Source organism: Heterodontus francisci, chromosome 20 (assembly GCF_036365525.1).
Source record: "Heterodontus francisci isolate sHetFra1 chromosome 20, sHetFra1.hap1, whole genome shotgun sequence".
Taxonomy (NCBI): domain Eukaryota; kingdom Metazoa; phylum Chordata; class Chondrichthyes; order Heterodontiformes; family Heterodontidae; genus Heterodontus; species Heterodontus francisci.
This window is the reverse complement of record NC_090390.1, coordinates 70527727-70816084: the sequence shown is the minus strand read 5'-3', so window position 1 is coordinate 70816084 and position 288358 is coordinate 70527727. Positions and strand designations below refer to the sequence as shown.

Genomic DNA, 288358 nt, shown 5'->3' with positions numbered 1-288358 from the left:
CACCGTGCTAGACATCTAGTTCTTCCAAACTTCATTCATAAGTAAACTTTCAACTACACATAAATAAAATATAACAAGCTTAAAGGACAAAAGCAGCTTTTGTCATTCCCTCAGCTGTTTTGATTGTGGGAGATATTACTTTTGCCAACCAAAGACAAAGTGCTTTAGCTTCGTAATGATTCAGTATTACATTATGGGATGTTAAATTGCCTCTTTTCTGAAGAGCAAGCTGTGTGATAACTGCTGAGCTCTGTGACTGGACCAGTAATGCTAATGTAAATTAGGAAATATTAACACAAGGCTGTGAGCACTTGCGTACAAAATTAATTCTGCTGCTCAACATTTGAGAGAGACATTTGCAGAGAGATATTTGGTTCAGCAGGAGTGAAGTAGCATTTTTCACCTCATGCAGCACAGTAGGAAATCAGGTCATATTCATAGAATTGCACAGGGGCAAAAAGAGATTCATATTTATCATGCAAGGCTAGTTTTAATAGAAATTTCTGAAATGTGGGTGGGCTTGATCGAGATTGTGGCAACTTTAGGTTTGTGGGGACAGAGTTTTGTGTAAGGAAGGCACAAAAGCACGATCAAAGAAAAAACATTTAAGGAGGCTTTTGGAAGAAGGTTGTGGTTAACAAGGCAGAGGGATATTGGAAGGGAGTTACAGAGGACAACAAGATAGTGAATGAAAGAGCAAGTGCACTTCCTGAAACAGACTGTCAGCCAACACAGATTAAACCAGTGCTCAACGGAGAAGAGGGTCTGTATAGGGGAAGATGCAAGAGGAAATTACAGATATAGGGCAAACCAAGGCCATGAATAGACTGAACATGAGGATGAGGGTCTTATAACTGATTGAGCAGAGTTCAGCAAGTATGGTTATCATGTGGCCCCGGATTATATGGAGGAACTGAGCCGAATTGAACTGAATGAATATGACAATGAAATTAGTTGTAATTTGGAGACAAGGAGTAAGTGGGAGGATCTTGCAGATGAGAAGGGATCTTAAGGATATGGAGAGGGATAGCAAAACCTTGGATGCATGGGGCAGAGTGAAAGGAATCTTAGCAGCACAGAGTAGGTGGGAGGAGCATGTTCAAAGAATGACATGGCAATGGAATCATTCATCAGGTTGACTTGCATTGTTCTCAAAATTGAGGAAGAAAATTATTCAGCATTTCTTAGGGATAATGGCTGATGATTTGTAGGCCATTACAAAGTAAAGGCTTACATGAGGAAGGATAATATACCATGACAAAGCTAACTTAGTATCTGTGCCATCATTTTGTACTCTGGTGAATGTGAAAGAGAGAAAACACAATTAGAGGAGACAGATGAGGAGCAGGACAAAAGGTGCACAGGAAGGTACTTCATTCTGAAAGGATTAAAATCGATTGTAATTGTCTACTTATTGGTGGAGCTCCTTTCATCTCTTCCTCAAATTTCAGCTGTTCTTGCTTTACATCTCAAATTAATTTTTTAAGGTTTAAATTTCCACAACAATAAAGCAAAACACCTTGACAACAAAATGTTAGCTGGTTAGCAAAACATTCACAGCTCAAGTTATTGACTCACAATATGAAACAGCGATCTGTCAAATGTTATAACTTATGACTTGGCTTAAGCATTGACACATGACAGTAACTGCGAATCAGAAGATACCAGTAGAATGCAGCCATCTTCTTGACTTCATTTGTCTGCTTAGCTTCAATAAACTCAACAAGTGCTTGAGCAAGTGATGGTGAATCATGCTCTACAATTTAGAATGAAAAGCCTTTGTCCAATTCCATCAATGGCATGAATCACTGTATGGTCACTCGTAGAATATTCTGCAATTAATACAAACTTCTACCCTGCTTCAGCTCTCCCACAATTTATATGCTTTTGTAAATCATGTTTCCTTCACTAGATCATTCATTTTTGATCTGCCTCATTTTTTCACCAATTCTTTTCTGCCTTGGTTCTGTGCTCCACGATGTGCTTGTGCTCTTCAAAATGGTTTCTTAATAATGAAGCAATGGAAGTCCCAAACATTAGATGCGAGATCCAAATAATAAAATAAATGGGATAAGTTAATGTAGCTGTGTTCATGAGAACTCAGGAAGAAATTCTGATCGGCAAAGTTCATATACAGTTCATACACACAAGTGCACAGTGGCTGCAGTGTGTACTATCGGCAGGATGCACTGCAGCAACTCACCAAGGTTTCTTTGACAGCACTTTGCAAACCCGGATTTCCACCACCTAGAATGATAACATCAGCCAGCACATGTGAACACCACCACCTCCAGGTTTCCCTCCAGGTTACATACCATCCTGACTTCATCATCATTGAGTTAAAATCCAGGAACTCCCTACCTAACAGCAGGGTGGGAGTACCTTCACCACACAGATGGCAGTACTTCAAGAACAAGGTTCACCACCCCCTTCTCAAGGGCAACTAGGAATAGACAATAAATGCTGGCCTTTCCAGCGATGCTCACATCCCATGAACATTTTTGTTTAAAACAAGCACTTAGGGTGTTTCCACTACTCCTTTGTGTATTATTATAAACATGTTAATTTTTGCATAAGGATAGAAATGTAACACAAGTGCATCAAATGTTCATAAGTTAACCCCACCATTTGAAATTTCTACTCCATTACCTTCCAAAATTTCAGCGTCATCTTCCCACATCAAGCAATCATGAGCAGTTCCTGATAATTATGGAATCCTGTAACATTTTTGGTAAAAAAAATAACATAAGTTAAAGAGCTTGAATTTAAAATGCACTGACTGTGCCATCCAGCTCCTGCAGTTTCAGCTCTATCATCTCCTAACATGTCAATACAAAACTAAAAGTATTCAAGATCAAAGCTGGAAGTCCATTAGCTTCTGAGTATAAAGCTACTTTGATCCAAAGAACAAAATATCAATCTCCTAGGTACTATGAAGCAACCATTCACCATTTTCTTATGATAGCTTAATCCTTTTTTTTATCATCTCTTCGTTCGCTTCCAACACCTTGCTCATTCTGATACAACCAATATCATAGAATTAAAAAACGGATCATGAAAATTGTAATGTTATTTTTTTGGTGTGACCCGAATCTAAAAGCTTATTTAAGACGTGCATGGAAAATACACATGTCTCGATTTGACTTCATAGAGTTTTTTTTTAATTTAACGGAATATTTTAAAGAACTTCACAGAAGGATAAATAAACTTCTGCGAAAACTCCTATGAGCAAGGATGTCAAGATTTAAACATAAGATGAAAAGAATGATTTGCAGTGTAGAAGGATTCTGTACTGAAAGCAAGAGCTCCACAGGCAATCTGGAAAATGACATCTGAAGAAGCCAGCAGTCTGACGCATTGGAATAACTTTCCAGAGAAAGATTGCAATATTTTCCTGAAGGCTTTGTTAATAATTTTTTTCTCTATTCTTTCACGGGATGAGGGCGTCACTGGCAAGGCCAGCATTTGATGCCCATCCCTAATTGCCCTTGACAACTGAGTGGCTTGCTAGGCCATTTCAAAGAGCAGATAACAGTCAACCACATTGCTGTGGGTCTGGAGTCAAATGTGGACTAGACCAGGGCCAGAATTTTACAGCCCCCAAATGAGCGGGCTGGTGGCAGAGGGACAGGGGCAGGGGGTCATAAAATTGAGTGGGAGACAGGGTGGCTATTCCTGACACCCCTCCTGCCTCTGCTGCAATTTTACGCGGGGCGGCGGTGGCGAGACATTGCCCGCCCGCTCCAGGCCAATCAAGGCCCTTAAGTGGCCAATTAACTAGCACTTAAAGGCCTCCTCCCTTACCTTCGGCAGCTGGATGGCAGAAGCCTCAAGAACCCTTCCTGGTAAAACCAGGTGGCCTTCTTTGTGTGCTTGGTGGGGGGGGCACCCTGTGCCCCATGGAGGGCCACCCCCAAAGCTCCAACCAGTGCCAACACACAACACTCCCCCTGTCCCCATAACCAACCTCCCTTGCCTCGCCAGGGCCCAGCCGATTGTTCCCAGCGAGGCCCTAAAAACTTACCTGCCTTCTGGGGCCATCCTTCACCTTGCTTGCGATGGCTGGGTGTAGTCCCAGCAGTAGCCACCGCTCCCACTGGCGCTGCTAGGACTAAGACCTACCGGCCCACTGATAAGCTGGTAGCTCCATTAGGTGGGACTTCCTGCCTCAAGGAGGTGGAAGTCCCACCCAAAACCAATTAAGGGCCTGGGGAACGAAAAATTCCAGCATGGTTCCCCAGGCCCGGCAAAGGCAGGCTCACCCCCGACTTTTCAGTTGGTGGGCGGGGCCTCCCGCCCAACGGAAAATTCCAGTCCAGGTAAGATCAGCAGATTTCATTCCCTAAAGCACATTAGTGAAGCAGATGGGTTTTTACAACAGTCGCTGATAGTTTTGTGGCACCATTACTGAGACTGGCTTTCAATTGCAGACTTTTATTAATTAATTGAATTTCAATTCTTCCAGCTGTTGTGGTTTGATTTGAACCTGTGTCCCAAGGGCATTAGCCTGGGCCTCTGGATTACTAGCTCAGTGACGTTACTATCTCGCCACTATCTCCCCCATAATAATTACAACACCATGTAGAACTGAGCTGTGTCAACCTTTAATGTCCCATATTCAAGCCCTGATCTGGACCCAGTTAGCTGATCTCAGTCAGGGCTCAGTGTTGGGTCCCATTGCTGTTAGCTATATATTAATCATTTGGACTAAATTTGGAAGGCATGATTGGGAAATTTGCAGATGACACAAAAATTGGTTGTGTAGTTGATAATGAAGAGGATATCTATAGACTCCAGAATAATATCAATGGTTTGATTGAGTGGGCGGAAAAGTGGCAAATGGAATTCAATCCAGGGAAGTGTGAGGTAATGCATTTGGGGAGGGCAAACAAAGCGAGGGAATACACAATAAATGGGAGGATATTGAGAGGGGTAGAAGAAGTGAGAGACCTTGGAGTGCATGTCCACAGGTCCCTGAAGGTGGCAGTACAGGTAGATAGAGTGGTGAAGAAGGCATATGGAATGCTTTCCTTTATTGGCTGAGATATAGAATTCAAAAGCAGGGATGTAATGCTGGAACTGTATAAAACGCTGGTTAGGCCACAGCTGGAGTATTGCGCACAGTTCTGGTCACCACATTACAGGAAGGACGTAACTGCTCTGGAAAGAGTACAGAGGAGATATACAAGAATGTTGCCAGGGCTTGAAAATTGCAGCTATGAGGAAAGATTGGATCGGCTAGGGTTGTTTTCCTTAAAACAGAGGAGGCGGAGAGGTGACTTAATAGAGGTGTACAAAATTACGAGGGGCCTAGATAGAGTAGACAGGAAGGACATGTTTCCCCTAGCAGAGAGGTCAATTATCAGGGGGCACAGATTTAAGGTGATTGGTAGAAGGATTAGAGGGGACATGAGGAAAATCTTTTTCACCCAGAGGGTGGTGGGTGTCTGGAATTCACTGCCAGGAATGGAGGTGGAGGCAGAAACCCTCAATTATTTTAAAAGGTACCTGGACATGCACCTGAAGTGTTGTAACCGGCATGGCTATGGACCAGGTGCTGGAAGGTGGGATTAAATTGGGCGGCTAGTTTTCTCAGCCGGCGCAGAAACGATAGGCTGAATGGCCTCTTTCTGTGCCATAACTTCTTTATGGTTCTATGGTTCTCTGGTATGATTAGAGGTTAAAGAGAGGAGTAATTAGCCAAAGTTCCTGCTCCCCATCATTCTTAAGTGGTTCTGGAAACCAAAAACTCTACCTCAAAAGGCTGTGGGTGCGAGGACAATTGGAACTTTCAAGACTGAGATCATTAGGTTTTCCTTAGGTAAGGGTATTAAGAGAAATGGAACAAAGGCGAGTAAGTGGATTTGAGATACACATCAGCCATGATCTAATTGAATGGCAGTGCAGGCTCAAGGGACTGAATGGCCTCATTCTGTTCCCATGTTCTTGTCGAAAAAATACACACTTGTAGAGGTGGTCTGAGGAAAGGATTGGCTTAACCCTTCGAGACCACCATCATCAAATAAGGTGCCAACACTTTTTTTTGAAGAGCAACTACTTGAGCAGGAATGAATAATCATGGACTCTTACCACAGCCAGAGTCAACACCTAAGAAGAGAATGGACATAATCAGAGAGGAAAAACATTGGGAAAAATCTTTAGAAAGAAGAAAATGGTCACTCAGTATGGGAAACTTTCAGTCACTATGCAACTACTGGGTAATGTAAAATGAACCAGCATGTTATTGCAATAATGATTTAAAAGATTTTATTAATTTCCTGAAAACACAGAGAAAATGTTCATCTCTCACACACAAACAAATAAATTAACATTTCTACTTCTCCTTTAAAAACTCCAGAGCTCCTGTGAATTTGAAACAATGGAGTCAGCTCTGCAGCCCAGATTTTAACTCCCAAAGGGATCATGCAGCTGACAGACAGGGAAACTGCCTGGCCCCTTCGCAACAAGAGGCCCGGGAGATTTTAACTCCGTTCTGCCCTCCTGGTGCCGAGCCCTGCCTGATATGATCAGGCAAGGTCAGTGCACTCAGATCATAGCCCTCCTTATTTTCCTCTCATTGAAACGAACCAGGAAATCAAGCATGCCAGAAATCAGACCCACAAGCCTCACATTGTCCAAACTGCCCCGTGTTGATTGGCCTGTAAAACTGCCCTCTAAATCTCTTGAATTATATGACACAAGCCCATACTGTTACTACACCAAATGTGTGGCCTTTTTTTAGTAGTATATGAGTTTCAGAGTGAAATAACTGTGTACAAATTGTCATCGTATTTTACTATGTTCTTTTGCATCAGTACCTCATGATAGAATATTAGGGTTTGCAGGAGCAGAGGGACCTGGGTGTATATGTGCATAAGTCATTGAGGTAGGCAGGACAGAATGGGAGAGCAGTTAATAAAGCATACAGTATCCTGGGCTTTATTAATAGGGGCATAGCGTACAAGAGCCTGAAAGTTATGTTGAACTTGTATAAGACACTAGATCGGGCTCAGCTGGAGTATTGCGTCCAATTCTGGGCGCTGCGCTTTAGGAAGGATGTGAATGTGTTTGAGAGGGTGCAGAAAAAATTCACGAGAATGGTTCCAGAGTTGAGGAACTGCAGTTATGAAGATAGATTGGAGACGTTAGGACTGTTTTCCTTGGTAAAGAGAAGGCTGAGGAGTGGGTGATTTGATAGAGGTATTCAAAATCAGGAGGGGTCTGGACACAGTAGATAGAGAGAAACTGTTCCCACTCATGAAAGGATCGAGAATGAGAGGGCGCAGACTTAAAGTAATTGGTAAAAGAAGCAAAAGCAACATGAGCGAAATCTTTTTCACGCAGCGAGTGTTTAAGGTCTGGAATGCGCTGCCTGAGAGTGTGGTGGAGGCAGGTTCAATTGAAGCATTCAAAAGGGAATTAGACTGTTATATGAAAAGGAAGAATGTGCAGGGTTATGGGGAGAAGGCGAGGGATTGGCACTAGGTGAATTGCTCATTCGGAGAGCTGGTGCAGACATGATGGGCCGAATGGCCTTCTTCTGTGCTGCAACAATTCTGCGATTCTTATCAAGTCAGGAGTTATTATGAAAATTTCTGCTGTATGTCAAAGTAGTCAATGTCCTATGCAGCTTTTGAAATGATGGTTATGGAACCAGTTCCTGTGCACAGTTGATTGGATGGTGCGGTGTGCAAACAGGCTTTTCACTCTCTGTACTCCAAATCCAGTCCCAACTGATGCAATGAATGAGGTAGAAATTGGTCGGTGCTGTGCCCATTTTCCTGGTGTAAAACAGGTGTAAAGCACACATATTTAGCAGGCGATGGTCCCACTGCTAAATTACATTTAGAGACCAGATGTGGAAGTGCGCACAGAGCCAAGTCTGGACTCGTTTTTGGACCCAGGTTAATTTCTATCCCAATGTCTCTTCTGTCTGCTGGCTGTAAGGGTCCTTTGTGAACTGGATTTATTTAATCTCAATCACAGTTTATAAGTACGGGAGGTAGAGGGAACAGACACTGATACAAATTGGTAATCTCATTCCAATGGGCCACTGTGGGAAATGGGAAAATAATGCTCTTGTTTAACCTACATTCCAAGCTAGAAAACTAGCTATAGCTTAACAAAAACTGATAGCCTAAAAAATGGCCCGCAAGAATTTAGCAGTAGGACCAACATTTGCTAATTTGGTGTGCTTTACGCCTGTTATATGCCAGAAAAGTGTGCACAATGCCTACCAATTCATCCCGGCAGTTGAGACTGGATTAGAACCCAGACTGAAGTGGGTGAATGGTCAGATCACTCATTACTCTATCCAATCATTTATGTACAGAAACTGGTTCCATAACCATCAATTCAAAAGCTGCATGATGATGATGGCAGATTCTTTGCAGGCGAAGATCATAGGAAGGCTTGTCTCTGTGGGAATTGGCATGATCCTTGGTGACTGAAGAGGCCCATTCTTGATCTGCAGGCTTCTGAGCAGTTGTGGCACGAGAACCAAAACAAGAAATGCTGGATTCACTCAGCAGGTCTGGCAGCATCTGTGGAAAGAGAAGCAGAGTTAACGTTTCGGGTCAGTGACCCTTCTTCGGAACGAGACACGAGGCACGAGAACTCCTGTTTGGAGGGGCATAAGCAGACACCTTCCGTTGTCTGTCTGTGCCTTTCTTCAGCAGCCTCGCGTCTGTTTGTTTCAAACTTGTAGGTGGCTTGGCTGATTGTTGTACGCTAGCTGTCACTATCGACAACCTCCTGCTCCCACACCTATTGGTCAATGTCAGCCAGAAAGAGGTATCTTTTCAAATGCTTTTCAAGTGTTTGCGAGGTGCACCTCGATCTCGATAACCGGAGCAAAGTTCACCATAAAGCACTGCTTTTGGAATTCTAGAATCCTCCATGCGTGACACATGTCCTGCCCAGTGCAATTGGCATTGGAAAAGAACGCATTCAATGCTAGGCAGATTGTCTCTGGAGAACGTCATTGCTTGTGCTGTAGTCCTGTCACCTGATGTTCATGATAGATCGAAGACAGTGTTGATGGAAGTGCTCCAGCAGTCGCATCTGTTTTCTGTACAGAACCCTTGATTCTGACCCAGTGGCATCGTTTTAGTAAAAGCCACATAGAACATTGACTACTTGCCGGGAGTTGGGAGTAGCAATGAAGCGGGCAAAATGGACAGTGGACTCAAAATGCTAATTCCTCCTTTTTAGAGCACAGGTTGGCTCAGACTGCACCTCCGAGACTGAATATTATTAAAGGAGAATAGAGAGAGCTTGGTTCTGCACTTGGTCTGGGAGTTTGATGCTAACACAAGAGGGTCCCTGAAATAGAAAGTTCTCCATTCCTACATCCCCTGTCTTGATAAGCACAAAACTCACACATCCACAGAAGAAAATGCATTAATAAAAAGTCTGCATTGACAGTAGATAGCAAACACAAGCTCAGAAGGAAATGAGGCACATTTTCTTCCTCTTTGATATTCTGGGAACTGATCAAAGCCTGCAAAGTTTGATTGGACTTGATTTGGGCTTCATTTCAAGAACTGGCAAGGTCCTCCTAATTGTCTTTTTTGTTCAACTTAAAAGCTGAAAGTGCAAAGAGGAATTATGCCAGAAATGAAAAAAACACAAGAGCTCACAAATAAAGGCTCAAAGCCTGGAGTTAGAATTGTCTGAGTGAAATATTATTTCCATGCCCATTTTGAATTTAATGTAAGATCTGTAGTCTGTAGATCTGCCAGTGACTAGGTAGCTGTGAGATTTTGACTGGGCTGCACAGTGCAGGAGTACTGGTTCTATAAGTCTCTCTGACTCCCTGCAAAATAAATGCTGTCATTTTCTTAAAATGGAAAGAGTCTGCATTGATTTGAACATCTATTATTGCTTGTAAGATTTGAGGACAGACTTTTACACAATTGTCCTCTCTAAGGGCTGGAATTCTTTACATCCCCTGGTAATAACAGTGAAATTCAATTTTCTGTTTGCATTTGTATCAGCAGTTTCAGTTATATTACCAGCAGCGGGACTTGTTCTCCATTATCAAACATTATTTGACACTGTTCCACATAAGGACATATTCGGATGGATGAATACCTCCTTATGGGGCACGGTGTGCATTCTCATTATCAAACATTATCAAATAAAGGTGCTACATAACTGAAAGTTGCTGTTGTAAGCAACCACAAATGAAGACACATTTTTGTTACTGTTCAAAAAGCCTATAAAAATTTAAGATACACTGGTTGACCTCCTTTGGTGTTGCGCACAGGCAGTAACTTTGACCTTGGGTGATAGCGTGTAGCAGGCACTATTGAATCAGCCACACATTATACATCTTTTCTTATTTTTATTTCCATTGATGTCAAAAGATTGGAGTAAAGGGGGGAAGGTATGTGAGGATGTGAGGGGGAAAGGAGGTGGGAGGGGCAGGAGGAGGAAGTTGATGGGTAAGGGAGACAGTCAAAGATGGATGAGAAGGTCAACCAGTCGGGAGATGAGAAGAGGAGAATGAGAGAATGGCAATGGGAACAGGAAGAACACAGAGGAGGAAAAGGGGGGCAGGGAGATTACCTCAAACAGAGAAGGGGGTGGGCAGGAACCAGCGAACTCTTTCAACCAAGGTGGGTGTTGCACACCATCTTTCCACTAGGTCCACATTTCCATCAGGAAGAGGCAGGGGTTGCCTGCTATTTTCTTTCCAGTCTGATTTTTCCCCTCAGTAGGAGGAGATTGTGCTGTGTTAGACGCCCCTGCCACAGGGGAGGATTGTCTCTTTGGGGAGGTAGGAGCATTCCCTAACTCAGTCCACCTGCCATTTCGCCTCATTCCGTCATGCTACTTCTGCATTAAAAGTGCAGGAAGATTTCATGTCATGGCACAGAATGTTGCATTGGTTGGGAGGATGGGGAGAAAGGAAAAGTTGGAGATGTTGAAGCAGCAGCTGTGGGAGGGATTACTGCCCAGTGCAGTGCAACAGCATGTCGATGAGTCAATGGATAAAACACTTCATGAAGCTGGTTTCTGAGGTGACTGTTTTGGATTTCATATTGAAGGAAGAGTGAGTACTAATTTGATTAAAATTGGTGTGGATTCTTTCCTACATTTGCTGCAAAATTAAAGTTCAGGAAAACACGTAATTTTGGACCTCGGGCTAAGGTGCTTGGTTAAGGCTTAAACAACCCTGCACCGCCACCTAAAGCCTTTGTACTGGAACTGCATGCTGACCACAGCCAAAACACAGCACCCACGATGGGCTTTGCAGCGTGACAGGCATTTCCGGGTGAAATTTGAATGTGCCGATTTTTCACCGTGCCAGTTTTTATTTTCCATTGACTTTGAAAATTTTCCCAAGATTTTGAATTTCAAACCAAGTAAAAGTGACATAAAAACAGAAAAGGCTGGAAATACTCAGCAGGTCTGGTAGCATCTGTGGAAAGAGAAACAGAGTTAACGTTTCAGGTCAGTGACCGTTCGTCGGAACTGGGTAAAGTTAGAAATGTCACAGGTTTTAAGCAATTGCAAGTGGGGGGGTGGGGGCGGGTGGAGGGTATAGGAGGGAAAGAGAATAAAAGGGATAGTTTGTGATAGGGCAGAAGGCAGGAGAGATTAAATGTCAAAAGTGTTCATGGTGCAAGACCAAAGGGAGTGGTAATGGGACAAGTAAAGAAACAAAAGATGAGGTGTGAATGGCAGGATCAGGAACAAATGCCACCCAAAAGCAAAAAAGGAGGAAAACAGAGAGAAACAAGTGAGAAAAACCAAAACCAGCAAAGACAAAGGAAACAAAATGAGGGCAGAGGTTATGATCTAAAAGTGTTGAACTCAATGTTGAGTCCCGAAGGCTGTAAAGTGTCCAGGCAAAAGATGAGGTGCTGCTCCTTAAGCTTATGTTCAGCTTCATTGAAACAGTGAAGGGCAGGGAGGACAGTGTGACAGCAAGTTAGAGTATAAAAATGACAGGCGACTGGAAGTTCAGGGCTGTGCTTGCGAATTGAACGAAGGTGTCCTACAAAGTGGTCACCCAGTCTGCGCTTGGTCTCTCCGGTGTCGAGGAGATCACATCATGAGCAGCGAACAAAGTTAATTAAAATAAGTATGAGTAAATCGCTGGTTCATCTGGAAGGAGTGTTTGGAGTCTTTCACAGTGAGAAGGGAGGAGGTAAAAGGGCAGGTGCTGCATCTGCTACACTTGCATGGAAAGGTGCTGTGGGAAAAGGAGGGGATGTTAGGGGTGCTTTAAGAGTGGACCAGGGTGTCACGGAGGGAATGGTCCCTTTGGAATGCTGAAAGGGGAGGGGACGGGAAGATGTGTTTGGTGGTGACATCACTCTGATGGTGGCGGAAATGGCAGAGGATGATCCTTTGAATAAGGAGGCTGGTGGGGTGGAAGGTGAGGACAAGGGGAACCCTGTCATAGTTCTGGGAGGAAGGAGAAGGGGTGAGAGCAAAAGTGTGGGAAATGGAACAGACATGGTCAAGGGCCCTGTCAACCACAGTGGGAGTGGGGAAATCTTCAGTTGAGGAAAAAGGAAGGCATATCAGAATCGCTGACATGGAAGGTTGCATTGTGAAATTAGATGTGACGGGGGTTAGACAATGAGACTAGGAAATGAATTTCCAGGAGAAGTTTGAACTATCAATTTGTGAACCTCAGTGGAAAGAAATTCAGGTGCAGTGATAAATTGGCTGCTGATTCATTACAAGCCTGTTTCGCACTGCTGGCATAGACCAATTTCACTGCCAAATGCTGTAAATGCCAAGCATACTGCCACATATAGGCAGAACGGATATCGCAGGGAAATGTTGATAAGTTTTAAATTGGGTTTTAGTATCATAGAATGATACAGCACAGAAGACCATTTGGCCCATCATGCGTGTGGCTGGTTCTTTGGAATAGCTATACAAATGCTCAGTTCTGATGAAGGGTCGCTGACCTGAAACGTTAATTAACTCTGCTTCTCTCTCCACAGATGCTGCCAGACCTGCTGAGTGGTTCCAGCATCTCTCGTTTTTATTACAAATGTTAAGGTTTTCCCACTGGCGAGGCCTAGCATACAACGTACATTGTATCATGCATTCCAACAGTGACTATATTTCAAAAGTATTTTATTAAGTGTAGAGCGCTTTGGGACATTTTGAGGTCATGAAAGGTGCTATATAAATTTCAGTCTTTCTTTTCAACATCTGTGTTTTCAATGCATTTTATGACAACGCACTCAGTTAATATGTAACAGACTTACAATAAAAGAGAAAAGTGTCTGGCAATTTAGAAGCAGCGAAATAGAAGTGGTTGGAGAATCAGAGTTTGCCTGCAGTACAGGCCGAGGAACTGGGAAATGAAAAACTGAGACACCAAATCAATAATACTAATGTTGGGGGTGATAACAGCATAGCCTGATTACATTGACAGTGCCTATAATAAATGTGCTCGGAATTTATAATGGGAAATGTAGACACAAAAGTGTGAGAAAAGCAGTACAACAGGAAGTATGTTTTGTAGACAGGAAATACACACAGAAAAGATTTTTTTTATATAATACTTATAGATATTTCAGCCTTTTGAAAGTGTCATGATTTGGGATTGTGAACAAAGAGAAATCAAAGAGTCAGAGACACAGGTGGTCAGTTAGTTGCAGTACAGACTGGGAAGTAAGTTTTCAAACAGAAAACTGCAAGGGCAAGCTTTGGCCAGAGTCAGGTGGAGAATACAGGAGTGCAGTTAGGAGTTACTGTAAGTGAAGCAAGATGACCCATTGATGTGGAGTAGCTAGGTGTGTTCAGTATTTTAGTATTAATACATGACGACAAGTTGTGCTGATTGAATTAATGGAGTCCAATCATAACTGGTATTCTACACATTCACTTGCTATTAAATAAAACAGCTTAGCAATTTGTATCTGGCCTCATATTCCCAGGTGTTTTCTTGCTCCACCTTAAAAAAGATTGGAAAGGACACATGGGGGCTTACGTGAAGGGCAAAAATATCTGGGGCAAATCACAAGAGAGTATCACTGTTGTACCACTGGGTTTCACTATCATATAAGTAGATATGGGATCCAATTCTGGGAGCAGTTGATAGCTCCAAACATGAGAAGGTATCTATGAGACCTGAATTTGCAACAGAATAGCTGGCAATACCCAGCAGCTAACACAACAAAATGCAGTGGCGGTAAAGTCAGTAGCCGGGACATTGATATAGTATCAATTTAGTAACTGCTGCATTCGGTAGGTTTGAGGAGAACTCTACTCCTTTCAGTGACGCTGCAGAAGATGGTACACCATAGCTAAGCTGCCAAGGTAAGTCTATCCACTAATTTATCAGGTACACGATCCGCATGGGCATTCTACAGTATTGCTAGGCAACTTGCTGCATATTTACTGCTAGCCCATGCCAAGCCAACACACAACCTTACTGCTCCTTCACTGCTGACCAAGTACACACATTACAATCACAACTTATAACTGAAACTTGGTGCTCTTACATCTTCAAAGGCATTGTAACAGAGCCTAGCTACATGGTGTATAGTCATTTAATGATACACAGGATGGATTCCAGCTTCAGTTCATGTCTGAGGCTGTGCTGTGCTCTCAGTAGTATTAGTCTGTGCATTAAGTTATTGTCAATACTTTACTCCCTTGAGAATACACCCTTGGCCAACTTGCCAATAAGAGCATGAAGAGGGGGAGAAAGGTGAAGTCTTTTTCTATAATCAACAAAATATGAATGCATTGAAAACGTAAACATTTTATGGCATGTATTTTAAGACATTGCATTTATTTTTAATCATTCGTAGGATATATAAGCATCACTGCCAAAGCCAGCATTCATTACCTATCCCTAATTGCCTTTAAGTGAGTGACTTGTTAAGCCATTTCAGAGGGCAGTTAATAGTCATAGACCCACTTTGCTGTGGGTCTGGAGTCACACGTAGGCCAGACAGGGTAAGGATGGTAGATTTCCTTCCCTGGAGGACATTAGTGAACCAGATGGATTTTTACAACAATCCAGTGGTTACATAATCGCCATTTCTGATATTAGCTTTTTATTCCAAATTTATTTATTAACTGAATTTAAATTCCCCGGCTGCCATGATGGGATTTGAACTCATGTTTCATGGATCATTAGTCCAGGCCTCCGGATTACTAGTCTAGTAACATAATCACAATGCTACCGTTCCATAACCTTATGCATACTTTACCTGAATGTAAAAGTATCTTAACCACAGAAAATTTGCAAGCTTGTTTGAGAGCTGGATGGGTCTACTGTAATTACAGAGGAGTGGGATTAATTGGATAACATGAACAAAGAGCCAGCACAGGCATGATGGCTGAATGACCTCCTTCTGTGCTTCATAATTCTATTAGTCTATGAAATGTCATTCACACCATGTTTGACTCACGATGTGTTATTGATAAGGCTGAAGTGGTTGTTCATCTAGTTTATGGGCGGCACAGTGGCGCAGTGGTTAGCACCGCAGCCTCACAGCTCAAGCGACCCGGGTTCAATTCTGGGTACTGCTTGGGCGGAGTTTGCAAGTTCTCCCTGTGTCTGCGTGGGTTTTCGCCGGGTGTTCCGGTTTCCTCCCATAGCCAAAGACTTGCAGGTTGATAGGTAAATTGGCCATTATAAATTTCCCCTAGTATAGGTAGGTGGTAGGGGAATATAGGAACAGGTGGGGATGTGGAAGGAATGTAGGATTAGTCTAAACGGGTGTTTGATGGTCAGCACAGACTCGGTGGGCCGAAGGGCCTGTTTCAGTGCTGTATCTCTATATATAAATATAGTTCAGCAGCATTCTTGGAGGTGTTCCCTAATCGCCCATTCAGCTGTTCGTTAATTTTAGCCACGCTAACGCAACTAGGTATTGAGAATATGCACAGTGTACAGCACCAATTTCCTGAAAATGTGCAAAAGGAAATGAGAAAAAAATTTAGCTCCCACTTAACTTGTAACCTGTATGCTCTGACGGGAGATTTAGTAGAGGTGTTGAAAATTATGAGGGGTTTTGATAGAATAAATAGGGAGAAACTGTTTCCACTGGTAGGATGGTCACTAACCAGAGGACACAGATTTAAGGTCATTGGCAAAGGAACTAGAGGGGAGATAAGAAGAAATATTTTTCAAGCAACAAGTTATTATGATCTAAAATGCATTGCCTGAAAAGGTAATGGAATAAGGTTCAATAGTAACCTACAAAGGAAATTTGTATATATATATTGTCAGGCGTTTCTTTGTGTTATCTTAAGCAATGCAATGGGGTACGTGGATTCCAGTTTCTTGGAGATCTCTAGAGGGTTTATTAACAGCTAAAACTAACGCATACAACAGAGAGCAAACTATATACAGGACCTTTGTCCAGGGTAGTAACAGTGCAGAGTGCCTGTGGTTGATAGTCATGAGACTACATCCTGGTACTTAGTTCATTAGTATACTGAGTTCTTAATGGGACATCACTCTTAAAGTGATAATACAACATCTAGTTGAAAAGAAAAAAATTTGCAGGGCGAAGGAGAGAGGAGTGGAACTAATTGGATTGTTATATCAATAAACAGGCACAGTCATGATGGTCTAAATGGCCTCTTTCTGCACTGCATGATTCTACAATTACACACACTAGGTGAGTAACTGCAGTTATAGAAATTGACAGAAATATTTTTTAATAGTCACAATACTGATACTGTGGATTATCTCCACTGATGTCAGGCAGTGAACTTTATTTTCAGTAGTAACGTGGTCAGCGGGCTGCATTGGTTATTTGGCAAAGGGCTCAATACAACCAGTGATGCTCATTCAGTTACAGTAAATCTGATGCTGCTCCAGAAATCAAAGTGCATCAGATTATATTGTAAAATGTACTGAGAGTAAGTAGGTGACAATAAATATATGTAGAAAAGCAATGATCATTTATTTTATTTAATAAATAGTGTCATTTCAGATCAAAGCAGAATTAAACAGTTTTCACATTACAGGGAGCGAATGTTTAAAAGTCTGGTTTCTGGCTGAATCTTTTACGTCATCAGGACATCTTTCCAGATTGTGTTTTCTTTTTAACTTTCAACAATTATCACTGCGGTACTTTCTCCTTATTTTTTAAGTGATTAGCATTTAATTGGAGTGCTATAGTTTCCCAATGATTCTGCCACCGTCAGAGGCAAAAGGGAACATAGGAACAAAGGAGCAGGAGAAGGCCATTCAGCCCATCAAGCCTGCCCTGCCATTCAATATGATCATGGCTGATCATCCACTTCAATGCCTTTTTCCCACACTAACCTTATTTCCCTTTATGTCATTTGTATTTAGAAATCTGTCAAAATCTGCTTTAAACATACTCAATGACTGAGCATCCACAGCCCCCTGGGATAGAGAATTCCAAAGATTCACAACCCTATGAATAAAGAAATTTCTCCTCATCTCTGTCGTAAGTGGCTAGCCCCTTAATTTGAAATTGTGTCCCCTGGTTCTAGACTCCCCAACCAGGGGAAACATCTTAGCTGCATCTACCCTGTCTATCCCTTTAAGTATTTTATAGGTTTCAATGAGTTCACCTCTCATTCTCTGAAACTCTAGAGAATACAGGCTTAGTTTCCCCAATCTCTCTTCATAGGACAGTCCCGCCATCCCGGGAACAAGTCTGGTGAAGCTTCATTACACTCCCTCTATGGCAATAATATCCTTCCTAAGGTAATTAGCACAGTGGTGCAGTGGTTAGCACTGCAGCCTCACAGCCCCAGCGACCTGGGTTCGGTTCTGGGTACTGCCTGTGTGGAGTTTGCAAGTTTTCCCTGTGACCGCGTGGATTTCTGCCGGGTGCTCCAGTTTCCTCCCACAGTCAAAGACTTGCAGGTTGATAGGTAAATTGGCCATTGTAAAATTGCCCCTAGTATAGGTAGGTGGTAAGAGAATGGTGGGGATGTGGTAGGGAATATGGGATTAATATAAATGGATGGTTGTTGGTTGGCACAGACTTGGTAGGCCAAAGGGCCTGTTTCAGTGCTGTATTTCTATATATAATGGGACCAAAACTGCACACAGTACTCCAAGTGCAGTCTAACCAAAGTTCTATACAATTGAAGCAAGACTTCATGACTCCTGAACTCAAATCCTCTTGCGATAAAGGCTAAGATACCATTAGCCTTCCTAATTGCTTGCTGCATGTTAGCTTTCAGTGACTTATTGACAAGGACACCCAGGTCCCTTTGTACATCTACACTTTCTAATCTCTTACCATTTAAGAAATACTCTGCACATCTATTCCTCCTACCAAAGTGAATAACCTCACATTTTTCCACATTATATTCCATCTGCCATGTTCTTGCCCACTCACTAAGTCTGTCCAAAGCCCCTCGAAGCCGCTTTGCATCTTCCTCACAACATACTTTCCCACCTAGTTTTGTGTCATCTGCAAACTTGGAAATACTACATTTGGTCCCCACATCCAAATCATTGATATATATTGTGAACAGCTGGGGCCCAAGCACTGATCCCTGTGGTACCCCACTAGTCACAGCCTGCCAATGCGAGAATGACTCGTTTATTTCTACTCTCTGCTTTCTGCCTGTTAACCAATCCTTAATCGATGCCACTATATTACCTCCTATCCCATGTGCTTTAATTTTGCTAACCAACCTCCTATGGGGGACTTTATCAAAAGCCTTCTGAAAATCCAAGTATACCACGTCCACCGACCCCTTCATCAATTCTGTTAGTAACATCCTCAGAAAACTCCAACAGGTTCGTCAAACATGATTTCCCATTCATAAATCCATGTTGACTATGCCCAATCAGATCATTATTATCCAAGCATCCATTTATCACATCCTTTAGCATCGTCCCAACGACTGATGTAAGGCTAACAGGTCTGTAATTCCCCGTTTTCTCTTTCCCTCCCTTCTTAAATAGTGGGGTGACCTTTGTGACCTTCCAATCTGCAGGAACTGCTTCACTATAGAATTTTGGAAGATAATCACCGATGCATCCCTGATCGCCATAGCTACCTCTTTCAACACTCTGGGATTTAGTTTATCAGATTCTGAGGACTTATCAATCTTCAGCCCCATTAATTTCTTCAATACAACCTTCTTACTAATACTAATTTCCTTCAAATCCTCACTCCCCCTTATCCCTTGGATCTCTAATTCTGGGAGATTGCTTGTATCTTACTCAGTGAAGACAGACGCAAAGTAATCATTTAGCTTCTCTGCCATTTCTCTATTCCCCATTATAAATTCTCCTGACTCTGCCTGTAATGGACCTACATTTGTCTTAGCCAAACGTTTCCTTTTTATGTACCTGTAGAAGCTTTTACAGTCCGTTTGTATATTTTTTGCTAGCTTACATTCATATTCTATTCTCCCTGTCTTTATCAGCTGTTCATCCTCCTTTGCTAATCCTCCCAATCCTCAGGTTTACTACTATTTCTGGCAACTTTATAGGCCTTTTCTTTTAATCTTACACAATCCTCAACTTCCTTTGTTATCCATGGTTGACTGCCTTTATTTTTGGGGGTTTTGTGCCTTGAATGAATGTATAGTTGCTGTAAATGATATAATATTTCTTTAAAAACTATCCATTGCATATGTATTGTAATACCCATTAATGCATTTTCCCAATCCACCTCAGCCAATTTTCTCCTCATACCTTCATAACTTCCTTTGTTTAAATTTAACACCCTGGCTTCAGATTAAACTACCTCACTTTCAAACACTGCAAAATTCTATCCTAATATGGTCACTCATCCCTAAAGGTTCTTTTACAACACGATTATTAATTAGCCCTTTCTCATTACATAAAACTAGATCTAAAATAGCCTGTTCTCTAGTTGGTTCCTCAACATACTGCTCTAGGAAACCATCCCAAACACACTGCAGAAACTCGTCCTCCATAGCACCCTTGCTCATTAAGTTTACCCAGTCTATATGCAGATTGAAGTCACCCATGATTACTGTATTACCCATGCCACATGCTTCTCTAATCTCCTGATTAATACCATGCCCCACACTACCACTTCTGTTTGGTGGCCCATAAACAACTCTTAGCAATGTTTGCTGCCCCTTGCTGTTTCTTAGCTCCACCCAAACAGATTCCACAATTTGTTCTTCCATCCGAGATCCTCCCTTACGAATGTACTGATCCCATCCCTTATTATCAGTGCAACACCACCTCCTTTTCCTTTTTGCCAGTCCTTCCAAAATGTCGAATATCCTTGAATATTCAGTTCCTAATCTTGGTCACCCTGTAACCACATTTCCGTTAGGGCAATTAGGTCATACCCATTTACCTCTATTTTGGCCTTTAAATCATTTACCTTGTTGTGAATGCTGCATGCATTCAGGTAGAGTGCCCTTAACCTGGTCTTCTTGACATTATTCTGCATTCTAGCCTAGTTGATGCTCGCCTTTGTTTTGCCTGCCTTCTAATGTCACTTGCTACTTTTCTACTTCCTGTTACCAGCTTTACTTCCTTCCAATTTGAGCTACTCCTCAGGTTCCCATCCCCTGACAAGCTAGTTTAAATCCTCCCCAACAGCACTAGCAAATCTCCCTGCAAGGATATTAGTTCAGGTCCTGTTAAGGTGTAGCCCGTCCATCTTGTACAGGTCCCACCTGCCCCAGAACTGGTCTCAATGCCTCAGAAATCTGATGCCCTCCCTCCTACACCAATTCTGCAGCCACATGTTCATTCAATCAATCCTCCTATTCCTATGCTCACTTGCACATGGCACTGGGAGTAACCCTGAGATTACTGCCTTGGAGGTCCTGCTTTTTAATTTCCTTCCTAACTCCCTAAAATCTGCTTTCTGGACCTCATCCCTCTTCCTACCTATGTCATTGGTACTAATGTGGACCACGACCTCTGGCTGTTCACCCTCCTCAGAAGGATGTTTTGCAGCCACTCCCTGAAATCCTTGACCCTGGCACCAGGGAAGCAACACGTCATCCTGGAGTCTTGTTTACTGGTGCAGAAAAGCATGTCTGATTCCCTGACTATTGAATCCCCTACCACGATTGTTCTTCCACTCTTCTTCCTCCCTTCTTATGCAGCTGAGCCACCTGTGGTGCCACGGACTTTGCTGTGGATGCACTCCCCCGAGGAACCATCACTCTCACCAGTATCCAAAATGAAAAACAGATTAGCAAGCAAGATAGACTCAGGGGTCTACTGCACTGCCTGCCTGATTCTCTTAGACTGCCTGGCAGTCATCCATTCCCTCTCTGCCTGCATGTTTCTAATCTGCGGTGTGACCACCTCCCTAAACGTGCTAGCCACGTAGTCCACTGCCTTGTGAATGCACAACTCTGACTCCAGCAGCCGCTCGATTTCCGAAACTGGGAGCTCAAGCTTCTGTTGCCGGTGCCACTTCCTACAGTTTTGTTCGACAAGGACACGTGGTGCATCCATGACTTCCCATATACCACAGGACGTACATTCCACTTGGCCAAACTGACCTGCCATAACGTAACTTTAAAAACTTTTTATTACAATGAGAAGTAAAATAACTTACTAGTTACTCACCAATCAACTTCTTCCCCTGTACCAAAGAGAAAAGCAGGGTGGAAGGAAGGAGAGGAAAGGAAGGAAGGAAGGAAGGAAGGGAGAAGGAAGGAAGGGAAAAGGATGGAAGAAAGGGAAAAAGGAAGGAAGGAATGAAGGGAAAAGAAAGGAAGGAAGGGAAAAGGAAGGAAGGAAAGGAAAAGGAAGGAAGGAAATGAAAAGGAAGGAAGGGAGGAAGGAAGGGAAAAGGAAGGGAGGAAGGGAAAAGGAAGGAAGGAAAGGAAAAAGAAGGAAGGAAAGGAAAAGGAAGGAAGAAAGGGAGGAAGGGAGGGAGGGAAAAGGAAGGAAGGGAAAATGAAGGAAGGGAGGAAGGAAGGAAGGGAAAAGGAAGGAAGAAAGGGAAAAGGAAGGGAGGAAGGAAGGGAGGGAGGGAGGAAGGAAGGAAGGGAGGGAGGGAGGGAGGAAGGAAGGGAGGGAGGGAGGGAGGAAGGGAAGGGAGGAAGGGAAGAGAAGGAAGGAAGGAAGGAAAAAGGAAGGAAGGGAAAAGGAAGGAAGGGAAAAGGAAGGGAGGGAAGGAGGAAGGAAGAAAGGGAAAAGGATGGAAGGAAGGGGAAAGGATGGAAGGGAAAAGGAAGGAAGGGAAAAGGGAGGGAGGGAGGAAGGAAGGAAGGGAAAAGGAAGGAAGGGAAAAGGATGGAAGGGAAAAGGAAGGAAGGGAAAAGGAAGGAAGGGAGGGAGGGAGGAAGGGAAGGAGGGGAAAGGAAGGAAGGGAGGGAGGAAGGCAGGGAGGGAGGAAGGGATGGAGGGAGGGAGGGAGGAAGGTAGGAAGGAAGGAAGGAAGGAAGGGAATAGGAAGGGAAAAGGAAGGGAGGAAGGGAAAAGGAAGGAAGGGGAAAGGAAAGGGAAGGAAGGAAGGAAGGGAAAGGAAAAGGAAGGAAGGAAGGAAGGGAAAGGAAGGAAGGAAGGGAAAGGAAAGGAGGAAGGAAGGGAGAGGAAGGAAGGGAAAGGAAAGGAGGAAGGAAGGGAGAGGATGGAAGGGAGAGGATGGAAGGGAAAGGAAAGGAGGAAGGAAAGGAGGAAGGAAGAAAAGGAAGGAAGTAAAGGAAGGAAGGCCCTCCCTCATGTACCAAACTCCCACTTGATACACTGTGTACTCAAATTTATTTTCTTCTTAATTTACAGTTCCGCGCCTTACCAAACTCCCTCAATCACCAAACTCCCTTCTTAACACTCTGTACCCTCCAGCAGCACTCAAAGCAGTCAAGCAGCTCTGAGAGTCCCCTTAATTTATACTCTGAAAACAATGCTGTGTCAGCTCTGCTAGAGCTCTGCTACGGCTCAGAAACCAGTTTAAGCTAGCTACCTAATTAATTAGCTACAGATACTCTCAGAGTGTTAGTATACCCCTGTTTAAAACTCCAAGAAATCTAACTTACCTCTTAACTAAAACTAGAATTTCAATTAATTGCTAGATGTAAACAAAACAAAAACTAGTCTTGAGAGATTAACCCTTAAAATTCACACACTTACCAAACTCCCTAATTCACACTCAGTGCAGACACAATAGTTCATCGTTACTCTAGAAACCAACTTGAAACTTAAAAGCCAATCATTATTAAGACATCTGTCGGAATTTTTCTTTTGTTGGACAGGAACCGTGCACCGACCAGTAAAATCCCCGTGGCAACAGGCAGAGGCCCTTAAGTGGCCGTTAACTGGCTACTTAAGGGCCTTGATTGGCCAGAGGTGGATGGGCCGTTTTCCACCGCCACCACGCCGCGTAAAATGGTGGCGGAGGCAGGAGCGGGTCGGGAAGGGCCTCCTGAGCCTCCCACTCCATTTTCCGCCACCATCCCGCTCTTTGGGAGGTCGCAAAATTCCAGCCATCGTTTTATTTAATTAAAAATGACTGGAGTAGCCTGAATCAGCACCTTAGTTCAGTTAACAGGACAAATGCCTGGAAGCTCACTCACTGTATCAAAGAAATGAGAGAGAGTCTGAGATCTTGCAGTTGGGGGTCAAGACAATAATCTGTGGATGCATTTAGCATTCAACTTAAGTGCAGGGCAGTGGAGTTCGACCCAGCATCGATAGGACTCTGCTATTGCCGTGAGCTTGAGCTCTTGTCCTATAGTTCATGTTGTCATGCAGACCCCAACCTGTCAAGAATGAGGCATATTAATTTCACCATATGAACATTAATTTTAAACCGTTGCTGGAGTGGCAAAATGACTTGTTTGAAGATCACCAGACACTGGGCTGGAAGGACAAATACTAAGAGAAGCTACTCGTGGAGACGAAGGACCTCCCTGCTCCAATTGGCCAAATGGATTTTGATCACCAGAATTTGAAGGTGTTAGGAGGTGCATTCCAGGGACTACTAAGATAATATAATCCACAAACCTCACAGGAGAGACTGTTCCAAATAAGGAGCTCGTCACATGACCAACCTGCTGGGCAACCTGGGTTTTTTTTAATTGTGCCATACAGAAAGGAACAGAAGGCAGTTTTGCAACTGAACCTGGAACAAGGAAGCCTCTCTCCTGGCTGTCTCTCTCTCTCGCTTTCTCCCAAGCCACCGGACCCACGGAAGACATGTAAACCTCAAGAGAGAAAAAGACTCCTACATCGAAACAAGTTGAAGTGTGAACTGGGCCCCAACGAACAGCAAGGCTTACCGGCAACCAAAGACTCCACATTGAACGCAAAGGACAGTAAATAGAAACTCATCTATTGCCTCAAACTTTTCCCCTTTATTCTTTCTACTTTTTCTGTCTCGATCTGTGTGTGTGTTTATCGCGAATGCATGCTAGTATGGTCACGTCACATTTTCATAGTCGTTAACCGGATTAGAGTTTAAGATTAATAAACTTCCACCTTTCTTGCTTAATTCTAAGAAAACCTGTCCTAAATGATTTCTTTGCCTTACAATTGGAAAGTGGTGAACAAGGATTCACTAAAGGGGAGCTAAAACATTGTGTTTTTAAAATTAAACCGTGTTACGGTTAAACCAGGCAAAGGCTGAGAGGGAACCCCTAGACCCCTCTCACCTGGTCATAACAATGTAATATAATGAAATGTAATAGAATAAATTGTTTGTCCAACATCCAGTACTGGATGAGCAGAAATTTCCTTCCATTAAATATTGGGAAGGCTGAAGCCATTGCCTTCGGTCCCACAAACTACGCTCCCTTATCACCAATTCCATCTTTCTCATTGGCAACTGTCTAAGTCTAAACCAGATGGTTCACAGCCTCGCTGTGATATTTGACCCTGAGATGAGCTTCCTACCACATATCCACGCTACCAGTAAGACCACATACTTCCACCTCCATAACATTACTTGACTCTGCCCCTGCCTCAGCTCATCTACCACTGAAACCCACATTCATGCCTTTGTTACCTCTAGACTTGACTATTCCAATGCACTGCTGGCTGGCCTTCAGCATTCTACCCTCCGTAAACTTGATGTCACCCAAAACTCTGCTGCCCCTGTCTTAACTCGCACCAAGTCCTGTTCCCCTGTGTTCGCTGACCTACATTTCCTCTTGGTTAAGCAACCCCTCAACTTTAAAATTCTCATCCTTGTTTTCAAATCTCTCCATGGCCTCGCCCCCTCCCTGTCTCTGTAATCTCCTGCAGTCCCACAACCCTCCAAGATATCTGCAGTGCTCTAATTCCAGCCCCTTGAGCATCCCCAATTTTAATCACTCCACCATTGGAGGCCGTGCCTTCAGCTGCCTTGGCTCCAAACTCTGGAAGTACCTCCCTACACCTCTCGGCCTCTCCACTTTGTTTTGTTCCTTTAAGACACATCTTAAAACCTCCATCTTTGACCAAGCTTTTGGCCATCTCCCCTAATATCTCCTTATGTGGCTCGGGGTTATACTTTGTTTTATAATGCCTCTGTGAAGCACTTTGGAACATTTTATTATGTTAAAGGTGCTATATAAATACAAGTTGTTGTTCTTCTTACTCTGTAAGGGGATGAATTGTCTTTATTTGCAAATGTTCTATATGTTGTTATTCAAACATTGGAAAAAAATGAAGAACAAAGAAGGCTGCTTGAAAAAAATTACAAAAAGTCAACGCAATTACTCTGAATGCATGATCTTATTTTGCAGTTTTTGGTCCATTACAGGGAGCAAACAAAGTGCATAAATCAAAGCTGCTGAGGGTTTTAACACACAGGGTGAGCCTGAGGGCAAAGAGATTCATCAGTAGGACTCACGGAGGCTGTCCTGCTGTCATAAAATAGAGTGGACAATTTATCATCCTACTAGTTAATATTTCCCCGCAGAAACAACACCAGGGAATGATTACATCTAGCCATCTTTCACAATAAATATCATTGTCTTTCATGGACCAACAAAATCTTCCATTATAGGCGGGGAATTTGTACATATATTTATTGATGAATATGAGAACACTAGTAGATAGCCAGATATTCAGCTTAAATTCAGTTACCTTGAAAATAATAAAGAGATTCCTCTTGCAGGCAGGTGAAGGCTGAGATCCAACTCAGTTTCTGCACATTAAACCTTTTATTACATAATTGATATTTTGTCAAAATAAAAAAAATGGATGTGGGAGAGCTGGTGGTGTTCTGGGGATATGCAACCAGGTAGCTGATGGTTACAAACCTTTCTAATGCACTTCTGAAATCTTTTTTAAAAAAGCATATAAAATATTATTAATCATTGAATTTGTTTCTAACAGAAGAGGCCTGACTATTTAGCTATAGAAATGATTTCAATCTTTCTGCCAGTGATTATTTGTTTAAAGTTGTTCAGTTTTGAGATACTCAGAACACTTTGGTGGTGAGGGGGACATTACTATGTACTTGCCAGATTTACAGTTTATTATTTTATGTTTGGTTTTGTGAATCCATGGCATCAAGTATAACACTTGCTGATTGCAGTGTATCATGTCAGCATCAAGCACTCCTGGATCATCATTAGAAGCAGAGTAAGGATTCTCTTACTCCATTCGAACAAGCTGCCTCAGGCTCTAACCTTAGGAAAACATTCTGTACTGTAATCTGTCCTTTCAGCTGGATGTGAACTCAAGTCATAGGGCTGGATTTTAAGAGCCCGCTGCCAATGTCGGCAGCGACCTCAAAAATCACGCCAAAGATTCGCCGCGATCTCCCTCCCGCGCAGCGGCTCGTTTAAATAGCCGGGCGGCCCGCTTCCCCCCAGTCACATGGAGGGTGCAGGTTGTCCATCCCCGGCAATGGCGTCAGCTGCCTCACGCTGGCACTGACGCCATTTTTAAAGGACAGCCAGCCCTGCCAGTCAATTTGAATTTTTAAAGCTGTATCCCCCCCCAAAATGTATACAATAAATTTTTAACGCCCATTTCCCACCACCCAAATAACACTTACATTAACTATTTACCCTTCCCCCCCAAAATACATACCTTTTAAATCCTCCCCCCCCCCCCCCGCCAGCTGCACAAAGTTTAAAGTTCACCCCTTCCCAGCATCCCCTACTCCATTACGTTTATTTGACCCCATTCCCATCACCACCACTCCCCCACTCCCCCTTACTGAAAATCTTAACTCCTCCCCCCTCCCCACCAGTGTCACGCTGCCTTTCCCCGGAAGAATTGAAGGCACGGGAATGCCAGCCTCCGCGCCGTAGATCTCAGTGGAAGATTTAAAATAAGTTGATTTAAATCTATGCACGTCAGTAATTTAAATTTTTAAATCCAGGTCCTTTCGCCCAGTGGCGGGGGGGCCGCCATGGAGCCTCACCACCACCGGGAGGATCGGGCCAGCCCCTCCTGGCGTCGGCGTCCGTGGCGGGCCTCATCCGGAGCCATCTTCCGCCCCCCCGACCCCGTCACGGAGCCCATAGTGTGAAATGTCACTGTTCAAGCAATAGTACCAACCAGAAAAACAAAAATAAATGAAATTGGAAATAAAATGTATGCTGTATCTGAACTGGGAAAGAACACATTGCTTTGAAATGGGTGCATTTTCCAGTACCTTGATACGTTTACCAGAAATTTACGATAAATATATTGGTCTGGATTTTGCGATCAGCGATGAAGTGTCGGCGTTCACCACTGACCACGCTGAGAAATGCGAACTTACCCAGTTCGTTGGTTGCAGCGAGAATTTCAGCTTCTGGAAGTAGCATGATTTTTGTGAAGCTGCGCCCTCTTAATGATGTCATGAGCTGAAGACACGCCCCTTGAGGTCAGTCTTCAACTCAAAGGCAGGGTGAGTGTTTTCTAATGATTTTAAATACATTTAAACACTTTAACAAACTTCGACTGCCCCTGAGGAACATCTTGGACAAACTGTCTTGGTTTAAACAGGAGCTGTGCATCCACAGTGGACCTTCGAAGTTGAACTACTTAAAATGATCAGAGAAAAGAGCAAACTGTGTTTCTGCAAAATAAATTCAGACCCATTTCAGACTAGTAGCACACAGATCTCCCTCCCTGTCTCCTGGACTGCAACTGCACTGAAACTGTCCAGACTCATTCAGAAGAAGTTTCTTCCCCCAACACTTTAAACATGTGTAGGGAAAGGATGTGCAAAAACTAGGATTTATAATCCTTGCTACATCACTAACGTAATGTGCTTTCAGAAAATAAGTATGACATTTGTAATCCTTCGATTTGGAGTTTGCCTGAGTCTTCAGCGTCCAACTTTGATGTCTTGTTTTCAAATAAAAATGAATCAAAGGTCCCAGAAGCGTTTTAAGTTAACGCGTACAGTTAAAGGACTGAGAGATTGTCGCCATAATGTTTAGTAATATTTCCTTGTCTTTCTGAATTTGGTACATATTGGACATCATAGAGGTTACATGCAGTTTACCGAAAAATAGAAATTTTCTCTTTGGAGCTCTGTTACAAAAAAAAAGGACAAAAAAGAATATTTTGGCCAAATACTTGCTCATTCTTGAAGTAAAAAAAGAGAAGATATGGAAAGATGTCAGTTGTCCCTTTTTGGTTTGGCATCCCGAATACGCATTGACGGTTATCACTGGGAACCTTCTAGAACGGTTCTTTTCAGGTGACGTTGAAGATCAGTTTGGCAGGCTTTTCAGGAGAAATTCAGCTTCAGTTTCTCTATTTCCTACACTTGATTCTCAGGAAGTTCTCAAAGAGATGGAAGAGGGTGCTGATCGTGACTGCTCTCTTGGCTGGTTTTCTCCAACTGCCTTCAAAACGGTTCATACCCCAACACTGTCCAAAGCAAAACCAAAAACAATATCTCAAGAGTCAAGCCTCCTGACCCCTATAAATCTTGATCTGCCACTTCTCTGTAAACAGCTCCCCCAAGTCAAAAAGCCCCAGCTGGGTATTTATCAGAAGACAGGTGACTTCCAGTAAATGTTGTTTGCAAACAAGATTCTCAGTGTCCTTCCAATGACCCCAGTGAAAATAACATCCACAGAATCCTTTTCAGTTTTCCCAAATATATTCCCAAACATCCCAAAATTGCCCAGGTATGTCCTGTACACAAAGAGCAAGGCGAGTCCAACCCGGTCAATTACCGCCCATCAGCCTACTCTCAATCATCAGTAAAGTGATGGAAGGTGTCATCAACAGTGCCTTCAAGCAGCACTTGCTTAGCAATAACCTGCTCAATGACGCTCAGTTTGGGTTCAGCCAGGGCCACTCAGCTCCTTACCTCATTACAGCCTTGGTTCAAACATGGACAAAAGAGCTGAACTCAAGAGGTGAGGTGAGAGTGACTGCCCTTGACATCAAGGCAGCATTTGACCGGGTATGGCATCAAGAAGCCCTAGCAAAACTGAGGTCAATGGGAATTAGGGGTAAAACCCTCCACTGGTTGGAGTCATACCTAGCGCAAAGGAAGATGGTTGTGGTTGTTGGAGGTCAATCATCTGAGCTCCAGGACATCACTGCAGGAGTTTCTCAGGGTAGTGTCCTAGGCCCAACCATCTTCAGCTGCTTCATAAATGACCTTCCTTCAATCATAAGGTCAGAAGTGGGAATGTTGGCTGATGATTGCACAATGTTCAGCACCATTCGTGACTCCTCAGATACTGAACCACTCCGTGTAGAAATGTAGCAAGACCTGGACAATATCCAGGCTTGGGCAGAGAAGTGGCAAGTAACATTCGCGCCAAGCAATTGCCAGGCAATGACTATCTCCAACAAGAGAGAATCTAACCATCTCCCTTTGACATTCAATGGCATTATCATTGCTGAATCCCCTACTATCAACATCCTAGGGGCTACCATTGACCAGAAATTGACAGCCTAAATTTTGTGCTTGGAGTAGGACTTAAACCTTTAGCCTTGTGACTCTGAGGCAAGAGCCACAGCTGACATCTTACAAAACAGATGCTAGCGAGTTGGCAGCCCGTTTTGTAAAGTGTCCTGATTTTTATTTTCATTGAAGTCAACCATTCCAACCATTTATAATTAGGCTCACTTGTTTTTGGTGACTGTTATTAATCACAGTTTGTTTCCAGGCAAACTGCAAACGGTGACCTTGGTGATCAGCAGAGGGAGCTGTGGCTATCTGATCCTTTCCCTGGCCTCGGAGTATTGTGGCCAGTTGGATTCATTGTGTGGTTCTTAAGCCAGGATAATGTCTGACTCCTTTCAAGGCTTTCTGACCCATATTTACACAAATGTATTTGAGAGTCCTGATGAAGGAATTCATTTGGAATTTTAACCTGTCTTTCTTAGATATAGACTGACATGCTGTGTACTCCCAGCATTGGATGTTCTTAATTCAGGATTATAGCTTTCACAGCTTCCCTTTAGCATTGAAATATCACCTGCTAACTAGGTTCCTGTTTGTATAAACCTGTTTACTTTCTTTTAATCACCAATCACATCTTTTTCCGGATACCTTTCTTACCTTCTAACCTGTATAATGGTGCTGCAAAGTCCAATTCAAACATTGACCCACCAAACTGCATCTCCTCTAACACAGTCACAATAACCATCTAGGTAATATTACACAATCCGGTTAATAGCAACACCAATTAATACGTGTGACCATATCCATTCTGTATTCTAGTCTCAATGTAAAACCAGCCTGGCTTTGCTCATTTCGTTCTGGCACAGGACTCCAAATCAACAACACAGTTTCAGAATTCTTCACAAGGATGAGCAGTGCATTATCGGACTTCACGGTACGTACCGACACATTAAAAAACTGCCCAGCAGTCGGAAAAATGTTATTAAAAGTACACGACAACGCCAAACACTTCTCATGCCAACTGTTTCAAGTAAAGGATTTAAGGTAAAGTCTTCCAACTGGTGCTAGTAATTGGGATGATTTACCAATAGAAACAAAGCAGAATGTAAATCCTTGCTACTTTAGCCAAATATTCTGTTATCCTCTGCCAAGAGCAAAATCTAACCTTGATCTATCAACTTCTCCAGTCAAAACTTGAACCAGTTCTCTTCCAGTTTTGCATTAATTACATCTTGTTTTTGATCCCATTGTCCAAATATGCTTAACCCAAATGAAAGACATCCAGGAAAATACTTCTTCAAAAACGGGGTTATAAGAATGTGGAACACTCGGCCTTGATCACCTTAGTCGCAAAATCAGATGAGGTGTTTAAAAGGGGGGCAGACATTTTACTTGACAAGTAAGTATAGAAGAATAGGGAGAAAGGAAGGAAGTTGGAATTTAAAAGATATAGCTACCATGACTAACAAAATAGCCATGGGACTTGAAGGGCCCAAAGACCTACCCCTGTTCTTATGTTCCTAATAAACAACAGTAGGTGGAATACCACAATAACCTAACATCCCTGGGCTGGTGAGATGGAAGAAAGAAAAGAAAGGCTTTAATTTACATAGCACTTTATCACATCATAAATTGGTCCCTGGGATGAGGGGGTTGTCCTATGATGAGAGGCTGAGTAAATTGGAGCTATATTTTCTGGAATTTAGAAGAGTGAGAGGCGATCTAATTGAGACATACAAGATTCTGAAAGGGCTTGATAGGGTAGAAGCTGAGAGATTGTTTCCGCTGGTCAGGGAATCTAGAACACGAGGACACAGTCTCAGGATAAGGGGCTAATCATTCAGGACTGAAATGAGGAAAAATTACTTCACTCAAAGGGTTGTGAATCTTTGGAATTTTCTACGCCAGAGGGTTGTGGATGCTCCATCATTGAATACATTTAAGGTTGGGATAGATAGATTTTTGGTCTTGCAGAGAATCAAGGGATATGGGGAGTGGGCAGGAAAGTGGAATTGAAGCCCAAGATCAGCCATGATCATATTGAATGGCGGAGCAGGCTTGATTAGCCATACAGACTACTTCTGCTCCTATTTCTTGTGTTCTTGTGTTATCTCTCATGCAAACAATTAGTTTGCAGTGCAGAGACCCTTATGTAGGCAAGAGAAGCAGCCAATTTGGTCACAACAAGCTCTCACTAATAGCAATGAAATGAATGACTGACTGGTTAGTCTATGTTTAGCGACAATAGTTAAGAGAAAAATATTGGCCAGGACACCGGGAGATCTCCTTGCTGTTGTCCTTGCTGAGAGCGTGTACTTGGCACAGAGGCATAGCTGTGGTCCCCTCCACTAACCATCAGCTTGCCTGCACGCATTGTCTGGCAAGGCCTATGAAGGATGGCCAATTGAGTCAAATATCAAAAGACTGCCTTGAGTTCTCATCCTTGATACTTAAAAAATATAAAATCAAAAAACAACTAGTATTTATATAATGTACCAAACATTGCCATGGTGCTTTACAGGAGGGTTACAATTAAAATTTGACACTGAGCCACATAAGGCGATATTTGGCCAGATGACCAAAACCTTGGTCAAAGGAGCAGGTTTTAAGGAATGCCTTAAAGGAGGAAAGAGAAGTGGAGAGGTTTAGAAGGAGATTTCTATTGTGATATTGCTTTAACTGCCTGATACTAGTTAACATACAACTGAATATTTGATATACATCATCACAAGAAGTGATGCAAGCTAGCATGTGACACAGTAGCAGGAACAGTGTTAGTCAGTAGGCAGCATGTGTATTGTGGAGCTTTCCTGTAATTCGTTATTCTGTAATGAAGAACTCTCCGCTTCATAGTTTTTGATATGTTGGTGTTGAAAACCAATAACACAATATGGTGGCGGTGGAACACAACAGGGTAGCAGCGATGCAGAGGAACACAACGTGTTAGCAGTGGAGTTCAACGCGGTGGCAGTGATCACAAGCGCAACATTGTGGATGATGGTTTCTCTTGTGTAGAGCCATCAAAGCCTACGACAACACTGAGAATAGCTGGAGGAAGCAGCGGCAGCGCAACATAGGGCCATGGTCAAGAAGCACCCCTGAAAATTGGTACTCCTAGAGAGAGTGAGTAACCAAAAGAGGGTATTTTTATCGAATGGTAGCTGGCCAGAAAGGCAGCATTTTTTCTGATTTGGACTTTGAATAGGAAAAAAAAAGTCATTCCGAGTTGGTGCTGCGAGACTGCACCACGATTAAGCCTCATGGTTTTCCCACCAGAAGAACTTCATGGGTGGAGTTTCCCCATGCAAAGGCTGAAAGTCTGTGCTACAGTCACAGAGATCAGGGTGTGGTAGAGGTCCAGTGCTGCAGGCACAGCAGACCTACATTGATTTTTCCTATGAGGAAAGCTATTAAAAAGGAAATAATTTAAGGGAAAAGCTTTGGCAGAAGATTCCTGTGAGCAAATAATTTTAACGCCATGGTAACAAAATACCCAACAATGAATTGGAAGGTTCCAGATGTCCTTCACGAATTCCAACTTTCTAAACAGTGTATGGAGTAATGCTTTTTAGATCTTGCAGTCACAGAACTTGACAAGCAAGTGATAAAGATAAAGATTGCAATTGAAATGAAGGTCTCCTTCGCATCAACACTTCTGGTCAGTCTGAAGCAGACCAGGAAGACCCATCTAAACTCTGGACAATGCTGGAAGACCAGCAAAGTCAATTTTAGGATCCGTCGACTCAAACTGATGGCCAGACAACAGCCCAAATAAAGTAATGACCAGTTTGTCAGTACATGTTGAGAAAAAGGCAAAGATTGTGATGTGGCAGACGCAGAACTCTCTGAGAGAATAATGGAGCTGGTAATTGCATCAACTCCAATAGAGGTGTTTCAAAAGGGTCTGTTTCATAAGAAAAAAGGGTATGACATCGACAGTCTCTTCCAAAATTATACAAAGCCACAGCTGCGAACAGACAATACACACAAGCACTAGGAGCAGCAACCATAGGTCAGGCAGCCAAGACATCTCAACAGGGCAAGGCATGCAGCAAGTGGAGTCTAATGCATCAGCAATGTAATTTTCCTGCATTTAGAGATACCTGCAAGGCGTGTGGTTAAAATGGACACTGGGCAAGACTGTGCAGACAATCTGGCAGCGAGGAAGCAGTCAGAAGCCACAGCAAGCCACAGCACAATAAAAACCAGACGCCGCCTAGTGGCAAGAACAAAAAAGGATTCACCAAGTGCCAGTCCAAGCACAGGCATGTCCATGAGGTAGGCAAAGTCCTGAACAGTGAACAAAGCACCGAAGGTGAACAAACTTTCCATACGGTGGCTGTCACATAGCACATGAATGCAATCACACAACTGGAAGCCTTCACCACAATAGACATCATATGTCCTAACAAAAGTAGCAAGCACAAGCTATGACTAAAGATTGATACTGGGGCAAGGGCCAATATTTTACCACTGCGGATACTTAAAGACAGCGAAGTGGGAGTCTATGTTAAAGCCAACAACAGCTAGACTCACTGCACATAATGTTTCACCAATCTACTGTGTGGGAGCATTGACATTGAAGTGCAGATATGGAAGTTCTGCATGGTCACCACAAGTCTCCTATGTAGTTGACACCAATGGTCCAGCGGTGGCAGGACTACCAACATGCAGTGAACTCTGGATTGTGATGATTCACGAGATCAGTAAAGCACCAATGCCAGATAGTCAAGGCAAGTGTGACTCTATTCAATCTATTCAAGATCTGCAACAGAAGTACCCTGGTAGATTTGACACCATGGGTAGTGTTATAGGAGATACTATTCTTCATCTGAAAGACAATGCATTTCCCTCCATAGATCCACCATGGAGGTGCAGTGTCCACATAAAGGACAAGCTAAAGGCTGAGCTTGACACGATGGATGACAAAGGATTATTCACCATGTTCAGCAACACACTGAATGGTGTAGCCCTATAACCACTGTAATTAAGAAAGATGGTACCATGAGAGTATGCCTGGATCCAGAAAATTAAATTGAGCACTCAAAAGATGTCCTCACAAGGTTGCTACTTTAGAGAAGCACAACTCAAAAGTTTGCTAGAGCCAAGTTCTTCTCGAAATTAGACGCGAAGCATGAATCATGCTTCCATCTTTCTGAAGATTCACAGGAACTAACAACTTTCAGAACATTAAAATAAAAGCAAAATACTGCAGATGCTGGAAATCTGAAATAAAAACAGAAAGTGCTGGAAATACTCAGCAGGTCAGGCAGTGTGGAGAGAGAAACAGAGTTAACGTTTCAGGTCTGTGACCTTTCATCAAAACAGGCAAAGGTGAGAAATGTAATAGATTTTAAGCAAGTGAAGTGGGAGTTGGGGGGTGGGGGAAGAGAACAAAAGGGAAGGTGTGTGATAGGAACATTGAGTTTAATAATTTCAGAGTATGACTGACCCCTTTTTTATTATTATTTTATCTTATTTTGTTTCATCATTTTATTTTACCATGAGCCTGCCTTAACCTGGGTTTTTCATGTTTGTGCTTTTGGCTAGGGCTGTTCATTACTCTGTCATTAACACTCTCTTTGCACTATTGCTTTGTTTTTCACCACACCATTAGCAAACTCTCTTTGCCTTTGCCCCATGACCTCCTTGTTAATCTCACTGGCCCTCTGTCCTCTCACACACCTTCCCTTTTGTTCTCTTTCCCTCCCCACCCCCGCTTCACTTGCTTAAAACCTGTTACATTTCTAACCTTTTCCAGTTCTGATGAAATGTCACAGACCTGAAACGTTAACTCTGCTTCTCTCTCCACAGGTGCTGCCAGACCTGCTGAGTATTTCCAGCACTTTCTGTTTTTATTTCAACTTTCAGAACACCATTTGGGAGGTATTGCTTTATACGGTTACCATTTAGTATGTCAGCGAGTCAAGAACTGTTCCAACAACATATGGATCGCATTACCGAGACTGTTCCTGGCTGTGCTTGTATTGCGGATGACATACAGCACATGGGAAGTATCAAGGAAGAGCATCTTTAAATTATAATGGAGATGGCAAGAAGAGAAGGTCTCGTGTTTAATAGCGCAGAATGTGCTACAAAGTGAGCCACATCAATTTTTTCACTTTCATTTACACTGACACTGGAATACAACCAGATCCCAGTAAAGTTGAGGATATACAATCAATGCCTACTCCTCAAGATAAAGATTTACAGAGCTGTCTGTGCCTGTTTAACTTCTTAGCACCATGTATCTCGAATTTCTCTGAGAAAGCCGCATCACTGCTTCTCAAGAAAGATACGCCATTCTTGTGACACAAAGATCATCAGCACGTGTTTGTTTCATTAAAAGTGACTTTGTGCTGAAGCATGTTTACAATACTACAACCTAAGGAAAAAAATTACACTTGAAGAAGATGCTTCACCAAAGGTTCTTGGAGTATGTCTGTTACAGGAAGGTAGGCCAAGTGTGTTCTGTTCTAAAAGTTTGTCACCTACTCAGCCGAACTATTCGAACATAGAACAAGAAACATTGATATTATTGTTCGATATTACTAGATTCCACACGTATCGATTTGGCGAACGCTTTGTTGTCGAGACTGATCATAAGCTGTTGCCAATGATTTGCACTCACCAGTGCACCACCTCGACTCCAAAAGCTACTAATTAATGTATAGGGGTACTATTGTGAGGTCTGATACAAACATGGAAACCTCATGGTAATCTCTGACACATTGAGCAGACTACCAACCCCAAGAAGATGGAAGATATATCGTTTGATGTCCAAGTAAACAAAATAGATGTAGAGCTAGAAGATGTGCATAACATTGACCTAGTGTGATTTGGACAGAAGAAACATGAAGAGCTCCAAGAAGAGACTTCCAGAGATCCTGTCCTGGGGGCATTATGGCAGCTCATCATCAGTGGATGACCAGACACAAAGCAAGTGGTTTCCACAGACCTCAGAACTGTTTGGTTACCGTGACGAATTAGAGATAACTAGTGGTGTAATTTTTAAAGGTAGACAAGCACTAGTACCAAAAACACTTTGTCAAGATATCCTTACACAACTACATCAAGGTCACATGAACATTGAAAAGTCAAGCCGACTTGCATGTGAGATAGTTTATTGGCCAGGGATCAATAATGACATAGAATGGGCAGTGAGGATGTGCAATGCATTCATTGAACCAACATCCTCATGCTGTTCCATCACATCCATTGTCAAGAATAGCTACTGACGTATTTACCATTAGAGGTGACGATTTCTTTTACTCATTGCCGACTACTTCTTCAAATTTCCTATCATTCGTCAACTGAGGGATACATCAAGCACATCAGTAGCAAACAGGATGAGTGCAATTTTTAGTCTTTTTGGTTCCCCAGAGGAGACAGTGTCAGATAATGGTCCACAGTACGCTGGTGAGCCATTTCAAGACATGTGCGCAAAGTGGGCTGTAAATCACGTTATATCATTTCCACATTATCCAAGGTCAAATGAACTAGCAGAAAGGATGGTGAGAACAGTAAAGTCACTAATTTTGAAGTGTAAGCAGACTAATCAAAACATTCAAATAGCAATGTTGCACCTACGAGCAATGTCATTAGACAGAGGATTATCATCCCCAGCAGAGATCTTGTTCGGAAGGCAATTCAGGACAACTCTTCCGAGTCATCATTTGATCAGATCGTCATCAGTCCAAGATAAACTATTGGTAAGACAAGAGAAAATGAAAATCACACATGACAAACATGCTAGCATGCATCACTTCCTGTGACAATGTATACTAAACTAGTTACATATTCAGTAGTATGTTAACTAGCATTCAGGCAGTTAAAGCAATATCACAACATCCCCCTTTCCTCAAATAGAAAAATTACATAAGTTAAAAATTATGTACCTGCTGAAATAGGATAATTGTGAACAGTATTTACACATGTCTGCACATTGATTACTCAGTAGTTGTCATAGAGCCATACAGCACATACAGCCTTCTGTCCATCATGTCCGTGCCGGCCATCAATCACCTATCTATTCTAATCCTATTTACCAGTACTTGGCCTGTAGCCTTGTATGCTATGGCATTTCAAGTGCTCATCTAAATACTTCTTAAATGTTGTGAGGGTTCCTGCCTCTACCACCCTTCAGACAGTGCATTCCAGATTCCAACCAACCTCTCGGTGCAAAACTTTTCCTCAAATCCCCTCTAAACCTCCTGCCCCTTACCTTAAATCTACGCCCCCTGGTTATTGACACCTCCGCTAAGGGAAAAAAGTTTCTTCCTATCTATCCTACCTATGACCCTCATAATTTTGTATACCTCAATCAGGTCCCCCCTCAGCCTTTTCTGCTCTAAGGAAAACAACCCTAGCCTATCCAGTCTCTCTTCATAGCTGAAATGCTCCAGCCCAGGCAACATCCTGGTGAATCTCCTCTGCACCCTCTCCAGTGCAATCAGATCCTTCCTATAGTATGGTGACCGCAACTGTACACAGTACTCCAGCTGTGGCCTAACTAGCTTTTTATACAGCTCCATCATAACCTCCCTGCTCTTATATTCTATGCCTTGGCTAATAAAGGCATGTATCCCATGTGCCTTCCTAACCCCTTATCTACCTGTGCCGCTGCCTTCAGTGATCTATGGACAAGTACACCAAGGTCCCTCTGACCCTCTGTACTTCCTAGCGTCCTACCACCCATTGTATATTCCCTTGCCTTGTTAGTCCTCCCAAAATGTATTACCTCACACTTCTCAGGATTAAATTCTATTTGCCACTGCTCTGCCCATCTTACCAGTGCAACTATATTGTCCTGTAATCTAAAGCTTTCCTCCTCACTATTTATGACACCACAAATTATCATGTTATCTGCGAACTTACTGATCATACCTCCTATATTCACGTCTAAATCATTAATGTAGTTGAATCAGTGTTAGTCAGGAGGCAGCATGTGTATTGTAGAACTCTCCTGTAATTCTGTTATTCTTTAATAAAGAACCTTTTGTTTAACTTAACAAGCAGTCTCATAGTGTTTGGTACGTTTGTGTTGAAAACCAATAACACAATAAATTCCAGAGCTTAGAGCCTAGCCAACTCTAAGGCATGGACACCAATGGTGGAGTGATTAAGATCAGGAATGCTCAAGAGGTCAGAATTGGCGAAGCGCAGATATCTCGGAAGTCTGTTTGGATGAAGGAGATTGCAAAGATAGGGAGGAGGGAGGCTTGGGAGGGACTTGAAAACAAGGATGAGTATTTTAAAATCGAGGTTTTGCTTGACCGGGAGCCAATGTAAATCAGCGAGCAAAGGGAAGATGGGTGAACAGGACTTGGTGTGAGTTAGGAAACGCACAACATTTCAGTCAGCACATGAAAGAACAGTATGTCAAAGGAAATGTCTGACTTAGTAAGGAGTCAGAAATGGAGAAGTCACTTAGTGTAGGCTGCATTGGTGAAGTTTATTTAGCAATATATTTGAACTGCTTTTAGCTTGATGCATCCTAAATCTTAACTCACTGCACTTGTATGTGTCTGTTCTAATACAGAGATCTTCATTGATTTCTGTCTGCCTTACAACTCACAGTGGGATAAAATGGCCAGGATTTAATGAGACCCCCTGAGGCATAGGGAGCATGGAATATTGCAACGGGTTGTGGGGGTTGGTGGGGTGGAGGGCCCATCGCCCAGCAATATTCCTGGGGACACGATAGGCTGATGACAGCCTTCCAACCCAGAGGCCAACTGAAGCCCTTAAGTGGTCTATTAAGGGTCTCTTCCTGCCTCCGCTGGGCTCTTAGCAGCGGCGGGGCTGCAAGGGGCCTCTGCCGTGTGGGAAGGATACCTTGTAAAACAAGGCGCCGTCCCTGCGGGCATATGGGGGCCCCACCTCCATTGGCAATTTGTGGCCCATGTAGGACCCTTACTGCATACAACTTTACCCCTCCAGGACCCCTCCCTCCCCCTGGACTGCAAGACCACGCCCACTCCAGAGCCTTCTGGACTGGCCCCGGCGACCCCATCTCACCTTCCATTTTCCGGGGTTCCAACGCTGGTCCTGGGTTCAAGACCTCTGCAGTATTGGCAGTGGCCACTGCTCCAATGTGGTGCTGCTGATATTGCTGAGCTGCCGGCCCTCTGATTAGCCAGCAGATCTTGGAGGAGATCTTTAAAGACTTTAAAGGGACAGCAAACCCGCCTCCTGAAACTTTAATTTAAAAAGACCAGCGGATCACTCTGGGGGGAGGGGGGGGCACAAAAAGGTAGAGGCAGGGCTCCCCCCGCCTTTTCAGCCTGGTGCCGGGAGACCCACCTCCAGCACAAAATCCAGCCCAATATCTCCTGTTGATAATTTTGCTAAAACAGTCAGGGAAATTTAAAAACCTGAAATAGGACTTGGTACACAAATTCATTTGCCAAAAATCAGATGGAATGTTACCTCCCAGGAAACTACAGAACTTTTCAAAGGCTCTGTAGAATTTCTGCTCCAAAATATTCACTGCTATGACCCCTGTTTCCTTTTCAATATATTATAATGGAGAGCTTTACAGCTTGGGTGAGTGATCTGGCAGTTTTGCCCACCAGCTAAGAAAGGCTGGCTCTTTAAAAGTAATAGACAAAATGAAGCTTAAAATTACTCCCATTGGTAGATTGCTCAGGGCCTTTCACAGGTGGCGCCAGCAGCTTCCTGAAATGAGTGCAGGCTTTATTTCAATATTAAAATGAGGATTCCGTACCCATTTCAGACCTGGATTCTGAAATTTGTTTAGACAATCGGTGCACAAGCTCAGACTAGCATTTCCTGCCTTGAAGCAAATTTAAAGAAACCAATGGAGGCTGCTCAGAAGAAGACCCCAGAATTTCTCAAAATGTTGCTTTCTGTGGAGGCAGAAGGAATATAAGCGGAGCCCGGGCTCCAAAAAAAACTACAGTGGGCTGTTGCTGGTCCGTGTTCAAACCACCACCACTCTCCCACAACGCCCTCTCCACCGCCTGATCACGCCCCTATCCTCCCACCTCAAACTTACCTGTGGGCCTCAGCGCTAACCGAAATTGGTTACGTCCCAACAGGTGAGCTGCATCGTGCCGCCTGATTGGCTCACCTGAATTATGAGGACAAATTTAGTTTGATCTTTGGGCCTCTCAGTTCTGGTGTGATGTCTCTGTCCGCAGTCGGAATTGCACCTGGTTTGGGGCCCTATAAAGTTTAGACACCAATACGTATGAAAAACAATACAACAAAACAGAGTCATAAAGGACAGCAATGGCAACATTAGATGCTGTGCTGCTCTTTGTGGCAGTTCATTCTGGAACCTGATCCTCAGCCAAAATACCACAGCCCAGAAATTAAACTGCACAACATTAGTTCTCCAATGCTTAAAGTGTTCCTGTGAGGATACTTTGCCTGCCATTTTAAAAGCAGTGTTAATTAATTTAAGATATACAGTTTAATATCTCTTCCAAGATCATAGGCAAAGTCATTTCATATTGTAATTTCTGGGCTACGAGCTTTAAAATGTGCATATTTTAATTTGGAATTTGAAATGGCTCCATCAGCAGAGGAGCTCACTGGTGGAGACAATGCAGAGGGACAAAGGCAGTAAAAAAAGAGAATATGTGTTTGTAAACTCATCTAAAAATGAAAATAAAAGGTCAATTTTAACCCAACCCCCACAACAGAAGGCAGGCAGTTCAAATTGCTCATGGGTCTTACTCGTGCTGTCTTCCTGTGGGGTTCAATTTTAATCTGTTCTTCTGAGCTGGTGAGACAGGCACCCGACAGAAACCAGTGGGGTCCTTTTTTTAAATATGCAGATCGGGCTCCGATGACGTCATTGGGACTTGACTGCAATTTTGGCCCAGGGCCTAGGTGTGGAAGCCTTTGTAGCTTCCTCACCAGACCAATCTATTGGGATGAGGAGTCAGACTCAAAAGGTAAGTAGATTTTCTTTTATCACTTTCCTTATGGGGCCAGGAGAAGCAGGATAGCTCCTCAGGTCTCTGCAAGGCAAGTTTAGACCTCCCCCTGCCCCGGGTTTCCCACCTCTCTGACTGGAAGACTCTCTGGAACCCCCATCCAACTACTTACCAGCGTGTCAGGCACCATTTCTTCAAGACTGCCTCCTGATGCCCTTGAATCCTGATCCTGCCAGTTTTGGGTGGGAGATTAATGGGACCGACACAGATAAGGCCCTGGGAGTTAAAATTTCCCAGCGCTGCCACAGTCTGGTCAGTGCCATTTACCTCAGACTCCACCCACTTGACTCGTTATCATTGGGGCTGAGGGCTTCCGCCACCCCCCAGATTCCCAACACTATCAGTGTTCTGGGTTTACTTTTAAAAAAAATTTCAACTCTCTTGATCGCCACAGATCAGCACAGCATAAATTTGGAGACTTCTGATATTTTTCAGTAAGAGGAGGGGGGGGGGGGGGGGGATTAGCATTTCAATTATGCCATGTATGATTCATTGTTAATGGAAGGTTGATGCTGAAGGGCAGGAGACTGCAAAAGGTTTTAAATCTCTCAAAACTGGAGCTCAGATGTTCTGAGAAATTTAATTTGCACTTAGCTCCATCAGCACTGCAGTACGAGATCATGGAGTGACTAGTAAACCATTTCATGTGTTCTTAGCACTAGCAGCCTGAGCTCATGAGATTCTGCGCTTTCTGAAAAACAGACTTCCAGCAGCTGCAAATGTTCTATTCTCTCCTCTTGTCTGACTGTCAGCTGCAGGACGTCATGGATTTAACAATTTCCCTGATACAAACACTTTTAGACGATTAATCCATTTCTTGTTCCAGTTGCTTATTTAACTTCGATGTAATCAGCTGAAACTGTGAATCCAATGTATTCTATTTTCCATTAAGTAAGGTCAGTCAGACTTCAAAAGATCATGAAAGCTATCATGGGACTTGTACAGGCAGCTAATCGAAAAGAATTTCAGTTACTCTTCTTTAGCTTTTATCTCTGTGTCCATCCACCATCATGTTACAAAGTTGCTTGAACTTTACTTCTGATTAGTTACAATGTTGAGGTTAAAACAAGAACTGCTATTCCAGTGGATATTCTGTCAATCACTAGCTGTTGGGCTGAATCGGTTAATTACTAAGCATGTTCCTGCACATTCAATTACATGATGAGACTTTATCTCCCAAATATAAAATACTGGGATGAATTTTTTACACAAAAACAAGAAATGCTGGAATCACTCAGCAGTTCTGGCAGCATCTGTGGAAAGAGAAGCAGAGTTAACGTTTCGGGTCAGTGACCCTATTTCGGATGAATTTTTTATTTGGTTTCCATTAATAGGGCCAAAAATATATGTTTATGCTCATTTACCTGTCTGGTTCTTCTCAATTTCAATAGAAACAGGCATATCAAGTCTTTATTTCCAATGTTTTCCTTTTTTTTTTAGTAGTCTGTTTGTCTTACCCCGCACCCAGTTCCACCCCTCCTCTTATTTTCTCCACTCATCTCCTGCAGGCAGTGGCTTGTGCTTGGTGCCATATTTGACCCCAAGATGAGCTTCCATCTACATATTCACATCATCGGTAAAACCTCCTATTTCCACCTCTGTAAACATTGCCCGAACCCACCCTTGGTTCAGCTCATCTGCTGCTGAAACCTCATCCATGCCTTTGTTCCCTCTAGACTTGACTATTCCAATGCTTTGCTGGCCAGCCTCCCACATTCTACCCTCCATAAACTTGAGGTCATCCAGAACTCTACTGCTCATATCCTTACTCACACCAAGTTATGTTAACCTATCACCCTTGTGGTTGCTGACCTACATTGCCTCCCAGTTAAGCAATGCCTCAATTTTAAAATTCTCACCTTTGTTTTCTAATTCCTCCATGACCCAGCCCCTCTCTATCTCTGTAATATCCTCCAGCCCCACAACTCTCCAAAATATCTGCGTTCCTCCAATTCTGGCCTCTTGAGCATCCCGATCTTAAATAGCTCCAATATTGGCTGCCATGACTTCAGCTGCCAAGGCCCTCAGCTCTGAATTCCCCTCCCTCAACCTCTCCGCTACTCTACCTCTCTTTCCTCCTTTAAGACGCTCTTTAAAACCTAATTCTTTGGCCAGGTTTTTGCTCATCTGTCCTAATATCTCTTTATATCAAGTGGCTCGGTGTCAAATTTCATTTGATAACACACCTAGGGGCATTTTTCTTTATTTATTCTATGGGATGTGGGTGTCACTGGCAAGGCAGCATTTGTTGCCCATCCCTAATTGCCCATGAGAAGGTGGTGGTCGGGTGCGTTCTGAAGCCACTGCAGTCCATCTGGTGTGGGTACACCCACAGTGCTGTTAGGGAGGAAATTCCTGGATTTTGATCCAGCGACAGTGAAGGGACAGCAATATATTTCCAAGTCAGGATGGTGTGTGACTTGGAGGGGAACTTGCAAATGGTGGTGTTCCCATGCATCTGCTGTCCTTGTCATTCTAGTTGGTAGAGGTTGCAGATTTGGAAGGTGCTGTCTAAGAAGCCTTGGTGAATTGCTGCATTGCATCTTGTATATGGTATACACTGCTGCCACTGTGCATTGGTGGTGGAGAGAGTGAATGTTGTAAGTGGTGGATGAGGTGCCGATCAGGCAGGCTGCTTTGTCCTGGATGGTGTCAAGCTTCTTGAGTGATGTTGGAGCTGCACCCATCCAGGCAAGTGGAGAGTATTTCATCACACTCCTGACTTGTGCCTTGTAGATGGTGGATAGGCATTGGGGAGTCAGGAGGTGAGTTACTCGCTGCAGAATTTCCAGTCTCTGACCTGGTCTTGTAGCCACAATATTTATTTGGCTGCTGCAGTTCAGGTTCTGGTCAATGGTAACCTCCAGGATGTTGATAGTAGGAGGTTTCAGCAATGGTAATGCCATTGAACATCAAGGGGAGATGGTTAAATTCTGTCTTGTTTGAGATGGTCATTGCCTGGGGGTATTTGTGGGATGCGAATGTTACTTGTCACTTTTCAGCCCAAGCCTGAATGTTGTCCAGGTCTTGTTGCATTATTGTACGGACTGCTTCAGTATCTGAGGAGTTGCGAAAGGTACTGAACATTTAAAGGTACAATATAAATGCAAGTTATTGTTGTTGTTGGAAAATTCCACCAATGCCATTGCCCTCCAATATTTCAGCAGGTAATGATTCTTCATGTAGGCATCTATAAAGTTATTATCAACTCTTTGACTGTGGTCGGTTGAAATCATACTTAACACATTCCTTTCTTCATTCATAAGGGAGACTGCCACCAACAGAGGTTCAAGCAGTAGAGCTCAAGAAAAAGAACCTTGCTGGTTTTCCCTTCATATCAAACCATCAGGACTACCCTGCCTGAAACCATCTACTCCAGTTCAGACCAGTAATTGAATGTAAAATCTCCCTCTTCTATACTTCAATAGTTGTTAAGTGCTTGAATTGTGAAATACCCTGCATAAATGCAAGTCTTTCCTTCTTAACAGTACTACTTCATTTGTCATACTTCCTTACTCAGCTATCGTGAATGCTTTTTTAAAAAAAGTATGTCCATTTGTGCATAGATTGAACTGGATTCAATACGCAAAAAGAAACTTACTCTCAGTTACTATATTCTGTGCATTGTGGATTGATCCATAGCCGACTACACAATGAAAACATAACAACCAAAAATTTCTGGCAGGACTAATTTTTTGCTCTTTTCTTTACAATTTTCTCTCATTCAGCTCTTGATCACTACCCAATGACATTTGAAGAAAATGACTTTTATTGGGGTAAGTTCTGTGGTTTGGTCAACCATGTCTGCTCCAAATGACTTAATTTGTGAATCTGGGCAGTGAAAGCCTACAGGTTATGTGACCATCGGGTCATCATAACTGAACACCATCCTTTCCTTACTCACGATCCAAACACATGCATTTATAGGTAGTGTCAGTGGACAATAATCAGGAGCCAAAACTCTAGCTATTTTGCCACCCGCCCCCCCCCCCCCCCCCCACCTTCCCCCACTTGGTGAATATCACTAAGGCCAATTGTAACACTCCACCTAAATCATCAGCACATTCAGCACGGGGCAGAGTTCAAGCCATTAGAGTTAGGGGACTGGAGGCATGAGCTCTGGTGGATCAACTAATCTTTTCTCATCCTGACTGGATTAACTCTTAAAATATTCACAGTGTAATCCTTGCTTTGTTCAGAGATGGCACTGTCCCCAAAGATCTAAGAAAGAATAATCTTTATTACACTTGACTACACCCAGTTGTTTTTAAAATAAGACGAGCATTTTCGTCTCCACTACTCTCTCTGAAAATGTCCAATGCAAGTATTGATCACTTTTTATATGAAGAACTACTCAATATCAAGCCTTTATATTTAATGTTTGTGTGAATATTCCCCGAAATCTGTCAGACCAAAGTACAATGGTATTAATTTCTGCACTTAATATTGGCTTTTTACTCATAAAGTTATGAGCAGCTTTAGCTTAATTGCAGCAGATAGTAAAATCAGAGCATCAAATAAGTTCAATTAAAACACTGTGGAAACACTGATCAAAGTAAAGTCCTCTCATGCGCCTTTGATTAAGAAGATTCTGACAGGCTTGTTTATACATATAACTGAATGAAATCTCACACTGATAACAATTTAATAGATAACAGCAGAGATTGTGGTTGGGGGTGAACACTTTAGAATGAAAGCATCTGCTTCAATCTCTCCTCAATAACATCTGTCAATTTTATCACTTAAAATCATGTTCTTAGTTAATTCAAAGCCACGGCAAAAAACCACAAACAAACAAGACTGTGGCAGCTCACACTTCATAGATTCATAGATTCATACAGCACAGAAAGAGGCCATTTAGCCCAGCTGGTCCATACCGGTCTTTGTGCTCCACAAGAGCCTCCTCCCACTCTACTTCTTCAAACACTATCAGCATATCCTTCTATCCTTTCTCCCTCATGTATTTATCTAGTTTCCCATTAAATGAATCTATATTATGCACCTCAGCTATTCCCTATGGTAGCAGGTGCCACAATCTGACCACTCTCTGAGTAAAGAAGTTTTTCCTAAATTCCTACCGGATTTAATCATGATTATCTGACCTTTATGACCCCTAGTTTTGGATTTCCCTTCATAAGAGAGATCTTGTCTAAGTCTACCCTATCAAACCCCTTCATAAGACCTCTTAGTTATGGTACTGCTCTTGTAAAAAAATTTTTACACCATTGCAAGTAATTCTAAATCCTTATGTTAGTTGGAACCTTTTAATAGACTTTCAGAAAGAAACCAAAACCTAGCACAAATAAACTTGGATGTTTTGAACTTTCAGGCTGTACTCTCCACTGATATAAGCAGTAATGATCTAGCAAGATATCCATTGGATTATATCAAGTAGCTTCATCTCTCAGCAGTATCAAGAGTATTTCTCAGTTCCCTCTGAAGTGTACTTACACTAATGATTGACAATCGAGTGGTATAAACAACAGCATCTAACACCTGATTACGCAGTTTATATTTTGGTGAATGCCTTGGCTCATTTAGATGAATAATGTTTTTTCTTTAATTGAAAACTCCATTTTAACCTTCATTGCTTTGGAGGTAAATAGGTGGAGTTTATTGCCTGTCCGTTATAGAACCTGCTCCATACGTCCTCAGTTATTTTCCCCTCTGAGTTCCCTGAACATTCCAAGATGTGTGCCATCAGGATCCAGAGCAGTTTACGCTAACTTTTTCACTATTACTTTCTTAACTATAATGAGCCGGTTTAAATTGCTGCATCATTTCCTCTTCTATAGTTTCATTCCTATGTTCTGCATTCTTCTGACAGAATACTCATTTGGTATCTCACCATTTCCTCATCCTCCACTATTTTCGGCTCTAAAAGGCTTAGAACGTGGTGGTGATGGGGGTAGTGAGATGGGGAGTAGGTGGTGAAAGGAGCCAAATTGAAATAGGTGGGGAGGGGCAAAGAGAGGAATGCCACGTTGAATTGAGATGGGGGAGGAAGAAGAGCTTGAATAGGGGGAAGAGAGGAATAGGAGAAGCATGTCCAGTTGAATCAATGGGCAAGGAGGATAGGAGTGCTAGAATGAACTGGGAGCATTGAAGGAAGCCGGTTTCGCTCTGTGAAAGGGTGGGAGTTGAATAGAGTACAGTGTCTCTGTGATTAGGGTCCAGAGGAAGTAGAATGCTTCAGTAAACTGGGGCAGGAATGAAATAAAAGCGATAGACTGTTGACGTGTACTTTGAGAAAACACTGGTCTGTTTGATCTATTGAAAATTCAAATGTCACTTTGATTTCCTATTATAGATTAAAAATCTGTTAATTCTGAAGTATAAACATGCTCAAAGTTAACCAGAATACATAATTTTTAATGTAAAAATTGGAAATGTTCCAGAGGAGCATATCTCAGGTGCCTCTAGGAATACTTCACGAATGTTATGCCTTCATCATTTATATTTCTCAATTCAGGTGTCCATATACTTGTGCTTTTGTCTTCAGTACAGGTGGGGGAATGTGGGGTATACCAATGAAGCTGATGTGTGTACTTGATTTCACCTGTCACAGGTATATAACCAGGACCATTCTTGCATTATCAGACTGTTGAAGCTGTTGGTCAGTGTGACGGAAACCACACCTGTCAAATGGAAACATATTAATTTCATCATATGGAACACTATTTGAACGTTTACTGGACATTGAAAATAATTTGTTTAACAAGACCACAGAGCAGTGGCTGAAAACATGGTTGCACATTTGCATTCTGAGAGTTGCACAGAGACACAATGGAAGTGCTCCCTGACTCAATTAGCCTGATGGGTTTTGTCAGTGGTGATGACCAAAAGACATTGAATGTCATTGTCTGTGTAAGAGCCGGCATTCCACCCCACCCCCCTTCTCCCACCCCACTGAGTGTGTCTGGTAAGCTTTGAAGAATCAACAAACCTCGCATGTGATGCAGTTTCAAACAAAGAGCTAGTCACATGACTAACCTGCTGGCCATACTGGGAATTGATTGAATTGTGCTCATAGGAAAGTTTTGAGGCAGACTGCTTTTGAAGACCAAAGAGAAGCAAGGTCTCTCTCTCTCTCTCCCTGTCTCCCTCTCACGCAAAGTTCCAGGGACCCATAGAAGTAAATTAAGCCTCAAGACAAAAGATCCCTGCAGCTTTCTGGTACCAGTTTGAAAGTTTGCACTTGTCCCCAACGAGAACTGCAAGACCTAACTTCAATCAAAGACTTTACATCCAACCCAAAACCAGTAACTGAATTCCATCTACTACGTCAAACCTTCCCCCTTTAATTCTTTCTCCTCCTCTATGTCTGTTTGTGTGTGTGTTTATCGCGTATGCAGGCTAGTGTGGTTGCATCATGTATTTTTAGTAGTTTTAACAGAATTAGAGTTTTAAGGTTAATTAACTTTACCTTTCTTGTTTAAACCTGAGAAAACCTGTCTGGTTGATTCCTTTACAATTACAATTAGAGAACAGTGAGCAAGGACTCACTGAGGTAAAGCTAAAAAATCAGTGTGTTTTCAAAGTTAAACCCTGTCACAGCCAAACCGGAAAAGGCCCAAGAGGGGAGCCCTAGACTCCTTCTTCACCTGGTCGTAACAGTCAGTTTTTGCTAGTTTTCCAGGTTGGCATGTACGTAAACTCACTGTTAGATTAGAGGAGCCTATGTTGTTGCTTGCAAGTTATCCAACAAATAGATTTCTGGAAATAATGGCCACAGGATTCCATTCATCACATCCTGGCACTTGACAACAGAAAATTGCATGATTGATATATTAGACAATATCACATTTACTTTCCACTTTTATCAATTGCCCTTCCGAAGCTGCAAATCCTTTTAGTGTTGTTTGAGCAGCAGACACAGGCAGAAATCAAATTCTCCTAAGATTGGATGCTAAAATGGATGGAGCATTATATTGGAATGTAACAAATTCACTACCATTTCTTTAGGATCTCATTGAAGCCCAGTTCAGAGGCAAGTCAACAGGTTTTGCCAGTAAAAGGAAATAAGTGTGCTACAACTATGTAACTTGGAGGGAGATTGATGATGCAGAGTCAATCCACTGCATCACCTAGCTGTCTTTGTGAATTATTTATTAATGTTGCGAAACATAAGTTCAGTATCATACTTGGTGCCAATGCTGAGTATGCAATCCTCTGTGCCAGGTAAGAGCCAATTGCTGTGAAGTAAAGGAGAAGGACACACTGCAAGAAGGACAAAGATGGTTCAGTCAGTTCATTACACTGGAGAAATTAGCATTAATACTGGGGTGAGGGCTGAAGCAAAATGTGCACGCCCCATGGGAACGAAATGTCTCATTATACATCACCTTGCAATAGCAAGCACTCATGCCACCTTGGCGATTGTTAAGTATATACATAAAAAGTTTTCAGAACGTGGTGATCCAGAAGGATGCATACACAAACGTCTACCTCTGGGGCCAGTTTGCATCCATAATCTTTGGGGATCTGATGAACAAATCTATTCCCCAATAGACTGTTGCTGTGTTGTATATATTGGTATGTAACAATGTCCATGGTTCTGTAATGATATTTTTCACCCTTTTTTGAAGCCAAACCATGAAATAAAATATGAAAGCTCACCCCTATCTGAGTGCAACTTAGAAAAGGGGGAAACATGAAGCCATCCAATGGGGTAAAATCTCCAAGGGCGAGGTGGGATCTCCTGACCTCCCGCTGTAATTTTGGTAAAAACCACAGTGTACTTTATCGGTAATCACTAAGAGCTGTAGAGGGACTTGGGAAATGTGCCACTGGATGGAGGGAAGAGGGAAGGAGTCATGAACCGTGCTTTGGAAGGTAAGGAGCGAGCAGAATGGGGTAGAGCCCAGCTTGGTATTTTATAGGGGGACTGGGAGAGGGAGCAAGAGGGAGTGTGGTCAGTGGGTCAATGTATACTGGCAGAAAATAATGCAAACTGGGCCCCCTCTCTCCTCAGTGGTACTTCGACCACAGTGCAACTGCTAAAGCTCTTGTAAGAACAGATAATTCTGCCCACATTATACAGAAGCCACAGATCCCTGATCCAGTGTCAGCAGCAACACTGAGAGGAAAAGGGTCTTGGTCCAGTGCATTAACAGCTAGACGCAAGTAAGTGTGGGGACGGGGCAAGGAAATGGATGGTAACTGATGTTCAATTGCCTTCAATTTTACACCAAGTGAAGGAAGGAGGAAATGGATGGCAATGAAGGGGAGAAAGAAAGGGGTAAATAAAGTGCGTTGCAGGGGATGAGAAGAGAAGGCATTTTGGGTCAGGGTAGTAAGAAGGTATGGAAAGTGTCAAAATGGGAAGGGTAAGAAAAAGTGCCAGCATGAACCACGAGAATGAAAGAGTACCAGCTTAACTGGGTTGCAGGGGGAGAAGAGTGCCGAGTAGAATTGACAGAAAAGAGAAGTGTGCCAGCATGAACTGTAAGAGTTGGAACAGGAAGAGAGCCTATTTCCCTCACTGGCATATTTTTTTCAAATGTCTGTGCACATAAACACATTTTACATTGCCAGGCCCAGGCATAGTCATAGAGTTATATAGCACAGAAACAGGCCCTTCGGCCCATCATGTCTGGGCCGGCCATCAAGAACCTAACTATTCTAATCCCATTTTCCAGCACTTGGCCCGTAGCCTTGTATGCTGTGGCATTTCAAGTGCTCATCTAAATACTTCCTAAATGATGTGAGGGTTCCTGCTTAAACCACCCCTTCAGGTAGTGTGTTCCAGATTCAAACCACCTTCTGGGTGAAAATATTTTTCCTCAAATCCCCTCTAAACCTCCTGCCCCTTACCTTAAATCTATGCCCCCTGGTTATTGATCCCTCCGCTAAGGGAAAACGTTTCTTCCTATCTAACCTATCAATGCCCCTTATAATTTTGTATACCTCAATCATGCCCTCCCTCAGCCTTCTCTGCTCCAAGGAAAACAACCCTAGCCTATTCAGTCTCTCTTCATAGCTGAAATGCTCCAGCCCACAAACATCCTGGTGAATCTCCTCTGCACCCTCTTCAGTGCAATCACAACCTTCCTATAGTGTGGTGGCCAGAACTGTACACAGTACTCTAGCTGTGGCCTAGTTAGCTTTTTATACAATTCCATCATAACCTCCCTGCTCTTATATTCGATGCCTTGGCTAATAAAGGCAAGTATCCCATATGCCTTCCTAACCACCTTATCTACCTGTGCCGCTGCCTTCAGTGATCTATGAACAAGGACACAAAGGTCCCTATGACCCTCTGTACTTCCTAGGGTCCTACCACCCATTATATATTCCCTTGCCTTGTTAGTTCTCCCAAAATGCATCACCTCACACTTCTCAGGATTAAATTCCATTTGCCACTGCTCCGCCCATCTTACCAGCCCATCTATATCGTCCTGTAATCTAAGACTTTCCTCCTCACTATTTACAACAGCACAAATTATCATGTCATCTGCGAACTTACTGATCATACCTCCTATATTCACGTCTAAATCATTAATGTAGTTGAAGCAGTGTTAGTCAGGAGGCAGCATGTGTATTGTAGAACTCTCCTGTAATTCTGTTATTCTTTAATAAAGAACCCTTTGTTTAACTTAACAAGCAGTCTCATAGTGTTTGGTACATTTGTGTTGAAAACCAATAACACAATAAATTCCAGAGCTTAGAGCCTAGCCAGCTGAAGGCATGGAGACCAATGGTGGAGTCAATGTATATTCCCTTGCCTTGTTAGTCCTCCCAAATTGCATCACCTCACACTTCTCAGGATTAAATTAAATTTGCCACTGCTCCGCCCATCTTACCAGCCCATCTATATCGTCCTGTAATCTAAGGCTTTCCTCCTCACTATTTACAACACCACCAATTTTCATGCCATCTGCGAACTTACTGATCATACCTCCTATATTCACGTCTAAATCATTAATGTACACTACAAACATTAAGGGTCCCAGCATCGATCCCTGTGGTACACCACTGGTCACAGGCTTCCACTCGCAAAAACAATCTTTGACCATCACCCTCTGCCTCCTGCCACTAAGCCAATTTTGGATTCAATTTGCCAAATTGCCCTGGATCCCATGGGCTCTTACCTTCTTAACTAATCTCTCATGCAGGACCTTATCAAAAGCCTTACTGAAGTCCAGGTAGACTACATCAACTGCCTTCCCCTCATCTGCACATCTAGTCACCATCTCGAAAAATTCAATCAAGTTTGTTAGACACAATCTCCCCCTGACAAAGCCATGCTGACTATCCCTGATTAATCTCTGCCTCTCCAAGTGATTAATCCTGTCCCTCAGTAGTTTTTCCAATACTTTCCCTACCACTGATGTTAGACTCACTGGCCTGTAAATACCTGGTTTATCCCTACTACTCTTGTTGAATAATGGTTCCACATCCACTGTCTTCCAATCCTCTGGTACCTCTCCTGTGGCAAGAGAGGATTTGAAAATTTGTGTCAGAGCCCCTGCTATCTCCTCGCTTGCCTCACATAACAGCCTGAATACATCTCATCTGGGCCTGGGGATTTATCCACTTTTAAGCCGACTAAAACAGCTAATACTTCCTCCCTTTCAATGCTAATATGTTCAAGCATATCACAATCCCGCTCCCTGATCTCTACACCTACATCATCCTTCTCCATAGTGAACACAGATGAAAAGTAATAATTTAAAACCTCATCTATGTCCTCCAGCTCCACACACAGATTGCCACTTTGGTCACTAATGGGTCCTACTCTTTCCCTGGTTATCCTCTTGCCCTTAATATACTTATAAAACGCCTTGGGATTTTCCTTTACCTTGCCCGCCAGTGTTTTTCCATGTACCCTCTTCACTCTCCTAATTACTTTTTTAAGTAATCTGGCCAAAGTGGACTGGGAGCAGCTACTTGTAGGAAAGTCTACATCAGACCAGTGGGAGTCATTCAAAAAGGAAATAGTGAGAGTACACTTTCTATACTCCTCTAGGGCCTCCGCTGTTTTCCGTGCTTTGAATCTGCCATAAGCCTTTTTTTTCCTTATCCAATCCCTGAACTCTCACTATTTCCTTTTTGAATGACTCCCACTGGTCTGATGTAGACTTTCCTACAAGTAGCTGCTCCCAGTCCCCTTTGGCCAGATCCTATTTTATCATATTGAAAGCGGCCTTCCCCCAATTCAGTACTTTTATTTCCAATCCCTCTTTTTCATTTTCCATAACTACCTTAAGTGTTACAGAGTTATGGTCACTATCCCCGAAATGCTCCCCCACTGACACTTCTACCACTTGTCCGGCTTCATTCCCTAGGATTAGGTCCAGTACTGCCCCTTCTCTTGTAGGACATTCTACGTGCTGGTTCAAAAAGCTCTCCTGTATGCACTTTACGAATTCTGCCCGTTTTAAGCCTTTTGCACTAAGACTATCCCGGCTGATACTGGGGAAGTTGAAATCCCCTATTATTATCCTATTATATTTACATCTCTCTGAGATTTGCCGACATATCTGCTCCTCTATCTCTCCCTGACTGTTTGGTGGCCTGTAGTACACGCCCAGCCAAGTGATTGCCCCCTTTTTGTTTTTAAGTTCTACCCAAATGACCTCATCTGAGGAAACATCTAAGATATTATCCCTCCTTACTGGAGTAATTGATTCCTTGATCAACAGTGCAATACCACCTCCTCTTTTACCCCCTCCCCTGTCACCCCTGAAGATTCTATACTCTGGAATATTGAGGTGCCAGTCCAGGCGCGCCAGAGTTTTGAAAAAATAAGGAAAAAGTTCAACAGTGACATCACAAGAAAGCTACGAGGTGATTGGTTGGGTAAGTAACAGCTGTCAGTGCCTGTAAATAGCTTTTAAAAAGGGGGAAATGGTGAGAGAGAGATAGGAGCAAGTCTGCAGGGAAATCACAGAGATGTGCAAGAACTATAGAATGGTGATATTGGGATACTTCAATTACACAAATGTCGATTGGGATAAATTTAGAGTAAAGGGTATGGAGGGGGAAGAATCTCTGAAATGAGTTTAGGAGAACTCTCTTGACTGGCGGCACAGTGGCGCAGTGGTTAGCACCGCGCCTCACAGCTCCAGCGACCCGGGTTCAATTCTGGGTACTGCCTGTGTGGAGTTTGCAAGTTCTCTCTGTGTGGATTTCCTCCGGGTGCTCCGGTTTCCTCCCACAGCCAAAAGACTTGCAAGTTGATAGGTAAATTGGCCATTATAAATTGCCCCTAGTATAGGTAGGTGGTAGGGAAATATAGGGACAGGTGAGGATGTGGTAGGAATATGGGATTCATGTAGGATTAGTATAAATGGGTGGTTATTGTTCAGCACCGACTCAGTGGGCCGAAGGGCCTGTTTCAGTGCTGTATCTCTAAATCTAAATCTAACAAAAATCTAAATCTTCTCGGTCCAAATAGGAAGGAGGCATTACTGGATCTGGTGATGGGGAATGAGGTGGGCCAAGTGTCTAAGGGGGAACACCACATCTTATCATAAAGTTTAGATTAATAATGGAGTCGAGCAAGGAACAATCTAAAGTAGGACTTCTAAATTCAAAAAGGGCTAAGTTCAATCGGATGAAAGAGGATCTACTCAGGATAAAATGCAACCAAAGATTGACAGGAAAAACAGTAATGAAACAATGGGTGATCTTTAAGGAAGAGATGTTTCAGGTACAGGCCAGATACAATCAGACAAGGGCAAAATGTAGGGCAACCAACGCCTGGGCTCCGTCGATGATGAGGGAATATGATGAAATGAAAAAAGAGGGTATATGATGCATGCCCAGTGAATTCTTCAAGTGAGAACCAGGCTAAATACAATAATTTGATATGGGAAGTGAAGAGGAAAATAAGACTGGCAAGAGAGAATATGAGAATAAATTGGCAGTTAACACAACGGAATCCAAAAATCTTCTCCCAGCATATAAATAGTAAGCAGGTAGTAAGTAGAAGGGTGGCTTCGAATAGGGTGATAAAGAGGGTGATATATGCTTAGAGGCATGGGGCAAGGCTAGAATACTTGAGTACTTTATATCAGTGTTTACTAAGGAAGAGGGTGCTGACAAAATATCGGTTGAAGCAGAGATGTTAGAGGTAATGGATGTGGTGAAAATTGAGAGGCAGGATATACTGGAAAGGTTGGCTCTACTTGGAGCAGATAGGTCACCTGCTCCAGAAGGCTTGCATTCCAGGTTGCTAAAGAAAGTGGGAGTGGAGATAGTGGAAGGGCTTACCAAAATCTTCCAATTTTCCCTAGATTCTACATCCCCGAGTGTTAGAAGAGGTAGCTATGGAGATAGTGGATACATTGATGATCATCTTCCAAAATTCTATAAATTCTGGAATGGTTCCTGCAGATTGGAAGGTAGCAAATGTCACCCGACTATTTAAGAAGGGAGGGAGAGAGAAAAAAGGGAACTACGGACCTGTTAGCCTTATATCAGTAGTAGGGAAAATGTTAGGATCTATTCTAAAGAATGTGATAAATGGACACTTGGATAATAATGATCTGATTGGGCATTGTCAACACGGATTTATTGAATGAGAAATCACGTTTGATGAACCTGTTGGAGTTTTTTGAGGATGTTACTAACAGAATTGATAAAGGGGAGTTGGTGGGCGTAGTACACTTGGATTTTCAGAAGTCTTTTGATAAAGTTCCCCACAGGAGGTTGGTTAGCAAAATTAAGGCACATGGGATAGGAGGTAATACACTGGCATTGATTAAGGATTTGTTAACAGGCAGAAAACAGACAGTAGGAATAAACGGGTCATTCTCGCGTTGGCAGGCTGTTACTAATGGGGTACCACAAAGACTTGGGCTCCAGCTGTTCACAGTATATATCAATGATTTGGATGTTGGGACCAAATGTAATATTTCCAAGCTAACACATGACACAAAACTAGTTGGGAATATGTGTTGTGAGGAAGATGCAAAACAGCTTCAAGGGGATTTGGACAGACTTAGTGAGTGGGCAAGAACATGGCAGATGGAATATAATGTGGAAAAATGTGAGGTTATCCATTTTGGTAGGAGGAATAGACGTGCAGGGTATTTCTTACATGGTAAGAGATTAGAAAGTGGAAATGTTCAAAGGGGCCTTGGTGTCCTCGTCAATAAGTCACTGAATAACCTCCATCATGTTGTGTGGCACTACCACTGTACTAAATGGGATAGACTTTGAACAGGTCTAGCAACTGAAAACTGGGCATCCATGAGGCACTGCGGGCCATCGGCAACAGCAGAATTGTACTCAACCACAATCCGTAACCTCATGGCCCAGCATATCCCCCACTCGACCATTACCACAAAGCCAGGGGACCAACACTGGTTCAATGAAGAGTGCAGGAGGGCATGCCAGGAGCAGCACCAGCATACCTCAAAATGAGGTATCAACCTGGTGAAGGTACAACACAGGACTACTAGCGTGCCAAACTGCATAAGCAGCAGCATGCGATAGACAGAGCTAAGCAATCCCATAACCAATGGATCAGATCGAAGCTCTGCAGTCCTGCCACATCCAGCTGTGAATGGTGGTGAATAATTAAACAATTAACTGGAGGAGGTGGCTCCACAAATATCCCCATCCTCAATGTTGGGGGAGCCCAGCACAATAGTGCGAAAGATAAGGCTAAAGCATTTGCAACAATCTTCAGCCAGAAGTGCTGAGTGGATGATCCATCTTGGCCTCCTCCTGAAGTCCCCAGCATCACAGATGCTGGACTTCAGCTAATTCGATTCACTCCGTGTGATATCAAGAATCGACTGAAGGCACTGGATACTGCAAATGCTCTGGGCCCTGACAATATTCTGGCAATAGTACTGAAGACCTGTGCTCCAGAACTTGCCACGCCCCTAGCCAAGCTGTTCCAGTACAACTATAACACTGGCATCTACCCGGTAATGTGGAAAATTGCCCAGGTATGTCCTGTACCCAAAAAACAGAACAAATCCAACCTGACCAACTACCACCTCATCAGTCTACTCTCGATCATCAGTAATGTGATGGAAGGTGTTGTCGACAGTGCTATCAAGCGGCACTTGTTTAGCAATAACCTGCTCAGTGATGCTCAGTTTGGGTTCTGCCAGGACCACTCAGCTCCTGACCTCACTACAGCCTTAGTTCAAACATGGACAAAAGAGCTGAACTCAAGAGGTGAGGTGAGAGTGACTGCCCTTGATATCAAGGCAGCATTTGACTGAGTATGGCATCAAGGAGCCCTAGCAAAACTGAAGTCAATGGGAATCGGCGAAAACTCTCCACTGGTTGGAGTCATACCTAACGCAAAGGAAGATGGTTGTGGTTGTTGGAGGTCAATCACCTCAGCTCCAGAACATCATTGCAAGAGTTCCTCAGGGTAGTGTCCTAGGCCCAACCATTTTCAGCTGCTTCATCAATGACCTTCCTTCAATCATAAGGTCAGAAGTGGGGATGTTCGCTGATGATTGCATAATGTTCAGCACCGTTCACGACTCCTCAGATACTGAAACAGTCCGTGTAGAAATGCAGCAAGACCTGGAGAATATCCAGGGTTGGGCTGATAAGTGGCATGTAACATTTGCGCCACACAAGTGCCAGGCAATAACTATCTCAAACAAGAGAGAATCTTACCATCTCCCCTTGACATTCAATGGCATTATCATCACTGAATCCTCCACTATCAACATCCTAGGGGTTACCATTGACTAGAAACTGAACTGGAGTAGTCATATAAATACCGTGGTTACAAGTGCAGGTCAGAGGCTAGGAATCCTGCAGCGAGTAACTCACTCCTGACTCCCCAAAGCCTGTTCACCATCAACAAGGCACAAGTCGGGAGTGTGATGGAATACTCTCCACTTGCCTGGATGGGTGCAGCTCCAACATCACTCAAGAAGCTCAACACCATCCAGGACAAAGCAGCCGGCTTGATTGGAACCCCATTCACAAACATTCATTCCCTCCACTACCGACGCACAGTGGCAGCAGTGTGTACCATCTACAAGATGCACTGCAGCAAAGTCCCAAGGCTCCTTAAACAGCACCTTCCAAACCCACGACCTGTACCACCCAGAAGGACAAGGGCAGCAGTTGCATGGGAACACCACCACCTGCAAGTTCCCCTCCAAGCCACACACCATCCTGACTTGAAACTATATCGCCGTTCCTTCACTGTCGCTGGGTCAAAATCCTGGAACTCCCTTCCTAACAGCACTGTGGGTTTACCTACCCCATATGGACTGCAGCGGTTCAAGAAGGTGGCTCACCACCACCTTCTCAAGGGCAATTAGGGATGGGCAATAAATGCTGGCCTAGCCAGCGATGCCCACATCCCATGAATGAATAAAAAAAGAAAGCTAACACACAGGTGCAGCAAGCAATTAAGAAGGCTAATGGTATGTTAGACTTTATCACGAGGATTTGAGTGCAGAAGCACTGAAGTCTTACTTCAATTGTATGGAACCTTGGTTAGACTGCACCTGGAATACTGTGTGCAGTTTTGGTCCCCTTACCTTAAAAAGGATATTATTGCTATAGAAGGAGTGCAACAAAGCTTCACCAGACTTGTTCCTGGGATGGCAGGGCTGTCCTGTGAAGAGGGATTGTGGAAACTGGGCCTGTATTTTCTCGAGTTTCAAAGAATGAGAGGTGATCCCATTGAAACCTACAAAATACTTAAAGAATAGACAGGGTAGATGCAGACTGGTTGGGGAGTCTAGAACCAGGGGACGCAATCTCAAAATAAGGGGGAAGCCACTTGTGACAGAGATGAGGAGAAATTTCTTTACTCAGAGGGTTGTGAATCTTCGGAATTCTTTACTCCAGAGGGCTGTGGAAGTTCAGACATTGAGTATGTTTAAAGTAGAGATTGACATATTTCTAAATACCAATGACATAAAGGGATATGGGGATAGTGTGGGTAAAAGGCATTGAAGTGGATGATCAACCATCATCGTATTGAATGGCAGGGCAGGCTCGATGGGCTGAATGGCCTACTCCTGCTCCTATGTTCCTATGTTCCCCTATAGGGGAGGAGCCAGAGGATTGGAGAGTGGCAAATATGACACCCTTATTCAAGAACGAGTGTAAGGACATTCCCAGTATCTACAGGCCAGTCAGTTTAACATCAGTGGTGGGTAAGGTTTTCGAAATAATTATCAGGGAAAAAAAATCAACAGGCACTTGGAGATAATTAAGGAAAGCCAGCACACATTTGTAAAAGGCAAGTCATACTTGACTAATCTAATTGAATTTTTTGTTGAAGTAGCAGAGAAAGTTGATGAAGAGAATGCAATGGATGTCTACATGGATTTTAAGAAAGTATTTGACAAAGTAGCACATAAAAGGCTGGTGAACAAAATTGAGGCTCATGGAATAAGAGGGTCAGTGTCAGTTTAGATTTTAAAAATTGGCTTAAGGATAAAAAAGTGTGTTGTGCTAAATGGTTGTTTCTTAGACGGGAGGATGGTAGACAATGGTCAGTGCAAAAACCATTGCTTTTTTTGATATATTTAAATGACTTGGATATTGGAATACAGAGTAAAATTTCAAAATTTGCCAATCATACTGAACTTGGAGGTGTGGCGGACAGTGAGGATGATATCAATCAACTGCAGCAGGACATAGATAGTCTCCAGCAGAATGGGCAGATGGAATTTAATACAGAGAAGTATGAGGTGATGTATTTTGACAGAAGGGATAGGGAGAGGCAATATAGACTTATTGGCACTGTTCTAAATGTACAGGGATAGAGGGACCTGGGGGTTCATGTGCATAAATCTTTGAAGGTGGCAGGACATATTGAAAGTGTTGTTAGCAAAGCATGTGGGAACTTAGACTTCATATATAGTGAGTACATATTGAGTACAAAAGCAGGGAAGTTATGCTGAGCCTTTATCTTTGGCCTCCTTATCTCGGGAGACAATGGGTAAGCGCCTGGAGATGGTCAGTGGTTTGTGGAGCAGTGCCTGGAGTGGCTATAAAGGCCAATACTAGAGTGACAGACTCTTCCACGGGGGCTGCAGATAAAATTGGTTGTCAGGGCTGTTTCACAGTTGGCTCTTCCCTTGCGCTTCCGTCTTTTTTCCTGCCAACTGCTAAGTCTCTTTGACTCGCCACACTTTAGCCCTGCCTTTATGGCTGCCCGCCAGCTCTGGCAATCACTGGCAACTGACTCCCACGACTTGTGATCAATGTCACAGGACTTCATGTCGCGTCTTTAAAGCGGAGACATGGACAGCCGGTGGGTCTGATACCAGTGGCGAGCTCGCTGTACAATGTGTCCCTGGGGATCCTGCCATCTTCCATGCAGCTCACCTGGCCAAGCCATCTCAAGCCCCGCTGACTCAGTAGGGTGTATAAGCTGGGGATGTTGGCCGCCTCGAGTACTTCTGTGTTGGAGATACGTCCTGCCACCTGATGCCAAGGATTCTCCGGAGGCAGCGAAGATGTAATGAATTGAGACGTCGCTCTTGGCTGACATACTTTGTCCAGGCCTCGCTACCGTAGAGCAAGGTACTGAGGACACAGGCTTGATACACTCAGACTTTTGTGTTCTGTGTCAGTACGCCATTTTCCCACACTCTCTTGGCCAGTCTGGACATAGCAGTGGAAGCCTTTCCTATGCGCTTGTTGATTTCTGCATCGAGAGACAGGTTACTGGTGATAGTTGAGCCTAGGTAGGTGAACTCTTGAACCACTTCCAGCGCGTGGTCGCCGATATTGATGGATGGAGCATTTCTGACATCCTGCCCCATGATGTTCGTTTTCTTGAGGCTGATGGTTAGGCCAAATTCGTTGCAGGCAGCCGCAAACCTGTCGATCAGATTCTGCAGACACTCTTTAGTGTGAGATGTTAATGCAGCATCGTCAGCAAAGAGAAGTTCCCTGATGAGGACTTTCCGTACTTTGGTCTTCGCTCTTAGACAGCCAAGGTTGAACAACCTGCCACCTCATCTTGCGTGGAGGAAAGGTTAAGCCACAACTGGAGTATTGCATCCAGTTCTGGTCACCACACGTTTTAGGAAGGATGTGAGAGTTCTTCAGAGGGTCCAGAAGAGATTTATCAGAATTATTCCAGGGCGGATCATACAAGGACTGGGGGACACAGAGTGAAGGTTTTAGGCAAAAGGGAAACATTTTTACACAGCGAGTGTAATGACCAGGAACCCACTGCCTATGAGGGTGGTGGGAGTGGAGATGATTAATGATTTCAACAGGAAATTGGATCGGCACTTGAGGTGAGGGAAATAAACTTGCAGAGCTACGAGAATACAACGGAGAGTATGGGACTGCCTGGATTGTGTTACAGAGACGGCATGGACTCAATGGGCATTATTGCCTTCTTCTGTGCCGTAATGACTCTTTGACTTGCTTAAAGAATTGCAATGACGCTCGAGTAAGAACAAACTGATGTAGTGTATTCCTTGAGTATTTTAGCACACTACTCATGAACAGCTTCACTGTTAAGTAACTTAACGTGTAGCCAAATAATCACACATGCACATCACAACTCTCAGATAACTCTCTTCACACACACTGAACATGAAGCAAGATTGATTATATTATGTCTTAGGCCATGTGTTCAGGGCTAGGGCAGGTAGGAGCCAATGGTGGAATGGGGAGTGATCTGATTTGGTGGATAAGAGGGAGGGGGAAGAAGGCAGCGGCTGGAGGGGAGAGGGGTTTAAAGAGGTCAAAGGTTACCTTTGCTGTCCAAAATGAATATAAATTTCTTCCACAATTTTACTCACACATGTAGGTTACAAAACCAATCCTGTTGATTTTTATTGAGCCAATAGCTTTTCAATGCTGATTTTGTACATTTAGTGAATTACACCTTCAGCTCAGTGAGGTAATGGTCTAGTGCCATCTAGTTTCTGCAATGTGCAAATTCTCACCATTCTCAGTATTTTACTGAAGGGAGACATAAAACTTTGTATTATACATACCAAGAATATTATGCACACCAATTATCCTGGAGCAACTTGCATTAATAAGTTTAGCAAAGTAAAAGCTCTCAAGTTAATATTAATTATACCTATCTCCTCAGCTCCTTCCCTTTACTGTTTCTTTGTCAGTTTTCTTGCTGTATCTTAGGGGAGAATTTCTACAATTGCCATAACTGTGGCAAAGCTCTGTAGATAAGATGTAAGTATCCGTTTGTGTCATTTCTCCAGGGATTCTGTCGATCTCCACTGATGTTGCAGCTAATCATCAGGAAGGTCCCTATAGAAATTCTAGACAATTATCTTTTCAGGCCCAATCCAGCATGTTCTTGTTCTAAAAGCCTAACTCATCCATATCAAATCTATTTACTTTTTTCAGAAGTGATTTTTCTCTGGTCGAAGTTCAAATGGCAGTATTTAGTAAGTAGAAAAGAAACTTTTTTTTTGAAAAAAGGTGCAGTATTCTGGTGAAGTGCAAGCCAACGATCACTAGCTAATGCTATTTTATCATTCAGCCAGCAACACACGCACATTGTTTAGGGTTAAATGAACAGCATACCACTCTTCAGGGTATGTAGGCTGTCTCAAGTGCCCAGGCTGGAAACTGACAAATCCTTTTTAACACATTGCAAGGATCCTCTTCAATTCCCTCCTCCCTGTGGCAGAAGATATCCTTCCGGAGTCGCAGAGCAGTTTTCGCCCATTGAGAGGCACCACGGGCATAGTCTTCACTGCGCAGCAAATCCAAGAAAAATGCAGAGAACAACGCCAACCGCTGTACATTACCTTTTTCAACCTCAAAAAGCCTTTGACTCTTGTCAACTGTGAAGGCTTATCAAGCATCCTGCTAAAATTTAGCTGCCCTCAGAAGTTTGTCACCATCCTCCGTCCACTCCATGATGACATGCAAGCTGTGATCCTCACCAACGGAACCAGCACAAACTATCTCAGTCAAGATCAGGATCAAGCAAGGCTGTGTCATTGCACGGACCGTCTTCTCCATTTTCCTCACTGCAACGTTGCACCTCACCACCAGCAAACTACCCTCAGGTGTGGTGATAATCTACAGAACAGACAGGAAACTGTTCAACCTATGCTGTCTTCAATCCAAACCCAAAATCACTCCAACCTCAGTCATCGAGCTTCAGTATGCAGATGACACTTGGCTGTGCATTCACTCTGAAACTAAGCTCCAGGACATTGTTGTCTCCTTCTCCGAAGCATATAAGAAAATGGGTCTTTCACTAAACATTTGGAAAACAAACGTCCTCTTCCAACCAACTCCCACAGCACAACACCTCCCCCCATCATTCAAGATCAATGGCGAGATCCTGGAAAGTGTAAACTATTTTCCATTTCTTGGGAGCCTCCTCTCTGTGAAGGCAGACATAGATGATGAGGTTCATCATTGCCTCCAATGTGCTAGCTCAGCCTTCGGCCGACAGAGAGTATTTGTGGATCAGGGTCTCAAACTAGAGACTAAGATCATGGTTTACTGGGCAGCAGTGATCCCTACATTTCTATATGCTTTGGAGACTTGGACAACCTACAGCAGGCACCTCAAAGCACTGGAGAAGTACCACCAGAGATGTTTTCATAAGATCCTACAAATCCAGTGGCAAGAAAGGCCGTCCAATAGCGGTATCCCCTCCCAAGCCAACCTGTCATTTGAATGCCCGACACCAGACTCCCGAAGCAGCTGTTCTACTCAGAACTTGGTCGCGGCAGGGGACTCCCAGGACAGCGGAGATGCTTTAGAGATGTCCTTAAAACATCCCTGAAGAGATCAAGCATCCCCATAAACTCATGGGAATCCCTGGCTCACGACTGTCCTCACTGGAGAAAGCTCATTCGGGAAGGCATGGCACACCTCAAGGGACTTCATCGGGAACGTTCAGAGGTGAAGTCAAGGTAATGGAGGAAGCACAGAAACCTCCAAGCTACTTATCAATTGGCCCTTCGAGCACCAGCTGCCCCTCATGTGGCAGAGTTTGCAGATCACATATTGGACTTATTAGCCATCTCAGAATCTATCGAACGGGAGTGGAAGCAAGTCATCCTTAATCCTGAGGTATTGCCTAAGAAGATTGAGCCAGTGCCCATTGTTTAGGATTAAGTGAACAGCATAGCATTCTTCAAGGTATGTAGGCACTCACCAGTACCCAGGCTGGAAATTGACAGATCTTTTTAACACATATTGATAATAGGCCTCAACAGTCAACCACTGCTTATCCTCCTCACATTTTGTAAGTTACTTTCAACTCTTGTTCTAGCTGTCATGCCTTTCTCAGGGTGAGTAGGCAGTGCCTGGTTACCAAGCCTCTGACAAAGCAACTCTCTGGAATATCAGAAAGGCCAAGTGGGCAAAGGGTGATAAATGTCTGGGACATTAGGTTTCTGCCCCTGCCTAGTACCAAAACAGCTAGCAAAATCACTCATGACAGCTGATGTGACTGTGACAAAGGTAAATTTTCCCTCCTCATCCTTCTTGGCCTGTCTGCAGCCTTTGACATGGTTGACCACACCATCCTCCTCCAAAGCCTCTCCACTGTAGTTCAGCTGGGTGGAACTACTCTCATCTACCTAATCCTATCCAGAATATCACTTGCAATGGGTTCTCTTCTTGCTCCCACCTCATTACCTCTGGTGACTCTCAAGGATCTATCCTTGGCTCCCTCCTATTTCCCATTTTACACGCTGCCCCTCAGCAACATCATCCAAAGCACAGCATCAGTTTTCACAGGTATGCTCATGATACCCAGCTCTACCTCACTACCACCTCCCTCGACTTCTCCTACTGTTGCTAAATTATCAGACTGCATATCTGAGGTCCAATACTGGATGAGTAGAAATTTCCTCCAATTAAATGTGGGGAAGACTGAAGCCATTGTTTTTGATCCCCTCTCCAAACTCTATTCCCTAGCAAATGACTCCACCCCTCTCCCCAGTAGATTAAGTCAGTCTGTTTGCAACCTGTTACATTTGAGCCCAAGATGAGCTTCTGACCACATATTCATGCCATCACTAAGGCCGCCTATTTCCACCTCAGTAACATCGCCCGTCATAGCTCATTTGCTGCTGAAACCCTCATTCACGCCTTCGTTACCTCTAGACTTGACTATTCCAATGCACTCCTGGCAGGTCTCCCACATTCTACCCTCCATAAACTTGAGGTCATCCAAAACTCTGCTGCCCATGTCTGAACTCATACCAAGTCCCCTTCCCCTATCATCCTTGTGCTCACTGACCTACATTGGCTCCCGGTCAAGCAACGTCTTGATTTTAAAATTCTCATCTTTGTTTTCAAATCCCTCCATGGCCTGGCCCCTCCTATCTCTGCAATCTCCTTCAGTTCCACGACCCTCTGAGATATCTGGACTCCTTTAATTCTGGCCTCTTGAGCATCACTCTACCATTGGCAGCTATGCCTTCAGTTGCCTAGGCCCTAAACTCTGAAATTCTCTTCCTGCACACCTCTAAATCTCTCTCCAGCGCTTTCCTCCCTTAAGACACTTGAAAACTACCTCTGGCCAAGCTTTTGGCCATCTGACCTAGTATCTCATGTGGCTTGGAGTCATATTTTGTTTTATAATGTGCCTGTGAAGCACCTTGGGACAATTTATGATGTTAAAGGTGCTATATAAATGTGAGTTGCTGTTCACTTTTTCTTAAATGACATCAAACATTCGTTAAATGTGCTTAGATGCCATTTGTTTTAATACGAATGCAGGGAAGTGCAAAGAAACTGGTTGTGTTGGGGAAATCATTCATAGTTAACTTGAAATCCTATTTAGCATGGCATTTTGTAGGAGCAAGATTAGAATCACAGTACGACACAGTAATTATCTGCAACTTTTAAGGCAAAACAAGCACCAAGTTTCGTGTTCCATCTGAAATGCTTTGTATAGTGACATCAGATAATATTGCACTATATCACTGAGAAAGGCTGGAAGTGGAAAATAGATATGGCAATTTAATTTAAAAGAAAAAACTCTGGTTATAATGTTTGAACACATTGGAGTTTGTACCATCTCAATATACTCTACTGGCTTTTATTGATTCCACTTTGTATCTTCAAAATGACTCCTTTGCATATACTTGCCGTATGATTTCCCTTATAACTTTGATCAATGTGCAGCCATCATTGGATCTTAAATGTGTGGTCACTTGTAGCTCTCCCAGTGCCTTAGTCAGTTTATATTGAGAAACTGAATCATATCAATCAGGCTTGATATGTGGTCTGTGCTGAGTTCACTCATGCTGGCCAGGTACAGGGTTACTACATTGTAGCTGCTACACGTTCAGAGCCTTATCTTAGATATCTTCTTGGGTACAGTACAGCTTGCCACTCCTGTAAGTGGTTTTGAACATCTTACATTTAGAGGTGTTCCCATACTGCTCCAAATCAACGTAGGTGATAACGTAACCCAATGGATGTAACAATGTAACCCCTTTGAAGTACAAACCAGATATCAAATTTTTTGAATATAGTGTTACTTGTTTCAATCTTTTTGACGGTGATGAGAAAACACATGGCAAGACTGGCTAGATAAGAATGGTTAAGCTGCTCTATTTCACAGCAGATGAATATACAGAACAACAGTTATGATTGGTTCACTTATTTCAATCAGAACAACTCATCTTTGCATAATACAGAATAATGAACATGCCACACTTCTCCATGTAAATGGGTTGCCTTACTTGACTTAAAACAAAATAACCCCTACCAACCTTCCTGCATTCTAAACTTTTGAGCCTACCAAAGCCTGCCCCAGTTTTTAAAAATTGTTCCTTTTTTCCTTCTTGTGTTCACAACCAAAAAGGAAGGCCTGCCAGACAATCATTGCCGAGCGCCTGGGACCAGAGACTTCCCAATGGGTGTGAGGTGTTCATAGATTACTGGGAACAAGCTAATAAATCACTTAATGCTTACTGTCTTTTTGAAAGATTTTAAACCACCTTTCCTCTCAGTGCCTTCCTTTTTAAACTTGAGTTTACTTTGCTTTAAAACACATACCTTAAGTATAACCGTAGAAAAATGGTCATACACCTTGAATATAACTGTAGTATACAGAAGAATTATTGCAACACTAACGAAAATATTTCAAGATCAGTGTTAATTGTTTGGTCAACTTTTTAAATGAAATTTGTTCTGACGGAATCAAAGTGGATTCACAAATAAAGGCAATTCGGTCCATCTCACCAGAGCCAGTGCTAGCTCTTCAACTGAAGCTGTACCATTCTATTACCCTTTCCCGATATTGTTTTTACATTGCTCTTTTTATCCAATTCCTTTTTTAATGTTGTAGCCTCTGCTTTAATGGTCATATGTGGCAATAAAATATGTTCTAGTAACCCTCGGTATAAAAGGAAATCTAACTTCCCTTTCATTTATTTTCTTATTCTTCCAATAATAATCTTCAGCCTGTGCTCCATTGTTACTGATTTGCCAACTAATGGAAGCAGCAGAGTTGAATTTCCATGAGGGGTTCTTCTGACCTCCCACCGCAACTTTGTCAGAAACCTTGTAGAAATGACCATTTACGGATTGGTCTACAGAGAGCTGGCATGGATTCGGACTGAATGGCCTCCTTCCGTCATAATGACTCTATGAAATAGTAAAGGCTGTTCCTCGGGGGGTTTCCGAAGTTACGGTAGAAGATCAGAGAACCCCAATCTATTTACCCTTTAAAAACCTCTATCAGATACCATATAACCTTCTCAGCACCAGTTTTTAAAAAATTTTGGCTAAAAGATAATTGCCTACTTTTTGGGTCAGTGCAGAGTAAAACTTCCATTTGTGCTTTAGCTCATCAATACGTTAATGCTAGTGTTTATTTTTCCCATGGGCAGTCTAGGGAAAAATTGAGGCAGATTTTAATGCACAGCTGAAAAAAAGCAGCTTTTCTCTTCTGTATATTGTCCTGAAAAGAACAGTCCCTGCCCTATATTTTCTGATGAACCAGCTGGTGTTAGAAACTTAGGGTACATACTGAGTAGTCCATAAGCCACTGAAAAGGGTATGCCAGAGCACGGAAAAAAGCAGCACAAACCTTTTTTTTTTTACAAACTTTTATTTTATAAAAGTGACAAAACAGTTTTCCTCAAACCAGATATAGGATCTTTGAGATCTGTCTCCCACAATTTGCATTTCAAACATTAAGATTACAATTAATAGTCACAAAAAAAAGGTTTCAACGCTTGCACATTTTCTCATTCTCCCCCTTCCCACAAATAAAACTACACAAAGATAGACAACAGCTCAAAACTGTACAGAAACGTCTCAGTCCTTTCAGCTCTGCAGTAATGATTATGTCCTGAGCAAGAACCAAGTTTTGTGTCACATTCCCAAAGGTTCTCAAGACTCCTGTCAAGGGCAAAAGCAGCTTCATTTTGTACAACTGAGCTTTAGTGGTTAATAATCTTCGGAATGCATCGCACTGCCCTAATTTTGTGGTACAATATATACCTGGTAAAAAAGGGTAAATTAACTATGCCTGTATGAGTAATATAACCAAAAAGGTGCAAATCTGACAAACAATGTGTATTCTGCCCTGTATAAATAGCTTCAGACCCTTTGCATGCATTAGTCAATTGTCAAAAACTAATTCCATGCAAAAGCTTAGACCAGCACTGATACGGATACTGCTGTACCAGTCCTGGCAGCAAAATACGTCGAGTTCAAGTCTGCTGGGTTGAAGAACACTACAACCTCAATCCTAACCTTTTATCTTAACATTCCAATTTCCATCACTAATTTGCAGCATCCTTGGACTGAATCAAAAATTAAAATAGAATTTTGCACATTTTATACTATGACAGTCTATTGCTAGTTTGCACTATAAAGAAAACAGTAACCTCCTCAATTAACCTTTTCCCTCACTAAAACAGAATGGAATAAACTTATGGCTACAGTATTATGTAGAAGATTTCCTTGTTAAGGTAAAATGTAATTTTGTTTTGTATCTGAATGAAAGCTTAAGTCCTTGAAGTTCTCAGCTTGGTCAAGATCATCCATCATGGACAAGACAACTTACATAATACCCTAAAGATTGAGTTATACCTGCCAAGCTTTTCCTGTTTTGTACTTTTACCTACATTTATTTGTTTCATGACATTAAACAAATGTTGCTAAATTTGCAGTAATGTAGCTAGAATACATTAGAAACTCAAAAGTACATAAGATCAAATATTCAGCTATCTTTGATGGAATTCCCCCAGTGGTTCACCAAGTACACAGTGTGCTATAACCGACTACAAAGGTCCTACGTTTAAATACCTAGCCTGTGCTGAGCCAGCTGATCTCAGCCTCAGTATCCCTGGGCTAGGGTTGGGGGAATAGAATTGGCTGGCATATCTGCTCCGGATCTCCATCCAGTGACTCCCCATCCCCACTGCAAAGTCCGTCTGTTTGAATGTTTGTGGTTGCTCCTGTCAACCAAGGGCAGGATTGGCCTTGGCTGTGACAGCTCGCATGGTTGATATACAGCCAACGTTCAATAACCAGGACCATTCATGAAAAGAGGCCACTTTGGGGAGGTACTGGAAAGCTGATGGAATTCTTGGATCTGTATCCCAACGAGTCACAGTCTTCAGGAGAAGGAGGTAGGAAATTGGTGGTGGGGAGGGGAGTTACTTTTTTCAGGACTTATTTACTGCTGTTAACACACAACAAATAGCCCACTGGTTAGCTGAATTTGTGACAGATGCCATGTTGAAAGCAGGTACCAATTTAAAATGGTGACAGGATCATCTCCATAGCACTGGTCATTGTCACAAAATCTAAATCATCTTGAAACAGATTCAGATTTTATTGATGTCAGAAAACAGAACATACAATGTAGATGACATGGTAAATGTGGTAAAAAGTCAGTGAACTGCTATTAATATTTTGTGTGTTTACATCCATGACACATTTATTTCCTGTATGGCTTTTATAATGGCTTAAGCTCACTCTTACTTTTGGAAGCACCATGTAATTAAGGCTTCTAGTAATCTAGGTTATTTCACAGTCCTGAGCCTAGCAGATCAGTGCAATTGTTTCCAGCTAATGCTTTTCAGCAAGTTAAATTCTGCTGCACGTTTATCTCATTGCATAAAATATATTTCAATTGATATCACTATTTTAGAGAATTTGTGAGAATTGTGTCCTCACCAACATACACGACAAATAAACTTGTATGACCCAATACTTCTAAGCTGTCTAGAAATTCAGAATATCCTACTCCTATAAAATCCTTCACCCTTTTCTTACTATGCTACTTTAACACAAAACAGATTTTAAAAACCTAAAACAAGTTAGAAGAAAATACCTATGGTATAAACAAACTATACGCCTGAACAAAAATGGAAACTGCTGGAAATACGTCAGCAGGCCAGTCAGCGTCTGAAAGAGGAAAGACAGGTTAAAGTTTCTGTTTTTATTTTGTATTTACAGCATATAAGTTTTTTCTTTAAACCCCGTCCTACACCAGAAGCATACAACACAATTCCGCCCCCACTCAAACACAAGGCAGAATCAACTTGAGTTTTGCAGTCACTCATTCATATAATTGAAAAATCAAATAATGCAACATGTAGTATACTCTTTTATACATACAGAACATATTGCATATATTAGAAATGGGATATACATGAAAATGAACAATTATGTGCTAAAATACAGTGCAACTAATATGTGGAAACTCTTTGGTCTAACACAAAGGTGATGTTTTCCACAAGAGTGATTGGGTTAGTTATTCAGTTATATAATGTGAAACATTAACCATTAAGGCCCAACTTCTTCTCTCCCAAGATTCAATCAGCATGAGTTTGTGTTAACTCTATGAACAGGAAGTAGCTGAGACCATCAATAAATAGGTACACAATAAAATTAAATGTACAAAGTGTTAATGTATTACAGTATTTACACATTTCACAGCAACAAAGTGGTTTTCTAATCCCAGCCTTTATTAATGATACTGAAGTGCTTTTTCTTTATATTCCAAAGTATGAAATGGTCCACCATATGATTTACCATTCTTTCAGTACAGAAGTTGAAGCTGGAAATGCAGCTTACAGAAATGAACTTCTCTTACTGATGGTATTCCCAGCATAAAACTTCTAATTAGGAAGTCTCTCCTTTTAGAAGGACAAGACAAAATATTGAGGATGGTATGAATTGTATGCCTACACAGTAGTGGAAGAATGAGGAGTTGAGCTTTGCTGGACTCTATATTGTAAGTGGTTCCTTCAGTAAGATAATGCAAAGTTACAAATGATTCCATTCTCTAGCGCAACTGGTCAGTGTTAATGCTACTGCAGACTTCACAGGTACCAAGGTCAATCCGTAATCATCTGACAACAGATATGCATTTTGAAACTAGGGATGGTTTAAAAGCCATTTTATCCCCCCACCCCCATACATTGTTACAATGCAGTGGGCAATCTGATTGCTGGGGGAGGTGCCTTATGATGGTTAGTCAGTTACAATATCCATCAAGGCTGGGATCTGAACTTACAGTCCTTAGGTTAGTAGTCATGCACACTGTGCTTACAGCATGTTGCTTGGCAAAAAATAGATATAACTGCTGGAAGGACTACCTTATTGCCAAGGTACAATTAATGCCTATTCAAAACATTGGCCTTTTTGAAGTTATATGGCTTTTCTCTTGGTCACTTCAGACTTAATCTAAGTACATATGCTGAACCTGTTTTTCAGTAAACCTAAAGCAATCTGTAAATTGAGATCCAGCACACACACAATACAGATCAAATAATTGTCAACAGTCACTAATACAGGACAGTGTGATTGGGTATGGATCAGCAATTTTGACTCCTCAAACAGCAAGTTCCCAATCTCAAATTGGCCAGACTCAGGAGACAGAGAGGGGAGTTTGAGAGGGAGAGAAAAGAAAGAGAGACACACATACAGGGAAGGGGTAAAGAGCAGCACATATCAATCTGGATTACTCTTTCATATCTCCTTGCAGCTGAGGCCACATTTGTTTAAATACTCTTAGCATAGCAGTTTAATGCAGCACTGGCAGAAACCAGAGACCAAGTCACATGCTGTCCCCTATTTGGGCATCACGCATGAGAATGGATTGCCAGCTACAGGATGGGAGGAGGAATAAAATATCTTTAGTAAGATTACCATTTGCAATATTGCAGTTAAAAGTTGCCCTAAAGGTAACATATCTTTTGAAAGTATGTTAAGTAGCAATAATTCTTTGATTGCAATGTTTAAATCGTTCCATAGACAGTCATTTTTGCAAATAGCTGATCTTCCAGTAGATTGTGGGTGTTGTTAAAGATAGGTTTAGGTAAAGACCTCTTATAAAGCCCATAGCAAGCACACCGATTCATTCCTGATTGCAGAACAATTATACTGGCTCGAAGGTACTGATGTGAAGTCAGGAGAATGGCAGATGCTAACCAAAAAAAAAAATACTTGCAGTGTAGTTCACAGCCTAATTTCAATAGAACTCACAGTGTTGGATCACTTAGGTTTCAGCACAGCAGAATCTGTTTTAGTAAATGGCTTTCACACAGCAACAATGCTCTCCAGTGTCCCAAGAACCCAGGATAATTTGATACCTCATTCATTATTGCTGAATTTGACACTAGTCAATGACTTATGACATAACTTGTCAGGAATAGTGTAATCTCTTCAAATTAAGTAACAAGCATTAATTACATAAGCACTAAAGGTCAAACAAACATTTGTAGTTTCTAGGTCTATCACAAAATATTAGTATATTCAACAAGCCAGCAGCAATGATGGCAGCGCCTCACGCTTTCATATACCTGCATCAAATGACACAGATAGGCGACACTGAATGGAATGGTACATTAGCCCAGATTGCATGGGGGAGCCAGCCAGCCATAGGCCCTTCACTAAAACAGTGAAAAGAACTCAAATTAGAGAATGCGGCAAGTAAAACATTCATTTTGGCTCCTGAATATCAATCAATTATCTGATTCAAATGGGTTAATCAGTCCACGCCAGTAAATTACCATTTGCGACACATTGCGAGCATTTTTTATACTACAGTAAAATTAAGGATGTACTCCAGCAGTTTTTGTCGATTAATGAGAGGTAGAAAGGTGTTGCTCAGTTCCAAGGTGGAGCTTCCGCTCTTCTGCGCTTTAAAAACCTGCAGAGGCAGAATTGTTTATATTATATATACATATATATATATATATATATATTTTAAAATACTTGACATTTTTATGTAGCGCACAACTTGCAGTAGTCATAATATTCTCTTCTCACAATGACATCTGAAAACAAACCTACAACACTGCAGCTCTGTGATAATGTCATGAAAGAGCTACAACACCTGCAGCTGTTTTGAAGACTTATTTCCAGGGGCCTCGATTTAACAAAAAGATCGTGAGAAGATACTGCACAGGCAGCAACACTGAAGCAATTTTTCTGACTAGTAAGTAAAGACTGTAACTACTTCAGTACGAAGCCTGCCACTGCCAAAAAATGCCCGTGCCTCTGTTTACGTTGCTGTCAGAACCCCTAGGCAATCGCCACCTTCTTGGTGGTGCAACTGCTTCTGAAATTTCTAAGATGGCTTTGTCACTAACAGCAGTAAATTTAATGGGATATAACTTTACAGTCTCTGCCTGTATTTCACAACTTTCAGCCAGTAATATTACAACTTAACTTGGTTAAGAAACCAGACATGCAGCTATGTGGAAGCTCAGAAATCAAATGAAAGGGGTCATGGAACGTATTACTTACCCCAAGATCTTTAAGAGTCTTCACTGCACTTTTTGCAAGGCAGAAGGTGGCACTCTCACCTACAGAACAGAAGAAAACATACTGAACCAGCAGATCTCCTCTGGTGTTGCACATAGTAAGTTGGAGGATACATTCTATAACAGGAGTAATAGATCATGTAACGTTACAATTACTCCAATGCCAAGATGGAGTTGTCTTCCTTTAAGGCCACAAGTCTAACTACAGTAAGAAAACACTGTCTGGTCAATCAGAGTTTGCTGTTTAGTGAGAGAAGTTTGCAGATGGGAATGTCCTTTTGTATTTCCAGCTTCAGATCAAGGAAAACACAGGCATGGAATGGCTGCCTTTCCCTCTTTATGTGGTTATGATACTTTGGGTGTAACACCTGAAATGTGCCACAAGCTTTCAAACTTCAATAATATTCTAATGGACTTAAGCACATTATACAATGGAATGCAGGGTGTATTACGCAGCTGCTAAAGTGGAGCTGTTTATGCTGACTTGTCTCAGTTTAAGTGCACACATCTAATTGGTGTCTGGGGTTAATTAGCATTTAAATTGAGAACTTTATAAATTAGGGTGGCTTGTAAATTGATGGGAGCTTTTAAATTTCCAAGCTCAAGGTCACAACATGACTATCTTTCATACTCTTTTGTCCAAAATACTTCTGAGCCTTTTTTTCATAGGGTGATGCCTGGAATGTATCAGACATGTACCAGACAGTATCAGTTTACTTTTGCTTCTGAGTCAGAAAGCTGTGGATTCAAGTCCCAGTCCAGGATTTGAACACAAAATCTGTGTCAATGCTTCACATCAGTTCTGAGGGAATGTTGTATTGCTTGATATGTTATTCTCTGGAGTAGATGTTAAGCCCAAGCTTAACTGGCTACTACTGGTCCCCTTTAAAAACTGCAGTAGAATGTTTACTTTGACATGTAAACACACATCATTTAAAGAAAGGGATGTGAATAATAACCATTTACTTTGCAAGTTCATAGATGCGGTTTGCAAAAGGATTTAATTTAGAATGACAAGACCATAATATATTTACAGAGAACTCACCAAATACTGCAACCTTCATTTCTGTTCTGGATATCAGATGCTTGTGAAACTTGCTGATGTATTCAGTTTCTGAAAAATAACATATTTCTGAAAACTGTTAACATAACCATTGGCATTCAACCACCACATACAGATGAATAAACCATTGTTTGAAAAGGGAAAAATAACACAATAACTCTTTTATACTCTGTTTATATTATGGAAACACTCCCTAATGAAAGCAGCTCCATCTTAGTAGCTGGTCTTATTAGTGCTGAATTTGTCCTGCATGTACGCAGCACAGATCCAGCAACACCAGAACTGGGCACTGTGGCACACAGGTACCAAAAGTTGCATTTGTGACATTCTCCATTTCGGCTGATGTTAGGGGATAGTTTGTTACAGACCAAAATCTCAGTTATTCTGATCGAGTTTACAGCAGGAGACCTCATATGTTTAATAAATCAATTACACACGCAAAAAATAAGGGTCAAGCTTTCCAGATTAGAAATAAAACTGAGGCACTCAGAAATGATGTGTCACAGCTTGTTACCAGACTGAACACTGACTGAGGAAAGATAAGTTATCACAAGAGTATACCAACCACACCGTTACCATACCATTTGCCTTTGCTCCATGACCTCTGGTCAGTTATTCTCTGTGACCTTGTCCTATCAACACCTTCTCTTTTGTTATCTCTTGCCCCACCCCTGCCTTACTTGCTTAAAACCTATTACATTTCTGGCTTTGCCAGTTCTGAAGGGTCACTGACCTGAAACATGAACTCTGCTTTTCTCTCCACAGATGCAGCCAGATCTACTGAGTATTTCCAGCATTTCCTGTTTTTATTTCAGATTTCCAACATCTGCAGTATTTTGCTTTTATTTTAGTACACTGACCAAATACTGACCTAAACTTTCTTTATTATAAGCAGTCATCACCAGTTAGTAAGTACGATTTTTATGACTCTTCTCTGGAGATTTCTGTTATAATATTTACAAAACCTAAGAGCATTTGCAGTGCTTTTCCAGGACCTTTGTGAGCACATTTGTGAGCACCCTGATAAAAAACCACATTAATAAAAGTTATTCCGCTTTTCTTTAAAAGCCTCACTTTCTTTACATTTAATGTAGTTGCTTGCTTATTCAATGATAAAAATAATCAACTAAAATTAGAAGACTCTTATTTGCTGTCAGTCACTGCTGACCAGAAACATAACTGGTCAAGCCACCTAAATGCTGTGACTACAAGAGTAGGTTAGAGGCTGGTAATTCTGTGGCAAGTAGCTCACCTCCTGACTCCCCAAAGCCTGTCCACCACCTACAGGGCACAAGTCAGGAGTGTGATGAATACTCTCCACTTGCCTGGATGGGTGCAGCTCCAACAACACTCAAGAAGTTCCACATCATCCAGGACAAAGCAGCCCACTTGATTGGCACCCCATTCACCACATTAAACATTCACTCCCTCCACTAACGCACTGTGGTTGCAGTATGTACCATGTACAAAATGCACTGCAGCAACTCACCAAGGCTTCTTTGAAAATACCTCCCAAATTGTGACTTCTACCACCTAGATGAATAAGGACAACAGATGCATGGGAACACCACAACCTTCAAGTTCCCCTCCAAGTCACACACCATCTTGACTTGGAAATATATCGTCGTTCCTTCATCAATGCTGGAACTCCCTCCCTAACAGCACTGTGGATGCACCTACACCACATGGACTGCATTAGTTCAGAAAGGCAGCTCACCACCATCTTCTTAAGGGCAATTAGGGATGGGAAATAAATGCTGGCCTTGCCGGCAACACTCACATCCCATGAATTAATAATTTAAAAAAAAACAAAACTGCAAGTGTGCAGCTGCATCCTCAGTAAAACCTACCATCAACTGGAACTCTGAAGTTTTGAATAAAAACAGCAGCTGCAAAGTAAGCCTCCAACAAAGGGCCCAACAATCTCTGTAGGAAGGTGATGAACTCCTGATGATCCGGAGATTGGCTCACCTGGAACAGTTAAATTTTAAAATGATTTATAGTTGCATAAACAATATGTAAATACACTAGTTGATCTTGTGTAATATTGCTCGCAGGCATTCTTTTTGAATTGATTTGCAACACTTTACAATACACAGTCAGCAATACAGCTCTGACCCTCTAATACAATGGTAGCATGTAATAGAAAATCAATCAGATGATTAGCCGGGTCCAATTGCATGTGCTTAGCATGGACTAATCAGATGGACGAGCTAAGTAATGTGGTTAGGAGGGATCAATCAGTCGCACTCACTTTAATCGCCAAAGGATACATAAAAAGTAACATTTTCTCTAGAATATTACCAGCACCGAAGGGCACATCCAAGAAAGCACTGCTTGTGTTTCAAATTGAGTATGTGTGAGCGTGTAAACACTTCTCTACTTTGAGCAGCAAACCACACTATACTGCAACTGAGAATGAAATGGTTAAAATTTTAACCTTTAGATAACGGTCTCGCTGCTCTTCCCCATAATCACTGTCATCTTCTTCATCACTTCTCCACGATAGACCATCTGGATATTTATTAGCCCATGTCTCCTCTGTAGGACTGGGGCTCAGATCCTCCTGTTCATTCATTAAACAAAGACCTAGTTATTATTTGGAAACACATGTGCTATTCATAACTAAGATCGCACTGCATTATAACTATGGCACAGACAGCAGGATGCCAAGTGCATATCCAGCTGTGTATGCAGAAAGCTGGCACAGAACAGTATGTTCATCTCAAGAACTGAACTATCATTGAATGCTCCAAAAAGGATCTATGGCCGTTGAGCTAAGTTTCAACTGACTAGTGTGACCTGTCCCCACACTCCAGATACTGAATGATCCTCATGTCCTAATACAAGATGAAAAGGGACGTAGAGAAATCAAGCCTGAAGAAAGATATACTAGGGATTTATTCTACAATAAAATCAAAGACTACATATTGTATCATGACTTTATAGACATCTAAAATAAATTGAACAATGGAATGACTTAGAATACACTGTATCTTAAAGGGTGCCATAAATTTAAATTGCAAAATACAGGGAAAAAAATTGAAAATGTTTATGGTGCAGCAGATTGGAATTAAGAGACCACTAGCACAGCATTGTGGGAGCTGTGATTTTTGAGCAGTTTTTTCTAGGTATGGAGTTCACCAAACAACATTTTAAGGAAGTGAGAACAGTCTTTTAATCAATTCTGGATAAAGTAATAATCTACAGGTTCCATTCAAAAACCATAGCCAAAATCTTCAAGAAACTTGCTGAGAGAAATAACTAAATTATATGCATTACTGGATTAAGGGAAACCAAGGAATTTGGTATTTTGCATGTTTTCTTTTGTGGTTCAACCTGGTTTCCTGTAAATGTAACCTCATTGTTTCCTAGCGAATTTCCACTGGCAGAACAAAAAAGATTTGGGTCGGTACAGTAAGATACAACTTTATCTCGCTTCACACCATGCTTGAATTCACTAATGCAGTTGTTTATGTGTTTAAAAGTTCAGTAGATTGTTTGCTCACCTCTGCCACCATCAGTATGCCATACTGAATGAACTTTCCTACAGCATCATGGCAAACCTGGTACACTGCCTGACAAGGCTACAAATGGAAAGGATCAGATCAATTAGTATGTAATTCACTAGGAATGATTCTCACTGCTACCAAAATCTACACATCTTATTACAAATGCTATGTCTGCGCACCCTATTCCAATTATTCCAGACTCAGCACAATTCTTTCATCAAGACAAAATTATTGGAACCTCTGTGATATTAATTATATTGGAAGGCTTATGCATCTGACTTTGCACTTACCAATGCTACTGTCACTTCATTGGAAAGGAGGTGGCACAGACTAGCAGCTGTGCGAATAAGTCTTTCTTGGCTAACTGTTAGCTCTGTTTGGCCTGGTTCTGTAATCTTCTCCTTGAGAATAGCACAGAGGGAACAGGCTGAAATACAGTGAAAGTAATAACAACTGACTGGAAACAGAACAGTGAGACTGCCAAGTTACAAGGAAGGAGTGTTTAGCTCTAAAAAAGCATAGACCAAAATTCACCTTTTAAATTGCCTTGGAAATTTTTTGCAGTTATTAAAGAGTATTGCTTATAATTAAAAAATGTTTTACTTCATTTTTCCTTAGTCAAGTTTGCTTTTTATTTACATCAAATAAACCTACAAAACATGAAAACAAATTTATGAAGTGCACCCATTAGAAACTTTGCGCTGAAAGGACTGATGCTAATGACGTCAATGCTGCTTTTATATATTATTCCAAGTAAAAAATGCCAAATGTCTAAGAATAAGTTTAATAACAACCAAGTTCAAACAGTCTAGTGAAAAAAAAGTATTTCCTCCTTGTTTCTCCTGAATACATACTGGTCATATCTCATTTGGAATACTGTGCTCAGTTTAGGAAAGATAAGGATAGAAGGAATAGGAGCTGTAGTAGGCGATTTGGCCCTTTGAGCCTGCTCTGCCATTCAATACAATCATGGCTGATCATCTTCCTCAATTGCATCTTCCTGCACTAGCCCCATAATCACTTAATATCCAAAAATCTATTGATCTTTGCCTTGAACATATTTACCAACTGATCATCCACAGCGTTCTGGGGTAAAGAATTCCAAGGATCCACAACCCTTTTGGTCTTGGAGCGACATTTGATCAGAATGATACCTGCGATGAAGGGCTGAGCTATGATGAGAGATTGGGTAAACCTAGCTTGTATTGTCTAAAGCTAAAGAAGTTAATCATAAAATCTTACAGCACAGAACGCCATTCAGCTCTTTGAAAGAGCTATTCAAATAGTCCAACTCCTTTGCTCTTTCCTCATAGCCCTGCAAACCTTCGCTTGAGGCATGAATTAAATGGCATGTTTAAAATAATGAAGGGAATTGGCAAGACAGATAGCTAACACTCTTCAGTGTCAGTGCTTTTAATGCTGTGGGGTATAGAATGGCAGAATGAAAGTTCACCCCCATAATGCTCTACTGGGTTCAAAAATGTTCATATTTCAAACACACATATGCCATTACTAAGACTCCCGTAGATTCTCCAATTTCATCATTTGCTTAGTAGCGTGTACAAGGCTTGAATATTCTATTTATCTAAGTGGCTTAGCTGAAAATTAAGTTGTAGCAATCAACAGGAAAAAGAAGCCAACTGCTATCCTAGTGCAAGTGCTGACACCGTGACACATAACACTTACCAAGTATTGCCTCTGTGAGAAAAACCTGGAAAATACCATTGCTGTAGAAATTCAGCTCGAATAGGGCTGGAATTGTTGTGGTTGGAGCAATAAAGAACTCACTGTTGCGCCGGGAACTCCTGACATTGACGCAATCACCCAGTAAATGCAGCGCATGCATAACGACATCTTCAGAATTTCCAGAGAAGCCCAGGTCAAAATCCCGAGCCAGTACCACCTCCTTCATACAGAAGAAATCTTCTACCAACTTTGATAAGTGGACGCCCTGAATAAAAGCATTGATTCAGGAAAAATAAATCTGCAATTAAGTCAAAACCTGGTCAAATGCATTCGATAGGATTCCATTCCCCATTTTACAACTATAGTTACCCATTTGAGAAACGATGAGAACTATGGACAAAGGATGTCTCCCACATCGCTGAGTATGGTTATATACAATGCTAACAGTTAATATATACATGTCACAAACTGTCACTGTTTGGAACCCATATAGTTATACTGATCTGCCTAAGGGCAGGTCGTAGAGTTATACAGCACAGAAACAGGCCCTTCGGCCCATCGTGTCTGTGCCGGCCATCAAGCACCTAACTGTTGTAATCCCATTTTCCAGCACTTGGCTCATGGCCTTGTACACTATGACGTTTCAAGTGCTCATCTAAATACTTCTTAAATGTTATGAGAGTTCCTGCCTCTACCACCACTTCAGGCAGTGCGTTCCAGATTCCAACCAACCTCTGGGTGAAAATATTTTTCCTCAAATCCCCTCTAAACCTCCTTCCCCTTACCTTAAATCTATGCTCCCTGGTTATTAACCCCTCCGCTAAGGGAAAAAGTCTCTTCCTATCTAACCTATCAATGACCCTCATAATTTTGTATACCTCCAATCATGTCCCCCCCCTCGGCCTTCTCTGCTCTAAGGAAAACAACCCTAGCCTTTTCAGCCTCTCTTCATAGCTGAAATGCTCCAGCCCAGGCAACATCCTGGTGAATCTCCTCTGCACCCTCTCCAGTGCAATCACATCCTTCTTATAGAGTGGTGCCCAGAACTGTACACAGTACTCCAGCTGTGGCCTATCCAGCATTTTATACAGCTCCATCATAAACTCCCTGCTCTTGTATTCTATGCCTCGGCTAATAAAAGCAAGTATCCCATATGCCTTCCTAACCACCTTATCTACCTATGTTGTTGCCTTCAGTGATCTATGGACAAGTACACCAAGGTCCCTCTGTACTTCCTAGGGTCCTACCATCCATTGTATATTCCCTTGCCTTGTTAGTCCTCCCAAAATGCATCACCTCACACTTCTCAGGATTAAATTCCATTTGCCAGTGCTCCACCCATCTATATCTTCCTGTAATCTAAGGTCTTCCTCCTCACTATTTACGACACCACCAATTTTTGTGTCATCTGCAAACTTACTTATCATACCTCCTATATTCATGTCTAAATCATTAATGTACACTACAAACAGCAAGGGTCCCAGCACCAATCCCTGCAGTACACCACTGGTCACAGGCTTCCACTCGCTAAAACAATCCTCGACCATCACCCTCTGCCTCCTGCCACTAAGCCAATTTTGGATCCAATTTGCCAAATTGCCCTGAATCCCATGGGCTCTTACATTCTTAACCAATCTCCCATGCGGGACCTTGTCAAAAGCCTTACTGAAGTCCATGTAGGCTACATCAACTGCTTTACCCTCATCTACACATCTAGTCACCTTCTCAAAAAATTCAAACAAGTTAGTTAGACACGATCTCCCCCTGACAATGCCGTGCTGACTATCCCTGATTAATCCCTGCTTCTCCAAGTAGAGATTAATCCTGTCCTTCATAATTTTTTCCAATAGTTTCCCAACCACTGATGTTAGACTCACCGGCCTGTAATTATTTGGTCTATCCCTGCTACGCTTCTTGAATAATGGTTCCACATTTGCTGTCCTCCAGTCCTCTGGCACCTCTCCCATGGCCAGTAAGGATCTGAAAATTTGTGTCAGAGCCCCTGCTATCTCCTCCCTTGCCTCACCTAACAGCTTGGGATACATCTCATCTGGGCCTGGGGATTTATCCACTTTTAAGCCCGCTAAAACATCTAATAGTTCCTCCCTTTCAATGCTAATATGTTCAAGTATATCGCAATCCCCCTCCCTGATCTCTACACCTACATTGTCCTTCTCCATAGTGAAAACAGGTGAAAAGTAATCATTTAAAACCTCACCTATGTCCTCCGACTTCACACACAGATTGCCGCTTTGGTCCCTAATGGGCCCTACTCTTTCCCTGGTTATCCTCTTGTCTTTAATATACTTATAAAACGCTTTAGGATTTTCCTTTATCTTGCCCGCCAATGTTTTTTCATGTCCCCTCTTCGCTCTCCCAATTACTTTTTTAAGCACCCTGCTACACTTTTTATACTCCTCCAGTGCCTCTGCTGTTTTCAGTGCTCCGAATCTGCCATTAGCCTCCTTTTTTTTCCTGATCCAATACTCTATGTCCCTTGACATCCAGGGTTCCCTGGATTTGTTGGTCCTCCCCTTCACTTAACGGGTACATGTTGGCTCTGAACCCTCACTATTTCCTCTTTGAATGACTTCCACTGGTCAAATGTAGACTTTCCTAAAAGTAGCTGCTCCCAGTCCACTTTGGCCAGATCCTGTTTTATCAGATTGAAACCAGCCTTCCCCCAATTCAGTACCTTTATTTCTGGCCCGTCTTTGTCCTTTTCCATAACTACCTTAAATCTTTCACAGTTCTGGTCACTATCCCTGAAATGATCCCCCATTGAACTTCTACCACTTGTCCAGTTTCATTCCCTAGGATTAGGTCTAGTACTGCCCCTCCTCTTGTAGCTCTTTCTACGTACTGGTCCTCTTCATTTCTCCACACCTCGTGGTCTTGCAGTTTCCTCTTCAGTTGCTCCTAGGAGCCTCCCATTTTCAATTTCAAGTTGTCTAACATCATCATTCTCGTTCTCCCTCCTGGTCTACATTCCTCTAATCTTCCTTCAATCACCTCCTTCAGCAAGTTCTCATGCCTTACAATATGGCCAATCTGACCTTGTTACCTTTTCTTGATATTCACTAATGATCTCTCTTCCTCCACCATCCTGAGAACTTCTTCATTGCTCGTGTTCTCTCCAAGTGACCCGCTCCATCCTACACCAAAATCATAATTCACAACTTTCTAGTCTTGGGAGCCCACAATCCTTACTATATCAACCAAGGAGTGCAAGCAATTTATTTTGGGGGCAGCATTCAACCCAGACCAGAATCATACAATGAAATTAGGAAGGGGCAGCATGATCCCTAATTTTGATGATTTTGCCCTTTTAACTGGGGACCACTGTAACAGCATAGTAAAGTTATTCTACACAGCAAATGCTGCGAAGCAGAAATCCAAGTGATTTACATTTATCGGTCCCAAAGAGCCATTGTGTTATTTAGGCTGTGTTAATTCATCCAGGATTCAAAACAGAGTTCCTCAATTTCTACTTTGAAATCCTTCTAACTTTCTGAAAAGCAATCAACTAAATACTAGAGGATATTGGATAGTGGACCAGATTTTTATTCCAAAACTGAAGCAGGTCTATAGTTCACAGGCTTACCATCACTTAGAATCATATGTGCACTAGAGGAGACCATTCAACAAATTGTGAACATGCTGCTTGGTCCATCATCCTTGTGGAATAAAAACTTCATCCCACTTCACACTATACAGTCGTCTGCTGATACAATGTTGGTGTTTTTAAGAAGAAATATGAAATTTAAATGGGAAAATATGTACTTGCCTTCCAGGTATCTGATGGAGATTTTTTTGTTATGTATGAATAACTATTTGTGGCTAGATTGTGAAAGGGAGTGTCTGTAGAGGCTGCCAATTGACAAGCATAAAGCACCCTACAATCATTTTACTGGGTGCAAGAATACAGCATGCAAATTTTATTATAAATGGGAATAAGATGCATACATTAGAATTCTGCTCTTTAACTTACTTCTATATATCAATTTTAAGAAAATAAGCCCCTGCATTGTGGTCGCATTTTCACTTTTAAAGTGTCAGAGCAAGTGTACGGAAAATATTTAGATCCCATGCCTTTTGTGCACCCTTCTGATTTCTTTCATGCAACCGCAGAATTGTGTTGCAGGCTGCTTGTGGCAAGCAGGGAATGGGAAGATATGCACACATCTGTTGTAAATTGTTGCCACATGCAATGCATCAAGGCCAGAGATGACAAAGATTTAGTCAAGTAATTTAAAGAACACGTGATAAATAATTTTTAAAGTCATCCATCTCCACAAACTCAAAATGCAACTTTTCTTTGCAGCTGTACCGAAGCACTCTAAAGTAACAAACATGTTCAATAAAAGTTGCATCTTTTGCCCATGCTATCACGTGCCAGCCTCAATATATGGCTCACAAATGCAAAGCTCTCACCTTCCTGTGTCTGTAAAGCAGCAAACACGCAACAATGTGAGTGGACATCACAGCGGAACATCTACTGGCAGCTGGAATTTATAAATGAAATGGTGATGAATAAATACAATGCCACAAGACAATGTGTTGAAGATTCATTCACTATTCAGCAAACACACGATTGATGATGCCTAAATTTTTTAAAAGTCTTTTCTACAATTTTCTTTCTAAACTAGAATGAGTAGTAACTGATTGCTATGGGGTATTTTTCCAGGCAGACTAGAAGGACGAGTGTGGCGGTCAAATATTACCCCTCAAACTGTTTGCAAATTTAACTTGATTTCTTTCCAAGCTTTTTCCTTCGTCTCGTGAAGGCAATGACTCATGCTGGAATGTAACACAATCTCTCTCATGCCTTAACCAATTGCCTGTGCCTGAACTGAGACAGTGTGCACCAGCAGGCTGTTCAACTGTGGGGTGGAAATGTGCATCATGAGTTGAGCCTGCCCATGTCCTTACCCAACATATTTTCCAGTAGCAGACAATGAACAGAAATCAGGAAGGAAACTCCTGAAGGATTTTATAAATCACTTGTTCAAAAAAAGCAATTATAGAATACCCACTGCTGACTTCTCGGAGATCGGCTAATACAGCATAAGTTACACAGAATTACATAAAAAGTTACAGAAACAGACCATTCAGCCCAACTGGTCTATGCCAGTGTTTATGCTCCACACGAGCCTCCTCCAGCCCTATCATCTAACCCTATCAGGATATCCTCCTAATCATTCATCCTTGTGTACTTATCTATCTTCTTCTTAAATGGATCAACTACTTCATCTGTTACCAAGTTCCACATTCAAGTTGAATTTGGGACTGTCAAATAAAGCATGTTCCGCAGTTTTATCCAATCATTTAATTACATTTTTTATTTGCATTGCTGATTCATAAAATAGCTTCTTTTGTTTCAGGTGAAGCAGACCATATGTATATTTTGAAAGGAAAATTTCAATGCTCAGACGATTAAAGTCTACACTTACTAAACAATGCATGCTTGGCTACATTGGAAATCAGGTGGCGCCGATATTGTTCATCTGAAAAATCTCTGGAATTTATAACTGGAACCTGATCAGGTTCGGCATAGTCAAGGCCCGGTCTATATGGACAAAACAGAACAGAGTGCGATGATATTGAATAAAATAAAACTGTTATTTCATGATATAAGATAATCACAGAGAAAAATAGAAAATTACAGAAATACTGTATAGCGAAGTCTGCAACTGAAATGCGTAAATTTATCAATGGTTAAAAAAGGACCTGAAAGATTGCTTTAAGCTGGATTAAAATAGAAAATTTCCCTTTAGCTCCTTGTCAGCTTCATTTCATTAGTGAGCAATTTATTCTAGAAACTCTGATGGTGTAAAGTTTTAACAGCACATTCATTTCTAAGCAGATTGAATAGAGCAATATTCAAAACAATGCACATTTCTGAAAAACCCGTCAAAGAGATTATTAATTAATGCTGCAAAGGACAGTGAGGTGATGGTGTGTAATAGAGGTCCCATATACTGAGACACAATGTGGTCAGTTCACAGGTTCAAACCTGTAACTCAACACAAACTCAATTCCCAATCCGAGTCAAACAACCATAAAGACACAGTCAACAGAAGTCAAATCTTGTGGCAGGGCTACAGATTGACATTAGCAGAGGCCTGGGAATAGGCTCCGTGACTGCTTTCTCAGTCAGTACATGGTACTGATTTGAATGGAAAGGAGAGATGCAAAGCAGATAGCAAGGAAAATAGTGATGAAATGGAACTATACTTCAGCATGCAACATTAAAAATTTCAAAAGGCAAGTACCAGCAAATTCTCGATGAAAAACCTTTTTGGATTGTTGGTGGAAGCAGTGCCAACAGATGTCATTCGCTACCAATTTCAGAGGCAACATCTGTAGGCAAACTGCTATTTATATTACTGGATCCTATCCTGAAGCTCCAGCGGAACAGTTCCTGCAGCAGTAGGATCTACATTGAAACTATGCTAACTTACATACTTTATTTATTTATTTTTTATTTAGAGATACAGCACTGAAACAGGCCCTTCGTCCCACCGAGTCTGTGCCGACCAACAACCACCCATTTATACTAATCCTACATTAATCCCATATTCTCTACCACATCCATACCATTCTCCTACCACCTACCTATACTAGGGGCAATTTACAATGGCCAATTTACCTATCAACCTGCAAGTCTTTGGCTGTGGGAGGAAACCAGAGCACCCGGCGGAAACCCACGCAGACATAGGGAGAACTTGCAAACTCTGCACAGGCAGTACCCAAAACTGATCCCGGGTCGCTGGAGCACTGAGGTTGTGGTGCTAACCACTGCACCACTGTGCCACCCAAATTGCAGTTTTTAAATTTTTTGCAAACAGTTCTACTGTCGCGAATGGAAGTCTGTGCAGGCCACTAGGAGTAAGAACACTTGCTGATCTCATATGAGGCAGACCTGAACATTTTACCGGCTCCAAGTGCCTCCAGTTTAAAAAAAACATGGCCAACATCTCCATAGGTGAGACAGTTTGTTGGTGTGGGAGGCAGTGCCGCATATCAAGGTGTGGGAGGCAGTGCCGCAGCTTAAGGTGTGGGAGGCAGTGTCATAACTCAAGGTGTGGGAGACTGCTGTAATTGAAGGTGTGGGAGGCAGTGGTGCAGCTCAAGGTGTGGGTCGTAATCACCTCTTTTGGTGTTTTTTTTTTAATTCATTCATGGCATGTGGGCATCGCTGGCCAGGCCAGCATTTAATTGCCCATTCCTAATTGCCCTAACTGAGTGGCTTGCTAGGCCATTTCAGAGGGCATGTAAGGGTCAACCACATTGCTGTGGGTCTGGAGTCACATGTAGGCCAGACCAGGCAAGGACAGCAGATTTCCTTCCCAAAAGGACATTTGTGAACCAGATGGGTTTTTATAACAATCGACAATGGTTTCATGGCCATCATTAGACTAGCTTTTTAATTCCAGATTTATTAATTGAATTCAAATTCCACCTTCTGCTGTGGTGGGATTTGAACCCATGTCCCCAGAGCAATACCCTGGGTCTCTGGGTTACTAGTTCAGTGACAATACCACTACGCCACCGCCTTCCACCGTTGCACAATAGACTACTGTTTGTTGTTGATCAGAGACTATCGGCGACAATTTATGTGAGTGCACAATTGGCTTCACTTCAACAAACCAAGTAAATCTTACCTGTCAGTGATAATAATCGGAAGAAGGATTTCCTCCAGGGAGATGGCTGCAGGCAATGGACGGTTTCTTTGAGCATCAATGTACTCCTGTAGTATCAAAAATTATATTTTTGTTTTTACTTTGACTAACCACAATTTTGACACCTTTTAAAGGAGTTCATTTCCCTACTAGAATAGCGGACAAAGGAATTTAAGCGAACATTAACATTTGATGAGCATAATGTCGAGGCACTTGTTTTTCAAAGAGCCGATGGTCAAGTGATGCCAAAATAATTATAATTACAAATCCTATTTTTGTCTGACAGTCATCAAGGACTTAACTCTCAAAGCAACATGTGAAACCTTCTTAGTTGAAGACGACACAGGAAGCAATGTCCAGGTGGAGGAGACACTGAAGTTCCCTCTAGGTATATAGAGGGCCCACAATTGTGTAAAATTAAGAGGACTCACTGATCCATGCAGAGAAAATGAAAAAGTGATTTTTTTTCTGTCTTACTTTGGGTTCTAACATCATTAACTAAGTTCGTTCAAATTACACAACCCCCTTTTTGTTTTATATTGCCAACTCCATATTAGAATTGCACTGTTTTGGACTCATTAATCGAAAGTGAAGCAGAATATATACATTTCAGTTAATGGGGGAATAAATGATTCCATGGAATGACTGATTTAACAATATTGAATAGGTCACATTTTTAAGTGCTAAATTCAGGAGATTTTCCAGTTTTGTCACTCACCTTAACAGAAAACGGCTGTCCGAAGTCCACTCGGACACAGCCAAAGTTTTTGCGAAGCATCCTGAAGACTCCTTGTGCAACACCCCAAAGACTCTCTTTCTTTTTGGGCTTTCCCTAGAAAAATAGCATTTTTTAGCATTGCTATACTTAATTTAGGATTGAAACAGCTACTAAACCATTTTAGTTTAAAAGAACGCTGCAAGCTGCTAGTCATAAAACAAAACTGATGGACACTGCCAGGTCCACCAGATAACTATCTATCTTTCAACACTAAGCTTTATGTTAAATCAATGCTCATGCATTGTTTCCTGAAATTAACTATTTCACCCCAGATGATACGGTGCAGCATCTTTCATCCACTTCTCAATCTTCAATTTACAAAATTAGGACAACAGCACAGGCAGGGAATACTTAACAGTAGCTAGACCTATACACTGTCAACTAAAACATACATTTAACCGTGAATGTTGAAATAGTTGTCCAAGTTTTATGGTATTTTTCTGGCTGTCCCCTCTCCATAAGGTTAATAGTCAAATTTTACTGAAGAATGAGGTGGTACAATTGGAACAGATGTTTCTTTGTACCCTGATGCAATACTGTACTATTTATGTTAAACAACTGATAATAACTGTTTTCACTTCCAGTCTACACAAGAGCAAAACAAAAAACAGTTCCAAGAAAGCAAGAGGACCCTTGACTATGTTTAAAACAGCATTAATGTTACCCACCAGCTGTTCATTGTTGTAATTGCCTTCAATGATCCGGTCATATGAGATTCCCACTGGAATAATCATGACATCGGTAACAGTGTTTTCATAGAGGCTATCAACCACGATAGAAAGAAGGCCTGTCATAGCCATGTATGGTTTACCACTCCGAGACCGTGTGCCTTCAACGAATATTTCCATAAATTGCCGCTGACGGAGAAGTTCCGCAATGTACTACCAAATGGAAAATATCACTCAATTACAAATAAATCAGTCATACCATTACTTACTCGTACCCTATCGACTGGCCCTTCAACAAATCCTTGCATCATTCATTTTTTGACATTTAGTTTAGTTTGATGCATGTTTGAAGAACTGTGTCCAGCAACACAGTTTACTGATATACTAAGCATTCAGCCACAGACCAGTGGAATGCAAGTACACTCCCATGAAGCCTATAAGGCACCAAATTAAAAGTACAGGCTCTCACCAATACTAAAAATGTCGAAAGACAAGTTTAGAAAGTTCTCAGTGATCCAATGGACTGCCAGGCAACATCTTAAACTCAGTTTACCATTAGGTTAGAACTGCACTGCCCCCAATGGGAAGGCTAAAAACACAAATTAATGGAATAAAGATTTCCTGCAGGAAGTTGCACACTGATATGCATCTCAAACCACTTTGTATTGAAGAGAAATTAGAACTATACAACACAGTAAAATAGAAATCAATTCAGATCGTTCCCACTGTGAATTAAACATAAATGGGTTTGCACTACCCAAATGCATCAAACTAAAATCAGACTAGCAGTATAGCTGCATAACCGTGGAAAATACGCACTGCTACTTCCTTCAAGGATTTGTTTCCAATCTCTCAACTATTCACACCAAAACTTACCACACGTAGGACGGCTCTATACAGAATATCCTTCCGTCCATCTGCGCCAATATCCAACTTTCGACGGATGAAGAAGCCACCTAGTTTCCTTATTAGTGTGCTGTAAAGTCAATACATACCGTCTTAAAATACCTTAATCGGAATGGCTACACTCGTTTCAGAGCACAAACGCACTAACTGGGCCAAATTCCAGGCAACTGAATATTCCCAAGCACTAGAAGAATTTTCCAACTTTAATTTAATGTAGCATCCTTTCTACAATGCCATGTCAGAAAAGTCATTTTCATAATTGCTACTGGCAATTATAATAAAGTGTATTTGCATGCAATTTTATTTTTAAAGTTTTACATTTTAAAACTAGTCAGCAGGCTAGAGCAGTGGATCAGCTGATCACCTAATATCTTTTTTCAATGCATAATCACACAACAAATTTGGTACATAATCAATGCTGGGAACATGGCATCAACCAGATGCAGACTAAAGCTCTCAACAATCTGTCCCAACAATGTACTTTAACCTGAACCCTCAAGTGTACACACTATTGCCCCTGTTCGACAGTTCCATTTTCCATTCTGAACACCATTCTAAATTTGCTGGGTAAGATTGCCAACTTACAACAAATTATAGTTAGTCTAAGGCTCTGGAACCACGTTAACTAGGAATTGGAGTCAAGTGCTCAAACTTACTTCACAAAATCCTTACAGCCCTCACAGAAAAAAGAATTTAATCCCATCAATCAAACCAAATAATAGAGATCAAAATGTATGATCCATTGCACTTTGCTGTTTGATTTAAAATGTCATGCACAATTCATAACTATATTAGTGTAATTAAAATACAGCTGTTAATCATTAAAATTTTGCTTGCCAAGGAAATTTTTAAGAAAGCATTATGAGTTGGACTCATACTAAGCCCTCTCCTGCCCAAACATATGGATAAAGAAATAGGAATAGGCCTTTCAGCCTGCTCTGCTGCTTTGTTAACTGAGGCAGCTTTGTCCTTTTAATTCCAATTTCTTGTTCTTTTTCCATATCTCTTAATATTCTTAATTTCCAAGTAAGTATTTATCTCCATCGGGAATTACACATTTTCAAATTCCTTTGTGTGAAGATTTTTTTATCTGGAGCAGTCAACAAAGAAGTTCAGAAGAAACAATCAAATCATCTTGTAAGCAAAACTTTTCAGGAAGTATCTCATCGAGTTTCTGAAAATATTGTTCAATTTCAAAGAGACACACAGCAGAAATGTGCGGTCTGATATGTTTGTGTTCAGCAGGAACTGAGAAGATGAAGAGAGATGTCTATGGGTTCATTGGACTCACCTGAAAATGGGGATATTCAGATTATTTCCAGCAGCAATGTGTGGTGCTTTGATATTATGACAGAACAGAATGAAAGTAAGCAGCAGGTAGTCAATGTGCGATTTGTGAACTGGCAGAAAGATCAATGGGACATTCTGCTGTAGAGAGGGCAGAAAACATAAGATCAATGGAATATAAACTACTACTTGAGGAATATGGGAGACCCTTTCAATAAGAGGGCAAAACCTTGTCAAATGAAAGCTGAACAAAACTGAATACACAAACCTATTTCATGCAATATATTCATCCTTTCTTTGCATTGTGTAATCAACCATTAAATTATAACTACAAGAATTAGTGGTGCATCTTATTTTCTTATAATTGTCTTGTTCATAACCTTGCAGTAATATCAGAAGTAGCAATTGTTCAATGACATCATTGCACAAACTGCATGGAGATTTGCACCACATGCACTGCTAACTAGATCAAAACAAACTAAGATCTTGCAGATAATCTCATTATACATACATTAAACAAAATACATATGTGAACGATTTCAAGGTTTTAGAATTTCATCTTAGGCTTCATATGCGTATTACCATCTTATGAATCCCTTACACTCACTTCTCAATGTCAATTATTCTCCATGTAAAATTCTTCTTAATAGTTACAGTGCAATCATTATGTAACTTAACATGACAATGATAAATCCTACTAATCAGCTGCAAATGGAAATGAGTGTGTGATCAATTGAGCACAAACAATAGGTGCATGTTGTCCTATTTCAGATAGCCAGGTGTGAAAGATAGAACTGGAGCTTAATCTTTACACACTTACAAGCCTTTATTTACAGGCACACATTACAAACATGCACCTTTAAATCCAACAAGCACAGTTGCAGTCTGTTCCTATATACAGGAGCTCAAATGAATCCTCAGTTAATGCCCACAATTAAACACTCAATTACTATACAATTCATGCATAAGCTACAGTCAGCAACAAAACAACAGTATGAGAAAAGAAAAAGCAAATGAAATAAACATGATTTAAAATAAAGGGTGTGTGAGAGAGAGAGATTAAGGCTACTTTATTTTTTGAAATTCAGACGATGGTTACAAGCCATTCAAGCACTGTTCTCAATTTAAAATGTTATTTAAATACCTCAATTAGATTAGAAGTTTAAACCGTTCCCAGTGTCCAATGTTCTACAATTAACAGGCATCATTTAAGGGTATTAACCACCTTCAATTAAACTCCCTAATTACTGTTACACAATTACATGTAAAATCTATTTAACAGCTGAATCTATATGGAACAAATCTCTGGCTGCCATTAAACACTGCTCTGTGCCAAGAGACCTAAAGGATTGGTGGCCCAGCTACACCATGATTTTATCTGCTTAGGTTCAAATATTTGTGATGTGCAAACAAAAACTGTTACAAGTTAAATATCAGCAGAATTTGTTCTTTGTGGTTTAATGCAAAACAGTTTCTTTTACTTTATGGTAACTTAATGCGGCCATGTGAGCCGCATGGAAGATGGCAGGATCCCCAAAGACACATTGTACAGCGAGCTCGCCACTGGTATCAGACCCACCGGCCGTCCATGTCTCCGTTATAAAGACGTCTGCAAACGCGACATGAAATCGTGTGACATTGATCACAAGTCGTGGGAGTCAGTTGCCAGCATTCGCCAGAGCTGGCGGGCAGCCATAAAGACAGGGCTAAATTGTGGCGAGTCGAAGAGACTTAGTAGTTGGCAGGAAAAAAGACAGAGGCGCAAGGGGAGAGCCAACTGTGCAACAGCCCCAACAAACAAATTTCTCTGCAGCACCTGTGGAAGAGCCTGTCACTCCAGAATTGGCCTTTATAGCCACTCCAGGCGCTGCTTCACAAACCACTGACCACCTCCAGGCGCGTATCCATTGTCTCTCGAGATAAGGAGGCCCAAAAGAATGTATTAGGTTAGATAGTAAGGTCCTACAAGTTCAGGCAATGTTACTGAGCTGCCAAGAATTCGCTTCATTGGGATTGTTTTATAAAGACTCAAACTGCTCAGTCTTATTGCACTTCTTGGCTGTTTTCTCTCTCCTCCCCCAGACCACTGCCCCATTCACCCCCAACCCACCTAGAAAAAAACGCAGCGCTGCTCATTTTAACTGCCAACATTCCTTCACTCACTGTTTTCTGTTGGTTGGCAAGAATCTGTCCTTGGCAGCAATGAAACTGCATTTCACTGACAAACTTCACAAAAACATTTCAAGTTAACAAAGGAAAATAAGAGAGCTAACGCTTTGATGCCATGCCGAACTGCAACTTTAAATAGGACACAGTGGGCTTCGCAAGTCAAATAGTGCAGCCTTATATTGAGAAAGCAAGACTGTATCAGTGGGAGGGGATGTGGGGGATCATGGCTGAACAGTATTTATAATATCATTATCAACTGACTTTCCAGCTCCTCCATCCTCAAGTAAGTTTTTCTATTTCCAACTAGACCACTAGATGGAAGTATTGCACAGTGGAGAAAGCAAGGAGGTAAGGCACAGGATTGGTTTCCATGTTGTACAAGTACATCACTTGGCAGCTGATCTCAAAGTAGCATGAGTGGCAGCTGAGGAGTCCTAAGCCTCACGCAACATACCCACTCCTGTGCCAATCAAAGTTTGACAGCAGAAACTACACTAAAGTACCTAACTAAGAAAGAAAGGGAGTTTTTAAATAAAAAGGTCACAAAAGAAACTGAGGAAATTCCCTCATCTCTAAGAAAGCCTCTTATTACTCCAAGTTACTTAAGAACTCTACTTTATAACACTGGCTTCTCTCAGATTAGCACCAGATAAAAAGTATTTGGGTCACTTGCATGTCCACTCAGCTCACCATTCAATTGTGTCTATAATTCTGCCACACTGAGCAACTAAAATAACATTTGCAAACTGCTTCCAATCAGCACCATAATCATTACCTAAGGCAATCATTTGTACAACAACTTTTTAATTTTACACTGTGGAAAAATGAACCCTGGTTACTAGTTTGTAAACAGATACTTTGTGAGTGATATCTTATGGTGGCAATTTTGCAGATTTGGTAAGTTCCACTGGAAAAGCACCAGATGAGTTAAAGTTGAGCTAATTCGAAACACACTGCAAGTTTGGCATTTTCATGGGCTGAATCCAAAGAAGCTGCTCACAATGACTGGTGTCAGGCCTCTGAACTGCATACCTCTGGAGATGTTAACCCTCAGGTGAGCAATAAGTAGCTGTGGTGTTTTAAAGTATTGGATACCTGAATAACAACATGCTAAATGTCTCTTGATTCCCTAAAGAGTCAGTGAACAAAGGCAAACAAATCATCAGGAGGCACCGTGCATGATCCAGGTGTTTCCCAACACAACAGATTAGTCACCATTATCACTCTCACTCTCCTCTTAGCAACTAGCAAGGAAAGCAGATATAATGTCCTATTCCAAGATACTGCACTTCATTAAGTTTGTGCTTATTTGTAATTGCTTACCTCTGCTGCAGCTTTTTTAACCATTTCAAGCTGCCCTTTGTGAATCTGAATGCTCCAAAAAAAGCCATTGAACAGTTTCAGCAGCACCCAACCTGTCAGTCTAAGAAAACAAAGCGATAAGTTATTTAAGCAAACTTTTATCTGATGCAACTTAACCTTTGGATTACCCCTCCCCGAAGCCAAATATCTTGTGGATATCAATTACAGTTCAGTATGGCAACAGATATAAAATTAGCTTGCTGGAGGATTTGGGTGTGGAGAACACTTTGTGAAAATGAAACACTGCCAAAAGAAAAAAATATCAATCCACCAAGGCCAAGTTTTTTTTAAAAGACATTCTTGGGATAAATGCGTCACTACAAGGCATTTATTGCCCATCCTTAACTGCCGTCCAGAAGGTGGTGCTGAGCTGCCTTCTTGAACCACTGCAGTGTGTGTGATGAAGGCTCTCCCCCAGTGCTGTTATGTAGGGAGTTCCAGGGTTTACCCAGCGACGATGAACATTTCTTCCACTTCAATCACCCTAATTTCCCCCTTCCTCGACTATCATGTACTGACTAATGCTGCATTTCATGGTGCCAGTTATCCTCCAAATCTTTGACTAAGTGGGCATTCTTTCTATGTGGGCCCAAGCAGTAGATTCCAGGCATAAAAACAGAAGTGCTGGAAAAACTCAGCAGGTCTGACAGCATCTGTGGAGAGAGAAGCAGAGTTAACCTTTCAGGTCAGTGACCCTTCTTCAGAACTGGCAGATATAAGAAATGTAAAAGATTTTAAGCAAGTAAAGCAGGTGTGGGGCAAGAAATAACAAAAGAGGTGTTGACAGGACAAGGTCACAGAATAGCTGACCAGAAGGTCGTGGAGCAAAGGCAAACGATATGTTAATGGTGTGCTGAAAGACAAAGCATTAGTACAGATAGGGTGTTAATGGACTGAAAACTGAACAGCCACAAGCACAAACATGAAAAAAACAGTCGGTAGGCACAGTAGAAACAAACTGAACAAACTGAAAAAAAAAGAGGAACAGCATCTCATTTACCAATTAGGCACGCTACAGCCTACCGGAACATTGAGCTCAATAATTTCAGGGCATGACGGGCCCCCCATTTTACTTTTATCTTCAGTTATTTTTTCTTTTTTCTTTTATTTTTTGTGTTTATTTTATTTTAGTTTGTTCAGTTTGTTTTTACTGTGCCTACCCACTGTTTTTTTTCGTGTTTGTGCTTGTGGCTGTTCAGTTTTCAGTCCATTAACACCCTATCTGTACTAATGCTTTGTCTTTCAGCACACCATTAACATATTGTTTGCCTTTACTCCATGACCTTCTGGTCAGCTATTCTGTGACCTTATCCTATCAACGCCACCAATTTTGTTATCTCTTGCCCCACCCCCGCTTTACTTGCTCAAAATCTTCACAGTGATCACTGACAACGCAGCCGGCAGCTTACATCATCCGACTGCGCCAATCTGCGCATATGCGCAGACTGGTTCCCACCCTCTACGCATGCGCTGCGTTCCGCAGTGCCAGCACTGGTTGGCGCATGCGCAGATGATGGCATCATGCAACGCAGGCAGATGGTCGGGGGAGCCGGGCCAGAGAGAGCAGGGGTGGGGGAGAGGGGGTCTGGGGAGCGGATGCGGGGAGAGCGCGGCCGAAGCCCTGCTGGTGGCGGGTGCACTCTCCTCCTTCCCCCCGCTGCCCGTCTGCTCGCTCATCCCCCCCGCCCGCTCGCTCACAGCCCCCGGCCCGCTTGTTCACCGCTGCACACCACCCTGCCACCGCCCCCACCCCCCGACCGCTTGCCACACCCCCAACCGCCAGCTCACCCTCCCGCCCGCTCGCCCCCTCCCTGGCCCGCTCCTGCCTCCATCCCTCCCTCCCCTCCCTGCTCCCTTCCTCCCCAGCTCGCTCGCTCCCTCCCTCCCTCCCCACCCCGCTCGCTCCCTCCCCTCCCCTCACCGGCCCGCTCCCTGCCTCCATCCCTCCCTCCCCTCACCGGCCCGCTCGCTTGCTCCCTCCCCTCCCTGGCCCACTCGCTCCCTCCCTCCCTCCCCGGCTCGCTCGCTCCCTTCCTCCCCGGTCCGCTTGCTCCTTCCCTCCCTCCCCTCCGGCCATTGTGTGCTGCCATGTGTTTAGGTTGCCATCATGTAATTATTTGAGCAGCGCCATCTTTAATCCTGGCAGCTGCCTGACGTCGCAGACTGTGACGTTTTAGTGGCACAAGCTGCATTTGTGCATGTGCCATTGCAGCACCACCTAGTGGTGACGTTGTCAGCAAACGCAGCCTAAAATCTTTTACATTTCTTATATCTGTCAGTTCTGAAGAAGGGTCACAGACCTGAAAAGTTAACTCTGTTTCTCTCTCCACAGATGCTGCCAGACCTGCTGAGTTTTTCCAGCATTTCTTGTTTTTATTTCAGATTTCCAGCATCTGCAATATTTTGCTTTTATCTGAGTAGATTCCAGCTGTCCAATTAACTGTGAAGAGAATCATATTTGTGCCAAATTGTATTCCCTCCCAACCTGCATACATTCATTCTTTTTGGAGGGGGCACTGAATAGCAATGTGAAGTGGGAACCTTCCTTAACCCAGGAGAGCTGAGACCCTCTACTACTGTCCTGACTGAGATCAACTAACTCAACACAAAACAGAGATCAGATATGGGGCCTCCTAATGATCCAGTTTCAATGCATTTATGCAGCAAGCCAGCAGGAGAGCTCTGAGTAGACTTCTGATAAATTATAAGAAGCTCTCAGTTAGTTACTGATTATCAATCTATTTGCTTTCTCTGAGGGAACAAATGAGAAGAGTATACAATTTAGTGCATTTAGGATTAGCGGTTCCACTCTGTTTTCTGCTTGTGTCGGCAATATTGCAATTTTGTGCAGCGAATGTAATTTTTATCACAATGACCTTCCAAGTATCAAGTGATATGGTGGCGCAATGGGAGGAAGAAGAAACACAAGAAACAAAATACAATGTAACAATGGCATGAATTTATGAACATCAGCAGGATAGAACAAGCCTGTTGGATGAGCAATCATGACCTTGAATTCCATTCCTGCAGGATTGCCAAGCTCAATACTGGAGCACAAGATTAGAATAAACAACTGAACCAACTGTACTAACAAGCATTGTACTGCATCCATTTTACCTTCGGTTTAACAGCTGTGAAAGCAAAGAGGTGATAAGCAACCGGTTTGTCCCCAGAAATTCCATTCCACATACTCTTGTTTAAAGAAATTCCATTAACTCCAACAGAGTTCACAGCTTGAAAATGCAAAGCTTATCTTTCAGCTTAGCTCACTTGGTAATGCTCTTGCCTGAGTCTGAAGTCCATGGGTTGAAGCCATCACTCAAGGATTTCAGCACATGATACATACTGGCACTTCAGTGCAGTACTGAGGAAGAATTGCATTGTCAGAGGTGTAGTTTATCAGATCAGATGTCTACCTAAACAGGCATTTTCAATGGAATGTAGCAGGACATACCAAATTTAACACAGTTTTGAGCAATTTTTTAAACATCTATGTTAATTACTACAGATAAAATTGGAGTGAGCAAACAATGCTTTCATTACAATCTCATCAATTACCTGATCACAACAGGTGAGATATTCGCCACCATTTGCTGAAGGATTCCTCTAGCTTTACGCTTTACTTTACCCACAGCTTTGGGGTCTGGCTGGGCAAGAGTTTCCACAGGCATCCTTTCAGTTACCGTCTCTACAATGGCCTTTTGCACTCTAGTCAACAGTTCAGAGAAATTAAAAATAAATTTTTTAAAAAGGTACATTTCAAAATAACCATGCTCCACCCTTCTATCTTTAGTATTGCTGAAAATAGAGACATTTTGTCAAAGATTTTCATCTCGCACTCGTCAGGACAATCCGTAAGAATACCAATGTAAGGGAAACAAAAAATTTATACTGTATACTGTCTTTTAATACAGCACCAGCAACACTCACGATCAAGTCCCACAAAATAAATTTTAATGCATACAATTGACTCAGGAAATATAAGCACCTAAAGCTACATTTAGATTACTTGCATGCTTCGCAAGCATTGTAACTACTCTCCAGATCACAGAATTCACTAATATTGTCACATATGTGTTATGGGAACATCGTGATAATGTTACTGGATTAGTAATGTAGAGGCCCAGACTAATGCTCTGGAGATACAAGTTCAAAGTTAATTAACATATCTGGAATAAAATGCTCATTAATAACGATCATGAAACTACCAGATTGTCGCAAAAAACTCAATGGGTTCACTAATGTTCTTTAGGAGAGGAAATCTGCTGTCCTTACCAGGTCTGGCCTACATATGATTTCGGATGCACAGAGATGTGGTTGACTCTTAACTGTCCCTGAAATGGCCTAGCTAGCCACTCAGTTGTATCAAACCGCTACAGAAAAGTTGAATAATAATCACTAACAGCTGGGGACTTGTGCCAAAATTGGGAAAACTGTCCTACAGACTAATCAAGCAATAGCCTGACATAGTCATATTCAACAAATCATACCTTACAGCCAATGCCTCCAGCAGGACAGACCCACCAGAGGTGGTGGCACAGTGATATACAGTCAGGAGGGAGTAGCCCTGGGAATCCTCACGATTGACTCCAGACCCCATGAAGTCTCATGGCATTAGGTCAAACATGGGCAAGGGAACCTCCTACTGATTACCACCTACTGCCTTCCCTCAGCTGATGAATCAGTTCTCCTCCGTGTTGAACACCACTTGGAAGAAGCACTAAAAGTAACAAGGGCACAGAATGTTCTCTGATGGGGGTTCTTCAATCCCCATCACCAAGAGTGGCTCAGTAGCACCGCTACTGACCGAGCTGGCTGAGTCCTAAAGGACATATCTACCAGATTGGGTCTGTGGCAGGTAACGACAGAACCAACACAAGGGAACAACCTACTTGACCTCGTTCTCATCAGTTTACCTGTTGCAGATGCATCTGTCCATGACAGTATTGGTAGGAGTGATCACCACACAGTCCTTGTGGAGACTAGGGCCCATCTTCACACTGAGGATACCCTCCATTGTGCTGTATGGCACCACCACCGTGCTAAATGGGACAGATTCAGAACAGATCTGGCAGCTCAAAACTGGGCATCCATGAGGCACTGTAGACCATCAGCAGCAGCAGAGTTGCACTCAACCAAAATCTTTAATCTCATGGCCCAGTTCATCCCTCACGCTACCATTACCATCTAGCCAGGGGGCCAACCCTGGTTCAATGAGGAATGCAAGAGAGCATGACAGGAGCAGCACCAGACATACCTAAAAATGAGCTGCCAACCTGGTGAAGCTACAACACAGGACTACATGCATGCTCAACAGCAGAAGAAGCATGCTATAGACAGAGTTAAACGATCCCCTAACCCACCGATCGGATCAAAGCAATGACACTGAGCTCTTCTTCCGTCACATTCACCTCCACACCTAATTTTTTGGCCAGGAGTCCTCCCTCCGAATAGCAGACCCTTTTACCCGTCTCCAGTATTCTCCCTTCACCTGGACCCCTCCCTTTGGCCTCTTACCCTTGCGATCTTTTCATTGAGAACTGCTGGGTTGACATTGATCGTCTCAATCTCTCTGCTTCCCTCACTCGCTCTAACCCATCTCCCTCAGAACTTGCAGCACTCTGTTCTCTCAGGTCCAACCCTAACATTGTCATCAAACCTGCTGACAAGGGTGGTGCTGTTGTTGTCTGGTGAACTGACCTCTACCTAGCACAGGCTGAACGTCAACTCTCCAACACTTTCCCCCACCTCCCCAGAACCATGATCCCACCACCAAAAATCATGCCATTGTTTCCAGGACTGTCATACATACATACGAACATACAAACTAGGAGCAGGAGTAGGTGATTCCGCCCCTCGAGCCTGCTCCGCCATTCTATACGATACCCTTTGACTCCCTAGCTATGCCTGCCTTTTTGTGGGCTATGTGAAACATTCTTTGTTCCAGTCCTACTCAGGCCCCTACCTCACCTCTTTTTCCGGTACATTGATGACTGTATCGGTGCCGTTTCTTGCTCTCGCCCTGAATTGGAAAACTGCTTCAACTTTGCTTCCAATTTCCACCCTTCTTTCACCTTCATATGGCCAATCGCCAACTCTTCCCTTCCTCAACTTATCTGTCTCCACTTCTGGGGATAGGCCATCAACAAATTCCTTCATGAGATGTGGGTGTCATTGGCAAGACCAGCATTTGTTGCCCATCCCTAATTGCCCTTGAACTGAGTGGCTTACTAGGCCATTTCAGAGGGCAGTTAAGAGTCAGCCACAATTCTGTGGGTCTGAAGTCACATGTACGCCAAACCAGGTAAGGACAGCAGATTTCTTTCCCTAAAAGACATTACTATAACAAACATTCACGATATGCCAACTGACTCCCACAGCTACCTCACACCCTGCTTCCTGTAAGGACTGCAATCCATTCTCCCAGTTTCTCCATCTCCATCCTATCTGTTCTGATGAAGCAACCTTCCATACCAGCACTTCTGATGTGTCTTCCTTTTTGCTAAACCAAGGATTCCCCACACTGTCTCGACTGTGTTCGTTCTATTTCCCACACTTCTGCTCTCACCCCTTCTCCTGCCTCTCACAGTCACAATAGGGTTCCCCTTGTCCTCAATTTCCACCCTAGCAACCTCCGTATTCAGCAGATCATCCCCTCCCCATTCAGCATTCTGAAGGGACAATTCCCTCCGCAACACCCTGGTCCACTCCTCAATCACCCCCAACACCCCCTCTCCCATGGCACCTTTCCATGCAAGCGCAGGAGATGCAACACCTGCCCTCTTACCTCCTCTCTCCTCACCATTCGAGGCCCCAAACACTCCTTCCAGGTGAAGCAGCAGTTTATGTGTACTTCTTTCAATTTAATATGCTGTATTTACTGCTCACAACGTAATCTACTCTACACTGAGGAGACCAAACGCAGATTGGGCAATCACTTTGCTGAACACCTCCATTCAGTCTGCAAGCATGACCCCGAGCTTCCCGACACCGGTCATTTTAATTCCCCACCTTGCTCTCACACTGACTCTCTGCCCCCAGCCTACTGCAGTGTTCCAATGAAGCTCAACCTAAGCTCGGAGAACAGCACCTTATTTTTCAATAAGGCACTTTACAGCCTTCCGGACTCAACACTGAGTTGAAACCATAATCTCTGCCCCCATTTTGTTTCCTTTTTCTTTACGTTTCAATCTCACTTATGTTTTTCTCTCGCCTTTGATTTTAGACAGTAGCTGTTCATCATTCTGCCATTCACACCTCCTCTAAAAACATCTTTTATTTCTTTACTTGTCCCATTACGACTTCTTTGGCTCTGCCCCACAAACTCTTTTGTCATTTAATGTCTCCTGTCTTCCAACCTATCTCAGACCTTCCCTTTTGTTCTTGATCTAGCCTCCCCCATTTCACTTGCTTAAAACCTATTACATATTGAACTTTTTCCAGTTCTCATGAAAGGTCATCAGCCTGAAACTTTAACTCTGCTTCTCTCTCCACAGATGCTGCCTGACCTGCTGAGTATTTCCAGCATTTTCTGTTTTTATTTTGGACAGATGAAAGCTCTGCAGTCCTGCCACATAGTCATGAATGGTGTTGGACAATTAAACAACGAACCACAGGAGGAGGCTCCAAAAACATCCTATCCTCAATGATGAGAGCGCCCAACAAGTGGGTGCAAAAGACAAGGCTGAAGCATTTGCAACCAACTTCAGCCAGTGTCAAGTGCATGATCCATCTCGTCCTCCTCCTGAGGTCCCTACCATCATAGATGCCAGTCTTCAGACAATTCGCTTCACTCCATGTAACATCAAGAAATGGCTGAAGGTGCTGGATACAGCAAAGGCTACGGGTCCTGACACCATCCCAGGTATAATACCGAAGACTTGTGCTCCAGAACTAGCCATGCCCTGAGCTACAACATTGGCATCTACCCGACTATGTGGAAAATTGCCCATGTATGTCCTGTCCAAAAAATGCAGAACAGATCCAATCTGGCCAATTATCACTCCATCAGCTTACTCTCAATCATCAGTAAAGTGATGGAAGGTCAACAGCGCTATCAAGCGGCACTTACTCAGCAACAACCTGCTTACCCATGCTCAGTCTGGACTCCACCAAGGCCACACAACAGCTGGCTTCATTACAGCCTTGGTGCAAACATGGAAAAAAGAGCTGAATTCCAGAGGTGAGGTCAGAGTGACTGCTCCTCCCCTCAAAGTAGCATTTGACAGAGCGTGGCATCAAGGAGCCCTAGCAAAATTGAGGACAATGGGAATCAGAGGGAAAACTCTCCACTGGTTGAATTCATACCTAGCACAAGGGAAAATCATTGTGGTTGTTGGAGGCCAATCATCTCAGCCCCAAGACATCACTGCAGGAGTTCCTCAGGGTAGTGTCCTAGGCCCAACGATCTTCAGCTGCTTCACCAATGACCTTCCCTCCATCATAAGGTCAGAAGTGGGGATGTTCACTGATGACTGCAGCTTCCAGTGCCATTTGCAAATCCTCAGATAATAAAGCAGGCCTTGCCCACATGCACCAAGACCAAAACAACATTCAGGCTTTGGCTGATAAGTGGCAAGTACCATTTGAGACACACAAGTGCCAACAAGAGAGAATCTAAACATCTCCTCTTGAAATTCAATGGCATTAGCATCACTGAATCCCCCACTACCAATATCCTGGGAGGTTACCTGGGAGGAGACCAGAAACTTAACTGAACCAGCCATACAAATACTAGGGCTACAAGGCCAGGTCAGAGAATGGGAATCCTGCAGCGAGTAACTCACCTCCTGGCTCCCCAAAGCCTGTCCACCATCTACAAGGCACAAGTCAGGAGTGTGATGGAATACTCTCCACTTGCCTGGATGGGTGCAGCTCCAACAACACTCAAGAAGCTCGACACCATCCAGGACAAAGTAGCTCATTTGATCGGCACCTCATCCACCACTTTAAACATGCAATCCCTCCACCACTGTCATACAGTGGCAGCAGTGTGTACCATCTGCAGCAACTCGCCAGGCCTCCTTCGACAGCACCTTCCAAACCCACAATCTCTACCACCTAGAGGAACAAGGGCAGCAGACACATGGGGACGCGACCGCTTGCCAGTCCCCCTCCAAGTCACACACCATCTTGACTTGGAACTATATCGCTGTTTCTTCGCTGTCACTGGGGCAAAGTCCTGGAACTCCCTCAACAGCACAGTGGATGCTCTCGCACCACACAGACTGCAGCAGTTTAACAAGGCAGCTCATCACCACCTGTTCAAGGGCAATTAGGGATGGGCAATAAATGTTGGCCTTGCCAGCGATGCTCACATCCCAAGAACGGATACAAAAAAACACACTGATAAAGCTACACAGAATTCACCTCCCCTTCATCCAGATGCCAAGCCATACTTAAGTACGATTTGATGGATGCCAGCAACCCTGTTACATCACTCAAGTGCCCATTCTTTGCAGATGAGCCTCGACAGTGTGGACTTTTCTATTATGGGGCCACCAAAGTTCAATCCTCAGCCAACCTATGCACATTTTCAAGCATGGTGCTCTGGACAGTATTCAGAAGTGGAAGTCCTGGCTGATTCCAATCTTCCATCACTCAACCACACTGTTGCCCACTGTAGCAACTCTACTGCCACCCCAGGTGAGATTAGGTAAGTCAATAGAATTTGGCATCCTGAGACCTGGGATCTTGCTGATCTGGAGGCATTAGAGGGGGATACAGCACAGGCTCACCAGAATACCAGGGCTTAAAGGGTTAAATTATGAGGAAAGGTTGCATAAACTTGGTTTGTATTTCCTTGAGTTTAGAAGGCTGAGGGGTGCTCTAATCAAGATGTTTAAAATAATAAAGGGCTTCAATAAGGTGGCGTTAGAGCTAGACCATTTAGTAGCCAAATCAAGAAGCACTTTTGCATACTAAGGGTGGTGGAAACCTGAACTTCTCTCTCCCAAAAGAGTGTGGATGTTTGGTGGGGCAACTGAAATTTCAAGACTTAGATAAATAGATTTGTATTTAGTAAGGATATCAAGGGATATAGAGCCAAGGTAAATAAATTAAGTTGCGATACAGATCAGCCATGATTAAACTGGATGGCAGAATATGCTTGAGGGGCTGCAAAGCCTATCCCAGTTGTTACATTTCAATCTGTATAGCTCAGTTGCATGGTGCCCGCTACGCCATCAGTACAGTTTGGGTACACTAATCAATCTGTTCATTCAATAACAGCATCAGTACTAAGGTCCACACTGGTCTCCAGTTGTTTATTCGTCACCTTAGGGTTACATTAATTTGTTGATTTACTAAATGAGTAAGCTATTGCTGGGAGTACAGTTAAAGGTTTGGCACAGAGTATGAATAACCATTTTTGTTTGGCTTACGTCCTGCCCCATATATGCTCAAAAACAGGATGGCTGGCTATCAATTTTAAAAGCAAGTTCTGCCCATTGGCTGTGCAAGGCGCACCCAACTCAATAACACAGGTCTCTAAATGGATGGCCAGTGCTCTGCCTGAAATAGGCATGAGCCTTATTTTGACATATAAAATTGGGGCCCTATTTGTGCACTGCACCTGCCCTGCTGATTGGTCCCTAGTGTGGGGTAGCCTAGCCAGCCTCCCTTAAAGGGACCGCTGCAGGCTGCTCCAGAAATGGGCCACAATTATTTTTTTTTTTCTTTACTCTGGCCGGCTGTCACAGTCTGTGCACCCCACCCCCTGGATTTACCTTCCCACCAGGACTGGACTAGTGGTCAGATAGGCCTAGGTGCTGGCTGACTGCGCATCCTCCCCGATCAGTGCTCGCAACTCACCAGCTTCTAGTCAACAAGGCCCAATCACTAAGATGATTCAGGTTTCTCACTGGAGCAATCTGGCACGCAATGTGATTGCAATATCTGCCTCCCAACCGTATATAATATACACACACACACACACACAATCTCTATTGAGCTTTCTCTCTATCTACATGAATTAAAATCAAATGTAGGCTTCAGGTGAACCAGGATTAGAGTGGGAGGAACAAAGGAAATTATGCCTATACACCACATATTGATTTGGACTTTTTTGTGGCCTTGAGCAAGACTCTTGAACTTTTTGTGCAAGAAATGCTTTTGGCTGGATTGGGGCCAAGATTTTCCCATTCAAATTTCCAGACCCTAGTCCCCCAATTCACACTGCCTCTCATAATACAGACAGAACAAAAACCAGGACTCCTCAATATAAAACATCATTAGGAACTGTGGCAAATAGATAAGATGGAACTTGCTGGCAGTTTCTGTGGTAGAATTCTCCAGGTAAAAACAAGAGCAGCAATCCTTTTGGGATTTTGAGTCTTTGCATTACAGAAATTCACCCGAGATTTCATATCTGTTTAAGCGGTCACGTGTCAGCATGAACAAACAAGACGATCAACGTGTCAGCAGAGCATAACCAGTCAAGTGATATACCAGTGACTATCTCTATTCCATTGTTTCATCAAAACATCAGTATGTTATCATCTAAATGTAGTTACAGAATCATAAAAGGATCGATTGTCATTTCTAATTCTTAAATAAGAGCTGAAAAGCTTAACATTTTATCCAAGATGTCCACTGTGATCATATTTGATGTGAGGTCTCTCTTTCTCTGCTTCATGACAACATTGATGAGGAGTGTCCTTGTGCATCTCTCAGCAATAGAGGTAAAACTTTGAACTGACCTGAGAACTGATGTGGGGAGGCGCTCATTTTTGGGAAAACAAAGTACTGGCTGGATATTCCATATTCCAGTTGGAAGTGTGGTTTTCCAGTAAGAAGCCAGAAAGCACCAATTTTAACAATTGGAGGATTTTTTTTATTGCTCCCATTATTTATATGGTAATAGTGTCAGTTCTTAATGATATTGTCTATCTCTAATAAAATCATTTAGGTTAAACAGGGGTAAAACAGTGTGTGTTGTTGTCCCATTGTAACTCTTTCTAATACTAATACTAAGCCTTCCATACCTGCTGTTGTTTAAAACGTTCTCAATCACATTTCTTGGAAACATATCACGATGCACATCTCTTTCCTGAACAAACAAGACGTAGCATAGACGCCGTGCCAGCCAGCCTCGGTACCTAAATCAAGACATAAAGACATGGTAAATATTGAACAATTTCATCACTGCCCCAATGAAAGTATACCAGAGCTCACAGTGTACTCACTGTTCGCTTTCAACATTGAGGATTTCTTCTTGTTGGTCTCCTAAGGATTCAATTTTAAAACTGATTTTAACAAAAGGAAAAATAATGAAAATGCTGCTGAGCCACAACTTAAAAAAAAAACATTTTTCATCTTCTGCATTGTTAAATCCCCAAGAGTAATTGGCAACAAATACACGACAGCTGTCTGCTGCAATTCAGGTTATTTTCTTCCCATTATTGGTTGTTTGTCTGCTCTCTTTAGCTCCCACTGTACTACGCACCATTTCCCAATCAAGAATGCAAGTGTGTAGGGAACCTGTTTTCAGACCTTTGATAACGTTATTCCCAGCGCACCATTAGGAAATACTCGAGAATAATCAGACTGACTGTCATTCCAACTGATATGCCTGGCCTACAAGAAACTGCCTAGCTTCTCACTTGATGCCACCCTCACAAGCACTGATGTTCAAGAGTTTGCCATTTTGGAAATCATGGGTTGAATTTAGTGGCACAGGCAGGGCACCCAGCGCCGAGCTGAAAAGGCGGGGTGGAATCCCACCTCGGCCATTCGGAGACCCTCTGGCGCAATTCTACGGTGCCAGGCCAATTAACAGCCTGGCACCGGGATCCCTGTCCTTTTAAAGTCAGAGATCCTGCCTCCAAAAGCTGCCCGTCAATCACAGGGCCAGCAGCTCAGCAGCATCGGCACGCCACCAGGAGAGGCGGCCTGCTTTGAACCCAGGCCTAACACTGGAGACCCGGACCTGAGGTAAGTGAGGCAGGTCACTGGGGCCAGTCCGGCAGGACCCCGGTGATCCGGGCTGGGGGTGGGGGGGGGGGGGGGGGGGGGGGGAAGCATGGGTGGGAGCGGTGAGGGTGGGTGTTGATAACAGGGGAAGGGGGGATCCAGGCCGGTGGGTTGTTTGCCGGCCAAAGTCCTCCGTGGGCCACAGAGGCAGGCACCCACCACCACCCCCCCCCCACCACTACCCAAACCAGCAGGGAAGTCTCCTCGCTTTACTGGGCAATCTCCCCACGTGCCGGAGGCACCCACCCGCTGGCATTGAGCCAGCAGCGGCAGGAAGAGGCCCTTGAGTGGCTGTTAATAGGCTTCTCAAGGGTCTCAATTAGCCTCTGGGCGGGAAGGCTGTCGTCGGCCTATTCCACCCCCGATTAAATTGTGGTGCAACAGGAAAGTGGAGGGCGCTCCATTCCCCTCCCCCCCTCCACTCTAATTCTACAGGCTTCCAGCTTCCTAGCCCAATCTCCAAGGGGCCAATAAAATTCAGCCCCATAATTCCAACCACCATACTACTCATCTGTAACAAAGTAGAAATTTAGTACAATTTACCTCTGCCAAACGGATACCTGTCATTATTAAGAAGTTCACATTTCTCTTAAACATGTGCCATCATTCAGGCAACTGAAACACCCAAGTGAGAACTCATGCATATAATTTTTCCAACAAACAAGTTGGGATCTGTTGATCAACTCGAGCAAGCGTAATGCGATGCTCGTTGCTCAGTTCAATTTGGATGTCACTACAACCGACTTCAAATTTTAAGTAACATGAACATTTAACATTATTAATGGGTCCACTATGCATTTTGTTGTACTGTCAACAAAGTATAACATCTCTTTCAAGTTAACCACTTGATTTTTCACTGTAAAGGTGGTTATGTGTTCTTTTATTCAACTCAATGCTCTACAATTATACACAAGCCATATGTGGTATCTTGGCATATACTAAAAAGACATGGGGCTGAACCTAACTATGTTTTAATTATCTTCAAACAAGTGTAATCTCAGAAGGCACTGGCCGGAATTTTACGCCCCCTCAAACAGCGGGATGGTGGCCGGGGGGGGCATAAAAAAAAGAGGCCCAGGGGGTCCTTCCCGACCTGCTCCCGCTGCCCTTTTATACAGGGCGGCGGCAGCAAAAAACGGCCTGCCCACCCCAGGCCAATCAAGGCCCTTAAGTGGCCAGTTAACGGCCACTTAAGGGCCTCCACCCGCTGCCACGGGGATTTAACCCTTGGCTGGCGGGCGGCCCAGGCCCGAGAAAAGCCGCCTGTTAAAGGTAGGCAGTTTTCTGACGGCCTTGGGGTTGGGGGGGGGGGGGCGCCCTCCTGATCAGGCATCCTGTGCCCAACAGAGGGCTGCCCGACTCCCCAACACGCACCCCACCCCCACAATCGACCACACTTGCCTTGCCAATGCCCAACCGATTGCCCTCGGCGAGGCCCCAAAAACTTACCAGTTCTCTGGGGCTCCCCGACATCTTCCGTCTTCAGCTGGGTTGCAGTTCCAGCAATGACCACCGCTCCCGGTGGCACTGCTGGGACAGAGAGCTGTTGGCCCGCTGATTGGCCGGCAGCTCCATTAGATGGGACTTCCTGCCTCAGTGAGGTGGAAGTCCCGCCTGAGACCAATTAAGGGCCTGGGAACCACAAAGTGCGGTCTGGATCCCCAGGCCAGGCGGTGGCGGGGATCGCCACTGACCTTTCGGTCGGTGGACAGCTCCCATCCACCGAGGGTAAAGTTCCAGCCATTGTGTAAAAATGGTATGAGGCTACATTAAAAATAGCCTGGGAAAATTTAACAAAATGAATGTATTATGCACAAGTGTCATTATCAGTTCTATTCCTACCAGATTATGTAACATTGGATCAATATGCTGTATAAATATCTATTTATTCAATAAGGAAAAAATACCATTAGGTATTAACCTGGTTAATTTCCGTCACAGATTCAGATCATACCTGGTGTGAGTTTCATTAATATAGATCACGTTCCGTAGCCCCTGAGAAGGGATGCTGGTATTGAAAAGTTTATCCTGGATAGCAAAAGGACAAAATACTATGTTCAAACTTGGTGCAAGTTTGTTCAATCACAAAAAGCAGCCTCTTTCAAACTTTTTATTGTAACTGCAGCATGAAGATTCTGGATAGTGAGTTAGATTGATCAGACTGACTTAAAGCACACTAGCCTTTCACCTCTGACCTGGTTAGAACCCAGACTACATTTCTGGTACAAACAGCTCCTCTCTGCTGGCTATAAGTGAAATGAGCTTGGCCATTTTCAAACCTTCCAAAATTTGGTAATGAATTAGCAATCTCAATCAGAGACAGCAACTAAAATAGCTGGTGTATGCAATAAAGAGAGCATACGGTCAATCATAACCAGGAAGATTCCATTCCCTGGTCTGTAATCAATTACCTGATTTCAGTCAGGGTGGTGCTAGGGGCTCTATAATGGTGTTGGTTCCCTTGGATTAGGGAAGTGAAAATCAGCCAGGGTTCCCATAGATGACTGCTATTCAACAAAAGCTGCTGCAAATATGCATGTGTGGACATCAGGCAGAGAGAATTGGGCTCAACTCTGACACTGACTGAGCAGCCTGTTAAGACTATCATGGCTCAAATATGAATAATGGTTTTCAGGCAGAATTCCCAAAGCCCTTGGATCCATACCACAGTAAGGAAAAGTCAATGCCTTCAAGAGAGAAAGAAAGAAAAGAAAATTACAAGGAAAAAATGTGTAGTTGAAGCAATGCAGAGGAGCTTTACTTTTCATCTATTCTATACTGTTTCTGACCCATGAGGGTTCCACGCTGTCACAGGGTGCAAAATGCGGAGACTGTTCCATTCATCGACTTGGACATTATTTACTTTAACAAGCACAAAATTCACAGAATGCTATAACACTGAAGATTAAGCCTTCACCTTCCCACTTCTGCTCTTTACACTGAAAGTTACTTGAAAGTCACCATTCAAAAGAAACCAAGAATAAAGTTTAAACTGAATACAATTACCTTTCAAAATGCTCTTTCCACCTTAAATTAAACTGATAAACAGCAAGAAGCAGATAGTAAGAAAAGGCTGTTTACCTCACCTCATCCATTTGCCAAATATTTGGTGGTACATCTTACAGACTTCTCTCATTCTTGATCGCGTTCATATTCTCTTTCCTATCTTCCTAATGTAGCTGCTTTATAACTTTTTGTAGCAGAAATAAGTCAAGGTTTCATTTGAAGGAAATCTGCCATTGCAGCACGAACTGTACAGGGTGTCAGTCTGCTCTACATGTTCTGGTATTTCTCAACTTATTTTCCCTTCTCTCTGACTCTTTTAACCTTGATTATGTTCTAAACCATTGCCCTGGCCTTCTCCTAATTTCCTCAATTAAAAAATCACACTTTATGTGAAGAAATTCTTCCTATACTACTACGTAATTCTTAGCTTTATCTTTCTACTGCTCTCTGTTCCATAAACCATTCTCAAAAGGCAGGTAGAAGTCTTGTTTCCAGGCTACTAGGAACCAGCCTCTAAGAAATGTATAAGAGGAACCAGACTGATTTGTCTTCTAACTTTCACATTCTCCTTGTGGAATTCTGCTCCCCAATAACAAAAGCGAGCCTATTAAATCAATGAACGCAAAGGATTAATTCCACCTCGTTGGTCAAAAGAAAATTTTCTCACTTAAATCTGGTGGCTCATTATTACATCATCTGTGTTATACTTCAGAAAGCTTGTTGTTAAAGGATTATGCTGAAGCCAATCTTTACACAATCCTGCATTTATTTCACAAATAAAAAGTTTACAAATATGTAGCTCCTCAGTCAAACCTTCAACCAGTTTCAGCAAGTGTCTCTTTATATATAAAGGCCCTGATTAACATCCTCCATCTGCATATGATTAAACACAACTAACATTCTGAATGTCTTCATTAAATCAAGGAGCTAAATGTACACTTTATTAAATATTCAAGTGTAAAACAATTTACACATGATAAAGAGTAATGTTTAAGAGGTACTTTGACCACTGTATTATGCTTAATGTGCCATAATAATTACCCTACTTATTGGAGAGCACACATGGCAGCACCGTCCAACAAACGGCCGCTTTCTGCTCAGAAGTGACTCCTTTCCAGTAGCAGCTGCAGATCGAAACACAGCAGAACTAGGACAGTACTCCACCTGTAAAATATCACACCAGAATAAAAGAGGCATGAAGGGGAACGTTGATGAATAATACAGCTGAAATTAAAAGCCTTTACAGCTTAAGAATGTGTTATCAATGCCAAAATTTCAGAACATACCTGAATTTTGCTTAAAGGGAAGCTCAAGGGAAGTACCTTTTCATCCAATGTATTCCCCCTGCAGCTATTTAAAACATGCCTATGTATATATGTAGAAACATTATCCAATTTTTACAGCCATTGAAACAAATTTTGTTAGAATCTAATTATCACTAAGCCGCTCCGCTGATGTTAGAAGCAACGCAGAGGCGTTCTTAACTTGGGAAGCTCAGTTGGAGCAGCCGAGGTTCAGGAAATCATACTACTTGCTAGGTATGCAGTATAAACCAGCTGGTTTTAAAAAAAGTGTAGCTCCCCAAAAGTAATCAATGAAATGACTTCTAGGCACAGAGAGCCCTTAGCCAGTGGTGACATTACCAGGGTAGCCTGAAGGGAAGACCACCTGAACATTACTTTATTTTTTTCATGTGATGTGGGCGTCACTGGCAAGGCTAGCATTTGTTGCCCATCCCTAATTGCCCTTGACAACTGAATGGCTCGCTAGGCCAATTCAGAGTGCAGTTAAGAGTCAACCACATTGCTGTGGGTCTGGAGTCACATGTAGGCCAGACCAGGTAAGGATGGCAGATTTCCTTCCCTAAAGGACATTAGTGAACCAGATGTGTTTTTTTACAACAATCAATGATAGTTACATGGCACCATTACTGAGACTAGCTTTTCATTACAGATTTTTTATTAATTAATTGAATTTAAATCCCACCAGCTGCCCTGCTGGGATTCGAACCCATGACCTTAGGGCATTGATCTGGGCCTCTGGATTACTAGTTCAGTGAGATTACCACTACGCCACCATCGAACCAACAATTCTGAAGAATACCGAGAAGTATTATTTCAATGTTATTTTTAAGTAAACCCTGGAGGAGCACTCGGAACAAAAAGTACTTTCTGTAGAATTTCCATCCCGTAAAATGGGTTTTCTTTCCATTTAAACTGAACTAAGGGGCACATTATCAGTCAAGGGTTGAGACTAACAGCATTGTTTTACAGTACAGTTCATTACTAAATTTATCACTGTAAAATGAAAACATATTCCATATTAGTGCTTTTAACCATTCTGGAGAAGAGGGCGTAATAAATTATTGCTGTGGAACTTGGAATATTCATCTTTCTGGGGGGCCTATAATGAAGTTTTGGTTCAATTCAATTCAATTTCTTGTCCATAGGGAAATTCATTTCGGGTACATTGCTCATTCATTTATATATCACATATGAATAAAAAAAAAATTCTAACATATTTGACAACTTCTACACATCAGTGCAGAAAACAGATAATTTGAAAAGTTTTTTTTTAACTGATTGAACAGTTGAGTGTTTGCTTACTAGCTCATCGTTGGAATTCTTCATTCTGTTGCCAGCCTGTGCTCTTGAGTTTGGCAAATATGCACTGTCTATCACAGAAGTAATCACCACCGACTCAGCCATGCCCCTTACACACTCAAGTCCTGCAAATGAAGTAAAACGCAAATTTAAAAAGGTAAATCTTCAACATAAAATGTATGAAAAATTACATGGAAAATATTTAACTTCCATGCATTCTTACACAACTGATTCCTTAGTTACTGATAAAACCTGCTAGCCTTGGCTCAGTGGTCGCACACTCACCTCTGAAACAGAAAGTTCAAGCTCCACTCCAGAGACTGGAGCATATAACCCAGGCTGACACTTCCGTGCTGTATGGAGATACTGCTGCACTGTCGAAGGATGAAAGTTTAAACTGAGGCCTTGTCTACCATCTCAAGTGGATGTATCAAGATCCCACGGCAATTTTCAAAGAAGAATGGGTGTCCTGGCCAATATTTATCCCTCAAGCAACATCATTAAAATAGATTATCTAGTCATGTGGTTCAAAACTGTTTGAGGGACCTTGCTGTGTGCAAATTGATTGCCGTTTCTCCTACACTGCAACAGTAACTGCACTTCAAAATTACTCAATTGGCTGTAAAGCGATTTGGAACATCCTGAAGTAGTGAATATTGCGACTATATAAATGAAAGTTTTTCTCCTTTCATGAGGAAAAGGACATAAAGTAGATTCCTTCTATTGTACTGTCCTGTGCAAAGTGCACCATCACAAGGATTGCATTAATAATGTATTCTATATGCTAGCTCTTTAAGTGAGGGAGCCATAACGGCATACTTCATATAAGTCACAATAGTGCAAGTAATGATAGATCACTGTAAATAGCGAGCAGAGATTTGGCACAATTGTATGAATTAAAATACACTGACCCCAATGTACGTGTGAAGGACGGACTCTGTGACCTTTCCAGTTAGAACTGTACGTTATTCAATTAAAGCATCATTGTAAACTTATGAGCGGTGCAAGATTGCAACTGCTACTTTATAAAGTGGAGTAGCTGGTACACTGCTGTATAATCATTAAGCTTGGTTTGCTTAAGCTTGGTTTGTTTAATCAGAGATTGTTCAAGTTGAAAATTCACTTTCATTGTTAAGGGTTTGACCTTTTATACACTGAATTGCACTTCCACAAGACTAGAGTCTTGTGACTCCATTAAAATCTTGTAAACTTTGTCCATAACATTGGGATGGCAATTTCCAAATATATAAAGTAATTTGTGAAAGTAGGCTGGTAGAAGTTAAAGGTATCACTGCTCACATTTCCTTTGGGGGGGGGCAAAATAGCTTTACACCAATAAAAAAAGGCCAAATTCAATTGGTGCACTGTTGGAAGATGAGAAGTTAAACTGAGACCATGTCTGCCTTCTCAAATGGATGTATGTCATGCCAAGCCCCCACCTGCCAAGAATGAGGCACATTAATTTTGTCATGAACATTGATTTTAAACTGTTACTGGAGTGAGGGGGGGGACTTGTTGAACAGATCAGCCATAGCTGGAAGGGCTTTTGCATATTGGCAGACGGTGTTTGAAAGGACAAAGCAGCCATTCCCTGACATTCAACCCACAATGGACTTTTGATCAACTATTGTTGAAGGTGGGGGAGCTCGCATTCCAGGTTGACTGCTAAGATGGCCGAATACACAAAGGGACCAGCCAGTCACATGACTAACCTGCTGGGCAACCTGAGTTTTTTGAATGTGTACCAACAGTTTGGGCAGAAAGCTGCTTGCTCCTGGACTGAGAAGATCTCTCCTGTCTGTTCCCATCTCTTTCTCACAAGCCTCTGAAGACACTGAAGACACATGAACCCCAAGAGATAAAAGTCTCCTACGGCGAACAAGGTTTAAGAAGAATACTGGGTCCGAACAAAAAGCAAGATCTACCGACAATCAAGGACTCTACAGTGAGCTCGAAGAACCATAACAACAACTCTTCAGATATTGCCTCAAACCTTTCCACTTTATTTTTCTTCTGCTCTTTTCTGTCTCTATTTGCATGTGTGTATCGCGTATGCATGCAAACGTGAGCGTGTCATGCATCCGTAGGCATTAACTGAGATAGAGCTTTTAGTTTAAGTTTTAATAAATTTCACTTTTCTTCTTTAAACCTAAGAAAGCCTGTTTATGCTGGTTTCTTTGCCTTATAATTGGAAAGTGGTGAACAAGGATTCACCAAAGGGGAGCTAAAAACAGTGTGTTTAAAATTAAACCTTGTTACGTTAAGACAGGGTAAAGGCTAAAAGGGAACCCCTAGACCTCTTTCTCACTTGGTCGTAACAATGTATAAAATCCCATTTTCATGCGAAGTAGTCAAAAAGTGCAATAAACCCACCTCTCTGTTCTGGAGATTTACCCAAAGCACCCGAACTACTCATTCAGTCCTGATACAGTCCACTGCCATTAATCTAATGCTTTGTTTGCGGGATATCAATTTAACACTTATGGTAACAAACAAACTTACTAAACGTTACTTGGATCACAAGTGTAACTTTTTTTTTAAAGAAGTGCTTCACCAGTGGCACTTTTGCAGCATGTGGCTGAACGATACAACCAGGAGGTCCCCAGTTCGACTCCTGCTTTGTGCTTATTGGGATGGTAGTATCTTATAGTGCTCCTGGCCAAGGTGAAAAACCCAGTACCACCAGGAATCTAATCCAAAATCATTCTGGTCTGCACAGCTCAGCATCATACAGAGGAGAAAATAATTAGATCGAACCTTAAGTGCAGTACTAAGGGAGTGCTGCATTGTCAGAGATGATGACTTTCGGATCGGCATTAAACAGAGACCTCTTCTACTTGACATACAAGATCCTATGGCATTATTCAAAGATGAGCAGGAGTTCTTCCTGTCTGACAACAGTTATCCCTCAATCAATATCAGCACGAATAGATTTAACTAGTGATTCATCTCTGTGGAACCTTATCGCATTCATTAATGTGCACAAATTGGCTGCTGCATTATCCATAAGTAATAATGGATTGCACTTCATTAGCTATGAAATGCTTTCCGACTTTGAGGCGCCACGTAAATCAAAGGCCGGAATTTTACGTCCCCCGCGGCAGTGGGCTGGAGGCAGGGGGGAAGGGGTGCCATTCCTGTCACCTTCCCACCCCCACTGCAATTTTAAGAGCGGCGGCAAATAGCCCACCTGCCCCAGGCCAATAATGGCCCTTAAGTGGTCAATTACTTGCCACTTAAGGGCCTCCTCCTGCCGCTGGTATATTACCAGTGGCGGGGGGTGTGGGGTGGTGCAGCTCAGCACCCCAGTAAAACCTAGCAGTTCCTTGCGGGCTGTGCCCCACAGGGCACAAGCCGCCCCCGCTGCAGAACATTCTCCCCCGCCCTTGTCTCAACAGGGCCTAGCTGATTGTCCCCGGCAAGCCCCCACACACTTACCTCTATTCTGAGGCCTCCTCCATTGCAGCTCCTCACGCTGGGTGCAGTCCCAGCAGTGGCCACCGCTCCCAATGTTACTGCTGGGACTGAAAGCTGCCAGCCGATGATTGGCCAGCAGTTCCTGAAGGCGGGACATCCTGCCTCAGAGGGGTGAACGTCCTGCCCGAGGCAAATTCAGGGCCTGGGCCACATAAAATCACTGTATGGCTTCCAAGTCCGGTGGAGGCGGGCTCGCCCTCGACCTTTTGGCCAGTGGGCGGGCTCACCCCCAAGGTAAAGTTCCAGCCCGTCCATTTCTTCTTACCTTAGTAAGCAGTGAATTTATCAACTGAGCCAGCTGACTATGCTGCTTAAACTTTTATTAAATGTTCAGACAAAGTGCTCCAAGGAACTACATGCAGGAGAAGCACCATGTAAATTACTCAAAAGTTATTTGGAGTCTTTAAGGTCAAAAGTACATGATTAAAATTAAATTAATTGTAGGAAAACAGCTGTAACAAAAAATGTAGCCTCTGGAAATTAGACAAATAGTAAATAATGTAAAATTTCTGCATCCGATTAAAGATGTTGGCAAAGTCAATATTTACAAATATACTGGTAACAGGGTCAACACAACGATATGCCTTAACAAGTGTTGCAAGAGATTGTCACCCGGAACTTCCTGCCAGGTGGAAAAAGCATCAAGTCCGGTGAACTTCTTGGACTTTTAAAACTTGAAAGTCTCCTTAATGCACAAGTCTGGCATTCTCCACTTAAGGTTGTGAGCCTAATCTAAAACTAACTGCATACTTAGCAAAAGAAAACACAGACATGGTTAAAAAAAAACTATATTAAGAAATGTTCCCTCAAATGGCTCAGTAGCATGAGACCACACAGGTCAGCAGGGATTAAGGTTTCTCTTAAGGGCGGCACAGTGGTGCAGTGGTTAGCACTGCAGCCTCACAGCTCCAGGGACCCGGGTTCGATTCTGGGTACTGCCTGTGTGGAGTTTGCAAGTTCTCCCTGTGTCTGCGTGGGTTTTCTCCGGGTGCTCCGGTTTCCTCCCAAAGCCAAAAAAAGACTTGCAGGTTGATAGGTAAATTGGCCATTATAAATTGTCACTAGTATAGGTAGGTGGTAGGGAAATATAGGGATAGGTGGGGATGTTTGGTAGGAATATGGGATTAGTGTAGGATTAGTATAAATGGGTGGTTGATGGTCGGCACAGACTCGGTGGGCCGAAGGGCCTATTTCAGTGCTGTATCTCTAATCTAATCATAATCTAATCTCTGATCAGTGTTGGGTTAGTTGATCTCAGTTGGGGCAACAGTTGACTTTAATGCTCCTGGGCTAAAAAGTCCAAAAGAATAGTCATGCTCATCTTTATCAACCTGTGATTGTTGCTGAAAAATGTATGGGTGTGAACAATGGGAGAAAAGAGGATTGGTATCAAGGTGATGCTGTCCTTAGTCAAATAGCTTTACTTGTGAAGAATGGCAATATAAACAAAGTACCAATCCATGAAGCCATACTAACATAAGTCAGCACACTGAGAGGATGAGAAAAGAAATAACAAAGAACTGCCTAGCATTTTATCATATCCTGAGATACCTCAAAGCACTTCACAGCCCAATGAATTACTTTTGAAGTGTGATCACTGCTTTTATGTCGGCAAATGTAGCAGTCAATTTGCGCACATCAAAGTTCAACAAATGACAAAGGAGAGGAATGATTGTTGATCTGTGTTTTTGGGAGCATTAATTGATGGAAAATTGTTCACCAGGACACCAGGAGAACTCCCTAGTCCTCTTCAAATAGTGCCATGGGATCTTTTAGACTGTCAGAATTCAGTTCAGTTTCTCATCTAAATGATGGGCTCTTCAATTATGCAACTCTCAATGCAGCTTCAACCTTCTTTGTGTGCTCAGGTCCTGGAATGAGGCCAACCCACAAGTTTGAGTCAAGCTGGCACTTGGCACAAATAGCAAGAACCCACAACAAAATAGGCTATCAGAGCTTAATAAAAATCAAATCCCATATCGCTTGAATAGAAACCAGTACTGACATTCTGCTGAACTAATAAGCCAGCAGCATGAATAAGTGTACTGATATTTACAATCCATTTATACCCTGAATTATGTTTTATAATGGAGCTATCAAATTCAATGTTAAAGCAATTGAGTCAAAACTTTGGACTGGGAAGCATGGAAAAACATAGCCTAGATTCCAACTCTTCATTGCTATCCAATGGTGTTGATACTCAGTTCACAGGCTCATGGTGAAGATCAACCTCTGGAGCAAGGTGCTGCAGACAGCTGTTGAACTTACCGCCAAGGAAAAGTTAATGTCTTCAAAAGAGGAAATATTTCACTTTAAAACTGCTACTGCCCACCCTTCAATTTTGAAATGCTATAAATTAAACCATATTCAGAAAAAGTCTCGTAACAATGCTTAAACAATCCTGCAAAAATGAATTATATTTTGAAATAGTTGCTGCAGTACACGTTACTTTCTCTGAACACTTCTTACAATATTTGCTGTATAAATCATAATCAGAGCTACAATTATGCCTAGCAAGTAAAAGGGCTTGACGGTATTTATTTTAAAACAGCCACAAAGGCAAGTCACTAACTTATACACAAGTACGATATCTAATCCCAATTCTACTGGTAGACTCCCCCCACTTGCCATCCCGCAACAGAAAGGCAATGCTTAGAAAAAGATACTAAATCTCACTTTGATCCTTAATTGCAGTACAATAACATTACCATTGGCAGTCCTGAGTAACAGAAATGAAAAAAAAACTTTATATTCACTATACTGTTACTGTCACTTGTCTCTATCTATATATATCTTGTGTGTGTATATATATATATATATATATATATACTGTTGTAACCTTTTTACAATGCAATCTTACTTCCCACCAGAAGACGTCATCATCAGCAGCCAGCTAGATAATTTAGTAAAATAAAACTTCAAGGACAGTCCCATTACATTTGCTTTAAAACTCGAAGTAAAAGATTCTCTAGTCCAAAGGGGGTGTGGCATTCTCTACTCCTTCCTGGTGTGACCTAGTCTGAAAGGAACAGATGCCCTAAAGCCTCCAGAAGTATAAATAAATGCATATAAGGTGGGTTGATATTTTACACAATCACCTGATGATATATCTCAAGGCTGTTGGTGACGTGTTGCTCCACAGCACAAACTACTGCTCAATTTCTCATTTCAAAATCTCTACTCTATATTTTCTCTAGGATCTTAAAACTGTGGAATCCTTGATCTCTCCTCAATCTTTCCTGCTACAGTCTTTAGGTTTTTAAAGCCAAATATTTTACTCACTTGTTGATGTCCTACACCATATGCCTCAGCTGGAGTATTTATGTATAATTCTGGGTACCACACTTTAGGAAAGGTGTCATGATCCTGGGGAGGGTACAGAGGAAGTTTACCAGGATGATATCAAGGATGAGGGAGTTCAGTAGTGTGGAGAAATTGGACAAGCTGCTATGGTTCTCCTTGGAGCAAAGGAGTTAAAGGGAAGACCTAATAGAGGTATTCAAAATTATGAAGCTTTTTGATACTTTCTACTTGTTCTATTTCCTCTGGCAAGTGGATCAGAAACCAGATTTAAAACAATTGGTAAAAGAACGAGAGGGGAAATGAGAACTTTTTTCACACAGAAAGTTGTTATAATCTAGAATATACTACCCGAAAGGATGCTGGAATCAAATTCTCTAGGAACTTTTAAAAGGCAATTGAACGTATACTTGAAGAGGACAATATGCAGGTCGATGGGGAAAAAGCTGTGGTGTGGGACTAAATTGGCCAGCTCTATCAAAGTGGCAGTACAGGCATGATGGGCTGAATGGCCACCTTCTCTGCTGTAAGATTCTCTGAGCTTTGCCTTTCACATTGATTCATCCTTGTATCTTTTTCCAGCCTTCCTTGATGAGGATTAGTACAGGCCAACAAGTGCACGTCACATCAACAAATAGGGCAAATACAGCACCATTCTGATGCCAGAAAAGATTGCAGCATCTAAAACCACCTCTGTTAAATGGGTCAGAACTTTTGTAGGAAGCAACAGAGCCTCGTTCTTTGTTGAAGTCAGGACTAGTGTCGGCAGGAATTCTGCGAGATAAGTGCTACATTACAAAATTGCCCAATCAAGTCTTGTGGCTGCCCTTTCCCCCCCCCCCCCCCCCCCCATTAATCATGATAACACATCTTCTGATTTAAAGCTTGGATGATGGATTACTTATTTGGTTGAGCTTGGATTTCAAAGACTAAAGGCAAACTACTTCTGAGCCAAGTTCTGCCCGTGCAATTTATTTCATTCCCTCTTTGACTAGTGGTTTATTCCTCATCACAGTGTATTCTCTAAAATTGTTTGAGATGGTCTTCAAACTGGGCAGCTCTTCCCTCTCTTCTCCCAGTCACATGACAACGCTTCCCAACTGAAGTCCAGAATAAACAGAAAACATTCAGCTATTCTGACTTTTTTTACACAAAATAATGAATATAGAATTCACCCAGTCCTCTTCTAAACTTGTTTGAAAAATTCAGCTTATTGAAATTTTAACACATTAAAACAGTGTTACTCAATTCAGATCTGATAAGCATTTGGCTGGTAACATTGCAAGCAGATTCCAGTGGCAATTTTCAGCCAACGCATTAGTATGCCAACTTGCAAAGAAACAAAAGAAACACATTTAAATGCCTATTTTATAAAGTTATCTTAAAAGAAAGCTCCAGCTTTCAACCTCAACATTTCTCATCTGAAACAGCCATCATCATTCCCCTGGGTCTCCCCTAACAAGATAACCTGCAAGGCCACAACCCCTTACTCTTCAAACTGTCTTTCCTAAAGGTGTATTAATGCCTTATAAGTACATATAACACTGTTAAGAACTTAACTCAATATATAACTGTATGTTCCTACAAACCATTACGTGCCCAGCATACATAGCATGATTACAATGCCAAAGCATAGTTGTAAAATACTAACCCAGAAATCCAGCTGGCCTAAGAACCTTTGGTTTATTACACAGTACAGAGAACCCAATGGCCTGAGCAGCCACAGAAAAGTCATTCAGAGCAATATAAATAAGTGATCTACTTAATTTTTTTCTTTTATTAACCTTTACTCAGAGAACAACAGACAAGTTAATTCCACCATTGAGCTTCACAGACAAGATAACCCATTTGGTGCTGTAGTTGACATAGAAATTGCATCAAAAGTTGATCTGGTTATCTAGGGCGGCACAGTGGCGCAGTGGTTAGCACCGCAGCCTCACAGCTCCAGCGACCCGGGTTCAATTCTGGGTACTGCCTGGGTAGAGTTTGCAAGTTCTCCCTGTGTCTGCGTGGGTTTCCTCCGGGTGCTCCAGTTTCCTCCCACATGCCAAAGACTTGCAGGTTGATAGGTTAATTGCCCCTAGTATAGGTAGGTGGTAGGGAAATATAGGGACAGGTGGGGATGTGGTAGGGATATGGGATTAGTGTAGGATTAGTATAAATGGGTGGTTGATGGACGGCACAGACTCGGTGGGCTGAAGACCCTGTTTCAGTGCTGTATCTCTAAACTAAACTAATCTAATGGTTGGTCTAATGATACCAGATCAACATTCCTGCCATCATAACTACAGACATTGCAACTCAAATTAATGAATTCTATGAGATTACTTCGGGATGTTTCTGAGACACATAATAAAGTACAATATAAATCTTTCTTTGGACATACTCAAGTACAGTATAACACAAAGGATGCTGGTTATTTTCTTTCTAATTAGTTTGAGACACAGCACTAAGTTGCTCACAAATGTTACCTGGCCTCTAAATATATTTTTGTACTTACATATATATGAGGCATTTATTAAGCTTAGAGGAATATTTATGGCTATTATATTAAAGTGTTGTCAGTTACTTTAGTTATAGAATATTCCAGTTCATTACAGCGCTGAATACTAATACTGCAATGGAAGTAAATAATCAAAGACTTCCTGAGTATAAATGCTTGTGTGACAAGAGACGGGAAGAGCCGTGTCTCAGTTGATACAAATCCAAACGCAGAAGGGTCACAATGTTCAACCTGGCTCCAAATATGAATGGCCAGGGTTTTTTTCCAGTGGGAGTGCGCACAGACAAGCATTTGGCAGGCTTAATTTCACACCTCACTTACTTTACAGTGCCTGGGAGATTATTTTTAAATTGCTTGTGTTGTTCCATTGTTAAGACTGAGGACTGCATTGTATTTATTGCAACTGGTCTACAGATGCTGCTGTAGCACTACGATGATGTAGAATTGGTCACTGACCTCAGAAAGACCTCACTTAGCCTCATGATCACTGCTCAAATATAACTGCCCCTTGTCCCATGCAATGCAACTGGTGATCAGTGAATTGGGGAAAGTCAAAGGGTCTTGAGGCTCATATCATGTTGAATGTAAAATGCTAGCTAAGTCACCCTTTGGGAAACAAAAATCCTGTTTTTTCTCCTTAATCAGAAAGAAAAGCTTACATTTATATTGCATCTCATTATATCTCAGAAATATCTTCAAGCACTTCACATACAATAAAGACCTGCATTTATAAAGCCCTTTCATGACCACAGGACATCCCTAAGTGCTTTACAGCAAATGAATGACTTTTGAACTGCAGTCACTGTTGTAATGTAAGAAATGAGGCTGCCAATTTGTGCACAGCAAGCTCCCACAAATAGCAATGTGATAATGACCAGATAATCTATTCTTGTGATGTTGATTGAGGGATAAATGTTGGTCAGGGTGGTGGTGATAACTCCCCTACTCTTCTTCAAAGTAGTGCCATGGGATCTTCTACAGCCAACTCAGAGGGCAGACAGGCACCTCCCTCAGTACTGCACGGGAATGTCAGCCTTAATTTTTGTGCTCAAGTCCTGAAGTGGGACATGATCAGGCAACCTACTGATTCAGAGGAGACAGTGCTACCAAATGAGCCACAGCTGACACTTTATTTATACTTTATATATTGAATGACTTTTAAGTTCAGTTATTATGTGGAGAATCACAGCAACCATTTTGCACACACCAAACTCCCACAATAAGGAGATGAAAAATTATTGGTTTAACTGCTTTTGCTGGTGTTTGTTGAAGGTTGAATGCCTGTCAAAATATTTGGAGAACCTCCAGGTATTGTTTGGATAGTACAATAACAGAAGCACTAGAACAGGCATACATGGCATTAGTTTAATATCTCATACAAAGGATGGATGGAAACACAAGACTACAGCAGGTATATGCAGATGCTGGTTTGGCACTCCAGAGTCAATCTCAAGTCTGTGCTTAGTTAACTGATCTCATCCAGAGCAGTAGTGGAGACTCTGTAGCAGACAATGGCACAGCCTGGCAAGCAAAAGTAAAGGATACGAGTCAGGGCTCCTCTGGCTGCTAACTACTGAACCATGTTGTAAGGTAAACTTGGGCTCAGCTGTTATCCTACCAGCACTTACAAGTCCAGACTCGCGCTTAAAATATGGCCATGAGAACAAGCACCAGAGGGATACCTGTGACTGTGGGACTGCACTGCAGCAAAAATTAGAACTTTCAACATAAGGGGATGTGGCAGCTAAAAAGGAGAATGTGGAAAAGTAATCCCACAAGATTAGAACAACAGAACCTCTTTTATGTCATAATAGGCACACACGTATAGCACAGCAATACCCTATGCACAGGAGTGAAGACTGCAAAATAAAAACAAAGAAACAGCATCTTTCTAGGGCTGTGAGGATGATTTAAGCCAGATAGGAGATGATTGGTGTCAACAAGCCTTGCAGTGAAACCATACGTTGCTCTAAGTGTTAGAATCATAGAATGATACAGCACAAAAGGGGCCATTCGGCCTATCATACCTGTGCCAGCTCTTTGGAAGAGCTAACCAATTAGTACCCTGTTCTTTCCCCAAAGCACTGCAAGTATTTTCCCCCGTGTATTTATCCAATTCTCTTTGGAAAGTTACTACTGAATCTGCTTTTTTTTATTTGTTTTGTGGGATGTGGGCGTTGCTGGTTATAGCAGCATTTATTGCCCATCCCTAAGTGCCCTTGAACTGAGTGGCTTGCTAGGCCCTTTCAGAGGGCATTGTAAGAGTCAACCACATTGCTGTAGAGTCAATGTAGGCCAGACCAGGTAAGGACGGCAGATTTCCTTCCCTAAAGGACATTAGTGAACCAGATGGGTTTTTACAACAATTGACATGGTCATCATTAGGCTAGCTTTTTTGTTTAAATTCCAGATTTATTTTATTAATTGAATTCAAATTTCACCATCTGCCATGGTGAGATTCAAACCCATGTCCGCAGAGCATTAGCCTGGGCTTTGGATTACTAGTCCAGTGACCTTACCATTATGCCACCACCTCCCCTTGCTTCCACCACCCTTCCAGGCAGTACATTCCAGATCACAAAAATTCACTGTGTAAAACAATCTTCTCAAATCGCTTCGGGTTCATTTGCCAATCACTGGTCTTTAATTTCTTCCTGAGCTCCTGAAACTCTGATTGCAGAGCCTCAACCCTTTTCCTCTCTATAACACTGGTTGCCATGTGGATCACAATTTCTAACTGTTCCCCTGCCCCCTCTCAAAGTGTTTCGCACCCTCTCAATGACACCAGGGAGGCAACACAACATGCAGGATTTAAATTGTTGGCTGCAAAAATGCCTATCTATCCCCCTGACTATCAAATCCCCTGTGATCACTGCATTTCTCCAATTTGCTGTGCTCCCTAATCCAGTCACAGGGTGCCATGGATATGCTCTAGATCACACACCCCAAGGTGTTGACACCATCAGCACTGAAAGCCAGTTTGACAGTGCCACACCTTCAGCCTCTTCCTACCCTGCCAGGTCACCCACTTATTATTTTCCTAAATGCTGTTGCCACGGAGTGACCAATGCCTGGAATGTGCCCTCCAGGAAATTCTCAGTCTCCCATATGTCCTGCAGTGATTGCAGCCGCTCCTCAAACTCAGGAACCCGGAGCTTGACCTCGAGGCACTTCCTTCACATGAGCTTATCTAAGACACACACAGCGCCCTGAAGTCCCCACGTGGTGCAAAATTGCAGGCAATGGGTATCAGCTGTCCCATCATTTTGCTGAACAGTCTATCGACCTCTACTGGTATATACGTTTTTAGTACAGTATCCCCTTACCTCTATTATTTCTTTCAATCTGATAACACACCATCTGTATTACTTACCAGGGGATTCCCACTCTCTCCAAATTCCTGTTCTCACTCTGTTTCGCAGATACTCCCGGTTCCGTTGCCCATCAGCTAATTAGGAAGGTAGATAACTGAGGTTCAACTGTATGTTGTAACTAACTTGAAACATGACCCTTTGACTAGCTGCTCTCAGTAAAGCAATCATTATTTCAACACAGTTGGCACATTTCAAGCCTTTTGACTAGCACGTACTTCAGAGGGTCACATGTTCAGTGATAAGAATCTGCCTTACCCGGTAAAAGTTGACTTCTGATTGGCAGGCAATGATGACATGATCAATAGAGTGACATGAAATGACTATGCATAATCAATTTCATTACTGATGTGTTTCTTATTTGTCATTATTATATTGGGAAATCCTGTCTGGCTGGCTTCGATTGGCTCTCCATGCCTCAGCCTGTTCATTTCAAAATTCTTATCCTCGTTTACAGATCTTTCCGTGGTCTCATTATAACCTCCTTCTGCAACCTTCCCCCACCCTACATGTCAACGTGTGTCCTCCACTGTTCTTAGTCTGGATGACTGTGTTATCCCCTTCCTCTTCTCCACCATTGGTGGCACAGCCTTCAGCCCTTTGCCTTGCTGCATCACTTAGTACCTTCAAATCCCTCCTCAAAACCTTCTCTTTCCAATTCGTACTTGGTGTCCAATCCACCACTTTGTAAAACATCCTGAAATGTTCTGCTACATTAAAGACACTTAAAAAAAGTGTCAATTTTGTTACTACTGTTAAGTAACTTCAGAGTCCTCACATGTCCCACTGTCCATATCAATTTGCTTTCCAAAATTATAGGATTACTGAGACTAAAAAGGAGCATTTAATGTTTCAGAAGTATCAAAGACAGCACCACAGACTTGCCTCTCAGTAAAAAGTGAAGTCTGAACAAAGTACAGCAGAGTCAGAAATTGTTAAACAAAATAAATTCTCCAATAGTGGTCATTGCTATAACAGAAACTTGGCTTAAAGAGGGGCAAGAATGACACCTCAACATCCCTGGATATAGAGTTTTCAGGCGGGATAGAGAGTGGGATAAAAAAGGAGGGGGTATAGCATTATTAGTTAAGGAATCAGTAACAGCTGTGAGGAGGGATGATATGCTAAATGCATCATCAAACGAGGCCATATGAGTAGAGCTCAGAAATAAAAAAAGGGCAGCTACACTACTAGGAGTGTACTATAGACCCCCACATAGTGAGAAGGAGATAGAAGAACACATATGTAGGCAAATTTCTGAGTGCAAAATCTACAGGGCAATAATAGTTGGGGATTTCAACTACCCCAATATTAACTGGGATACAAACAGCATGAAGGGCACAGAAAAGACAAAACTCTTGAACTGTGTTCAAGAGAACCTTTTTAGCCAGCACGTAACAAGCCCAACAAGAGGGGGTGCAATTGTAGATTTATCATTTGGTAATGAAGCTGGGCAAGTGATGGCACAGTGTAGGCATGTCCCAACAAAGATAAAGGGTGGTACTGCCAAATCTGGAGCCCCCTGGTTATCTAGAAGCTTACAGGGTAAGTTAAAGCAGAAAAAGAAAGCTTATGGCGATCACAAAAATCTTAATACTTTAGAAAGCCTAGAGCAGTATAGAAAATGTAGGGGTGAAGTAAAAAAGGAAATTAGAAAAGCAAAGAGAGGACATGAAAAATTATTGGCAGGTAAAATCAAGGAAAACCCGAAGATGTTTTATCAGTACATTAAGAGCAAGAGGATAACTAAGGGTATGGCCTATCAGAGATGTACAAAGGAACTTATGCGTGGATGCAGAAGATGTGGGCAAGATTCTTAATGAGTTTTTATCTCTGTCTTCACAAAGGAGTGGGTTGATGCAGACATTGTAGTTAAAGAGGAGGAGTGTGAAATATCAAATACGATAAGCATAATGAGGAGGTACTGGAGGGTCTGACATCCTTGAAAGTGGATAAATCGCCAGGACCGGATGAGTTGCATCGCAGGTTGTAAAAGGAAGCCAGGGAGGAAATAGCGGATGCGCTGAGGATCATCTTCAAATCCTCACTAGATATAGGTGAGGTACCAGACGATTGGAGGTCTGCGAACATTGTACCATTGTTTAAATAGGGTGCAAGGGATAGGCCAAATAATTATAGGCCGATCAGTCTGACCTCAGTGGTGCATAAATTATTAGAATCAATTCTCAGGGACAGGATAAACTGCCACTTAGAAAGGCACAGATTAATCAGGGATTGTCAGCATGGATTTGTTAGGGGAAGGTCATGTCTTACTAACTTAATTGAGTTTTTTGAGGAAGTAGCAAGGAGGATTAATGAGGGTAGTGCAATGGCTATGGTCTACATGGATTTTAGTAAGGCCCCCACATGCAGACTGGTCAGTAAAATGAAAGTCTATGGGATACGGGGGAATGTGGCATGTTGGATCCAAAATTGGCTCAGTGACAGGAAACAAAGGGTAGTAGTCGACGGATGTGTTTGCGAATGGAAAGCTGTTTCCAGTAGCATTCCACAGGACTGAGCATTGGGTGCCTTGCTGTTTGTGGCATATATTAATGATTTGGACTTAAATGTGTGAAGTATGATTGGGAAATTTGCTGATGACACAAAAATTGGCCGTGTAGTTAATAGTGAAGAGGATAGCTGTAGACTCCAGAATGACATCAATGGTTTGGTTGAGTGGGCGGAAAAGTGGCAAATGGAATTCAATCCGGAGAAGTGTGAGGTAAGGCATTTGGGGAGGGCAAACAAAGCGAGGGAATACACAATAAACAGGAGGATATTGAGAGGGGTAGAATAAGTGAGTGCACGTCCACTGGTCCCTGAAGGTGGCAGGACAGGCAGATAGAGTGGTGAAAAAGGCATATGAGTTAGAGTTAGAGAGATACAGTACTGAAACAGGCCCTTCGGTCCACCGAGTCTGTGCCGACCAACAGCCACCCATTTATACTAATCCTACATTCCCTACCACATCCCCACCTTCCCTCAATTATCCTACCACCTACCTACACTAGGGGCAATTTACAATGGCCAATTTACCTATCAACCTGCAAGTCTCTGGCTATGGGAGGAAACTGGAGCACCCAGCGGAAACCCAAGCGGTCACAGGGAGAACTTGAAAACTCCACACAGGCAGTACCCAGAACCGAACCCGAGTCGCTGGAGCTGTGAGGCTTCGGTGCTAACCACTGCGCCACTGTGCTTTCCTTTATCGGCCGAGGTATAGAATACAAAAGCAGGGATTAATGCTGGAACTGTATAAAATGCTGGTTAGGCCACAGCTGGAGTGCTGCGTACAGTTCTGGTCACCACATTACAGGAAGGACATAATTGCTCTGAAGAGGGTACAGAGGAGATTTACAAGAATGTTGCCAGGGCTTGAAAGTTGCAGCTATGAGGAAAGATTGGATCAGCGAGGGATGTTTTTCTTAGAACAGAGGAGGCTGAGGGGCGACTTAATTGAGGTGTACAAAACTATGAGGGGCCTAGACAGAGTAGACAGGAAGGATTTGTTTCCCCTAGCGAAAAGGCTAATTACCAGGGTGCACAGATTTAAGGTGATTGGTAGGATTAGAGGGGACATGAGGAAAAACTTTTTCACCAAGAGGGTGGTGGGTGTCTGGAATTCACTGCCCGGATCGGTGGTGGAGGCAGAAACCCTCAATTCTTTTAAAAGGTACCTGAAGTGCTGTAACCTGCAAGGCTATAAATCAGGTGCTGGAAGGTGGGATTAGATTAGGCAGCTAGTTTTATTGGCCGGCACGGACACAATGGGCTGAATGGCCTCCTCCTATGCCATAATGGTTCTATGGTTAGGGTTCCAATAACACTTAGGTTTATAAAAGCCCATGGTATATTTTAAGTACTTCAACTTCAGGAACAGTGCTGGCTGAAGTGTTAAACTACAATAACCTTTTGCTGGCATTTTTAAACGACCTACACCAGCCCTTGCTGACCGAGTTACTATTGACTCCTTCTCCCAATCAGGTTACCCATTCCACAAACCATCTGGCGTATCACCAAACTCAATTTTTAAAGCCAAATATATCTTCCAGATAATAATTAACATAATTTTAAACAGATCTGGTAAAACTGAGCAAACTGTTACAATGACTTCACCCCTAACATTTTGTTTTTGCCTCAAGTTACCAGAATGTGAATAATTTAAATTCAGTTATCAAGAATTCACTGGATTGTTTTGAATTTATGAAAGCAGAGTGATTTCTAAGCAGGTCATTACCACACACAAACATTTTAGAAGCTAAGTCACCTTAACTTCTGAATATTGCGAAAAGGTGGTGGAAGCAGATTCAATAGTAACTTTGAAAATGGAATTGGATATATACTTGAAAAGCTAAATTTTGCAGGGCAATGAGGAAAGGGGACAGTGGCAGTAATTGAATAGCTCTTTCAAAGAGCCAGCACAGACACAATGGGCTGAATAGACTTCAGTGCTGTTAAGATTCAATAATTCTAAGGCCTACTATACATCAAAAGCACTAAGTCATTACTGTAAGCAGGGACAAAATCTACAAAGAAACCTTTCATCAGGTCCTTTTTCATATAATTTGTGCTCCACTTCAATTGAAAGGTCAGTTATTTGCAAGGGAAGATGATAGTCTTGTGCAGTATAAACACAATCACCAAAAGAATTTACTCTGTGAAAGAAAAGATGTTACGCAAAATATTTTAATTGTGTCTTACCAGCCCAATGGAATTTAAAGTCTATATTCCAGCGATCAGAGGGCCGAGAAAAAGACTAAGAGGATAAAAAGGATCTCTCTCGATAGGTTGCAATGAATGATATTATCATGGTCCTGTAGATTTTTTTTCCGGGAATATGTGGTTTGCCTTCAAGGTTTGCAGAGGATCAGTATTGCTTTAAGAACCGGCAAGCCTCAAGAGTTATAGAAAGGTGCATTTTCGGTTGTCGTTAGAAACAGCCATTTGGAGACTACGACTCAAAGGATGCATTCTCTTTACCATAGCCACTGGGAGTGAGTAGCAAGTGATACATTTGTTATAATTCAATTTTGAACTGGCTTTTAGTTAAAGACAGGTTGTTCTAACAGAACACACAGACAGCTGTGGTGCTTAGCACACCTGAAAAACAGCTCTCAATCATTTATTGTTCAGAGTTTATACATATATACATGTAATCAGTGTTTCAAATTTTTGGGCTGAGGCAATGAAGCCTGATGACACCCCCCCCCCCTTCTCCATCTGCTCATTTTTAAATATATTTGAAAAGTTTGCCTTCAAATTTTCCACTGCCTTCCCAGACTCTGCTCTGTGGACTACTTGTTTGTTAACGTATTAACAAAATCCTTTAATTCTGTTATGAAAGCTCTGCAAGACAAATATACAACTCAGAAAATGACAAATTGTGTCACAAGTGAAGCCAGAGGAAAGGTTTGAACTGAAGGCCTCATGCCTGTCTCTCCATTTCACAACCCTCCTTGTTTTAATACTTGATCCACAGGCAGTACAAGTTGAGGACAATACTCAGGATTTCTGATTTTCTTCTGAGAGTTTTAAAGAAAGAGGAAAATTGAAGCACAAAGCATGGATGAATGAATTCGGTGCTGGCAAGTAATTAGTAAAAAAAAGAAAACACAAACTCAAAAAGTGTTCGAATCTGGTCAACTTACATATGCTGGTTTATGAGTGTCTTATACATACAATAAACTGCTGCTAACTGACCAGTCTCCTAGAGTCATACAGCATCGAAACAGGCCCTTCGGACCATCGCGTCCATACCGACCATAATGCCTATCTATACTAATCCCACCTGCCTGCATTAATTCCATATCCCTCTAGGCCTTGCTCATTCAAGTACCTGTCCAGATGCCTCTTAAATGTTGCTACTGTTCCTGCCTCCACCACCTCCTCAGGCAGCTCATTCCAGATACCCACTATTCTTTGTGTGAAAAATTTACCCCTTTGATTCCCTTTAAACCTCCTCCCTCTCACCTTAAATCTATACCCTCTAGTTTTAGTCACCCCTACCATGGGAAACAGACTCTGGCTATCAACCCTATCTACGCCTCTCATAATTTTATATACCTCTATCATGTTCCCTTTTAGGATTCTCCTTTATCTTATATGCCAAGGAAATCTCATGGCCCCTTTTTGCCCTCCTAATTTCCTTCTTAAGTGTAGTCCTACATCCCTTATACTCCGAGGGACTCGCTTGATCCCAGCTGCCTATACCTGACATATGCCTCCTTCTTTGTCCTGACCAGACCCTCAAGATCCCTCGTCAACCAAGGTTCCCTAAATTTGCCAGCCTTACCTGTCAATCTAACAGGAACATGCCGGCCGTGAACTCTTCCTATCTGACTTTTAAAAGCCTCCCACTTGCCAGACGTCCCTTTATATGTAAACAGCCTCTCCCAATCAACTTTTGAGAGTTCCCGTCTGATGCCATCAAAATTAGCCTTCCCCCAATTTAGGACTTGAACTTGAGGACCGGTCCTATCCTTTTCCATAACTATCTTGAAGCTAATAGAGTTATGGTCACTGGTCCCAAAGTGCTCCCCCACTGACACATCAACCACCTGCCCAGCCTCATTTCCTAAGAGGAGGTCGAGTGTAGCCCCTTCTCTAGTAGGGCTATCCACATACTGCTTCAGAAAACTATCCTGGACACACTAAACAAATTCTTCCCCATCTGATCCCTTGGCACTAAGGCAGTCCCAGTCAATATTAGGGAAGTTAAAATCACCTACTATTACAACCCTATACTACAACTCCTAGCCACCTTCCATGCCACTCTCTGACTAATTTCTTTTAAGTGAACAACGCAAGCCAGAGTGATGCCCACTGGTTTTCCTTCCCTCCTTCCTTCAGAAGAAATGGCCGGGGGAGGTATGCAAAAGAGTGCCAACATGTGGCCAGGATTACAACAATAATTCTTTTACAGAATGCAATGCAGACATTGGAAGGAGACTCCTGCTAACAAAACTGGCTCACTTACTGTGGCAAAGACATGAGCCTACAATTGGACCGTTGTGACAGAACAGCTGGCCTTATTAACGTGGATGCTGGGAGCTGCTGCCCAGCGTTGCTCTCTTGTGCTCTGAACTACAGAAGAGCCAAAACGAAAAGTGCCTGTAAGCTCACATCTTACGACTCCTTAGCGTAGTGGGCTGACACACCAGCTTAGCCCTGCACACTTAATAGCCAATTTCGCAGGGCTATAGGTGGAGATCCTGCCCAATTTCTCAGGGAATAATGCTGGGAACTGAAGGACCACCACTGGTATCATTCCCATTTTAAACAATGGCACTGTCCAATTCAATTTGTATTACTTCTGGATTATTGCACTGATGTCAGCATCTGGGAAATTATGATGAAAAGCACTGGTTAATTAGGAAAAAATGTGCTCATACACCGGCTGACGGTTTAAATGTACGTCTGAAGGCAGGCAAGTGCATAACAAACTTCTGAATTTTTTTCTCCGAAAAATTACCAAGGTGGCTGGCTGCCTCACTTATCAAGATGACAGCTTCTCAGTGTGTGTCAATTTAGACACTGAATCAGGATGTATTTTTGGTTTTCCTCTGCTCCTAGTTCAACTCATTGCATTCAGGGGAACAATGAACACTTCTGAGAGCTATGTTTTGATGAAGACATGTTTCAGCATTTATCCACCCCCAACGACTCAGTTGGTACTGCATTATTTCGACTCTAAACTGTGTTTCCAACTCCACATCCTCCTCATTACCAAAACCTCTCATTTCTACATCCGCAACAATGCCTGTCTCAGCCCCTGTGCCAAAACCCTTGTGCGTGCTTTTCTCACCTCCAGATTCAATTATTCCTTGCTTGCCTTCCCTCATCTGTGTGCCATGAATTCCACCATGTCCAAAATACAGCTGTCCTGCATTTAGTTTAAAACTTTAATCTTCAAATCCCTCCTCTAAAATTGCACACACAATTTTTGCTATATAAAAGCAAGTTATTACAGTGTTAAATCTGGCATCGAGGCATTGGTATCACACTCTCAGCTTTGATTCCTGATCCACACTGAGTTTGTTGATTTGAGACTGCAGTTTGGGAATGCAATTGGCCTCAACACTCCTGAGCAGGAGAGGGGGGAAAATTCAGCCAAGGGCACCTCCTGCTCCTCATCGCAATCGACTTGCTGGATAGTAAGCACTTATGGATGGGAGATGAGGGCAGGATTGAGTTTGGCTGTGATGCCCCCGGTAGTTCAATAACCTCACTGCTTATGCCCGTACACAAAGAATGAACAATTGAGCAAAATGCTGGAGGTCAGCTGCCACTCTCCAGCATGATTCAGCACCTGCAGGCGAAGGAAGCTGAATAAAAAAATGTACATTTTTAAAAATTAAACTTAAATTATACACAAATAAATCATTTTATCTTCAAAAACTGTGACAACTTCAAAGGATATCAGTGACTTAACTCAGAAAGGCAGAGCAAACAGCAGACTGTGCAGCTAGCAGTCTGCTGTGCAGCATTTAATCTTTTGCTGACCAGGTAGTTCACTGAAAGAGTTTGCTGCAGACTGCTGCAGGATTTTGACTTTGCTGAATGGACAGAGGCAGTACTAGCTTGTGCAAAGTCACTGAGACACAGGATTTTCTTTACAGTATTATGAATGGATGCAAAATCAAACATGGATGAATTATATTTTTTCAAAATGCAAACTACAATTAACAGTGATACTTCAAATTTGTTTCTAGATTATTATGGTAATATTACTGTCCCATTATTTCCCAATTTTTGAACTATCTCTTCAAATGTCATATGGCTTTACTGAGGTATATAGTTCCATGCAGGCCAGCCGCCCTCTGCTTGCTCACTCAAATGTGTCGCTATTCATTAACCTAGACGCTGAGCATCAGTAGACTCTTCAATCATGGAGCTAATCACAGCTCAGCTCCAGCCCATCCTCACCAGCGTTCACACACAGAAAATCTATTTCTAATACGGGAGCAGTCGGGAATGGGAACCATTGGCAGATTTCTCACTCCCTGTTCTCAGCCGAGCTGCAGCATCCCCTACCACTTTAATCACCAGAAAAAAGTGGAACTTTGAATTGCCAGACCTTCTCGCTCTTTATCAGGGCAACAGTGATTAAGAAGGTGTGTGTAACTTATTTTGTTAGAGGTATGGAAGATGCATCCAAGAAACCAAACTGACCAGAACAGACTACAAGCTTACTTCATCAACTATTTATTAACATGTGCTGATAACTGGCAGTGGTGCACAACACAAAGCTCATACTGTCAGTTCAAACAAGAACAGTGTACCAGAGATATTCAGGGACATTTACCTGAAGGTCACGACCATGGGGATACCTTTTACAACTTCTTCTCTCGTATACAATTCACATGGACATACATATATTCCAAACTTGGAACTCGGATTGCAGGCTGTTAGATGCATAGTACAGCAACCTTACTGAAGAGCATGTCAGGGGGTGATGGGGATGGATAAAAGGGAAGGGGAGTGCACCATATATATATGCATAGATCTTTGAGGGTGGCAGGACATATTAGAACATAGAACATGACAGTACAGGCCCTTCAGCCCTCGATGTTGCGCCGACCTGTGAAACCATCTGACCTACACTATTCCATTTTCATCCAAATGTCTATCCAATGACCACTTAAATGCCCTTAAAGTTGGCGAGTCTACTACTGTTGCAGGCAGGGCGTTCCACGCCCCTACTACTCTGAGTAAAGAAACTACCTCCAACATCTGTCCTATATCTATCACCCCTCAACTTAAAGCTATGTCCCCTCGTGTTTGCCATCACCATCCGAGGAAAAAGACTCTCACTATCCACCCTATCTAACCCTCTGATTATCTTATATGTCTCTATTAAGTCACCTCTCCTCCTCCTTCTCTCCAACGAAAACAACCTCAAGTCCCTCAGCCTTTCCTCGTAAGACCTTCCCTCCATACCAGGCAACATCCTAGTAAATCTCCTCTGCACCCTTTCCAAAGCTTCCACATCCTTCCTATAATGCGGTGACCAGAACTGCATGCAATACTCCAGGTGCGGCCTCACCAGAGTTTTGTACAGCTGCAGCATGACCTCGTGGCTCCGAAACTCGATCCCCCCACTAATAAAAGCCAGCACACCATATGCCTTCTTAACAGCCCTATTAACCTGGGTAGCAACTTTCAGGGATTTATGTACCTGGACACCAAGATCTCTCTGCTCATCTACACTACCAAGAATCTTCCCATTAGCCCAGTACTCTGCATTCCTGTTACTCCTTCCAAAGTGAATCACCTCACACTTTTCCACATTAAACTCCATTTGCCATCTCTCAGCCCAGCTCTGCAGCCTATCTATGTCCCTCTGTACCCTACAACATCCTTCGGCACTATCCACAACTCCACCGACCTTCGTGTCATCCGCAAATTTACTAACCCACCCTTCTACACCCTCATCCAGATCATTTATAAAAATGACAAACAGCAGTGGCCCCAAAACAGATCCTTGCGGTACACCACCAGTAAATAAACTCCAGGATGAACATTTGCCATCAACCACCACCCTCTGTCTTCTTTCAGCTAGCCAAAGCACTAAATCACCTTCAACCCCATACTTCCATATTTTCTGCAATAGCCTACCGTGGGGAACCTTATCAAACGCCTTACTGAAATCCATATACACCACATCCACTGCTTTACCCTCATCCACCTGTTTGGTCACCTTCTCGAAAAACTCAATAAGGTTTGTGAGGCACGACCTACCCTTCACAAAACCGTGCTGACTATCGCTAATGAACTTATTCTTTTCAAGATGATTATAAATCCTATCTCTTATAACCTTTTCCAACATTTTACCCACAACCGAAGTAAGGCTCACAGGTCTATAATTACCAGGGCTGTCTCTACTCCCCTTCTTGAACAAGGGGACAACATTTGCTATCCTCCAGTCTTCCGGCACTATTCCTGTCGACAATGACGACATGAAGATCAAGGACAAAGGCTCTGCAATCTCCTCCCTGGCTTCCCAGAGAATCCTAGGATAAATCCCATCTGGCCCAGGGGACTTAGCAATTTTGGAAAGTGTGAAAATAGATAACACCTCCTCCTTGTGAACCTCAATCCTACCTAGCCTAGTAGTCTGAATCTCAGTATTCTCGACAACAGTTTCTTTCTCTACTGTAAATACTGACGAAAAATATTCATTTAACGCTTCCCCTATCTCCTCTGATTCCACACACAACTTCCCACTACTATCCTTGATTGGCCCTAATCTAACTCTAGTCATTCTTTTATTCCTGATATACCTATAGAAAGCCTGAGGGTTTTCCTTGATCCTATCCGCCAATGACATCTCGTGTCCTCTCCTTGCTCTTCGAAGCTCTCCCTTTAGATCCTTCCTGGCTAGCTTGTAACTCTCAAGCGCCCTAACTGAGCCTTCACGTCTCATCCTAACATAAGCCTTCTTCTTCCTCTTGACAAGCGCTTCAACTTCTGTAGTAAACCACGGCTCCCTCGCTCGACAACTTCCTCCCTGCCTCACAGGTACATACTTATCAAGGACACGCAGTAGCTGCTCCTTGAATAAGTTCCACATTTCGATTGTGCCCATCCCCTGCAGTTTCCTTCCCCATCCTACGCATCCTAAATCTTGCCTAATCGCATCATAATTTCCTTTCCCCCAGCTATAATTCTTGCCCTGCGGTATATACCTGTCCCTGCCCATCGCTAAGGTAAACCTAACCGAATTGTGATCACTATCACCAAAATGCTCACCTACATCTAAATCTAACACCTGGCCGGGTTCATTACCCAGTACCAAATCCAATGTGGCATCGCCTCTGGTTGGCCTGTCTACATACTGTGTCAGAAAACCCTCCTGCACACACTGGACAAAAACTGACCCATCTAAAGTACTCGAACTATAGTATTTCCAGTCAATATTTGGAAAGTTAAAGTCCCCCAGAACAACTACCCTGTTACTCTCACTCCTGTTGAGAATCATCTTCGCTATCCTTTCCTCTACATCTCTGGAACTATTCGAAGGTCTATAGAAAACTCCCAACAGGGTGACCTCTCCTCTCCTGTTTCTAACCTCGGCCCATACTACCTCAGTAGACGAGTCCTCAAACGTCCTTTCTGCCGCTGTAATACTCTCCTTGATTAACAATGCCATACCCCCCCCTCTTTTACCATCTTCTCTGTTCTTACTGAAACATCTAAATCCCGGAACCTGCAACATCCATTCCTGCCCCTGCTCTACCCATTCCTGCCCCTGCTCTACCCATGTCTCCGAAATGGCCACAACATCGAGATCCCAGGTACCAACCCATGCTGCAAGCTCACCCACCTTATTCCGGATGCTCCTGGCGTTGAAGTAGACACACTTTAAACCAAGTTCTTGCTTGCCAGTGCCCTCTTGCGTCCTTGTAACCTTATCCCTGACCTCACTACTCTCAACATCCTGTACACTGGAACTACAATTTAGGTTTCCATTCCCCTGCTGAATTAGTTTAAACCCCCCCGAAGAGCACTAGCAAATCTCCCCCCCAGGATATTGGTACCCCTCTGGTTCAGGTGAAGACCATCCTGTTTGTAGAGGTCCCACCTACCCCATAAAGAGCCCCAATTATCCAGGAAACCAAAACCCTCCCTCCTACACCATCCCTGCAGCCACGTGTTCAACTCCTCTCTCTCCCTATTCCTCGCTTCGCTAGCACGTGGCACGGGCAACAACCCAGAGATAACAACTCTGTTTGTTCTCACTCTAAGCTTCCACCCTCGCTCCCTGAATTTCTGCCTTAAATCCCCATCTCTCCCCATATTGAGACAGTGATTAGTAAAGCATTTGGGATCTTGGGCTTCATAAATAGGGGCATTAAGTACAAAAGCAAGGAAGTTATGCTGAACATTTATAAAGCTCTGGTTAGACCCCAACGAGAGTACTGCATCCAGTTCTGGTCACCACACTTCAGGAAGGATGTGAGGGTCCTTGAGAGGATGCAGAGATTTACCAGACTGGCTCCGTGGATGGATAATTTTAGTTGCAACATTAGGTTGGAAAAGCTGGGTTTGTTCTCCTTAGAACAAAGGAGTTTGAGGGGAGATTTAATAGAAGTGTCCAAGATTATGACAGGCTGAGATAAGTTAGACAAGAAAAAACTGTTCCGATTAACAAATGGTACAAAGACTAGGGGACACAAATTGAAAGTTTTGGGCAAAAGATGCAGGGGAAATATGAGGAAGAACAGTGGGTGGTAATGACCTGGAACTCGCTGCCCACAAGGGTGGTGGAAGCAGAGACAATCACTGACTTCAAGAGGAAGTTGGATGGCCACCTGAGAGAAATAGACCTGCAGGACTACCGAGATCAAGCCAGGGAGTGGGAAAGACTGCACAGCTCCTTGGAGAACCAGCATAGACTTGGTGGGCCGAATGGCCTCCTTCTGTGCTGTGTATGACTCTATTACAAATAGTACTGTAATTTCTATTTGAAGTTCCTCCTTTCACCGATCACATTAGAGGGCTGTTTCACCAAGGAGCAGGGGAGAGAAAATGGACGGCCATGCTCGATGCAATGTTCACACATCATTCCTCTTTATGATACAGAAAAAGAGTTCAACAGAAAATGGAAAAAATAGAAAGAAAATTGAATGGCCATCATATGCTGGCGCACATGTGCATTTAATTTTGAGATTTCTTGCTCATTTTAGGGGTTTAACAAGCTGCAAGAAAGAATCACAACCCCTCTACCAACATTCCTGCTGTGATAATCTGAACTCAGCATGGACCAGAATCAAACCTGGGACCTCTCTAGTCTGAGTAGCTCAAATACTCACTTTCTTAACCGGCTGGTCATGAGGGAACCTGCGACAAAGATTTTTGTTTTCAATTCAGTGAGCAAACTTTTTCCTACCATAAAATAAAAACTTAAGTTTAGAATGAGAACTAAGTTCGAGCTATCAAGCCCACCCCTTCCATTTAATCATGAGTAAACATGGAGCTCACAGTCCAGTCTGGCGCCCATTTGTATCCCATAAACTGTGGCCTTTGGCAAGCTTACTGATTCATGGGTCCCTGGATCTCCATTTAAAGCCTCTATGGCTACGGGATGCTGAGCACAGTGTGACTTGTTGCTCCTTTTATTTGCTATTCAACATTTGGAGGCACAGGAAATGCTATTAGGAAGCAGGCTTATGACGTACTTAGTATGCTTGATAATCTCTCCCCATTACTTAATCCTTCGAGTGAAACAATACCAACAGGTAACAGTTTTATGAAGAAATTCAGGAACATCTTCCCAATTACCTAAAGTAATCTAATGAAACTCCAAATATTACAATCCAATATAATGATTTAACGTCACCTTTCAAATTCCACAACTCACAATTCCATTGTACCACAGGCTGGAATCACATTGTACTATGGATTATTTGATCATCTACAATCATTCCCTTATTGTTCTTATAACCTTCAGATGTTGCTGGAAAACAATCAGCAGCAAACAGCCTGGTCTCCTGTCCAAACTCCAGTTGGGACCGCTGGTGTCCCTACTGCCCTCCAACACTCACTCCCAGAAGAGATCAGCTAACAGCATCGAAAGGGAATCGAACCCGATACAACCTTGGTGTCAGGGCTCAATTCCTCATTGGATAAGCTCGCTAAGCCATGCAAGAGAATTCCAATATAATAAAAGCAAAATACTGCGGATGCTGGAAATCTGAAATAAAAACAAGAAGTGCTGGAAATACTCAGCAGGTCTGGCAGCATCTGTGGAGAGAGAAGCAGAGTTAACGTTTCAGGTCAGTGACCCTTCTTCAGAACTAGCACATATTAGAAACGTTAAAGGTTATAAGCAAGTAAAGCAGGGGTGGAGCAAGAGATAACAAAGGAGAAGGTGTAATTAGGACAAGGTCACAGAATAGCTGACCAGAAGGTCATGGATCAAAGGCAAACAATATGTAAATGGTGTGTGGAAAGACAAAGCATTAGTACAAATAGGGTGTTAACGGACTTAGAATTGATCAGCCGCAAGTACAAACACAAAAAAACACAGTTGGTAAGCAAACTGAACAAACTAAGATGAAATAAAATAAACACAAAAAAAAAAATTTTTTTAAGGAAAAAGAAAAAAATAACTAAAAATAAAAGTAAAATGGGGGGCCCCGTCATACTCTGAAATTATTGAACTCAATGTTCAGTCCAGCAGGCTGTCGTGTGCCTAATCGGTAAATGAGATGCTGTTCCTCGAGCTTGCGTTGATGTTCACTGGAACACTGCAGCAATACCAGGACAGAGATGTGAGCATGAGAGCAGGGGGGAGTGTTGAAATGGCAAAGCAACCAGAAGCTCGGGGCCCTGCTTGCAGACTGAGCGGAGGTGTTCCGCAAAGCGGTCACTCAGTCTGCGTTTGGTCTCCCCAATGTAGAGGAGACCACATTGTGAGCAGCGAATACAGTATACTACATTGAAAGAAGTACAAGTAAATCGTTGCTTCACCTGAAAGGAGTGTTTGGGGCCTGAGATAGTGAGGAAAGAGGAGGTAAATGGGCAGGTATTACACCTCCTGCGATTGCAGGTTGCTCAGCAAAGGTCTCAGTTTTATCCCCTTACGCCCCCACTTCAATGAATTCGCGCTCGGCATGACGTTGAGCTCTTCTTCCGTCGCTTCCGCCTCCGGGCTCACTCCTTTGACCAGGTGTCCTTCCCCTGATCAGGAGACCGATTCATCCACCTCCAGCATTCTCCCTCTACCTGGACCCCTCCCCCTGGGCTCTTACCCACTTGTCATTGAAAACTGTCGGCGCGACATTGGTCATCTCAATTTCTCTGCCTCCCTCACTCACTCTAACCTGTGCCCCTCTGAATTTGTGCACTCCGTTCTCTCAGGTCCAATCCCGAAATGGTCATCAAACCAGCAGACAAGGGTGGTGCTGTTGTTGTATGGCGTACTGACCTCTACCTTGCAGAGGCTCAGCGCCAACTCTCGTACACTTCTTCCTACCCTCCCTCTGGACCATGACCCCACCACCGAACATCAAGCTACTGTCCACAGGACTGTCACTGACCTCATCCCCTCTGGAGATCTTCCCTCTACAGCTTCCAACCTCATAGTCCCACAACCCCAGACAGCCCGCTTCTACCTCCTTCCCAAAATCCACAAACAGGACTGTCCCGGCAGAGCCATTGCGTCAGCCTGCTCCTGCCCCACTGAACTTATTTCTTCCTATCTTGACTCTATCTTTTCTCTGCTGGTCCAGTCTCTTCCCAGCTACATCCGTGACTCTTCTGACGCCCTACGCCATTTTGACAATTTCCAGTTTCCTGGTCCCAACCGTCTCCTCTTCACTATGGACATCCAATCTCTCTGCACCTCCATCCCCCACCAGGACGGTTTGAGGGTCCTCCACTTCTTCCTTGAACAGAGGCCCAACCAGTCCCCATCCACCACCACCCTCCTCTGCCTGGATAAACCCGTTCTCACATTGAACAACTTCTCCTTCAACTCCACTCACTTCCTTCAAGTAAAAGATGTTGCAATGGGTACCCGCATGGGTCCTAGTTATGCCTGTCTTTTTGTGGGATATGTTGAACATTCCTTGTTCCAGTCCTACTCAGGCCCCCTCCCCCAACTCTTTCTTCGGTACATTGATGACTGTATCGGTGCCATTTCCTGCTCCCGCCCCGAACTGGAAAACTTTATCAACTTTGCTTCTAATTTCCACCCTTCTCTCACCTTTACATGGTCCATCTCCGACACTTCCCTTCCTCGACTTTTCTACCTCCATCTCTGGTGATAGGCTGTCTACTAATATCCATTATAAGCCCGACTCCCACAGCTACCTCGACTACACTTCTTCACACCGTCTCCTGTAAGGACTCCATTCCATTCTCCCAGTTTTTCCGTCTCCGACGCATCTGCTCTGATGATGCTACCTTCCATGACAGCGCCTCTGATATATCTTCCTTTTTCTGCAACCGAGGATTCGCCCCCACTGTGGTTGACAGGGCCCTCAACTGTGTCCGTCCCATTTCCCGCACCTCTACCCTCACCCCTCCCCCCACCCCCCCTCCCAGAACCGTGACAGGGTTCCCCTTGTCCTCACTTTCCACCCCATCAGCCTCCATATCCAAAGGATCATCCTCCACCATCTCCAGCGTGATGCCACTACCAAACGCATCTTCCCTTCCCCTGTCACCATTCCGAAGGGATCGTTCCCTCCCTGACACCCTGGTCCACTCCTCCATTACCCCCACCACCTCGTCCCCTTCCCATGGCATCTTCCCCTGCAATTGCAGGAGGTGTAATACCTGCCCATTTACCTCCTCTTTCCTCACTATCCCAGCTCCCAACACTCCCTTCAGGTGAAGCAGCAATTTACTTGTACTTCTTTCAATGTAGTTTACTGTGTTTGCTGCTCACAATGTGGTCTCCTCTACACTGGGGAGACCAAATGCAGACTGGGTGACCGCTTTGCAGAACACCTCTGCTCAGTCTGCAAGCAGGACCCCGAGCTTCCGGTTCTTTGCCATTTCAACACTACCCCCTGCTCTCATGTTCACATCTCTGTTCTGGAATTGCTGCAGTGTTCCAGTGAACATCAACGCAAGCTCGAGGAACAGCATCTCATTTACCGATTAGGCACACTACAGCCTGCCAGACTGAACATTGAGTTCAATAATTTCAGAGCATGACGGGCCCCCCATTTTACTTTTATTTTTAGTTATTTTTTCTTTTTCCTTTAAAAAATTTTTTTGTGTGTTTATTTTATTTTATTTCATCTTAGTTTGTTCAGTTTGCTTACCCACTGTTTTTTTTCATGTTTGTACTTGCGGCTGTTCAATTTTCAGTCCGTTAACACCCTATCTGTACTAATACTTTGTCTTTCCACACACCATTAACATATTGTTTGCCTTTGCTCCATGACCTTCTGGTCAGCTATTCTGTGACTTGTCCTAATTACACCTTCTCCTTTGTTATCTCTTGTCCCACCCCTGCTTTTCTTGCTTATAACCTTTTACATTTCTAATATTTGCTAGTTCTGAAGAAGGGTCACTGACCTGAAATGTATACTTTGCTTCTCTCTTCACAGATGCTGCCAGACCTGCTGAGTATTTGCAGCATTCCTGGTTTTCATTTCAGGAGCATTCCAATCCTGTTTTCCGGACTCTGAATGATTTACATTGTGCATGTTTAGCAACAATGTTCAGCTGCAACAGCTTCTTACCAACGCTAAGGTGAGAACATGTTGCAAACCAGATATTTCATTTATTTGGCGTAGTTAGTCAAAGCAGCCATTGTGGAGCTCTGGAGGAGGAAATCCAGATCAAACTGCTTGTTGTGGGGGGAGGGAAGCTTTACAAACAATTGAGTAAGTAGATTATTTGCAGAAGCGAACTAATGGGCGGCACAGTGGCGCAGTGGTTAGCACCGCAGCCTCACAGCTCCAGGGACCCGGGTTCGATTCTGGGTACTGCCTGTGTGGAGTTTGCAAGTTCTCCCTGTGTCTGCGTGGGTTTTCTCCGGGTGCTCCGGTTTCCTCCCACAAGCCAAAAGACTTGCAGGTTGATAGGTAAATTGGCCATTATAAATTGTCACTAGTATAGGTAGGTGGTAGGGAAATATAGAGACAGGTGGGGATGTTTGGTAGGAATATGGGATTAGTGCAGGATTAGTATAAATGGGTGGTTGATGTTCGGCACAGACTCGGTGGGCCGAAGGGCCTGTTTCAGTGCTGTATCTCTAATCTAATGCATTGATAAGTAAAAGATCCATCTGTGTAAATTCACTGCAAAACTTCTTGTTAACTCTTATGTTACTTTTTACATTTTAAGTTCACCTTTCAGCTATAAATAGGTTAACTGCCTCAGCAACTCCAGTGATGCTAAGAATTGGGTCACAGAGCATTACAGCGTTACTGTAGCTTAACTTGGTCTTGCTTTAACAGTTAATTAAATTAAATGTTGATTGATATAAATTAAATTATGCCAGAAAAAATTCAAATTTCAAAAGGTGATCTCAAAAGGTCTTACTTCTGGGTTCTACAAAGCAGTGTAACATTTAATATTACAGAACTCCCACTATCAAAGGTACAACCTTTAACCATCATGTCCTTACACCCTGGAATGCTACCCTTAACCCCATACAACTTTCCCCAACTTCAAAAGCCTCCTACAAACCCATCCATTCAATCAGTGCTTTGCTCACTTACCTAAATTCTTCTTTCAACTCCTCCTGGGTATCCAGTCCCCTGGAAATTTCAGACTTGCAGCAGTTTTGTTTTCCCACTTGTAATACACTTCACTACATTAAAGCCGTGATACAACCACATTTAGCTACAACTAATGTAAGGTCATCATGGTAAGACAAAGCTCTATATATATATATATATATATATATATATATATATTATATATATAAAAAATACATATACGTATTTTAAAACTGCAAATGAAGAATGGGTCAAATTTCCAACCTTCACAGCAAACCATCTGAGCCAACTGAAAGGATCACTGACACAAAACATGCGTCAGCACAGACAAGCTGCAGCTTAATTAGATATGACAGTCATTTCTATTTGGAAGGCAAACAGGATGCAGGTCTACTGATGAATGAGTCTCATTCTCAATGCCAGCTTACAGGTTGTTCGTACAGATTTCTACACTCGGGGTGAGTCAAGCTACTTTTCATGGGAAAAATGAGATAAAGGGACAGCATCTTCACGTAACAGCTTTCAGGAAACCTTCTCCTGTCCTTTTGCAAACAAATGGCAATATAAACAACAGCAAAATACTGCAGATGCCGGAAATCGGAACGAATAACAGAAAGTGCTGGAAATACTCACAGGTCTGTTCTAATGAAAGATCAAAGACCTGAAACGTTAACTCTGCTTCTCGCTCCATGTTGCCAGACCGGAGTATTTCCGGCACTTTCTGTTTTTATTTCCAATATAAATAACCCCGTCCCCATTTTTTCCCAGACAGCAGCGGTTGGTGATGATTGTGTTATTCCCATTTACACCTCCTCTCGATCCATCTTTTGTTTCTTTACTTGTCCCATTACCATCTCCTGTCATCTGCCCTATCACCAAACTTGCTTCTTGTTCTTCCCACCTGCCCCACCACTGTACTTGCTTAAAACCTGTTACATCTCTTTTTCCATCTCTGACAGCAGGCCATCAACCTGAAACGTTCATTCTTTTTCTGTTTCCACTTTTTTTTGTTTAATTGCTCATGGGATGTGAACATTGCTGGCTAGGTCAGCATTTGTTGCCCATCTCTAATTGCACTCGAACTGCTGCAGTCTATGTAGTGTAGATACACCCACAGTGCTATAAGGAAGGATGTTGACCCAAGGGCAGTGAAGGAACGGCAATATAGTTCCAAGTCAGGATGGAATCACTTGGAGCAGAACTTGCAAGTGGTGGTGTTCCCATGTGTGTGCTGCCCTTGTCCTTCTAGGTGGTACCGGTTGCGGGTTTGTAAGGTGCTACTGAAGGAGCTTTGGCAAGTTGCTGCAGTGCATCTTGTAGATGGTACACACTGCTGCTACTGTGCACCAGTGGTGGAGGGAGGGAGTGATTGAAGAGGTGCATGGGCTGCTTTTTCCTGGATGGTGTCGAGCTTCTTGAGTGTTGTTAAGAGTTGCACTCATTCAGGCAAGTGGAGAGTATTACATCACACTCTGCCTTGTAAATGGTGGACAGACTTTGGGCAGTTAGGAGGTGAGTTACTCGCTGCAGATTTCCCAGCCTCTCACTTGCCCTGGCAGCCATAGTATTTATATGGCTGGTCCGGTTAAATTTCTGGTCAATGGTAACCCCCAGGATTTTGATGGTGGGGATTTCAGTGATGATAATGCCGTTGAATGTCAAGGAAAGATGGTCATTGCCTGGCACTTCTGTGCCACAAATGTTACTTGCCACTTATCAGCCCAAGCCTGAACGTTGTCCAGGTCTTGCTGCATGCGGGCACAGACTGCTTCAGATTCTGATGAGTCGTGAGTGGTACTGAACATTATGCAACTATCAGCGAATATCTACACTTCTGACCTTTGGATGGAGGGAAGGTCATTGATGAAGCACCTGAAGATGGCAAACTCCTGCAGTGATGGCCTGGGGCTGAGATGATTGGCCTCCAACAGCCACAACCATCTTCCTTTGTGCTATGTATGACTCCAACCAGTTGAGAGTTTTCCCTGATTCCCGGACTCCTTGATGCCACATTTGATAAAAAGCTATCTTGATGTCAAGGGCAGTCACTCTCACCTCACCTCTGGAATTCAGCTCTTGAGTCCATGTTTGGACCAAGGCTGTAATGAGATCTGGAGCCAAGTCGCCCTGGCGGAATCCAAACTGAGCATTGAGGAACAGGTTATTGCTGTGTACGTGCCACCTGATAGCACTGTCGATGACACCGTCCATCATTTTGCTGACGATTGAGAGTAGACTGATGGGAGGGTAATATGCTGATTGGATTGGTCCTGCTTTTTGTGGACAGGGCATACCTGGATAATTTTCCACACTGTTGGGTAGATGAAACAGCTTGGCTAAGGGCACAGCTAGTTCTGGAGCACATGTTTTCAGTACTACTACTGGATGTTGTCACAGCCCATAACCTTTGTGGAGTCAATTCCTCCAGTTAGTTGTTTAATTGCCCATCACCTTTCATGACTGGATGTGGCAGGACTGCAGTGCTTTATCTAAACCTTTCGTTGGGGGATTGCTTTGCTCTATTGCATGCTTCTTCCACTGTTGAGCAAGCACGTAGTCCTGTGTTGTAGCTTCACCAGGTTTGTATCTCATTTTTAGGTATGCTTGGTGCTGCTCCTGGTATGCTCTCCTACACTCCTCATTGTACCAGGGTTGGTCCCGTGGCTTGATGGTAATGGTAGAGGCAGGGATGCGGCAGGATATGAGATTACAGATTGTGACTGAATACAGTGATTCTGATTGAATACGGATGCTGCCTGACCTATTGAGTATTTTCAGCATTTTCTGTTTTTATTTCTGATTTCCAGCATTTGCAGTATTTTGCTTTTGCAATGATGTAAGTAAACATCACACATGATATCACTGGGATAAAACGACACACAAAAATCCAAGAGCTTTTGAAAAAAATTTTCGCGAAGGAGTATAGATTTAAAACATTCCAGATAATTCATGAGTAACACCACAGAAGATTTGTTAGTAATTCACAGAACTTGCACAAGGTAAAAAGAATTGTGTGTCTTTCAAGCTTCATTTTACTGTTAAGCACCTTCCAACATTATTTTCTTTTTTAAAAACTCATAATTCATAAAGCCAAACTAGCAAAGTCAATTTTCGAATGATATGCACTTTAGCTGCTAACAGTTTTGTGAGCGTGTCACACACTTTATATGCAGACATTTTTCACCAACCTGAATGAGTTCGCAATTTGTCACTCTCACTGATCAGAAACATCACCAATATTTTAATGTCACTAGATTTGTCGTGCTGTCAGTGGGATCTCACTATTACCCTTACTGAAGATCTCTCACTTCCATTTTCCCCCATAGAGAGGGGCAGCCTCTCATGCTCTCTCAGTTACTGGAGTTCCCTTCCTAGCATTTCCTCCCCATTAGTGTGTTATCTCCACTGGATTTTCCCCATTAGTGGAGGTCTCTCTCTTTGTATCCCCATTTCTTAGGGTTTCTCACTCTATCCCATTTTCTGAGGGTTATCTCCATTACTGCCGGTCTCACCCTCAATATCTTCCTTTTTTGGGGGGTCACTCTTTCTATCTCAGTTTATTTCCTTCTCTAGTCATCTCTCATTGATTTCCCTATAGTATCTTCCTATTTTCTAGGGGTCTCTCAATCTCTGCCCTCAACACCTTCCCTTTTCTAGTGGCCACTCTCAATCTCCCCCCACAGTATCTTCCCATTTTCTGGGAATCACGCAATCTCCCCCCTCAGTATCTTCCTATGTTCTGTGGGTCTCTCAATCTTTCCCCTCAATATCTTCCCATTTTCTGGGGATCTCTCAATCTTTCCCCTCAATATCTTACTATTTTCTGGGGTCTCTCAATCTTTCCCCTCAATATCTTCCCATTTTCTGGGGATCTCTCAATCTTTCCCCACAGTATCTTCCTATGTTCTGTGGGTCTCTCAATCTCTCCCCTCAGCATTTTCCTGATTTCTGTGAGTCTCTCAATCTTTCCCCTCAATATCTGCCTATTTTCTGGGGTCTCTCAATCTTTCCCCTCAATATCTTCCCATTTTCTGGGGATCTCTCAATCTCTCCCCACAGTATCTGCCTATTTTCTGTGGGTCTCTCAATCTCTCCCCTCAGTATCTTCCCATTTTCTGGGGGGGGGGGGGTCATTCAATCTCCTACCTCACTATCTTCCTATTTTCTGGGGTCTCTCAATCTTTCCCCTCAATATCTTCCTATTTTCTGGGGATCTCTCAATCTCTCCCCTCAGCATTTTCCTGATTTCTGTGAGTCTCTCAATCTTTCCCCTCAATATCTGCCTATTTTCTGGGGTCTCTCAATCTTTCCCCTCAATATCTTCCCATTTTCTGGGGATCTCTCAATCTCTCCCCACAGTATCTGCCTATTTTCTGTGGGTCTCTCAATCTCTCCCCTCAGTATCTTCCCATTTTCTGGGGGGGGGGGGGGGGGGTCATTCAATCTCCTACCTCACTATCTTCCTATTTTCTGGGGTCTCTCAATCTTTCCCCTCAATATCTGCCTATTTTCTGGGGTCTCTCAATCTTTCCCCTCAATATCTTCCCATTTTCTGGGGATCTCTCAATCTCTCCCCACAGTATCTGCCTATTTTCTGTGGGTCTCTCAATCTCTCCCCTCAGTATCTTCCCATTTTCTGGGGGGGGGGTGGGTCATTCAATCTCCTACCTCACTATCTTCCTATTTTCTGGGGTCTCTCAATCTTTCCCCTCAATATCTTCCTATTTTCTGGGGATCTCTCAATCTCTCCCCTCAGCATATTCCTGATTTCTGGGGGTCTCTCAATCTCTCCACTATGATTTTCCCACCCTCATTCTCTCCATTTCTGGGGTCTTTCTCTCTTATTCTTCCTCCAGCCCTCGGGGTCTATGGTTCAGTACCTTGATCCAGCGTGGTCTTTTCCAGGTCCCTGATTGCGCCGCCGGTACGCGCGGGGCCGGGACTCCAACAGCCGGCGGTGCCGAGCGCTCAGACCCTCCTGGGCCGGGTCAGGCCAGACGCCCCCACCCGCGGCATCGCCGGCGACCCTTCCACTCACCTCAGGACATCGTAATGCTCTCAGACCTGACTCCGGAACCGCCAAGGCATCGCCTCGCAACCACAACTGGCACCGACATACACACAATCCGCCGTCCCGGTCTCATCGAGCTGCCACACACAGGAGAAACTCCGAACCGCATGCATACACGCGACGTATCTTCAACAGCACTCCTCCGAGCCACACGCCAGCGCCGTCTTCTCTCCTCCCATCCGCACGGTGGCGCTGTCTCCATTCCTCCGAGCCACACGGTGGCGCCATTTCCGCTCCTCCCAGCCGCACGGTAGCGCTGTCTCCACACCTCCGAGCCACACGGTGGCACTGTCTCCACTCCTCCGAGACACACGCCAGAGCCGTCTCCTTTCCTCCCAGCCGCACGGTGGCGCTGTCTCCACTCCTCCGAGCCAGGCACCAGAGCAGTCTCCTCTCTTTCCAGCCGCATGCCGGCGTTGTCTCCTCTCCGCCAAGCACACATCAGCATCATCTCCTCACCTCCCATCCGCACGGTGGCGCCCTCTCCGTTCCTCCCATCCGCACGGTGGCGTAGCAGCTGGTTCCAACTCGATTTTCATCTGGTTTGTCTGATGCGATTTTTTTCTTGATACTTTAGATGCATAAACAGCTCCTGATATTAACAGCGCGGTACCATGTTATATTATTCTGATTTTGATGTAATTTTCATGCCTTCATTTCCCTCATAGGGAGGTTAAATAGGGCAGGAGAAGGCGGCCTCGCTTTCATTTCAAGATGGCGGTTGTGGGCAGGCTCTGGACCTGCGGCGGCCCAGTCCAGTGAACCACGGCTCCAGAGGCAAGTGCTGCTTTATTCGGGATCCATGGAAGTGAACGTTGGCCAGTGGAGAAGGGAACAGGTAAGAGGGTAGGCAACGGAGTCACTGATTAATACGTTAAGCTGCTAAATGTTTTAACCAATTCACCCCCTCTAAATTGTTGCTGGTGTCATTTATAATTCAGCAGCATGGCATCCTTGTCCTCCAAAGAATTCAAAATCTGCATTCTCATTCACAAATCCCACCATGACCTTGCTGCACTCTCATCGCTGCAACGACCTCCAGCTTAACCTGCCATACACCTCCTCCACTATTCTGGACCTGGACAATTGTGTTTGCTTCCCTTGCGCTCTGTTGTTGGTAAAAGAACCCACTACCAAAAGCATCTTCCCCTCCCTTCCCCTGTCAGCATTCGGAAGGGATCGTTCCCTCTGCGACACCCTGGTGCACTCCTCCATTACCCCTTCCCATAGCACCTTCCCCTGCAATCTCAGGAGGTGTTTGATCTGCCCATTTACCTCCTCTCTCCTCACTATCCCAGACCCCAAACACTCCTTTCAGGTAAAGCAGTGATTTACTTGTTGTACTTTCAATGTAGTATACTGTATTCGCTGCTCACAATGTGGTCTCCTCTACATTGGGGAGACCAAATGCAGACTGGGTGACTGCTTTGCGGAACACCTCCGCTCAGTCCATAAGCATGACCCTGAGCTTCCAGTTGCTTGCCATTTCAACACATCCCGCCTCTTTTTCCACCCCCCCCCCCCCCCCCCCTCCCCCCCACTCTCATGCTCACATCTCTGTCCTGAGATTGGCGCAGTGTTCCAGTGAACATCAACGCAAGCTTGAGGAACAGCGTCTCATTTACCGATTAGGCACACTACAGCCTGCTGGACTGAACACTGAGTTCAATAATGTCCGAGCATGGCTGACCCCCCATTTTACTTTTATTTTTAGTTATTTTTTCTTTTTTATATTTTTTTTTTTGTGTTTTTATTTTATTTCATTTCATCTTAGTTTGTTCAGTTTGCTTACCCACTGTTTTTTTTCATGTTTGTACTTGTGGCTGTTCAATTTGCAGTCCGTTAACACCCTATCTGTACTAATGCTTGTCTTTCAACACACCATTAACATATTGTTTGCCTTTGCTCCATGACCTTCTGATCAGCTATTCTGTGACCTTGTCCTATCTACATCTTCTCCTTTGTTATCTCTTGCCCCACCCCTGCTTTACTTGCTTATAACCTTTCACATTTCTAATATTTGCCAGTTCTGAAAAAGGGTCACTGACCTGAAACGTTAACTCTGCTTCTCTCTCCACAGATGCTGCCAGACTTGCTGAGTGTTTCCTGCATTTCTTGTTTTTATTTCAGAATTCCAGCATCCGCAGTATTTTGCTTTTATGTAAAAGAACCCACAGTTTGATTTTGTTTCAAAAATATATTCTGTCAGTTTTGTAAGGACGCATCACAATGCAATACTGAAGTTGCAATTTACATATACAGAACAATTAGGTTATATCATATTAAACTTTCCCTCATACATACAGCCCCAGGGGGTTTTACACTGGCTCCATCTGCTCATTATGCTATGTTGAAGGCCCTAACGTGGGGCCTTTCCCCATTGAGCCTTTGCAGTGACTGCACCAAGCTTCATTGCATCCCACAGCATGTAATTCCAGACCTTGAAATGTGTCAGTCTGCAATACAGTCGCAGATAGCTCCTTGCACCAGAAAACCTACAAGTTTTGGATGGACTAAAGGGTGCCTTTCACTGAGTTGATGGTTTTCTTGGAGCAGTTGATGTCTGTGTCAGCATCCATCCCTGGGAACAGTCCATAGAGCACAAAGTCCTGTGTTACGGAACTGTTCAGGATGAACCTTGATGAAAACCATTGCGTCTCTCTTCAAACACATATTTCAAGTAGAGATAGATGATAGTCTCTTCCCCACTGCAGTCGCCTCCAGTACAGCTTACGGTGACGCTGAAACTCCGTCTGTACATGAAGGGTCTGATGGGGAGGGCCCTTCTCACCACAAGCTAAGCTATATCTTGATGCTTGTTTGAAAGTTCTGACAATGAGGCATTGTATCAAATTACTTTGACAGCCTGCTCGAAGAACCATTCGACATAATCCACAATCTCCATTTTCCGCAGGACCTCAAGGATCTAATGTGCAGACCACTACCTGATTGACTTGTGGTCAAAAGTGTCTTCCGCTACAAACTTCTCAATGACGGACAGGTGGTGCAGCATAGTCTAACTAAAGGGAACTTTCTGCAGCAATGTTATCCGGAGATCTGTGTATTGTGTCCCTGTGGATGTGGTCCATTTTCGACCTCCAGATAAAGGGGAAGATGGCTTGGGTGACCTCCGTGGCACAGGAGCAGGGTATGGGCCAGAGCTGCACCGTTGTCAGCAACACCGAGAGCGCCTCGCACCTGATGACCAGGGTCTTGCCTGCAATCGATCGGAAGTGTTGTTCCCATGTGCCCAGTTTTTGTTTCACCTTCGCTATCTGCTTCCTGTTCTTGGTGCATGTCTCAGCCCCTCCAAACCATATTCCCAGCAACTTCAGGTAGTCTGACATAACAGTGAAGGGGATAAAGGATTGGTTGGTCCAGTTTTCTAAAGAATATGGCCTCGCTTTTTCTGCCACTTACTCTGACTGCTCAGGCCTTTTCAAACTGGTCACAGATGCTCATCAGTCTGCGAACCAACAATGGATCTGAGCAGAAGACAGCGATGTCATCCATGTACAGGGAGGCTTTGACCTGAGCACTCCACTACCTGGGATCCTCACTTCTCTTGTGCCTGCATTCTTCCTGATGGACTCGGCAAAGAGTTCGATATGACATGAATATGACAGAGGAGGACGGCCTTGCCTGACTCTAGATTTGATTGGAAAGCTTTCCGATTCACATCCGTTGACTAAAACTGTGCTACCAATGTTTGTGTAGAACCGTTGGATTCTGTTTCAGATTTCTGCTCCAAACCCCATTTTGGAGAGCATGTCCATTGTGTAGGTGTGCAATATTCTGTCAAAGGCCTTCTCCCTGGTCCAAGCTGATGAGGCAGGGGTCCACTCCACTGTCCCGCACGTAGGCGATTGTATCCCTGTGTAGTGTGAGGCTGTCGGAGATCTTCCTGTTGGGTACAGTGCAGGTCTGATCAGGGTGAATCAACAACTCCAGAGCAGACCATGTTAAGCAGTGAAACAGGCCAGCAATTTCTAATCTCTTCCTTCTGCTTGTAGATGCCTTTCCTCATGGATTCTGACACGCTGCTGGCCAGAAGCATACTCTTGTACACTTCCAGCAGGTTTGGGCCAATCCAGTCCCACAGTTTCGAATACAACTTGGCCGGTAAGCCATTGCTTGCAGGAGTTTAACTCTATTTGAGGAACCCGATGGCCTTTGTCAGTTCGTCCAGAGTTTGCTGCTTCTCCAGCCTCTCCCGTTTGCTATCATCTATGACCTCTGTAATAGAGGACAGGAAAGACTAGGAGGCTGTGCTGTCTGAGCTTCACATCATCCAGCCTGGCATAAAAGGATTCGCTGATCCTTAGTATGCCAGGCTACAATGATGTTACTCGGCCGTCTCCTTTATTAGACTGCTGATCGCAGAGTGCTCTCTGTGCACTTCTTGGAAGAAGGAGTGCAAGGATGTCTCATCCTGCTCCAGGAGCAGCCTCTGGACCAGAAGATGATCTTGAAGGGCTCTGAGGAGAAGAGCAATGCCTGCTGAGTCTTCATCTCTTGGAGATCCTCCCTGACATTGGCCCCCATCGACTGCAGCAGGAAAAGACTGCATGCTTTTCTGGAGTCAGGACATTGTGTGGTGTGGAGTGTGTGGGTGTCTCTCTTGCCCTCTGAACATCTTTGAGGATGAAGAATCTGTTGATGTTTGTTTTGATCGCTTCCCAGCAGTGCGCTGAGGAATCAAAAAGGGATTTCATGGTTCTCCAACTTTTGTAAACCCTTTTGAGTTCCTTATTGTTTTCTGGGCATCAGTTTCATGTTCAGCTTCCATACCCCCCCCCCACCACCCCCCCGCCCCCACCAGCCAACCCTCTGGTTTTCCTGTAGGTGGCAGTCAGCCAGTAGGAGGCAGTGGTCAGGGAAGAGCACTGGCTTGATGTCAGTGGATCTGACTGTTGAATGTGTCACAAATGGGAAGTCTATCCTGGAATGGAGGAAACACCTGGTTTTGATCAGGTGTATCTGCTGGGTGCTCCATCTGCAGGTTTGCTGAAGATGTTGCGTAGCGTGGTGTCTTTTACTGCTTCCGTCTGGAGTCTGAACTCTGTCAGATCATCATTGATAATGCCGCTGAACTTATCACCTAGAATGACCCAGCTGGATGTTGCCAGCAGCAGATGGCCAGTCGCTCGCTCTTTAGAGCTGGGGTATACGCATTGACTAGCTAGAGCAGAGTGTTTTTGTACAGTACGCCTGCTACAAGGATGCGAGTGCTCACCACCTCCTTTACTTGGGTGATAGTGACATTGTCTTCCTTGCAGCAGAATGCCCAAGCCAGAGGAACGGCAATTGTTGTCACCTGACCAAATCAGTAGCCCATAGGACGACCATTGCCTGTAGGTGCTGAGGTGTGGTCGCATTCCTGCAAGAACAACCTTTGACCTCCGTGAAGCACTTCAAGGTCCAAACTCATCACGTAGCATTCTTAGCGCTACATGCATTGATTGCTATTTTTAAACCCATTTTTTAAAAGAATTACTTGAGGCCTCTGACAACTGTAGTCTTGATTGGGATGATGTTTGGTCGAATTCTGCCTTAATTATTGGCACCACTCCTGTGGTAACAGAATTTTGCTAACTTCTGAGTCGTTTAACAATAAGAACTGTGAGGAAAATATTTGTAATTCTAATGGAAAGAGACTGTTTGTAACAAATGTTTACACCTAACAGGAAAAACAGCTTAATGGGAAAACCTATTCTGGCTTTTGACTGCACAGTACTTTCAAGTATCTCCTTACTTGGGGAAAATGTTCACTGTCCATAAATAATAGATCACAGTCGTTCTTTTATAAATCTGCTCTTGCTTATGTTGTTTTTATTGCACTTAGTTTGATTGCTGTGCTCTGCAGTCCTTCTTCCATAGGTTGCTTCAGTGGCTGGATATCCTGGACCCGTCAACATTATTAGCATCAAATGTAAGCAGAATTTAATTTAAAACCGTTGATTACGTGTAGAGTTATTTTTTTTAACTGAAGGGGTTTGAATAATGTTTAATCGTTTAAAATTCTCATCCTTGTTTTCAGATCCCTCCATGGCTTGCCCCTCCCTATCTCTGTAACCTCCTCTGCATGAGGTAGTGGGTGTTAATTGTATATTATTTATGTTTAATTGTATGCAGGTGGTGGATATTAATTGGGGATTCACTTGTGCTCCTATAAATAGGAAAAGACTGAAACTGTGTTTGCAATGCGTATCGCCGTAAATAAATGTGTACAAAAGTGTGTTAAGATTGGCTCCAAACCTATCCTTCAGCAGCTGGCTTTCTGGAGTGTAACAGCATGTAATAGAGCCTCACTCAAGTGCAGCACTGCATGGTATTATAGCCCTCTACAAAAATAACCACTAGATAGGAATAAAGCTCATGCTTGTTGTAGGTGTTATCGTGTTCTACAATTCAGCATTTTTGAAAAAAATACAGAATCTGCATTTATATAGTGCTTTTCACAGCCTCAGAAAATACCAAAAGGACTTTGCAGCCAATGAAGTGCTTTTTAAGTGTAGTCACTGTTGCAATGCAGGTAACATCAGTTTGCGCACAGCAAGATCCCCCAAACAGTAATGAGATAAATGACCAGATAATGTGTGTCTCATATTTCAGAATGTCAAATGTATAGGAGAAAATGCCACTCATTTCAAGCTGGCTTCTTCTAATCTGAAGTTGATGAAGCACCTGATTATCTGCAAGTATATCTCAATAATAGCAAGTAACCTAATTGACCTCATGCCTTGTCTGTTAACGGATTAGGTTCTGCAGCCTTAAAGAGACAGTCCAGAGTAAATGCAGCTCCACCTTAGCAGCTGTGGCTTAATGGGTAGCACTCTCGCCTCAGAGTCAGAAGGTTGTGGGTTCAAGTCCCACTCCAGAGACTCGAGCACGAAAATCAAGCCTGATACCCCAGTGCAGTCAGAGAGAGTGCTGCACTGTCAGATGTGCCGTCTTTCAGATGACATGTTAAACCAAGGTGCTCTCGGGGTAATGTAAAAGATCTAATTGCACTATTTTGAACAAGAGCTGGAGAGTTAGCCCTGGGTGTCCAGGCCAATATTTATCCCTCAATCAACACCACAAAAACAGATTATCTGGTCATTATCAAATTGCTATTTGTGGGAGCTTGCTGTGTGTAAATTGGCTGCCATGTTTCTTGCATTACCACAGTGACTACACTTCAAGAGTACTTCATTGGCTGTAAAGTGCTTGGGGATGTCCAGTGGTTGTGAAAGACGCAATATAAATGCAAGTCTTGTCTTTTCGTTCCAGCATTATGCATTGCAAGTTATATGGTAAATGTTCCAGACATCATAAAACAATGTGTCATCTGACTTACTGTGAGCAATGCCACAGGAGATCTGCATACATCTGAGTGCAAAGTGGAAGTCATGCCAATGAAAGTTTAAAAAAGGGAACTGAAGTAACACTGATTGAAGACAAATATGTCATTGTCGTTGCAGGATCATTTCGCATAATCCACAGAAAGGTGGATGTCTGTAAACTAAATACAATAAATGAATTCGATTGTATGGAGTTTATTTCTGTGTTGTTGCTTGAACCTATTGACAGACACCCACATCTGTCTCCGCATTAGAACACTGGTATACAGTGGGGTTCTGCAGGGCTCATTGTGAGAACCCCTACTTTTCCTGATATATATTAATGACCTAGAGTTGGGTGTACAGGGCAAAATTTCAAAATTTGCGGATGACACAAAACTTGGAAGTATTGTGACCTGTGAGAAGGATAGTGATCAACTTCAAGAGGACATAGACAGGCAGTTGGAATGGGAAGGCAAGTGGCAGATGAAATTTAATGCAGAAAAGTGTGAAGTGATTCATTTTAGGAGGAAGAATGGAAAAAGGCAATATAAAATAAAGGGTGCAATTCTAAAGGGATTGCAGGGGGTATGTGCACAAATCATTGAACGTGGCAGGGCACGTTGAGAAAGCAGTTAATAAAACATATGGGATCCAGGGCTTTATAAGTCAGGGCATAGAGTCCAAAAGCAAAAAAGGTATGATAAACCTGTACAAACCACTGGTTCGGCCTCAACTGGAGTGTTATTTCCAGTTCTGGGCACCACACTTTAGGAAGGATGTGAAGGCATTAGGGAGGGTGGAGAAAAGATTCACGAGAATGATTACAGAGATGAAGAACTTCACTTCCGTGGATAGGTTGGAGAAGCTAAGTTTGTAATTCTTGGAGAAGAGAAGGTTGAGAGGAGATTTGATAGAAGTGCTCAAAACTATGAGGGGTCGGGACGAGTAGATAGGGAGGAACCTTTCCCGTTGTTGGAAGTATTTAAGGGTTTTGGCAAAAGAAGCAACAGTGACATGAAAAGTTTTTTTTATGCAGCGAGTGGTTAGGATGTGGAATGCACTGCCTGAGAGTGTGGTGGAGGCAGATTCAATCATGGCTTTCAAAACCAAATTGGATAATTATCTGAAGGGAAAAAATTTGCAGGGCTATGAAGAAAAGGTGGGGAAGTGGGACCAGAAAGGTGGCTGAATGGCCTCCTTTTGTGTTGTAACCAGTCTGTTTCTACAACACCTTGACAGTTCCAGTCTGAGAGCCAAAACCCAAAACTGTTCAGATTACACAGGGAAATATTATAATTCAATTGCTCTATATATACTTTTCTCCATATATCCAGTGCAAAGGACAGCTAGGAAAGCCCACATTTCCTATGAACTGCAACATCACCTTATCCACAAAGTATGAGGTGGCTTGCTCTCTATTCATTGAGCTTATTATTCTGAATTATTGTTCACCTCCAGGATTGCTACCCTGCGGGTTTAGGATGAACAATATGCCCCTTATGCTGTTGATAAAGTCATTTAATGTAGTATGAGACATCTTATGCCCTTCACAGACAAAAATGCACCAACTTATCATGAGCAATACCATGCTAAATCTGCCGATAGTTTTATCTTTTGATTTGTAACTTTCAATTTAGGGAAAAAATTCTGTTCAGTCTTGCTCCCTGTGTTATATTTACTTACAAGCATGCAGGGGAGGGGGGGGGGGGGGGTGCGGGTGATGAAAGTATGCTGCCAATTTATGTCTTTTGGAGGTTTTGGATTTTACAGTATGAAGGGATGGAAAAAGAACAGACCTTTGTTCCCTTTTTTTCCCCAGTCTAGAAGGGAGATTTATCACCCATTCATATCCATCTGCTGGAAAATCTACCCCAGGATTGCACCAGAGAGGAGCAGATGATCTGCTGTCTTGCCTGTCTCAGTACTGTCACCAAGAGCTGTGAAGATATTCCCTGCGCATTTCCCGTTCTTATTCCTTCCTGCCTTTGATGAAATGCACGCTTCTGTCCGGGTCCTCATGCTGCGATGTAGTTGGGAAAGCGAATCCTCTCCCTGCCTTCCACCCCACAGTGGAATCTTGTGGCATGAATCTGTGTCCTAGCACTTAATGAAACAGAAGGTTGGAGCTGATGCATTGTTGATGGCCGCATCACCTAGTGGAAAAACAATTGTAAAAGTTGAGATTAATTAAAATGATTTGAGGATGCTACATGACACTGTGCAGTGTTCAAGTTAAGGAGCGGAAGTCGGTATCAGCTGATTGCCTCCAATAAAATAAAAATGTAGCTATTAAAAACTGTATTTGTGTATTCTTCAACAGAAGGAAATAGAAAATGCTCGAACTCTGCTACATTACAGTATCCCGAGTCTGAAGGAGACCGTGAAAGATGAAAAGGTGAGTGAGGCAGAGAGCAGAAATAAGCTACTGTAAGAGGTAGCCATCTTCTCGGAGGTTTTCATTAAAAGCTTATTTACTTCTGTAACTTATTTTTGATTATTTATGTTTAACTGTTCCATACGTTTTTCAACTGTTATCTTTTTCCTCTTTCAGATTAAAGAAGCATTGAAACTTATTCTGGTGAGCAAAATTTCTTGAAAGCTGGCTGAACTCATCAAGGACGCAATAAATCTGTAACTAAGATCCTGTCTGTAACTTGATCATGCTCCTTGCTATCACAAGAATCTCAGTAAAACATTAATGATGGACATGTGAAAGAAAGAACACCAACAGGAACAAGTTGGGCCGAATGGCCTGTTTCCGTGATGTAATTTCTATGAGCTGGCATTTATATAGTACCTTTTCACATCCTCAGGATGTTTCTTCATGGCCAATTAATTACTTTTGAAGTGTAGTGGCTGATGGGCTGCTGGCAAACATGACATATGGACAGCAAGATCCCACAAACAGCAGTGAGATAATTAGTGTCTCTGATAGTTTTGGTTGAGGGTTGAATGGGAAATTCTTGTATTATGTCCACAAGCAAATCCACAGCAAACAGCTAATAAAAGATACCAGTTAATAGGATACTTTGAATTCAAACCTAGTCCTTCTGAATAGTAGTTAAACACCACACTTCTATAGGAAACCAAAATATGATGAACTTCAAAATTAAATTGTCAACTTGGGTGCCGAGACTTTTGTACCTCTAATTCGTCACTGAATTTGCTTTGGTGTGTGCAGGTTAGATATGACAAGTGAGAATTAGGTGTTTCTTTATAAGTAAGGGGAATTGGTAAATGTGTAGTTTGCATCTCCTTCCCATCTGCTTTTTCACATCTCTAAAGACATCATTTCGAGTGGCATTTGCACAGGCTCAGGAGGTCAGAGTTGATGAGCTGGAGTCTGAGCTTCGGACACTGCGACACATCAGGGAGGGGGAGAGTTACCTGGATGCTGTGTTTCAGGAGGTAGTCACACCCCTTAGATTAACTACCTTGAATTTGGCCAGTGGTCAGGGACAGGAGGGTGTGACTATGAGTGAGGCAGGTAGCGGGATCCAGGAGGTAGTACTGCTGGAGCCTCAGGCATTGTCCTTGTCCAACAGGTTCTAGATTCTTCCTCCCTGTGTGGATGAGAGCAAGGACTGTAGGGAGGATGAGCAAACTGACCACAGTACCGTGGTACAGGGAGCCATTCAAGTGGGGGGAGAAAAGAAAAATGTTGTCGTAATTGGGGATAGTATAGTTAGGGGCATGGACACTGTTCTCTGTGGCCAGGATCGAGAGTCCTGAAGGCTCTGTTGCCTACCTGGTGCCAGGGTTCGGGATATCTCATCTGGGCTGCAGAGAAACTTGGGGTGGGAGGGGAAAGATCCAGTTGTCGTGGTCCACGTAGGTACCAATGATATAGGTAGAACAAGGTTAGAGGTTCTGCAGAGGGAATTTGAGCAGCTAGGGGCTAAATTAAAAAGCAGAACCAAAAAGATGGTAATCTCCGGATTACTATCTGAGCCACAAGCAAATTGGCAAAGGGTCAATAAGATTAAAGAGGTAAGTGCGTGGCTCAAAGATTGGTGTGGGAGAAATGGGTTTTAATTCGTGGGACATTGGCACCAGTACTGGGGAAGGAGGGAGCTGTTCCGATGGGACGGGCTCCACCTGAATCATGCTGGGACCAGAGTCCTGGCGAATCGCATAACTAGGGCTGTAGATAGGGCTTTAAACTAAATAGTAGGGGCGGGGAGGGTTCAGTTGCATGGAAAAACAGGAAGTTAAAGGAGAAGGTAGGAATGCAGGTTAGTGGTGAGGCTGATTGTTACCAAACTGCAAGAAGTATACTGGTTAAACTCGAAGAGAGAAATATTAAACAGGCGAATAAAGCATCAGTGCTGAGGGACAGGTTAGGGGATATAGCCCAAATAAAAGTTCTATATACAAATGCATGGAGTGTAAGGAATAAACTAGATGAGCTGCAGGTGCAAATTCAAATGGAAGATTATGATGTGTTGGCCATTGTGGAGACGTGGCTGCAGGATGGTCGGGACTGGGAACTTAATATACTTGGTTATAAAGTTTACAGGAGGGACAGGGAAAATGGCAGAGGGGGTGGAGTAGCCTTACTGAAATAATATCACCTCATTGGTGAGGGAGGACATAATGAGGGGAAAGCATCCAGTGGAGGCCTTATGGGTGGAATTGAGGAACAGAAAAGGATCTAAAACTGTAATAGGTGTTGCGTATAGACCCCCTGGTAGCAGTTCTGAGGTGTTAAATAGTATAAATGCACAAATTAGGCAAGTGTGTAACAAAGGCAGAGTAGTATTAATGGGGAATTTTAACTTACACATAGATTGGGAGAGACAGACTAGCACCTGTCAGAAAGGTAGTGAATTTCTGGAATGTGTCTGGGATAGTTTCCTACAGCAATATGTCCCAGATGTAACAAGGGGACAGGCAATATCAGATTTAGTTATGAGTAATGAGCCAAATTTAATTAGTAGCCTAACTGCGTGAACATTTATCAAATAGTGATCACAACATGATCGAATTCAAGGTAGTGTTTGAAAGTGAAAAGCATGAATCAGCTACTAGAATTATAGACTTGGGTAAGGCTGACTTTACCAGGATGAGACAGAGACAGTCCACGGTAAACTGGGTAGATCTGTTAATGGGTCAAATGACTGAAGAACAGTGGAGAATATTTAAAGAAACATTTAACAAAATACAGAGCGAGTATATACCCCTGAGAGGAAAAAACTCCATTTCACAGAAAAAACAGCCATGGACAACTAAAGAGATTAGGGATAGCATAAAACAAACAGAAAGGGCTTACAAAAATGCAAAACGCAGCACAGATCCGGCTGCATGGGATCGATACAAAGACCAGCAAATGGTCACAAAGCAGTTTATAAGAGTTACTAAAAGAGATTATGAAAGGAAACTTGCAAGGGACATCAAAATCAATAAGAAGAAATTTTATAGTTACATAAAGGGAAAACGGGTGGTCAAGAGCAATGTAGGCCCACTAAAAGCTGAAACTGGAGATAGTGTCATTGATAATGGGGAAATGGCCGACATGTTGAACAATTACTTAGCCTCAGTATTTACAGTTGAAAAGGAGGATAACTTGCCGGAAGTCGCGAAAAAATTAATAGCCATTAGGGGACAGGGACTTAATACAATTAACGTAAGTAAAACATCAATAACAAGGAAATTCATGGAACTAAAGAGTGAGAAATCCCAGGACCTGACGGTTTCCATCTGAGGGTGTTAAAGGAAGTAGGGGAGCACATTGTAGATGCTCTAACTATAGTCTTTCAGAGTTCCCTAGATTCAGGAGTGGTCCCTCTGGATTGGAAAGTTGCACATGTCACTCCACTTTTTAAGAAGGGTGAAAGGGAAATTACAGACCAGTTGGCCTGACATCTGGTGGGCAAGTTGCTGAAGTCTATAATCAAGGATAGGGTAACTGAACACCTAGAAAAATTTCAGTTAATCAGGGACAGCCAGCATGGATTCATGATGGGAATGACATGCCTGACAAATCTCATTGAATTTTTTTGAAGAGGTGATTAAGGTAGTGGACAGGGGAATGTCTATGGATGTTATTTATATGGACTTCCAGAAGGCATTTGATAAAGTTCCACATAAGAGACTGTTAACTAAGGTAGAAGCCCATGGAGTTGAGGGCAAATTATTGACATGGTTAGGAAGTTGGTTGACAGGTAGGTGACAGAGAGTGGGGATAATAGGTAGTAACTCCGATTGGCAGGATGTGACTAGTGGTGTCCCACAGGGATCTCTGTTGGTGCCTGAATTATTCACATTATTCATTAACAACTTGGATGATTGCATAGTAATTCATATATCCAAATTTGCTGATGATACAAAGTTAGGCAGCATTGAAGCCAGTCTAGATGATAGCATAAAATTGCAAAGAGATATTGACAGACTAGGTGAGTGGGCAAAACTGTGGCAGATGGATTTCAATGCGGGCAAGTGTGAGATTATCCATTTTGGACCAAAAAAGGATAGAACAGGGTACTTTCTAAATGGGAAGAGGTTAAGTACAGTGGATGTCCAAAGAGACTTGGGGATTCAGGTGCATAGATCTTTAAAATGCCACGAGTAAGTGCAGAAAATAATCAAGACGGCTAATGGAATGCTAGCCTTTATATCTGGAGGATTGGAGTATAAAGACACAGAGGTTATGCTGCAGCTGTACAAAACGCTGATTAGACCCCACTTGGAGTACTGTGAGCAGTTCTGGGCACCACACCTTAGGAAGGATATATTGGTCCTGGAGGGAGTGCAACGTAGGTTTACAAGAATGATACCTGGACTACAGGGGTTAAGTTACGAGGAGAGATTACACAAATTAGGCCTGTTTTCGCTAGAATTTAGAAGGTTAAGGGGTGATCTGATCGAAGTCTTCAAGATATTAACAGGAAAAGACAGGCTAGATAAAGATAAACTATTTCCACTGGTTGGAGATTCTAAAACTAGGGGGCATAGTCTAAAAATTAGGACCGGACCGTTCAGGAGAGATGTTAGGAAGCACTTCTTCACGCAAAGGTTGGCAGAGGTTTGGAACTCTCTCCCACAAACAGCAGTTGAAGCTAGAACAGTTGTTAATTTTAAATCTGAAATAGATAGATTTTTGTTAAGCAAAGATATGAAGGGATATGGGCCAAAGGCAGGTAGATGGAGTTAGGCAGCGGATCAGCCAGGATCTCATTGAATGGAGGGACAGGCTCGAGGGGCTGAATGGCCTACTCCTGTTCTTATCTTCTTATGTCTACTCTCTGATGCAAGCAATGATGCAAAATGGGAGCAGGGGAACTTTCAACCTATTTAGTAAATGTAGGAAAGTGGACAACTTGGGAAAAGAGGCAAAATATGAATCATTAAAAAAAAATGAAAATGCACTTTATGAATTTGAGATTTAAATACAGGAAATAAAGTGGGAACAGGAATAGACCATTCTGCCACTCAGTGATGTCCTGGTTGATCTGAACCTCAATTCCATTTACTGGCTTTTGCTCCATATCTCTTGATGTCCTTGCCCAACAACAATCTATTTCTCAGTCTTGAAAACTCCAATTGTCCTAGTATCCAAAGCCTTTTGGGAAAGTTCCAGGTTCCTGCTACCCTTTTGTGTGGAAGAAGTGCTTCCTGGTTTCACGCCTGAATGACCTCGCTCTAATTATGTTCACTTATTCTGGATTCCCCAACCAGAGGAAATAGTTCCTTTGTATCTACCCTATCAAATCCTTTTAACATATTAAATACCTTGATTAGATCATCCTTCAATCTTCTGTACTCAAGGAAATACTCCAGATGAGGTATCTATACGGCTCTTTACAACCGAAACATAATTTCCTCCCTTTGTATTCCAGTTCCCTTGTAATGAAGACCAACATTCTATTTGCCTTTATGATAACACAGTTCCTTTCCTTTATAAGAGACCAGTCACAACACTTGACCAACTGCTTACACAGCACTCTATGGTATTGATTGTAGGTGAAAATCTTTGTGATGATATATCTTGTTACTGATACAAATGTCTGAATATCTGATTATAGCAAATGTAATTGCTTCTCATTATATGTACCATGCAATTTGGCAAAAACTGCTCACTCATCAGTTAGCATTTTTGCCAGTATCCACCAGTGATGTGGTTAATGTACTGACCATTTTTTTACCCACTTGCCTCCTTAGTCTTCGGTTCATCCAGACACTGGTGATGTGCTGCCAACAATATTCCGTGCTTCAGGTGAGCGTTGTACGGTATTTGTTGACTTCCATTCTTGTGTTTCTTTGTTTCAGGATCAGAAGTGATTTCCTGTGACGTTGCTCATGGGTAATCTGGAACCCAGTCTGCTGCTAACCTGGCCTGACCCTTTTAAAGCTAAAAGTCCAGTTACTGTAAATAAGCACACCCGGAAGGCCAGTTAGAGGCTAATTGCTGGAGAAGTTTTTCTGTAGATTGGCAACTCCTTGTAAATCCCTGGCTGCTCTCCAAGATCAAAAGAAACCAGTACAAAAAGACCAGCTTGTTATACAAGTTTGCATGTATGACGATGTGTGATTAATGCGTCTCAAATAAAATTGTGTATAGTGACAAAGAAAGCTGTAGCCTGCAGGAAGATATCAATGGACTGGTCAGGTGGGCAGAAAAGTGACAAATGAAACTCAATCCAGGGAAGTGTGAGGTAATGCATTTGGGAAAGGCAAACAAGGCAAGGGACTACACAATAAATGGTAGGATTCTAAGAAGTGTAGAGGAATACGGGGACCTTGGAGTGCATGTCCACAGATCCCTGAAGGTAACAGGACAAGTAGATAGGGTGGTTAAGAAGGCATGCAGGATACTTTCCATGGTTGGCCGAGGCATAGAGTACTAGAGCAGGGAGGTTATGCTAGAACTGTATAGAACAGTAGTCCGACTACATATGTTTCTAATTACTGTTTTTCTGTCTCCTCCCAGCATTCATGCCATTTGCTGCCACTTTGGTAAGTGCTAAAAATCCAACATCTGAATATTTGGTTGAATGGTTCAATTATCTATGAACTCCTTTACCCTACTTCCAAAATAGTTTGTTTATATTAGAAATTAGTTTCTGCTCGTTGAATCAGAGGAGTTGCAGTTTATATCAATATAACATACCAGTTTCCAAATTCTTTAATGTCCTCTGGTAAATATCCCTGTTTTATGATATAGTAGTGCCTTGTAAAGTTGTAACTTTTTAATGTGTAAGCAACTTAATTCATAGAAAAAAACTTTTGAGCACAATGATGTTTCACTAAATTCTTTCCTTGCCTGTGGATTTAAACTTGTAGCACTGTGTATGAATATATCGTCCTAATTAATCAAACCTATTGTACTTTTCAAAGTGATCTAACTAATTCTCCTTTTACTTTCAGGTTGTAGCTATGCTTCTGCCTCACAGAGGGATGAAACCCGCTGTATTTTGGCAGGTGATGATGGTTCCTGGCTGGGCCTGTTTTGCTTCCCACTATTCAGACACATAAATTAGTGTGAATAGCATGGCATTTCTGTGAGTAACTGAGAGAATTTGCCCACCTACTCATATATGATTCGCTCAAAAAGGTGACAGTCAGAAAGTGGGCAACACGGAACAGTTTTTAAAAAAAAAACATTACAAGGTGATGGTGAGAAAATAGCTAAATCAGTGGAAAAGTGGCATTAAGTAGACATATGAAATGTGACCCTGGGTACTCATTCTCCCAATAATTGTAGCAATTTGTGTGTGTGTGCGTGCGTGTGTACAGCTTCCTGTGTCGTTTCTTGCATTCCGCAAAGTTAACTTTTAAAAAGGATTGGATTACTGATTTGTATCGCAGTTAGGTTAAGTAATCAAACAAGATTCAACCTGATGCTTTATCAACCTGAAGCACAAATAAATTAATCCGCTGTTATAAGTGAAATGCATGCACTCACCACTTATTTTTAACGATGAAGGCTTTACAGATATATAGGAGAATTACAATACAAGGCGTATCATTGTAAAACAAAGAACAAAACTTTTATAGAAAGTCTTGAGAGAACTATCATTCCTACAAAAATGGATGTACTGGGGTGGGGGGGGGGAAACGAGCATGTCCTGCTGTACGAAACAGGAGAACCCTAATTATTCAAGACAATTTAATCCTAAAGAACCAGTAAACTGAGAAAAGAAAGGATAAAAGGAGAGACTTTCATTTATATAGCCTCTTTTTTGACTGCAGGATGTATCAAAGCGCTTTACAGCCAATGAAGTATTTTTGAAATGTAGTTGCTGTTGTAATGTAGGAACTGAGGCAGCCAATTTGCACACAGCAAGCTCCCACAAACAGCAATGATGACAATTTTTTTTTTTCTGATGATGATTGAGGGATAACTCTCCTGTTCTTCGAAGTAGTGCCATGGGATCTTTTACGTCCACTTGAGCAGGAAATTAAGTTAGATCTTGTCCCAGATCAGCTAACTAATCTGTTGATATTGCCCTACCCCATTCCCTTTTTTCCGTTTCTTTTTAAATGCTGTTCATCTGTAATTTCTTTTCAAGTTCAGTTCACACTTGAAACGTTAAGTTGTTTGTTCTCCCCTCAGATGCTGTCTGACCTGCTGAGTATTTCCAGCATTTTCAGTCCCTCACTCTAGTTCTGAGTTCTTAATTTTACAGAACATAGATTTAACCAATGAAAAAAAAATACTAAACCAAGACCTGTTTTCTGCACTTTCCAACCAGGCTACTGGTTCTAAGGCAGTTGTAATATGAGTCTGTAACATAATTTTAGTTGTGTAATGTTTAGTAAAGCTTGCCATAAGAAAGTACATTAATATTATTTTCCTCCTTCATCTGTAGTTCCTCTTTCAGTCGTATAATGCAGGATTCAACTTGGCACACAGAAATAAAACCACCTGTAAAGTAAGTTGTCATTCCTTTCCACTTGGGTCAAATAATTTTTTTAATGTGTATAATGGCTCCAGAAGACTTAAATACTTCAAACATGATATTGTCAGATTGCCATTAAAAAAAAAACTAGTTCAATAATGTTTTTGAGGGAGGGAGCCTAGTCATCCTTAGCCATTCTGGTCTATATGTGACTCAAGTTCCACACTAACATAGTTGACTCTTAACTGCCCTCTGAAGAAGCCTAACAAGCCACACAGTTGCATCAAGCCTGGACAAAGAGAATAAAATTGGACGGACCATTCGGTTGAGACCTAGGCATTAAACTCTGGTATGACAAAGGTATAGCCAGATCAGTCAACCCTGCAATGTCCTCCTTGCTAACATCTGGGTACTAGTGCCAAAGTTGGAAGCGCTGTTCCCCACAGACATAGAATTTAAAAATAATTGGGAACTAAAATAGAAGTTAGCTGGGAGCAAATGGAGGGCAGCTAAGATCTGAAGTTGCTAAAATAAGTGTTCATACCAAAGAGCTCAAAATATTTAGGAGAAATAATGTACTGATTCTAAACAAAATGTTGAAATCCTAACTAATCACACTAATCTGTACAACTCATTCTTTCAGTCTTGAAAAGATTACCTCTTCAGACCTCCCAAATCTTGCATTCTACACCCCTGACTATATAGAACTACAAATATTTATTGAAACTATTTCAATAAATGAAAATATTTCAAAAGGAATATTTCAAGTATCTATTATTTTATCTGCATACTGTGTTTGAAGACAAGTAATGCTTTTCAAAAATGCTATTTCTTTCTAGGATGAAATGATTCCTCTAAAACAAGTTCTCCTTTTGGTTGGATCTGTGTCCTATACTACATGTTTGGGAGTAAGTAATCATAATAGTATGTATTTTATGAAAAATTATCTGACGTGATTTAACAATTGTGCAATAAGGTGTGTCTATTTGTTGGGAAATGTATGTTTGGTTGTAAAGAATAATCTAGTTATCATGACTTAAGGTAAAATGGGAAATAAATTTCTGGATTACAGTGAGCCAGGTTAGTGCTAGAAACCAGCAAAAACCTTTTGTAAAATTCAGATTGTGTGTATATTGCCTGTTTTACTGTCTTTGTGCTTAAAGAAATGTTTTTAGCACTAGATTGAACTAATTACAGACTTCTTTAATATCTACCTTCTACCACTATTTTTTTTTTGTTAAAACATGTTCCTTTTAACATCATTCAAATTATTGTACAGTTGATAGAAAGTGCTTTTAGAAAGATTGAAAACATCTACATGCAGTGAAGGAATTTGACCAAATGGAATGGATGTATCCACTGTATATTCATTGTGGCTTTAGTCTTTGAATGCTGTGCAATTAATAGTCATTTATCCTTCCTCCTTCCAATTTCTGAAGATGCTAACTTGTGCTGCAACCTGGTTCTGATGGTGTTGCCGTTCCTTCAGTACTTAGTCAAATTGGCGTTCTTCATTTATAAGCCTAGCCAATGAGTGTTGATAGACTGTTAAACAATGGAGGGCATCACACTCCAATCCAATCCTGTCCTTACATGATATCCATGTACACTTTCATCTGAGGTTGCTTGATAGAAAATAATAATTCAGAAATTACTGTGGCTATTTAGCTGTACATACTGTTACTTCAGCAATCCTAAGTGAGTTTTGCATTGTACATGAAGCATTTGGAATGGTTTATATTCATTTTATTGTAAATAGTTAATTTTTAAAACTTTTTTAAATTAGGTCTTCCCTCAGTTTGTGATGTATCGCTATGCATCTAACAGTCCTGCAATGCACACTATGTTCAGAAAGATTTTGCCAGTTCCTGTGCTTGGTAAGTAAACAATTGGTTGGAACAGTCAAATACTCGTATCATTGTTCTTGGGAATCAGAATGGCACGTTGGTGCAGTAAGAGGTTGAGATGAAAGTCCATTGTTGAAGGGTACCTTATCCTACACCTGCACCATGTCTGCATGAGAATGACAGTGACACTGGGGACAAAGTAGGAAAACATTGCATTCCTCATGTTATGGATTCAAATTTGGTTTTGACCAAAATAAATGGCACACTTTCTAACAATGTGAGGGCCTCAACTGTGCGACATGACAATTTGTTCTGTAGACTGTTACATTTCAGCTTTAGATTTTCTGTTTCTTTTCTGCTATAGTTTACAGTCATGTTGTTTAGTATGACTGCACTGCACCACATACCAAGCTGGGGAGCTTTCCCTACAGGGTCAGAGCAGTTGGAGTGTAAATGCCCTTGTCACATTTTGATATGCCTTTGGCTTTTGTCTGGAGAGAATTGGTAAAGTACTTAAAGAGCAGCTAAATTGCCCACTGTCTTACTCCAGGAACAATGGAGAGAGATGTAAGAGAGGCGAAAAAAAAGCTTAATTTTTCTGTCCCTTTGCTTTTTATCAATACCAGAAAACATGAGAAAGTCAAGATGATTTTCCCATCAATTTTTCTGGGAAAGTGCCCAGGCTTGACTAGTTGTAAATTATTGGTGTCCATCATGTTTTAAGATTTAGATTCAAGAAGGATTCATAGTATGAGATAAGCTACAAATTTCACAAATTTTGATTTCACTGCTCTCTTTCCTAACAGCGATTGCAAGTGCTCTGAATGTGGCAGTAGTTAGAGGCTTTGAATTTGATAAAGGAATTGAAGTTACAGACAAAAATGGAAATGTGGTAGGAGTCTCACAGATAGCTGGAACTAAGGTAAGAGGGTGACCGTGTAGTGGCTAAGGTCATGGACTGTCAGACCAGAGTTTGAGAGTTCAAATCTCATCGTGGCATTTTGTGAAATTGAATTCAATCTGCCAGCTAGCAGCGCAAAAAATGATCCTAAATGTTATCACTGAAACCTGCACAGTCTGGCCTACACATGATTCTGGTTTGCACTATGTGGTTGACTGCTCATAAGAACATAGGAGCAGGAGGAGGCCATTTGGGCCCACGAGCCTGTTTTGCCATTCAATAAGATAATGGCTAATCTGCAACTTAACTCCATATATCTGCCTTTGCCCCATATCCGTTAATACTTTTGGAAAACAAAAACCTATCGATCTCAGATCTACAATTAACAATTGATCTACCATCAATTGCCATTTGTGGAAGAGTTTTCCAGACTTCTACCACCCTTTGTGTGTAGAAGTATTTCTAAATTTCACTCCTGAAAGGTCTGGCTCTAATTTTTAGACTATGCCACCTAGTCCTAGACTCCCCAAACAGAGGAAATAGTTTCTCTCTCTCTCTTTGATCAACTCACCTCTTAATCGTCTAAATTCCAGGATATACAACCTTAGTTTGTATAATTTCCGCTTGTGATTTAACCCTTGAAGTCCAGCTATCATTCTGGGAAACCTTCCCTGCACTCCCTCCGAGGCCAATAAATCCTTCCTATGGTGTGGTGCCCAGAACTGTTTGCAGTACTCCATTCAGCTGTGGTCTAACTAGGACTTTTTATAGTTGTACCATAACTTCTACCCCATTGTGTTCTAGTCCTCTAGATATTGTTATGGCACGACTGCTCACGACAAAGCCCCCAATCAAAATATGATTCTGATTGCAGTGGGAGCAACACACTGTCAATTCAGTCCCACAGCCCCACAGGTCGCATAACCGATATATTTAAGTTTTCCAAAATAATCAAAGCCACAGCCGAATTGAACCAATCTAATAACCCCTGAATGAGGTGAACCAAACCAGGAATCTTTAGATATCAACAAATGAACTGTTTATTCTAAATTCTAAAACTAAATTCTTAAACACTACTAAGATAAACCAATATCTAAAGATTTTATAACTTATTTAAAGAATCTAACTTCCGCATTCGCATACATATACCCAAACTGACAGTAGTTTGATGTTTAATTAGCTGCCCGGAAAAAAAATAGAAATAACAATAAAGTCTTTTCAGATTATGCTTCCTGCTGTTAATACACATGCAATCTGATACTTTTAGCTACTAATACTCATCATTGGTGCAGAACTAAATTCCATACATACTTCATAATCTGAGGGAGGATACAGTTCGTTGGTTAATCTTAATTAATATTTGGTTCATTATTTCTGATTGACCTCTAATCACCCTGAAGTGCAGTAATCTGAAGATTCTGCTGTGTTTTGAATATGACAAGCAGTTAAGTAAACTCAGAGGTCAAAACCAAAAGTTTTTATAAGTTGCATCTTTGGTTGTGCGATTAGCCGAAGAATTTTCAAAGTATGTTTTCTCCTATTTAGGCGGTAAAAGAAACAGCGCTTTCTAGAGCAGTATTAGTGGGAACAACAGCAGCTGCACCCAACATACTAGTCAGCTATTTAGAAAGGTAGGAAATACTTTTGAAAATGTTTTTCACACGCAGTCCAAATTATGCCTCTAGTGTTCTTTAAACACTATTCCTAATGTTGTGAAGGTTACAATTTTGAGAAATTGAAAAAAACTGTCAGTGTGTTAACTTAAACGGTTTGATTTTATTTTCCATATTTTTCCCTACCTTTTGCCCTTTTTAGCTTTCCTATGCCATGCACAAGGAAACCAGGAAAAGACCTGCCCCCAGGCCTCCCACCAATGCTTGGTGGCAACCTGTGATGACTCACCCTCCAAGCTTCCACATTTGTGTGCTGGGGTCCGCGGGTTGCGAGACCTGTGGAGGAGCGTGTGCAGGCTGTTGTCTGAACAGACGATTGCTGAGTTCTGTTGGGTGCACTGATTCTGGTTTCAAAGCTTTTTATTTGAGATAATCCCTAACTTAAAAGTGAAACTTAAAAACTTCAGTGTTCTGGAGAGAGGGCTGGAACTAGGTAAGACAGAGTCATTTGACCAGAGGCATGTATAGAGCTATCCAAGCTCTGATTACAAGATTGGAGAGTTCAAGCAGGCTGTAGGGACACTTTTGCAGACAAGCTGCTGAGATTCGAAGCTGATTCTGGGAACTGGCCATTGGCAAATATGAGTTGTGGTAGCTGCTTTTGGTGACTTAAGAAATACTGATGTATCCACACCATCAAGACTTGTGAGCAGAGCCGCAGAGGTTTGAGAGGCAACAAGACCAAAATGTTGAAGGGAAGACTGCAACACTTGCCATCGACGAGAAGGCATTAAATTGATGACTGCATCTTGTAGGACAGGAGCTGGAAATCTACCTGAAGAAGTTCAGAGTTTTGAAGAACTTTGTGCTTTATTTAAACGTGATTGTTGATTTTGGTTTGTTTGCTCGAGTAAATGTTCTAAAAGTGAAATCTTGTCAATTTGTTTTTTTATTGGGGCCACTCGGTAAATTCGGTTCTTCTGATTTTGTTGATCTCCATGGGGATCATAACACTTGTCTATGAGGACATGCCTGATCACTGCGCTGCATTCCTCATGAAGGTGTAATTGATACCAGGAACTCTCCACATGGGGGATCATGTATACAATCTCATTCTGCTATTTCATGGGGCAGAATTTGTGCTCAAAGTTCTATACCACCTGGTAATTTTGATTTGTAGTCCATTCTTCAGTGTGTCATGCTAATGGCTTGGCAGACACTCTGTGCAAGTAGATAATGTAAATATTTATCTACAATAGTACCCACAAAGGTGTTAAACTCACTGATAGGCTGTGTCAGGCCGAAGGTTAAATTTCAACTGTAGTGGATAGTGATGAGCTGTATGCTGAGTGCGTCTAATAAGCAGTATGGGTTAGAATAGCATCTTTTAACTCGAGTCCTGCCTTTGAATCTAGCACAGGATGACCAGATACATCTCATCTCCCCGGTGTCATTAACAGTCCTGAATGAAATGAACTCAGCAAATGTCAACTAAAAGATGCGAGTGAGTACAAATCCCGAGTGCCAACTCGCCCCATAATTCAGCCTCGGTGAAGCTACCAGACTTCCTGGTGTAGCCAATAGGAGTGTCACAATAACCAGAGTGAGAATATTCTTCCATGTCTGAGGTTAGGGTAGGTTGTTGTGATGGAGCATAGTGAGTGTTTCTCTGGATTTTGGTAAGTTCCCTCCTGACTGTAGGAGTGGCTGTGGCTGATGTTGGATAAGAATAATATAAAAGGAAGAGGCATGTAGAAAGAAATTGAGGACTGGGTATGTGGGTTTTGGTGATAGGCTCACAGTGGATCTAGCTGTTGTAGATACCAGATAAGACTGACCAGATTAAAAGATAGCTAATTGCTTAAATTTACAAATCAACAGTATACCCAGTAGGATCATGGTACATAACAGATACCACAAAAGCAAAATACTGTGGATGCTGGAAATCTGGAACAAAAACAGAAAATGCTGGAATAAAAGCAAAATACTGCGGATGCTGGAAATCTGGAACAAAAACAGAAAATGCTGGAATAAAAGCAAAATACTGCGGATGCTGGAAATCTGAAACAAAAACAAGAAATGCTGGATTCACTCAGCAGGTCTGGCAGCATCTGTGGAAAGAGAAGCAGAGTTAACGTTTCGGGTCAGTGACCCTTCTTCGGAACTGACAAATATTAGAAAAGTCACAGATTATAAACAAGTGAGGTGGGGGTTGGGCAAGAGATAACAAAGGAGAAGGTGCAGATTGGACCAGGCCACATAGCTGACCAAAAGGTCACAGAGCAAAGGCAAACAATAAAATGCTGGAAGTACTCAGCAAGTTCACACATACAAATGCCACTTTTGTGATTTTGTTTTATTTTACATTACTATTAAGTGCTCAATGAAATCTGTTTTTTTTCTTCTAGGACGAGTTTCATCAGAAGATTTCCACTTGCTCTAGCTCCTGTTAGGCATATAATGACTGCCTTTGTACTAGGACTAATGGTACCCATTTCCTTCAGCCTGTATCCTCAGACAGGGCAGGTATGTGATGAGTTTAACACTCGCAGTATTGTCTACTCCGACTGTTGTGTATATTGCCAGCTGTTCCAGCTATCTCACCAGTCATTTAATATTTTCACCTAATGGTCATGAAGATTTTTAAACTGGATTCCATTGGTGTCTGTGAGCTTATCAGATTCTTTTCCACTTGTCATTTGATCTGTGTTTTACTGTGTTTGTTGATTTAGTATTATTTCTTGCTGTAACTTTGCAATGAAAACAAAAGAACTTGGCTTAGTGGCAGGAGGCAGAGGGTAATGGTCAAGGGTTGTTTTTGTGAGTGGAAGCCTGTGACCAGTGGTGTCCCACAGGGATTGGTGCTGGGACCCTTGCTGTTTGTAGTGTACATTAATGATTTAGACGTGAATATAGAAGATATGATCAGTAAGTTCGCAGATGACATGAAAATTGGTGGTGTCGTAAATAGTGAGGAGGAAAGCCTTAGATTACAGGATGATATAGATGGGCTGGTAAAATGGGCAGAGCAGTGGCAAATGGAATTTAATCTTGAGAAGTGTGAGGTGATGCATTTTGGGAGGACTAACAAGGCAAGGGAATATACAATCCCTTGTATAGGATCCTAGGAAATACAGAGGGTCAGAGGTACCTTGGTGTACTTGTCCATAGATCACTGAAGGCAGCAACACAGGTAGGTAAGGTGGTTAGGAAAGCATATGGGATACTTGCCTTTATTAGCCGAGGCATAGAATATAAGAGCAGGGAGGTTATGATGGAGCTGTATAAAACGCTAGTTAGGCCACAGCTGGAGTACTGTGTACAGTTGTGGTCACCACTCTATAGGAAGGATGTGATTGCACTGGAGAGGGTGCAGAGGAGATTCACCAGGATGTTGCCTGGGCTGGAGCATTTCAGCTATGAAGAGAGACTGAAAAGGCTGGGATTGTTTTCCTTAGAGCAGAGAAGGCTGAGGGGAGATATGATTGAGATATACAAAATTATGACGGCATTGATAGGTTAGAAAGGAAGAAACTTTTTCCCTTAGCAGAGGGGTCAATAACCAGGGGGCATAGATTTAAGGTAAGGGACTGGAGGTTTAGAGGTGATTTGAGGAAACATCTTTTTACCAAGAGGGTGGTTGGAATTTGGAACACACTGCCTGAAGAGGTGGTAGAGGCAGAAACCCTCACAACATTTAAGAAGTATTTAGATGAGCACTTGAAACGCCATAGCATACAAAGCTACAGGCCAAGTGCTGGTAAGTAGGATTAGAATAGATAGGTGATTGATGGCTGGCACAGACACGATGGGCCAAAGGACCTGTTTCTCTGCTGTATAACTCTATGACTCTAACTTGCATTTATATATTGCCTTTCATGACTTTGGGACATCCCAAAACGCTTCACAGCCAATGACATTCTTTTAAAGTGTAGTGTAATTTTGGAAATGCAGCAGCCAGTTTACGTACACCAAGCTCCCAAAACAGCAATACGATAATTGTAATAGTACTTGTTCCTTTGGTATGTACACTATTGAAGATTCACAGGACTCCAAGCAATATCCAAAAAAAATGTGGGTTTTTTTTCTTCTAACCTAACTAGGACATACAGTGACTACATGAGCCACATCTAAACACATCTCTATCTGGCTACACTCACAACTTTCTGATGATGTGATGTGACATCATTTACTCCAATGACCTTCACTTACAGCTGCTTAAAGTAGTCCTCTCTTAAGGTGCTCCCACGACAGAACAGCAATGCGATAATGACCAGATAATCAATTTTTTGAGATGTTGATTCGTTGTCGTCTTCTTTGGCCTCCGTGTCTCTCGAGACACGATGGGTAAGCGCCTGGAGGTGGTCAGTGGTTTGTGGAGCAGCACCTGGAGTGGCTATAAAGGCCAATTCTAGAGTGACAGACTCTTCCGCAGGTGCTGCAGATAAAATTGGTTGTCGGGGCTGTTACACAGTTGGCTCTCCCCTTGCGCTTCTGTCTTTTTTCTGCCAACTGCTAAGTCTCTTCGACTCGCCACTCTTTAGCCCCGCCTTTATGGTTGCCCCGCCAGCTCTGGCGATCACTGGCAACTGACTCCCACGAATTGTGATCAATGTCACAGGACTTCATGTCGCGTTTGCAGATGTCTTTAAAGCAGAGACACGGATGGCCAGTGGGTCTGATACCAGTGACGAGCTCGCTGTACGATGTGTCCTTGGGGATCCTGCCATCTTCCATGCGGCTCACATGGCCAAGCCATCTCAAGCGCTGCTGGCTCAGTAGGGTGTATAAGCTGGGGATGTTGGCCGCCTCGAGGACTTCTGTGTTGGAGATATGGTCCTGCCACCTGATGCCAAGGATTCTCCGGAGGCAGCGAAGATGGAATGAATTGAGACATCGCTCTTGGCTGACATACATTGTCCAGGCCTCGCTGCCATAGAGCAAGGTACTGAGGACACAGGCCTGATACACTCGGACTTTTGTGTTCTGTGTCAGTGCGCCATTTTCCCACACTCTCTTGGCCAGTCTGGACATAGCAGTGGAAGCCTTTCCCATGCGCTTGTTGATTTCTGCATCTAGAGACAGGTTACTGGTGATAGTTGAGCCTAGGTAGGTGAACTCGTGAACTATTTCCAGAGCGTGGTCGCCAATATTGATGGTTGGAGCATTTCTGACATCCTGTCCCATGTTCGTTTTCTTGAGGCTGATGGTTAGGCCAAATTGTTAGGCCAGATTGAGGGATAAATATTAAGCAAAACACCAGGGATATCTGCCCTGCTCTTCGAAATAGTGCTGAGAGATCTTTTATGTCCACCTGAGAGAGAAGATGGGGCCTCAATTTAATATCTCCTCCAAAAGACAGCCCTCTGACAATGCAGAACTCCCTCAGTACTGCACTGGAGTGTCAGCCTAGACTTTTGTGCTCAAATATCTGGAGTGGGACTTGAACCCATGTTCTTCTGACTCAGGCAAGAGTGCTATCAACTGAGTCACAACAGTACTGAGAGATAACACTTTTTCCTTTGTGTAGCTGATTTCTGGATTTATCTAGTTTGGACTTGTAATCCCCTGGACTGTCAGTATTTACAGAGGGTCCCTGGGAGATTTACAGTTTTCAGTCTTTTTTTCCTCTCCCCTGTCCACCCCTGAGACTGTCAATATTTGCAGAGAGTGCCCTACACAGAAAAACTTGAAAACCACTGCTTCAAACCCTTAGATTCAAAGGAGGCGAAGATAAAACCCACAAAGCTCAATGTTAGGGTCTGAAGTTCTATTAACAGATGATAAAATACCTGGTAGTTCAAGATAATAGGGTGAACAGGTGTTGGGTGTTAATTAGTTAATTGTATTCAAGTGTGTCGTCTTCACAAACAGGCTTGGAAGTTTCTCAACCTGCATAACAAGCATAACGATATCCAATGTTTCAGCATTTAAGTGCAGGAGATGACACTAGATAGCCTTTGATTATAGTAACTCTGAGAAAGAATAATTGCAAAACAATGGATAACATTGTGAAATTTGTAATTGCTTTATGTATGATAAACTCAGCTACATAATATATGGACAGGACAGGAATACCCCACATTTTGAGTTGCCAGTGGGATGAGCAGTCGAGAGAGATGATGCATTTTCCGACTTATTCCATATGCCCGTCTAAGAGTGAAGACCAAAGTATGGAAAGTCCTCATCAGGGAACTCCTTTTTGCTGACTGTGCTGCATTAACATCTCACACTGAAGAGTGTCTGCAGAGACTCATCGACAGGATTGCGGCTGCCTGCAACAAATTTGGCCTAAAACCATCAGCCTCAAGAAAACAAACATCATGGGACAGGACGTGAGAAATGCTCCATCCATCAGTATCGGCGACCACGCTCTGGAAGTGGTTCAAGAGTTCACCTACCTAGGCTCAACTATCACCAGTAACCTGTCTCTCAATGCAGAAATCAACAAGCGCATGGGAAAGGCTTCCACTGCTATGTCCAGACTGGCAAAGAGAATGTGGGAAAGTGGCGCACTGACACGGAACACAAAAGTCCGAGTGTATCAAGCCTGTGTCCTCAGTGCCTTGCTCTGCGGCAGCGAGGCCTGGACAACGTACATCAGCCAAGAGCGATGTCTCAATTCATTCCATCTTCGCTGCCTCCGGAGAATCCTTGGCATCAGGTGGCAGGACCGTATCTCCAACACCGAAGTCCTCGAGGCGGCCAACATCCCCAGCTTATACACCCTACTGAGCCAGCGGCGCTTGAGATGGCTTGGCCATGTGAGCCGCATGGAAGATGGCAGGATCCCCAAGGACACATTGTACAGCGAGCTCGTCACTGGTATCAGATCCACCGGCCGTCCTTGTCTCCGCTTTAAAGACGCCTGCAAACGCGACATGAAGTTCTGTGACGTTGATCACAAGTCATGGGAGTCAGTTGCCAGCGATTGCCAGAGCTGGTGGGCAGCCATAAAGGCGGGGCTAAAGAGTGGCGAGTCGAAGAGACTTAGCAGTTGGCAAGAAAAAAGACAGAAGCGCAAGGGGAGAGCCAACTGTGTAACAGCCCCGACAACCAATTTTATCTGTAGCACCTGTGGAAGAGTGTGTCACTCTAGAAAATTAGCCTTTCTAGCCACTCCAGGTGCTGCTTCACAATCCACTGACTACCTCCAGGCGCTTATCCATTGTCTCTCGAGACAAGGAGGCTAAAGAATCCAAGTGGATTCCAACTGAAGTTTCATCCTTCATGTTTTGAATGCACCCAGGATTACAGGTATCTCTGAGAAATACAACGTTCCTCTGACTGCTGCTTTCGCCACATCCTGAGATCCACACTCCGTGCCATGCGCCGCCATATGTACACACTGGACCCCTCTCTCCAGAAGCACCATCTCACCTTATCTCAAAGCTGCTCTGCTCCGTAATTTCATTTCATCCTTCGTCTCATCCAACGCATTAACAAAAAACTTTTTTCTTCCTTTCGGGTGTTAAGGAACACAAGCTCCAGCAGCTGATGGGGATTAATGCCCCTCCAGATCCTTCTTCCCCTTCATTTCCCTCTGACCCCATCCCTTCTGATCTGGCCCCTTGCTGTGTTTCACTATACCCTCTGACACTGAATGATCTGTACTCAAGAAAGGACTCAATTTGATCCCCTTACGCCCCACCTGAATGAATTTCGTGCTCAGCATGACGTTGAGCTCTTCTGTCGCCTTCGCCTCCGGGCTCACTTCTTTGACCAGGATCAGTAGACCCATTCACCCACCTCCAGCAGTCTCCCTCAACCTGGACCCCTCCCTCTGGCCTTTTACCCACTCTTGATCTTTTCATTGAGAACTGTCACGAGACAGCGGATGTCTCAATTTCTCTGCTCCCCTCACTCACTCTAACCTGTCTCCCTCTGAACTTGCTGCACTCTGTTCTCTCAGGTCTAACCCCAACATTGTCATCAAACCTGTAGACAAGGGTGGTGCTGTGTGTTGTCTGGCGTACCGACCTCTACCTTGCAGATGCTGAGTGCCAACTCTCAGACACTTCTTCCTGCCTCCCCTGGACCACGACCCCACCACTGAACATCATGCTACTGTCCACAGGACTCACTGACCTCATCATCTCCGGAGATCTTCCCTCTATAGTTTCCAACCTCATAGGCCCGCAACCCCATGCTGCCCGCTTCTACCTCCTTCCTAAAATCCACAAACAGGATTGTCCTGGCAGACCCATCGTTTCAGCCTGTTCCTGCCCCACTGAACTGGTCCAGTCTCTTCCCACCTATATCAGTGACTCTTCCGATGCCCTACATCATTTTGACAATTTCCAGTTTCCTGGCACTAACTGCCTCCTCTTCACTATGGACGTCCAATCTCTCTACACCTCCATCCCCCACCAGGACAGTTTGAGGGCTCTCTGCTTCTTCCTTGAACAGAGGCCCAGCCAGTCCCCATCCACCACCACCCTCTTGTGCCTGGCTGAACCTGTTCTCACATTGAACAACTTCTCCTTCAATTCCACTCACTTCCTTCAAGTAAAAGGTGTTGCTATGGGTACCCGCATGGGTCCTAGTTATGCCTGTCTTTTTGTGGGATATGTCGAACATTCTTTGTTCCAGTCCTACTCAGGCCCCCTCCCCCAACTCTTTTTCTGGTACTTTGATGACTATATCGGTGCTGTTTCCTGCTCCCGCCCTGAACTGGAAACCTTTTATCAAATTTGCTTCCAATTTCTATCCTTCTCTCACCTTTACATGGTCTATCTCCGACACTTCCCTTCCCTTCCTCCACTTCTCTGTCTCCACCTCTGGTGATAGGCTGTCCACTAAAATTTATTACAAGCCCAGCAATTCCCATGGCTACCTTGACTACACTTCTTCACACCCTGCCTCCTGTCAGGACTCCATTCCATTCTCCCAGTTTCTCCGTCTCTGACGCATCTGATCTGATGATGCAACCTTCCATAACAGCGCCTCTGATATGTCTTCCTTTTTTCTCAACCAACGATTTCCCCCCTACTGTGGTTGACAGGGCCTTCAAATGTGTCCGGCCCATTTCCCACACATCTGTTCTCGCGCCTTCCCCTCCCTCTCAGAACCGCAACAGGCTTCCCCTTGTCCTCACTTTCCACCCTACCAGCCTCATCCAGAGGATCATCCTGCGCCATTTCCGCCACCTACAGCGTGATGCCACTACCAAACACATCTTCCCTCTCCTCCCCTGTCAGCCTTCCAAAGGGATCGTTCCCTCTGTGACACCCTGGTCCACTCCTCCATTACCCTCCGACACCTCATCCCCTTCCCATGGTACCTTCCCATGCAACTGCAGGAGGTGTAACACCTGCCCTTTTACCTCCTCTCTCTCCTCATTATTGTCATGGTCCTGTAGTTTTATTTTCTGAAAATGCGGTTTGCCTTTAAGGCTCGCAAGGGATCAGTATTGCTTTAAGAACCAGCCAGCCTCAGGAGTTATAGGAAGGTGCATTTCCGTTGACTTAAAAACAGCCAATTGGAGACTGTGATTCAAAGGGTACATTCTCGTTACCATAGAAACAACCACTGGGAGTGCGTCTCATGCAATACATTTGTTACAGTTCAGTTTTGAACTGGCTTTTGGTTGAAGACAGTTTGTTCCAACAGAACACATAGACAGAGGACACAGCTGTGATGACAGCACTTGGAAAAAGAGCTCTCAACCATTTAAACTGAGGAAGAGGATTTTAGTCTGTTTAATTATTATCTCTCAAAATTCTAAAACATCAAGCCAAAACAGAGATCTCTGGTAATTTAAATTGAAGAAAGGGAAGTTGGACTGTGACAATCTTTTATCCCTCAAAAACTCTAAAGTCAGATTGATTCTGTTGAAAGTGTTTGCAAGTCGTTGACTGTTGAAATTCGCTGCAGAAGGAAAGCAACATCCTGTGAGGACTTCAAGCAGCATTGGACTGTAAATCTGCAAGGACTCTAAATTTTTTTCTATTTTAAATGTTGTTTATATCTTTATAGTGTTTAAGAAATTAGTTCTTCTAATTAAAGAGTTAATTTATTGATTTAAAGATATCTGGTTTGTTTAGCCTTATTCGGGGGTCAATAGATGGTACAATTTGGCTGGGCCTTTCTTTAATTTGGAAAGTTTTAAATGATATGTTAGCTGATCAGTGGAGTGACGGGATTGAATTAACAGTGCATTGGTCCCACCACAATCAGAATCGTATATTTTCACTGGGGGCTTTGACAGGAGCGGTCAGCCGTAACACTATCCAAGGCCTCAAACATTCCTTTCAGGTGAAGCAGCAATTTACTTGTACTTCTTTCAATTTAGTGTACTGTATTCACTGTTCACAATGCGGTGTCCTCTACATTGGGGAGACCAAACGCAGATTGGGTGACTGCTTTGCGGAACACCTCTGCTTAGTCAGAAAGCATGACCCCAAGCTTCCGGTTGCTTGCCATTTCAACACTTTCCCCCCACTCTCATGCCAACATTTCTTTCTTTGGCCTGCTCCAGTGAACATCACCACAAGCTCGAGGAGCAGCACCTGATCTTTTGATTAGACACCTCTACAGCCTTGTAGACTGAACATTGAATTCAATAACTTCAGAGCATGACTGGCCTTTTTAAAAATATTTTATTTTTTAACCATGTGCCTGCTTTTCATGTGGTCAGAGCTGCTTGTTAATCTGCTATTAACACTCTCTCTGGACTAAGGCTTTGTGTTTCACCACAAGTATTAACACACGCTTTACCTTTGTCCCAGGACATCTTTGTTATTTAATCTCCCTCTGCCCTATCAAACACCTTCCCCTTTGTTCTCTTCCCCCCCCCCCCCCCCCACCCCCTCCCCTCGCCTTCACTTGCTTAAAACCTAATTCTTTTCTAACCTTTGCCAGTTCTGATGAAAGGTCACAGACCTGAAACGTTAACTTGGCTTCTCTCTCCACAGATGCTGCCAGATCTGCTGAGTTTTTTCAGCACTTTTTGTTTTTGATACATTTTCACTTTGGGCTGCAAGGTGGACAATTAGGTCAGAGGAGAAAGAAGTCAGATCTGGCTCCTTTTATATGCCTCCTAATCGTTTACAGAGCAGCATTTAGTGTTGGGGCTGGGATTGTGTGGCACAGGGGGTCTTAGAGGATAATTTGGGGCAGTTAAGTTTGAAGAGCAAAGTTTACAATATACAAATGGAATGTTACTTGTGCAGCAGCTCAATATGTAATGACCCTCTGTGCTATTAGTATTGAGCTTCCCGGATCAGAAAAATCTTGAGTTTGATCCCTTGATGCATTGAGTTTATCATTGACAATCAGTTCAGTGCTGGGCAAATTGCAAGATTTCAGTATCCCTCCAGGAAGAGGAATAAAATGAGTCAGTTTTGTACTTCTCCAATAAAGTGTGCATCTGAGGATGTCACAGGATTGACTGATGCTCTCTTTTTCCCCCATCTACAATTGCCATACCAGTATCTCAGCGCATGTTGTAAGTATAGCCTCTTGAGTGAGGTAGCAGAGACTATCTATACCCCTGAAACTGTATCCAATCATGATTCAGGATGAGGTGGGATTGGGGGGGTGCGGTGCTAGAAAAATGAAATATGGAACAATTAAAAATGCACTCTTCAAGTAAAATGGTGCTTATTTTTTGAGCATCTATGCTAATTGTTAATTTTATTTTAGATAAAACGGAGCAATCTTGAACCTTTAATCCAGTCAGCCACAACAGAAGATGACCTTTATTACAACAGAGGGTTGTGAAAGAGGGCCACAAAGTAAGATTGTACTCTGCCTGGAGATCATTTGTTCACATGGACGGCTCTCGTTAAACACACATGCTAACAAAAAACAAGGCAGCTCAGGAGCCCAAATACTACAGAAATTTTACTTGATGCAGAACTGCTTATCATGAATGTAAAACATTGAACTCCATTGCAATAATGTTTGACCAAATATTGATTATTTTAACACTTTATATAGACAGAACCCATTGCATTTTGTCGGATTCAGAGATCGGGCTTTTCTGCTTTTAGTAAAGCATTGTTTAAGACCTTTTTTTGTGGTGGTGTTCCAAGATTTTCCCATCCTCTGATGAAGGTGTTGACTTGTCCTGGAGCACAGTTCCATGCTTGGAAGCCCTCTGCTACATCTGGAAGTGTGAAATGTTTATATGTGAGCTTTGTCATATTGGGAAGATACGTAAACATGAGGACATCACAGTCAATCCACATCATCCCCTCACTCAATTTCCATGCATGCACTAACCAATAGAAGTTACTGGATGGTGAGAGAGCAACAATCCGTGCCTGAATTCCCTGGCCTGGAAACTGAAACCTATCGTATTACCCTCATAGCTGTCCTGGATGTCAGCACAAACTGAATATGGGACCATTCTGGTCTGTAAATGTCACTCAGAAACATACTGGTTGGTATATTTAATCATGGTGTTGTTGAGTTTGCATGTGTTCCCTTTCTCTGGGCAGAACATTATGGCCTAGTAATTCATTGAGGCCACGTTTGCCTAAGCATCCAATATGGCACATGTTGATAAATGATCCAGTATAGGTGTCCAGGACCCCCGCCTGAAACGGGCGTTTGGGTCTTTTGCATCTGCAAATAGTGGACTAAACACCTATTTGAGGCTCCCTTCCCAAAATTTTCAGTGCCCCATTCCAAATCGCCCCTCTCCGCCCATCCAGGACCTACCTAAGGACTACTGCAGGGGAGGCAGCTGGCCCACCCTCGTCCTCTGAAAACCAGTGAGCCATCTCTGGATGCCAGGCTGGTATACGCAGATCAATATGCTAATGAGGGCTGGGGCCCAAATCTGGATGGGCCTCTGACGTATGCTGCAAAGATGGGCTGAAACGAATTTCTAATGTACTGTGAATGATTGACAAAATATGTAAATTATTATTGTACTTTAAGTTCCAACTATTGTAATTAAGTAGGAAAAGCTCATTCATCACCCTCCTGGGTAATAAAGGCACTTCAATTGATTTTATTTTCCCTTGCTGGTTGTTTCATTGTTCATTGGAAATTATCCCATTTTTCATTCAGGTGCCTGTTCTAGTTTTAATAATTGCATGGGTTAAGTAAGTCATTTTATCTTGGTGCTTTTCAAGTGGTTTGACACGATCATGATTAACAACCATTACTTGTGGTGTAAAATATAATTTATATAGTCAATACTAATATAATTGGAAGAAATAAGAGGAATTACTGAGCCCAAACATGCAGACCATTTCCAATCTACATACACATTTGAATCTATGCAACAGCCTAAACACTGAGGAATTAATGATAGCTTCAGTAGAGACTAATTCAGCTGTAATGTGGGCTACTCCCAAACTCCTCCAGGAAGTAACTCTAATCACAGACTGTTCTATTTGGAAAAAAATCAACAAAAGAGATATGGGGCTAGAATTTATTTTTAAGGGCATGTGATAAGTGCTATGAATTCTCCCTATTTATGTTGTGGGGCAGATTTAGTGTACCAGCAGCCACACAAGCCACCATGTGACCTTGCACATATGCAATTCTTCAAGAGTCTTACAAGTTTGGGAGGGTAATTCCTCTAGGGATCAGGAGAACTGAATTGCTAACCTGTACAAACAAACTGAGAGTAGCTATTCACTGCCTGCGCCAAATGGAAAGATGTGATGTTCAGCATCCCTTCCACATTTAGTGCTGCTGATCTCTGGAGGTACTTTGCACCACATTGCTTTATATATACAGCCTCCTCCAGAGGCATCACTATTCTGGTACTCATTGTAACTATTTAATTCTAAGCAGTGGGATTAATGGTGAGACTAGAACTGAAGAGTTCTAAATATGTAATTTTAACCAACAGCATCAATTTTATATTTAAGTATCTGAATAGTTTTTTTTGTTGTGTGTAACAATATTTCAAGACTGGGAGTAATTGCCAGTTATAGTATGGTGGAGATGGATCTGCATCAAACCACAAGTCAGTGCTTTGAAGCAGGATAATTTCACATTGGTAAACTTGCTTAGTGCACCAAAATGGTTTTTCTCTCCTAAATGAATTGATTAGTTTTAACACTCTTCATTCAGTATTAAATATAAAATCACATTTTTCGAAACATTTTAACTCTGCTTGTGCAAAAAGAATTAAGCTATTAACTTGAAAATATTCTGTTCCCATTGTTTAGGAGCATTTAATTTGGAGTGTGTATACAGAACGCAGTTAAGCATTGCTGTTCATATTGTATCTCACTAAATAACTATGTTGGAATGTGCAATGAGTTCTTCCTTGTCTCTGTCGAGTTGAACAAGTTGAACGTTTGCTGCCAAAGAACAAGTTTGAGTTATAACCTAATGCAACAAATGGCCTGCTTCTCAATTTGGAGTTTCAGTATTCTAAAGATGGGAGTGTTCACAGTCTAAGATCTCTGAGTGCACACAGAATTTCACCTTTGAATATTAAGTTTTCTTGCAGCTAGCGTATGGTGTAGCTGACTGGCACCCCCTGGCCTGAATAAGCATCAATACAATAGTGCTCTCATGGTTAAATTTAAAGTTTCCTGTAATTTTACCAGCACTCAACTGTACTTTCTCTATTTAAGCCAAGCCATTAAAACATTAATGTTAAAAATGTTGCATGAGATTTTAACGGCCCAGATTTTGCGGTCAGCGATTGAAGGTGCTCGCTGCTGACCTTTGAAGAAAGCTGCTCACAAAGATCTAGTGATCTCTACTATGTGGGTTTCCCCTATCCTGACGGCACTTTAAAGCTGGCACCAAGTCAAAGATGTCGTGGCATGCAGCAGCAGTGATGTCAGCAAGCAGGTAAGGAACCAATCACAACCAAGTATTCACACAGCAAACCAGGAAGTTAAAACCACTGAAATTTAAATGAAACCTACATTTCAGATAGCAAAACATAAGTGTCTGTGATTGGAGTAAGATGGAAGCTAAAATAAAGAAACAAACTTGAAAAAAAAAATCTATAAAAATGTGGGACTTTTTAACATGATCATTGTCATTAAGACATTCCCCAACTGTAAAATTAGCTTTCCAGGGCCAATGATGGGGATTAGCCCTAATTATGAAATTACACCAATGTGCTTTGTTGAACATTTTCTTTTAATACACTGACTGGAGACCTGAATTTCTACTTTTTTCAAAGGGCCAGCTAAAAGGATGATGTTGCTAGCAGCATAAGATGGCTACCTAATTTGCAACACTGCATCCTACACTGCAATTATTGTGAGGAGGGAGCTGAAATGTCTGCTCATGCCACAGCAAGAACCAAGACCCAATAAGTTTAAAGGAACTACCTGTTCTCTCTTTAGTAAGAGAGAAATACAGCTAACTGCTATTTTGAATGACTGACTGACTGACTGAGTGACTGTTGTGTAATACGCCCCTCCCCATCTGTGGTTTTAAGCTTGTGTCTTTCTGCAGCAGAGGAGAAGCAACTGAATTCTGACACATGCATCCCCAACTGGGGGTTTCTCGTTCTCTCTCTCAGAGCCCTGTGAGTTAATATATAGCTTCCAGTATGCGCTACACTGCGAGCCATACTGACAATCTTAAATTGCTTGCCAGTGTAATGCTTAGCACACTGCGGATTATTTAGCAAATGTTGTCCAATCACGAAATCAAAGCTAACGTCGGACACTGTGTTTTGCAAGCACGGGCTGGTTGGGTATGGCCTATACCTTGCCTGTTGCGAAGAGCAGAAGGGATGTGCAAACTGGTGCCTTCTCCATGGCAATGCCTCTACCAATCAGAGTTCACTTGCCAACCAATCAGTGCACTCTTCTCATGCAGTACAAGTTGTTGTTTTCCCTTACATTGATTATTCTTGCGTATTGTCCTGATAAGTGCAAGATGAAAAGCTTCGACAATATGTCTCTATTTTCAGCAATTCTCAAATAATTTAGCAAAATCCTTGCAGAAAATGTTGAGATTTAAAAAAAAAAGCTGACCAGATGGAAGAGAACGGCTCATATTTTAGATGTCACTGTGTCAATAATAAACATAAGAACTAGGAGCAGGAGTAGGCAATTCAGCCCCTCGAACCTGCACCGCCATTCAATACGATCATGGCTGATCTCATCTCGGCCTCAACTCCACTTTCCTGCCTGTTCTCCATAAACCTTCAACCCATTACTAATTAAAAATCTGTCTATCGCCTCAAATTTACCCAATGTCCCAGCATCCACTGCACGCTGGGGTAGTGAATTCCACAGACTCATGACCCTTTGACAGAAGTAATTTCTCCTCATCTCTCTTTTAAATCTGCTACCCCTTATCCTAAAACTATGACCTCTCATTCTAGATTGCCCCACAAGAGGAAACCTCCTCTCTATGTCTACTTTGTCAATCCCCTTAATCATCTTGTATACCTCAATTAGATCTCCTCTTATTCTTCTAAACTCTCGAGAGTAAAGGCCTAAACTGCTCAATCTCTCTTCATAAGACAAATCTCTCATCCCTGGAATCAATCTAGTGAACCTCCTCTGAACTGCCTCCAATACAACTACATCCTTCTTCAAGTAAGGGGACCAAAACTGTACGCAATACTCCAGGTGCGGTCTCACTAATGCCTTGTACAGTTTCAGCAACACTTCCCTACTTTTATATTCTATTCTTTTAGCAATAAATGCCAAAATTCCATTTGCCTTCCTTATTACCTGCTGCACCTGCATACTAGCTTTCTGCGATTCATGGACGAGGACACTCTGATCCCTCTGCACTGAAGCACTCCGAAGTTTCTCTCCATTTAGATAATAATTTGCCTTTCTATTCTTCCGATCAAAATGAATAACCTCACACTTATCCATGTTAAACTCCATCTGCCAAATTTTGGCCTATTCACCTAACCTATCCATATCCATTTGTAAATTTCTTATTTCTTTATTGCAACTTACTATCCCACCTATTTTAGTGTGATCTGCAAATTTGGCTATAGTACTTTCTATCCCTGCATCCAAGTCATTAATATAGATTGTAAATAGTTGGGGCCCAAGGACCGAATCCTGTGGCACCCCACCAGTTTACATCTTGCCAACCAGAAAAAGACCCATTTATCCTGACTCTCTGTTTTCTGTTGGTTAGCTGTTGACTGCCCTTGACATCAAGGCAGCATTTGACCGAGTATGGAATTAAGGAGCCCTATCAAAACTGAGGTAAATGGGAATCAGGGGATTGTGGTTGTTGGAGGTTAATCATCTGAGCTCCAGGACATCACTGCAGGAGTTCCTCGGGGTAGTGTCCTAGGCCCAACCATCTTCAGCTACTTCATCAATGACCTTCCTTCAATCATAAGGTCAGAAGTGTGGATGTTTGCCGATGATTGCACAATGTTCAGTACCATTCACGACTCCTCAGATACTGAAGCAGTCCGTTTAGAAATGCAGCAAGACTTGGACAATATCCAGGCTTGGGTGATAAGTGGCAAGTAACATTTGCGCCACACAAATGCCAGGCAATGACCATCTCCAACATTCAATGGCATTATGATCGCTGAATTCACCACTATCAACATCCTAGGGGCTACCATTAACCAGAAACTGAACTGGAGTAGCCACATAAATTCCATGGCTACAAGAGCAGGTCAGAGGCTGGGAATCCTGCAGCGAGTAACTCACCCCCTGACTCACCAAAGCCTGTCCACCATCTACAAGGCACAAGTCAGGAGTGTGATGGAATACTCACCACTTGCCTGGATGGGTGCAGCTCCAACAACACTCAAGAAGTTCAACACCATCCAGGACAAAGCAGCCCGCTTGATTGGCACTCCATCCACCAACATTCACTCCTTCCACCACCAATGCACAGTGGCAGCAGTGTGTACCATCTACAAGATGCACTGCAGCAATGCACCAAGGCTCCTTGGACAGCACCTTCCAAACCCGTGACCTCTACCAACTAGAAGGACAAGGGCAGCAAATGCATGGGAACACCATCACCTGCAGGTTCCTCTCCAAGTCACACACCATCCTGACTTGGAACTATATCGCTGTTCTTTCACTGTCACTGGGTCAAAATCCTGGAACTCCCTTCCTAACAGCACTGTGGGTGTACCTACCCCACATGGAATGCAACGGTTCAAGAAGGCAGCTCACCACCACCTTCTCAAGGGCAATTAGGGATGGGCAATAAATGCTGGCCTGGCCAATGACGCCCACATCCCATGAATGAATTAAAAAAAAGAATATCCAAGCTAATAAGTTGCCCCTAACCCCATGTGATCTTACCTTGTGTATTAACCTTTTGTGCAGCACCTTGTCGAATGCCTTCTGGAAGTCCAGATATACTACATCTACAGGATCCCTATTATCCACTTTGCTTGTCACAGCTTCGAAGAACTCTAGCAAATTAGTCAAACACGATTTACCCTTCATAAAACCATGCTGATTCTGGTGGATTGCGTTTTGACTTTCTAAATGTCCTGTTATTACTTCCTTAAAAATGGATTCTAACAATTTCCCAATGACAGATGTTAAACTAACTGGTCGATAGTTTCCTACATTCTGCCTCCCTTTTTGAATAAGGGCATTATATTAGCTTTTTTCCAATCCACTGGAACCTTTCCCACATCCAGGGAATTTTGGAATATTGTAACCAATGGATCCACTATCTCCACTGCCACTTCCTTTAAGACCCTAGGATGTAGGCCATATGGTCCTGGGAACTTGTCTGCCTTCAATCCCAATAGTTTGCTCAGTACTTTTTCCCTAGTGATGATGATTGTTCTAAGTTCCTCTCTTTCTATAACCTCTGCATTACCTGTTAATATTGGGATGGTACTAGTGTCCTCCACCATTGAAACTGAGGCAAAATACTGATTTAGTGTCATCGCCATTTCTGTGTTTTCTTCTATTAACTCCCCAGTTTCATCCTCCAAGGGACCAACATTCACTTTAGCTTATCTCTTACCTTTTATATACTTATAGAAGCTTTTACTATCCGTTTTTATATTTGGCGCTAATTTTCTTTCATAATTTACCTTTGCTCTTTTTATTACATTTTTAGTAACCCTTTGTTGATCTTTAAAAGTTTCCCAATCTTCCAGCCTGCCACTGGCCTTTGCAATACGGTATGCCTTAGATTTTGTCTTTATGTTATCCTTAACTTCCTTGCTTCGCCATGGATGTTTTTTCCCCCTCTTAGAATCTTTCTTCCTGTCTGGAATATATTTTAGTTGGGCGGAATTGAATATCTCCTTAAACATCTGCCACTGCTCATCAACCTTTAGTCTTCCTGCCCAGTCCACTAGGGCTAAATCTGTCCTCATGCCTATGTGATGACCTTTGTTTAATTCCAGAATGCTAATGTGGGACTCCAGTTTCTCGCCCTCAAACTGAATTTGAAATTCTATCATGTTATGATCGCTCTTCCCTCGAGGATCCTTAACTATGAGATCACTAATTAATCCCACCTCATTACATAATACCAATCTAGAATAGCTTGCTCCCTGGTTGGTTCCACAACATATTGGTCCAAAAAACAATCTCTAATACATTCAATGAACTCTCCCTCAAGGCTACCTTTGCCAATGTGATTAATCCAGTCTATATGCATATTAAAATCACCCATGATTATTGCCGTATCTTTCTTACAAGCCCCCAGTATTTTCTGGTTTATACTGTGTCCCACTGCAGAACTACTGTTTGGGGACCTATAGATTACCCCCATCAGGGTCATCTTTCCCTTGCTATTTCTTATTTCTACCCAGACTGATTCTACATCTTGATCTCCAGTGCCTATATCATTTCTCACTACAGCACTGATCTCTTCCTTTACTAACAAAGCTACACCTTCTTTTCCTTCCTGCCTATCCTTCCAAAATACTGAGTATCCTTGGATATTCAATTCCCAAACCTGGTTTCCCTGCAACCACATCTCAGTAATCACCACTAAATCATACCCATTCATCTCTATTTGCACTGTTAACTCATTTATTTTATTCCGAATGCTTTGTGCATTCAGATACAAAGCCTTTAAGTTTGTTCTATGATCAAATTTCCCTACTCTTGTACGATTCCTTGGTGCAATATGACATTCACATGTTCTGTCCCTACCTTTTTTTTCTGCTAACAATCAGCCTCATCGCTAACCTGCACTCCTACCTTCTCCTTTAACTTTGACTTCCTCATTTTCCATGCAACTGAACCCTCCCCACCACTATTTACTTTAAAGCCCTATCTACAGCCCTAGTTATGCAATTCGCTAGGGCTCTAGTCCCAGTATGATTCAGGTGGAGCCCGTCCCATCAGAACAGCTCCCTCCTTCCCCAGTACTGGCGCCAATGTCCCATGAATTCAAACCCATTTCTCCCACACCAATCTTTGAGCCATGCATTTACCTCTTTAATCTTATTGACCCTGTGCCAATTAGCTCATGGCTCAGGTAGTAATCCGGAGATTATTGCCTATTTGGTTCTGTTTTTTAATTTAGCTCCTTGCTGCTCATAGTCCCTCAGCAAAACCTCTATCCTCGCTCTACCTCATTGGTATCTATGTGGACCACGACAACTGGACCTTTCCCCTCCCACTGCCACTCCAAGTTCCTCTGCAGCTCAGATGAGATATCCTGAACCATGGTACCAACACAGCCGTCGGGACTTTCGATCCTGGCCACAGAGAACAGTGTCTACGCCCCTAACTATACAATCCCCGATTATGACTATATTTCTCTTTTCTCCCCTCACTTGAATGGCTCCCTGTACCATGGTACTATGGTCAGTTTGCTCATCCTCCCTACAGTCTCTGCTCTCGTCCACACAGGGAGTGAGAATCTCGAACCTGTTGGACAAGGACAAGGACTGAGGCTCCTGCAACATTACCTCCTGGATCCTTCTACCTGCCTCACTCCTAGTCACACCCTCCTGTCCCTGACCACTGGCCGAATTCAAGGTAGTTAATCTAAGGGGTGTGACTGTCTCCTGAGACACAGTGTCCAGGTAACTGTCCTCCTCCCTGATGTGTTGCAGTGTCCAAAGCTCAGACTCCAGCTCATCAACTCTGAGCCGGAGTTCCTCGAGCAGCCAACGCTTGCTACAGATGTAGTCACTAGGAACCACAATGGGGTCTACCAACTCCCACATCATGTAGGCACAACACATCGCCTGGCCCTGCCTCTCTATTTTATTTAATTAGATTTTAATTTTTTTAAATTTCCGAGGTCTTTAGTTTTTTAATCCATTTTAGTTTTTAGTTTATATACTAATAAATCGATCAAGTCTTACTCTATATTTGATTTCAATTAAATTTAATTTAAAAGCTTACCTGAATACTGACCCCAGCGGCTTTCTGTTTCCCTGCTCTCACTGTTGAATGTGACGTCACTCTGATGCCACTTTTCAATTTTTCCCCGGCTCCGCTCCTGCCTCTCCCACTGTGCTCCTCTCTGTCTGTCTCTGACTCTCCTCTCCTCTCTCTCTCTCTGTCCGAATCTTCGCTTCTCTCTGTCTCCAACTGGCTTGGCACGCTTTTTGAACCTCCGCTCCTCTCTCTGTCTCCGACTGGTTTGGTGCACTTTTTGAAGCTCCGCTCCTCTCTCTCTCTGTCTCCAACTGGTTTGGTGCGCTTTTTGAACCTTCGCTCATACACTGCAGTGATTGAGCCAGTCAAATACAATTTTATTCATTGTTGGCCATGATCATGAAAATTGCTAAAAATGGCACGGGGCTATCATTTGTACACCAAACATCAAATTTACCGAGCCATACAAAAAAACCTTATGTAAACTTTAACTCAATAGTAGTAGTAGCATTCACACAGTCATATATTTTGTACATTTAAATAATACAGCTTCCTCAAACTGCACTGCACTGCTGTAAAATTACATAGAATTTATAGCACAAAAACAGGCCATTCGGCCCAATAGGTCCATACTGATATTGATGGTCCATGTGAGCCTCCTCTCACCCTTCTTCATCTAACCCGATCAGCATAACCTTCTATTTCCTTTCTCCCTCAAGTGGTTATCTAGCTAATACTTTTTTTTTTTAAAGTCTCATTAACTAGACAGAACTAGTGTATTCTGGTAAAAGCTTTAAAAAAAATCAACCTTAAAATAATGCGTCATGTTTAAACAGATAAATTACAGAATCGAGCATCCACCAGTCTGTTGAATATTCTAACATTTTTAAGAAGTGGATGGATTCCAATTCAATAGGAGATCATAAGCTTTGTGCCAAGGCTGGAAAGAGGCAAAAAGTTCTGAATGGCTGTTGTACATGTAGTTAAATAGGGTGAGTGTTTGCTCAGTCCCACTTTTTTATAGTGAGTTCTAGGGCTCAATTTTTAACTCTCCCCCTGCATCAGTGAGGGCTTCACCATCAGGCAAACCCTGACAAAAACAACAGCTAAGGCCAGAAGAGGCCCAGTAAAGTAAGTTTCATTGTGGGCAATGAGGAGCAGGAGTGCTCTTCCAGATGCTAGAAGCAACCTGTGAATCATCCTGTCCTGGAGTTTGTCTCCCCACTGGGTACTTCCTGGCAATGTACTCCTACCGCCCAATTTTAACAGCCTGCCAGTCTCCCAGCTGTTTTGATTGGTAAGTTGGGACGCAAAATGCTAAGAAGGCCTGACTGTTAAAATTGGCTTAGCCTGTTTTCTGCCGCTCACTTTGCTGCCAAGCCTTCTGGGAGTTAAAATCGAACCCCTACTTTCAAAAAAGGAAGTAAAATTTATTTGTCAAATGAAGTTACCCAGTTGATGTCGAGCAATCTGTTCCATGTGTCTCACCACGACATTGTAAAATTTAAATGGTTTTGAAATCTGTCTCCTCCCCTCAAAACGTAGACAACTGTCATCTTCAAGAATTTAATCTTCTGGGACTACAGATGTAACTTTACATTTCACAGCAGTTATGCAGATCAGATTACTATTATCAGTCCCAGTTATAGCTATTACAAACAGCAGAGTAATTATGGTGTGGTCTCATTAATCGAGCCAAAATTGTCACCACAAAATGTGTCATTATTGAAATGTGCTGTTGTGGATGTTTATATCAATTTGCTATTATATATCCCCGCAGATCATTTCCATTCATTGCCTTTTACAAGTTGATTGCAACCCATACATAATTAGTTATTTTTGGAGTACATGTATTATATATATTGAATAACACTGACTTATTTTTAGGGTCAGTACATTAATGTGGCTAGATTGAACTTTTGGCTTCCATGTTAAATTGTGCAAACTCAGAGTACATCGTTTTTTAAAAAAAATTAATAGAAGGCAAAAGGCTCCTTACTCTCATCAAGGATTGTCTCCTTCAAGATGCTCCTTAAAACCTACCTCTTTGACCAAGCTTTTGGTCATCTGTACTAATATCTCCGTTTGCTTTATAACGCTTCTGTGAAGTGCCTTGTGAAACATTAGAGATAGTGGGCAAAATTTTGTGCTGCCCTTGGAGGTGGGCACGGAAGCAGGGGGGAGGGGGTGGGTGAGGAGCAAACAAAATGGCAGGGGATGCCGTTCCTAACATTGCCAGGCCCCCTTCCATTTTGTCCAGTGCAGGGAAAGCAGAGGATGGCCTTTTCTCCCCCAGGCCAATTGAGATGCTTAAGAGGCCAATTAATGGCCATTTAAGGGCTTCTTCCCAGGTCCACCTCAATTTTGTAGAAGGTGGAAGAGCCCGTCGCCACGTTGAGATCCCTCCAGGTAAAACCTGAGGGCCTCCTAGTGGCATTGGGGGAGGGGGGACACTCCTTTGGGGGCAATTCTGGGCCCCCCCCCCCAGTGGCAATAGCTAACTCCCTCAGGAAGATCTATCTCTGCCCACCCATCCTCATCAACACCTGCTTGAATGGCCCGGGTGACCCCAACTCTTCTCAACTTACCCTGGGTATTCTCTCTCTTCATACTGCAAAGCCTCCTGTAATACTGGCAATGGCCACTGCTCCCAGCGGCACTGCTGGTACTGCAGAGCTGCCGGCCTTCTGGTTGGCCGGCAGCTCTGGAGGTGGAAGCTCATCCCTTAAAGGGGCAGTGTCCTCAACAGTGGGCAGGCAATAGCTTCAGGGGTCAAACGGAGGGCTAAGGTGGGGTCTTCCCCCTGCCTTCTGGCCCACTGCCAGGATTCCTGTTCCTATAATAAAATGCCGCCCAGTGTTTCAGTATAAATAAAGAGTTGTCAGACAGGGTAGAACAGTGGAAGGCATATCTTTCACCTCTAGGGTTTGAATTTGGATTTGTGCCAAACAAATGTGGCAAAAGTCTATCCCTGAATGTAAGGCCTCTATCTAAGGGCTCCAGGGTCAGCCTTGGCTCAGTGGTAGCACTCTTGCCTCTTGTGGTTAGCATAAGAACATAAATCACAGAATGAGAAGTTTGCCTTATGCTCCTGTTACATAATCTACTTTCATCTTGGTTTGACTCCACCCATTTAAATTCCTGAGAGGATGTTTTGAATAAATGCTCTGAAATCCCCAAAACTAGCCAAACAAAATCACACAATACTTATCCATTCTCACATCTGCATTATTCAACAGCATCTTTCTGACCTCCACAGCCAACATGCTACTAAGCCCCAGTGGTAAAGTAACTGTTCCACTGTAGAAGCGGATAGTCTCAATACAAATCAATAAACTTTATTCAATTCTGGATTCCAAAGTAGTACCAGTTATAGCTGTCATCTTGATGAGCACAGACATCATCCCCAATCTTTTCTAAACTATTACAATCAACTGGAGCAGAAAAGGTGATGGGGCTGTGTGTCTGATGGGTGGAGAAAATGCAACACAAGCTTGGGTATAGGGCAGAAATGGGCCCAAGATGGTTCACGACTCGTACAGCAGAGTCCAGTGAACAGAGCTGCATGGTGTTTATGTGCAATCTCGCTACTGTTCTATTTCAAGGACGCTATAATAATTCATTCACCTCAGAATTCTTTTCACTTAAAGCAACATCATTATCAGTCTGAGACTGAGAGGGGTGTGTCATGGGACTGCATCACAGAATTTATTTTTCTGAACTGAGATTGGGTAGAAAATTTGTCATGGGTGTTCAGTGGATAGAAAGAAAGGTTGTGTGGAATATGATTGATAAATAATGAGTAGAAAGTGACCAATTAGAAAGAAGAAAAGTACAGATCTAGCCAAAGACATACATGAAAAGACCATGAAATCATCAGAATGAAAACTGCCTGTAATACAACAGACATAACGTTCAATATAAGCATAAAACTTTACATAAGTTTTTTTTATTCTTTCCCCGGATACTGGCATCGCCAGTAGCCCCTGAGGCAAGATGGTAGTGAGCCACCTTCATGAAACATTGCAGTCCATGTGATAAAGGTACTTCCTCAGTGCTGTTTGGGAGTTCCAGGATTTTGACTCAGCAGCAATTAAGGAACAGCGACACATGTCCAAGTTAGGATGGTGTGTGACTTGGAGAAGGACTTGGAGGTGATGATTTTCTCATGCATTTTCTGTTCTTGTTCTTCTTGGTGGTGGAGGTCATGGGTTTGGGAAGTGCTGTTGAAGAACAGCGCACAGATAAATAAACAGGTATATAGATAGAAAAATGAATCCTGATAACTGTAATTATGCAGGACAGACAAAATTGTTCAAAAACATCATTTCAGAGAAAATAAATTTTTACTGAGTCCATAACAATTTGTGAAGCTTTGCTTCAAAGTGATGTTTAGATTTCCAAATATTTGGGCTCGCATGTAGTTCCCTTAACTAAGAAGTTCATGTGATCCTTTAAAAATAAGTGTCAAATGTAGAATCAAGTTTGCACACATTCATTTAATTGATGGACCATATGGGAATTTCATTTAACTTGTATTACTGAGAAGCCAGGAAGTAATATGCTGTGTGTAAGTTAAATTTCCATCCTTTACTAATTTACCCAATCTAGCTGTTAAGCCTGATAGCATCTCTAATAATTCACCTTGGTCCACTAGATTAAAGGTAGCAGAATGTAGACAGCAACGGTCAGAACTGAAGCATTTGCTCCGCAGCTGCTAAATGATACAGGAAGCTCTCGGTTGCTGGTGGGAAACGGCGCTCCTTCAGAATCTCCAGAGTGATTTTAGGTTTCCCCCCATCATTTGGTGCCAGCGTGGCTAAATTGGCCAATATTTCTTTTGTTTTTTGTGAAATGTCCTGAAAGCAACAACGAAAATGGAAAGCAACAATGAAAATGGAAGTCAACACAAAGAGTCTTGAATTTATTATTTTCACCTTTCATTTAAATCTGAACCCTTGGCTCCCTGATGGTTCTGTAAGTAGATCTAAGTCACACAAACTAGGAAGGTGTGGAGTTCAACCCCCAATTGGTCTAAAGCAGCTGATCTCAACTGGTAGGTGTGCCACAATTGGCCTTAGTGTCCTGAACTGTGGAAAGTCAACATGGGCTGCTGTTCATGACCTCACAATCAGCAACCCCTCCTGGGAGTATACAAGTGTGGACTTGGGTGAAGACAGACTTAGCATTGGCTGTGATGCCACCCATGCCTTAATGGCCCAGCAATACTGACCATGAAGGTTCACGTATGAATTGTCATATAGGAGAGGCACAAAGACAAACTGTACCCCAGCATAAGAATCAACATATTCAAGACAGGAAGGGAGGAAAGAAAACTAGCAAGCAAAGAATACAGCTCCAACCTGAAACAAACTAATTGGTCGTAACAATAATGTCCATGGCCTGGGTCATGCAGTGAGTCAATACATGGCCTTTTAACCTGCAGGACTGGGATTTGAAACCAGTTTAAAGGATTCTATATGATGGGAGTTCAGCTCTCTCAACCTAAGTACCAATGCATTTGAACCCTTCACAAAATCAGTACGTCTCAATCAAAGGTCATGAAATAATCCACTGTGATTTGGATATTCCAATAGTTCCAGTCAATTAATCCTAAAGGAAAAACTTCAGATGCTTATAGGAGGCTATATTTGCCTCCAACAGATATATAAATTGAGAAGAATCCATTCCTTCTTATCTAACTGCAAAGTAATTGGATTCTCAACTAAAATAAAATGGTACTTGTGCTACCTCCACTCTACAGGATCCCTTGTTGCCCTGAAGGGATAATGGTAGAGGATATTAAGCATACATGTCGCATAGACTAGGTAGGAGTGGCAGGTTTACTTGCCTGAATGGTATCAGTGAAGCAGTTGAGTTTTTAATGATAATCTGGGAGCTTTCATGGTTATGCTTTCTGGTGGCAGATTTACTGAATTCACCACAACGCAACTTGACTTGGTGGGGTTTGAAGTTGACCTTCAGATTGCTAGTCCAGTACCATAACTACTATACTTGCGGGGGCTATCAATTACTTGATTTCCAGTTTTGTAAGTTATTTTCTCTTTATCACCTCCGAAAATTTGTTGAGATTGGGAACTTATCAGAAAGTTTATTTTCCTCCATTCTATAACATTAACAGGATAAAGGAGTATCAAGCAAAAATGTATTCGTGAAAAAAAAACTAATGTGCAGGAAATTGTGTATAAAGGACTTAAGGAATAAAATAGGACTATAAATAAACAAATGAACCAACTAACTACTAGTGAATGGAGCAATCACTATATACTCTCGGAAGTTCTGCAAAGACATAATGGCAAATAATCACCTTAATCACTTGACCATCTGATTTCTCCGAGTCACTGGCTGACTGAACAATGAGTTGTCCAATGTCCTTGTGCAGTTTACCCATTGTCATTGTTTCTACGGGAAAGAGAGTTAAACAGTTCTACACATGTCATCAAACAGTAACAATAAAATTTAGTAATAATTTTATCCTATATTAGCAGATCTCCCTAATGTGTTGTTCACAGTGAATAAAACAATTTGTAACAATTGGTTATTGCCAACAAAGTGTGACGGGGAAATGTTGCAGGATGTTAGTGTGACACAAGAAGGGCATCCTATACATAAAATATGCAATATATTGGTTAGATCTAGATATAATTCCTAATTCTGTGAATGTCATCACATATTGATGGCATTGAGCACAAAGCTACTGCACCAGCAGTTGCTGCAAGTGCTACATAGACCCAAAATTGAACAATTTCTTGTTAACAATAATATGGTTATACCAATGCACTACAGGAAATAAACTCACACTTAAACCAATATGCTTTGTCACACCAACATGCTTCTTGTATAGTATTCTTAATCCATCAACTTCAAATTGCCTCAAACAGATCTGCAGCTACCAAAACTTAATTTTATTAATTTAAAAAGCTTTGTCCAGAAACAATGTAAGCTTGCAAGGACAAACTCTATAATTCTATTGCTGCATGAAATCTTAGTGCTGATACTATATTCAATTTCAACAACTGGCATTTATATAGTGCCTTTAACATAGTAAAACGTCTCAAAGCGCTTCACAGGAGCATTATCAAAAAGAATTTGCCACCAAGCCAAATGGGCAGATATTATGACAGGTGACCAAAAGCTTGGTCAAAGAGGGACACCTCAGAGGAGAGAGTTAGACAGGTAGAGAGAGTTAGGGAGGCGATTCCAGAACCTAGGGCCTCCTCGTCAGCTGAAGCCAGGGCTGCAAAGGGTGGAGTGCTGAAAACTGGGTTTAAAGAAGAGGCCAGAACTGAAGGAGCACAAAGATCTTTGAGCATTGTAAGGTTGGTAAAGATTAGCGAGATAGGGAGGGGCAATGTCATGGTGGGATTTGAAAGCAAGGATGAGAATTTTTAAATTGAGGTGTTGCTTAACTGAAAGCCAATGTAGGTCAGAGAGCACAGGGATGATGGGTGAACGGGACTACAGTGAAACAAGAACTACAGTGAAGCACTAAAACACCAGCCAGTAATACCTTTAGCATGTGGCATAACTATGATCTCACTTTCCACCAGGTTCACAAACACATCATAGATGTCTGGGCGGTCAGTCACCTTTAAGTCTGTGAAACCAGCTATGTAACCTGTGTGTGAAGTGAAAACAACTGTTAGAACAGTTATTGAAGTCTGTGGATATTTACCCTCTATTATAGGGGAAAACACATCGATGTTCGCTGCCAGATGAATGGATAACTGGAATTTCAAAAACATCTTATACACCCCAGAACTGGACAAATGAATTTTCCTGTCAAGATACTGCAATTCCTATTGGAATTAGATATTGCAGGATTAGCACAACAACAAAAAGTTTTTGGATGTAGATTTGATAAAGAAAACAATATTCCTACCGTTGCAAGTCTTCAAGGCCTCCAGCTCATTTTGATTTAAATGCACATAAGGATGAAGTATTGACCAATCCTGCCTATGCCAAACTAATGTTGGCAAAGTCCTGTAATACAAATTTACAAAGTAAAATGCATATCTGCCACACTTCTGTCACCATGCCTTGAAGTGTCAAATTATTTTTTTACAAAAGTAAAAATAAAACCCATTATTTCCCTCTGATTTTCCTGGCCTCTCTGCAAGAACAAGTGTCAGGGATCTACAAGCAAATTCCAATTTCCCAGCTATTAGTTTCTACCTGTGACCTCAGGATGTACCTGTTTCTCCATTTAGTGTGCCTCAGCATTTTTCATTAAAATCGCAGTCAAAGGGTCCAGCGATACATGATGGAAAGATTGTGTCAAATTGTTATGGCAGCCAAAAAAGGAAGTTTAGGTGGTGTGGAATATAAGATGCAAACACTGTGAAACATAATATGCCATCATTTGCTCCCTGGGGGTTGTTTGTACCTGGTAAACTCCTGCAATGCTTCTATGCGAGAGTGATAGACTACAATCCTCTTCTTTAGCATAAGTGCAGTGTACAGGATAATGGTTTCCATTCCAAACTGATTTATTACATCTGGAAAAAAATAATAATTTCATTGAAAACAAAAACTTCCCGTCCATTTCGCAACATCACCAGAAGAAAGCTTGTTTTGATACCAAGCACAAATAGCCCAAAATAAAGGCTATTGTGGAAAGTCCAAAAATCCAAGCTCCCCTGAAAGGAACCACTTGGCACCACCATGATCCCAGGTTTGATTCCCAGTCTGTGTTGAACTATTTGGTTTCAGTGGAAGGTTGAGTTGAGGCCTGAGCATTTCTGGGCAAGGGAGAGGGAGCAACTCCAATTATGGTCCCTACTCACAATTGCTGTCCATTTTCCCTTGCTGGAATATTTGTGTAGCAGATGCCTGGTGTGAACAGGACTGAGCTCATCTGCAATGTTCTCCACAGTGGAATAGTCTACCCACACTGACTCTCTAGGCTGATATATCAAGAATGGTCATTTTTTATTAATTCATTCACAGGATGTGGGCATTGGTGGCAAGCCCAGTAATTATTGCCTAATTGCCCTTGAAAAGGTGGTGGTGAGCGACCTTCTTGAATACAACTGAGTGGCCACTTCAGAGGGCGGTTAAGGGTCAACCACATTGCTGTGGACTTGGAGTCACATATAGGCCAGACTGGCTAAGGATGGCAGATTTCCTTCCTTAAAGGACATTAGTGAACCAGATAGGTTTTTACAACAAGGTCACCATTACTGATACTAGTTTTTTTGTAATTCCAGATTTATTTAATTAATTGAATTTAAACTCCACAGCTGCCATGGCAAGATTTGAACTCACGCCTCTGATTATTAGTCCAGTAACATAACCACTCTGCTAGTGTACCCTAGGTGGGTGTGGGTGAGGTATCAGAGGGCAGCTGGTGACCATCTACTTTCAAGAGAGTCTGGGTGTAAAATGAAAAAAAAAGTGACTTAACAATGGAAAATGGATCATCATGTGTAAAATAGTTAAATTAAAATAAAGGCAGTTCAAAAATAAACAATTTCTGCAATAAAATATATGAGTTTAAATAAGTTTGAAGTAGATGTTGCTATTACTTGTGGTTTAATGTAAATTATAAATGACCTTTTTCTAGACGCAATGGCTTAATATATCAACGGTTTAACGATCTGCTTGGCAGAAAGCGACACAGTACCATATCTAAGACAAATTTCAAGGTCCAAATAGATCAGAATTAACACATGTAGGTAACCATATTGGCTCAGAAATGAATGTATTCCCATATACTCTATACTCCTTGTTTCATAAGAACTAATAGATAAAGGGAACAAGCTCTCTCCCTAAACAATTGTCCCAATTAAGGGCCCTTGGCTCCCGGTGACTGCAGTTTTCCAGGACAACGCACCATGCCGCATACCATAACCCGAGAGGTAGTGCAGACAAGGTCAGAGAGCAATATCACCGGACTGGATGGACCACAACCACAATCAATACTTTTGGAAAAGCTAGGTCCTATGTTTATGCCATAACACAAATCATAACTTTTTTTTGTTTACCTTTAATGGATCCAGCAAGATATGCCTTTCTAGCATCATAATCCTTTGTAAGAAATGACCCATTCTCTTCACTTTGACAGATACCATTGGTAAGAACAGAAATATAGCTTTCCATCATCCTGGCTGGACTACCATATTTCATATACATCCTTCAGAAAAATTAAAACGATTATATTTAATAACTAAATTGATAAACTTTTTTCATAGGAGAAATATGCTTTAAAGACAGGAACAGTATAGAAAGTCACTAATTTCTCTCATTTGAACAGGCTTCTTTTTCAAGTGAAAACCACTCTCAGAAACTCAAAGGTTCATCTTTCTAAATTGCAAGAGCCAGTTAATTTTCAGATTCAAATTTCTGACTCTGAAATTGAGCTTCTTGTATATCATATGCCGCTGGGTCAAAATCCTAGAACTCCCTACCTAACAGCATTGTGGATGTATCTGCCCCACATGGACTGCAGCGGTTCAAGAAGGTGGCTCACCACCACTTTCTCAAGGGCAATTAGGGATGGGCAATAAATGCTGGCCTTGCCAGTGATGCCCACATCCCATGAATGAATTAAAAATACCATCAGGCAAGTGCATTTCAAGCCCAATTTGTATCAATCATGTATTATCTATCCAACCAGTCAGATTTGAAATACATCATTCAAAAACTCACAATATCATTCTGTTGGATCATGTAATGAAGTATATAGAGAACAAAGTAAGTGACTGTTCGTAGAGCAACTCAAAAATGAGCTTGTGATGCTGTGGCAATCAATCTCTATCAATTTGTCCACAACAGATCCAAGCTGAAGGTTAGGGAAAACCCCAGAGGTGAAAAGCATTGGGAACCACAGGCCCACAGTCACCAGTTCTCCCCAGGCATGTTACATCTGCCATATTTCATGTCTCAAAGTACTCATATATTGTATCTTGAAATATTATTTTCTGAAAGAAATCTATCTAATTTGCATTTGAATGAATCAATACAATCTTATTCCTCTGACTCTCTAGGAAGCCAGTTATATAGATGTACCACTTGTTCACTAAAATAATGTTCCTGATATTTATGGGATGCAAGAACATACAAACATACAAATTAGGAGCAGGAGTAGGCCACTCAACCCCTCAAGGCTGTTCCGCCATTCAATAAGTTCATGGCTGAACTAATTACTCCACATTTCCACCTACCCCCAATAACCGGGTGAGGCTGAAAATGGCCGAAGAGCTCAGTAAGGCCATGAAATCCTGCTAATCCAGCCTCATTTGCATGTAGCAGCTCTTCCTCCCATCCAGCAGCCAGGCAAACAGACAGGCTGGCAGGAAGGTAGGAGGATACACTAGCAACAGGAAGTCATAGCCAGGGACTCTTGGGGACAGTCCTTGGCAATCAGAGGGGGTGGGGAGTGCAGCAATTGAGAGGGAGGCAGGATGCTCCAGTTGGTAATCGGGAGGGGGAAGAGGTCTACAATCAGGAGAGTGGGCGGGGAGGCTGGAGGAGACTGAAGCCTTCCTTGAGGGATCTAGGAGGAGCACTCCTGCTCTTCCTGGCTGAGTAGGAGTGCCAAGGGTGCTCTTTACCTTTGGAAGGAGGTAGCTCCTGCCTCGGTTTCATGGCTGAGTTTCAGGAACCCTGGGAAACCAGTGGAGCAGCAGTTAATTTCAAGTTGGGCTCCCAATTGCAATGTCAGATGCACCGATATCCATCGCTGTAAAAGTGGCAGTGGGTGCATGCATAGCATGTTGAGTTCAGGTTCTGCACATTTCACTATTTAGTTTAGTTTAGTTTAGTTTAGTGATACAGCACTGAAACAGGCCCTTCGGCCCACCGAGTCTGTGCCGACCATCAACCACCCACTTTATACTAATCCTACACTAATCCCCATATTCCTACTACATCCCCACCTGTCCCTATATTTCCCTACCACCTACCTATACTAGGGGCAATTTATAATGGCCAATTTACCTACCAACCTGCAAGTCTTTTGGCTTGTGGGAGGAAACCGGAGCACCCGGAGAAAACCCACGCAGACACAGGGAGAACTTGCAAACTCCACACAGGCAGTACCCAGAATTGAACCCGGGTCGCTGGAGCTGTGAGGCTGCAGTGCTAACCACTGCGCCACTGTGCCGCCCATGTTCTTCCATTGCCACCACACTCGATCTTCTCCCACCCATCACGGGGGGGCGGGGGCAGTTAATATCGAGGTCAACATTTCCACTGATTAGTTTTGAATTTACCCACTTTCAAATGCAGGCATGTCCTGCCCAATATTTATCCCTTAACCAACGTCAGTAAAACAGATTATTTTGGTCATTAACTCATTGTTGTTTTTAGGACCCAAAGGTCCCCAGCCATGATTTCCTGTTGCAAGTTGACTGCCATGTTTCCTAGGTTACAACGGTGGCAACACTAAAGATTATCATTAGCTGTAACACGTTTTGGGATGTCCCAAGATCGTGAAAGGTGCCATATAAATCCAAATTTTCTCTCTCTCTCTCTCTCTCTCACTATTCAATGAACTTACCAACTAAGCCACGGGAGAAAAGTGCTTAAATATAAGTTCTTTCTTTGCATATAAACTGGTATTTCGTGATTATTTTTAGCCCTGACCCACTGAGTATATGAACTGTACCATGTGTAACATTCAAACAGATCCATCAAGACTATGATATAATGTCCAGAATAAACTCAGAATTTAAAACTCACCTACATAACACCCTTCCAAATGATGCATATTTCTCTGGGTTAAAGTCTTTGGCAGTTAGTACTAAAGAAAAATGGGTCACCTATGGGAAGAATGAAAAATAAGATATTAACGATGTTTCCTGCACATCATTGTCAAAGGTTAGAGCTACACTTCTATTTCAATTCTCACGTTCGGTGCAAAATCAGGGAATCGAGTTTGAGAGGGAAAGTTAATATGCCTATGACATAAGAAAGTTCCTCCCATTTAATCTACCATATTACATAGTATTTACAGCACAGAAACAGGGCATTCGACCGCACATGTCCATGCTGGTGTTCATTCGAAATATTCCCAAATTAGTTGGGATTGTCATCCCATTGACAGAATTCCCTTACTCAGCCTCTGAACAGAAGGAGCAAATAATATTTCCATTATCCAAATCTTCATTCAGAATCAAAGTTGCTCCGTTCAAAATAAAATTAACCCACTTTTTTTTCTTGTCACCAGCGTTTGTGCATGAATGAATGGAAAACTGAGCTCCACATATCAATGTCACTGGGATCTACCATTTGCATTTTGCCTGGGACCTCATATCCTACCTGTCATCAAGACTGCCTATGTCTACATCTGCAACTTCACCAGCTTCCACCTTACTCATCCCAATTAGCGCTGAAAGCCTTATTCACGTGTTTGCCAACTTCCTGTTTGACTTCTCTAAGGCTCTGCACTCTGGATTCCGATCTCCACCCTTTATTAACCCCAACTCAGTCAAAACGCTGGCAGCATTAAGGCCACTGATCTTGCGAACCTCCTCTATGTGCGTTCAGTTTGACTATTTTCATGTTCTTTAGGAAGAGTTCTCACATAGTAAATTCTGTATCTTTGTTCCTTTGAACAGTAAACACACACTAATAATCTTGGATCATGAAACATGAAGTTTGACTGACAGAGCAGTTTTGTTAATTATCTGGCTAATGTTCAGGTAAAGCAGAAGGATACCAAAGATCATTGTTGTATGCCTCAATCCTTCATCAACACTAAGCAGCCTTCAAAAGGAGCTTAGTAGGACATCATTGTTAGCATTCAAAGGAGCACCCTTTTTATTTCCTCTCCAAAAATGTACAATTAAAAAATCTAAAGTTGCTCCTTATATATAAGCATATACAATTCACCTTTTTACTTCTAAAATTACTGAATGATCAATTCTCAACTTTGCTGAAAATTACCTCTTTTCTCAGTTATTAATTTAACAAGGATTTTGATTTATCTCTATACTGTAAGCAGTTTCTTCCAATCCCCAAATCAAAACTACATTGGGGTAGATTTCTCTTCCCTGACGCCGAAGAGCTCATAGAATTCAGTCCTCTGAAATTCCTTCCCTCTCGCCTGTACAGAACTCTACTTTATATGCATTCAGTATCTCCCCGAATGACAACAACATATCCTGGGAGAAGGTCAGTGTGACCCACAGAGACTGAGAGAGAAAGAGAGAAAGAAGAAAGTTTGTCCTCATATTAAAACATATGAATAAAGCATTATGTACCTTTGACAATGCGGTGGGATCCTGTACTTGTGTGGTTGTGATATAATACCAGGTTCTTCTGAACTGGCCAAAGACAAAGGTGTGAAGGACATCATTTTCACCAGAAAGGCAGCATTTCCTTAAAAGCAGCTCTCGGAGTTCTGCTGTGACGGTAGGGTAGCACCACACCCACAGTGCATCACCATTTGTGTCTTTTTCTAAGTAGGAAGAACATTCGCTGAGTGTGTGAAAGAACAGTGTTGAAGTTGTATAGATGTATTTAGCACAGGGTTGACTCTGTCAGGAAATGAGCCTTTAAAGCAGAAGTTTGCCCTTCCCCATTGTTATGCCTTTTAAAAGCAATGTCTTGCAAAGAACTCGATGCAAGCGTCAACAGTCTGAGGGACTCTTGTGGAATTATTATTGAATATAGAGAAAGGACTGACTTTAGGACCCTTGAGAGGGTACAGAGGAGATTTACCAGAATGGTTCCAGGGATGGAGGATTTTAGTTACAAGGTTAGTTTGGAAAAGCTGGGTTCATTCTCCTTAGAACAAAGGAGATTGAGGGGAGATTTACTAGAAGTATACAGGATTATGACAGGCTTAGATAAGTTAGACATGGAAAAACTGTTTGCATTAACAAATGGTACAAGCTCCAGAGGTCACGGATTGAAGGTTTTGGGCAAAAGATGCAGGGGGAATATGAGGAAGCACTTTTTTTAATGCAGCGGGTGGTAATGACCTGGAACTCGCTGCCCACAAGGGTGGTGGAAGCAGAGACAATCAATGACTTCAAGAGGAGTTTGGATGGCCACCTGAGAGAAATAGACTTGCAGGGCTATGGGGATCGAGCTGCATAGCTCCATGGAGACCGGGCATAGACTCGGTGGGCCGAATGGCCTCCTTCTGTGCCATAAATGACTATGACTCAATTAGCAGACACTACTGTGCTGAGGCACTAGTTTAATGGCTATCTCTACTTAAATTAATCTGTCCTTACACTGTCAGGCTCAGTATCCCGAGTTATTTGACATCCCTGATGTCCTTGACTATAAAACGTGTCCACAAAATCTGAACACAAACAAACATGAATTTGTATTTGGCCAATTGCTGTATTAGCACTGAGCTACAATAATTGCAGTCCTATTGCAAACTATCTTCGAGTACAGTTCTTTATCAATTGGTTTGATTATTAAATTTGATTTTGATGTGGGAGAATGGAATTTTAAAAGTTTGGGGTATAAATCCCACTTTTTAAAAGCGTGATGCTAAACGAATCAGCAGAACTACTGAACAGAACATTTCTGGGATGGTGGGGGGGGGGACATTATATCAACCAAAAAGAATAAAGTACACATCCAAAATGAGTGGCAGGTTTTAGTAACTATCACAATGTGACTTTGACCATGACAATGCCGAATTCTCTGCAAAAAAGTTATTCTGTAAAGCTCGAGAAGGCCCTCGATCCTCGGCACAAACCTGCATCATGTGACCGAATAGGAAATACGGAAATTCCATTTCAAACATATCTATGTTTGCAATGCATCAACCGCTTCGATGTAGGAAACAAAACGCGTTCTCAGAACATATGCAAATGTGTTTATATCTGAATAATAAAATTCATTGGACATAATCTGCATTAAGCGGGATCTTTTCGGATCCTTGTACATACAGAACGCAGAGAGACAGGCCAAAATGCAAACCTTCCAGAGCCCAGGACAAGTGTCTACCATTCGGTACGCTGTTGGTACAGAGTAGGGGTCAGTGTAACATATCATCCAAAGCAGCTTCGCTGTCTGCGGATGCTTACCGACCAGCCCCACGCTCAGCATCAGCGGCGTCTCAGCCATGGTCTGCTCAACTCTGCTCGCCAGCAGCTCAGTCACTACAACCGCCTGGTAACAAATCAATGGGGAACCACTTCCCTCTGAAATAAGTCTTCAGCAGGAGCTGGACAAGAAATCACCGTCGACGAAGGTGAACTGTTACTGTACGTTGTATGATAACTTACTGTAACTATCACTGTGCTGCCACTGTTACAATGTAACCAGTATGTAACTAGTATTAATAATGCAACCACTGATAATGTCAATTATTTTTACTAGAACAGGTTTTGTCACTGTAACTTATCGCTACATTCGTTAATGTAAATCTTACTGCAACTGTTACTCTTTAAACTGTTTTATTTCAGAAGCAGTAAGTTTCCGCCTAAAATGTAAAGATCATTTCCTCACTGTTATCTTTCAGGACCTCTGGTGTCCCAGTTAAAAACTGTCCGCCTGCCACTGACAAGTTTGACTGAAATAACCATATGGAGCCGTGCAAGGAATGGCACACTGCACTTTCAAGGAGTGATGTCTTCACGACAAAAGGATATTTTAAAGGTTTTTTTTTTGTTTGGAAACCAATAATGAGTGTCCTGAATAGAAATGAAGCATGCCATTGTGCCAATAAAAAATCCAGAAATGCTGAAAATACACTGCAGGTGGATCAACACCCGAAAAGAGAAAACATGGGATATTGCAAACCCTTTGTGACAACTGTTACTGCATATCAACGAACTGTGAAAAAGTGTCCTTTAAAATATCAATGTACTAACATGTAACTTGTTTTGGTTTATTGTCTCCTAACAAAAACCATTACAGAACAGACCTCTTAAGGATTTTCATGATCTCCTCATGTCTGTCGTTTATTTAAGAAAAAACAAAATATTTTAAAAAATTGTTCAACAGTTTGTGTATTAAGTACATAGGTCAAACACCCTCTTGGGTACTTATCCGAGGTGAACTATCATCATTGTATTAATGTTGGTGTTCTGGGTTGTGGGTACAATGCAAATGTCCAGATTCTAGACACCAGAAAGTGGTCAGTCTAAACTAACACACAATGTGGACAGGAATCAATTACCTCAATAAAACTTCTGACTCTCCTCAGTGTGACAGTTTGAACACATCACCAAACATACGAGTAGATGAAGTACAACAAATCACAAAATCTGCACAAAATTATCAACATTGATGTAAAACTAATCATTTAAAAATTACTGGGGAAGACACTCACAGATGCTTCAATATGTAATGCTACAAAACTTGAACATTGTGGGAGTTACATCAGGACCAAGCACCAACAGTCTCTCATGCATCTACTCCCTCTGAAACAAACATTAACTGGTGACAGTCATGCACATTTGTGTAAAGAGTTTAAAGTACTGAAATCATCATATTTTAAAAATGTAACAGATTGACATTCCAAAATGAAAGAGCTACTTCATAATACACTTACACAATAATTAGAGATTGATACAAAATATTTAAATTCAAGCCATAGCTTGTGATAATTTGAAGAAAACAAACGTTTGCACCTTTTGAATATTCAAGGTTATTATATTACCAAAAATAAATGTTTTGCAAACTTGCCTAATTTTTAAAAAATTATTTCTCGAATGTATACGAGGCTGACGTTTATTGCCCATCCCTAGTTGCTGTGTAAGTTGGTGGTGTGGCTCTTCTTGAAATGCTGAAGTCCATGTGGTATTCTTTATAGTAGTTTAATACAATTGAGTGCCTTACTAGGCACTTCAGATGGTAGTTATGAATCAACCATGCTGATGTGAGACTGGAGTCATCTTTCTGCCAAATCAGGTAAGGACAGCAGGTTTCCCCCCTAAAGGACATTAGTTAACCATATTTTTACTGACAACAGCTTTTTATTTCCAGAACTCTAATTCCCACAATGCCACGGCAGCATTTAAACTCCCATTCCCTGATTTATTAGTCCAGTAACATAACCACTACATTACCATACCCAGGCAATATGGAATGACAGGAAACATGCTATTATTTACCTCAGATGCCAAGCACGATAAAATAAAAATGCTTTCTGTGAAGACAGTGCCACTTGGCTATAGATCTATCTTTTGAAATGACAATTCTAATAATTAGCGTGTAACTTTTTGTTGATTTATAATCCATTGTGTACTTCATAATTGCAATATATTTTTGTGCAAATAAAATGTGTATAGGCCAGTTGCTTCAATGTACCAACTACATGCACCAACTATATGCAATTTTAATATGAAATATTTGTTGTATAGTGTTGCTAAACCAATAGTGTGCCATTCCTTACATAGCTTATGTAAGACCAGGTGAGAAAGGTGTCTAGGGGTCTCTTTCAGCCTTCACCTGATCTTACTTTAACAGGGTTTAATTTTAAACACACCGTGTTTTTAGCTCCCCCTTGGTGAATCCTTGTTCACCACCTTCCAATTATAAGGCAAAGAAACAGCACAAACAGGTTTTCTTAGGTTTAAAGAAGAAAAGTTGAAACTTATTAAACTTGAACTTAAACTCTAATTCAGTTGATGCCTACAGATACAAGATGCACCCACACTAGCATGCATATGCGATACACACGTGCAAATAGAGACAGAAAAGAGCAGAAGAAAAATAAAGTGGAAACATTTGAGGCAATATCTGAAGAGTTTTTGTTATGGTTCTTCAAGCTCACTGTAGAGTCCTTGATTGGAGGCAGATCTTGCTTTTTGTTGGGGCCCAGTACTCTTCTTAAACCTTGTTTGCTGTAGGAGACTTTTCTCTCTTGGGGTTCATGTGTCTTCAGTGAATTCAGATGCTTGTGAGAAAGAGATGGGAGCAGACAGGAGAGATCTTCTCAGTCCAGGAGCAACCAGTCTTTCTGAGTTCAAACTCTCTGTGGCCAGTTCAAAAGGAAACCCTGGAACAGCCAGTTGGTCATGTGACCAACAGGTCTAACCAGTCCTGGCCCTTGTGGATTGTATCCTCCTTAGCAGGCCCTGGAATGCGCTTTCTCACCTTCAATGTCTGTTAGTGTGTAAATTTTTTTTCCAGCCACGGCTGATCTGTTTAACAAGTCATTTCCTCACTCCAACAACAGGTAAAAATCAATGTTCATGACAAAATTGATATGCCTCATTCTTGGCAGGTGGGGGCCTAACATGACACCTCCACACCCAGCGTAATGAAATGCGATTTGAGAAAAGCGTATTTTATTGAAAGGGCCAAGAGAAAATATAAGATATAGAAAAAAAAGAACCATGCATTTCTCTCATTCATTCCCATTCATTCATAAATCCTAAAACTTATTACAGCCTGTCTTTTTTTGGTGCCAGTGCTGCTTTAATTGCCCCTTTTTGGCATCCCAGTAAACATGTAGTTCTTTGGGGAAGTTTTTCTTCAGTTTGCCCATTTCCGTGGCTGCCTGGGGTCTTTGAGATGGTAAGGTTTAATTAGCCCTGAGTTGAAATTTTTTGTTTCAAGAGAGTCATTAGTGGGCAGGTCTATCCTGTACTCTCTTTCAGTACTTTGCTGATTCATGCAAAGACTTGTGACTTCAGGGGATGAGTGGTTTGCTTTTGTCCGACTGTGGGGGAGGATTCTTTGCTAATCTCCCCTTTGTCCTCTGAGACACTTCTACCTGCAGGTATTTGTGCAGACTCTACTGCACGCCCCTGTGGCACTTCAACTAGGTGAGGCATCACCCTCATGGTTTCTCTGCCCCTTGGAGGTCTTTCTTTGTCTCTGCATGTTCCTGTAAATACTGTTAGCAACTCTGGTGGGGTGCTTCCAGTGTCTGCCTTTACGTAGGAGGATATGGGGTCTAACTTTCCACATTTTTTGGGGTTGGCTAACCAGACAGTAGGCTTTTTCATCCGGGATTCCTCCTGGACTTCCTTTAACCTACCCTCTTGGTCAATTTTTCCCCTTCCCTCTCTAACCTTTTGCCAGCCTTGTGCCCACCTCTGTTCTCGGTGGGGATCCCTTACAGTTCACCAGCCCTCTGCTGGAGGGTTCTCCTAACACCAGTACAGGACTTAGGGGTGCAGGTTTCACTGTAGGTTTGGGTTTCCCCTCAGTCAAACTGCTATCTTATGCGGGCTTTGGTCTGTCGTATACCAGTATGTACAGCCACTGTAGTCTCGTGGGTCCTTCTTAATATCTCTCTCCAGTACCTCTGTGGCACAACTAACTGGTGAACTACTGTCCACTCCTTGCTCTCAGGTCTGTGAGGAGAACTCCATTTCCTCAACAGTACCTCATTCTTTAAATAATAGCAATCAGGGACTCCCTCTGCTCTTTTAGATTGGGCAACCTGTGCTAATTCTTGCAATACTGGGTCGGCTCACTAAGCCTCACCTTAGGAAAATCCATTTAATTCATTCCCTGGGTCTCCTAACTTTCCAAAGAAAGTCTTGGACAGACAGGCCTGGTCATTTGCCTGCAGTGCTAATTCAGTCTCCTCTGGGGAAGCTGATTTGATCATGGCCTGATCCTCTACACATTCAAGGAAACTGCAGGGTCCTTCTCCTGCCATGGCCCTGTCTCTCTCACGTCCTGCGGTCTTTCTTTCACCATGGTGGGGTTGGGGGATGACTGCTACCACCTTCACCCCTGCCAGATCATTACCTAGGAGCAGGTCAACCCCATCCACAGGCAAACTATGGGCAACCAGTCCCGAAACTAGGTCGCACTCCAGGTGCACCCAGTGTACAGGTACAGGCATACACTGCCCTCCAATACCATTCACCACCATTCTGGTGTTCACTGCACTCTCTGGGAGAAAGGTCAGGCCTTTTCCCAGTAAAAGGAATCTAGTGGCCCCTGTGTCCTTGAGAATTACTATGGGCTTGCTTGCCCCACTCGAGGGGTATGGGGTTACCTTACCTTCAGTCAGAAAACCTTGATAACCCTCAGGAATCCTATTAAACTTTCTTGCAGCCATAAGCTTCCTGGGTCTCACTCTTACTGAAGTTAAAGCCACAGTTTGTTTTGATACGCTTTCCATCAGGTACCTGTCTTCACTGAGCGGGTGTGCCCTGATTAACCCTATAGATTTTCCCTTTAGTTTCCAGCAGTCAGCTTTTAAATGCCCTGCTTTGTGACAATGGAAGCACCCAGGTCTCCGGGTCTTACTCCTGCTCATAGCACCTTCCTTTTTGGCTAGAGGAGGACCCACCCCCCTGTGTCTCCTGCTTTTCTTTCTCTCCCAGGACTGCTAGGGCTCCTATCATCTTCCCACCCTTTGTCCTTTTCAGATTTATGGGGGTGATGAGGAAAGGTTCTCCCCTACGAAACCGACTTACAAATTAAAGCAAACTCATTGGCCAGAACGGCCGCTTTCCGGGTTCTCTGGACTTGCTGCTCCCCTACAGGGGTTTTTACGGAGAGTGGGAAAGAGTGTTTAAATTCCTCTAACAGAATCACTTCTCTGAAATTCTCATAGCTGAGCTGCACTTTAACAGCCATCAGCCACTGGTCAAAAGCCAGCAGCTCACTTCTTTCAAATTCCAGATAAGTTTGATTAGCTTGCTTCTTGAGGGTTCTAAGCTTTTGGCAATAGGCTTCGGGTACTAATTCATATGCTCCGAGGATAGCATTTTTTGTCAGTTCATAATTTGATGAACTCTCGTCTGGCAACAGGGAATAAACCTCATGGGCTTTTCCAGTTAGTTTGCTTTGTAGTAAAAGAGGCCAGGTCTCTGCTGGCCATTTTAGCTGCCTTGCCAGTTTCTCAAAGGATACAAACAATTCTTCTACAACTTCCTCATTGAATTTTGGAATTAGCTGAGCTAGTTTTAACAATTCTGTACCCAGCCCTGAATTACGCTCCTCCTTATTGGCTATGCTTACACTGTCACCCCCTAGTTAACTGAAGCCGCTTCAGCTCTCTTTCTTCACATTCCTTTCAGAATATTCTTTCTCTCTCCCACTCCTGCCTTTCATTTTCTTCATGTTCCTTCTGGAAGTCTCTTCCTCCCTCTCCTGCCTCTCTCTTTCTCTTTCCCTGTCTTCTAATTCAAGTTTCCTTTGTTCCAATTGTATCTTTGCTACCAATACCCTGTTGGAGTCTTTTTCTTCAGATTCAAGGGAAAAATGGTTGGCCACTAGTCTTAGGAATTCAGACTTTCTAGCCTTGCCACGTACAGTGATCCCACACAGGGTGGCACAGTGGTGCAGTGGTTAGCACCGCAGCCGCACAGCTCCGACGACCCGGGTTCAATTCTGGGTACTGCCTATGTGGAGTTTGCAAGTTCTCCCTGTGTCTGCGTGGGTTTCGTCCGGGTGCTCCGCTTTCCTCCCACATGCCAAAGACTTGCAGGTTGATAGGTTAATTGGCCATTAAAGATTGCCCCTAGTATAGGTAGGTGGTAGGGAAATATAGGGACAGGTGGGGATGTGGTAGGAATATGGAATTAGTGTAGGATTAGTGTAAATGGGTGGTTGATGGTCGGCACAGACTCAGTGGGCCGAAGGGCCTGTTTCAGTGCTGTATCTCTAAACTAAACTGCTCAGCCATTTTTCTCAGCTCCTCCACAGACAGTGTTTTTAATTTATCCCAAGTTACTTCACGCTGGCTTGGGGAGCCACTAGCTTCAGCTGCAGACATATTAGTATTCAAGCACACACAACCACTAGAAAACCTGTATTGAAATATTGTTTTTCTTTTGATTGGGAACAATTTGGCTTCGCATTCCAATTTCTCTTGTTTGTCTGTGGGTAAAATTCCGGATGCTAGCACCCACATTTCTGTTACGACCAGGTGAGAAAGGTGTCTTGGGGTCCCTTTCAGCCTTCACCTGGCGTTACTGTAACAGGGTTTACTTTTAAACACACCGTGTTTTTAGCTCCCCCTTGGTGAATCCTTGTTCACTGCTTTCCAATGATAAGGCAAAGAAACAGCATAAAGAAGTTGAAATTTATTAAACTTGAACTTAAACTCTAATTCGCTTGACGCCTACGGATACAAGATGCACCCACAATGGCTTGCACACGTGATACACACATACACATAGAGACAGAAAGAGAAGAAAAATAAAGTGGAAAAACTTGAGGCATATCGGAAGAGTTTTTGTTACGGTTCTTTAAGCTCACTGTAGAGTCCTTGATTGTAGGTAGATCTTGTTTTTCGTTGGGGCCCAGTATTCTTCTTAAACCTTGTTTACTGTAGGAGACTTTTCTCTCTTGGGGTTTATGCGTCTTCAGTGGATTCAGAGGATTGTGAGAAAGAGATGGGAGCAGACAGGAGAGATCTTCTCAGTCCAGGAACAACCAGTCTTTCTGAGTTCAAACTCTCTGTGGCCAGTTCAAAAGAAAACCCTGGAACATCCAGTTGGTTATGTGACCAGCTGGTTTCACCAGTCCTGGCCCTTGTGGATTGTATCCTCCTTAGCAGGCCCTGGAATGCACTTCCTCATCTTTGATGTCTATTAGTGTGTAAATGTTTTTTTCCAGCCATAGTTGATTTGTTTAACAAGTCATTTCATCGCTCCAACAACAGTTAAAAATCAATGTTCATGACAAAATTGATGTGCCTCATTCTTGGCAGGTGGGGGCCTAGCATGACACTTATCACATCTGTTAAGCATGGCTCATTGGAAATAGTAACCCAATTTAGGTTTGTATAATACACCTCAAATAGAATGCGGTAAATTAAGTGGGAAGGGGAATTGTAAGAATGCTAGAGGCTTTGATGGAATTGAGAACAGTGGTGAGATGGCATGGTTAAGAATGAGAATTCCAGAGGGCAGGGTCTGACTGACTGAAGGGTCAGCTACTAATGGAGGAGTGGGGACTAAGCAGTCTGAGGAACAGTGGGGTCCTGTGAGTTCTCCAGCCTATTTTGATGCAGGACATTATATAATTTTGTAAAAAAATGTAACTTGGGTGTCAGCTGTGGTTCAGCTGGTAGCACTCTTGCCTCTGAGTCAGAAGATTGTTGGTTTGAATCCTACCGCAGGACTTGAGAACAAAAAGCTAGGTTGTGCCCCAGTGTAGTATTGAGGAAATACTACACTGTTGGACCTGCTGTCATTCAAATGAGGTGTTAAACTGAAGCCCTATCTGCCCTTGCAAGTGGATGTAAAAGATCCCATGTGCTATTTCAAAGGACAGCATGGGAGTTATCCCCCTATCAGGGCTAATAATTATCTCTCAATCAACATCACAAAAAACAGATCTTCCTCCATTACAACAGTGACTACACTTGAAAAGTACTTCATTGGCTGTAAAGCACTTTGGAACGTTCTGAGGTCCTGAAAGTGCACTAATGCAAAATTTTTCTCATTTCTGCTGTGAAACTGGCTGTTGAAATGCTCTGCAGTCCAGTGTGCTAAATGCACGGAACCAGCTTCTGCTGCTGCCGAGCTTCAGGGATGGCGCTCCAGGGGACAGCAAGGAGCGGAGTGCGCGTGCGCCGGATGCGGCGGGCGGTGGGGCAGGTCACGTGGTACCGGGCGGGTCACGTGGTGCCGGTCTCCATTTTGAAGCGATCGATTCAGCGCTGAGCAGCTCTGGCCGGGTGGGGGGTGGCCTGGTTGTGTAGGGAGCTCGGAGCCTGATACCATGCCGGCGTATTTCCAGAGACCGGAGAACGCCTTGAAAAGGGCCAACGGTGAGCTAGCGCGGATTTGATTGGGGGGTGGTTTGGGGGGGGGGGGAGCGATGAGGCCTAGGTCGCAGGGCCCAGCCGACCCATATGGCTGAGGTGGCGTGGGAGAGGAGAGGCTGTGGCCTCTCACCAGGCCTGTGTCTCATGCACATGTTACCCGATCTCTTAACTTAATGGCTCCTAATTTCTTCTATTAAATGTAATTAACTCAGCAAATAACGACAGGCGTCAGATAAACTTTGTTAAATGTATTTGGGTTTGTTTGTTTCCCTGGAGGGTGAATTCTTCCCCCACACCCCTCCTAATCGGGTGAATTCTTCCCCCTCCGAATCGGGATTAATTTATTTAAATCTAACTTCGCATATAATTTAGACATAATTAGTTGGGCACTTTTTAAATATTTTATGCTTCCTTGGTTTTGCTTGTTCGAGTTTGAAAGCTGCACAGATGATTCTTGGAGCCCTGAATCTTCTACTTTATCGCTGGTCCTCTGACAAAAAATGTACTTTTCTTCAATGCACCGATTGTATTCATTCTGTTCCTTCATTTATTTACGACGGTTTAGTCTCTTGACACCCAATCTTTTAGATGACGCTGGTAACAGGAATTTCCCCTTTTTTTTCCTAATTCTTTTGCAGCAAAATTTTAGTTCATTAATCTGATCATAAAATACAATTTTCTACTTTAAGTTCACCCAGCTTTTTTTCTGTTCGTGAAAATTTTGCCATTGCTGGACTAAGCAGGAGTTGGAATATCTGGGCTATGTAATATGCCTTGGTTTGAAATATGTATTTTAAGTTTTTGTAAAAGTTTTGAGGATTAACAAGAAAATGTTAAAGTAACACATGAGCATTAAGGATAACTAGGCCTGTAGGAGGGACTTGAAACCAATAAAGGAAGGGGAGGATCTGTATAACACTCATGTAAAATAGGAAAAAAAAACGAGGGCAAGTGATAAGATAACACAAAGGTTATGAGGGATAAGGAGATATCAAGAGAAAATAGACCTATCATTGCAACATAAGTTCTGGTGAAGTTAATGGAATCTATTGTCAGGGCCAATGTGAATGAATGCAGGGACGTGCATAAGTTAACTAAAAAGCATGGATTTGGAAAGTGTGTGTCATGTCTGCCTTATCTAGTTGAAATTTTTAAGCAGGTCACTAACATGGTGGGCAGTGGAATGTTGTGGATGTTTTCTATGTGGACTTTCAGAAAGCATTTGCTAAGGTTCTGCAGAGGAGATTATTAGTTAAATGAGTGCTTGGAATCGGAGGTAACCTCACAATAAATATAAGATAGTTAATAAATCCAGTAGGGAGATGAGAAACTTCTTTACTCAGTGGTTAGAATGTGGAACTTGATACCACAAGAAGTGGGTGGGGTGAATAGCTTGGATGCTTTCAGAAGGAAACTAGACAAATAAATGAGAAAAAGGAATAAAAGGATATGTTGACAGGCTGCAATGAAGTAGGTAGAACAGAGGAGACTTTTGTGGAGTATAAACACCAGCACAGACTAGTTGAACCAAGTGGCCTGTTGCTGTGCTGTATATTCTATATCATTCTATGTAAAGGGGTGGGAAGTTGGAGACCAAGAGCAGAACTAAAGGGAATGTACTCTGGTGCTATATGCTAAGCAGTATTCCTCAGTCATATTGACTTGGGTTTCAGCTTTTCACCATAAGGAATGAAGCGTTGTGAATCTGAGTTTGCAGATGGCACTAGTTTGGGAGGAACAGTAAGTTGTGTAGATGAGAGCAGGAATTTACAAAGGGTCATGGACAAATTAACTAGTCAAAATTGTGGCAGCTGGTATTCAGTATGGAGAAATGGTGAGGATAGATTTTGTTAATCAAGGGTGGATAAATGAAGTTGACACAGATTAACCACATTGATTGGCAAAACAGTCTTGGGGCACTGAGTGGCCTACTCCTATATCATTGTACATTAAGATAATTTTGGAAAAGAATCATTATTTTTCATAATTCATGCTAAACTATATTTGATTTGTACCTAAGTATTTTTATTTTGGAAATTACATAGGAAATGCATTGTTCTCAAATACAGAACAGAAATGACATTGTCCAACCTACTGTATTTTTGAACATGTTCTTCTCATTCCATGCACTGAACATTCTGCATGATTTTGCTCATTTAACTTCCCCTTCCAATCTTCCCTCACCCCTGGACTGGAAAATAAAATAAGTCCTAAGTGCAGGTTATCAATGACAGTCCCATTCTGTTCCTTCGCCAAGTGGGTATTGTTCAGAGAGTGTCAGCACACTGATCATAAATGTCATAGAATAATAGAAAGTTAACGATGCAGAGGCCACTAAGCCCATCATGTCTGTAGCCCTGTGGGCATCGCGGCAAGCAATCCGGTGCTCAGCTCATGAATGACCTTATGACCTTTCCAATTTATATATAATGGACCTATCTACAATAATATTTGTATCCACATTAAAACACCGTTTGAGAGTTGATTATTGATTTAGTGTTTGCGTCTTGATACATACGTATCATTCTCAGAAAAACTGGTTTACTGTAAATCAGCTGAACGTGTTCTTTTGTTGGGAAAGAAAAAGTTCACTTTTTTTTTTAGAGATACAGCGCTGAAACAGGCCCTTCGGCCCACCGAGTCTGTGCCGACCATCAACCACCCATTTATACTAATCCTACACTAATTCCATATTCCTACCACATCCCCACCTGTCCCCTACATTTTCCCTACCACCTACCTATACTAGGGGCAATTGCTAATGGCCAATTTACCTATCAACCTGCAAGTCTTTGGCATGTGGGAGGAAACCGGAGCACCCGGAGGAAACCCACGCAGACACAGGGAGAAATTGCAAACTCCACACAGGCAGTACCCGGAATTGAACCCGGGTCGCTGGAGCTGTGAGGCTGCGGTGCTAACCACTGTGCCACACATTGTGTGTTTTGGCACCCATCTGTGAGGCCTGGTGCACTTTACACTGATGAGCTTACCTTTATAAACTATCGCTGTACTTGAGCCAGATGTGGGGCTGGTGGATTTTGTACATGTTGAAGTGACTTGTAATATAAAATCTTGGTCAACAACAATGTGATTTTTAACAAAAAGAAATGTTCCATGTTGCTTCAGAGACGCATGGCATAATTAATACTAAACCAAAGAAGGAAATATTACCGGTGACCAAAAGCTTGATAGAAGAGATGGGTTTTAGGAGAGTCTTGAAGAAGAAAGGGAGGGAATTTAAAAGAGAATTTCCAGAGCATAGGTCTAGGTGCTTGAAGAAGCAGCCACCAGTGGTGGTGTGAAGCGGGTTGCCAGCGGGCCTAAGTCAAAGGAACTGAGAGTCGGGTGGAGGATGGAAAGCTGGCCAGAAGAGCATTGTAACAGAGTCTGGAGGTAACAGGGCATGGATAAGGGTTTCTGCTGCAGATGGGTTGAGTCAGAGGTGGCAGCTGGTGGACTTTGGAGAAGGAGTTGGAATCTCAGCTTGGATCATTTAGGATGCTGAGGTTGTGAACAGTCTGGTTAAGCCTCAGAGGGTGGCTGGAAAAAATGTGGAATTGAAGACACATTGCAGTTTGCAGATGGGGACAAAGACACTGGCTTCAGTCTTCCCAATATTTAGCTGGATGAAATTGTGACTCATCCAAGAGTGGAATTTTAACAAGCAGCTTCAACGCAAGCAATGGAACTAGGCATCTTCAGTGTACACATGGAAGTTGACCCCATGCCTTTGGATGATATTGAGGGGCAACATGTTTATGAGGAAGAAGAGGGGACCAGGATAGATCCTTCGGACACTACAGAAGTAATGTGCGGGTGGTAAGAGTGCATTGCCGAAGGTACTCTGGTTATGATTGGATGGATAAAAGTGGAACCGTGCAAGGGCAATCTTGTTCAACTGGCCAATGGGATGGAGGTGTTGGAGGAGGATGGATTGGTCAACGATGTGCAGAGAAGTCCAGGAGCAAACCACAACGACAGAGGATGTAGTTTGTGATTTTGGTTCGAGCGAGTTCAGTGCTGTGATGGGGCAGAATCCTGGAGAGATTATAACAGTTGCAAGAAAGTCGGGAGGTGCAACAAGGACAGAGGGATCAAAAGGTAGGATTTTTGGGAAGGGGTAGAAATGGTGTTAAAAAGGAGTGGATCACTATTTGAGAGGTTAGGCTGCCGTGGCAGAGCTGGTGGTGTGCCATGACTGCAACGTGGGAATTTGTGGAATGCATTGCGGTCCCAGATGACCATTTCTACAGTAAGTGTCTGCAGGTTGAGCAACTTCGGCTCAGAATTGCTGAGCTGGAGTCTGAGTCGCAGATATTGCAGGGCATCAGAGTGGAGGAGAGTTACCTGGACCCTTTGTTCTGGGAGGCAGTCACACCCCTTAGGTTAAGTAGAACTTAATTAAGTTTGTCAGTGGGAAGGGACAGGAGGGTGTGACTGCGAGCCAGGTCGATGTGGGGATCCAGCATGTAGTGATGGAGGAACCTCAGTCCTTGACTTTGACTGGTATGAGGCAGAGTTGATAATCTCATTGTAAAAGATCCTCTGGGAAGAAGTGATCATAACACAATTGAATTCCATAAGTTTGAAAGCGATTTACTCCAGTCTCAAGAATCTTAAACTTAAACAAAGCCAATTACTTGGGTATGAGAGGAGAGCTGGCTAAGGTTGATAGGGTAAACAGTATAGCAGCAAACAGTGGGAAACATTTAAAGAAACAATTAGAAATGTTAAACAAAAGTAGATGTAAAAACAATAATTCAGCAAGAAAGATCTTGCATGGCTTACTAAGGAAGTTAAGAATAGTATTAGATTAAAAGAAAAGGCTTCGAATATTACAAAGAATAGTAGTAAGCCTGAGGACTGGGAGTGTTTTACAAACAAGCAAAAAAGTCGATTAAAAAGAAGAAATAGAATGAGTAAACTGGGCAGGAATATAAAAACATTGCAAGTATATATTAAAAAGAGAGAGTAGCTGAAGTAGGCGTTGGTCCCTTTTAGAGAGGAGAAATTATCATGGGAAAAGAGGAAAAGGCAGACATTGAACAAATACTAGAAATGCTGGAACCACTCAGCAGGTCTGGCAGCATCTGTGAAAAGAGAAGCAGAGTTAACGTTTCGGGTCAGTGGCCCTTCTTCGGAACATCGAAGAAGGGTCTCTGACCCGAAACGTTAACTCTGCTTCTCTCTTCACAGATGCTGCCAGACCTGCTGAGTGGTTCCAGCATTTCTTGTTTTTATTTCAGATTTCCAGCATCCGCAGTATTTTGCTTTTATATTATTGAATAAATACTGTCTGTCTTCACAGTAGAAGATACAGTTACATACCTTAAATAAAGGGTAACTTGGGGTTGAAGCAGGTGGTTGTGTTGGAGGAAATATTGATGGGAGTATTTGGTTATCTATGCTGTTCAGGATGACCATGTAGTCCGATGAAGGGTTACTGATCTGAAATGTTAACTCTGCTTCTCTCTTCACAGATGCTGCCAGACCTGCTGAGTATTTCCAGCGTTTCTTGTTTTTATTTCAGATTTCCAGCATCCACAGTATTTTGCTTTTATTATATGACCATGTAGTGAATAGTTTTGGCGGAAGAAAGAGGCCTGGTAGTACTTGATGTGGTTCAGCCAGATCTAGTGTTGGATGGCTAACTCACTTGTGCACCAGATATGCTCTAATCTGTGGCCCTTGGATTTGAAGGAGCAAAGATGGGATCATGTTGGAGGGAGCAACCGAAATGCAAGAGAGAAAAGGTTTTGTTTGGGGATATGGATATCAATGGTGGAAGTGAAGTAATGGTTGCCCAGATTGGCAGCTGCACAAGTATCATGACGAATGGAAGACCAAAAACTAGGCAGCTGGCATTTGAAAGAGTTGTAAATAAAACATGAACAGAAAATGCTGGAAACACTCAGCAGGTCAGGCAGCATCTGTGGAGAGAGAAACAGAGGTAATATTTCAGGTTGATCATCTTCACCCTATGTTTCTCTTTCAAAGCATTTTCAGCTTTTTATTTCAGATTTAAAGCATCTGCTGGGTATTGTTTTTTGCACAGTTTTAATGACTTGGAGAATTTTTTCCTCCGATGTAGAAGGAAGTGGGTTTGAGAGGAAATGGGGGAGGCGTGGGTGGTGACAAGTACAAGAAAAGTAGTCGAAGGTGCCTTTGTAATGAAGGTCGAGGTAGTGGCTTTGAATATGAAGGGAGAGGTTTAGGAAGCGCAGAAGGGCAATGAATTCAGAGAGGGCGTGAGGACCTGAGATGGGGATGGGAATCACTCGGTGCAGAGGCTGTGGGGGAATATCTTCATGAGAATCTTCGGTTGGGGCTTGGGATAGTAGATGGTACAGATTTTTGAGATGAGATGGGGTCGGGGAAAGTGAGGTGCTCAAAGAATGAGAATCTGCCTGAGGAGTAATGGGAGAAACCAAAGATGTGACTTTGTGATTAGGGCCACGCCATCACTGAAACCTTGGGTGGAGCAGATGATGTAAATTATAGCCACGGGGAGATTTTGGTAAAGATCGAGGTGCTAATAAAGTTATGGATGACAAGGGCCTAGTTCACAGGTGAATTGACATTCCAGAGGGAGATGCTAACGGCGATGGTGATGGCTCTACTGGCATAGTCCAAGAGGGTAGGTGGAATGAGCAGGATAGAGAGGAGGTTGGTGAAGTTTGCCCCAGCGGGGATTTCTGATTGTAAGGAGGCAGTGACATGCTTTAAACAATGGATCCTTTTAAGAGGCACAGAGTGTAGCAATATATTTAATAAGGTTGAGGCAGTTATTTCGATTTGGAAAAAGGGGTTTGGTTACACCACAAGCATTTTATTCGTTTGCTTGGGAAAATGCTGATCTTTTTGTTTGAATTAGCTTTCTTCATTGCTAAGAATTACTAATCTGTAAGTGAAATCTGATAGTTGAAGCTATCCACAAGTGGTGTATAAAGTAAGTCAGAATTTTTTTAATTCATTCATGGGATGTGGGCGTCGCTGGGTAGGCCAGCATGTATTGCCCATCCCTAATTGCCTTTGAGAAGGTGGTGGTGAGCTGCCTTCTTGAACCGCTGCAGTCCATGTGAGGTAGGGACATCCACTGTGCCGTTAGGAAGGGCGTTTCAGGATTTCGACCCAGCAACAGTGAAGGAATGGCGATATAGTTCCAAGTCAGGATGGTGTGTGACTTGGAGGGGAACTTGCAAGTGGTGGTGTTCCCATGCATCTGCTGCTCTTGTCCTTCTAGGTGATAGAGGTTGCGGGTTTGGAAGGTGCTGTCTAAGGAGCCTTGGTGTGTTGCTGCAGTGCATCTTGTAGATGGTACACGCTGCTGTCACTGTGCATCGGTGGTGGTGGTGGAGGGAGTGAATGTTTGTGGATGGGATGCCAATCAAGCAGGCTGCTTTGTCTTGGATGGTGTCGAGCTTCTTGAGTGTTGTTGGAGCTGCATCCATCCAGGCAAGTGGAGAGTATTCCATCACACTCCTGACTTGTGCCTTGTAGATGGTGGACAGACTTTGGAAGTCAGGAGGTGAGTTACTCGCCGTAGGATTCCTAGCCTCTGACCTGCTCTTGTAGTCACGGTATTTATATGGCTACTCCAGTTCAGTTTCTGGTCAATGGCAACCCCGAGGAGGTTGATAGTGGGATTCAGTGATCATAATGCCATTGAATGTGAAGGGGAAGCAGCTGAATGTGGTTGGGCCTAGGACACTACCCTGAGGAGCTCCTGCAGTTATCCTGGAGCTGAGATGATTGACCTTCAATAGCCACAACCATCTTCCTTTGTGCTAGGTATGAGTCCAACCAGCTGAGTGTTTTCCCCCGATTCCCATTGACTTCAGTTTTGCTAGGGATCCTTGATGCTGTACTTGGTCAAATGCTGTCTTGATGTCAAAGGCAGTAACTCTCACCTCACCTCTTGAGTTCCGCTCTTTTGTCCATGTTTAAACCAAGGCTGTAATGAGGTCAGGAGCTGAGTGGCCCTGGTGGAACCCAAACTGAGTGTCACTGAGCAGGTTCTTTTGGGCCTCCTTATCTCGAGAGACAATGGATACGCGCCTGGAGGTGGTCAGTGGTTTGTGAAGCAGCGCCTGGAGTGGCTATAAAGGCCAATTCTGGAGTGACAGGCTCTTCCACAGGTGCTGCAGAGAAATTTGTTTGTTGGGGCTGTTGCACAGTTGGCTCTCCCCTTGCGCCTCTGTCTTTTTTCCTGCCAACTACTAAGTCTCTTCGACTCGCCACAATTTAGCCCTGTCTTTATGGCTGCCCGCCAGCTCTGGCGAATGCTGGCAACTGACTCCCACGACTTGTGATCAATGTCACACGATTTCATGTCGCGTTTGCAGACGTCTTTATAACGGAGACATGGACGGCCGGTGGGTCTGATACCAGTGGCGAGCTCGCTGTACAATGTGTCTTTGGGGATCCTGCCATCTTCCATGCGGCTCACATGGCCAAGCCATCTCAAACGCCGCTGACTCAGTAGTGTGTATAAGCTGGGGATGTTGGCCGCTTCAAGGACTTCTGTGTTGGAGATATAGTCCTGCCACCTGATGCCAAGTATTCTCCGAAGGCAGCGAAGATGGAATGAATTGAGACGTCGCTCTTGGCTGGCATACGTTGTCCAGGCCTCGCTGCCGTAGAGCAAGGTACTGAGGACACAGGCCTGATACACTCGGACTTTTGTGTTCCGTGTCAGTGCGCCATTTTCCCACACTCTCTTGGCCAGTCTGAACATAGCAGTGGAAGCCTTACCCATGCGCTTGTTGACTTCTGCATCTAGAGACAGGTTACTGGTGATAGTTGAGCCTAGGTAGGTGAACTCTTGAACCACTTCCAGAGCGTGGTCGCCAATATTGATGGATGGAGCATTTCTGACATCCTGCCCCATGATGTTCGTTTTCTTGAGGCTGATGGTTAGGCCAAATTCATTGCAGGCAGACGCAAACCTGTCGATGAGACTCTGCAGGCATTCTTCAGTGTGAGATGTTAAAGCAGCATCGTCAGCAAAGAGGAGTTCTCTGATGAGGACTTTCCGTACTTTGGACTTCGCTCTTAGACGGGCAAGGTTGAACAACCTGCCCCCTGATCTTGTGTGGAGGAAAATTCCTTCTTCAGAGCAGGTTATTGCTAAGTAAGTGCCACTTGATAGCACTGTTGATGACACCTTCCATCACTTTACTGATGATTGAAAGTAGACTGATTGGGTGGTAATTGGCCAGGTTAAACGTGTCCTGCTTTTTGTTCACAGGACATACCTGGGCAAATTTCCACATTGCTAGGTAGATGCCAGTGTTGTAGCTGTACTGGAACAGCTTGGCTAAGAATGCAGCAAGTTCTCGAGCTCAGGTCTTCAGTACTATTGCAGGAATATTGTCAGGGCCCATAGCCTTTGCAGTTTCCAGTGCCTTCAGTCGTTTCTTCATACCACGTGGAGTGAATTGAATTGGCTGAAGTCTAGCATCTGTGATGCTGGGGACTTCAGGAGGAGGCCGAGATGGATCATCTTTCGTACTGATGTGCTGGGCTCCCCCATCATTGAGGATGGGAATGTTTGTGGAGCCACCTCCTCCTGTTAGTTGTTTAATTATCCACCACCATTCACGGCTGGATGTGGCAGAACTTCGATCTGATCCATTGGTTATGGGATCGCTTAGCTGTGTCTATCACATGCTGCTTATGCAGTTTGGCACGCTAGTAGTCCTGTGTTGTAGCTTCAGCAGGTTGATAACTCATTTTGAGGTATCCCTGGTGCTGCTCCTGGCATGCCCTCCTGCTCTCTTCATTGAACCAGAGTTGGTCCCCCGGCTTGATGGTAATGATAAAGCGGGGGATATGCCGGGTTATGAGGTTACAGATTGTGGTTGAGTACAATGCTGCTGCTGATAGCCCACAGCGCCTCATGGATGCCCAGTTTTGCATTGCTAGATCTGTTCAAAATCTATCCCATTTAGCATGGTGGTAGTGCCGCAAAACACGATAGAGGGTATCCTCAATGTGAAGGCGGGACTTGGTCTCCACAAGGACTGTGCGGTGGTCACTCTTACCAATATTGTCATGGACAGATGCACCTGCGGCAGGCAGATTGGTGAAGACGAGGTCAAGTATGTTTTTCCCTCTTGGTTTACTCACCACCTGCCGCAGACCCAGTCTAGCAACTATGTCCTTTAGGAATCGGCCAGCTCAGTCAGTAGTGGTGCTACTGAGCCACTCTTGGTGATGGACATTGAAGTCCCCCACCCAGAGTACATTCTGTACCTTTGCCACCCTCAGTACTTTCTCCAAGTGATGATTAACGTGGAGGAGTACTGATTCATCAGCTGAGGGCGGGCGGTAGGTGGTAATGAGCAGGAGGTTTCCTTGCCCATGTTTGCTCTGATGCCGTGAGACTTCATGGGGTCCGGATTCGATGTTGAGGATTCACAGGGCAATTCCCTCACGACTGTATACCACTGTGCTGGGTCTGTCCTGCTGGTGGGACAGGACATACCTGGGGATGGTGATGGCAATGTCTGGGACATTGTCTATAAGGTATGATTTGGTGAGTATGACTATGTTGGGCTGTTGCTTGACTAGTCTGTGGGACAGTTCTCCCAACTTAGGCACAAACCCCCAGATGTTAGTAAGGAGGACTTTGCAGGGTCGATAGGGCTGGGTTTCACGTTGTCGTTTCCGGTGCCTAGGTCGATGCCGGGTGGTCTGTCTGGTTTCATTCTGTTTTATTGACTTTGTAGCGATTAGGTATAACTGGCTTTCTAGGCCATTTCAGAGCACATTTAAGAGTCAACCACATTGCTGTAGGTCTGGAGTCACATGTAGGCTAGACCAGGTAAGGACAGCAGATTTCCTTCCCTAAAGGGAGACCATGGGAAGTCTTTGAATATTTGGTTGCACAGATGTTTAAAATTGATTAACATTTTTATGCTACGTTTACAATATGGGATCCTAATTATTAACAATTTTCCTGTTTAATTGCAGAGTTCTTGGAAGTTGGCAAGAAACAACCTGCACTTGATGTGTTGTACGATGTTATTAAGAGCAAAAAACATCGAACATGGCAGAAAATACACGAGCCTATTATGCTCAAATACCTAGAGCTGTGTGTGGATCTTCGCAAAAGCCACCTAGCAAAAGAAGGATTGTATCAGTATAAGAACATCTGTCAGCAGGTATATTGCACTTCTATAATGCCATGCACACACATTAAATTATTGTTTTTTTGTAGAGGTCATGCTGATGTAATGAGAATTATTATTCCTACCACTACGAAATTTTATTTTTTGCTAATTTGTTTGAAGCTAGCAGACTGAAATTCAAGTAGCACTTTTAGTGGCTAATTGTTCAAGAAAATAGTTTAGTCAAAATCTTAATCAATGTTTTTGTCACTGATTGTATTTTCTAACAACGATATTTTCCAACATGCACTTATTAAAAATACAATACAAAACAGCGGCAGAAAGACAGTCTTGCTGCATGTGAACAGGAACATAACCCGCAGCTCCTTCAGCTAACATCTTTTTAATGCACAGAAATATCCCACGGTACTGTGCTTAAGGGCAAGAAAAATGGACACTAAACAGTAGTTAAGAGTAGTAACTTGAAGTAGTAGATTCTAAGGAGAGATGTAAGAAGGGGGAGGTCTTTTGGGCTGTGGTGATGGAACATTGCCTGTAATGGACAGAGTAGGCTAGAGTCAAGAGCAGAGCATCTGAGCTGGGATGCAGGACTGGAGCAAAGTTGAGGTAGGGTGGGGCAAGGCAATAAGGGAGTTTTTAGTTATTGTTTTTTTTTCTGAAGTCTGAGATGGGAAACCAGTGGTGGGTTTGTGAAGACAGGAGTGAAAGCTGAATATTGTTCAGTGATTTTGTGCAATGCTTTTGGATAAGCTTGGAATTGTATTAAGTGGAGCTGAGGAGATCAAACAGAGTTTTAGAGGGATCAAACTTCGGGCAACACAGTCATGGTGAAAGTTTCAATGGCAGGGTGAGGTCCAGAGGCAGAAGTGGATTATTTTTCTGGTGGTTAAGGTATAGGGTTTAAAACTGAGCATGGGGTTATATTGGGCACTAACATTGCATGCTGTCTGGCTCAGTCTAAATAGACTAGGAAAGGAGCATGTAGGCAGAGACCGGACTTGAAGCTTGCTTTCCCTGCCCCACCCTCAAACATTATTTTTTTTAAAAAGGGAAACTCTTGATCTCACTTCACTTTCCATTGGGTTTCAGGACTTTAAGGAGTTACTCAGCTGATGTTGACTGCAGGATCTGTCAGCAAGCATTTAATTGAAAATATCTTGAGATTGGCTGCTTCTCCAGCCTTTTGTGAGGAGTCTTAATCAAAAACTTCAGAATAGATTCATTACTTGTGGATGAAATGTCAACCTTTATTAACTAATGCTGATGGTTCACTGAAGTTCTCAAGTAGTTGATTATTAAAAATTTGCTTCAATGGCTCCTGTGAGAAGTCTGAGTGTTTGGCTTGTACTGCCCAGTATCCACTTGGTGTTGTGACTGGTGCATGTAAGAAGACTACTCCCTTATGACCCTGAACTGTATATCCATGTTTTTTTGCATGTATATACTTCCATCTCTCCGAAGGTGACCCAAGCTAACACTTGTTAAAACCAGGCCTCGTATAGATTATTAAGCTGCTTTGCATCATAGTTGTGAGAGGATGCAGAATGGCAGTTATGACAGGACTCACTTCATTCAGACAGTACTACTTACCTTATTTTGTATTATTACACAAAGCTATGTGCTGCACTTTTCCACACAAGTGGATTGACTTACTTAACTTGAACATAATTTCTGATTTCTCTCCTGCACTTCAACCATTGACTGCCTCATTACATAGTTTTTATATTAGAAATCTTGACTCTCTTTGTAGCCTTAGCTTAACCTTCCTGCATCTCTGGGTTTTTTGTTTTATCTCTTGCTATTTACAGTCAGAGGGAAGGGCCACTACACTCCCTGCCAAGCACCCACTTGTAACTCACCAACACAATGGCTGTGATCATTTATTAATTACTGAGATAAGGTAACAAGCAGCTCAGTAATCCACAGTTCATGGGAAAATGGCAACTTGCATTTTTTAAACTTATGTGACTGCGCTGTGTTAAAGCAACATTTAAAAATAACTCTTCCGTACTCTAAAGACCATTCTGTGGATAAATGATGAAAAGATCCTTAAATGTGACATGGATGTACTTCCTGATTGGCCAGCTTTGTCATAGATAACAGCTTGGCTTTGCTTCTACTGGGATATCTTATGTTGCTTTCTTTTGGTTTTGCTCTTTACAGGTAAATATCAAGTCTTTGGAGGATGTGGTTAGGGCTTATCTTAAGTTGGCTGAGGAAAAGACTGAAGCTGCTAAAGGGGAGTCTCAGCAGATGGTACTTGATATTGAAGACTTAGACAATATTCAAACTCCGGAAAGGTAAGCAGTCCCAAGAGCAACATTTATGCTTTGGTTCCAGTGTCTTGTGTACTTAGAAAGTCATAAAATTCAATTATTTTTCTCTACGCGTCGATCTCCTGTGACGTTTTTCAAGATTAATTGGGTGGTATACTGTTAACAGAAGTAGTTTACCATATAATGTATATGTATTATTAATCTGCCATGGTGACTCATTGTTTAAATTGCCTTGTTTTTAAGGCCAGAAAGTAGTATTACTGTAAATACAGCCAGCCTGAGTTCATGGCTTTTGTTTGATCAGGGAATGTGGAAATTTGAATGTGCTGGTCAGTTACATGCTCTAGCTAAGAAGTACACCGTATTTAAAATGATATATTTGTCCCAATGTAATTCCTGCACCAAGCAAGAAATATAATAGATATAAAAACAGTAAGCGTTTCTATAGATATTTTAAAAAGTGAGCATTGGTCCTATAGTAAGTGAGTATGGGGAGTTCTTAATAGAAAATAAGGAGATGGGGAGTAGGACCATGAGCTAAAGCCTGGCTACCTGACTCGAACCTGACCAAAGCCAACTGCGAGTCGGGGTCGGGTCTGTATTCTGCATCCAGCATTCAAGTTCGGGTCGGGCTCGGACTGGTTGTTGTCTGATCGTGCTTTAATTTTATACCCGAGCCAGGCTTTAGGGCAAAGATCTGGCAAATGGAGTATAATGTGGGAAAATGTGAAATTGTCCATTTTGGCAGGAAGAATAAAAAAGCATATTATCTAAATGGTGAGAGATTGCAGAGCTCTGAGATGCAGAGGGATCTGGGTGTCCTAGGGCATGAACTGCATAAGGTTAGTATGCAGGTACAGCACGTAATTAGGAAAGCTAATAGAATATTATCATTTATTGTGAGGGGAATTGAATACAAAAGTACGGAGGTTATGCTTCAGTTATACAGGGCATTGGTGAGACTACATTTGAATCCATGTCGGCTCTCCAAGAGCAGTTTAGCTAGTCCCACTCCCTGGCTCTTTCCCCGTAATTCTGCAAGTTCTTTCAGCTGCTTAGGCAATTTCCTTTTGAAAGTCACGATTGAATCTGCCTCCACCACCCTTCAGGCAGTGCATTCCAGAACGTGATATGACATAATGACATAAATTGTATGGTACAACTCGCCTTTACTTATAAAATGTCATATCATGAGCACAGGCGATCTACTAGAAAATGTGTAAAATATGCAATTTCTTCAATTTATGGGAGCTATTAGCTTTAAGAGGAACAGTAACTAGGCTATCTGTATTTATTTATTCAGGCACATTGATTTGCTTTCCTTTAAATGATTTGGTTTCCATAAGTTGCAGTTTAGAACACAGGTTTTCAAACCGTTCCAAGGACCTTGTGAAATGTGTAGCTGTCAGATTTCTGTACATTTGGGGCTGGCAAGCTAAGTGCAGAAGACACGGTGGGGGTAATTTTAACTTTTGACCTCAGCTGAAGGTTTTCTGTTCTGGACAAGCCAATAAGAAAGAAAATTGATTGGAGTGTAGAACAGGTGTTTGATATGCTGTTGCCCAGGGATAAGTTTAACTACGCCAGTGTCTCAATTGTTGTGTTGAATTAATGGCCATGTTTTTTCAGTGGTACTGTTATATACATATAGTTTACTCTTAATTCAAATTAAAATCATGCAACACCAAAAATGCTTCCCCTTGTAAATGAATTGGAAATTTTGTTAATTTGAATTATTGGTTATTGACAAGTGAAATCTGCAGCTTAAATTCAAATTCAGCCTGTTTCAAGTAAGCCAACAAGAGCAACTAACCTCGGGCTATCTGGCATCATCTAATTGGCAAATTAATTCACCAGATAATTTACAACTGACCCCATTTCTGCATCATGGCTCAGGTATATTAAAAACTATCATGTAATTAAGTAACAGGTTTATGCATGGGGATGCAAGCAGCAGTGGCACAAGAACCATCAACAACCATGTGCATAATAAAAATTCTGAAAACATCTTTAATGCTGATGAACCCCATCAAATTTGTTTACAAGCTGATTGATTTAATCAACAATGCATGAGAAAAGAAAGCTGCTGTTGACAATTGGTAATTTCAAAAAGCTTTCTTGGTGTTGGTCTTCCTGTTACGACTTCAGTTGAGACTGTTAACTTTAAAACAAGAGATATGAACTCCCCAGACCGATTTTAAAGAATTAAACAAGATTTCGTGTTTTAAGACTTTTATGATAACTAAACTAAAAATCAACATTAACTCAACAGTATAGTAGGTAGCTAATATACTAAATTAGAGGAAGGTATTTTCATTAACATATTAACAAAATTGAAAACCCCACACCACGTTTATATGTTGCAGTGTTCTCAGCAAAAAGGTATCCTTGCAATTATAAGTCCCAAACTCCTCCCAGTTGCCGTAGGTTGAATCTCCCAGTCCTTTTCACTCACTCAGTTGTGAGCACGCTCGACTAGTCGTGTTAATAAGGCAATCTGTACTGACCGTTTTGGTCTTTTCTCCTCCGCAAACCTAGCGTCTTTGAACTGTTGCAAATCTTAGCAGCTTTTTGCTGTATTTATTTTCTGAGAGCAGGCCTTGTGCTTTGCTGGTTTCTTCATGTCTTCCTTTTCTCCTCTCAGCCTGCCTCCAGACCTAGGAAAGCATGTTGAATTTATCCAGAATCAAAAGTCAACAGTCGTTTGCCTTTTACAATTCTGAGTGCATAAGTCTGATCGTAGCAAAACCACCTGGGCCTTCCTTTGTTTCCTGGTGTTCACAAATTTCAATTTGAAATTTAATTTTTAGAGTCCCTGGCTCCCTGTTTACGGTATGAGAGTCTGGGCGTGTGAAAACCAATTCCCTTTAGGTGTTGCAACCCTGTACCTTGCTTGCAAATGGGTTTTTGATCTCTGTGTTCCTTGATCTTACGGTAACCAAAACCTCTGACTTGTCTCTGGGTAGGATTTACACTACATTACAGATTACAGTTTTTTTAAAAACCCAATCGTACGACAAAGTCTACTGTTCATAACACTAAGGTACAGAAGCAACAAAAAGATGGATAATTGGTGCTCTTTTTCTGGCACGGTTACATCCTTTTGACCAGCCGCAACACAAACAGTCACGTTTATAGGTAACTACAGCTCTCCTGAAATGCCAGCATTTTAAAAATAGAATTGCCAACTACTTTCAGTATTATAAATTCATTGTCATCAGAAGCAGCTGAATCTGACCTAGTGAAGGATTCCATGCAGGCATTTATGGCAAATTCTGAAGCAGTGAACCTTTGAGGGCATGAGCTTTCTCTTGCTGCCAGCAGTCAGGACGTTTGAAACCAAGATGGTGATAAGGAAGTCCAGATGTGTGAATTTCTGACTGACATGAAAACTGATGCTGTGCGGAAGAATGTTGCTGATATTTGAATAAGAAAGAAGCCCGAGTGAACAGAGGTAGAAGAACCAGCCCCCACTGAAGCTGCAGCATCTAATTTTGTGCAATTGCTGAGAAAATGTTAACCATGGCTACTAAGCCAAATATCCTGATGGAACTCTTCACTGTATAAAGTATTTTGTGGTAAAATACATTGTTGGCAGAAAACAAACCTTAGTAAGAGTATTTTGCAAAATGACTGAACTTTGTATTCAGCTTATACAGCACTCCAGCATTGAGTCACAGGCATGACATTAATTGCTGTGATGTTTTGTGGTATTTTTAGTGTTCCCTGTAGTTTGTTGCTGTGCTGTTTCATTAGTTATTCAATTCTGGATAAGTCAAAGTGGGAGGGGGTATTTAGCTAAAATGACCTGGAATTACATGACTAAATCATATAGTAGCTTCCACAGTGCAGGTATTATACCTGTGTTTTTTGACTGTTGTAATTAGATTTTTTAAAAAGCTAACCTAGTACCACCATCTTTCTGTATCATATGTTTAGAATTACATAGAAACTTTTCAGTCAGTTAAATTTATGGAACTGAAAAATATATCTTAGCCAATAATGATGAATATTTATTTGCAGTGTGCTGCTTAGTGCTGTTAGTGGTGAGGACACCCAAGATCGTACAGATCGCCTGCTTCTAACTCCATGGGTTAAATTTCTTTGGGAGTCCTACAGACAGTGTTTGGATCTGTTGCGTAACAACTCTAAAGTGGAGCGCCTTTATCATGACATTGCCCAACAAGGTAAGAGTTTCTTTGGTGACCTTTGATTTTCTGTCAGCCCTGTTCCCATATCCCTTTATCCCCATTTCCTTTGACTATTTCTGATTTATTCTTGAATGTTCACATGGTCTCTGCTTGAGTGGTAGTGCTTTCCACAACCTCGAATCCATTGTGTAAGTTTTTCTTGATCTTTGTCATAAATCTCTTGCGTTTAATGTTGTATCTGTGTCCTGTCATTCTAGATCCCTCAGTCGTTGAATAATAGTCTGTTTCTATCTTACCTGCCTAATCCCATTTGTAGGGTAAAGCCCAAAACTGCAGACAGCATTCAAACTGTGGTCTTACCAAAGTTTTATACAAGTTCATGGTTACATTTGGAGTTTGATATTTTACAGCTACTCTCCTAAAACCCAGTATTCCTTTTTTCAGTTTTGAGGTGGTTTTAATGACTTAAACCTGCAGCACAAAATCCAAATTTAGCCAAAACGTATTTCCCCATCTGCCACTTTTTGCCATTCCAACATTTTATCAATATCCCTTTGCAACTTCCTTTTAATCGTCAGGATTATTTATTCTCACTGTTTTAGTATTATCTCTAAGTTAGAACACCATTTCCTCTTGCCCTGTATCCAAATCATTGTCCATGGTGAACAGAAGCATTTCCAGAACCTAAACTGGTGGGACATCACGACCCACTTCCAATCACTCTGAAATTGCCCTTGACTCCTGCTGTTTCTTCCCTTCTAACCTAAGAAGTTGTGCATCAAAAAATGCTATGAATAAATGTGGTAGTCAGCTTGTTAATAAGTGTGTGAAATGAGGACATTGAATTGTGATCAAACTTTTGGAGTTTTACTTTACGTCAACAAACAATTTTATTTGCTACCACCTCAATACATCAGGTTTCTTATTTTGCCTTTTTCTTGATTCACTGCAGCATTCTACAATTGAATGAATCCTATTGATAAATGTACAATAGCACCTGTCCTCGTTCTCATTTGGGGACATCCTCAATGCTAATATTTGCTATTTGCACTTCAGCTATGGTGGAACAAAATCTGTTGCATTTGGTGCTAGATATTATTCTTGAAAATTACTTCATGAATTTAATGTGTTTTTTTTCATAGCTTTTAAGTTCTGCCTGCAATATACTCGTAAGGCAGAATTCCGCAAGTTATGTGACAACTTGCGTATGCACTTAGGCCAGATCCAACGTCACCATAACCAAAGTACAGCAATCAACCTTAATAATCCTGACAGCCAATCCATGCATCTGGAGACTCGTCTTGTACAGCTAGATAGTGCAATTAGTATGGAGCTTTGGCAGGTAACACTTGAACTTCATTAAATACCATTGGCTTTCCATAATGAGTTGATTGCATGTTTTTTTTAAAGTAAGGCATAGCTATAAACTTGTTGCTTAGAGTGAGACAATACCATTCAGAGTGATGCAAAGTACTGTTACTGAGTTCTGTAATAATGACGAGTCGGGGATTATGAACCTTTTATCAAATGAACAGACAGGCTCATTCCCCACATAACTGTCTTGCATCCATGAAACATTAAAGAATGAACATACAGCTGCACAAAGAATCATGAGCAACACTTGTAGTAGTCCTTCTAGCATTCAGAGATGGATTGGTAGTGGAGGAAGTATCTCAAAAATCTTACTTTGTATCTGATACTTTGTACTGATTTGTATAGGGGTGCATTATGTTCTGTTTTGTGCCAGGACCCAATACAAACATCAGTCATGTGTTGCTGAACCTCTCGGCAAACCGGGAAGAGAAAGGGCATTCTATTTTTTTTTAAGTAGTCAGCAGAGTTTGAATGACAGTCATTTTTTTGCTGGGAATGTTGCTTAGAGTTTCTTTCCTGAATATCCTTTAGGGAAGGAAATCTGCTGTCCTTACCTGGTCTAGCCTACATGTGACTCCAGACCCACAGCAATGTGGTTGACTCTTACATGCCCTCTGAAATGGCCTAGCAAGCCACTCGGGGCAATTGGGGATGGGCAATAAATGTTGGCCTGGCCAGTGACACCCACATCCCATGAATGAATAAAAAAAAAAATCCATATCACCTTTTTGGAGTAAGTGCACAGAATGATTGACAGAATTTGGTTATTAATATTTTAGGGAAACAGTTGGGATCCCTTACACTTGCAGCACTATGTGGCTTCAGTGAGGGAAAAGTATCCTTGCTCTTTTTATAAAAAAAAAAAAAAAAAAAATTAATTGCAGAGCTTTTCATTGTAGTCAGTTTATATAAACTCCTGGTGAAGTTAGTTAGTCAGTTGACCTTGCAACCATTGCACATACCGGTCTGATTCTCAGCACTGCTTATAATTACGTGTCCAAATAAGGTGGTGGTGAGTTGAATAGCGTGCATGTTGACTGGAGACCAGCAGATCACAGCATGTACTCTGCTCATCGCAGAGTGCCTTTAAACTTACAGGTGCTGGTTGCATTGGGAGGTTCTCATGATAAAATGCCTGGATTATAGCCCTAAAAAAGACAGTAAACACTGCAACCTAACTGCTGCACACGAGATCTAAAAGAATGATTAAATGCCGAGATGAACAAACTGCTGGCAAATGTTGCAGTTTTATTGATCAGTCATGTTTGTTGCAACTAGTTTCAATGTCCATTCAGTGGCGCAGTGGTTAGCACCGCAGCCTCACAGCTCCAGCGACCCAGATTCGTTTCTGGGCACTGCCTGTGTGGAGTTTGCAAGTTCTCCCTGTGACCGTGTGGGTTTCCACCGGGTGCTCCGGTTTCCTCCCACAGCCAAAGACTTGCAGGTTGATAGGTAAATTGCCCATTGTAAATTGCCGCTAGTGTAGGTAGGTAGGTGGTAGGAGAATGGGTGGGGATGTGGTAGGGAATATGGGATTAATGTAGGATTAGTATAAATGGGTGGTTATTGGTGGCTCGGTGGGCCAAAGGGCCTGTTTCAGTACTGTATCCATCTATCTAAATAGATTTTAGCATTAGTTGCTGGCCTTAATTTGCAGATTTTGTCTGCTGTATGGGTATCCATAATAAATGGAGCCAACTTTTAGATCTTATTTCCCGTTCCAACAATAGGATGGATCCCTAATGCGGTTGTCAAACTTGCCTAGTAGGGAGGAAGAACAAGTACCGTTTTGGTTGAGATGTGGACTAGAATGGTTTCTCCTAATTGAATCCATTGGCTTTTTTGTAACTACCAAGAAACATGCTAATAAAAAAAAAAAATTCAACTCTGGGAATTAAAACTTTCATTGTCTATAAATTTCTGGATTATTGAGAATTCTGGTACAGTGTTTCTAAAAGCATGTTTATTTTATAGGAAGCTTTCAAGGCAGTAGAAGACATTCATGGACTGTTCTCTTTGTCCAAGAAGCCTCCCAAGCCCCAGCTGATGGCTAACTACTATAATAAAGTTTCCACAGTATTCTGGAAATCTGGAAATGCTCTGTTTCATGCATCTACTCTTCACCGACTCTACCATTTGTCCAGAGAGATGAGAAAGAATCTTTCTCAAGAGGAGATGCAGAGGTGCAAAAATATTTAACTGCATAACTAGTGATAAACACTGAAGTACTTTAGGTTGTAATAAAACACTGGGGAGAAGACATCATGCTGATCTGGTGGAACACAGCATTAAAAGGATATGCTGAGATGCAGTTGGTGTACTAATGTCCTACAGCAAAGAATAGCAAGTAGTAGATTCCCATTTTCCCATGAGGGTGAGAGTTCTTGATCTCAAGGATTGTTGGTAGGTGCTTCCCATGGTTGGGTTGAAACAAATAATACTGTGACTGAATCCAGGGGAGGGTCACACCTGTTTTAACTGCTTGACAGTTGCAGATGAAGCATTTCATCTTTCAGGCTTTTGAAGGCAAAATTATATCATTGGAGAAAGAGTACAAAGGGGAGGTGACCTTAATGACAAAAGCAAAATACTGCAGATGCTGGAAATCTAAAATGAAAACAGAAGATGCTGGAAATACTCATCGGGTCAAGCAGCATCTGTGGAGAAAGAATCAGTTAATGTTTCAGGTCAATGATCTTCTATCAGAACTAGAAAAGGTTAGAGAAGGAACAGGTTTTAAACAAGTTTGGTGGAGGGGTGGGTATGGAGAACAAATGGGAAATTTGTGATGGGGTAGGAGGCAAGTGACATTAAATGACAAGAAAGAAAAGATGGATCTAGAAGAGGTGTAAGAGAGAAAGCACAATCGCAGCCAGCAACTAACATCCAAAACGGGGTTGGGAGGGGGTGGTGGAGAAATGGGGTCAGAGGTAATGATCTTAAATTGTTGAACTCCGTAGTGAATTTGGAAGGCTGTTAAGTGTCCAATTGAAAGAAGAGGTGCTGTTCCTTGTGCTTTGAGCTTGGTTGGAACAGTAGAGGAGGCCGAGGACAGAGTAGTGGGACTGAGGCGGAGAATTAAAATGTCAGGCGATTTAATTCTCTGGAGAGAGAGTAAAATAAATTATTAAAATACTATAACTTTTTCAACATTAGGAAATTTATTGTTTAAAAATCCAATCTTTGGAAAATTCCTTTGAGCTACAACAGACAACATGGTTGAGGGTTAGAGTGCATTTAATGGAATCGAGTGATGTAATGTTGAGGTAATTCCTGCCTAATTTAGATTGCAAGATTGAAGGTCTAACATACACAGTTTACAAATCTGATTTTTATACTTGTAAGAAATAATAGTCGTCTTGCATTTACAGTGTTTAATCAATTTGCTATTTTTTTTTCTAAGAATCCTAGTTGTGATAGAGAACCACAATCTAGTGCTACACTGAGTACTTTGAAAGTTATCCCTGCCAATAGTAAGGATAGTAATTGCATTGCATGTGTGCGCATATTCTGCAGTCACAATGTCTAGTTTCCCCATGCACCAGATTTGTAGTTCAAATATTTTGTTTACAAACTGTGTACTGTCAGCCGTTAGCGTGTTTCAACAGTCAAATCCATTGCATGCTTTTTAATTGTAGTAAGAGGGCTATATTCTCTGGTTACATTGACCCTTTTAATTTACTACATTTACAGAATGTCTACTAGAGTGCTTTTGGCTACTTTATCAATTCCTATTACCCCTGAAAGGACAGACATTGCCCGATTGCTAGACATGGATGGTATTATCATTGAGAAGCACCGGCGATTGGCTACACTGTTGGGATTGCAGTCACCTCCAACTCGACAAAGTCTGATTAATGACATGGTATGATTTTTAGTGTGCCCAAATTGTCATCCCACCAGAGCAAACCTTAATTTTTACAGTTCTTTTTTATTTGTTCTCAGGATGTGACACTGGCAAGGCCAGCATTTATTGCCCCATTGGTGTGGCATGTATAGGCCAGATGAGGTAAAGACTGTAGGTTTCCTTCCCTAAAGGACTTTAGCGAAGCATCTAGGTTTTCGAGATAATTCTATAGCTTTGTGATCACTTCTTTTAAAACCAGCCTTTTATTTCCAGATTTTTTTAAATTAACTGAAGTTAAATTCTCAAACTACCATGATGGAGTTTGAACTTGCATTCTTTGAATTTCTAGTCCAGTAACATAACCATCACACTGCTGTACCCAGGTACATCATTCCAGTGTAAAATGTTTAATAATTAAGTTGAGCAGTAGGAAATTGTTTAGTTGAGCTCATGTTTTGGATTCCAGATACTTAGTCCTTTTGACAAGCACATTTTTATGTAATGGTTGAAATTCCTTCATTATGCAGAGTGCTGTATGTTTACCAGTTTTATAAATTTTTCGACAAATCACTTTTATCCAATCTGAAAAGTATAATCATATGCAGGTTTGTCATTGTGGCAGAATAGAATGTATTGTAATAACGCACGTTTCATTATCTCGTTCTCTATTGTAGTGAGATTTGTGACATTGCTTGTGTGCCAGAATAAGAGTTGAAGGTTAATTAGCAGCATGGCTGATTCAAATGTAGCACTGCTGCCAGTCACCTTCAGACAAGATTGGTCATTTAGAGAATTCTAGCTGTTTGTAAAACTACGCAGGCCATCTATATTAAATTCAAAATGAAGAGGTCATCAATGAAGTAATTGTTAATTAATAACTGATCTCCACAATGAATTATTTCCAAGAATTCAGTTACATCTTTAAGGTAATGCATTTTATTTGAATTGTTTCTGATTTAGCATTGGTAAGATATTCTTGCATATCTGGCAGAAAACCTTGTATAGCATTCTCTGTAGTGGATATGTATGAATGTCTAACAATTCATTTCCATTATCTGATGACCACAATCCTTAGTGTTTCATGGAATCCAATTCAATTAAGATTTTAAGATGAAATATCGGAAGAATATTCAGGCAGTGCTGGTAGTTCTGTATTTGACAGGGATCAGTTAAAAGACTTACGATTTGACATTCCTATCACAGCTAGTGAAATCCTGTCTGCTTGAACTAAATCAGATTATGCCTCAATTATCACAGTTGAATGAGATATCTTTTGAGATCTTGGTATAATGAAGTCCTTTAATGTCTATATGATGTGGTGCATCTTAACATTAAAGTGGGAATATGAGAAATTTGACCAATTTAAAGAAATTGTGCAGGCTTCTATTAGAGCTGAACCTTCGGCCCATTCTTCCTTTTATAAACGAACTTTGTAAATTAATTTAGAGACTATTCAATAATGCTTTGAGAATCACTATAATTACATTCTCCTTTCTGAGCTCACTTTTCTTTTCTTAAAAAAAAAACAGGTCCGGTTCAACGTGATGCAGTACGCCGTACCTGAAGTGAAGGACGTCTATAACTGGTTAGAAGGGGAGTTCCACCCGCTCAAGCTTTGTGGGCGTGTCACTAAGGTAATAAAAATAAGATTGGCTTCCATATTCTGTATTTGAGCTGTTTAGCAGGGATTAGTTGCAAGTCTAAGATCTACTATTCATATTGTGATGTCCCACTGAAGAGGTGTTCCCAAGTTTAGGTGATCTAATCACGGTAACACATAAAGGGGTGCTATAGGATAGATGCAAATAAACTATTCTCTTTGGGGGAAATCCAGAACAAGACCTAGGCTCTAATTTTAGGAGTGAAAACAAGAAGCATTTTTTTTCCCGCACACAGGATTGTAGAAATCTGGAACTTTTTTTTTCCCCCAAAATGCTGCGGATGTTGGGTCAATTGAACTTTTCAAGACAGAAATCAATAGATTTTTATTGGATAAGGGTATCAAGGGATATGGAGCAAAAATGGTAAAGGGAGTTTAAGTATGATTTTAATAGAATGGTGGAGCAGATATGAGGGGCTGAATGGCCTACTTCTATCTTCCTGTTTTGTATTGCAATTTTATGTAATGTAGCTCTCAGCACTTTTCATTGTCCTGTTCTCCTCTTCTGAGATCAGTGATATTTCTAATGTGCTAAAGTAAAACTGGAGGTTAATTAGCAGATGGTTTAACCACATAGCCATAGCTGCCAGTCACCTCCATACATTTAGATTAGTGCTTCAGTCTTGTTTCCTATATTGCAACAAGGTATGTTTTGAACATGTACCAATTTCCTATATATGTGCCTGCTAAGAATTGGTCAGCCTTTATTGCCAAGAATTACATTAGATCATATCCTTGTTTATTTCATTGTGTTATAAGCCAAATTAGTACATAAATATACTCTTCCACTAAATACTGAGGTTGGCATGACATAAGCCATAATTTTGCCTTTCTCAATCTCCTACTTAAGGTTCTCAATTGGGTCAGAGATCAGTCAGAAAAAGAGCCTGAACTTCAGCATTACGTGCCTCATTTGCAGAATAACACCATCCTTCGACTCCTTCAACAGGTGTGTACATATTTCAGTCAAACACTATAGGAATTCAGTTCATTTTGAATTAGAAAGCTTAATGCAAAGGGCTGAGATTCAAAACTAACTGGTGTGTGGTGTCTTGGTGTCATTTTAAAAATGGTTATTCCTGCCATCCTGGATAGCAGAATGTAGCTGCTGCTCAGTTTGCCTTAAACTTCCCTTTTCTTGCTCTCTGTATTTTTATGTTGCACCTATTCTCCTCTGTTTACTTTTGTTCAGGATCCCTTAATCAAGATTTGTTTCTGTAATATGCAATTCCAAGGAATCGAGCATGTGCTGCAGTGCTGGAATATTGCTGGTTCCAAGAGACATATCCAGAGACTGAAATGCCAAACGGATCATCTATTCGCAATTGAATTTGATGCTCATCCCTGTTTTAATTTTTTGTTCCATGGCCATTATTTAAAAACTGGTGCATTACCTGTCTTCAAATAACATTAAGTATATTATAACCTTTTATGAAATATCAACACTTTTTCATTTAGATGCATATTTCATTGTCTTTCTATCTTGGACAGATATTTGCTAATTAACCTTCAGTTTTTCTGCAGCACAAGTGGCTAAACAAATAGCCATTATTGCCAGTCTCTCTTTGTACAAAAATATAGGGCTGCATGATCGTTTTATTTCAAACTAATCTCTCCAATTTCATTGTGGCACCAAGTATTTGTAGGAGAACTTGCCATATTAGTTTTTCCATATATCATCAAATTTCTCACTATTTTGAATTTGAATGTATTTTGAATTATTTGTTTTTACTATTTGCATGCCTGTGGTACCATCTTGAACTACCTTGGGTAGTCTACCACAACAGTAGTCACTAATGAGGCTAGAGGTAAGCGACGCTCGCATCCCAAAAATAATACAAATTACCAAACTGAAGTCCCCACAGGAACATAGGACCAAGCCATTTGGCCCTTAGAACCTGCTCTGCCATTTGATACGATCATGGCTGATCTGGTTGTGGTCTCACCTCCTGTCTGTCCCCCTCTCTTTTCTACCCCCACCCCACCTTAACCCTTGTCTCCCTTGTCTATCAAAAATCTATCTAACTCAGCCTTGAATAAATTCAATGACCCAGTCTCCACTGCTTTCTGGGGAGGAGAATTCCACAGACTAGCGACCCTGAGAGAGAAACAAATTCTCCTCATTGCCGTCTTAAAAGGGAGATCTCTTCTTAAACTGTGTCCCTTATTTCTAGTCTCCCTCACAAGAGGAATCATCCTCCCAGTATCCATTCTATCAAGTCCCCTCAGATCATTGGAGAGAGTACAGAAAAGATTCACGAGAATGGTTCTGGGGATGGGGAATTTCAGATATGAAGATAGATTGGAGATGTAAGGACTGTTTTCCTTGGAGAAGAGAAGGCTGAGAGGTGATTTGATAGAGGTATTCAAAATCATGAGTCTGGACAGAGTAGATAGAGAAACTGTTGCCACTCGTGAAAGGATCGAGAACGAAAGGGCACAGATTTAAAGTATTTGGTAAGAGAAGCGAAAGTGACATGAGGAAACACTTTTTCATGCAGTGAGTGGTTAAGGTCTGGAATGCGCTGCCTGAGAACGTGGTGGAGGCAGGTTCAATTGAAGCATTCAAAAGAGAATTAGACAGTTATATGAAAAGGAAGAATGTGCAGAGTTACGGGGAGAAGGTGGGGGAATGGAACTGTGGGAATTGCTCTTTCAGAAAGCCAGTGTGGACAAGAGGGGCCAAATGGCGGCCTCCTGCACTGTAATGATTCTCTGATTCTGTGATCTTGTGTGTTTTGATACGATCACCTCTCATTCTTCTAAACTCCCAACGGGACAACCTGTTCAACCTTCCTTAAGATCATCCCCAGAATGAGTTGAGTGAACCTTCTCTGAACTGCTTTTAACGCAGTTATCCTTTTTTTCAAATGGGACCAAAATTGTAGAGTTCTCCAGATGTGGTCTCACCAAAGTCCTCTACAGCTGCAGTAAAACTTCCCTACTTTTATACTCTCTTTCCTTTGCAGTAAACGCCAACATTCCACTTGCCTTCCTAATCACATGCTATACCTGCATACTAATTTTGTGTACCAGGACCCCCAGATCCCTCTGTACCACCGTACTCGCCATTTAAATAGTATACTGCTTTTCTACTCTTCCTGCCAAAGTGGACAAGTTCACATTTTCCCATGGTAATGTTAGGTATGAAGTTTTAGCATTTTGACCCAGCAACTATGAGGGAACGATGTTTTTCCAAGTCAGGAAGGGTGAGATTTGGAGGGGAACTTGCAGGTGTTGGTACTCCCTTGCTCCTGCTACCCTCCTCTTTCTCGGCAGTGGAGGTTTGGGTTTGGAAGGTGCCTTGGCGAGTTGCTGCAGTACATCTTGTAAATGATACAGACGGAGGCTGCAGTGTGCCGATGGTGGAGGGCGTGAATGTTTGAAATTTATAGCGTATATTCTCACCTGTTCTTTTTTTTTGGTGCAAAGTTACAAATTTTGGGTTTGGCTTTGATATTTTCTTGGGGACAGTGATGCTGGCCAATTCTGCTAGTGATCTGAACTTGCATCCTAAAATTATTTCAGCATCAGTTCCAATTTGTTCTGGTGTTTTAGCTTTCGGTCTTTGGAAGAAAACTTCAATAGCATACATTTAAGTCTATATTAGCAAGTGGTGTGGACCTCAGTTACCCCTGGTTAGTTTATATTGAAGCACAAAGTCAGTAGCCATAACCAGTTAGATCCCAGAGTCATAAATCTGAATCGGGTCTCTGGAAAGCATGCAAAAGTAAAGCTTTTGATTTAATCCTGATTCATTTTGTCGCATTTTTATTTGCATAGGTGGCCCAGATTTATCAAAGTATAGAGTTTACTCGTTTGGCTTCCTTGGTTCCCTTTGTTGATGCCTTTCAACTGGAGCGTGCTATTGTTGATGCGGCCAGACACTGTGATTTGCAGGTAATGCCAACAATTGCAGATATTGATATTGGCGATGATATCAAAGATCAGTTAGATTTCAAATACTGAGCTTAGTTATCAGATTAAAGTTTAATAAATGGGTCTTTAAAAACAATTATTTCATATTGGGAATGAGAATAGCTTTCTCATTTGCAGTCAGCTGAAATTATTCCTATGAAAGACTCAGTAGAAGCTCTGAGCAAAATATATTTTTGAGTGAATTTGCACTGATAACAGGAATTTTATCAGAAGTTTGTGCAGATCTATTGAAATGTAGTCCATTCTGATCTCCTAATAACAAAACCCTGACCTAAGAGGCTTTATTTCAAAATCCTAAATGGGTGCTTGTGGTTGAATTATTTCCAAGAGGAAATTGTAAATGGAGGATTTGTGTACACTAGGAGAATTTATGTGGGATTTTCCTGCTGCAACTTCAGTGGAAGATGATCAGAAATAACCTTTTCTAGTCATCAGTGCTGTTTTTCCATGGGTTCTGCTGATCTCATGCTGAAAATAATAGCAAGAGATTGGAAGAACTCCAATGAAAATTCCAGGCCTTTGTCTTTAAAATTGTGTGCAGAATATTGGAAGCCATATTGGGCAAACATTTTATACCACTGATTTACTGAGTGCAGACAGTAATTTCTAGCAAACTTGTCTTTAAACAAAGTAAGTTTTCTAGTAGCCTTAATGGTAACTTTAATCTTGCTTCAACTAAGATGTGGGGTTTGTGGCACTGGCCAGATGTATTCAAATTAATGTATTTTTTTTTTAAGTGTGGATATTAGATCTGCGATATTTCTCCAAATTGACTTGACACATACAATATATACATATATATAAATATATGTATATATATCCATGTCATTTACGGCATAGAAGGAGGCCATTCGGCCCATCAAGTTCATGCCAGCTCTCCACAGAGCGATCCGGTCAGTCCCACTCTCCTGCTCGATTCCCATAGACCTGCAAGTTTATTCCTTTCAAGTGCTCATCCAGTTTCCCTTTGAAATCATTGATTGTCTCCGCTTGCATCACCCACATGGAAAGCTAGTTTCAGGTCATTACACTCATAAGTTTAATTTTTGCAGTTCTGTTTTCAGATGGGAAAGATACTTTGTTGATTTTGTTGACTTTGTTTGTTCTAGGTCCGCATAGATCATTCTTCTCGTACTTTAAGTTTCGGCTCAGACCTTAACTATTCTCCGCGAGAAGATTCACCAGTAGGTCCTTACTTGCAGCCAATGCCTTCAGAACAGATCAGAAGCCAACTGACTGCTATGTCTTCTGCATTAGCTAAGGCTATCCAAGTTGTCAAACCAACACACTTGCTTGTAAGTATTTTTTTTTCTCGACTAGATAACCCCACAAGCCAGTGCCCTAACCAGTCCAGTGATCCTAAGTGGGCAAGCTATAGTCTTGTATGCTTGTAAACTGTATGTTAAACTCCAGCAGCAGTTGAGACATATACAGACCTGGACACCTGGACTATTGCCAACCTGTAATCAAGTTTTCTGTGTTAAGGAAAGTGGGGTGTGTTTCTATGTGTAGATAAGGCAATCTATTGGCAAGCTTTCTAATTATTTGGCTTGGAGAGTCTTAAGAATTGTAATCAGTTGCCATAAATGTCATATGCTTGCTGGCGTTTTAAAAATAAATGCACAATCTCAGAAAAACTGACTGGATAATCAGTCTCTACAGTTACCTTAACTGAGATCCGCTGACTCCGCATAGACTGCAGATGAACCAGGACCTTCTGGTCTGTGTGGTTCAGTTGCTTACAGCCTCAAACAGCTGAGCCACGAGAGGAGCCCTACATATGTATAAATTTAAATATTAGGAGTTTCCGTTTGTATGAAATTTGCATTTATGAATTTAAGGTTTTCTTCTCCATGTTTCCTGTATTTATTGTTTTAGAATGAGAAGGAAGAGCAGCACCAGCAGGCTGTCAGCGCTTATTTGAAGAATGCCAGGAAGGAACACCAGCGTATCCTTGCCCGTCGTCAGACTATTGAGGAGAGAAAGGAACGCTTGGAAAGCCTGAATGTTCAACGGGAGAAAGAAGAAATGGAATTGCGAGAGGCAGAGCTTCAGAAAGTTCGCAAAGCTGAAGAAGAGCGTTTACGTCAAGAGGCACAGGAGAGAGAAAAAGAACGTCTTATGCAGGAGCATGAAAACATCAAACGGAAACATGTGCGCGAACGTCTGGAGCAGATCAAAAAAACTGAACTGGGAGCCAAGGCATTTAAAGATATCGACATTGAGGCAAGATACAGTCCTGCATATTTTTACCTCCAAATATTTTTTTCCTTAGTCCCTGTCTGTAAAATTCTTTCTCTTTTGGTGGACAAACAATATTACATTAAATTTACAACAGGGAAACAGGCCATTTGGCTCCGCTTGAACAGCCTCCCATCCTTCCTTGTCTAACTATCAGCATAACCCTCTATTTGCTTCAGCGATCCCCTGAAGTAGTGAGTTCTACGTTCTCACTACTCTGTGTAAAGAAGTTTCTTCTGAATTCTCTATTTTGATTTCGTGGTAAATGTCTTTATATTGATAGCCTCTAGTTTTACTCTTCCGAACAAGTGGGGATACTTGTCTACTCTATCAAAACCTTTCATAATTTTAAAGGCCTCTTTATTAGGTCACATTCAATAGCCCTTTTGTCCTGTGATATTAAGTTTCGGAAGAAAGCAAGAATTGCAGCTAGCAACTTGAACCATAAAGACTTTATCCAAAACCTAAAGTCCCTAGTCTACACTTGCTAATTTTAATCCTATAAGTTAATTTTCCTCCCAAAACCTAATGCAACCTGTTTCTTCAGATCCCTGCACTCGTGTGTCATACAGGAGGTTTGGTAGGTAATATATCTTCGTGCTCCCACTTTGGTCTGTAACTACATTTTGTAACTTTATTTTCCCTACTCCATTGCTTTGTTGAGATGAGAACTAGCTGTAATGGGGTTGTGGGCAAGAATCTGAACCACCTAGTAAAGTGAAAAATTATTTTTGTACAAACTAAAGCCATATAGATTACTAGAAGGTGTTTATAGCTATGTGTAGTAACTTAAATTTTGTTTTGTATAGTTTGGTGCACAATATCTGAATATGATCCACAATTTTTCACAGGACCTCGAAGAACTGGATCCAGATTTTATCATGGCAAAGCAGGTTGAACAGCTGGAGAAAGAAAAGAAGGAACTCCAAGAGCGTCTGAAAAATCAGGAAAAGAAGGTGAGCAGATGGATTATTCGATGAACCACAATCATGATAAAAGAAAATGTTGACATCTAACTGATAAGGATTTGAAGGAGGAGTGTTGGTACTGATGTGATAACTAAACTAACATGATTAGTAAGGAGCCATAGGGACAAGTTGGCTTTGTGATAGAGTCTTTGTGATCTAACAATGGCAATGCTAGTAAGAGTGCATTTCAGTGGTTGAGGATGGTGTTTTGGTATTTCACTGCATTGTAGCATGACATAGTAAAACTTGGGGCTGCATCTGTAATTTTCCATATGGTTAATTAAATTATTGTGGAACACAGTTCAGGCTAAGTGCTTTCCTATTTTGGAGGGAGAGACGAAGAGCAGGTCAGTAAAGCTAGTAGTGGCTGTTTTAAGTGCCATTGGCAGATGACCATTTGATTTTTAGCCTGTGGAGACTGGATAGCCATTGAGGTAATAAATTAAAATTGCAGACCGTTAATGACATTCTGGGAGGAATAAACTAAAGAACTATATTTTACCCATAATTTTCAGAAGATTGTTGGTGAGAAAATAGTCTCACATAGACTTGTGGGCGGCACAGTGGCGCAGTGGTTAGCACTGCAGCCTCACAGCTCCAGGGACCCGGGTTCGATTCTGGGTACTGCCTGTGTGGAGTTTGCAAGTTCTCCCTGTGTCTGCGTGGGTTTTCTCCGGGTGCTCCGGTTTCCTCCCAAAGCCAAAAGACTTGCAGGTTGGTAGGTAAATTGGCCATTATAAATTGTCACTAGTATAGGTAGGTGGTAGGGAAATATAGGGACAGGTGGGGATGTTTGGTAGGAATATGGGATTAGTGTAGGATTAGTATAAAGTGGGTGGTTGATGGTCGGCACAGACTCGGTGGGCCGAAGGGCCTGTTTCAGTGCTGTATCTCTAATCTAATCTAATCATACCTAGAAAGGTTCATTCTTCATTTCCTTGTGCTTATATTTGTATTGTATTAGTTTGTACTCTTAATCAAAATAATCTGAATCTAGTAGATTGTTCTTATAACAGATTAAAAACTGTTAGCTGCATGTAGCATGTATTAAATTTCTGCCAACTTTAAAGCATCATACACCTGGAAGAAGTAACTTGGTTATTAAAATCAGCCATGACGCTGATTAGGAGCATAGTAATGAAACATCAATCTAAGTGCACGTTGCTTTAAATTTGGTCAGTTCAAGGTAATGTATTCTCAGCTATGTAAAATGTACATTGCACAAGATTTAAAATCCTTCTCAGTTTCTCTAGAATCTGTAATACAATTTTTATCTGTCCAGCTGTTTTGATTGGTTAGTTTAAAGGGCTTGGCTTGGTGGGCAGTGCCTGGCATATGGGGCACACAGGACAGGATCGTGTGATGCATGTGCGTCTACCAACATTGGTGAGGTTGGGGGTGGGGCACAGGTGGTTGCAGAACAAAAACAGTGGAAGGTAAAGAGCCCAACAACAAAGTTTACCTTGGTTGGAGAGTGTGTTTTCGGAAGGGTTGGGGATAGCATGGGAAGGATGGAAAGGGGTGACATGGAAGGGGTGGATGAGATGATGAATTGGTTAAGTGTGACAAAATGGCAGGGACAATTATTTGATACAACTTATTATTTGAAAGCTATTTCTTGTGCTAAAAATGAAGTTTCATCTAGATTTGAATGGAGAAGTTTCAGAAAAACTGTCAGCTGACTAAAAAGAATACATCAACATTGATTCTATAGATGAAGATGATGAATCTATACCCTGCAGAGTTTCTACACAGTCTAACTCCAATGAGCATGCCACTATACCAACTTAGACTCAAGGAAGGAGCAGTTATAATGTTGCTGCCAAACTTGAATCCTAAACAGGACTTCTTATGGAACATGATTGGTAATTAATAAGCTGTTTTCTTCGATGATTGATAACAGGCAGGATTGAAGGAAATATTGTATTGGAAATAAATCAAGTAATATTGAGCCCATCAGATGCAGCTTGTCTTTTCAACTCGGGAGAAAGTAGTTCCCAAGTCGACTTTCATAGTCTATAACTGTAAATAAGTCACAAGGCCAGACTCTTGACAAAATTTGCATTTGTATTCCTAGGCCTGTTTTTACACATGGACAGCTTATGTAGCTTTTCCAGAACGAGAAGTCTTGATTTTGTTTAAGTCTTTGGTGCAAGACTATTTAAGGAAGTACTGTTGCAATAAATGTATGAATTTGACCGCAAATGTTTTGTGAGTTTCTGCTAATGTATAATACTGACATTTCTAAAAATGAGAACTGGCAGCTCTCCTTACTGTTTGTTTCTGCTTTGTACAGATTGACTTTTACGAAAGAGCCAAACGATTGGAAGAAATACCTTTGCTGAAAAAAGCTTTTGAGGAACAGCGAATAAAAGATATGGAATTGTGGGAACTTCAAGAGGAAGAAAGGGTGGGTGATATGTGTACATCTATTCAGTCGTTGTTCTCTTGATTCCTGCTTCAGTGTTTGCTCTCTGTTTGATGTAACTTGAGTTGTCACTCTTTGATTTAGCAATAGAGTTAAGTTGCATCTGTCTGTGTGTAGTTGAAGATTGTAAAGTACTTTATTTACAGATCACTAATATGAAAGTAGAGCGTGAGAAGGCACTGGAGCATAAGAATCGAATGTCAAGAATGATGGAGGATCAAGACCTGTTCCTAACCAAGCTTATGGCTTCACGACGTACTGTTTACGAGGTCTGCAATTTATTAAATAACTTGTTAATAATAGTTGTTTTAGCTTGAAGATATTCTAGGCCACCTAACTTCAGAAATCACTCATGAGAAGCACTTTTTTTTTTTTGCTGTTTTCATAAGATCAGTAGTTTGTCCATATAAATATTACTACAGTACCAAGTTGTTTAAATCACTTCAATACATCAGACCTAGGTAAAGGTTGCTATTTTTCTTCAGTTGCATTTTGGTTTGTTCTGATTATAGGAAAAACTGAAGAATTTCCAAGAGAGGCTCAACGAAGAACGGAAGATGCGTTTAGAGGAGCGTACAAAACAACGTAAAGAGGAAAGACGCAAGATCTACTACATCCAAAAAGAGGAAGAAGCTCAGAGATTGGAGGAAGAAAAGCTTAAGAAAGGTTTGAATATCTAGTTGCAATATGTTCACGACAAGACAAACATGTGAATTGTTTGCAAACCAGGGATTCTTATTTTGGAGTTTCTTGGTGTAGAGCGTGAAGAGAGGGAACGCAGTGAGCGTGAGAAACGGGAAGCGGAGGAGCGTGAATACCAGGAAAAACTAAGGAAATTGGAAGAAACTGAGAAGAAACGACGCCAGCGAGAGTTGGAGATTGAAGAACGAGAGCGTCGTAAAGAAGAAGAAAGGAAATCTACTGAAGACCAGTTTCGCAGAAAGGTAACGACTTTTTTGTTACCTTGCAATTTGTTCACTGCTATGCTCTAAATGTTTAGAGCATAGAATTGCTTGATGGTTGTGATTGCCACTCAGTGATATAGCAGCAAAAGGTGGAATTCAAATGGATCAAGGTGGGGCTATGTCTGTTTTCTGCAGTTTTGAATGAGCGCCTTGCTTTTATGCAGTGGTGCATCAAGGAATTCAGCAGGAAGGTGATGCATCACCTTACTAGGAATACATTGTTTTGATGGGATCTACTGCTTTGAGTTCAGAAGTAAAAGTTTCATGACCAGAGACTGAAGAGGTTATTTTTACCATCGGTGTCATGAAGAGTTAAAGGCTATAGCATTATCATTACTGAAATTTCAGTAAAGTCTTTTGTACTGTCGTCCACTTGAACTGAGGAAAGGAGTCTAGAAGCATGATTGTAGTAAGCCATTTCTATAGCTAGTGGATGGGAGTAATTTGCGGTGAGGAACTAAGATAACCACAGCAGAAGTGTCACATGCAGCACTAAAGCTAATTGTCAAGTGAAATTTTTCTATGGCATTTTGGTATCAAACATGCAAACTATTCTTAGTGAAATCATTAAAGGGTAAATTTTAAGGGTGAAAGATGATGTGTTTATTGCATTGAATATTTTATTACAACTAATTTGTACTAGTCCATCCAGAATGGTTCGCTTGAAGATTAGGGAAGATTACCATGATAGTTGATATTTGAGAAGATTTTCTCCAGCATAATTAATTTTAATTATTGAGTGTTGCCTCTTGTGTTTATTTTGTCAGGGGCTTTTAGATGAATTGTCTATGCTACTTGGATAGATTAATTTTCTGTAGTCTGATCTTATTGCAAGCTGTGTAACTCTTTTAAAAAGTATCGCCCTTTCCCTTTTTCCCAGCTGGTGGAAGCTTTACTACATTAATCATTCGATCAGTTTGGGTCTCTGGTAGATTGACCCAGAATTTTAAAAACTAGAAGTTTGTTCCTAGAAGAATTGATAAGTTAGATTTGAACTTGCTTTAAGTTAGTGTTTATATACAATAGGATTCATTCTACTGAAAAATTGCAGTCGCATTGAACTTGAATGTGAATTATGAAGAAAACAGTAACATTGTTTTTAAAAGGAAAAGCTTATATTTATCAGTCTTGATGGTTGCATATTTGAATTTATTTTTCTTGGCAGGAATCACAGCGCTGGAGTGACAGAGACTCAGATCGAGATGGCTGGAGGGATTCCCGTATTATAGATAGGGACTCCGAGTGGAGACGTGGTGGAACTGATGCGTATGTAGTTATAATAAAATAGCAGCTAAACTAAATTAGTGATCATAAAATCATACAACACCGAAGCAGGCCATTCGGCCCAATGTGCCTATGCTGGCTCTTTGGAAGATTGATGCAATCAGTCCCACTCCTCCTCCTTTTTCCTTTTAGCCTTATAAAATTTTCCTTTTTAAGTATATTAGCTTCCTTTTTAAGTTACTATTGAAACTGCATCCATGAACCTTTCAGATCATAACCTTGCTGAGTTTGTAGAATGGTTATAGCACAGAAAGAGGCCATTCAGCCTGTCAAAGTTGTGCCAACGCAAAGCAATTTAGCTAGCCCTAATCTCTGCAATTTTTTTTTCCCCTTCAAGTGCTTTTCCCTTTTGAAAGCCACGGTTAAATCTGCCTCCACCACCCTTTCAGGCAGTATATTCCAGATCTTAACCACTCGGTGCCTAAAAAAAAATTTCCTCCATGTCGCTGTTAGTTCTTTTGCCAATCACTTAAATCTGGTTCTCGACCCTCCTGCTGATGGGAGCAGTTTCACGCTCTCGTTACTCTTGTCGAGACCCCCATGATTGTGAACGCCTCTATACATCTCCTTTCATCTGTCTCTTAACGGGAACAACCCCAACTTCTCCAATCTGTCCATGTGACTGAAGTCCCTCATCCCCTAGAACGTTTTCTGTATCTTTCCTGCAACTTCATAAAAACCTTTCCATCCTTCCTAAAGTGGTGCCCAGAATTGGACACAATACTCCACTTGAGGCCAAACGAATGTTTTATAAAGGTACTGCATTGCTTTGGTACTCTGCCTCTTTTGTGAAGCCTAGGATCTTGTTTGCCTGATTAACAGCTTTTTTTAACCTGCCCTGCAACCTTCAACAATTTATGCATATATACCCCAGTTCTCTGTTCCTTCTGCACCTCTTTAGAATTGTGTCCTTTAATTTATAATGCTTCCCTTTGTTCTTCATACCAAAAATGTATCATTTTGTATTGCTTTGTGTTAAATTTCAACTGCTCCATGCTCGTGGGACTCCTGCACTAACTGCCTGGCCCTCCTTGACTCTCTGGTCAGCATTCACTCTGCCTGTGCACTTTAAAGCAGTGAGGTGACCTCCTCCAGAAACGTGCTATCCACAGAACTCCCAGCCTCCCAGATGCGCCGCAGTGATGCCAGCTGCTGCTTGATCTTCTCCAGCTGACAACACTTCCAGCACGTGATTGTTCAGGACACAAGAAATGTCCTGAAGTTCCTACACTAAACAAATGTGCAATCCACAGGACTGAAATGTTCTGCAATGCCTCTATTAGACTATTAACTAACTTAAATGTTTACTTATAAAATAAAAAAAATCACCCTTTCTGCCAATTACCTTAAATTTTTATCCTCTTGTTACTGACTCCTGCTAGTGGAAACAGTTTCTCCTTATCTTCTCTGTCTGAGTCCCACATTTTTTTGAACACATCGATTTTTAAATCTCCCCTTAACTTTTTGCTCCAAGAACAACAATCCCCCCAGATTCTCTAGTATCTGCGCATAACTGAATTTTCTCAACCCTGGTACCAATTTGGTAAATAATCTCTGCACCCTCACCCCTCCCTCCTTTCTCTTCTCTCTCTCTCCCCCCCGCCCCCCCCAAACACACACAATGGCCATGACATCTTTTCTAAAGTGTGGTGCCTGGAATTGAACACAGTACTCTAGTTGAGGTCTAACCAGTGATTTATAAAGGTTTACATTTACTACCTTTTTTTTACATAGAACATTACAGCGCAGTACAGGCCCTTCGGCCCTCGATGTTGCGCCGACCTGTGAAACCATCTGACCTACACTATTCCATTTTCATCCATATGTCTATCCAATGACCACTTAAATGCCCTTAAAGTTGGTGAGTCTACTACTGTTGCAGGCAGGGCGTTCCACGCCCCTACTACTCTCTGAGGAAAGAAACTACCTCTGACATCTGTCCTATATCTATCACCCCTCAACTTAAAGCTATGTCCCCTCGTGTTTGCCATCACCATCCGAGGAAAAAGACTCTCACTATCAACCCTATCTAACCCTCTGATTATCTTGTATGTCTCTATTAAGTCACTCCTCCTCCTCCTCTCTAACGAAAACAACCTCAAGTCCCTCAGCCTTTCCTCGTAAGACCTTCCCTCCATACCAGGCAACATCCTAGTAAATCTCCTCTGCACCCTTTCCAAAGCTTCCACATCCTTCCTAAAATGCGGTGACCAGAACTGCACGCAATACTCCAGGTGCGGCCGCACCAGAGTTTTGTACAGCTGCAGCATGACCTCGTGGCTCCGAAACTCGATCCCCCTACTAATAAAAGCTAACACACCATATACCTTCTTAACAGCCCTATTAACCTGGGTGGCAACTTTCAGGGATTTATGTACCTGGACACCAAGATCTCTCTGCTCATCTACACTACCAAGAATCTTCCCATTAGCCCAGTACTCTGCATTCCTGTTACTCCTTCCACAGTGAATCACCTCACACTTTTCCGCATTAAACTCCATTTGCCATCTCTCAGCCCAGCTCTGCAGCCTATCTATGTCCGTCTGTACCCTACAACATCCTTCGGCACTATCCACAACTCCACCGACCTTCGTGTCATCCGCAAATTTACTAACCCACCCTTCTACACCCTCATCCAGGTCGTTTATAAAAATGACAAACAGCAGTGGCCCCAAAACAGATCCTTGTGGTACACCACTAGTAACTAAACTCCAGGATGAACATTTGCCATCAACCACCACCCTCTGTCTTCTTTCAGCTAGCCACTTTCTGATCCAAAGCACTAAATCACCTTCAATCCCATACGTCCGTATTTTCTGCAATAGCCTACCGTGGGGAACCTTATCAAACGCCTTACTGAAATCCATATACACCACATCCACGGCTTTACCCTCATCCACCTGTTTGGGCACCTTCTCAAAAAAACTCAATAAGGTTTGTGAGGCACGACCTACCCTTCACAAAACCGTGCTCACTATCTCTAATGAACTTATTCTTTTCAAGATGATTATAAATCCTATCTCTTATAACCTTTTCCAACATTTTACCCACAACCGAAGTAAGGCTCACAGGTCCATAATTACCAGGGCTGTCTCTACTCCCCTTCTTGAACAAGGGGACAACATTTGCTATCCTCCAGTCTTCCGGCACTATTCCTGTCGACAATGACGACATGAAGATCAAGGTCAAAGGCTCTGCAATCTCCTCCCTGGCTTCCCAGAGAATCCTAGGATAAATCCCATCTGGCCCAGGGGACTTAGCAATTTTGGAAAGTGTGAAAATAGATAACACCTCCTCCTTGTGAACCTCAATCCCATCTAGCCTAGTAGTCTGTATCTCAGTATTCTCCTCGACAACATTTTCTTTCTCTACTGTAAATACTGACGAAAAATATTCATTTAACGCTTCCCCTATCTCCTCTGATTCCACACACAACTTCCCACTACTATCCTTGATTGGCCCTAATCTAACTCTAGTCATTCTTTTATTCCTGATATACCTATAGAAAGCCTTAGGGTTTTCCTTGATCCTATCCGCCAATGACTTCTCGTGTCCTCTCCTCGCTCTTCTTAGCTCTCCCTTTAGATCCTTCCTGGCTAGCTTGTAACTCTCAAAGCTGTGGACCCCAATGCTTTTTTTAAAAAAAAATGCATCAACTTGTTCTGCCAGCTTCAAAGATTTGTGTGAACCCCCAGTTCTCCCTGATCTTGCACTCACTTTAACATACCATTTAAAATGTACTGCATCTCATTTTTTTTCCTTCCAAAATGTATCAGTTCACATTTCTCTGCATGAAACTTCTTTTTCTCATGTCTGCTTTGGCTGTGTTCTCCTGAAGTCTGTTGCTGTCCTTGCTGATCACTACTTGTCATCTGCAAACTTTGAAGTTATACCTTCCATACCAAAGTCCAACAGTAGCCTTTTGCAGGACAATATAGTTATGAAATCTTTTCATAGTTTTGTGGCCTGTGTTCATTTCTCTACATTTAGGGAGTGGCGTCGTGGGGAAAGTCGTGGTTTTGATGATGATAGGCCTGCATTCCGTCGTGGGGAGGACAGAATTCGACGGGACGATGATAGGGAGCCATTGTTCAGAAGAGGAGATGATGATCGTGGTCCGCTGTTCAGAAGAGGTGATGATGAAAGGGGATCTTGGCGGGATGATGACAGAGCACACCGCCGTGATGATGAGCGGGGGACTCGGCAAGTGGAGGATTCAAGACCTGGCCCATGGAGACCACTTGATAAACCTGGTACAAGAAATCTTTTAACATTTTTGAACATGGTCTTGCTTAACTGAGGCAATTGAATTATTGTACATTTTGAAGTATATTGTTGGATGTAAAAACTGTCCAGCATTCAGCGTTTTGAGGTTTTCGCTGGATTGTCCATTCCTATTTGTGTTGTGGAGGTGTGGGGAGGTCTACTCCTTGAACCATCGCAGTCCTTGTGCTGATTGTGTTATATAGGGAATTCTTTGAAAAGGGAATCGGTAAAACAATTCTCATGTATATGTTAAAATATAACTTAAAAACAAATTTACAATGAGTTTAACAATTTTACTAAATTAGGAATACTTTGACTAACTCGGATAGTAATCAGTACACGTTGCTTGAATTTTTAAACTGTTATAAACAGAACCCCATAATAATGGCAGTGTACAAGTAAGAATTAAAAAAAAAAAAAAAAATCCTTATTTCTTTCCTTTGTATCTAAGGTGGTGGATGGAGAGAAAGGGAAAAAGCACGTGAAGAAAGTTGGGCCCCACCCAGAGACACCAGGTCTTCAGAAGATAACAGGGATCGTGATTTGGATCGAGATCTTGATCGCCGTATGGCACTTAGGTTTGTAGATCAAGGATTATGAACAAACTGCCTTTTATTTTACAGATAATTTAATAATGGCAGTTCTACTAAGTGTGTTATTGCTTTCATTTAAATATTGAGTACCTTGGGGTTTCCTTTTACATTGTTTTTTTCCATAAAAATAAGAATGAAGTAATTGTCCCATCCTAACTGCTTGGTAAAGTTTTGTGTATTCTGATTGCTGCCATTCATCTCTAATCCCATCTCAAAACTTAAAATCCTGGCTAAAAATATTGCAACTAGACAATACAATTAAATATTCTAGTAGAGATGTACCTTTTTTTTTTCCTTCCAAGTTTTCTCCCCTTTTCTAAAATAGTTACCTCCTTGCTAGAGTACAGATAAACACCCTCTGGTACTGTGTCCAAGTAGCCATAATTTATGTAAGAGCTTTGACAGTGAATGTTGGCAGGCTATTGTTCTGTATAGGCAGAAAGGCCTGGTCTTGCTCTTGTCCCCCTTTACACAAGCATGCTTCTAGATAGATAGCAAACAGGACTGGGATCTCTGACCTTCACCATGAAGGTTTGGGGTTAAATTATAGCATCTTTGCTGCTGTTCCAGTTGAGAATACTTTGCACAGGCAGGAGATTAAATCTGTGCGGGTTGAGTATCTGTATGGCTCTACTCGGTTAACGTTGCTAAGCTGTGGAGAGAGCTGTTTGTTTGCAAATTTCAACTTTTTGCTGTTCAGAATTCCGAAGGTGTTTGTGGAATTGATCTTTAGCAAGTTTCATTCACAGATCGCTATAGTGCAAGATGTTACAAACAAGTGGCAATAGTTTATCAAGCTCTTCACCCAGATGCCAAGGCTGATGTAAGATGCTAGCTAGGTGCAGGAAAAAATGACAGTTTCCTGGGACTATATTGCATATTTGGTTGGGTGGGACAAAAGAGGGAGCAAAAAATCTATACAGGAAAGATAAAAAGTAGAAGTCCAAATACTCGGGTAGCATTTATATGGAATTAATGTGTATTTCTAGCTGTTTGTATTTTATGAACATGAGTAATGGCTTTCTTCTTTACACAGAGACAAAGAGGATGGCCCTTGGAGACGTGGTGGTTCTGAAGAGACTAGTAGCTGGAGAGAAGCTCCACGGCGTGATGACCGGGATGGTGATCGAGATCGTAGAGACCTCCGTGAACGTCGAGACGTGAAGGGTCGTAAAGATGAGCAGGAGCGTCGTGCTACGCCTGTTAAAAGTGATAGAGATGATGGTAAAAAAGCAGGTTTATGTTGCTGAAATAATACTCTATTCTTAGAATGCATTTCAAGAAAAAAAAATAGCCTATTTCTCAGCATTTTCTTTGAGGATGCTCTTACTAGGATTTCTTGGTCGCGCTGTAAAATCCATAACCATGAAAATGTTAGCCATGCAAAGTGAACATCCAATTTGCCACCTCAATTGTTCTTGAACTGTAGTGAAAGGCAGATTTGCCTTGGAGTTTTATTTTTAAAAATTAAGAATTAATGCTCCAGTGGTAATGGATGTGTATACTTATACCTTCTGCAGCAAAAAGTTAGGCAAAAAAAGTTACAGTCTCAGTTTTGTGCTCATGATTTTCAATGCAAGTTCTTGATTTCAGCAAGTTTGTTGCCAAATACATTGAAGACTGACCAAGTACTTCCTCCTGGCTTGGGAAATCCTGTAATGCCTAGCAGGTCTGTCAGCATCTGTGAAGAGAGGGACTGAGTTAATGTTTCAATTCAGTGACGTATCAGATTCAAAGTTCTGACGATTGGTCATAGACCTAAAAAGTTACCTGTTTCTGTCCCCACAGTTGCCGCCTGACCTGAGTATGTCCAGCATTTTCTGTTTTTGATTTCCAGCATCTGCATTATCTTCTATAACGCCTAGCTTTGGGTTGTCGGTCATAAGCTCTGAGTAGCTCTTTGAGAGCCAGCACAGACATGATGGGTCAAATGACCACCTGTGATGTAAAATGTTGTTATATAACTAGTGCATATAACTGGAAAAATGAGTGAAATAACATCACTGTAAAGTGAGGCCTAAAGACTAGTCATATTTTTGGTCTTTTATGGAGATTTATAACCAGCTTAAGATAGTGATGCATTTGTGATTTTTTTCCTGAAAGTTCAGTATCCTAGACCCAAACATATTCTGCTGCTTCATCAATGACCCCCAAAACCCCGCTTCATAAGGTCGTGGGGATGTTCACTGCACAGTGTTCAGTACCATTCACAACTCCTTTAGATAATGCTACATGTGAGCATGAACTGCTTCAAGACCTGCACAACATTCAGGCTTGGGCTGTTAAGTAGCAAGTAGCATTCATGCCAGGCTATGACCATCTCCAACAATTGATGGTCTAACCAGCTCCCTTTGAGATTTAACACAACAATACCATGGCTGAATGTTCCACCATCAATGTCCTGGGGTTTACCATTAACCAGAAACTTAACTGGACTAGCCATGTAAATACTGTGACTATAAGACCAAGTCAAAAGCTGTGAATTCTGTGGCGAGAAACTCACCATTTGACTCACCAAAGCATATCCACCACCTACAAGGCACAAGTCAGGATGTAATATACTTTACTTGTCTGGATGAGTATAGCTCCAGCAACACACAAGTAGTTCGATACGATTCAGGACAAAGGAGTCCACCTGATCGGCACCCAATTTACCACATTAAACATTCACTCCCTCCACCATTGGCGCACAGTGGCAGTAGTGTGTACCATCTACAAAATGCACTGAAGGAACTCGTCAAGACTCTTTCGTCAGCATCTTCCAAACTTGAAACCTCTACCACTTAGAAAAATAAGGGCAGCAGACGCGTGGGAGCACCACCAAGCCACACGCCATCCTGACTAGGGACTAATCCTTCATTGTTGCTAGGTCAGAATTCTGCAACTCCCTGTCTAACAGCACTGTGGGTGTATCTACACCACATGGATTACAGTGGTTCAAGAAGGCAGCTCACCACCATTTTCTCGAAGGCAGTTGTGGATGGGCAATAAATGGCAGTGACACCCACATTGCATGAGTGAATTGTTGAAAAATCTGGTTTTCACTGATGTTGAACTGTATAATAACTACCCCATATTTACACTGTGTGCAAAGTTACTTTGAATGTCCATGTGTGACTGAGTGTCTCTGGGCTGGACCTTCAGTCAATGTCATTAGAATGTTCTGTGCAGGCCATTAAATGTCCTGTCAGCAGACACTTCTGGCATAAACTGTGTCGGAAGCAAATTGTGCAAGATGCCTTTCCCACACAATTTTAATCATTAAAATTCATGGAGAGAAAACTGGTTTTTATTTTTTCAGAAACCAACGTGAAGTACCAAGGCTCAGTGCAGTACCCTACTAAGGTTACTGAGAGGGAAACCAATAACTGGGTGAAGCAGGAGTAGTACTAAATTTGAGTTTAAAAAGCCTGAACATTGTGTGAAGCAGTAATAACTGAAACAAACAAGGTGTACTCTACTATTGAGGTCCAAAACAAGTCTTTGTAGGAGACTGCAATGAGTTTTGATTTTCTTCGTATGAGGAAGAAAACCCTGTGGGGTAGTGTATCTGCAGCTCAGAAGGGAAAAGAAGCTGCTTCAAGGAGCACTGCCAATAGCATCTATTAAATAGAGGAAGAAAGGTTGTGGCACCGGAGAAGATCAGAAGTTGGATTAGAGGGATTGTCCATTTGAATAAGCTTTTGCTTGAATTCTGCCCAGGATTATGATTGTGGTGTTGAGGCATTTAGCATTAGGAAAGCAAATATTCTATAATTACTGTTGAAATTGAAGTGTAAGAACCTCCTTTTCGTTGGTGGGGGTGGTGAGTGTAGTGTTTAATGGGTGTGTTTTTTTTTTTAGAAATAACCTTACACTTTTTTGGGGAGGGCAGTTATTGAGTTTGTGATGCAATTAAAAACTTTAATTCATAGTAATTTAATTTCTAAGTCTTGTTCTCAAATCATCGGACTATAATTGAATTGGTTTACAGGTGTATGGCGGCGTGGTGGTGAGGATCGAAAAGGTGAATGCCAGGGTAACCAAGAGGTACAGGATACTCCACTAAAAGGTCCACCACTCATGGACAGTGACCAAGAAAAATCAGGCTGGAGAACTGACAAGGACAAAGAAACGCCTCGTCGCATCAAACATGTAATTGATGAAGAAGGCTGGACTACTGTTCGCCGCTAAAATTACTTTCATGCCCAATTTACCACGACCAACTAGCTGATTTCTTTTGAATCTGAATTACAGTAACGTCATGGCAAACTCTTAAAATTTTTGAAACTAACCAGTAAACTTGACATTTGCTAAACTGTACGCATGTACCTATTTTAGTACAGCAAATTTAATACAAGCCGATCATGCAGCTAAAATAATAGAAGCCTGCTAAATGAAACAACTGTTGCATGTCAAAGCCTTGTCTTTACTATGTCAACATTTCACTTGATGGTCTAAACATGACAGTTGCCTATCTTGAACTTTCAAGATTACCCAGTTTTACTAAATAAGCTATGGCAATTTTGATAGCAATCGGAATACAATTAGCATCTAGTGCATCTGTAATGTGAAGGGGAAATGCACACCAATCTGTCTTTTCAAATCTTATCAGCTAATTTGGATAAAGTAGCCTTGCTGTATGATGTAGACACGATAAAGGCTTTTATTATCCAACTATTTGGTACATGTGTTGCCAGTATGTCTGCTACCTTTACAAATAATACATTGTGGATTATTGTGTGAGCGTATTTTTAAAGTCACATACTCATTATTTAAACCTTTGCAGTTTGGAATATTTTTGGTCAGGTTTGCTACCCTCTTTTTCTCATTTGGATTATTAACTTGATTCAGACCTAATTTTCTTCCCATCTTTAGAATAAAGGTTTTCCTCATCAAATCTGTCTGTAGTAATTGTGTTGCATACAATTATACTGATAAGTCTGTTCCAGAAAAGAAATGGTCAAATAAAAGAACTTCAGTGATTAGCTGTGTTTTTATTCATTTGAAAAATTACCTAAATATTGCAAGTGAATGTGTCATAACACTCACTTTGTTCCCCTCTGTTGCTGAGAAGACTCTGCAGCTACCACTATATGTAACCAACCACTGAGATATGCTCAAGAACAGCTGAGGTGACTCATTTTGGGTTATTTCTCTACTACCTGTGACAGATGTCTCGTTCTGTAGTTGACTCTTCTCCACAAGAAAACAGCCAAGATTGGAAACTTGGGGAAATGGGTGATATTAGTTAAGATAATCGCATGCATAAGTTCATGGAATAATGAAATTCCAAATATCAAAATTTGGATAACTAAATTCCTAGAGAACTGTTTAGTGATGGAAATAAACTAATCCCATCAGATCATTTCAGAGTTTTCATAACAGTTTACTGGCATGCGCACACTCACATTCAAATAGTTATTTTAAACTGCTGCTGCATTTTGTTTCCACAGACTATGTAGAATATCCTCATTTAAAACTGGTAGCAAAAGGAAGTTTCACTATCTCATTGTACTTGTAACTAAAGTGCCTGAGCTATTGCTAATCTTCCTAAGTTTCAAAATGCTGTGAAATGTATAAACTGTCCTTTGCCCGTGTCTGCTATATCTTCCTAATGTAAGCAGTTTGTGTGAACTGGTTCCTAGTTCTCCAGGAATTTAGTTATCCAAATTTTGATATTTGGAATTTCATTATTCCATGAACTTATGCATGCGATTATCTTAGCTAATATCACCCATTTCCCCAAGTTTCCAACCTTGGCTGTTTTCTTGTGGAGAAGAGTCAACTACAGGATGAGACATTTGTCACAGGTAGTAGAGAAATAACCCAAAATTGACACTTCCTCTTATTTACACATATAAAGTGAACTTTAGTTCAAATTAGATATACAGTAGATATTATAACCAGCAATGGTATTATAAGTAGTGCATGTAGATTAATCCTTTTTTCCCCTCTTTATCCTTTTGGCTGTTTTGTGCTGGCCCAAGAAACTCTAAGATCAACCCTACAACAGAAGCAGTGAAAAGGGATTATATTAGAAGAAACAATTTCTGTACAATTGAAAGCAATATTGCATTATCGTTCTGTGCTCCAGTAGAGGGAGCAGAGATGCTGGAATAAATGGAAGCTATACAAATTTTAGTTTTAAATGTTTCTGGTAAATCTAGAACAAAGGCTACTTTTAAAGTATTAAATAGTTCTTAAAAGGAAATTGTAAAAGTAATATTTCCATTTTCTGAAGTAGCAAGTAGATGTTTTGTGTTATGAGGTTTGGATTCCATCTTTATCAAACGTTACCAAGTTGTGTTTAGAACAGTCATGTTACTGGACAATTAATGCAGAGAATGTAAATTCAATCAAATTGTCAGTTTGAGAATTAGAAATTTTTAAAATTCTGGAAATTAAAAAGCTGGTATCAGGAAAAGGGATCATGAAGCTATCCGATTGCTGTAACCAGTTCACTGTTTTTGAGGGGAAATTATCTGTGGTCATTGCCTAATCTGGCCTTTATGACTAATTCCATACCATGTTGTTGAAGTGGCCTACATAGTTGTATGAAACTGCTAAAAGGAATCTGGATAAAGCAAGAAGGACCATGTGCAGTGAAACCTGATTATCACCTCCTACCCTTACCTGATGAATCAGTAATTTTCCATGTTTGAAAATTACTTGGAATAAACAGGTTATGGATGCAAAAGGTAACCTAAGTGTGAGGCTTCCCCATACCCATCCCAGAGTAATTTGGCAGTGCACCACTGACTGCACTGAGACCTGAAAAAAGAAACTGCTAAACTGGACTTGCAGCAGCTGCTAAGAGCTCACCAATGCTCAATTTGGGTTCTGATTAAGATCATTCAGTTTTAGACCTCATTTCAGTCGTGGTCCAAATGTGGATACGAGCTGAATTCCAAAGGTGAGGTGAGAATAACTGCCCTTGATATTAAGGAGTCTGAGTAAAACTAAAGTTAATGGGGATCAGGTTTAAAAACACAAGTGGCTGGAGTCCATAAAGGAACATAGTTGTCTGAGGCCAAACACAACAGCCCTGGGACAATGCTGCAGGAATTCCTCAGGGCATTATCCTTGGCCTAATTATTTTCAGCTGTCTCTGTAATGACCTACCTACCCTCATTCAAAAGGTTAGGTGGGCTGTTTGCTGACAATTGCATAAGTGTCTTGCTCTATTTTTTTTAAATTCCTCAATGAAGCAATTCATGTGTGCAGCCAGGAATATCTGGACAATATCTTAGACAGCTGATGTGACAAGTAACATTTATGCTGTACAAGCCATCAAGAAGAGAGAGCCTAACCAGCTCCCTGTGACATTCAACGGTGTTACGATCTGACTTCCCCCTACCATCAAAATCCTGGAGGTCACCATTGACCAGATGTGCATAAACAGTATTTTATTTAGTCATTCATGTAATGTTGGCATTGTAGTATTTATTGCCCATCCCAAATTTCCCTTGAGAAGGTAGTGATGAACCACCTTCTTGAACCACTGCAGTCCATGTGAGAGGGAATTACAGAATTTTGACCCAGTGATGGAGGAATGTTAATATATTTCCAAGTCAGAATGATGTGACTTAGAGGTGATGGTGTACCATTGAGCCTCATGTCTTTGTCCTAGGTGATAGAGGTTTTGGGTTTGGGCTGCACTGTTGAACCCTTGGTAAATTGCTGCAGTGCATCATATAGATGGACACACTGCAGTCACATGCTGGTAGTGGAGTGAATGAATGTTTAAGATGATGGATGCCGACAGGTGCTTTATCCTGGATGGTGATGTGGCTACTAGAGCTGGTTAGAAGCTGTATATTCTGTGGTGAGTATGTATGAGGATCTGACTTCCCTAAAACCACCATCACCTCCAGGATCCCCTCCAACTCTCACACCATCCTGGCTTGGACATATATTGCCATTGCTTAATTGCCTCCGGTTCAATATTCTGGAACTTCATACCTAACAGCACTGTGAGAGTACCTTCACCATATAAATGGCACCAGTCTAAGAAGGTGGCCCACCACCTTCTCAAGGGTAAGTAGGGTTAGACAAATGCCAGCCTTGCCAGTGACACCCATATCCCAAGAACTCAATTAAAAATCCAATAGGCTGGGCAGAGTTAAGTTCTCTCTACTCAAATAATATATGCCAATCCCAACAATAGACTGCTTTCTACCGCATCAGTTCATATTTCCCTCTTTCACAACAAAATTCCTTGTGGCCTCAATGAAAAAAAACCACAAACTGATGTGAACATGCCTATCAGGTAATGGGTTGAGACTGCCTGAATTCATTTTACATTATACTCCCATGCAGTGAATTAACTTCTATTTCATTGGCCTTGGCTTCATTCAAACTCAGATCTCAAAGTTATTGCTAATCATGTGACTGTATGACAAAAAATATTAAAACTCTTTGCACTAACTGTTGAATTCTTCATATTGTTGCCATATTTAGGAACTAAACATCAGATGGTTAAGGCTATATAGCCTGGATAATCAGTCATAAATGCATAGTGTCTTGAGAAAACCTTGCAAAAAGTTTATTGTTCCTAAAAGCTTCCTTCATTTTCAAGACTGTTTGGGTACTGTGTTCTAGTTTCACACAAATTCATTCTATGTATACTGCAGGAAAATTCTTCCAACTACTTTTTCTTTTGGGCCTCCTTATCTCGAGAGACAATGGATACGTGCCTGGAGGTGGTCAGTGGTTTGTGAAGCAGCGCCTGGAGTGGCTATAAAGGCCAATTCTAGAGTGACAGGCTCTTCCACAGGTGCTGCAGAGAAATTTGTTTGTCGGGGCTATTGCACAGTTGGCTCTCCCCTTGCGCCTCTGTCTTTTTTCCTGCCAACTACTAAGTCTCTTTGACTCGCCACATTTTAGCCCTGTCTTTATGGCTGCCCGCTAGCTCTGGCGAACGCTGGCAACTGACTCCCACGACTTGTGATCAACGTCACAGGATTTCATGTCGCGTTTGCAGACGTCTTTAAAGCAGAGACGTGGACGGCCGGTGGGTCTGATACCAGTGGCGAGCTCGCTGTACAATGTGTCTTTGGGGATCCTGCCATCTTCCATGCGGCTCACATGGCCAAGCCATCTCAAGCGCCGCTGACTCAGTAGTGTGTACAAGCCTGGGATGTTGGCCACCTCGAGGACTTCTGTGTTGGAGATACGGTCCTGCCACCTGATACCAAGTATTCTCCGGAGGCAGCGAAGATGGAATTAATTGAAATGTCGCTCTTGGCTGGCATACATTGTCCAGGCCTCGCTGCCATAGAGCAAGGTACTGAGGACACAGGCCTGATACACTCGGACTTTTGTGTTCCGTGTCAGTGCGCCATTTTCCCACACTCTCTTGGCCAGTCTGGACATAGCAGTGGAAGCCTTACCCATGCGCTTGTTGATTTCTGCATCTAGAGACAGGTTACTGGTGATAGTTGAGCCTAGGTAGGTGAACTCTTGAACCACTTCCAGAGCGTGGTCGCCAATATTGATGGATGGAGCATTTCTGACGTCCTGCCCCATGATGTTCGTTTTCTTGAGGCTGATGGTTAGGCCAAATTCATTGCAGGCAGCCGCAAACCTGTCGATGAGACTCTGCAGGCACTCTTCAGTGTGAGATGTTAAAGCAGCATCGTCAGCAAAGAGGAGTTCCCTGATGAGGACTTTCCGTACTTTGGACTTCGCTCTTAGACTGATATATAGCAAATGCCAATAAGACTCAATGTTTTTCGGAAAAAGTAAAATAAGCTCTGACATTTGAAAATTCAAAATTGCAGGAATTGGAAGCAGGAAAAGAAAGTCAACAAGGATGAGAGAGAACCATTCCCTTACTCCAGTCATTCATCCTCACAAAATTTAACTAGAATGTAATGAAAATTCATAGTTACCTAGAGTCTACAGCAAATAAACAGGTCACTTGCTCCAACTGGTCCATGCAAGTGTTTATGCTTCACTTGCCTCCCCTCGCTGCTCTTCATAATTGTCATTTGCTTATTCAGCTTCCCCTTAAATGCATCAATGCTTTTCACCTCAACTACTCCATGTGGTAGCAACTTCCATATTCTTACTACTCTCTTGAATTTATGAATGGCTATCTTATATTCATGGCCCACAGTTCGGCTCTGACCCATAAATGGAAACACTTTCTCTATATCTACCCTATTAAATTCTTTCAAATCTTAAATGATCTCTATCTGGTCACCCCTCAGTCTTCTCTTTCTAGAGAAAAGAGCCCCAGCCTGTTCAGAATATCCTGCTAAGTATACCCGCTCAGTTCTGTTATCATCCCTGTGAACTTTTTTGCACTTTCTCCAATGCCTCTATATCCTGTTTATAATATGGAGACCAGAGCTGTGCATCGTGTTCTTTAAGTGCGGTTGAACTAAGGTGCGATACAGGTTTAACATAACTTCTCTGTTTTTCCAATTTTCACACTCCCCAATTAACCAAAACAACCAATTCCCAATAAGTGTCCACACAGAGCAGCACTACTAACATAACTGCTTCAAACAAGCTAAATTCACATACAATGATATGACATTATTTTCATTATCAATAAAATACACTATATTCTGTGGTGTCCATTGTTCTACAAAGGCTTGCAGGGAGCTATGTGACTTTGTTCCGAAGTCATCCAGGTACATACAAGGCTGTTGCTGCTTTTGATAGTCTTTGGAAAAGGAACAAAAGAACTGACATTATATATCATTAATGTTCTCAGGACATCCCACAGCCAACTAATTGTTTTTGGAGTATAGTCACAGGACTGTAGTTACATGGACTATAGTCATTGTTACATAGGAAAAAAAATCCCGCAATGAAATAAATGACCAGTTAGTTAATCTGCTTAAGTGATGTTGATTAGGCATAAATATTGGCAGGATAAATACTGCACTCTTCCAATATTGTCACAAGACCTTTCACAACGTGTACAAGGGCCCTCAGTTTAATTTATCTAAAAAACAGCACTTCTAATAATGTAGCACCTCCTCAGTGCTTCACTGATGTATCTGCATAAATTATCTCAACATCTTCGGTAGGGTTTAAACCCACAACCTTTTGATTTGATGTGAATGCTAGCATTGAGCCATGTAAGTTAAAGAATTGGAAATGAAAAATGCAGCATAATCCCAGACATGTTAGTTGTTGCTGAACAGTGGAATTATTTCAAAAATTCAGCTCCTCACAAGATAGTTATGGATAAGGAAAGCCATTCATTCTATCCTAATTCATGCATCAACAAGATCCCAAAGTCATACCTTACCTGTTTTTCCTTCCTCTGTACATCACATTTGATTGCCTTATATTTCAACTGCTAGACGGCCTCTTACATACTCTGTCCAATTTATTTTATCTGAGCTGCCTCTTCCAAACCTGTTGCAACTCCTAGTTGATTTCTGCAAATTTGACTTTTTCAGTTTCTGAATCCAGCTCATTTGTGTCAATTAGAAACAGTGGTGGATACCCATCCTTATGGTATACTATGGCTCAGTGGGTAGCACTCTTGTCTCTGAATCTCAAGGTTTTGGGTTTAAGTCCCAGTGCAGGGCCTGAGCACAAAAATCAAGGCCAACATCGAGGGAGTACTGCACCGTTGGAGGTGTCGTCTTTCAGATGAGGTGTTAAACTGAGGCCCTGTCTGCCGCTTCAGGTGGATGTAAAAGATCCAATGGCACTATTTCGAAGAAGAGCAGGGAGTTATCTTGGCCAACATTTATCCCTTTTTCAAAATCACAAGAACAGATTAGTTGGTCATTATCACATTGCTGTTTGTGGGAGCTTACTGTGTGCAAATTAGCTGCTTTGTTTCCTACATTACAACAGCAACTACACTTCAAAAGTACTTCCGTGGTTGTAAAGCGCTTTGAGATGCCCAATGGTCACGGAAGGTGCTATATAAATGCAAGTCTTTCTATTTAAATCGTACCAACAACCATCCTGTGCTCCCAACTTACAAAAAAAATTTGGACAATATAGCCCTTCTCCAGAAAACATTAATTATTAACCTTCAGTAGAATGCACTTTATCATTTTAAATTTAAGTGACTTGAGCAGTAATTCACAGCATGGTTTTTAAATTCACAACCGGTGGTGATCTCTAAATCACCAGTACAGCCGTTGCCTATAGCCAGGCAAGGTACAATACGTTCCTTTATCTTATTAGATAGCAAGGCAGTTTAAAATGTCAGTTGCGGGTCTGGTATTTGGAAATACCAAGCAGACGTTCGCTATTGGGAATTCAAGCGAAGTTGGGCTACACCAATGAGATCAACCATAGGTGGCTACATTTTATCAAGGATTCACAAAACTATTAACCAGGTCTCAGTATGGTCAGCGACTCAACTGTTGGCCACAGGAAGGCGCTCAGGGACTGAGTGCTGACTGCCTCTTCCCAACATGGTTCATTGAAAACAAAAAACACACAAAAGGAGCTGCTAAAACGTGAAAATTTATTGGCTCTCCGTACTGTTAACTCATTAGTAATCTTTAGATCTGTTTTACATTTCACTTTTTAAAAAGTAGCAAACATTACATTCAAAAGAGAAAAAGAATCAAAATACATCTTCTACAATATATCACCGTTAAAGTTACCTTAAATTTTTCGAAACGAAATGCACATAGCAGATTTGAAAACAAAAAAAAAATTGATTATGGCGTTCTCTTATTTCCATAAACTATATATTTATATAACTGAGGTAGATTTCTGGTCTAGATATTCCACCAGAAACATTAGATTGTAAACAAATTTAGACAAAGAGTGTACATTCAGTCACTATAAAACGTTTATTCCCAGACTCAAAATATAGTCTCAATAAATGTCCAGATATTATTACTCCACTGGACGTTAATTGGGCTCACTTTGCCTTGCTTGGTCAGGTTTTTTTTTTGTTAGCGGACCCTCTTACTAACGCAGTTTCTGGTCTTCAGTTTTGGCAAACTGGGCTGAAGCTTGGAGAGTGGGCAGTATTTGATGGTGTGCGCGTTGTCTCCATTGGCACCGCACAAAGGGCAAGTGTACCGCCTCAAGATTGGGCACAAAACTCTGCCATCGGGGCCCTTCAGGATGTGGGTGGTGTACAGGGTGACGGACTCGTTGTTGTTCCTGCAGAAGACGCAGATCTGGAGCTCTGCCTTGCTTCTGGCGGCTCGCTGCTGAGCGGGAGGCTGCGGCTGCTGCTGATAGTGCGCCGAGTGAGGCAGTTGCAGGTGGCTCTTGTTGTCCATCATAATCACATCCACTCGCTTCCAGCCGGCCTGATCGCGGTCCGGGCGCTGTTGCTGCTGCTGCTGCTCGCCGCCCGCCGAGTAGCCCGAGAAGGGGCTGAACTCGGCGAACCTCCCTTCCAAATCGGAGCCCAGCAGCGCATCGTGGTGCGAGCAGAGCCCCAGCTCCAGAGAGCGGGCGAGGTAGGGCGCCCTGGACTGCAGCTTCAGCTCGCTGCCCGGGTGCAATCCGCTCTTGCCCGCCTCGCTGACAGCTTTGCTCACCAGTGTGCTCAGCCCCAAGTAATCATTCCACGAGTTGAAAGTGTTTTCATAAGTACTGGCGTACCTCTGGTGCAAATAATCCACTGGGCTGCTGTGATTCTCCAATTGAACCTGGTTGTCTATTGACCCGAAAGTTTCCATTTCTTATTTACAGGGATTTGCTTTTATTCCTCCTTTCCCCCCACCCCCTTCCCGTTCTTGAATTCTTCAACGATGCCCCTTAAGTGGAAATCCTCCCAGCCCTCCTGCACATCAATGCAACACAAGTAATGCAACAAAATACACCTCTTCTAACAAAACTTTACAGCGAGAGAACCTGCGAGCTTCTACACGCCCAGTAACACCCTTTAAATCCTGCAAATTTCATCCAAAATCTCCAGCGCCATTTCTCTTCTTTCTGATCCTAACCACGCAATTATCTCTTTAGAAATAGGAACCCAGCTCCTCAGGGCCCGCCCACCGCCGCTGCTGACTGGACAACGCTCCGGCAATCTTGGCCAATGGGTCTGGGGTATGTTCCTGTGATTGGTTAGCTGCGCTGTCAATCATCCAACCTCCTCCGGCCACTCTTGAACGGCGAGTCTCTGGGTCTGTGGTCGTGCTGAAGAACACAGAATGGATTGCTTACTGTCTGTCACATTGGCATCTTTTCCTGTGTATGTCTAATGTTATATATATATATATATATAAAAAAATATATATATAGAAACAACTGGCAAAGGAACTGGGATGGGGGAGTTGTTGGGTGAAGAGTTTTTTTAATCAGTTGTTATCTCCATCTTCATCCTGAAGGTTCAGCAAACCCCGTTGAGACTGACCTTCCCTCCTCGTCCTTCTCGACCTGTCTGCAGCCTTCAACATGGTTGACCACACCATCCTCCTCCATGTCTCTCCAATGTCATCCAGCTGGATGGGACCGGCACTCATCTGGTTCCATTCTTATCTATCTAATGGTAGCCAGAGAACACTTGCAATGGTTTCTCTTCCTGCTCCCACACCATTACCTCTGGCACCTTCCTATTTCTAATCTACACGCTGCCGCTTGGCAACATCATACAAAAGCATAGCATTAGTTTTCACATGTATGCTGACAACACCCAGCTCTACCTCACCACCACTTCTCTCGACTCTTCCACTGGTGTTAACTTTTAAGGCTCCTTATCCGACATCCAGTACTGGATGACTAGAAGTTTTCTCCAGTTAAAATTGGGAAGACTGAAGCCATTATTTCTGGTCCCCACTCCAAACTCCGTTCCCTAGCTACTGACTCCATCCCTCTCCCTGGCAACAGTCTGCGATTAAGTCAGTCTGTTCGCAACCTTAGCATCACATTTGACCCCGAAATAAGCTTCTGACCTCATCTTCATGTCATCACTATGACCACCCATTTCCACATCAGTAACATCACCCAACTTCCACCCCCACCCCACCCAACCCACACAGCTCATCTGCCGGTGAAACCTCATTCATGCTTTTGTTACTTCTAGACTTGACTATTCCAATGCTTTCCTGGCTGGTGTCCCACATTCTGCACTCCGAAAACTTGAGGTCATCAAAAACTCTACTGCCCACGTCTTAACTTGCACCAAGTCCCATTCCCCTGTCACCCCTGTGCTCCTTGGTTTCCTGATAAGCAATGTCTTGATTTTAAAATTCTCATCCTTGTTTTCAAATCCCTCCAGGGCCTCGCCCCTCCCTATCTCTGTAATCTCCTGCAGTCCCACAACCCTCCAAGGTATCTGTGCTCCTCTAATTCTGGCCTCTTGAGTATCCCTGATTTTAATCACTCCACCATTGGCGGCTGCACCTTCAGTTGCCTAGGGCCCAATCTCTGGAAGACCCTCCCTGCACCTCTCTTTCCTCCTTTAAGACACACCTTAAAACTTACATCTTTTGATCATCTGCCCTAATATCTCCTTTTGTGGCTCGGTGTCATATTTTTGTTTTAGTTTTTTTTTAGTTTTAGAGATACAGCACTGAAACAGGCCCTTCGGCCCACCGAGTCTGTGCCGACCATCAACCACCCATTTATACTAATCCTACACTAATCCCATATCCCTATCACATCCCCACCTGTCCCTATATATTTCCCTACCACCTACCTATACTAGGGGCAATTTATAATGGCCAATTAACCTATCAACCTGCAAGTCTTTGGCATGTGGGAGGAAACCGGAGCACCCGGAGGAAACCCACGCAGACACAGGGAGAACTTGCAAACTCCACACAGGCAGTACCCAGAATCGAACCCGGGTCCCTGGAGCTGTGAGGCTGCGGTGCTAACCACTGCGCCGCATTGTTTTATAATGCTCCTGTGAAGTGCCTTGGGATGTTTTGTTACGTTAAAGGAGCTATATAAATATAAGTTATTGTTGTTGCCTGAAAGGGCTGTGGAAGCAGATTCAATAAGGTCTTCCAAAAGGGGTTCAGTAAATATTATTTCTAAAGGAATGTCAGCCTTGACTTTTGTGCTCAAGTCCTGGAGTGGGACTTAAACCTGGAGACTGAGAAAGGAGGGAGTGCAATGTCAGCCACAGCTGACACGCCAAGTGTGAATGAAGTTAACCAGATAAATCATTAAAATGGAGACATTACATTTAAAATAATCTAGCCTTTTTACAAGCAGTTAAATAATCATGTTCATCTCCTACAATAGTTTTGTATTGTTGCATTTACAAATAATATTGAGAAATTTCTTGGCCAGTTTGTTATTTTGTTAGATTGAATTTTCTTTTTTTAGGATCCGAAGCCTGATTTCTAATACTATTGAGTGTAACTATATCTGTCAGCAGGAGAAATCTCCCTTTATTCTCACAATGGCACAGAGATATGCAATCTTTATCTCCATCTGTGTTCAGAAAATATAAATCCAGCAAAAATAGTTTGGGAGCGAGATGTTGATTAAAATCCTAACTGAGAATGAAGGGGAATCCAATCATAAAGCAGTGCATAAAACACCAATGTGCCAGAAAAACAAATTAAAATTAACTTTTGGTCATGTCACACCTGCTTCCATCTGTACAAAAAGAACCTTAGAGTTCCAGTGTGGTACTGAAGATGCAGTGATAGAAAAGGCCCAATCATCATAGACATGGTCAAAAATCAAGCCCTACCTGAAAAAAATAGACTAATGAGATTTTTTAAAAACCTTGGAATAATTATCAACTTAAAAAGCAAACTGGTGGGCCACTCCCTAATGAACCTGCCTAGTGCTATATACGAGCAAGCTTCCGGGCTTTGGTGGCTGAAAGCATCAATGAAACGAGGGAGATTTTGCTACATGCTTTACTACCCAAAGGCCTTCAGCATCTGGTTGTCTTTATCCATCCTGAACCTTGAAATACATTGGGCCGGATTTTCAAATGCTGGCGGAGTCGAGACCCGCTGCAGGTGTGATTTAAAAATGGCAGTCCCACAGGTTGTCTCTGTATCCTGACGCTGCTGGGAGGGGAGGCAACAGAGAACCTGCTCACCTCCCATTGACAGCCCATTAAGCTCCTTGTTACCAGACCGGGGAGAGGTCGGCATTGCAATTTTTAGTGGAGATTTCGGTGAACCTGAACAGTCTGGTGCAGGTTAGTGCACAGCTGTCAGGTTCGCTGTGAGACAACGGAAAAGTCTTTTTTTAAAAATGTTTAATATTATCAAGTTCTCCAGTATCCTGTCCTGGAACATGTACAATACCTCCTTGGGCTGTTTCCACCCCGTCTCATCTCTTTAAGCTGCTGGCCCGCTGAAGAACTGCCTGCTCTCTTTGGCAAGACTGTAGGAAGCCCCCGCCTCCGGGAGGCGCTCGGCAACACTAATTGGGCCCCGAGTTTGCCTCCTGTCTAATTAGGGCAATAGCATTTTGAAATAGTGTCACGGGACTAACCCAGTGGAGGTGTGGGGTTGGGATCCTGAATTCATCCGGATGTCGAGTTCCCTGACCCTGCTTTGAAAATCCGGCACATTGCTTTTTTTTTACCCAGTCAATGTGGGTTAAATCACTGCCAATAAATAAGCACCAGCACAGACTAGTTGGGCCGAATTGCCTATTTCTGTGCTGTATGTTCTGTGTAATTCTATGTATGCATCAATGCTTATTATTCTTTAAAAAGACATTAAGTATAGAAACAGATTTCAAAGACTAATTCTCTGGACCCAACAACCATGTTCACTCTGTGTATTGTTATATCAACAATTCAGATATGCCAGTATATTTTCCTACATGACAGAACCATACAATGACTGTACAGAATATATGCATGAATTTGTGAAGAAAATTAAAATTCAGAATTAATGAGTTATATTTCATTATATAGAGATACAGCACTGAAACAGGCCCTTCGGCCCACCGAGTCTGTGCTGACCAACAACCACCCATTTATACTAATCCTACATTAATCCCATATTCCCTACCACCTACCTACACTAGGGGCAATTTACAATGTCCAATTTACCTATCAACCTGCAAGTCTTTGGCTGTGGGAGAAAACCAGAGGACCCAGCAGAAACCCACACAGTCACAGGGAGAACTTGCAAACTCCGCACAGGCAGTACCCAGAACCGAACCCAGGTTGCTGGAGCTGTGAGGCTGCGGTGCTAACCACTGCACCGCCCATATAGTAACATATAGTATGTTTTATTTTTATATGTTATTCGTGTGATTACTTTATATGATTACAGCTTTGTTATCTTATTTATATATATTTATATATTATCTGAACCTTTTTTTCCTATTCAAATGAGATAGAAAACCAGTAGTATAAAATCTAGAAACTATGAGATTCACCATTTTTAATATAGCTGTGGCAGTGCTGCAATAGGTTAAAACATCCTTTTTTCACCTGCAGGACCATGGTTCAAATTCAGCCCAGATTGATGGCTTCAAAATATTCTCTTTACCTCTGATTGTAATGAATGCTTTTGGTCAAGTCTCAACCCAGTTCCTACTCAGCATTCATTTACAGTACAAAGCTGCCCATAACTTATTAAGTTGGCTGACTTACTAAAGCCACAAGGGTAGATGGTATGGAAAATGGAAATGGCAATGCTAGTGCAACTAGACTATCCTCTTCTGAGATTGGAAATGGGACTTAGTATTAATGTCGAGGAGAAGGTGTCTTTCTCTCCTTTTTAACATATGCTATAGCTGATGTATGAAGGCTTGACTGTCTTTGAATGCATGAAATTGACCCCAAAAATGAAATCACAGCTAAAGATTGCAGCACTAGCATCTTCTGCTTGTGGAGCAGTGAGTGCTACCAATAGTTGGGGACTGAAAACAACACTCTGTGTATATATGTTTAAATGCATGCAGCCATGATTACCAACTTCCAACTGCTGGTGAAATGTTTAAAAGTTACAGTAGAGCTGATGAGAAACACAAATGCAATTGAGAATACTGCCTGAGTTTTTTTTACATTTAATGCACATAAAACATTCACATTGACAAAGGGGATATAATTTAAAAAATGACAAAATTAGATGTATCTAGTGGACTTAGGGAGAACAGTTTTGCACAAGGGGTAATAGACAAATGGAATAATTTATTGGAGAAGGGTGTTGAAGAAAAGAGCAAGAGGAGAAAAAAGTGGTATTTCTGGCATGCATGCCCTAGTTGTCCTGAAGAGACAATACTGAGCCTTGTCCTTGAATCGCTGCAGTTCTTGTGGTGGTGGTGCTCCCATGATCAAGTTAGATGGAGAAATCCAGGACTTTGACCCAGCAATGTTAAAGGAAAAACAGGCTATGTATTTTCTCATGCCAGCATCACTGACATTCTGTTAGCAAATTAAAAATAAAAGCCACATGTAAAAATAATTGCATGACTGCTATTAATATGCCCATGGATGGTGTGTGCCTTGGAGGGGAACTTGAAGGAAATAGTTCCATGATATTGCTGCTGTTGTAGAAGTCACAGGACTGAGAAGTGCTGTTGAAATAGCTTGGTGAGTTGTTGCAGTGCTAACTGTATATAATGCATACTGCAGCCGCATTGAGTCAGTGAGTGGAAGGAGTGGGCATTGAGACTAATTACAGGGAAGCCATTCAAGCCAACTGCCTTTACCCGAATGATGTTGACCATCTTTAGTGTTGCTCCAACTGCGCCCGTTCAGGAGAGTGGTGAGTGTTCCATCACACTTGTGACTTGAGCTTTGAGATAGTGGAGAGGATTTGAGAGGTCAGGAGATGAGCCAACTGTAACAAGCATACAACCTCAGCCCTTATATCTTATGTATTGATATGGCTGTACAATTAAAATTCTAGTTCAGGGAGACCCTCAAGATGTTGATAATGGGGATTTGGCAGTGGCTATGCTGTTGAAGGTCAGGATGAGGTGGCTGGGGTTTCCTTCATTGGAGGTGGCCATTACCTAGCATTTATAGGAGGCAAATGTCTCCTGCCACCTGATAGCCCAAGGATGGATGATATTCAAGTCCTGCCGTAAGTGACATAGGCTGGTTCTTCAAGTTGTGAATGGAATTAAACTTTGTGGAATCGTCAGTGAACATCCCTGCTCCTAACCTTAAGATAGAGGTAAGGTTATTGGTGAAACATTTGAAGATGGTTGGACTGGCAATGTTGCAGTTTCATCTAGGGTGTATATGTAAAGATGAATTTCTTAGCTAATCATTATTGAACCTGTATTAAACATTGAGAGCTTTAATGTAACATGATTGATTAAGTGTCATTCAAAGCTGATATCAGGGAAAGTGGAGAGTAAGTTGGAGCAACACTAAAGATGGTCAACATCATTCGGGTAAAGGCAGTTGGCTTGAATGGCTTCCCTGTAAATAGTCTCAATGCCCACTCCTTCCACTCACTGACTCAATGCGGCTGCAGTATGCATTATATGACATAATGCCTCTGCTGTTTTTTTTTAAAGAGGAAAGCAACTCCAAGCGTTGGTCTTGATCAACAATGAATCAATCATGTATTTGATGCTCGTGGGGCAGCACTTTGGTTAAAAGTCCATTTGATCACTACACATAGCAGAAAGGAATTAGAGACAAAAATTTGTTGAGGAAAGAAGCGACCCTAACTGCCACTGCCTTTGATGTGATGCAATTGGACTACAGGTTTTCTTGTAGTAGATGATACAGCTTGGCAACTGGCTCTGTGCTGATATAGAGCCTGCGAGCCAGTTTCCTACAATCATTGTCAAGTAGATGTGTTAGGCCTGTGGGTATGTTTTGGTGAACAATTGTGAGTGGGCAGTTCTGTTACTGTTGATCTCCCCAACATGTCTCTCCGTCATCTTGTATCACATCTATGAGTCACTGTGCTTGTGGTGCTTCGAAATGAACAGCAACCTTCCAATACTTGCTAATGCAAGAAAGAACATCACAGGACCCAGTGTCTCGCTCATCGATGTTTGTAATGCCTCACATCCCAGCAGATGCAGTCAGCGAGCTTGAGGAGGTAGCATCAAGTGAGTCATATGACACAGGTGAGGACAAGCAATTGTTGGTGGCAGAGGAGGAGTAGGAACCTGCAAGTCATCATGAAGGACATGCTGTGTATTGGGAATTGCAGCAGTGGGGTGACATTCAGCATGCTTCTGTTGCTAGTCACGAAGAAAGGAGTTGCAATAGCTGACCATTGCTTCAGTCTGAGAGAGACCCAGAGGCTGATAATGCAAACGATGCCTACGGGGAGGAATTTCTTTTCTTAGAGGGTCATGGATCTTTGGAGAGCTGTGGAGGCTGAGTCACTGCATATCAAGGCTGATTTTTGAACTATAGGGGAGTCAAGGTAGGACTCAAGCCTATGGGGAACAGGCAGGAAAGTTGAAGTCAAGATCAGATCAGGTACGATCTTATTGAATGGTAGAGCAGGTTCGAGGGGTTGAATGGCCTACTGCTGCTATTTTTTTAATGTTCTTGTGCTAGATGTTAAGGAAATGTAGTCAAGAAGTTGAATACTGGGTAAGCTTGCCTGCCCCTAACAGGTGCCCTTGCAGCAAATGGCAAAGCTCCCTCCTGACTCATAGGCTATAGATCCATTTTTCATTGCCAGGAAGATGTGCCAGGGCCTACGAATATGTTTTGTAACATAATGGTAGGTGTAATCAAATGGTTCTGGTGCCTTCTACTTTTCTTAATTCATTTTGTACTGTGTAAAGCACAAATACTGTGTCTATCAAAGCACCTCTTCTCCAGCACTAAGGTAACAGAGACTTGCCAAATAACACAGTACTTGGTTATCTTCCAGTCAGTTGCAGTAATATATCCTGAGAGAATATGAATGTTAAGATTGATACTTTACAGAATCCATCCTCTTGAAGAATATTCTTGATCTCTGAAATCTTGAGAAGTTTCTGCAGTCAGTTTCTCTCTGCTATTGCTAGCAATGATTCTGAGTCTTTTCTTATTATATCAGCATTTTTGTCATGGTCTGATCCTGAAGACACAGGGAAAATACATTGAACGTTATCCAGAGAATGAAAGCTAAATCAATACTGGAAACATTCCACCCTCCCCCAAAAAAACTGAGATTGTTTCATTCTGTACCTTACATTGGGACTTCATCCAGCTTTGCCTTTGATGTCTTTTTAGGATGTACAGAAAATCCTTTGAGCAAGACATTGAACCAGACGTCAGAAGGTTAAAAGGGCCTGCTTATGGTCTTCATTGATATGCTGCAATGCTGCTTAAGTAGCCTCCTACACAAAAGGAGTGGGAGTAAATTGCCTGGTTATAGAGTGCCAAATAGAATAAGCTCATGAGGCACTTTAGATGGGGACCAGGTGGGACCAATATCCACACAATTTCCTACCAGTGGTTGTAATATCACTGATCTGAAGAGTCACCCAACTGTCTCTAGTTGAGGAATTGAAATGTGGCTCTTGGTGCTTGGCCTTGATTGTTAGCAACTGTTACAGCTTTTAAGTTTACATGGAGCAGAAGTGCCAGGCGTGGAGATTGTCCTCTAAATGTTTTGTTTATCACTTAGCTTCAGATATACAAAGGTGTCTGCTCCAATTGAGAGGTCATCTATTATATCAAGATAACAAACTTATTTTCTGTAAAACACCACAGACCTAATCTCTCTAAATGAGTTCAGCAACATCTCAGAGCTGTTGTCCTATGGGTGGAGACCCAGAAACACATAGAGTATAATGTTTTGTTAATGCCAAGATCAATGAGTACCAATGCTGCTCAAAAAGAGTACCAATCTTAAATATTATATCAAATATTTAAGTTGCAATAACAAGTTTCTAATATGGACACAGCTATGTTTCTATTATTATTTATTGATACAGCACTGAAACAGGCCCTTCGGCCCACTAAATCTGTGCTGACCAAGAACCACCCATTTATACTAACCCTACAGTAATCCCATACTCCCAACCTACACTAGGGGGCAATTTACAATGGCCAGTTTACCTATCACCTGCAATCTTTGGCAGTGGGAGGAAACCAGAGCACCCAGCGAAAACCCACACAGTCACAGGGAGAACTTGCAAATTCCACACAGGCAGTACCCAGAATTGAACCTGGGTCCCTAGAGCTGTGAAGTTGCAGTGCTAACCACTGTGCCGTCTATGGCCAGTTGTGGATTAGGCCACTCTTTGGCCTTATTCTGCATTGTCAACATATTGTTTCCCTAATTGATTATTTTTTGAAAAGTCTACAGTAATTGGATTATTACCAATGTGCATGTCATTGTGCATAAGTGACATGGAGCACATTGGTCATCAACAACCATATTGAGAGCTGCAAAAAAAGCAGCCAAAGTTGAATATCCCATGGAATTTTCATTAATAATCATATGAACTATATAAGATTTGGATTCAGCATGCAATATATTGATATTTCCAGCTCAAAGACATCAAACAACTGTTGAGTTAATGGAATTTTTACTTTCAGCGTTCTTTTTCATGTAGCTATGGCCAAGATCAACGTTTGTCTCCAGATTGTGTAGCTTTGTTTCTTATGCATTATTTCTCCTTGAGAAAACAACTTCATATTTCAATTTCCCATTGTGATATTGGTTTGATTAGTCTCAGTACAGAGTGCATGCACATTCTATTATTGAATGTATTTCTCTACACAATACATTCAGTTCCTCATGTGTGTACAGCATGCCTTTCAAACAAAGATTGATGCATTTCATTATACATTAGAAGTCAGTAAATCAGGTGCAAACATTCAATGTTTCAAATCACCCAAATCCTTTGTAGTTTTTCTTTAATTTCCACTACAGCAACTCCCTTTGAAGCTGCTTCAGAAGAGGTCAGAACTGCTCTATACCATTGTCAAATAACTCTGTGGATTGGAAAAAGAAAGGATTACGAATATGGCACATGGAAAGAAAGATAGGGCAGTGAAGCAGAGAAATAACCCCAGATTGCACAAAAGGGTTGAATTTATTTGTACACAAGTGCCCATGGCTGCAAAATGTGTAATGATTGAATCGCATGAAGTTGCTTGTTTCAACACACAGAATGGCTACTGTGGTTTGGCATTCGTGTTCCAGAATCTTCATGATACAACCTTAGATATTTATGTTTATATTCAGACAAAGAAGTTACATTTATTTTAACACTTGAGTCAAGGATAAGGGTGAAAGAGAGAAATAATTTGTTGTTTTTGGCTACATACTTCACTTCTCCATGGAATATGTTTCTTTGTGGTGATCATTGCAGGTGCATCACTTGAAATGTAACAAAATATCAATGGAAGAAGCAATAATAATCTCATCCTTTGCAGAATGCTGCAGCTTAAATGTGTCTTGAGCGTTTGGAGAGAGAGAATGCAGCATGACTAAATTTAATGTGGTATTTTTGCCACAATACAAATAAACACAATTTTGTCCAAATTTTAATTCTTGCGCATCCCATGCAAATTTACCAAGCCTCAATATCTCAGAGATGAAAATTCTCCACAAAAGGCAATTGTGGGGTAAATAGAGTTTGAAAATTCCATTGGGGAGTCACAACCTTTTTGAAAGTTGTCACCAAGCATTCCACTACTGAGATAATTCTATTTACAGTCGTTGCACTTTAAATTCACATTTATTCATTAATTATCTTTTTATTATTGTTTTTGCAGGCAAAATTTCATTAAACAGGCCCAACTAATACTCAAAGATATAAAAAGCATGACAATCAACAGTAAACTAATCTGAAATATATTGCTTTTCAGTACAAAGCTTATATTGTGTCATAAATCTTTGTTTGAAGAGTTTATCAAAAGGAAATTGTTGGAGATTAACAGCACTGCACTACAGATGTGGTTTCTTAGACTTCGTGTATTAAAAATCATATGCACGGTCTGATCTTGGTATTGCAAGATAGAAACACACCCTTGCGACAAATACACATGCTAAATTTATTCTGTCACAAGTATAATTGATAAATAGAAAACTAATCTTTTTTTTTCTCTGTCCCAGCACTAATGTAAAGAATGCAAAACTCTCTGAAACACATTCAATGTATTTTGCACCATATAGATCATCTATAGTTCATATGCATTTTTAATTTAAACTTATCACTCTAGAAAACTAGGTGGAATTATACAACATCACATAGAAATAGTGTAAAAGATCAGGAACTGTAAATCGAAGACTGACAAATGTGCTTGGTGCCCTATAATTCAACCATTGATTTATTCATTTTTGAAAATAATCAAACCAATACTTATGGACTGAAACCTTTTTTTTCTTTTAACTTGTTTTAAGTAACTGAAATGGTAAATCAAACATCTGCAACCAAATATAAAGCAGAATCTGAAGTACACTGTTCTTAGCCAAGTGTTTTTTATAATGTTACCATAGGCTCTCTTGATAGCTTAATAGATAAAAATATTGTCTGGTTTGCTACTGATCCATACAGACCAGTAAATCTCAGATGTGATCTCCGATCTGTGTTGAGTTACAAGATCTCAGCTGGCGTGATGGTAAGTTTGCTACATTACAGTCATAGAGGCCTTGGGCCAAAAAAGGGAAAAACAGGCAAGATTCCCACTCCTCATCAGTATCCAGTAATATCTGCTGGAAACTATGCATGCATATGAATGTTAGTTGAGGTAAATTTTAGGCTCTATAGTTATAGGCACGTTTAAAGTAAACCAGGTCACCGATTTAGAGTTTCCATATAAATGTGTGCAGAATTATGGAACTTGAGGTGATAATTACCTCCAACAATCTGACAAATCTCTGTAAAATTGGATGAAGTCATCACACTAGCTGAGCAATACCAGGGGGGACCTTACACTGTGGTCTTTCCCCTTTGAGCCTTTGCTGCAGCTGCCCCAAGCTTTAGTGCGTCCCTCAGCACGTCGTCCTGGACCTTGGAATGTGCCAGTCTGCAACATTCGGTCGTGGACAACTCTTTGCGCTGGAAGACCAGCAAGTTTCGGGCAGACCAAAGGGCGTCTTTCACCGAATTGATAGCCCTCCAGCAGCAGTTGATGTTTGTCTCGGTGTGCGTCCCTGGGAACAGCCCGTAGAGCACAGACTCCTGTGTTACAGAGCTGCTTGCGATGAACCTTGACAAAAATCACTGCATCTCTTTCCACACCTGCTTTGCAAAGACACATTCCAGGAGTAGGTGGGCAACCGTCTCTTCCCCACCACAGCCACCGCGGGGGCATTGTGTGGAGGGGGCGAGACTTCGGGCATGCAGAAAGGATCTGACGGGGAGGGCTCTTCTCACCACCAGCCAAGCTACATCTTGGTGCTTGTTTGAAAGTTCTGGTGATGAGGCATTCCGCCAAATGACTTTGACGGTCTGCTCGGGGAACCATCCGACAGGATCCACCCTCTCCTTTTCCCGTAGGACCTTGAGGACATTCCGTGCAGACCACTGCCTGATGGATCGGTGATCAAAGGTGTTTTCCCGCAGTAACTGCTCCACGAAGGATAGGTGGTATGGCATGGTCCAACTGCATGGAGCGTTCCGCGGCAATGTGACCAGACCCATCCTTCGCAACACCGGGGACAGATAGAACCTCAGCACGTAGTGACACTTGGAGTTTGCGTACTGGAGGTCTACACACAGCTTGATGCAGCCGCATACGAAGGTGGTCATCAGGATTAGGGCAACGTTGGGATCGTTTTTTCCGCTCTTATCCAGAGGTTTGAACATCGTGTCCCTCCGGACCCGGTCCATTTTAGATCCCCAGATGAAGCGGAAAATGGTTCGGGTAACTGCCACAACGCAGGAGTGGGGTATGGGCCAGACCTGCGCCACATACAGCAACAGCGTGAGCGCCTTGCACCTGATGACCAGGTTCTTACCCACAATGGAGAGAGATCGCTGCCCCCACATGCTCAACTTGTGTTGTACCTTGGCTACACGCTCCTGCCAGGTTTTGGTGCACGCCCCGGCCCTTCCGAACCATATCCCCAGCACCTTCAGGTAGTCTGACCTGACGATGAAGGGGACAAAGGATCGGTCAGCCCAGTTCCCAAAGAACATGGCCTCGCTCTTGCCCTGGTTAACTTTGGCTCCCGAGGCCAGTTCGAACTGGTCGCAGATGCTCATCAGTCTGCGCACGGACAGCGGATCCGAGCAGAAGACGGCGACGTCATCCATGTACAGGGAGGTTTTAACCTGAGCGCCTCCACTGCCTGGGATTGTCACCCCTCTTATGCTCGCATCCTTCCTAATAGACTCAGCAAAGGTTTCAATACAGCAAACAAACAAGACCGGGGAGAGAGGACAGCCCTGTCTGACTCCAGATTGGATCAGGAAACTTTCCGATTCCCACCCATTGATTGAGACTGCGCTACTGATGTTTGTGTAGAGCAGTTTGATCCAATTGCAGATTCCCTCTCCAAACCTCATTTTGGAGAGCACATCCATCATGTAGGTGTGCGATATCCTGTCAAAGGCCTTCTCCTGGTCCAGGCTGATGAGGCAGGTGTCCACCCTCCTGTCCCGTACGTAGGCGATCGTATCCTTGAGTAGCGTGAGGCTATCGGAGATCTTCCTGCCGGGTACAGTGCAGGTCTGATCAGGGTGGATCACCGACTCCAGAGCAGACTTGACTCGACTGGCTATGACTTTGGACAGAATCTTGTAGTCAACATTAAGTAGTGAGATGGGCCGCCAATTTCTGATTTCTGCCCTCTCCCCCTTCCGCTTGTAGATGAGGGTGATGATGCCTTTCCTCATGGATTCTGACATGCTGCTGGCCAGGAGCATACTCTCGTATACTTCCAGCAGGTCTGGGCCGACCCAGTCCCACAGGGCCGAATACAACTCGACCGGTAAGCCGTCACTTCCGGGAGTTTTACTCATCTCAAAGGACTCGACGGCCTTTGTCAGCTCGTCTAGAGTTAGCGGCTTGTCCAGTCTCCCCCTCGTGCTGTCATCTAAGACCTCTGTGATAGATGACAGGAAGCACTGGGAGGCTCTGCTGTCTGTGGGCTTCGCGTCATACAGCCCAGCATAAAAGCATTTGCTGATCCTTAGTATGTCAGACTGCGAAGACGTTACCGAGCCATCCTCTTC

The 288358-nt window shown here is 42.3% G+C and overlaps 5 protein-coding genes and 2 non-coding genes across 13 annotated transcripts; 4 read left to right on the top strand and 3 right to left on the bottom strand.

Annotated features, from left to right (window-relative positions):
* Positions 1-70982: 70982 nt before the first annotated feature.
* gpam (glycerol-3-phosphate acyltransferase, mitochondrial) lies at positions 70983-151093 on the bottom strand. Of its 6 annotated transcripts, none has more exons than XM_068052996.1 (22): positions 150908-151093; positions 114032-114153; positions 112467-112589; positions 110374-110447; positions 107432-107545; positions 99006-99155; positions 95409-95508; positions 91921-92057; positions 90600-90699; positions 89724-89936; positions 88996-89109; positions 88260-88345; positions 86046-86161; positions 85027-85097; positions 80593-80857; positions 79197-79333; positions 78904-78981; positions 77835-77960; positions 77245-77365; positions 75377-75445; positions 74315-74373; positions 70983-73715 (listed from the first exon to the last, which is right to left on the bottom strand). In XM_068052996.1, exons 2-22 carry the CDS (start codon positions 114131-114133, stop codon positions 73602-73604), a joined length of 2469 nt encoding a protein of 822 aa, XP_067909097.1. In that variant the 5' UTR covers positions 114134-114153; positions 150908-151093; the 3' UTR covers positions 70983-73601. The 6 variants fall into 6 exon arrangements, with proteins under 6 accessions (XP_067909097.1, XP_067909102.1, XP_067909099.1 ...); XM_068053001.1 differs by having other exon boundaries at positions 91921-92054; XM_068052998.1 differs by lacking the exon at positions 150908-151093 and adding an exon at positions 150750-150898.
* On the top strand, positions 146243-186442 carry sfxn4 (sideroflexin 4). 2 transcript variants are annotated; one of them, XM_068053002.1, is made up of 15 exons: positions 146243-146327; positions 151609-151778; positions 156807-156872; positions 160589-160663; positions 160820-160846; positions 166429-166483; positions 167198-167223; positions 167635-167688; positions 169080-169142; positions 169949-170017; positions 170896-170986; positions 171763-171878; positions 173403-173488; positions 175879-175996; positions 185117-186442. In XM_068053002.1, the coding sequence occupies exons 1-15, from the start codon at positions 146270-146272 to the stop codon at positions 185192-185194; spliced, it is 1152 nt and encodes a 383-aa protein (XP_067909103.1). In that variant the 5' UTR covers positions 146243-146269; the 3' UTR covers positions 185195-186442. The 2 variants fall into 2 exon arrangements, with proteins under 2 accessions (XP_067909103.1, XP_067909104.1); XM_068053003.1 differs by lacking the exon at positions 146243-146327 and adding an exon at positions 151304-151482.
* Positions 186443-197989: 11547 nt separating this feature from the next.
* On the bottom strand, positions 197990-211138 carry dennd10 (DENN domain containing 10). The gene is made up of 10 exons (XM_068052995.1): positions 210693-211138; positions 208902-209098; positions 207379-207458; positions 204681-204829; positions 203081-203192; positions 202577-202677; positions 202205-202312; positions 201002-201096; positions 199318-199532; positions 197990-198896 (listed from the first exon to the last, which is right to left on the bottom strand). Exons 1-9 carry the CDS (start codon positions 210730-210732, stop codon positions 199362-199364), a joined length of 1053 nt encoding a protein of 350 aa, XP_067909096.1. The 5' UTR covers positions 210733-211138; the 3' UTR covers positions 197990-198896; positions 199318-199361.
* Positions 211139-219155: 8017 nt separating this feature from the next.
* On the top strand, positions 219156-265313 carry eif3s10 (eukaryotic translation initiation factor 3, subunit 10 (theta)). Its single transcript, XM_068052994.1, has 22 exons — positions 219156-219307; positions 230285-230475; positions 232606-232742; positions 236742-236905; positions 238012-238211; positions 240218-240426; positions 241937-242108; positions 243620-243724; positions 244601-244699; positions 247534-247650; positions 248799-248984; positions 249568-249915; positions 250782-250886; positions 253195-253308; positions 253473-253595; positions 253839-253992; positions 254086-254270; positions 255457-255557; positions 259566-259828; positions 260293-260419; positions 261471-261658; positions 264408-265313. The coding sequence occupies exons 1-22, from the start codon at positions 219259-219261 to the stop codon at positions 264605-264607; spliced, it is 3537 nt and encodes a 1178-aa protein (XP_067909095.1). The 5' UTR covers positions 219156-219258; the 3' UTR covers positions 264608-265313.
* LOC137381005 (small nucleolar RNA SNORA19) lies at positions 242732-242867 on the top strand. The gene has a single exon (XR_010977103.1). It is a non-coding gene; the product is annotated as a small nucleolar RNA SNORA19 (small nucleolar RNA).
* LOC137381006 (small nucleolar RNA SNORA19) lies at positions 244226-244356 on the top strand. The gene has a single exon (XR_010977104.1). It is a non-coding gene; the product is annotated as a small nucleolar RNA SNORA19 (small nucleolar RNA).
* Positions 265314-272853: 7540 nt separating the features above from the next.
* Positions 272854-274319, bottom strand: LOC137380965 (nanos homolog 1-like). The gene has a single exon (XM_068053383.1). The coding sequence runs from the start codon at positions 274048-274050 to the stop codon at positions 273310-273312; it is 741 nt and encodes a 246-aa protein (XP_067909484.1). The 5' UTR covers positions 274051-274319; the 3' UTR covers positions 272854-273309.
* Between the last annotated feature and the right edge of the window lie 14039 nt (positions 274320-288358).

Coding starts and splice junctions, on each gene's coding strand:
- gpam (XM_068052996.1), bottom strand. CDS start 114,133: ATGGCTGAGTCGGTGGTGATTACTTCTGTGATAGACAGTGCATATTTG. Junction 86,162..88,259: donor CCGATTATTATCACTGACAG/GTAAGATTTACT, acceptor TTGTCCATATAG/ACCGGGCCTTGACTATGCCG. Junction 85,098..86,045: donor AGCCAAGCATGCATTGTTTA/GTAAGTGTAGAC, acceptor TATAAATTCCAG/CTGCCAGTAGATGTTCCGCT.
- dennd10 (XM_068052995.1), bottom strand. CDS start 210,732: ATGGCTGAGACGCCGCTGATGCTGAGCGTGGGGCTGGTCG. Junction 207,459..208,901: donor ATCCCACCGCATTGTCAAAG/GTACATAATGCT, acceptor TTCTTCCCATAG/GTGACCCATTTTTCTTTAGT. Junction 203,193..204,680: donor TCTTGCTGGATCCATTAAAG/GTAAACAAAAAA, acceptor ATTTTTTTCCAG/ATGTAATAAATCAGTTTGGA.
- LOC137380965 (XM_068053383.1), bottom strand. CDS start 274,050: ATGGAAACTTTCGGGTCAATAGACAACCAGGTTCAATTGGAGAATCAC.
- sfxn4 (XM_068053002.1), top strand. CDS start 146,270: ATGAGTCTCATTCTCAATGCCAGCTTACAGGTTGTTCGTACAGATTTC. Junction 167,689..169,079: donor AACCCGCTGTATTTTGGCAG/GTGATGATGGTT, acceptor CTTCATCTGTAG/TTCCTCTTTCAGTCGTATAA. Junction 173,489..175,878: donor CTAGTCAGCTATTTAGAAAG/GTAGGAAATACT, acceptor TTTTTCTTCTAG/GACGAGTTTCATCAGAAGAT.
- eif3s10 (XM_068052994.1), top strand. CDS start 219,259: ATGCCGGCGTATTTCCAGAGACCGGAGAACGCCTTGAAAAGGGCCAAC. Junction 247,651..248,798: donor CCAGACACTGTGATTTGCAG/GTAATGCCAACA, acceptor TGTTTGTTCTAG/GTCCGCATAGATCATTCTTC. Junction 250,887..253,194: donor TGAAAAATCAGGAAAAGAAG/GTGAGCAGATGG, acceptor TGCTTTGTACAG/ATTGACTTTTACGAAAGAGC.